Here is a 288,358-nt window from a genome sequence, read left to right as displayed (position 1 = left end):
CAGGAACTCGAAGACTGGCAAAGAAGCGGCCCAGGTGGGGACAACGCTCGATTCCTGGACAAGGAAGGATTTGTAGCTGTTGACTTTTCTTCTTTTTTTTTTTCTAGGGTGAAGAACGGCTTTCACATAGATATAGAAAGTTGCTGATTCAAGACGACTGAAAATGACTTCTGAAATGACATGAACATGTTAAAGGCAATATGAGATTTTAGTCATGGTGATTACAGAGACTTTAAAGCGGAGGTCCGCCGATTTTTTTTTTTTTTTTTAAGGTCAGCAGCTACAAATACTGCAGCTGCTGACTTTTAAAATAAGGACACTTACCTGTCCAGGGCGCCCGCGATGTCAGCACCCGAAGTGGGTCGCTCGGCTCTCGGGTGCTGCCGCCGCCATCTTCGGTAAGGGAATCAGGAAGTGAAGCCTTGCGGCTTCACTCCCTGGTTCCCAACTGCGCATGTGCGACTCGCGTTGCGCGTTCCCACTGGTCCCTGCTGTCTCCTGGGACCCGTCTGTCTCCCAGAAGGCAGCGAGGGGGTGGGGGAGTGGCATAGATATCCGCAGGTGGTTCGGGTATCTATGCCCAGAAGTGGGAGCAAAATACCTGTATTAGACAGGTACCTGCTCCCCCCTCCCCCCTGAAAGGTGCCAAAATGTGACACCGGAGGGGGGGGAGGGTTCCGAAAAGCAGAAATTCCATTTTTGTGTGGAACTCCGCTTTAAAGTGAAATTTCAGCCTTAACCTAACTACAGTGGAACCTCGGATTACGAGCAGAATCCGTTCCAGGAGTATGCTCGTAATCCAAAGTACTCACATATCAAAGCGAGTTTCCCCATTGAAGTCAATGGAAACAAAAATAATTTGTTCCGCATTGACTTCAGTGGCATGCAATACCGCATGCGGCCAGAGGTGGAGGGGGCGCCAGAGAGCCTCGGAGACGGCCGGAAAGGCCCGAGGTCACCTCGTCTGACCTGGGCAGACCTCGGAAAGACTCCGTTCCTGAGGTTTGCCGAGGTCAGCCGAGCTGTCCTCGGGCCTTTTCGTGCATTTCCGAATGGCGCTGATTGGCTGCGATCGGCGCCGGCGCCCCCCCCCCCCCACCTCAGGCCAAACACGGTACTGCACACACTTTGGCCTGAATCGTGCTTGTTTTGCGAGACAACACTGGTAAACAGAGTAACGATTTTTAAAAATACAGTGCTTGTATTGCGAAACGCTCGTTAACCGCGTTACTTGCAATCCGAGGTTCCACTGTAGTCTTAAAAATGTCCCCCCCCCCCCCCCCCAACACCTATACTGGCAAAATTTGTGTAATAAAGATCTATATACTCACCTGTGCCGGTCATGTGATCTCCCCTGTGTCAGCCAGTGGCAGTAGGAGAAGAGCGCTGACAACGGCTGGGAATGTCACCCATAGGCTTCAGTGGCTCAGCTGTTGTCGTCTCTCCCTCCTCTCCCCTGCAGCAGCCGCTGACTGACGCAGGGGAGCCGGATCACATGACTAGGGCGGGCTGAAAATAGACAAGTATATACACATCTTTCTTACACATAATATTGTCAGTATAAGTGTTTTGAGGGGAGCGGAGGGCACATTTTTATGACCAGTTAGGTTGAGGCTGGAATAATGTTGTCACCGGCAGAGGAGGACCCCAAATAGGAGGTGTGATGTATTCCTTAAAGCAGCGCTCCCCATACAAGAAAAGGTAAACCATTTATTGAGATCCCGCACAGAGGACTATGTATAGGTGCTGCAAGCCAGCATTTAAAGGGGCACTCCACACAATCACGGCCATATGCTGCTCACTACAGGAGGAGACCAATCATGAGCTTATAATGATGGCAAGCATGCTTCCTAAAGGGGCACGACCACTAATAATGGGAGTTATAGGGTATGCTTCTCTTAAAGGGGCGCCACCACTAATAATGGGACTTATAGGGAATGCTTCTTAAAGGGGCGCGACCACTAATAATCGGACTTTTAGGGCGTGCTTCTTAAAGGGGCGTGACCACTAATAATGGGAGTTATAGGGAATGCTTCTTAAAGGGGCGCGACCACTAATAATGGGACTTATAGGGCATGCTTCTCTTAAAGGGGCGCCACCACTAATAATGGGACTTATAGGGCATGCTTCTCTTAAAGGGGCGCCACCACTAATAATGGGACTTATAGGGCATGCTTCTCTTAAAGGGGCGCCACCACTAATAATGGGACTTATAGGGCATGCTTCTTAAAGGGGCGTGACCACTAATAATCGGACTTTTAGGGCGTGCTTCTTAAAGGGGCGTGACCACTAATAATGGGAGTTATAGGGCATGCTTCTTAAAGGGGCACGACCACTAATAATGGGACTTATAGGGAATGCTTCTTAAAGGGGCGCGACCACTAATAATGGGACTTATAGGGCATGCTTCTCTTAAAGGGGCGCGACCACTAATAATGGGACTTATAGGGCATGCTTCTTAAAGGGGCACGACCACTAATAATGGGACTTATAGGGAATGCTTCTTAAAGGGGCGTGACCACTAATAATGGGACTTATAGGGCATGCTTCTTAAAGGGGAACTCTTCACAAAACACACAATCATGTGCAGCTCACTATAGGAAGTGGCCAATAAGGGGCTTATAATGAGGGCAGCCATGCTACTTCTTAAAGATGCGCTCCTCATGAAGCACCAGACACAACACATGCGATGGGTCTTCTATGACACGCTTCTTAAAGGGACGCTCCTCATAAAACCTAACAAGGAGGTCACATGCAGTTTAATACAGAGATCCCTTAAAGCGGCACTCCTCATCCAGCACACATGTATTTCCCTACCAATGACAGACATCTATGGTGGGTCCATGTACTCTTAAAGGGGCACTCCTCGTGGAGCTCACATAGCTGTGTGTGGTCTCTGGTCATGACTCTTAAAGGGGCACTCCCCCCTCCTCCTCCAAGTGACACCCAACATGGAGCCCAGCGCTTCCTCTCACCCGGACTCCTCGCAGAACCCGCACCCTGTCCTCCTCATCCAGCCCGAAGGACACTTTCCTCCCGGTACTTTCGGTGCCCCCCATTATTATCACCGGCGGGGTTCTCCCTGACTGACAGCTCGGGCGCCTGCGCAGTGTGCCGAGCTGAGGTGAAGAGTGACCAGCCAATCGCGGAGCGCCTTTCCGGCTCAGCCAGTCAGAGCGAGGGAGCAGCGCGCACCGGGAATTGTAGTCTGAGCGCTGTGTGGGTGCTGGGAGCTGCCAGCAGGTGGAGCCGGAGAGCAGAACTCCAGCAACTCTCTATTATAGGCGCCTGTAGCGCTGTGAGTTACCAGCAGGTGGAGCCAGAGAGCAGAACTCCACCAACTTTTTACAGTATTATAGGCGGCGGTAGCGCTCTGAGTTACCAGCAGGTGGAGCCAGAGAGCAGAACTCCACCAACTCTCTATCATAGGCGGCTGTATGCGCTGGGAGTTACCAGCAGAGGGAGTCAGAGAGCAGAGAACTCGATTATAGGCTCCTCTTCTCGTGCCTGCTAACCAATCAGATCCCCCACACACAGAGCGTTTCCGCCTCTCGTGCCTGCTAACCAATCACAGCCCGCACACACACCAAGTACCCGCCTCTCGTGCCTGCTAACCAATCACAGCCCGCACACACCAAGTACCCGCCTCTCCTGCCTGCTAACCAATCAAATCCCCCACACACAGAGCGTTTCCGCCTCTCGTGCCTGCTAACCAATAACAGCCCGCACTCACACCAAGTACCCGCCTCTCGTGCCTGCTAACAAATCACAGCCCGCACACACAGCAAGTGCCCGCCTCTCGTGCCCGCTAACCAATCGAAGTCCGCAGCAAAGTTATCATTCAATGCACTTTGGGATCTATATTGCAGGGATGTGTGTAGGCGCAAACCGGGCGAACGGTGAACACGAAATAGGCGCAATCTAGGCGTTAGGTGGGCGTTACATAGGCGCTGCAGCCACGAGGGTAGACATATGCCATCCTATTGGGTCTGATATCTGCCTAGTGGGCGGAGCGCCGCATAGGACACACCCTCACAGGTCTTCCCTATGTAGAGAGGTGTGACAGTCCGGGGAGGGGGCGGGGCTCTCTGGTGTAGATGACAACTGAGCCCCTGACATTGGCTGTGTACAGGAAACATGAGAGGTCGGTGTGTGTAAGTGGACGCAATAATAACCCCCAGCACTGGTGTCAGAGGATACAATAATAACCTGAAATATCTGCGGTTAAAGTGGTTGTAAACCCTTACAATCTACTTTTTACTACAGGTAGCCTATAATAAGACTTACCTGTAGCTACCCCGGATATCTCCTAATCCTGCACGGTTTAGGAGATATCCCCTGTATCAGCATGTACTGACGTCATCGGCACATGTGCACTGAATCAACGGCACGTTCAGCTCATGTGCTGTTACCAGCGGCTCCCGTGCGCATTCGCGGGAGTGTCGTCATCGCGGCTTCAGCCAATCACAGCACTGGAGACCCGCGATACCAGGAAGTAACTCCGGGAGCGACGTCGCCGGCCGGAGCTGTGTACTGGTACTGCTTCGGGGGCTTCAATCTCAGGTGAGTATTTCATAATGAGCTAGGATGCTATGCATCCTAGCTCATTATGCCTTTGTCTTGCAGGTTTTTGGGGTTTTTTTGTGGATTTACAACCACTTTAAGCTGCGCTCTTACCACCCTCAACCTCCACCCTCCTTTTGCTCCGGGGCAGCGGCTGGGGGTGTACACATGTGGCGACCACACCAAAAAAATGTACCCCTTGTTAGCACAGTCTGGCCACACCGCACTTGTGGCCGGACTTTGTTAACTTTGTAGTTCATTCAGTCCCTTAAGAGCCCTTTCACACCGGGGCGGTTTGCAGGCGTTATTGCGTTAAAAATACCGCCTGCAAACCGACCCAAAACAGCCGCTGCCGTTTGTTCAGTGTGAAAGCCCGAGGGGAGAAGAAAGAAACTCCTGCAAGCCGCATCTTTGGAGCGGTGAAGGAGTGGTGTATTCACCGCTCCTAAACCGCTCCTGCCCATTGAAATCAATGGGGCAGCGCGGCTATAGCCGCGCTATACGAGTGGTTTTAACCCTTTTTCGTCCGCCAGCGGGGGTTAAAACTGCACCGCTAGCGGCCAAATACCGCTGGTAAAAATAGCGCTGTTTTACCGCCGATGCCCCCTACCTCCCCAGTGTGAAAGCAGCCTAAGAGATCGGGGTGAGCATTAGAAGTGATGCGCTGATTGCGGTTGCAAACATTTAATACATGCACATTTTATCATTATTATCATTGTTGGTGTATTATTACATTTTTGCAAAAGCTGGGCTCTACTTCTAACTGTTTGTGAATTTTGTTTTTAATTTGTGTTCTTTGGTTTGTATATTAGTTTCATATTAAAAAAAAAAAAAAAAATCTTTGTACCAGATTATAATTTTATTGACTTTACAAAAGGAACAAATCGCAGAATAAAATTGCGATGAGTTATAGGCCTCATTCACATCTGTGTTTGGGGCTGACCATGATTTCCTGCAGGGAGCTCAGACTGTTTGCGCCCATGGCTGATCATCCGTAGCTAATCGCCAGTACATAGAGTTGACCATAGGCGTGCGCACAGGGTGTGCCGGATGTGCCTGGGCACAACCTAATCACCCTGTGCGATACCGACTACCGACTCCCCCTGCTTCCTGGCGCCCCCTGTCTCCTCCCTGCAATGCTGCCAGCTTCCCCCTCCTCTTCTCTCCCACCGTCTGCTGCCGGAGATGTTTCAGGATGGAGAGCAGAGGAAGGAGCCGGTAAATATTTCATTTACCGGCCCCTTTCTTTTCTGAATAAACACAGTGAGTGATCTGTACCGATCGCTCCTGTGTTCATTCTTAACTGAAGCATAGTAAACTATGCCACTCAGCACAGAGCACTTCCCATTCCGTCACAGTCTAGTGCAGCTGGGGCTGCAAAGATAGGGACTGGGGAAGCTCAAAAAAGGTGTTCAGACCCCTGATATTTCACCAAGTGCTTTCCCCGACTTGTTCATCCCCCCGACTTGGGGTAGGCGGAACACTTTGATGGGGGTGGGTCAGCCACGCCTGCTGACCTGTGACCTTTGGAGGTGGTCCCTATTCCAATCCCTGAATCCTAACCTTGTTCTTCAAGGGGAAACCCTAACCTTAACCCTAACAAAAAATTGTAAACAAATAATAAAAAAACGTGAAAGTCAATTTTCAATTTTTGTATTGTTCTGTTAAAAATCTTCAATAAAAATTATTGAACATAAAAAATAATAAAAAAATACTAAATTGTAAAAAAAAAAAATAATAAAAATAAAAAACCACTGACACCAATCTCTGCTCTACCGTCCACTGCTCTGCTAATATACACACAGGTGTGTATAATGCAATAGGCTGCGCACACCAATGGAGCCAACTATCATAGGAACTAATTATGCACCTCACTGCATTATGGCCACTAGATGGCGCTATTGTAAGTGTGTTTCTTAGCTCTAGTAGCCATAATGCGGTATTTTCCACATTCACACATTCGATCTGCAGAGACTATAGCTGGAAAACATTCGATTTTTGCCCCATTTGCACAGAATAAATTAAAATATAGTTTCAATGGAGAAACAGCTATGCAGATTTTTTTTTTTATAAATAAAAATATACCCCCTGGTGTGAACAAGCCATTATAAAGTCTCCTCTACCAAGAGACCCTACCAGCTGGCAAATTTTTGTTTCTAAGTGCTAATTCAGCTTACTCTAAAGCTTATCGTGAATCGGGTTAACATCTCCTTTAATGATACAGACATAATCCTTTTGTGCTTACGTTTACATGTTCTTGCAGAAGTGAACAGAAGTTCGTAGACTTGCTCATTTGGCCCCTCTGAAGTGATGAACAAAGCCCTGGTAAGAAAGGGACATTTGTCACACTTTCTACAATCACACGCATCAAAGGCTGCGGATTCTTCCACGCCGACTGACAAGCGTCATATCCCCCATCTGCGAACCGCTGCGTGCTTCGGCCTCCGCATTAATAAAAATGCGCGATCGACTCCTCGGGGAGATGATAGACCCAGTAAACAGATGTTCATCTCGTTGCATTCGTAAATCAAAACCCTCATCTCCTCGCCTGTCCAACCCTTCCTCCCGTATAATTAATGACCGAAAAGAAGCCTGGACTCTGAGAAATCGGAAGATGTTCTGACCGGGGGGGGGGGGGGGGGGGGGTTTACATCTTTTCTTGCTTGGAATAAGAGACGAGCGAGAAGATGAAACGGTCACCGCTCAGCGACAAAAATGCAGATAAGTCAAATTTTATCTAAAAACATCCAAATTATGATGTATGAATATTGCCCTTTCTGGAAGAAGATTTTATTTTTCATGCAATCCCATTGGCTCCAACAATCAGGTACATGTGCACAGATTTAAATTTTTCATCCAGGATGTGGCCTACCAGGAATTAAATAGTAAAAGAAATAAAATAAAACATTCTCAGACTCCCATTGTCCTTGTGCTAAAACTTAGTGAAATCAGTTTAATTTTTTGTGTGATTGTTCTCAACCCATTTAGTAAATCAGCCTTTTAGTATCGGGGGGGGGGGGGGTTAAGATTCTCAGCTACAAAACTAAATCTGGCCATACATTACAGTGGAACCTTGGCTGACGAGTAATGCAGTTAACAAGCGTTTTGAAGACGAGCAACTTTTTAAAAATCCTGAATCCGTTTGCGAGTGTTGTCTCGCAAAACAAGCAGAACTCAAGCTAATGTGGTGTGCAGTACTGCATTTGGCCAGAGGTGCGGGGGCGCCGGTGACACTCGGAACGGTCGGGAAATACTCGTAATCACTCGAAAATACAGCCGAGCTGTCCCAGAGTATTTCCGAGGCTCTCCGGTCCCCCTTCCACCTCTGGCCACATGCGGTATTGCATGCACTAGAAGTCAATGCGGAACAAATTATCTTCGTTTCCATTGACTTCTATGGGGAAACTCGCTTTGCTATGTGAGTGCTTTGGATTACAAGCATTCTCCTGGAACGGATTATGCTCGCAATCCAAGGTTCCACTGCATACCATTTTCCTATTTACAGTTGACTATGTAGTGTAAGGGTCTCAAACTGGTGGCCCTTCAGCTGTTGCAAAACTACAAGTCTCATCATGCCTCTGCCTGTGGGAGTCATGCTTGTAACTGTCAGCCTTGCATTGCCTCATGGGACTTGTAGTTTTGCAAGAGCTGGAGGGCCGCCAGTTTGAAATCCCTGACAGTGCAAGAGCCTACCTGATTGCATACACATTGAAAGTGTTTAGGTATGACCACATATTATATGGTTTTGGTTAGGGTTGCACCGATACTAAGCATTTGTACTGATACCTGAAACCGATACTTTCCAGCTTGGTTCTTTCAGCTGTCAGGGGGATTCCCCCAAGCAGAAATGTAAAAAAAAAAAAGAAGGAATTTAATCGGTTGTTAAGGAGCGGGACCACCACATCTCATTCAGCTGTCAGTGGGGTACCCCTGTTGACAGCTAAAGTGTTAAAGAAGTCCCAATTGGAGCTGTCATAAAAGAAAAAAAAAAAAAAAAGCTGTGCAATGTTTATCAACAACATTGCTCAGCTGCTGAAATACTAACATTGTTTCTTTTTATATATTCCTCCCACAGATACCAAAGATGAGGCACTATTCCTCCAACTGATACCAACAATGGGCACTATTCCTCCAACTGATACCAACAATGGGGCACTATTCCTCCCACTGACACCAACAATGGGGCACTATTTCCCCCACTACTAAAACCAATAATGCGGGGCATGGTTTTACTCCCATTGACGCCAGGGTGTTTTCTAATCCTACTGGCCACAGTCTGCCCCCACCCAAAGCCTGAATGACAGTTAACCGGTCCTTTGCTTAGAAAGTTTTGAGACCCCGTCTTAGATTAAGGAGAATCCTCCAATAACCTACATGTAATATCCTGCCCCCATCGTGCTTAGCTGGTTATTGATCATGGAGGAGGGAGGGAGGAAATTGGTTGTCATTTACTGCTGTGTATACGCCCACATGTGTTACTCTATAGTCACATGGGCTGCTCAGATGTGATAGGAAGGAAATGCTCAGCATATAAGCTCACTGAAAACTGAGCATGTGCAGAGTTGCCACCACAGCTGAAAAATCCCTAGCTGAATTGGGGGCGTGGACAAGAGGGGGAGATAGAGCAACAGGATCAACCAGGGTTTTTGCAGAATACAGAAAATGAATCTCAGAGACTGAGTGAGTGAACAGCATGTAATACAGCATTTTTTTTATAGTTTTTTTATGGTGCGAGTTTAGTGATTAGGTTCCAGTCAGACATAAAAATGCTAAATCACTATGGTGGCCTATATAATTATCTTCTGAATAGCCCTCAATCAGAGGCAGCCTTTGTGTTCTCAGTTTCCAGCACCTGCCTCTGGGTTCCCAGAAAGGCATTCCTTGGTTCCAGCACTGTCCTCTAGGGTTATCAGTGTGGCATTCTCTAGTTTGAACACTACCCTCTAACTATAATTCCTTGTTGCATCACCGTCCTCTAGATTCTCCAAGATACATTCTCTGGTTCCAGCATGATCCTCTAAGTTCCAAAAGAGGAATTCTCTGGTTGCATCATTGTCTTTTAGGTTCTCTAACAAGCATCACCATCACTGTCCCCCATGTTCTCTAAGAGGTGTTCCCTGGTTTCAGGCTACCCTCTAGGGCAGCGATGGTGAACCTTGGCACCCCAGATGTTTTGGAACTACATTTCCCATGATGCTCGTGCACTCTGCAGTGTAGTGGAGCATCATGGGAAATGTAGTTCCAAAACATCTGGGGTGCCAAGATTCGCCATCACTGCTCTAGGTTGTGAGAGGTATTCCTTGGTTCCAGCACTGTCACCTAGGTTCTATAAGAGGCATTTCCTTGTTGCATCACCATCTCCTAAGTTTTCTAAGATTAATTCCCCAATTCCAGCACTCTCCTCTAGGTTCTCGGAGGCATTCCCTGATTCCAGCACTAGCTATTCCCTGGTTGCATCACTGTCCCCTAGGTTCTCTAACAAGCATTCTTTGGGTCCACCATTGTCCCCTAGGTTCTCCAAGATGTGTTCCCCGATTCCAGCACTACCCTTTAGGTCCTAAGAGGCATCCCCTGAATACAGCACTCCCCCCTGGGTTTTTAGTGAGCAGTTTCCTGGTTTCAGCACCACTAAGAGTGTTTAGTGAGGGGTTCCCTGGTTCCAGTACCATCCCCTGGGTTCTTAGTAAGGTGTTTGCTGCCTCTAACACTACCCTCTAACTTCTTAGTAAGGTGTTCCCTAGTTCCAGCATTAACCTCTAGGTTCTCAGGAAGGGGTTCCCTGGTTCCAGCACCACTCTTTGGGTTCATTATTAGGTGTTCCTTTAGTTCCAGCTCCACTCTCTGGGTTCTTATTGAGGCGTTCCCTGGTTCCAGTACCACCCTCTAGGTTCTCAGGGAGGTATTTCCCTGGTTCCAGCACCACCTTCTGGGTTCTCAATTTCTCTGGTTCAAGTACCACCCTCTAGGTCAGCCTTTTTAAACTGGGTTGCCTCCAGGGGTACCTTCGCAAAATAATTAGAAATGGCCCAAAAAACTGTATACAAGCCAGCGGGTGGATCAAGCCTGCCTATTAGTTACACAAAGCCACAGGTTTTCATTGTGCACCATTACAACCTTCTAGCCACCAGTGTCCTCACAACCAATGATGTCATCAGTTAATAAGGAGGAGAAGAGAAACATTGGAATACTAATCAGTACCAGTGTGCAAAGGTGTATTTACTTTGGAAGAATAAATCACTCCAGTGTTGGGTGTAATACGTATGTGGATATTACTACATTGTACAAAACTATTAATTTAGTTTTTTAAAAATTAGAATGGGGTGCCTTGAGAGTGTATGGAATTTTAAAGGGTGCCTTGGCTGAATAAAAGTTGGGAAACACTGCTCTGGGTTCTCAAGGTCGTGTTCCCTGGTTCTTAGAATGAGGCTGCAGATCAGGAAATAATGTATCGAATAGAAGCAGTCCTGCCCATATTAGATTAGGTACAACTCATATGAAGGGCTTGGTCACACCATAATCTGAACGCTGCCTAAACACAAAGCATGTCTATAACATAAGGCCCCTTTCACATGGGGCGGATCCGTCCGAGCGGAATCCGCTTGCTCAGCGGGGGATCTCTCCGCTGATCCTCGCTAAGCAAGTGGATGATAGGTCCGTGTCCGCTCCGCTATACAGAGCAGACACTGACACAGCTCGCTCTCCTCTATGGGGCAGTCAGATGGAAACAGACTGCGTGTCCATTTCCATCTGATTGTCATCCGATCCAACCCATTGCACAGATGGCGATCGTATCGCCATACATCTGTTTTCAGCAGATTTTGACAGATCAGATGCCCGGCGGGTGTTAGCGGACATGTGTCCGCCTGAAAAAACATACAGACGGACCCGATCGGTTCGCTGGTGTGAAAGGGGCCTAATCCTGGTGAACCTTGTGTGGATCAAAAATATTACAATGACCCATTTCAAAATGTTTGCAAAACATACAAGCACAATTTCATCATTCATCAAAGCAGCGTTTATTTATTTTTTTCTTACAACCATAAAAATAGAATATTTACATTTAAGGTTTCTTTATATACACACATTTATAGATTATTCTGCAATTTCTAGAATCATCTTTTTCAAAATAAATCCATCTGGTTTTGTGGAAGTGAATGAGCCAGGGGCGTTCTTTGGGGGAGACGTCAGCCATGCGTTCCAATGCACTTCGATTCCCTTATAGAAATCCGTAGCGTCCCCCTGGCTGAGTTGCATCAAGGATGGGGGAAGGGGTGTAAATCCACCCTAAAAACGTGGCATATAGTGTGTATATTGCCAAGTCTCCACAATGTTCATATAAGGGTGGAAAAAATTCCTTGCTTACAATGATAGGATGGTGCAGCTCATCAGAGGGTGGCACAGAGAGTGTATAAAGGGTACCAATCACTAAAATGCCCAGTATAAAAAAACAGGTATAGATCTGTAACAGGAGGCTCGACCACGTGTTCCTAACGCCTTACCACCCTCCCAACCACAAGTGCAAACAAGGCCTAAGAGGCCTATATAGTTCAAATGTGCATCGACAACATCAATTCTAATGACCCATAGCAACCAATCAGCTTCCAACTTCCGCAGTACAAGGTTGGAAATAAAACAAGGATTACGACTGGTTGCTATGGATTACGACTGGTTGCTATGGACAACAAGTAATGTTCTTGTTAGCACTTTTTTTCCATGAGCTCTTAAGTTCTAGCGACAACAAGCTGACATTAGCAAGAAATGTAAAGTGCGTCAGTTCCTTCCCCTGATATCGCCCCCCAAAAAGCACAAAAACATTAAACAAGAATAAAGCTTTGATGGCGAATGCATATCATACAGCGAGAACGTCTGCTCCGAGTTTACATGGAGTGCAGGCACCTCTCAGTCTGATAATGCATGTAAAATAATTGGGGCCTTGTGCACCAAAAAACAGAACATAAATATGCCGGTTGCCGATGGCAACCAATCATTTTACAGCCGATGGGTTCCTATGGGCAACACAGACACTTTTCACAGCTCTAGCATTCAGATATCAGCCCCTGTGTGGATAAGGAAGGGGGGGGGGGGTAATACATTAGTGCTACAAACACATCACCAAGTATTTCAAGGCCTTAAAGAGAACCAGTCACATTTAGGCTTATGCAAGATGTAATGCTTAAGCAGGCTAAGAGCTCATGCACATAGGTGTATATAGCCATATTTCAACATCCAGGAGCTACAGAGGTTGCGTACAACCCACTCGCACCAATAGTTTACACAGGGGGGTATACCAGTCAGAGCATAAAGGCCTCATGCACTTTAGGCACTTAGCCCAGATGCACGAGACTCCAGCATTTGGGTTGCAGGAGGAAGTCAAAGGCGCACCCATCCAGCCCTACTACTGGCAGCCTGTTAAGCTGTAGAGCAGGAGTCTCAAACTGGCGGCCCCTCCAGCTGTTGCAAAACTACAAGTCCCATCATGCCTCTGCCTGTGGGAGTCATGCGTGTAACTGTCAGCCTTGCAATGCCTTATGGGGACTTGTAGTTTTGCAACAGTTTGAGGGTCCCCACTTTGAGACCCCTTCTGTAGAGGGTAAAAGCTGCTGCGGCTGGACTGGCCTGTACACCAAGCAGTATGAACAGGGGCGAATGCCCGCAATGCAAGCAGTCTGCGTTCTGGGCTTTCATCCCTGGTTGCATACTGCCTTAAAAAAAGGCATAGCTCACCTTTACCAATAAGCTGCCTATACAGATAAGGGACGTCTCTAGAAAAAAATAAGCTGTGCAGCTTTGACCTAAGTTGAGTAATGCCCTTCCTATAGGTGTAAGCCAATTTATGCACCTCATGTAGCCTGATTGGAAAACTCCTAAGAAAGATGTTGCTAAGAGACGCCTAGTTGTTACTGTTCATCCCCACCATCACAGAAAGAAGCTCTCTCTAAATCAAAGCCAGTCACCTACGCTCTCTCTTTCCCCTGATGAAGTAGCTCTGAGCGCACTCCTGTGATCCCATAGCAGCTGGGCATCTCTTAGGCTCCGTTCACACACAGACGTTTTGATTAGCTGGCAGAATCACTACCATTCTGTCCACACTTTTAAAACACGCTGTTAAAATGTCATATTGCACATTAGCGTGTTCAGGCGCCATTCATTTTAATGGTGCGATCATTTCAATATTGCAGTGCCATTCTACTGCTTTTATCACGCTGCAATTGCGCAAACCAAATCACGCGATGCTTTTCGCGCCCCCCCCCCCCAAGAGGCTCCGGAACTTTTTTTGGGCCTCACACTTCGTGCAATTTGGTTTGCCCAATTTTCACAAAACAATCGCGGCAGAATCGCACCGCGTTTTTTTTTTAGGTGCCATTGAAATGAATGGTACCTGAACACGCTGATGTGCGATTTGATACAATAGTTCTGAGCTCAGCCTTTAAAAGCTCACTCCTGTTATGATGGAGGTGAACATAACAGGCGTCTCTTAGGCTCCGTTCACACATAGGCGTTTTAATTCGCTGCAATTCTGCCCACAATTTCAAAATGCGCTGTTAAAATGTCAAATCGCACATCAGTGTGTTCAGGTGCCATTCATTTCAACGGCACCTAAAAACGCGTTGCGATTCTGCCGCGATTGTGGCACGCTGCAATCGCGCAAACCAACGCGTGTCGGCCAAAAGAAGCTCCGGAACCTTTTTTGGGGCGTCGTGCGATATGGTTTGCTTGCTTTGTCACAGAACAATCGTGGCAGAATTGCACCACATTTTTAGGTGCAATTGAAATGAATGGCACCTGAACACGCTGATGTGCGATTTGATTTGAAATCAAGAAAAGCTTAATTGAAAAAGAAAAAAGCAAATCAATAAGCAGTACAAATAAAGTAATTTCAAGACAGCCTCACATATACATCAAACATCTGCATAGAGCAATACATGTCTCATTGGGCATGCACAATGTGATTTGGCATTTTAACAGCGCGTTTTGAAATCGTGGGCAGATCCGTGGCAATTCTGTCCACGATTCAAAAATGCCTATGTGTGAATGGAGCCTTAGCAACATCCTAGGAGTTTTCCAGTCAGGCTTCATGAACTATGTAAATGGCCTACACACCAATAGCAAGGACTTGATTTAACTTTGGTCAAAGCTGCACAGTTTGTTTTGCTCTACGGATGCCCCTTATCTGCACAACAGCTTTTTGGTAAAGGTGACCTAATCCTTGAAGGCAGTATGCGACCAGGGATGAATGCCCAGAACACTGCTTGCATTTTGGGCATTTGTCCCCAGGCACATACTGCCCTAAAATTTGAATCCGGCTCCTCGTCTTCCATTATTTTGGATGAGGTGATCTCTGACCCCCCCTGGCTCTCAATACAAAATAAAGCAAAATCAAGACGATCACATGACATCTGTAAGCAAGTCTATAGGTCAGGGATATGCAATTAGCGGACCTCCAGCTGTTGCAAAACTACAAGTCCCATCATGCCTCTGCCTCTGGTTGTCAGGCTTGTGGCTGTCAGAGTCTTGCTATGCCTCATGGGACTTGTAGTTCTGCAACAGCTGGTGGTCCGCTAATTGCATATCCCTGCTATAGGTGAACAGAGCCTTAGTAACATCCTAGGAGTTTTCCAGTCAGGCTTCGTGAAATAAGTAAATGACCTACGTAAATCATTTAAGACGTCAATCGCTCAGATCCTTCCTAAACTTCATCCATGACTGGTTCTCTTTGGAGGCCAAAGTGACCAGCGTTGCACACAAATTCACACACTCTGGAAATCACATTTCTGGGGATTGAAGAAGAATTTTAGATTTGTCTTTACAAGCAAAGAGAGAAAATACATTTTCAGAAGAGACTGATTACCGGCATTAGAATGCCTCAACTGTCACACTTTAGTGTAAATTGTACTGACATAACATTATGAATATATGGAGCGTCATGAAAACATGTTATTTTTTTTTTCAGATAAGTGCTTTGATTGCCTGCTGTGCATTTCAAAGTTTGCATACAAATACAAATACAGCCCGTCACACCCAAGCCGATTCCTGAAAATCTACTTTAAGGTTGTATTTACCAGACCAAAAAAAAAAAAACGCAGCAAATCAGAGAAGTGCGTGGTTAAGGAATAAATACATTTTAAAGGGTAAGTTCACCTAAACCAAAAAACTGCCGATGCAGACAAGGGGTGCCGGTAGATAAAAACAAACTGTGCAGCTTTGTCCAAAATTAAATAACGTACTTTCTACAGGTGTAAGCCATTTACATACTGTACTTCCTGAAGCCTGACTGAAAAACTTCCAAAGATGGCATCATCCCGTCCTGCCTTGTTGCTAAGAAGTTGCTAAGACACTCCCAGCTGATTCAAAACCCTTGTGTGCTTCTCTCTCCCCTGTCGCAGAAGCTCTGAGCTGTGACGCTGCGATGGAGGAGATAGTGGACCAAACACGTGCAGGGAATTGCTGTGGGTGAGCAGTAATGGCTGGGAGTGTCTTCGCAACCTCCTAGCAACAAGGCAAAAACGGGGCATGTCCTTGCTACAGGTGTAGCCCATTTTAATTACCTTCCAAAGTCTGACTGAAAAATTCACAGAGATGGCATCATAGCATCTTGCTGTGTTGCTAGAAAGTTGCTAAGACACTCTCAAGCTGATTCAAAACTACTTGTGTGTGCTCAGTAACCCTGAGCTCAGCAGGGGAGATAGTGGACCTTACACATGCATGGGGTTGGATGGGGGTGAGTACTAATGGCTACAGGTGTAGGTCATTTACATACTTCCCGAAGTCCGTCTGAAAAACTCACAGAGGTGGCATCATAGCATCCTGCCATGTTGCTAGGAAGTTGCCAAGACACTCCCAGCTGCATCAAAACCCCTTGTGTGCACGTTTTCTCTCCTGTTGCAGTAACCCAAAGCTCAGCGGGGGGAGATAGTGGACCTTACACATGCAAGGGCTTGGTGGGGGTGAGCAGTAATGGCTGGGAATGTCTTAGCAACATCCTAGCAACAAGGCAAAATGGGGATGCCCTTGCTACAGGTGTAGGCCATTTACATACATACCTGACTGAAAAACTCAGAGATAGCATCATACCGTCCTGCCTTGTTGCTAGGAAGTTGCCAAGACACTCCCAGCCAATTCAAAACCCCTTGTTTGCACGCTTTCTCTCCTGTTGCAGTAACTCTGAGCTCAGCAATGCTGCGACGGAGGAGATAGTGGACTGTACACATGCAGGGGTTTGGTGGGGGTGAGCAGTAATGGCTGGGAGTGTCTTAGCAACCTCCAAGCAAAAAGCAAAAAAAACAGGGGGATGCCACCACTGGGAGTTTTTTTAGCCAGGCACCAGCCTCCAGCAAGGACGTTATCCAATTTTAATCAAAGCAGCACAGTTTGTTTTATCTGCAGGCGCCAATTTCCTGAATAGGCAGGTTTTTTTTGGCAAAGGTGAACTAACCCTTTGGGAGGCCAGTGGGAAATTCAACCAGTGCCACCCATGCCACATATTAAACACAGGCATATTTTATTTACCATGTCTATCATTGGTATTCTTCATCTAAAACAAAATAGCTTCCTAAATCAAAGCCAACACAATCACTCTGCATTTCCATAGTGCAGAATAAAATCATAAAGACAACAAAAACACAAAAGACCCTCTGTCTGCTACTAACTAAACAAATAAAAAAAAAAAAAAAAAATACTAGAAACCTAATAAAAGTAAAACGAGGTGTGAACAATGACTGGCATTCTGAAATGCTTGTGTATTTGGGGAGCACTGCGCCAGAAAAAAAAAAAAAGGTTTGTCTAGTGCCTGCTTTTCAGGAGCCAAACCAGACAATATATTGCTTCTTTAGGTCATAGGCATCAACCTTTACAATGAACAACCCAGCAGCACAAAGTCAAACATAATCCAAGTATAAAAGCATAAAACTGCAAACTAAGACTTAGTGCTCTGTTAAAGTTCATATAAATTTTGTTGCTCGTTTAGCTAATGGGGAAGGAAACGAGTACAAATACTTCCTCACTCCTAGAGAAAACACAAGAGGGCGCCACTAAGTGCAGTATAAAGTGTTTAATACATTTGAAATAAGAAGTAAAAAAAAAAAAAACCCACATTTAGCAAATACTGTGAAGGCATATCATGTATATCAGAGGAGCATCCTGATCACAGATAACAGAGGGTTAATCCAAATAGGAAGTGCTGAGCCACTGGTAGATGTGATGGCAACATCAATACACAAGCAGTATACTCCAGCAGGGCTGAGTCATCAGAATCTCACAGTGTGGGAATCCACTGTGTGACGCCAGGGGCATAAAAAAAGGTTTTGGCTACGCGTTTCAAAGCAGTACAGCCTCTTTTTCAAGCCTTAAAAGGCCTGAAAAAGAAGCAGTACTGTGTTGAAATGCGTAGCCATTCCCCTTTCACTCCTCTGACGCCTGACGTCACACAAAGGATTCCCACGCTGTCGGTTACTGACAGCTTAGCCCTATTGGAGTGTACTGCTTGTGTATCGATGCTCCCTTCACCATCACATCTACCAGTGGCTCAGCACTTCTTATTTGGATTAACCTTCTGTTGTCTGTGACCAGGATGCCCATCTAGTGTACATAATATGCCTAATGCACAGTGCATTAAGGTAAAAACAAAACCTTCAGTCTTTACAACCACTTTAAGGACCAGACAGCAGCCCAGGGAATAATAATTCACCAACGAGCAAAGCCCCTTGCATATAGAAAGACAAGTTTATCCCAGTCACATGGAAAGGCTCAAGGATCAGACCTGAGGATTGTCTGGTCCATGGGAGGCAGACACAGACTGCTCAGAAACTAGATTAGAGGTGTTTTGTAGTCCACAGAAAGAACTGGGCAAGGCTAATAAGAGTGCTTGAGAGAACACCATAGAGTAAACAGGACAACTTCTGATTTCTGGCAGGATCAACAGTTATTTTCTTTTTGCACTTGTAGAGCGGGTATAAAAAAAAAAATTCATTGTCAAGGCTTTCATACACCAAGCTAAAAAAAATAAAAAATCTAAATAACTGAAATAGGCCCAGGATGTCAACTAATGGAGGTGAGGCAGTACTGGCCTTTAGGTATTGCAGAGGACATCTTATTGCCATTTTCAGAAGATATGCTAAAGTTTATAAACATACAGATGTGGAAGCCATATTGTGTTCTGATTCAGCAGGAACTAAGGATATGTATAACAAAAGTGCGAGTAAGTGGAATGGCGCGTTGCGACACCCAACTAATCACAAACCAGCTTTCAACAGCTAGCAATGTCTCCCTTAATGTAAAAAAAAAAAAAAGGATCTGATTGGTTATTACAGAAGGGCCGCACTAGGATCAATTTTGCCCTTTGTTAAAGCCCAATTCCTGGCCAAAGCTTTTCACCTGTAAATCTGTAGATTTGTACTCCCTGTAAAATCTTTTTCTCTGGGTTTATCGAAGTACAGAGCTGGATCGTTAGATCATGAACAATGGGTTATTACGGCACCCGCAGGAGTAGGACGTTGGGTACAAAAAAAAAAAAAAAAAAAGGAAAAAAACACTAAAAGAAGGTGGGTTCCATGTCCTTCATTGGATGCAGAGAAAAAGATTTTACAGTGAGTACAAAAATTTTAATTTTCTCTTCCGTCCATTGAAGGACACAGCCAGGTCTGTAGATCATGTCCAATGGAAGGTCCCAAAGCAGTGCCAGAGGCATGGAGGGTGGACTCAGAGTTTATCAACCAAACTTAAACACAAGCTAAAATACTACTGCGCCGACAGACCCGCTTGATCACCATGCGGGGACACAAACATAAAAAGTCACTTTGATGGATATATGCTGCTCCTCATATCAGGTCCTGAGATACCTAATGCACATATTATCAAACACAAGACAAAAGGTATGGTCCTAAAGCTCCAACCAAAATGCATAGCTACAACACCACCCCCCCCCCCCCCCCCTTAGCATCCTGCCATCACCATTCTGTCTGCCGAAGGTCTCTGGCCAGAACCAATCTTAGCCGTTCCCAGCCGGCGCCACCCGAACATATCCAGGAAGCTGCAGGGGAGCTTGCGTTTCAGCCCATCAGCCGAGCAGCGGTCCTTCATCTCATCAGCAGCTTCCTAGCTGAGCTCTGCAATGGCCAGCCGCTTGCCTGCTGAATTCTGCAGTCTAAGGTGCAGCCTGGAAATCCTTCTGTAATGTTAGGACAAGAACCATTCCTTCACATGCAGTGAGTGCAATACTATTGTTAACCCTATTTTTAATAAACGTCTATCAACACTTAAATGGAGGCGCCCTCTTATGTTTGTTTTTTAATCAACCAAACTTTCTTAGGTCCTAACTGTGCTAGAGCACGAAACAAAAATGGAGCTGTATGTTGCAGATGGAGGGTTTGGTCACCAGCAGGGGTTGCCGCTAGGTTTTGTATTTTCTTTATGCCTAGCATCCTATTCCTGCAGGTGGCGTAATGGTTTATTAACCCATTGCACTAAAGATCCGACTGTGTCCTTCAATGAACAGAAGAGAGACTTTTTTTTTCCCGAAAAATGGTAAAGGGATAGATCCTCTGACAGGTTCTAATTACTGGTTATTAGCCCCTTTCCGCCCACCAGCTCCTGACTCTAAGGTTCTAAAAGCCGGGAGGCGGGCATTCAAGACACATGACCACTGTCACATGATCGTAAAGCTCCCAAATCGCTAGTATGCATCGGGAGCTTTGCAGTAACCGCCGGCTACCATGCTGGGAGTGCACAGGGAGTGCGCTCAGCATGGTAACTGGTTTACACAGGGCCACATATATATGCGTTCGGCCGGCATGAAGAGGTGAATACTGTCCCAATGAAAACTGCTCCCCTTATATCTCGTTTTATTTTGACAAGGACAGGAAGTGAGCTGAAACCTCCTCAATGGGGTCATGGACACAATCAAAAAAAAACTGACAGAAGTATGCATTCCTTTCAAGTCTATCCAAAACTATGAAGATACGTTTGGGCCGGAACTGGGCTTTGATAAGATGTAAGCGAACGATTGTCATTTCCACACAAAAAAGGGATGACCTAACAGTGCATAGGTGAACTTTAAACCTTGGCTAAAACTCAGCTGGTCTTACCATGCTGTTATAAGTCTATGTTTGGGTAACATACTCAGTACATCTCTGCAATGCATGCACATTTCCTCATGTTTTGGGCAAATCCTGCAAATATTTGCCAGAAATCCAGTGTGATTCTAACTTCCTATAGTGGGCAGACATTGTTGCCTTTGCAGCAAAGAAATTCCAAGTAGTGTTGCCAGCCATGCCCAGTCCGCCTCTGCAGAAATCCATCCGCTTATGCAATGGAAATTGGGAGAGGAGGTGTTGCCCTGCAGTCCAGCAGGGGAGAACTCGGGCAGGACTGAGAACACTGCTTGGGATTTGAGTGCTGTCAGCCTAGACAGGAAGTTATTAACTCACTGGAATTCTAGAAGAGATGTACTAAATGGTGTCATTTTACTTTGCTTAGACACTTTAATAGATGGATAATGCTTAAAAAGCACAAACATGGCAATTATTATTAGACTTTAAGACAGTGGTCTCCAAACTGTGGCCTGGGGGCTGGATGTGGCCCTTGGGACACCATTCCTCCCAATATTACAATGCACTATTCATTCTAAACCAACAATGAGACATAATTCCCGTCACTGATACCAACAAAAGGGCACTATTCTTCCCACTGACACCAACAAAGGGGCACTATTCTTCCCACTGACACCAACAAAGGGGCACTATTCTTCCCACTGACACCAACAAAGGGACACTATTCTTCCCACCGACACCAACAAAGGGGCACTATTCTTCCCACCGACACCAACAAAGGGGCACTATTCTTCCCACCGACACCAACAAAGGGGCACTATTCTTCCCACCGACACCAACAAAGGGGCACTATTCTTCCCACCGACACCAACAAAGGGGCACTATTCTTCCCACTGACACCAACAAAGGGGCACTATTCTTCCCACTGACACCAACAAAGGGGCACTATTCTTCCCACTGACACCAACAAAGGGGCACTATTCTTCCCACTGACACCAACAAAGGGGCACTATTCTTCCCACTGACACCAACAAAGGGGCACTATTCTTCTCACTGACACCAATGATGGAGCACTATTCTTCTCACTGACACCAATAATGGAACTCTATTCTTCCCACTGACACCAAGTGCAAGGCCCTATTCCTCCCAATGACACCAATAAATGATAGGCACTATGTACTGCCCTTATATCAACTATGGGGCAATATTCCTCTCACTAATACCAATGATGGGGCATTCTTTACTCCCACGGGCCACAGTCCAGCCCCTCAAAGTTTGAAGGACAGTAAACTGGCCCTTTGTTCAGAAAGTTTGGAGACCCCTGCGCCAAGACCACCTCAGTCCACCGTTGCAATGTCCTAGTATGGACAAGCTTACCAGACCTAAAGAGTCAAGAGAACACAGCTGGCAAGACACCGTAAAAATCCTTTGTGCATAAAACATTATTTATAACATATACGAACAACTTCCTGCTCTGATGCATGTCACCCTAAATTGGGCTTAAAGTGGTTGTAAACTCTTACATATTTCCAGTGAAGTGACTGGCCTTAGATGATACACAGAGATGAAACAAATCCTCCTACATAAGTTGTTCCTGTTTATCTGCAGCCTTCTCTTCTCTACATCTGCTGAATTTATACAGCTTGTCAGAGTTCAGAAAAATAGGGGGCAGAGAGCTGAAGTTACACTCTGCAGAGCTCATTGAGGAGAGCTCTGAGAGCTGATTGGAAGGAAGGGACATTCAAAAAGCAACAGAGATGAGGCTGTCAATCACAGACTGTGTGCTGGAGGTCCCTCCCGTCACCCTTTTTCTCTTGGTGTCAGAAGTGACTCCTACAGATAGCAGAGTACCCAGGCAGCAGACAGAAATGACACTTAGTGCTCTGGATTGAGACAGTATACACTAAAGGTTTATTGCTTTATTCATATTTCATGTCTGAGGTTTACAACCACTTTATTTGTAGAGGTTAAGCCCAATTTTGGGTGAATCCCATCAGAGGAGGTACCAGGTGGGGCTACGCGTTTCTCATCCGTTACAATAAAAGTTATGCAAACATGAAATTTTACAGTGTGATGTTGGGCTCTTTCTCATCAAAACTTGTGAGTGAGCACTCAGCTAGCCAGGGGGGCTTGGGAGCAGTGGATAATCTTTTTACCAGATATGAAGTCGGTCTGTGACGTAATCCTCATCTAAATTACTTTATATGAACACTAACTGACCTCTATTCAAGATTGATTTCAGCGATAAAATTTGATTGGATTTACCAAAGTACAGCCAGGCATAGGAAAGCCCCGTCACGGCTTGCGGCACACTTTTCTCTTTTCCTTGGCATACAATAAGGCCTTGAAGCCTTTATAGATATCAGCCGCTATTGGTGCCTAAAGCTCTGGGACCAGGAAACAGCGAGGGCACTGCACATGCACAATTTAGACCGGCAAAATGGAGCACGGGGCAGTTAGATAAGATCGAAAAGTCTGCAATGGAGACTGAATAAAGTCAACGCCAGCATAGAATGCAATCAATGCCATGCAGACCTCCAATATCCCGGCCTAGACCCGTGGGCCGACATAGGAGCAGTCTGGGCCCACAATCCTCTGGGTCTCATACCCATTAATTGCTTCTTCCTTAAGAAGTTTTCAGGGTGTAGCAGCATTAAAGACGACTTCTTTGTGTCCTATTTCCACGGGAGTTTCTAAGTAAAAAATAACTTTCTATAGAAATTTGCACTTTTTGTGAGGGGGGGGGGGGGAGCCGGGTAGAAAATTTAGGAAACCCCTCATGGAAACAGGAGAGTTGGAGATGGAAATACATTTTGTACAGTTTGGTGTGACTGTACCAAGCTGCTGACACTTAGGTGTTGATGGCTTTCCAGCGATCACTGTCTATGCTGTTTATGCTCCCGATGTGGGGCATGGAAGCCACGTCGTCTAGGTAAGCAGTCGTGTCAATCTGGGTGTTGTAGTACCCCGAATCATCTTTCCTTGCTACCGCGTAGGGATGCGGGAGGTGGACGTCTGCATCTTCCGGCTCGTCCACCTGAGACTTGTAGGAAAAGAGGATCTTGGGCTCTGACCTGGAAGAAGTAAAAAAATAAATAAATAAATAAGTGACACGAGAGCTGCACACACACTGCCCTGAAAAAGTATTCATACCCTTTAAAATTTTCCACATTTTGTCAGGTTACAGCCAAAAACATAAATGTATTTTATTGGGATTTTATAAGATAGACCAACACAAAGTGGCTCATAATTGTGAAGTGGAAGGAAAATTATCATTTTTTTTACAAATAAAGATAGAGAACCTTAGTGAACAAACAGCATCATGAAGGTCAAGGAACACACCATAAAGATCAGGGATAAAGTTGTGGAGAAGTTAAAAAAAAAAATTAAAAAAAAAAAAAAAAAAAAAGATTCCCAAGCTTTGAGCATCTCACGGAGCACCGTTCAATTCATCATCTGAAAACGGAAAGAGTATGGCACAACTGCAAACCTACCAAGACATGGCCGTCCACCTAAACTGACCGGCCGGGCAAGGAGAGCATTCATCAGAGAAGCAGCCAAGAGGTCCATGGTAACTCTGGAGGAGCTGCAGAGATCCACAGCTCAGGTGGGAGAATCTGTCCACAGGACAACTATTAGTCGTGCTCTCCACAAATCTGACCTTTATGGAAGAGTGGCAAGAAGAAAGCCATTGTTGAAAGAAAGTCATAAGAAGTCAGGTTTGCAATTTGCGATAAGCCATGTGGAGGACACAGCAAACACGTGGAAGAAGGTGCTCTGGTCAGATGAGACCAAAACTGAACTTTTTGGCCTAAAAACAAAACACTATTTGTGGAGGAAAACGAACACTACACATCACCCTGAACACACCATCCCCACTGTGAAACATGCAAGTAATTTTATGAAAAATACAGTAGATCAAAGGGCCATTAACCACTTAGATATACAGCAGCAAAGCGGCACGGCTGCACCAGATCACATACCTAGTACGTGATCCAACACCTCTGTGTCTGGGGCCCACTCCCGCTGTGATTATACACAGCAGGAGCTGATCGGTGGGTACCACAGACTTGATGTCCGCTGGCACCCGCCGATCCTTCGGTACAGAGGGAGAATAGTGGTCTGCCTATGTAAACAAGGCAGACCGCCAATCTGTCAGTAGGGAAGGCATTGATCCTGTGTCTCTGCAAAGCAGGGACATGTATCCACATCTTCCCCTAGTACAAGCACCTCCCCCACAGTTAGAAAACACCAGCTATGTACACAGTTAACCCTTTGATTGCCCCTGTTAATCCCTTCCTAGCCAGTCTCATTAGTACAGTGACAGTGCTAACAAATATGCACTGATCACTGTATTAGTGTCACTGGTTCCCAAAAATGATCAAAAAAGTGTGTCACTTAGTGTCCGATTTGTCCACCGCAATATCGCAGTCCCGCTATAAGTCACTGATCGCCGCCATTACTAGTAAAAAAATAAATAGGTGTATACCATAGATTGTAGACGCTATAAAACTTTTGCACAAACCAATCAATATACGCTTAATGGATTTTTTTTTTTTTTTTACTAAAAATATATAGCATTATACATATTGGCCTAAATTGATGAAGAAATTCGATTTTTTTTCTTTTATTTATTGGAGGTGTATAGAAGAAAGCATAAAATAGTGTTTTTTGTTTTTTTTTTAAATAGTCAGCCTTTTTTGTTTATAGCACAAAAAATAAAAACCAGAGGTGATCAAATACCACCAAAAGAAAGCTCTATGTGTGGGGAAAAAGGACATAAATTTTATCTGGGTAAAACGTCACACGACCGTGCAATTGTCAGTTAAAGTAACGCAGTGCTGCATCGCAAAAAATAGCCTGGGCATGAAGGGGGGGGGGTAAATCTTCTGGAGGGCAAGTGGTTAAGTAGCGTGTGTGTATGGATTATTTTTGGAGAATAAGGATATCATTTAGTGTTAACCTTATTGAGGAAAGCAGAGTGCAGAGAAAAGGAGCCACAGAGCTAGTTTTTAGTAGGTTTGATTTACTAACACAGATATATAAAGCAAGACATTTTGCTCTTTTTATGTGTAAAGAGAACCTGTCACTTTTTTCATTCTGTCCCCCCCCACCAGTACTCACCTTTGCCGTGTTCCCTTCCACTCCATTCGACTGTGCGAGCCCCAAGTCTAATCCCTGTGTAAGTTTGGGGTTAATCAGTGTGTGAGCTTTTACAGGGTAAAGGACTTGTCCCCTCCTCACGTGACAATATTTGGGCCTGTGGATTGGCTGTTGGGGGGCTGAGCCCCGCCTTCTGGGAGGAAGGGGAGAAGGTCACATTCTTCTGAATACCAAGTAATGCTGGTTAATTCTCAGAGCTCCTGCAGAGGAATGAAGCAGCAGTGGAGGTGGGTATCAGTAGGTAGTAAGGATGCTCTATCAAGAGAACCTGTCACTATTGCCTAAAAAAAATAAAGATTTGCCAACAAGTACATAGTCAAATCACTTCCACACGAATCCACAACAAGGCAGCACTGCTACTAAGAGCAGGTAAAAATAAAAATGAGGGGATACCCCTTTGTAGATATAATTAATATAAAAAAAACTTACCCAAAGAAGCCTTTCAAGAAAGCCACATACATGAGCGGAGCAAAGAGGCTGAAGTATAAAAATGTAGTGACATCCACCAAACTGCAAAAAACAAAAAGAAAAACAGAAAAAAAAAAAAAAAAGTACAGTAATTAGATAACAGTCTACATAAAAAAACTCCAACCTAAAAGTAGAATATAAATCTGCATAACTATTCTGCAAATATGCGCTGATAGGTCATGAATTAACAGATCTGGTGGGAATCCCAAATCCTAATAGAGCCCCTTTTCACACAGGGGGTTGGGGGTACTCTGTTTTGATCAGCAGAGGATCTATCCGCCAATCCCCTGCTGATCAGAGCAGAGTAGGCGGGTCCGTGTCTGCTCAGTTTATGCAGAGCAGACACAGCTCGCTCTGCTCTATGGGCAGCTGGGTGTAAACAGACACCGCTGTCCATTTACACCTGACTGCTATCCAATCCAACGAGACGGAGGATGGATGGATCCCCTTCTGTTATTTTTATCAGACAAGATCGGATCGGAGGTAGGCGGGTGTACACAGACACAAGTCCGTTTACACCCACCGGTCCATAGGGGTCAATGGACGGTCCGATCTGGTCCACCTGAAAAATAAACAGTGGACTTGATCAGACTCTTCATGTGAAAGGGGCCTAAGAGTTTTCATTGCAAATTTAACAGCTTCAGTAGTTCTTTGTTGGTGTATTACTACAAGATCCGTTTCCTCATCAGGTCAACAAAAATGTACTCATCTCGCATACCAGAAAACGGAGCGAAGTTTGCTCGTAGCTCACTCTCAGTATAAGAGAAGTCTTATATCCAAAATATATCAAAACCTGCCTACTAGTTCCTTAAACCTACTGTCACTGGTATAAAATGAAAATGGGTCCAAGATGAAGGTCCACTGATGAACAGTGGCCCAAAGCCCTGCAAATATTACCCCAGATATCGATATTACCTTTGCTGTGATTGATTATTGGCTCCTAATTGCCCTCATCAGCTTTGCTGCAGCAAGAGAACAGACAAACACGGCATGTTTCCAAAGCGGTTCTCAAGTTTATTGCACATGCTTACGTAAAAAGAAGCAACGTTCCAAATCTACTTTCAAGGCTCTGTTCACACTTGTGTGCTTCTTGGTTGCTTTTTGCAGAAACGCACTACAGTCCATATAACATGGTTTCCTATGAGATACGTTCACATCTATGCTTTTTTTTTTTCAGCCGCTGAGTTTTTGGAAAGGACCAGGGACTTTTTTTAAACGCAAAACGGTGCTTTTTTTTTTTTCTTTTTTGGTTCGATAGACTTCATTTGAGAAGCTGCAGAAAAGCATGTGGAGCATTTTTACCGCCGAACAACAAATCTGCCAAACAAAAAAAAAACATAAGAAATGCAAATCGCGGAAAAATCATTGCAGAAACGATCCTCCTCTTCTGCCCCGACGGTGCTCTTGGCTCCTCCCCTTTATCGGGTGCCCCCCACAGAGAGCCACGTTCCCTGAGGGCACCCATGCGGTCGAGGTCCCGAGTCCTGCTGCGTCCATTAACACAGTCAGTGGAACTCATCCCCACCCCCCGCTCCCATGTCACTGGATTTGATTGACAGCAGTGGGAACCAATGGCTCCCGTTGCTATCATCTATCAAATAAGGACAGAGACAGCAGCTGGGCTAGGGCACATCGCTGGAACGAATGTAAGAAAAAGCGGGTGGGGGGTCCTCTAGGGGCAGCTGCAGCAAAGAAGGTTTTTCACCTTAATGCATATGCATTAAGGTGAAAAACCATGAGACTTTAAAATCACTTTAAGGAAAAAGTCACAACTGCTGTGTCTAGAGTTGGCCAGCTGTCCCTAACCGCAGGTAAGCTCTGGATGTGCAGATACATGCTTACAGCCATGGACAGTCCTGCTATGTTCAGCCTTTCATTTGGTTGTATAGGCTGAGTGGCTGCCACTGATTGGAACACCTGGGATTCCAGCCACAGGCATGCGCAGTATACTTTCCACACCGTAGCCAATTGGGAACGTGTAAATGAGGCCGAACTCATTTTTCCTAGACAGCTTGGTCTGCATTAAAATATAAAATTATGCTGCACTGTGTCTTTAAAATCACCTGTCCTGACCGCCCTTATTATATATCGAGACTGGGAGAGGGAACTAGGCAATAGTCTGGCTCAGGAGGACTGGGATAAATCCTTTATTCTTACATTCAAATCCACTAAAGCATCCAACTCTCAGTAAAGAAATTACAAAATATTAAAGAGGAAGTAAACCCTGGTGGGTTTTACTTCCTCTTTATTTCCCTGCAAAGGTAAAGCATAATGGGCTACTTATGCATCGCATAGTAGCCCATTATGTGTCACTTATCTGAAACCGAAGCCGGCAATGTCACCGTTGTCCCCACTAGCAGGAAGCTTCCGTCTTCACCCCTCTTCCTTCCAGGGCCGCGAACTCCGGCTCTGTGACTGGCTGGAGTCGCGTGACGTCCCAACCGCGCGGGAGACGCCAGTCACGGCATGACCCCTATAAGAAACGCCACGACGTGCCCTTTCTAAAGTGCGCTGATGACTACGGTGCACGCGCCGTAGTCATTGGTGCACGGCTTTTTTGTATAGGCTTAATATAGGCTTACCTGTAGGTAAAAGTGGTTGTACACGGTGTACAACCACTTTAACTAGATGGTATCGATGCCCGACCCTTTTAAATAAGATCAATAAGGCTACACCGGATCTATGCCGGAGGTGTGGGGAGTCAAGAGGCTCATACCTACATGTGTGGTGGTCCTGCTGAATAATAAAGCAATTATGGTTGGCTATATTCCACCTCAGCCATCTGATCACGGGTAAGATATGGCTTAAGACCCCAGAGGTAGCTCTCCTCTCCATGATCCCGGGATCAATTAAATCTATTTAAATAAGAATACTCCGATTCCTGTTGATAGCACTGATCCCCAGACACTGGAAATCTCCAGCAACACCATCAATACGGGAATGATTAGTGGAAGTGAATAATATAATGTGATTGGAAGAGTTGGTAGCCATAGATAATGAAAACCACCACAAGTAAAGACCCCTTGGATTGAATTTCTTGATTCTTCTCTGCTTCTGTCTTTTATAGGGAATAGAAATTGATACCACATCCCTTAAAATCACACATAGCTGCTTTCTAGGAATAGTCATTTCAAGACAAAGCAGGAGAACAAATAGTTTTTTTTCTTGTCACACTTGGCTGACTCGTTCTGTAGGACGCTATTTTAATATAAAAGAGGAAGTTAACCCTGATGGGTTTTAGTTCCTCTTTATTCCCCTGCAAAGTAAAAGAATAATGGGCACTTAGTATGCATTGCATACTAGCCCATTATGTGGCACTTACCTGCAAACGAAGCCTGCAATGTCCCCGCTGGTGGAAGCATCCATGTTCGTCCCTCATCCTTCCGGGGAGGCGGACTCCAGCTCTGCGACTGTCAGGAGCCGCATGATGTCACTCACGTGCGGGTCCTGCCAGTCACAGCACACGCTGGGGAAGAAACGGCACAGAGGGCCGTTTCTTCATTGCACATGCGCTGATGACATCATCGGCACACTACAAAATAAATATCTCCTAAACGGCGCACGTTTAGGAGATATTTTCAGTACATATAGGTAAGCCTTTTTATAGGCTTACCTATATGTAAAAATGTCTCAGGGGGTTTACAACCACTTTAAAAAAAAAAAAAAATGTTGCCCTTTCTTCCCCCCCACCCTCTCTTCTTTTTCTGGTTTATACCATTCTGGGTTCCCCCACACGTGGGGAAAACATTTTATTATTATTCACCAATTTAATTTTAGATTTTGCAGTTACTGAAGGATAAGAGGGCATGTTATAAACTATATTTATGAGCCTTCTAAACGTCATTGTTATTGCTACTGTGAAAGTGCCACGTGTACCTCCTTTTGTTCCTTTCTTTTTTCTTTTCAATAAAAATACATTAATTAAAAAATCACAAATCACATTGTGCACAAGACATATAATAAATAAAACCTATTGTAATGCCACCATCATCACTATAAATATACTGTAAACTAATTTACATACGGTTATATATGGTTCAGTAAATACCACCACTCTGATAGTGTGATCAAATGAAATCACTTTGAATAAAGCACAATCAGCTTTATATGGCACGGTGAGTGCCACCAGCACACCGATCATGCTATACACAATCAAATGGATTTGAATGTAAGCTCTACAATCAGGGCCTTCCTGTTCCTGTATTGAACTGTACTGTAATTGTGCTGTCCCCCTCTACATTGTAAAGTGTTGTGTAAACTGTTGGCGCTATATAAATCATGTATAATAATAATATTAATAATAATAATAATAATAATAATAATTAAAACTGATAGATGCAAGGGAATTCCAACACCACTCTACAACCACAGTGAACTTTTATTTTCTTCTAAGATTTATCATTACATTTAGTGTGCTTCACCACCACCGAAACATGCAGCCTCTTACCGATTGGATATACCCCAAATTATAGGTGGTCTAAACAGCGCTCTAAATAAGGAATCCTCTACCCAAAGCTAGGAGACCATGGGAAGCATTGGGAAGGATCATAGCAGCAGGATGTTTCAGAGGCACTTGGAGACCACAGGGCACAATAGCAGAGAATTAGTATGAACACTTCACCTTCGGCATGCATGGTATTCCGGCAAAATAAAACAAACAGCATTCCATAGTGCAAACTGTTGTGCCTCTTTGTAATAATAACACGTGTTCTACTCACATAGGTATATCAAGCAATAGCATGGAGTAAATCCAGCATCACTGTGACCTCCAGCAGGCATGACGAAAACAGCACAGGAGTTTGCAGCAGAGATGGATTCAAGACATGCCTATGCTTTATTTTCCTATGCGAGTAAGAAAACAGGTTGCACTATGGAATGCGCTTTGTTTCTTCTGCCGGAATACCATGCATGCCAGAGGTGAAGTGTTAATGCTGATGTTCCCTGTGGTTTCAAAGTGCCTCTGAAACATTCTGCTGCTGTGATCCTTCCCAATGCTCCCCATGGTCACATAGCTTTGGGTAAAGGATTCCTGATATACAGCACTGTTTAAACAACTTAAAATTTGGGGTCTATCCACTTAGTAAAAGGCTGCATGCTTCGGTGGTGGTGAAGCACAATGTATGGATATATCTTATGAGAAAGGAAAAAAAAAAGTTGTCATTGCGATTGTGGAATGATTTTGGAACTCCCTTGCATTCATCACTTTTACTTATCCATTTTAACTTTGATTGTGTATAGCACCATCGGAGTGGTGGTGCCACTCACCGTGTCATATACACTGAGCCAAATTATAAAACGCAACACTTTTGTGTTTGCCTCCATTTATCATGAGCTGAACTTAGATATATGACTTTTTGTACACAAAAGGCCTACTTCTCTCAAATATTATTCACAAATCTGTGTTAGTGAGCACTTCTCCTTTGCCTAGATAATCCATCCACCTCACAGGTGTGGCATATCAAGATGCTGATTAGACAGCATGGTTATTGCACATGGGATTGCACCGCTCCAAAGTGATCGCCTCTCCTAAGAACAGCTGTCTCCACAATCAGGCAGGGCGCAATATTGGAAAATGGCTATGACTAAGCACCATAGCTGGTGTGAAACACATCAGAACTGTGCAGTTAGTCTGTATTGCCCAGTGATGCTTTAATATTCATTTTTTAATAAAGGTGAACTTTTTTGGAGTGCGGCTATCCAGCGTTCTATTTTTGCATCATTATTGCACAGGTGTGCCTTAGACTGGCCACAATAAAAGGCCACTCTAAAATGTGCAGTTTTACTGTATTGGGGGGGGGTCCAAAAACCAGTCAGTATCTGGTGTGACCACCATTTGCCTCACACAATGTAGCACATTTCCTTTGCATAGAGTTGATCAGGTTGTTGATTGTGGCCTGTGGAATGTTGGTCCATTCCTCTTCAATGGCTGTGCGAAGTTGCTGGTTATTGGCAGGAACTGGAACACGCTGATGTATACGCCGATCCAGAACATCCCAAACACGCTCAATGGGTGACATGTCCGGTGAGTATGCTGGCCATGCAAGAACTGGGATGTTTTCAACTTCCAGGAATTGTATACAGACCCTTGCAACATGGGGCGATGGTCGTAGATGAATGGCACAATAATGGGCCTCAGGATCTCATTGCGGTATCTCTGTACATTAAAAATGCCATCAATAAAATGCATCTGTGTTAATTGCCCATAGCATACGCCTGCCCTTACCATAACCCCACCGCCACCATAGGCCACTCGATTCGCAACGTTGACATCAGCAAACTGCTCACCCACACAACCCTATACACGCTGTCTGCCATCTGCATGCATCACTGGGCAGCTGAATGGGTAAAGTACAGGTTTGCTTTATTATTGAGAAATATGGGCACTGGAGTCCCAGGAGACAAGTAGGAGGCTAGTCAAACGCAATTATCAGTAATGGGTTCTACTGCACTGTATACACTGAAATCTATGCAATTGATGGAAGCAATAAATGTTTTGTATGAGGAAGAGGAAGGAAGAAGGAGGGAAAGAAAAAGAAGGAAGAAGGAAGGAGGAAGGAGGAAGAAACAAGAAAAAAATAAGAATTAAGTATTGGGGTGCAGTTGGCCTTTATTAGGGACTAACTTGGACTTACCAGAGCCCGTTGCTAATATTGGCACACAGGAGAGCGCTGCCTATACCCTGTACTAAGTTCAGTGCAGCCAGGATAATGGCGTAGATGTAGAAACTCTTCCTAGCTGCAGACAGAAAAAGGTATATATGACATTACATTACACTTTTATGCAAGAAGAATAACAAGATGGCTAAAACAACATGAATGGAACAATTTTGTTACACAAAAAAATGAAGTGACAAATGATTAAAAAAAAAAACAAAAAAAAAAAAAAAACAATCAAACAATTGAAGCCCAACTTCACATTTAATGTCCCTTTAAATCAGACCTGAGCAAATTGCAAACCTTTAGCTGTCCCTGTCCGGCCCGCAACAAATTCTACACATGGCTCAGACTAAAGCTGGCCACACACACATTAAAATCTGCTTGTAGAACAATCAACTTTAGATTTATCAGCTACATCAAGTGAGGATCTACCAAAACAGTCCATTCGATATGTAACCAATTAGGCAGGCCCTTCCAGCCATGTAGTTGTTGGTATATCTGACGGGGATTGTACAATCAGACTACAACATGTGTGGCCAGCTTTACTCCCACAAATATCCCGATTTCTGAAATAACATTATTGAGAACACCAATATGCTCATTAGACTCACATGGAAGAGAGATGCGATCTTTCAGGGGGGTTTTCGGTAGTATAGAGACAAGTGCATATACCTGCAGAAAACAAAACACAACACATGGTGAAACTTTAAACAGACCCTGTCACCAACTTAAAAGATTGCAGGTAAAAAGAACAGAAAAATCAAGTCTATTAAATGCTTAATTGCAGCGTTTTTCCTTAGACCCCAAGTCACGCAAGGCGATTTGGAATCGCAAGCAGAATCAGCATCATTCTGCCCAGGATTCCAAATCATGATACAATTGTGGTAAAACATGCAATGCGTGTTTGGGTGCCATTCAAACTTAATGGCACCCCAAACGCAGTACGGTTTTGCAGCGATTGTTGAGTAACAGAATGGCATTGAAATTGCTGCAAAATGTGGCTTTTATATAAAAATTTTTAAAAAATGCACAAAGCTCGTCGCCTAAAAAGGAGCAGGCGCTTCTTTTGAACAACAAAAAAAACACGCAAAGGGCAGCTCATTTAAGTGAATAGGCTGCCCTATGTGCGACAAGCAGAAACACGTTGAAATCTCACTTAAAAAACAAATTGCAAGCAGGAACGCTGGTTTCCACTACGTGAGATCTAAATGGGACCTTAATTACTTAGCACAGCGTTTTCTTTCCTTTGCACTTCATAGCCCTTTCCTCTTTGGAAGTGTCTAATTAAAGCTCCCTGCAAAAGCCTTTATAGAGCTGCCAGGAGAGGAGCGAAAGGGAATATTGTAGAGCAGGAAACACTAAATGGCAGACGGCAGTCTGGATCTGGACAGAATGACTGTCCCACTTGGACGGCCACAGTCCAGCCACTTAGGAACCTGGGCCTCTCTTACCCAGTGTCCTGTAGCTCCCTCTCCCAGTCCGGCCGTCCCCCCCCCCCACATCCACTGTCACCCTCACAGCAGGGTAGAGGGCAGAAGTGAGGACAGTTCTGGACAGAGGGTGGCAGCTGCAGAGGACTGCTTGCTCCAACACAGTGTTAAGACCATTTATTGCCAGGACGCAGGGTGAAGGGAAAAAAAAAAAAGGAGGGGGGGGGGTTGATTCTAGAGGGGCTGAGAACAACACTGTGAAGGGCAGAATGTGATGTGAAGTGGGGGACTGATGTAGAGGGGGATGAGGATAGACTGATGTTAAAGGGGATTTTGATGTGAAAGGGAGCTATAATGTGCCGGGGAGGGGACTGCGTTACGCCGGGGAGGGGACTGTCATGTGCGGGGGGAGGGACTGAGGAAACTGATGCAAGAAGAGGACTGTGATACAAGGGAAGGGGGGGGGCTGTGATGTGTCTGCTGACATCACATTCTCCAAAACGCCAATTTTCAGCAGCAGTCTCATGGTTTTAAGATGTCCACACAAGGGAGATTTTTACAGGTAAATACCATGCCTAAAATATAAGTGCCCATCTAAGTGTTCATTTCCTGTCCGGCTGACAACCTTTACCAAGAAGGTTAAAAGTGCTGCTGTTGGAGAGTACAACTCCTTTCCTGTCTGGTAAAACATTGTCAGCAGGACGGAAGTAAGGAGAAATCTCTCTAATGGAGCCTAGAATAGCATTAAAACGCAATAGGAGGTGTAACCCTTCTCAATTTATCAAAGCCAAAAAGATAAAAAAAAGGTTTGGGCTGGACATGCACACTAATCCTTGTTAACTCCCTAATTCAGGAACAGAAGTAAAAATCCTGTACACTTCTAGCACATTTTCTTTTAGGACAACACAGATTTGCATCAATGCATTTACTTTGCTTACCAAACAGAAGAAGCAGGAGCTTGCAAGCCAAAAATGCCTGCCTCCATGTCCATAAATATTAAAGTCCTGTGCCGAGAGGTGAGAGTCGGGGTATAGGATTTCTAAGGTGCCCTATTGAAAGAAATACATTGATTCAAGAATACTCCATGAGAACTGTTCATTCACAATAAATGATACATTGCAAAAATGTAAACTATGATGGGTTGATTTACTGAAGCTGGTGCAACTCTGCATAGTAACAGCTTCCAGGTTTTTTGTTTTTTTTTGTCAAAGCTTAATTGAATAAGAAGATTAATTGAAGAAGCTGATCGGCTACCATGCACAGCGGCACCAGATTTTGCACTCTCCATTTTTAGTAAAATCAACCCCTATATAAAATTACACGCTCTCTCACTTTTTTGTATCCCTTCTAATGTGATCAGTAGGTGTAACTTCTGGAAGTCTGTATTCACACTCAGGCACCGACCAGCAAAAATCAGGCTTCTCAGTGGGAGTGGCTGCGCTAGGTGGGGAAGGTAGCTGTGTAGGTGGCCTAACAGGAAAGGCTGCACTTACCGTGGGCATCACCTGTGTGGTGACATTTACTATTAATCCTGAAGCAAGCAAGAGGCGGGGCAGTGGCACAGAGTCTCTTTGTCTGGCAGATAGAACATTTCATATATAATATTCAAGGCAGATTGGTGGTTTTCTCATCTGCTTGTGACCAGGGACCATTGACATGTGATGGTCCAGAACAAAAATTTAGCAATGTCAGTATGCCTCTATTAACTTGACAATTTTGCATTGCTTTTTAAAAGCACATAAAATACTTTTATTTATTACACCCTTAATAAATGCCCTACTTAGTTATAAATTGCATTAAGCGTTTAAAACCATAACAGCTTTTATTTTATTATGACCTGCATCTCACTTTAAAAGATTCAGCCTACTAGCATTGTCACACAAAGTACTCAAACTTGACACCTTAGCACTAAGAGATTCTTAAAAGGATAAGTTCACCTTTTGTAACATGCTACACCCATATTCTGGGTGTAACACTCAAAGTGGGGTTCCACCCAAAAAAAAAAAAACTACTTTTTTTACTTACCTCTAAATGCCTGTTGCTAGGGGGTCCTTCGTAGTCTGCCTCTTCCAGTGCCTGGGCTGGTGACATCACTTCCCCCTCGGCACAGGAAGGGCTCAGCTCTGCTCCCTCCCTCCTGTCAATCATCTGAGACCCATTACAGGTCCCAGGTGACTAAGCGGCCAATCAAGGCGCGCGGCGCTGCTCGCACATGTGTAGTGGGTGCCAGGCTGTGAAGCCACAGCCCGGCGCCCACAGTTGCAATGCCGGAGCCGCTGAACGGAGGGGAAGACGAGCGGGGCTTCGATCCCCCGCATCGCTGGACCCTGGGACAGGTAAGTGTCCAATCAAAAGTCAGCAGCTGCAGTATTTGTAGCTGCTGACTTTTAAATTTTTTTTTTTTTTTTTTGACTGGCCCTCCTCTTTAAAGTGGAAGTCCAGGCTAAAACTAAAATCCCTGCATCTATAGCCACCAACATTCTAACTTATCTAGCCCTGAAAAGAAAACTCCCTAATTCAGTAAAGGTATACATACCTTTCTCCTTAATTCACTAAAAAGGTATACATACCTTTTCTGCAGGCGATCTGATCCGACCTCCAGTGGCGGAAGCTCTTGCAGAGGACATGGCCGACAGCGGCTGTGAAATGAATGGGAAGCGACATCACCCAAAGACTTACTATGGGGCTTCCATTGACGGACATGTCCTCAGCACACCCATCCACACAGCGAAGGCGCAGTTGACAGCTTAGCGTGGGATCAGAGCTTCCGACACTGGAGATCAGGTGGGATCTCCTGCAGAAAACGTATACTGATTTTTTTTCTAGATAGGTTAGTGTCAGAATGTTGGTGGCTATAGATGCAGGGATTTTAGTTTTAGCATGGACTTCCACTTTAACATGTTACAAATGTATTGGCCCCCACAACTCCTCTAATCCCCCAGTTTGTTAGTTTTTCCCCCTGCTCGCTGCCACAATCTAGATAAAATGTGGCTTTGCCCGCCCGGCCGCAACATTCATTCACAGTGTTTTGTGAATGAATGAACTACCAACAGCCTTTGTTGCTATCGGCTTGTAGTTCCTGATGAACTACCACGGCGCTGATGATTGACAGGAAATATCCATGAACTACCACAGCAGTGTGAAACTGCCTGCCTGTATGATGTAAAGGCAAACAGATATACTGACAGTCTGCAGGAGACCTGCATGGCAACAGCAATCTGCTGATCGCTGGTGCAGTGCTTTCCAGGCTCTTAGAACAAAACAAAAACAAAAAAATAGTAAAAGAAAATTTTTATACCTGCAAAAAAAAATAAAATGTGCATTTATTTTTTGTTAAAAAGTGAACTTCCCTTTTAAATCAACCAAAAGGACCGTGGTAGATGGCGACCATCGGCTCTTATCCAAGACCAGTATGCTACGTCACTTCTGCCCTCTTAATATTTGGAAAACTTTAAATGACATGGACAAAAGGCTTTAAAAGGCCTAATGCATTACCAACAACACTTTAGTAAGAAGTTAAAACCAATGAATGCAAACTCACAATGGCCAATGGCTAAACCAGTGCTGTACATAAACCCAAGTGGGAAGATGGTCCTATAGGAGATGGAACTCATACGACCCTGACATAAGCCTGACTTTCCAGCTGATGGGTTTCAACAGACAAGCCCATTTTTTTTTTTTTTTTTTTAGAGTAAAGCCCTACTAGCGCTGTGACGGTGCCATCTCTGAACAAGGAGTTGGCACTGCCATGGACTTCTAGTACCAAAATGGCCCGTAGACTACAGTTCCTCCAAAATGATGAGGAACGTTAATCGTGAGATTGTGGGTGGAAAGGGTCAACAGGCTGGTAAAACTGAACTAAAGCCAGCTTTCTGCAAATTGCAACTTGACATTGGAATGTCAGACAGCCCCCTGCAAAGGATGTAGAGCACTGCTAGAGTTGGTTCGTTTATCATTTGTAGGTAATAAGTATACACTTGTATGTTACCTGTGTGACCGAATATCCAAGTGACAGCACAGCAGTAATGGCCAGTACCCACTTCACACTGGATTTACTTTCAAGGTGACCTAAGAAAGTAAATATTAATAAATAAATAAAAAAAGCAAATTACTGGACTGCCCATAGACAAGACAATGATATTCATTTCATTGTTAATCCAACCAAGACAAAGATCAAGATGCAGCAACCCCTAGCATATAATCAGCAGCCACCTTTTCACAGGAATATGATTGGATGCCTTGGATGACACTGCACAATGTATTAAAAACGGGACAGCAAGTGTATTCTTTACCCATATCAATACAAGTAGCTAACTCTTAGAGCTCCACTCCAGGCATACAGCATGTAAAAATGCAGAAGCAGGGAGAGCCTTGTACTGCAGGTCCTTAGATACAGCTTCCTTTCCAGCAAGAACAGCAGTGACACCACCAAATCTCACTGCAAATCTGGGGAGACTAGCAGTCAGAGGCAGCAGTGTCTTAGATCAGGGGTAGGCAACCTTAGAGAGATGGAGATCTACTTGAACAACACTAAGGAAGTCAAAGATCACCAGGCACAGTATCCTATTGTTAGGGCCAGTTAACACCAAACGCAATGCCAGAAAGGCATGTTCCATGAGTGTTTCCTGCACCGTGTTCAAAACGCACTGCCTTTGTGATCTACTACGGGTGATAATACATTGTTAACCCCAAAATGTAGATTGTAAACGCAGTGGACATTAAAAAAAAAAAAAAAAAAGGAAAAGAAGAGTGCAGGGATTAGGAGTGCGTCGTGATCAGAATGCAGGGATCAGGAGTGCGTCGTGATCAGAATGCATTGTTCTATCATTATAGATTTCCTTCATAATAACATGCTATAGATTAAATAAATCAAAAACAAAAATAACCTCACCGAAAGCCAAGCCTAGTATAATGACACTGAGTTCAATAGCCAGCAGGAAAAACCTGGTGATCTCCCACAAAACCTAAAACAGCAAAAAAAATAAAAATACAAAGACATTTACTATTGCACCAACAACTGCAAACAGAGCCAGTCACGACCGGTCATATTACAGAACTTTAATTGTGCAGACTAATTTGTGACAGATTTATATTGACTGACAATCTACAGTAAAAGCACCCCTGAGGTCTGATAGTTGCTACCCCTTTAAAGAGGTTATAAAACCTCCAAAAAAAAAATAAATGAAATAAAAAAAAACCCTGCAAGACAAAAAGGCATAATAAGCTATTAGGCATCACATACTAGCTCATTATGAAATACCTACCTTAAAACGATGCCCTGAATCAGCGCCATCACTCGGGAGTATACGGCCAACATCTTTCACCAGAGTTAGTTCCGGGTACGCGGGCTCTGGCCCTGTGATTGGCCAGAGCCGCCGGTCACTGCATGGGTCCTGAAGAAACGGCACCAGCGGGCCGTTTATGCAGAGCGCATGCGCCGATGACGTCGGCAAAAGCGTATATAGTGACTATCTCCTAAACTGTGCAATTTTAGGAGATATTTACAGTACCTACAGGTAAGCCTTATAATAGGCTTACCTGTGGTACAAGTGGTGCAACAGGGTTTACAACCACTTTAACTATCCGAGCTCATGCTAAAATAATAAACTAAGTACTTATGCACCAAGCACAATGGCTAAGTGGTTAGCACTTCCCCCTAGCAGCACTAAGGTTATAGGTTCTAATCCCAACCACAGCACTACCTGCATGAAGTTTGGATGTTCTCCCTGTGCCTGCATGGGTTTCCTCCGGGTACTCCGGTTTCCTCCCACACTCCAAAGACATGCTGGTAGGTAATTGGCTCCTGTCTAAATTGGCCCTGGTATGTGTATGTATGAATGTGAGTTAGGGACTTTAGATTGTAAGCACGGACTGATGCAAATGTACAATATATATGTAAAGCGCTGTGTAAATTGATAGCGCTATGTAAGCACCTGTAATAAACAGTATAAGACCCCTTTTACACTGAGCCGCTATTTTTAGCACCACTTTAACGGCGCTATTCGGCCGCTAGCGGGGCGGTTTTAGCCCCCGCTAGTGGACGAAGAATGTTAAATCCGCCCGCAAAACTCAGCTTTGCCGGCAGTATGGCGGCGCTGCCCCACTGTTTTAAATGGGCAGGAGCACTGCTCCTAGACCGCTGCAAAGAAGCTGCTGGCAGGACTTTTTGTGATGCCCTGCCAGCGCAGCGCCCCAGTGTGAAAGCACTCGGGCTTTCACACTGGGTTTGCAGCTAAGGCTTTTTTCAGGCGCTATTTTTAGCTCTAGCGCCTGAAAAATGCCTCCAGTGTGAAAGGGGTCTAAGAGTACCAAGGTCCATGATTACTTATATTCTTTTTAACTGAGGTTTTTATCTTAAGTCTTATAGACACTCATTAGGTCAGGTAGTTGGCAGGGCAGCACCGGTCATATCTGAATTTCTGACCCCAGTGTCATCGACACACAACTGACCAAAAGTTTAAAGCCTTCCCAGACCCCTCCACTCTTTTGTGGAAATTCTTTGCCCACCAATATGGCAGGTTACCAACTCCAGCCAGTTTTCCCGCCAGCTGACCGAATCTCACCTTGTCCGTAACAGTGGCCACACTGGAGGAGCTCACGGTCATAGACACAATAGCTCGAGTGATCCCTACTAATGCCACCACAAACACCTGCAAAAAAAAAAAAAAAAAGCAATAAAGAAAAGTTTTTATCAATACCGATCATAGATTTCCCTGTATTAGGTTTACGGACACAATTGAAAAGAATGTGGAATATCATGACTTTTTGTTACAATATTTAAACTTCAAAAAACTATTTAGTGCCAGTAAACAAAAAACATTTTTGTGTGTCATTGTCTCTTAAAATAACTAAACTTTCTCTATCAGTGTGGTCCACCTTTCCTTTATTACTATACCTTTTGACTGTGAATTCCTGATTGATCCTGTTATTTCCCAGGACTTCTTTATTTAGAGTGGCAACACTATTGCGGCTAAAGCTCTGTCTTCTGCGTTGCCACTCCCAGAATGTATGCTTTGGTTTTACCCTGTGGGAAAGCCTTGCACTTCCTCCTCTCCTCTGTTAGCTGCCACACGTGACAATCTTTAGTGGCTTGTGAGGAAGCTCCAGTAGGGTGATTGACAGCAGCTTCTTCTCTCTGCTAGCAGTCAATCAGTGCAATCATGATAAATATTTATTTTATAAAATATGTCAATTACACTAAAAAATGTGGCTTCAATGTTTTTTTTTTTTTTTGGAAAGTAATTTTTTTTTTTTTTTTTTTTAACTTACTACAACAATACAATAACACAACAGCACCAATCAGCCCTGAGCAGCCCTGGGGAGCATCCTGCAGTGAAATCTGTAGGTAGCAACACAGGTTGCTTAATAGCTCCACCAGTGGCGGCTGGTGCTGTATATTTTGGGGCGGGGCAGAAAACAAGACATCCTGCCAACACCCCCCCCCCCCCAGCATTCGGCCCCGCACTTACAACACTACCCCCCCTTTCCCTATCTAGATCGAAGACAGCTTCAGCACCTTCCTGCGTCTCAGGCTTCACTGCTTCTTCCCTCTGCGCGGCGGCCAATATGATCGCTTCTCCTCACAGCCAATCAGGTCTCACCCACTTCCTGATTGGCCAGGAGGAGAATCAGGCAGACAATAGCAAATATTATTTCGCTATTGTCACACAAATGGGTGGGCTCAGTGCTCTGCGCCCCAAGCCCACCTGTTTTTTGAAGCCTATTAGAACCTTTGGCTCTAATCACGTGCTTCTGAAAAAAAAAAAAAAATCCCCATTGGAATTCATGCGTCCGGCGCCCCTAATGGATGGGCAGCCACTGAGCTCCACCTACTGATCTCACACTGTGGTACGAAGCAAAGTTGGGATCACCATGACCATGGTATATACCAGGTTGTTTACATGGCTCTCTTTGCTTCTCATATACACAAGTCATAGTGGGTTTACATACACTTTTAGAGACAGTTATATACTGCATAACCCAGTTATATATCCAATAAAAATATTTTATGTTGACAGAAAACTAGCATATGTGCTTAAAAGTGTATGTAAAGGCAAAAGTGCAGGACCTTCTGAATCCTTTTTGCTCACCCAACAACAACCTGTCTGGTTATGATTTTTCATTGCACACCAAGCATTGCTACAAAGAAGCCATTGTTTCTCCACACTGCACTACACTGATGATTCCCAGAGAAGCCTGCGGTGTATGTGCCCCTAGAGTGGCAAGCCAGAATCTCTCATGGCAGGGGAGCTCTGTATGAGTTAATTTGGCACACCGTGGTCACTACACCCATTGCATGCTTTTTTTTCCCCCCACACCTGCCTCCTAGGCTGGGCCTTTTGGCTGGGACCGGAAGAATTTTTTTACCGGCCGAAGGGCCTGCCATCGTATTGCACTTTGGCACTTGAAGTACTTTCTCCTCCATCTCCCTTTTAAGTTTGTCTATTGTTTTTGTCTCATACACAGTTTGCCACTAACTCACTTTTGACTAGTAGGGTGTAGGTCCCCAGGCCTGCCCTAAAAGTCTTGGGGGGAGGGGGGGGGGGTGGCACATGGCCTTTTGGTCCAGTTCTGCCCTTCAGGGGAGCCCCACCTAATACTTGGGCATGTTCCCCCAGTCTCGGCTGGGTGGACCACGAGTACCCCAGTCCCTGTAAAGAGCATTGCGCCCCAAAGGGATCAGGGCTAGGGTCCTTTCTCTTCGGAGGAGGACCATCCCCTCTGCGCTTGTTTTTGTGTGCGTCACTTTTGTGCGCGTCACTTTTTTAATGCACCTAGTTTTGTGTGTGATCACTGCACCGTGAAGCGTCAAAAAAGATAAAAAATACAAGCTGTATAATACTAGGTATCTGAGCTATAAACCAGCAATTCGAAATTTACAATTGGCTCAGAGGCATAAAAGAATTGATTTGCACGGCTCTGTCACTGTCCTATGACAGGATGAGGAATAAACCTTTTCGTTTTTGACATTTGTGATCGAAGTGAGATATGTAGATACCTTCTGTATTAAGAAGACTCTACTGTGCTTGTCAATAAAGAAATGACTACATGCAGAAATCAGCCACTCTCAAACATCACAGACCTTGACAAAAGACTTACTAGGATGTAGAAAGTGGTGAAGATGGGACTTGATGTGACGCGGATTTTGGCCCTTGCAGACGGCAGTTTCCACAGCAGGAAGGCAAAGAACAAAACATTGGGGATTAGAAGCATCAGATCCCAATACCGCACCCTGTCACAGGAGGAGGAAATAAATGGAACATGATCAGGTATTTCATTATGAAGGAAATGCATCAATAAGCATAATGTGAGAATGCCTCTGAGCCCTCTTCTATTGAACTGTATTGTAAATGTACCACCTCCCTTTGTTATGAAAAGTGCTGTGCAAACTATTGTCCGGGCTAAACCGAATCTTAAAGTGGAGTTCCACCCAAAAATGGAACTTCCACTTTTTGGAATCCTTCCCCCCTCCGGTGTCACATTTGGCACCTTTCAGGGGGGAGGAGGGAGCAGATATCTGTCTAATACAGGTATTTGCTCCCACTTCCTGGCATAGATCACCGCGGTGATCTACGCCACTTCCAGCGCCTACGCTGTCCTCCCCCGCTCTCTTCTGGGAGACACACAGGTCCCAGAAGACAGCAGGGACCAGTGAGGACGTGCAGCGCGACTCGCGCATGCGCAGTAGGGAACCAGGAAGTGAAGCCGGAATTTTGCGCATCGGAATGAGTACAAACGATCAGAATTTCCGATCTGAACTTTTTCCGACCGAAAAATTGAGAACCTGCTCACAATCTCTTGCTGGCTGGAATTAGGCCAGCAAAATTCCGAGCATACACACGGTCGCATTTTCCAACCAAAAGCCCTCACCGGTCTTTTGCTGGCTGAATTTCCAATTGTGTGTACGGGCATTATTGTCCAATTTGTCCACCGCAATGTTGCAGACCTGCTAAAAGTCGCTGATAGCTGCCATTACTAGTAAAAAAAAAGAAAATATTATTATTATTATTAAGTCCCTAAATCTATCCCATAGTTTGTACACGCTTTTGGGCAAACCAATCAATATACGCTAAATTGGGATTTTTTTTTTTTACCAAAAATATGCAGCAGAATGCATGTTGGCCTAAACCAGGGGTGCCTAACCAGTGGCCCGCGGAGCCCTCGGATGTGGCCCGCGACCTTCTTCTGTGGGATGGCAGATTGGCAAGCCCAGATCATGGGTTGTAGACCTGCCATCGCAGAGCATCTGTGTTAATGAAGTCGGCAAAGCAAGCAGCTGTGGAGCAGAGCTGTATAAGCTGATGCTTCCTGTATAGCGCCATCTCTTGCCACAGGCGGAGTGATACCAAATGCACTCTGCCGGGGACAGCCACAGCAGGCGATACCTGAATGGAAGACTTATTAAAGGTCAGTTTATTACTAAAAATGCAGTGAATATATGGGCATATCTGCACAGTGGTTACTGGGCACTTCAGGTTACCTGCACTGAGGCATAGACTTCTGTTCTTACCTGCGGGTTTGGTGTGCTTTCAGAAAGTGCACCACACCTGCAGGATATAATAGAAGTCTATGGCAAAGTGTAGCTAACCCTCAGGAAAGACACAGGTGCACTGCTCTGCACAAGTGTGAAAGGACCCTTTCACATAATTGGTCCGACTCAATCGGACCCTCCATTTACCTCTATGAAACGGCAGATGTAAACAGATTTGTGTCCTTTTACACCCACCTACCTCCAATCTGATTTTATGGGATGTGTATGAAAGCAGAAAAGTAAAATTTTTTTTATTTTTTTTCAAAATTGTTGCTCTTTTTTTTGTTAATCACGCAAAATATATAAAACCGCAGGAGGTGATCAAATACCACCAAAAGAAATCTCCATTTGTGGGGGGAAAAAAAAAAAGGGACAATTTTGTTTGGGTACAGCGTCGCACGACCGCACAAATGTCAGTTAAAGTAACGCAGTGCCGTATCACAAAAAAAAAGCCTGGTCATGGGGGGGGGGGGGTTAATCTTTTGGTGCTGAAGTGGTTAAACATACTACACTATTAGCCTTTGCCCTGGTGTCACATACCTGGAAGTTCTGATATCTTCATATAGGATCATCAGGCACACATGTGGATTGGTCACATTGGAGGGGCTCCAAGAGTCGGATGTTGGATGTATGGGAGTGGTGAAGAATAAAGTAGAGGCGGGGGAGGTCACGTTGAAAAAAGAGGAGTCGTTTTCGATAACGGCGGACATCCTGATATTGATAGGAGCAGAACACACTGTCCAGGCATAAAACAGAGAGATCCTCTGGTCTTCACTTCCTGTGGAGATACAAGATTCAATGCACAAGAGATAAGCTGACCAATCACAAGACAGTTAACCCTTCACCGCAACCACTGTGGACCTCCTCAGGTGCTAGCAACTGTCTTCAAAGCCACAATGCCTTAAAGTGAAACTCTGCCTTCCACAATACATTTCAAGAACTTCAGAAGCTACACTACTTGTATTTGTTCTCTAGACGCTGAGATTCCATAGTATATCTAAAATCAAAACTTTCCAAAGTTTTGCCCCGATGGTGGTAGAGAGGCTGAAGCTGTCTTTGTAAGATCATGTGATCAATTCCTGCATTATAACTGCAACTCTGGCATCTTTTTATCTGTGCAACTCAAGCTCTGTGTAGACTTCTGGGAAGTCGTTCAATTACAGGATGGAGATATGGAGTGGTTTTTTTTGGGGGGGGGGTTGTCTACCATGTATTTTTGCAAATATATATATATATATATATATTTTTTTTTTTTTCCCCACACACACATATATACACATGCATACACAGCGGGTGAAAGAAGTATAAAGGTACTATTGACATTAAAATGTTCACCACATGTCGGTAACAACCTATGCAACTATACATACAAAGAAACCAAAAGCAAATTAAGTTCAGAAATGAAGTTATGTGTAATAAAATGGAATGACCCCATGTTGTAAAGTGCTGCGCAAACTGTTGGTGCTATATAAATCCTGAATAATAATAATAATAATAATAATAATAATAATAATAATGACACAGGGAAAAAGTATTGAACACATGAAAAAAGGGAGGTGCAAAAAAGGAAGGAAAGCCAAGACACCAGCTGAAATCTATCTGTAATTAGAAAGTAATCCTGCCCCTTGTCAGTGCAAGTTAATATCAGCTGGTTCAGTCTCAACTGATGGCCTATAAAAAGGTGTCTCATTACCAAAGTGTCACACAAGAAGCATCTCATGATGGGTAAAAGCAAAGAGCTCTCTCAAGACCTGCACAACCTTATTGTAGCAAACATACTGATGGCATTGGTTACAGAAGGATTTCTAAACTTCTGAATGTTCCAGTGAGCACTGTTGGGGCCATAATCCAGAAGTGGAAAGAACATTATTTCACCATAAACTGGCCATGACCAGGTGCTCCTCGCAAGATTTCTGACAGAGGAGTGAACATAATTATCAGAAGAGTTATCCAAGAGCCAAGGACCACTTGTGGAGAGCTTCAGAAAGACCTGGAATAAGCAGGTACAATTGTTTCAAAGAAAACAATTAATGCACTCACCCACCATTGTCTGTATGCACACTCACCATGCAAGAATCCATTGCTGAAGAGAAATCATGTTGAAGCTCAATTTAAAGTTTGCTGCACAACATTTAGACAAGCCTGAGAAATACGGGGAGAATATAATCTGGTCAGATGAGACCAAAATTGAACTCTTTGGATGCCATAATACACACCATGTTTGGAGGTCACATGGAACACCACCACAAAAACACCCCCCATACCAACAGTGAAGTTTGGAGGTGGGAACATCAAGGTGTGGGGCTGTTTTTCATACGGTACTGGCAAACTTCATATCCTTGAAGGGAGGATGAATGGAAAAATATAAATATATTAAGACATTCTTGATAAAAATCTGCTGCCATCTACCAGGAGAATGAAGATGAAAACGAGGGGTGGACATTTCAGTAAGACATGATCCCAACACAAAGCCAAGGAAACTCTCAATTGGTTTCAAAGAAAGAAAATAAAGCTGCTAGAATGGCCCAGCCAATCACCTGACTTGAATCCAATAGAAAATATATGGAAAGAACTAAAGATTGGAGTTCATAGAAGAGGCCCTCGGAACCTTCAAGATTTGAAGACTGTTTGTGTGGAAGAATGGGCCAAAATCACACCTGAGCAATGAATGTGGCTAGTTTCTCCATACGGGAGGCGTCCTGAAGTTGTCATTACCAACAAAAGATTTTGTATCAAGTATTAAATACATTTTAGTTAGCGTGTTCAATACTTTTTCCCTGTGTCATTCCATTTTATAACACAACTTCATTTCTGAACTTATTTGTATTGGTGTCTTTGTATGTATGGATTACATAGGTTGTTACCAACATGTGGTGCAAATTTCATGTCAATAGCTACTGTACTTTAGAAATATATATCATACATCTCTCTATTTATACACACACGTAACAATTATAATAATTATAAATAGCTGGCTGACTACAGTGTGCTGTGAAAGGGGCAGTGCTGATGTTTGCTTCTTTATTATTTCCTGACCTTTCATTCATCACTGCAACAGGTTGCAGTGTAGTGTACTACATCCAAACAATGCGCTGAAAAAACCCCCCCCCCCAAAAAACACTGCATGCCCGAACGTAACACATAAGAGTTTATAAGATACAGGAAACGGGACTTTTAAGGTGCCAATAGAAAAAAAAAAAACAATAGGTTTGTAATTACAAACTGTATCAATTTAACAATATAAATTTAAAAAATTTGCATTCAGTATTTAGTTACAAAATTCATACACTGTTACAGCCACTTTTACTCAACATGTTTCACTCTGCAAGAGCTTCTTCAGGAGATTTATAGTGCTGCATAAAGTTTAATACTGTGAACAGAATATATAATATTACCAATCATGGATAATATTAAAATATTATGACAAATTCAGTTTCAATAATAAAAATAAGATACGGTAATAAATTTTACATTTAAAAAAAAAAAAAAAATCATTGTCAGGCCGAGAGAAAGAAAAGATAGATAGATAGATAGATAGATAGATAGATAGATAGATAGATAGATAGATAGATAGATAGATAGATAGATAGATAGATAGATAGATAGAATTACACCTGATAGTCTAAAAATAGTTCTCGAGATGACTCTCGAAATAACTAGACCAAGGCTCTCTATTGCAACCATAGGGAGAGAAGACTTCCTATAAACACATAGGACTCAAGGCGATGCATTCAAACGGTGTTGGGCAAGAGTGCCCAGTGCAGCCCAAAACATATAACACGAGCAGTCAGATTTTGCAAAGTTTGAAATAAAACACTAATACCTTATGCTTATGTATCCAGCAATACTCACTCTGTGTAAACATACAAAATGACACAAGGAAGGAGCAATATTCCAAGGTTTTGACTGATTGCTCAATTGTTAAGTGTTTGACATTCGTTTTGCCACTCAAAAGGACGGCTAAACATACAAGCGGCTGAACACAGAGTTTCTTGTAACTTTCATGGAGATAAAATTCATATCAGAGAGATTTAAAGCCGTACTCTAGGGCTAGGCAGATATAAAATACACAAATTAAAGCAGCTCTCCTTTCATTATTATCGGTATATATATATATATATATATATATATATATATATACATACACACACACACACATTTTTTTTTTTTTAGCAAGCATTTTAAGCTCAAGTTTACACAGAGAAGGTAGTAGGAAACATTTTTAGTGTTCCTTAAAGAAGAAGTAAAAGGCAGGAAAAACAAAAAAACACCCTGTAAGGCAAAGGCATAATGAGCTAGTATGCATAGCATACTAGCTCATTATGAATAACTTACCTGAGATAGAAGCCCCCGAATTGACCCTCGTTCACGTCCTTCGTCACCGCCATCTACCCCGGAGTGACTTATCGATGTGAATGGCCAGAGCCGCGATGACGTCACTCCCGCGCATGCCCGAGGGAGCCGCCACTAACGCCATGATCACCGTTAGCAGCGGCATGCTCAGTGCGCCTGCGCACCGCTGTCTACGGCGCATGCACCGTAGACATCGGTGCCAGTCTTTTGCAAATATCTCCTAAACCGTGTAGGTTTAGGAGTGATTTGTTGCACCTACAGGTAAGCCTTAATCTAGGCTTACCTGTAGGTTAAAGTGGTCCCAGAGGGTTTACAACCACCTTAAAATTACATAAAGTAAAGAACTTTACCTGAAGTTCTCCAAATGCCCCCCCCCTTTTTTTTTTTTTTTTTTTTGTCAAGCCAGCCAAATGTTGCAGAACAGATCAAAATCAACACAGCATGACACCATCACGCTGTAAATTTTACATGTGGCTTGCTGTCAATGTAGAGTACAGGCATTGGCTTTACAGAGGGCTTTAAAGTGTACACTAGATTACCAAAAGTATTGGGACACCTGCCTTCTCACACACATGAACTTTAATGACATCCCAGTCTTAGTCCGTAGGGTTCAATATTGAGTTGGCCCACCCTTTGCGGCTATAACAGCTTCAACTCTTCTGGGAAGGCTGTTCACAAGGTTTAGGAGTGTGTCTATGGGAATGTTTGACCATTCTTCCAAAAGCGCATTTGTGAGGTCAGGCACTGATGTTGGACGAGAAGGTCTGGCTCACAGTCTCCGCTCTAATTCATGCCAAAGGTGTTCTATTGGGTGGAGATAAGGATTCTGTGCAGGCCAGTCAAGTTCCTCCACCCCAAACTCGCTCATCCATGTCTTTGTGGACCTTGTTTTGTGCACTGGTGTGCAGTCATGTTGGAACAGGAAGGGGCCATCCCCAAATTGTTCCCACAAAGTTGGGAGCATGAAATTGTCCAAAATGTCTTGGTATGCTGACGCCTTAAGAGTTCCCTTCACTGGAATTGAGGGGCCAAGCCCAACCCCTGAAAAACAACCCAACATCATAATCCCCCCTAAACAAAAAGAAGCTTTGACCCAGTGTATTTATAATATTTTTTTCTACATACACACAAATGTTCTGCCTAGCATTTCTATCTATAAACTGAAAGTGTTGTTTTACATGGTAAGGGTTCACAAATACATTACTAACAAGGCACAAATGCCTGTTCTCTAAGTTTGTGTGAACAAGCCCATAGTTCCTGAATATTACCTGGTATTAGCCTCTTGAAACCCTTATACAGTAAAATCCATACCGAGAGAGGGAGAAGCAGTACATGATGAGTTCAAGTGCCAACAAGAAACATGCTGAAAGGAGGAGAGAGCAGAGTGAGAGAGATGAGCTCATTAATCTCTTGCCTCTCCTTTCATGGTCAAAATCACAGGCTGGAGGAGGGACAAGACCTGTGTTTCTTAAAAAGGAGAAGTAGGGCCAAATCTCTTTTGGCCCTCCCTCTCCTGGGTATCACATGTACTTCGTTCTGCACGTGTGTGACGTGTATTCAGCTGACGGAGGGCTAAAGCCACGTCACTCCCCAGTCCAGGCTCCGGAGAGATTCTGACTTTCATGTCAGGACCCCCCCTCAGATCCCTGGACCGGCAGCTGGCTCAGCCTCTCAGAAAACTGCTGAGAGGCGGAGCCAGCCACTCCCACCCCCTACACAGCCCAGCACGCCAGTGAGCGCTGGAGGGGCAGAGCAGATGGGCAGTTAGGGGGTTACTGACAGTCACTGGCTTTCTGCTCACTGAAGACAGATACCTGAGCGATCAGAGGTCTTTGATCGGTCAATTCTCGGTGTACAGGTGGCGGGGGACAGATGCAGTATCAGGCTAATGCTGCATCCACCTAGGGGAGTATGAATGTCTGTTTTTGTTTTTCCTAAACCTCTTTTAGTTTCAGTAGAAAAAAAAAAAAAAATCAGGTCCCTATGCTATGCCAAAAAGAACTGTGCTGTGCGGCATAGCTGTGTGAATATCAAGACTGGATGGACAGAAATACAAATCATTGGCAGGTAAACAGCTTCTCAAATATATTTCATCTGTGTATTTAGCCGTTTGCCTGTAGTTTACCTTCAAAAATGAAGCTGTGTAGTTGGCAGAGGGGAATGCATCTTCTCCAGTACTCAGCTGACTTCCTGTCCGATCACACCGATTAAAGCTGCCAACTGTCATCCTTGTGCCACTGTCTGCCAAAACTAACAGCAACAGGCCGCAGAGAACAGCGAGGCAAAAGTCAGGGAGAGGTTTGAGGATTATTATGTAAAAGGTTGAAAACAGCAGCAGATTTTTTTTATACATCGTTGTGCTCTTGGTTAAGTAATCATCTTAAGAGTCGCTAAGCACAAATTCCTAAGGTGGCCTACATAAGACAATATACGAGGGTATAAAAGGAAAAAAAGTTTCCGCACTTTTAACTCTATTAACCACCTGACCTCCGGAAAATTTACCCCCCCCACCCATGACTGGAAAATTTTTTGTGATATGGCACTGCGTTAATATAGAACTTTCCTTTGGTGGTATTTGATAAACTCTCCGTTTTTTATGCTATAAACAAAATAAGACCAACAATTATGAAAAAAAAACAAAAAAAAAAAAAAAACAATATTTTTTACTTTCTGCTATAATACACATCCAATAAAAAGATAAAAAAAAAAAAAAAAAAAAAAAAAAATGGCTTCATTAATTCAGACCCCTTTCACCCTGAGGCAGTTTTCACGCGTTTTAGCGCCTGTAAACCGCCTCCTATTCATTACGAGTGCTTTCACACTGGGGCGGTGCACTTGGGGGACGTTAGAAAAAGTCCTACAAACAGCATCTTTGGGAGCGCTGTAACACCCCTGCCTATTGGAATGAATGGGCAGTGCTTTCAAATCGCCTTAAAAGCGCTAACAGGAGTTTTTAACCTCTTTTTTGGGTTAAAAGGGCCCGAAAAGAGGAGCTTAACAGCAGTAAAACACCGCTAAATGGAGCGGCGCTTTAGTGCTAACACGGCCGTGGCCCCAGTGTGAAAAGGGTCATAGGTAAATAAGTATTCTGTTACATATTTTTAGTAAAAAAAAAAAAAAAAAAAATCACAATAAGCGTATATTGATTGGTTTGCGCAAAAGTTATATGGTCTACAAATGATGGGATATTTTGATTCGTTTTCATTATATTTTTTTTACTAGTAATGGCAACGATCAACGATTTATAGCGGGACTGCGATATTGCGGCGGACATTGGGACCAGTGACACTAATACAGTGATCAGTGCTAAAAAAAAAATATGCACTGTCACTGTTCTAATGACACTGGCTAAAAAGGGGTTAACATCGGGGGTGATCAAAAGGGTTAACTGTGTGCCTAACCTGTGTTTTACTAAACTGTGGGAGGTGCTTTTACTAGCGGAAGAAATGGATGTTTGTCCCTGCTTTGCAGAGACACAGGAGCCATGCCTTCCTTCCTGTCAGAACAGCAATCTGCTTTGTTTACATAGGCAGCTTGCAGTTCTGTCTCTCTGGCTGATGAATGGCGGGTGCCGGTGGACATCGAGCCTGCGGTACCTGCCCATTGGCTTCTGCTGTGTGTCACCACAGTGGGAGTGAGCCGCCGCAGGCACGCATTCGTGCCCCCTACCCGGAAGTGCAGGATCACATACATAATATATATATAGCGCTGGTAGATTTGCAATCTACCGCAGGTTAGGTAAATTGTGTGTTAGGAAGGTTAAAAATTTGCCTCTGTTCCAGCTTGGCTGACGTTGTGTGTGCTTCCGTGCTGACCGGTGGGTGATGCTGTTACCACTGGTCGGTGTTGGAAAGGCAAGGTGTCGAAGTGTATAGATGCTCCCCTGTCTCGGAGGCAAGCTCGGTGGAGGTGGTCCTCCGAGTTGCATTCTGGAAGGGGGGGATTTATGGGACAGACGCCATATTTTGGGATTGGTTTTACAGCCACCTGCTGGCCCTCCTGGCCGACAGATACCCTGTTTCCCCAAAAATAAGACCTAGCGTGACTGTCGGTGATGGCTGCAATATAAGCCCTACCCCCCCAAATAAGCCCTACCATGTTTCCCCAAAAATAAGCCCTACCCTGAAAATAAGACCTACAAGAACTTTAACTACAGCTTATTTGGGGGGGTAGGGCTTATATTGCAGCCATCACCGACAATCACGCTAGGTCTTATTTTGGGGGAAACAAGGTATGCGTTAAGGAGCTACCTCGTGGTCCTCTGATCAGGAGGCCCATGATACAGTGGCGCAGGGGTGGGTCCAGAGGCTTGTCTGGGGCCTACCACCGTGGCCGAGGAATAGTCCTGAGCTGTCGGTCCTGTGTGACGAAGCTGGACAGCCGAGGAGATCCCAGGGGAGGACCCGTCTTGGAGAGATCACGCGGCGTGCTGGTCTATAGAGGGGCCTGGTGACTCGGTTGGAGGACGTATCCAAAAGAAGTAACCATACAGCATAGTGTTGCCGGTTCGGCTTAAAGGTTCAGGCACTGTGACTGACTTTCATTCCAGAAAAATCTGATACATCCTGTGGCAGAGGATCGTACGGATTTACCCCCAAACATGTCTGTGGCAGAGACTTTAGATTCGTGCTGTGTACTGGCTGCTAGACTGGTGAGAGAGGCCTATTCAGACGAGCAAGGAGTGAGTCCCACAAGGGGAACGCATTCCACCTAATTATCTGAATTCTACCAGGACATTTGTCACTAAGATTCTATAAGAAGATATTTGAGTTTCTCATGAAAGTTTCCTTTTCCTCCTCTTTCCTGCTACTTCCTAAAGTTTGTTTGTTCAATAAAGCATTGAAAACGTACTCCAGAAGTAAACTCAACGGAACCCCTAGACCCGGTACAACCAAGTGAAGGTAACAGACCCGCTTAAACCAGCAGCTCCACAGTGAGTTATTGCTATAATATATATATATATATATATATATATATATATATATATATATATATATATATATATATATATATATATATATATATATACACACACACATATACATACATATACATACACACACACACACATACATATATACATACACACACACACCCTGCTGCACAGCTGTCGCCCTCTAGCAGTAAAACGGCTATAGGGTGGTCAATAAATGGTTAAATATCAAAAAGTGCGGAAATTTTTTTGAAGACCCTTCGTATATTTCGATCTTTTTATTTCGAGTCTTATTTCACATTCACACTAGGACGACTTGTCAGGCGACTTAGCCGCCTGACAAGTAGCGTCCCGTTCTGTACAATGGAACCGTTCTAATCGGAGCGACGCAAGTCGCTCCGACTTAGAAAAAGGTTCCTGTACTACTTTGGGGGCGACTTGCATAGACTTCTATATAGAAGTCGTTTTGCAAGTCGCCGCTGCAGTCGTGTTCAAGTCGTCTGAGGCAGTCGCGCTGCAAGTCGTGCTGCCTCAGTGTGAACCGACTCTTATAGGGACACGGTCGGACTTTGTTCGGACATTCCGACAACAAAATCCTAGGATTTTTTCTGACGGATGTTGGCTCAAACTTGTCTTGCATTCACACGGTCACACAAAGTTGTCGGAAAATCCGATCGTTCTGAACGCGGTGACGTAAAACACGTACGTCGGGACTATAAACGGGGCAGTGGCCAATAGCTTTCATCTCTTTATTTATTCTGAGCATGCGTGGCACTTTGTGCGTCGGATTTGTGTACACACGATCGGAATTTCCGACAACGGATTTTGTTGTCGGAAAATTTTATCTCCTGCTCTCCAACTTTGTGTGTCGGAAAATCCGATGCAAAATGTCCGATGGAGCCTACACACGGTCGGAATTTCGACAACACGCTCCGATCGGACATTTTCCATCTGAAAATCCGACCGTGTGTATGGGGCATTAGAGTAACAAAAAAGAGAGGTACAAAGCTCATAGCTCTCCCAACAGGAAAAAAAAAAAATCTACATCCTCATGATTTGAATAAACAAAGATTGTATTAGTCGCAGTCATCCCAAGATCAGATAGGAACAGGTGCAGAGGGGTGGAATTCTGCCAGAACCCCAGAGGGAAATACCAACAGATAGAAAAGAAAGCAGGCGCCCCTTGGTGATAACAGTAGGCTTGATGTCACCCTCACATGCATAATGAATGGGAACCAACCCAGAGAGCAATACACCTAAACAGTTACAAGTATTACTGAGGTCCTGGAACGATCAAACGACTCGTTACCACATAAAACAATAATTCATCATAGGACAGGAAAGTCAGGGCTAATCTCACTGACTGCAGAAAGCAATTAAAATCAGAGTTCTTGTTGGACTTCCACTTTACAAATCCAAATACACATCACCTGACACTGTGCCTTCTACTTAGAAATATTTTCACACAAAATTCTCAGTGTTCACCCAGGATTCACACATATTACTAATTGGATTCAACTGGAAAACTGTGTGAATCTTATGTGAAAACAATTATAAATATTTTCCCAATGTAAAATGATTTTATTTTTCTCCTGACCAAAACCTATTTCTAAATACAGAACTTCCCCACGCTGATGATGTGATTCCCCCTCCTTTATTATTGTATTTTTAGTCCTGGGATCCGGGGGTGTGAAAGCAGAAGTCATCAGAGAAGAAGTGAAAGAGAAACGGCTTTGTGTTGTTGTGAAAATCCCCAATCCATCCACAACAGGTAATTCAAGTAAACAAGAAATGAGACAAACAACTGACCATCGTCTGACAACACATCCAGCACCGATATACAACATCCATCACACCATAACCTGATGAGTGCCGGAGAACAAGGTGGATGAGGACACCAGGAGGAGAATGAAATAGAAATCATCTCACCGAGAACCCCGAGACACAAGATTCTCCTCCTACACTCCCAGTCTAGTCTCTTCTATCCCCCCCATAGACACTATACCAGTGATGGTGAACCTTGGCACCCCAGAACTACATTTCCCATGATCCTCATGCACTCTGCAGTGTATTGGAGCATCATGGAAAATGTAGTTCCAAAACATCTGGGGTGCCAAGGTTCACCATCACTGTACTATACTATATATAGGTGGAGCCATCAGACTTCTCTAGGCTCTAAAGCCAGCCATACATAGATCAAAAGCCATCTGGTTCAGCAGGGACTGGACAAATTTTGATCCATGTATGGGCACCCTGATTGTACAAATGTCGATCTACCAATCGACTTCTGTACAATCAGCCTGTTGGATATTTCCCAATCAATCAGTGCTGCCAGCACCTATAGCCGCTCCCCCACCCCTCCCCCAGACCTCCTCTACTACCCCCCCTCAGACGATCTCTACTACCCCCCCTCAGACGATCTCTACTACCCCCCCTCAGACGATCTCTACTACCCCCCCTCAGACGATCTCTACTACCCCCCCCCAGACGATCTCTACTACCCCCCCCAGACGATCTCTACTACCCCCCCCAGACGATCTCTACTAACCCCCCAGACGATCTCTACTACCCCCCCCCAGACGATCTCTACTACCCCCCCCCAGACGATCTCTACTACCCCCCCCAGACGATCTCTACTACCCCCCCTCAGACGATCTCTACTACCCCCCCCCAGACGATCTCTACTACCCCCCCAGACGATCTCTACTACCCCCCCCAGACGATCTCTACTACGATCTCTACTACCCCCCCCAGACGATCTCTACTACCCCCCCCAGACGATCTCTACTACCCCCCCCCCCAGACGATCTCTACTACCCCCCCCAGACGATCTCTACTACCCCCCCCCCCAGACGATCTCTACTACCCCCCCCAGACGATCTCTACTACCCCCCCTACCCCCCCCAGACGATCTCTACTACCCCCCCCCAGACGATCTCTACTACCCCCCCTCCTCAGACCTCCTCTACTACCACCCCACACACCTTCTCTGCTACCCCCCCTCAGACATTCTCTACCCCCCCTCACCCCCCCCAGTCCTCCTCTACACCCCCCCCCCCTCAGACCTCCTCTACTACACCCCTCAGACCTTCTCTACCCCCCCTCAACCCCTCTACACCCCCCCTCAGACCTCCTCTACTACCCCCCCTCAGACATTCTCTACACCCCCCTCCTGACCTCCTCTACTACCCCCCTCACCCCCTCTACACCCCCCCTCAGACCTTCTCTACCCCCCCTCAACCCCTCTACACCCCCCCTCAGACCTCCTCTACTACCCCCCCTCAGACATTCTCTACACCCCCCTGACCTCCTCTACTACCCCCCTCAGACAAACATTCTCTACACCCCCCCCTCTGACATTCTCTACACCCCCCGACCTCCTCTACTCCCCCCCCCCCACCCCCTCTACTACCCCCCTCAGACCTTCTGTATACCCCCCCTCAGACATTCTTTACCCCCCCTCACCCCCTCTACACCCCCCCTCAGACCTCTACTACCCCCCTCAGACATTCTCTACTCCCCCCAACCTCCTCTACTACCCCCCCTCAGACCTCTACTACCCCCCTCAGACATTCTCTACTCCCCCCAACCTCCTCTACTACCCCCCCTCAGACCCCCTCTACACCCCCAGATATCTCTGACCCCCTCTACACCCTCCTCGACCTTCTCTCCCCCCCCCCCTACCTCCTCTACACCCCCTCCATCCCCCTGACCTCCTCTACATCCTACCCCGACCTTCCTTAGCTCCTCTACACCCCCCAGACCTCTTCTAGAGCCTCTACACCCCCCCAATGTACGAGACCCCAGAACCCCCCAGCTCTCCCCCTGTGTACACCCCTCACATGTCCCCGTTATTCCTCTCCCTGGTGGACATGTAATCCGCCACATTCCCGAATGTACCCACCTGTTAGTCCGGGGTCTTCCCCCGATACCCGCCCCCCTCCTCGGTGTATCCCTGGGCTCTTCTCTCACCGCTGATCGATGCCTCGGCGCTCCTCCAACAGCCCTGCCGATCTTCGACAGATGGATGAGGCCGCTTCCGGATGACAGAACCCAGAGCAGGACACGTGACCCGCACAGACACCCCGCCCCCTGGCGGTGAGAAGGATACAGAACGATACAATGTAACCGTCCAGTACATTCCATCCGATCCCAGAGATCTGAGCACGTGACAGGGCAGGCAGAGGAGCTCAGATCGCCTCATATATAAATATATCATATATATATTGCCATGCAAACACATACTATTGCAAACATTTTTTTTCCTTTTATCTTTTTTTCTATATTGCAACCCAATTTCCATAAAAGCAGAATGCAATGCTTTGCAAATCTGACAAACTCATATTTTATTTACAATAGAAAACATATCAAATGTTTAGAAAAAAAGTAGAGATTGGAAGGGGGGGGGGACTTTTAAGGTGCCATAAACAAAAAAACGATATCATGTATAATAAAAATATCACATTTTATTTAATACATCAGGTTAAACAGGATATAAACATCTCAAATTTAAAATTGCATGTTTGTAGGTGTAGCGCTGGTAGATTTTTTTAATAGGTAAATCTTGTGGGTTACTTGTTAGGTGAAGTTATATTTGCCTCTGTTCCAGCTTGGCTGAGTTGCATGTGGTTCCACACTGTGCCGGTGGGTGTCGTTGCCATGGGTCGGTGTTGGAAACGCAACGTGTTGAAGCGTATGAGTGCTCCTCTGTCCCGGAGACAACTCGGTGGAGGTGGTCCTCTGAGCTGCATTCTGGGAGAGGGTATTTATGGGACAGACGCCATGTTTAGGGGTTCGTTTTTAGCCACCTGCTGGCCCTCCTGGCCGACAGGTATGCGTTAAGAGTACCACCTCGCGGTCCTCTGTTCCGGAGGCCCACGCCGCTGCGGCTCGTGGGTGGGCCCAGAAGCCTGTCTGGAGCCTACCACAGCATCAGAGGATTGGTCCTGAGCTGTCTATCCTGAGTGAAGAAGCTGAACAACCGAGGAGATCCCAGGGGAGGACCCGTCATGGAAGGATCATGCAGAGTGCTGGTCTGGAGAGGGGCCTGGTGACTCGGTTGGAGGACGTATCCTGAAGTAATCTTACTGCATAGTACTGCCGGGTTGGCTTAAAGGTTCAAGTACTGTGTCTGACATTCATCGCAAACCAATACATCCTGTGGCAGAGGATCGTACGGGTTTTATTCCAAACAAGTCTGTGGCAGAGACTTTTGTTCGTGCTGCGTACTGGCTGCTAGGCAAGTGAGAGAGGTCTATCCAGGCGGGCAAAGATTGGATCCCACAAGGGGAGGGTATTCAACCATTCAACCACAAGTGTTCAATTCTAGAGAATGTTCTAAAGAATACTAAGAAAAGGTATTTGAGCTTCCCTGCAACTTTCCTTCTGCCTCTTACCTGCTATTTCCTTTATTATTTGTTCATTAAAGCATTGGAAAATCTACTCAAGTGTTGGTGTCTACATCGTCCAGAGGTAAACTTAACGAGACCCTAGACCCGGTGCCGGTGAAACAGAGGTATCGAGAAGTGAAGGTAACAGCCCGCTTTAAACCAGCAGCTCCACCAAGAGTTATTGCTACATAGGAATATAACTAATTTACGTAAACATTATTCTTGACATGTTTCGCTAGAATTTAAAGCTTCTTCAGGAGGTTTGTAGTTATCTGTACAGCGTCTTCACTGCAATGTATAAAAGAAAGTATAAGGCAAAAATACAATGGTGACAAACAAGATAAGTGTCATCAATTAAACATTTGTATACACAAGAGAGCGCGGAATCAACTGAAATAACCCTTACCCCAAAAGAACACCGCTCTTGGGTTAACATGCAAACACATCCAGGTCAATGGGCCGCCATTTCAGAGGATATCAGCAGGTCATAGAAGGACCAAGGTGCCCATACAAAGATCTATGAAATGTCAAAATATATGGTATAACATGTACGAATATATATCTCTATACCCATTTTATTGTTTAAAAAAAGAGGGGGGGGGGACCCGCTGGGTGAGCCACACTACTGAGTACTGTTTAATGGTAACAACAGGATTATCTAATATATAGGAAACCAATTCCAAAAATAGTGAAGCTGAAATTTCGTTTTTAAACCACTGGAGGGAGCCCAAAGGAAAGGCTGAAAATACAGCAAAAAGATAAAGGGATCTGTATTAGAACTTCGGTACTTTCCAATGAGGGACTAAAAACAATAAACAATAAAATGGCTATAGAGATGTTATAGCATATATTTTTTATCTGCCCTTTCTAAAGTGCGCGTGTACATGGCTTTTTTGTAAATATTTCCTAAACCGTGGAGGTTTAGAAGATATTTCCAGCACCTACAGGTAAGCCTTAATATAGGCTTACCTGAAGGTAAAAGTGGTTGTACAGGAGGGTGTACAACCACTTTAAGGTTAAAGGTTCGTTTTTTTTTTTTAAATAACAAACACATAGCTCCCAACTGTCCCTGATTTTGAGGGACTGTCCCTGATTTGGAGCAATGTCCCTCTGTCCCTCATTCCTCCTCATTTGTCCCTCATTTTGGTCTGATCTATATAGATGTATATAAAATGCACTTTTTATCTATCAAAAAGTGTTTTCCAGCGCTAAACCTTTCATCTGATTTCTAAATTGCTGCATTTGTAAATTCCAAAAGCCAATATAAAGGAATAGTAGTGGTATAAAAAAAAAAAAGCATTTGTGCGTTTACGAAATCTTGTTTTTTTTGTACAATTCTATTTTGAGGGGGAGTGGCAGGGGGTGTGTCCTATGCCTGCATACTTTTGCTAATAGGTGTTTCAAAAAGTTGGGAGGTATGCAAACATATCATACTTACCTCCAATGTGCAGCTTGTTTTGCAAAGTGTGGCCCCGAACACCGTCTTCTGGGGTCCCCCGGCGGTTCTCACGACTCCTCCCCACATCAGATAACCCCCTAGGAGAAGCGCTCTCCCGGGGACTTACCTTGCGGGCGCACTTCTGAGTCCATCATTCGGCGTCCATAGCCGCCAAATGTATGACTCGCCCCTGCCCCTCCCCCGGTGCCTGCGTCATTGGATTTGATTGACAGCATTGGGAGCCAATGGCTGTGCTGCTATCAATCTATCCAATCAGGACATGATACACCAGCTAGTGCTGATGTGCTCATTCCCAGCCGGAGAAAGATCAGGGTGAGGTAAGTAAAACAGGGGCTCAGGGGAGGCTGAAGCACCATGGAAGGTTTTTCACCTTAATGCATATAATGCATTAAGGTGAAAAACCATGAGGGTTTACAACCCCTTTAAAGTGGTTGTACACCCTGTACAACCACTATTACCTACAGGTAAGCCTATATTAAGGCTTACCTGTAGGTGCTTGAAATATCTCCTAAACCTCCACGGTTTAGGAGATATTTAGAAAAAATCTGTGCGCCGATGTCTACGGCGCATGCGCACTTTAGAAAGGGCAGATCGTGCGGTTTCTAATGGGGTCATGCCGTCACTGGCGGCTCCCGCATGCATGCGCGGGACTGACGTCACGCGACTCCGACCAGTCACAGAGCCAGAGTTTGCGGCCCCGGAAGGAAGAGGGGTGAAGATGGACGCTCGCTGCTAGTGGGGACAGCAGTGACATTGCAGGCTTCGGTTTCAGGTAAGTGACACATAATGAGCTACTATGAGATGCATACTAACCCATTATGCTTTACCTTTGCAGGGAAATAAAGAAGAAGTAAAACCCACCAGGGTTTACTTCCTCTTTAAAGCGGCGTTCCACACAAAAATGGAATCTTCCGCTTTTTGGAACCCCCCCCCCCCCCCCCCCCCTGTGTCATATTTAGCACCTTTCAGGGGGGTGCAGATACCTGTATAATACAGGTATTTGCACCCACTTCCGGGCATAGACTCCCGCGGGAGTCTACGCCCCTTCCCGCCCCCCCCCCCCCCCCCGTTGTCTGCTGGGAAACAGGTCCCAGAGACAGTGGGGACCATCCAGATTGCGCAGCGCGACTCGTGCATGTGCAGCAGGGAACCGGGAAGTGAAGCCGCAATGCTTCACTTCCTGATTCCCTCACCGAAGATGGCAGCGGCAGCAGCCGACAGCCGAGCGAATGATTGGCTTCGGCTGCCGACACCGCTGGACCCTGGGACAGGTAAGTGTCCATTTATTAAAACCCCTTCTTAACCACTTGACCACTGGGCACTTAAACCCCCTTCCTAACCAGACCAATTTTCAGCTTTCGGTGCTCTCACATTTTGAATGACAATAACTCAGTCATGCAACACTGTACCCATATGAAATTTTCGTCCTTTTTTTCACACAAATAGAGCTTTCTTTTGGTGGTATTTGATCACCTCTGGGTTTTTTATTTTTTGTGCTGTAAATGAAAAAAGACCGAAAATTTTGTAAAAAAATGAATTTTTCTTTTATAAAATTTGCAAATACCGTACAACACACACTTTTTTCCCCTTAAAATCAGGGGAAAATAGTGGGTGCGTGTTATACGCCGATCCCCGCTAATTGTGATCTATTGGCGCCGATCGCCGCCGACATTCACATAGCGTGTCGTTTTAAATATGGAGCCGCGGATTTCGGAGGGGCTCGGCGGAGCTGAATGAGCGCCGCCGAAATCACAGTGACTGCTCGGAGCCGAGATACACATAGTCGAGTGTATTCTGCTCTTTCCGGCGCCGCTCACAGTCACACCCAGTCCCGCCATTGGACCTGTGTTATGTCCATCATAGGGCGGGACTGGGCGGGACTGTGAGCGGCGCCGGAAAGAGCCGAATACACTCGACTATGTGTATCTCCGTGGCGTTCGTTCAGCTCCGCCGAGTCCCTCCGAACTCCGCGGCGCCATATTTAAAACTACATGAAGCTATGTATATGTCGGCGGCGGTGGCAAGCATGGACACTGGGGGCAAGGCTGCACTGGCCACTGGGGCAAAGCTGCACTGACAAGGCTGCACTGGGGCAAAGCTGCACTGACAAGACTGCACTGGGGCAAAGCTGCACTGACAAGGCTGCAATGGACACTGGGTCAAGGCTGCAATGACACTAACAAGGCTGCAGATGAACACTGATGAGGCTGCATTGATGGGCATTTTAATGTAAGTTTTTTTTCCTTAAACTTACCTCCTAAAAGTTTTTATCCTTAAAATTCTCTCCTAAATTTGGGGTGCGTGTTATACGCCGATAAATACGGTAAGTAATTTTTCTTCATAAATTTGGGCCAAAATTTATACTGCTACATATCTTTGGTAAAAATAACCTAAATTAGTGGATATTATTTAGTCTGTGTGAAAGTTATAGAGTCTACAAGCTATGGTGCCAATCGCTGAAAATTGATCACATCTGATCACACCTGATGTACTGAGGCCTATCTCATTTCTTGATACCCTAACAAGCCAGGAAAGTACAAATACCCATAAAACGACCCCTTTTTGGAAAGTAGACATTCCAAGGTATTTAGTAAGAGGCATGGTGAGTTTTTTGAAGTTGTTATTTTTTCCCACAATTCTTTGCAAAATGAAGATATATTCTGCTACTCCTCCTGAGTATGACGATACCACATGTGTGAGACTTTTACACAGCCTGGCCACATACAGAGGCCCAACATTGAAGTAGCACATTCAGGCGTTCTAGGAGCATAAATTACACATCTAACCTCTCAACCACCTATTATTACACTTTTGAAGGCCCTGGAGCACCAGGACAATGGAAACGCCCACAAAGTGACCCCATTTTGGAAAGCAAACACCCCAACGTATAATCTATGAGGCATAATGAGTCTTTTGAACGGTTCATTTTTTTCCAGAAGTTTTTGGAAAATGTGGAAAAAAAATTAAAACGCATTTTTTTTACACAAACTTGTCCATTTCTAAGATATTTCCAACACATAGCATGTACATAGCAAAAATGACACCCCAAAATATATTCTGCTACTCCTTCTGAGTATGGCAATACCACATGTGTGAGACTTTTACACAGCCCGGCCACATACAGAGGCGCAACATTGAAGTAGCACATTCAGGCGTTCTAGGAGCATAAATTACACATCTAATTTCCTTACAATCTATCACATTTTTGAAGGCCTTCATATTTCTAACACATAGCATGAACATACCAAGAATTACACCCTAAAATACATTCTGAAGAGCAAAGGGTAAACAAATGATTACCTGTGGTTTTAGTAGTGCAGTTGTCCACAGGAGGAGAGCCCTGATCCAGGCAGCAGGCAGGGACGTGGTCAGCGACAGTGAATGGAATGTCCAGGCAGCAGGCAAGAATATTGTCCATAGTCAGTACAGGCAGGGATACTGTCCTTATACAGTCCAGGGTCAGTGCAAGCAGAGACATTGCCAGCAGTGCCAAAATATTGGTCCTGGTAGTAAGCAGGAACATGGTCCAAGTAGCAGGCCAGGAAAGAATGGGGACTGGGGTAGAGGCTTCTCCCACCCAAATCTCTTTGAAGCCTCCGAGTCTCCAGACCCTAAATCTGGGAATGAGAAAACTAAAAAATTAATTTTCTTCATCCAGAAAAACATTTCTGGAGCCCCTCACATATGTGAGACCCCTGTGTTCCCACTAGCATAGCAGGGTAAATGATCAGTCCAAGAGGCAGGCAAAAAACGTGGTCAAACAGTCCAGGGTCAGTTCCAGAGCAGGCAGAGGTAGGTACAATTTAGCGTTAGGCATAAGCTTGGTCGTATAACAGGCCAGGGTCAGTTCCGGAGAAGGCAGAGGTATGTTTATCGTTAGGCAGAAGCTTGGTCGTATAACAGGTCGGGGTCGGTTCCGGAGAAGGCAGAGGTATGTACAGTTTATCGTTAGGCAGAAGCTTGGTCGTATAACAGGTCGGGGTCGGTTCCGGAGAAGGCAGAGGTATGTACAGTTCAGTGCAGTGGCATAAGGGGTGTAGAGGAAAATGACAAGAAATGAGAATTACGTTTACCATACTTCCCTAATAATGTAGAGACGTATGGTAACGGCGGAAACATTCACCTATACAGAGGCCTGGTTGGGAAGGACATTGGGGACAATAATACGTGGTGTCTCTTCTAACTCCTCCTTTGGAGCACACCCGGCACCTCTTCTGAACATCTGTGGCCTGTTTCACGGGAGGGGATTTTGTCAGGAAAGTGGCGTTTGTGGAGTCTGCTCACGGAATCAGAGCGAATATTTTCTGGTGGGCTTTCAGGGTACAAAAGGGCGGAGATTACTTGTTCCTGGTAGTGCAGATAGGATACAGGGTTCTCAGTAGATTTTTGGTAAATAACATAAGTGTTATACATGGCCAAACTGAAAAAATAAATGGACACTTTTTTATACCAATGACGAGATTTTCTTGTGGGAAGGTAGGGTTCAATCATCTGATCATTGAAGTCCACTCCCCCCATAAACAAATTATAATCATAGATACAAGCTGGTTTCTGGACTGGGCCGTTTCTTCTGTGCACTTCTACGTAGGTGTCATTATGGATTGTCGTCAGCATGTGGACGTTTCGTCTGTACCGCCACTTGACAGCCAATAGCTCCTGGTTCCGCAAAGACGCCGTCTCCCCTCGGCGTAGCCTTTCATTGACCAGTTTTTGCGGGAAGTCTTTTCTATTGGTTCTTACGGTACCACATGCTGGGGTGTCCCTCCAGTGAAGATTGCGGAAGAGGGGCAAACTTGTATAAAAGTTATCACATAAAGGTGGTACCCCTTTCCAAGGAGTGGATAAACAAGCTCCCAGACAACTTTGCCGCTGGCTCCAATATATTATGGACATTCGGGGGGGGTGCAGTTGGGTGTCCTTCCCTTCGTAAATCTGGAAGGCGTAAATGTACCCCGTGGCTCGGTCGCAAAGTTTGTACATTTTTACCCCATATCGGGCCCTTTTGCTGGGGATAAATTGTTTGATGCCCAGCCTGCCGGAGAATTTTACAAGGGACTCATCCACGGAAATATTCTGTTCGGGGGTATATAAGTGGGGAAATTTTTCAGAGAAATAATTTAGGATTGGCCGAATTTTGAATAATTTGTCAAATGCTGGGTCATTTCGGGGAGGGCACTGGGTGTTGTCATTGTAGCGAAGGAAGCGCAAAATCATAAGGTATCTTGATCTTGGCATAATTGATGAGAAGAGTGGCATGTGGTGGATGGGGTTAGTTGACCAATATGAGTACATTTCGGTTTTTTTTTTGTGAGTCCCATTGTAAAAGTTAGGCCTAAGAAAATTTTAAATTCCTCTATGGTAAGCTCTCTCCACTCATAGGGACGGGCATAACTAGAGCCAGGGTTGCTTACTATGTACTGCTGTGCGTAGAGGTTGCACTGGGCCACAATGGACGATAGTAAGTCTTCGGTGAATATCAAATAAAAAAAATCAAGCATGACAAAATCATCGGTGTTCACCTGGACACCTGGCTGGGCGGTAGAAGGGGGGATATTTGCTGCTCAGGAATTAGGGGGAAGCCACAGGGGGTTTTGTAGGGCATAGGGAAGGCTGGCATGGCTTCTATCCTTTTGGGGCTAAGATGACACCCTACTGGTACCTGGCCTTTGTTGCAGTGGCACTGCATTTATGGTGGACGGCACTGCGCTTGAGGTGGACGGCACTGCGCTTCTCTTCTGATTCTGAATCAGACCCGCTGCTTGTCATGGGTTCATAAGCTGAATCTGAATCGGACTGAGACTCAGAGAGCTCCCCACTGCTCTCATCGGTCATGCTGAGACGCTGGTAGGCCTCCTCGGCCGTAAATAATTTTTTTGCCATACTGGTGGCTGGTGAGGTTGATGTGGCGCAGATGAGCACTGATGGGCACAGGTGGCACTGATGGACACAGGTGGTTCTGATGTGGCACTGGTGTGGCACTGGTGTGCACTGTAGTGGCACTGGTGTGGCTTTGGTTGCACTGGTGCGGCTCTGGCGGCACAGAGGTGGCACTGGTGGGCTCAGGCGGCACTGGTGGACTCAGGCAGCACTGGTGGGCACAGGCGGCACTGGTGGGCACAGGCGGCACTGATGGGCACAGGTGGCACTGATGGGCACAGGTGGCACTGATGGGGCACTGGTGTGGCACTGATGGCCACAGGTGGCACTGGTGTGCACCGTAGTGGCACTGGTTGCACTGGTGTGGCACAGAGGTGGCACTGGTGGGCTCAGGCGGCACTGATGTTGCACTGCAGTTGCGCAGATGAGCACAGGTGGCACTGATGGGCACAGGTGGCACTGATGGGCACAGGTGGCACTGGTGTGGCACAGGTGTGGCACTGGTGTGCACTGTAGTATCACTGGTGTGGCTCTGGTGTGGCTCTGGTGGCACAGAGGGGGCACAGAGGTGGCACAAGTGGTACAGATGGCACAGATGTGGCACAGATGGCACAGATGTGGCACAGATGACACTGTTGTGGCACTGTTGGGCACTGCTGTAGCACTGTTGGGCACTGATAAAACTTGAAAAACTCACAGATGGCACTGTAAAGCTCTCCTCTCCTCTCACGCTGCATTGGTGTGAGGAGAGGAGAGCTGTAACCTCCTGATGACCCTGCTTTCCCTGGTTTGTTTACATTTGTGATCGCTCCGTCATTGGACGGAGCGATCACATGGTAAAGGGCCACTGTCATTGGCCCTTTACCGCGATCCGTGTTGCGCCGGGTCCCGTGAACCCGGCGAACACGGATGTACCCGTGTGTGCGCCCCGGGGGGCGCGCGGGAACGGTTTTCCGGGATCACATCGTAGTACGTGATCCCAGAGTTATCCAACCGCCCTGCTGCCGTCATTCGGCTATGGGCCGGTTGGCAACTGGTTAAGCACTGAGCAGTGCGGGGTGTACCAAGGTGGCCTCTGCCACCTTCCTACTGCTGGCGTCCAGCTTCTTTCAAAATGTAACATTCAAAACAGCATGACAGATGTCAATGTACTATATTTATTTATATCCTCTCAGTTGATTGCTAAAATGACTCTGAAATTCAAGATCTTGCTGGGTGTAGTAACATGTCTGCTGCCGCCTTCTGACTGCAGGTGTTCTTTCACATTAGCAAACCTGCTACACATGCACAATAAATATTCAGCTGACAGAACGCCACTTCCATTGCCTAATCTGACAGGTCGCCTATTCTGACGGAACACCGGAAATCAACTATGAGTTTAGGAAAAAAGCAGACAGATCTGTTAGTAAAAGCAGCATATATTACACTTTAAAGCACACAGTTAGTCCCTTGATTGTCCCTTGATGTTAACCCCTTCCCAGCCTGCTGCCTGACTTGTTCGCACCCCCCCCCCCCCAGGGTTGCCACATCATCCCTTTAATCCAGGACACACATTAATTACACGGGTTTTGTGGCTGATTAAGGTGGTAATTAAACTCACTTGGTGCCTTATCTGCATTAAATCAGCCTCAGAACCCGTGTAATTCATACGTGTCCTGGATTAAAGGGATGATGTAGCAACCCTACCTCCTCCCCCCCCCCCCTCCACTGCCACATTTGGCATTTTTTGGGAGGGAGGGGGGGAGCGGGTACCTGGTTTTGACAGGTACCCGCTCCCACTTCCTGGTAAGATCACTGCACAGCGATCTATGTCATGTCCGACCCCTCATGCTTCCCCTGCTGCCTTCTGGGATCTGTGTGTGTTACAGAAGACGGCGGGACCATTTAGAAAGTGCAGCGCGACTCGTGCATGCGCAGTAAGAAACTGGCTGTAGAGCCTGAAGGCTTCACTGCAGGTTTCCCTTACTTGCAATGCCGGCGCCTGCACCCGAAGCAGATAGACAAAATCGGCTGGGGTGCCGACATCGCGGGATCCCTGGACAGGTAAGTGTCCTTATATTAAAAATTAGCAGCTGCAGTATTTGTAGCTGCTGACTTTTAATTTTTTTTACAACCCCAGACTGGAACTTTAAGAAAAAAATAAAGTAATATTGAAATTGATGACAGCAACATGTTTTAAAAAAAAGTTGGGGTGGAGCCATGTTTAGCACGATGTGGCATCCCCTCTTCTTCTAACAACACTCTGTAAATGTCTGGGAACTGAGGAGACCGGTTGCTGGAGTTTTGGAAGAGGAAGGTTGTCCCATTCTTGCCTGATATAGGATTCAAAATGCTCAACAGTCCTGGGTCTTCTTTGTCATACTTTTTGTTTTAAGATGCACCAAATATTTTTCATTAGTGAAAGGTCTGGACTGCAGGCAGGCCAGTTAAGCACCCAGACTCTTCTTCTAGGAAGCCATACTGTTGTCATAGATGCAGTATGCAGTTTGGCATTGTCCTGCTGAAATATGCAAGGACTTCCCTGAAAAAGATGGAGGCACATAGAGCCCGCCTCATTTCATGGCTGGATGATATCCAGCATCATCTAGCCCTTACCGCCCCCCCCCCCCCCCCAGCCTAACTCTCCCTGCTCTGTCTATCATTGGATCTCAGTTCTTTTAGTTAAGGACTGACAACTGGTTTTCCAACACACCGTGGGAGAAGTTCACCAATAAAGTTGGCGTCATTGCGTCCACTGATGTGCTGCAGTTTAAGAATCTGTAACTGAAACGCAACAGTTTATCCGAATGTTGCATTGTAATTTAATGTGTGGCATCTGATTATGTGAAAATGTGGTGGATTTGTATCTTGTCACAATTTGCTCGCAAAATATAAAGATAGCAGAAAAGTATTAGGAGATGGGATACTGTACATCTTACTATTATTTGTTTGTTATGTACTGGACCTCCCTACTTTTTGAGATGGGAACAAGGCACAACTATTAGCAAAAGTATGTAGGCATAGGACACACCCCCTACTATGCACCCAAAAATTGATTAGTTAAACCCACAAGTTCTTTTTTTTACCACTACTATTTCTTTATACTGGCTTTTGAAATTTACAAATGCAGCAATTTAGAAATTGGATGAAAAGTTTTGCACTGAGAACCACTTTTTGAAAGATAAAAAGTGTTTTTTATATACAACTTCTGTATATAGATCAGACCAAAATGAGGGATACATGAGGAGGAAATCAGGGACAGTCCCTCAAAATCAGAGACGGTTGGAATGCTAATATTTCCTACCCACTTTCAGATGCCACTATTCTGACTGGACGTCATATAACTTCCTTCAGAACAAGCCGATCGTGCGCGCCCACGGGGCGAATCACCAATCACAGTAAAGAGCCTATGATGTGTGTCCAATCATAGCTGATCACAGTGTAAATAGGAAGTGCCGATTATCACCATTCCACTGCTGGAGCTGACAGAATGTACCTAGAAGAGAGCCAATAAGCGGCTTTCCTGACGGGGGTGGGGGGGGGGGGGCTCTGCACTGATAAGGCTCCATGCACACTGAAGCTCAAAAAAGCTTTTTCTGGACGCCAGATTGCTGGCATAAAACTCTGGTTGAAAAACTTGCTTCTAGCAGCTTTTTGTACTAGCGTTTATGAGCGTTTTTTAGCGTTAGCGTTTATGGGCGTTTTTAATAAAAATACACAGAGGACACTCCAAAAATCCCACAATGCATTCCAAACTCCCACAATGCATTGAAAATTAGAACGCCGAACGCTAATTAATGCGCGTTTATCAGAGTTTATCAGTTTTTGCCGGTTTTCGGCATTTATTTGGCGGTGAAAAACGGCACTTTGAACGCGAATTTCTGGCGTTCAGAAAAAAGCCCATAAACTCAACTGCTCATTAAAGCTAAAAAACGTCCATGTGTGCATGGACACATAGGATAACATAGAGTGGAGTTTATGGGCTTTTTTAAAAAAATGCCCAAACTCCAATAAACTGCAGTTTATCAGCTCCAGTGTGCATGAAGCCTAATCAGTGCATTGATTATCAGCCCTATGAATGATGCCTGCCAGTGCCCACCAGTGATGCCCACCTGCGTCCACCAGTGATGCCCACCTGTGATGCCAGTCAGTGTTCACCAGTGGTGCCAATCAGTGATGCCAATTAGTGCCCATCTGTGATGCCTTTCAGTGTCTATCAGTGATGCCTGTCAGTGCCTCCTCATCAGTGCTGCCTATCTGTGCTGCATATCAGTGCTGGATATTAGTGCCTCCTCATCAGTGCCCATCAGTGCCTCCACATCAGTGCCCATCAGTGCCACCGCATCAGTGCTGCCTCATCAGTGCCCGTCAGTGCAGCCTCATCAGCACTCATCTGTGAAGGAGAAAAATTACTTATTTACAAAATGTTGTAACAGAAACTTTTTTTTTTCAAAATTCCTGGTCTTTATTCATTTGTTTAGCATAAAAATAAAAAACCCCAGTGGTGATTAAATACCACCAAAAGAAGGCTCTATCTGTCTAAAAAAAATGATAAAAATGTTGTTTGGGTACAGTGTTGTATGACCATGCAATTGTCATTCAGAGTGCGACAGCCTGCGCAGGAAGAGGGTGACAGTGCCCAGTATTGAAGTGGTTAAATTGGTAGTAAGTCCTGGTTCAAACCTATGCATTTTTTAGTGCGTTTTCAGTTTTGCAGAAACACACTACAGTCCATTTAACATGGTTTCCTATGGGTGTAGTTCACATCTGTGCATTTTATGGAAAGGGCCAAAAGCTTTTGTCTGGTTTTTGGTTCCATAGACTTCAATGGATTAAAAGCGTGTATTGAAAAACACAAAATGCACCCGCAATATGCAAACTGCAGCCTGCATAGGTGTGAATCAGGCTTAAGGGCCTATAATAAGGCTTACCTGTAGGTATAGTACAGTATGTGCACCGTTTAGAAGGTATTTACTTAAACAGTGCCAATGACAGGGCCTTCTTTAATGCTGGGCAAACGGGGCAGCTGCCCTGGGCCCAGTCATTGCTGAAGGATCCAAAGCAGCTGCCCCTTGAGCCAGCGTCAGTACCGGAACTATGCCACTCTTCCAGAGTCCGGAGTTAAATAGCAGGCAAACTCCTGAGGCCTGTAGAGGATGAGACAATCCTATCATTCACATTACATGGAGTCTGGGTCTCCCGGGATTGGTTCCCTCCCCTCTTGCTGCTATGGTATTGAGAAGGAGGAGGCGTTGTTTTGGTGCTTGAAAAGTTTTCACAGGATTGGACTGCCACCGCGGCCGCTTACAGAGGACAGTCTCTGGTTCCCTGGCTCTGTGTACAGAAGTGTTGTGGGCAGGGCTATGAAGAGTACAGGAGGGCTGTGGGCAGGGTTATGAAGAGTACAGGAGGGCTGTGGGCAGGGCTATGAAGAGTACAGGAGGGCTGTGGGCAGGGTTATGAAGAGTACAGAAGTGTTGGGGGCAGGGCTATGAAGAGTACAGGAGGGCTGTGGGCAGGGCTATGAAGAGTACAGGAGGGTTGTGGGCAGGGCTATGAAGAGTACAGGAGGGCTGTGGGCAGGGCTACGAAGAGTACAGGAGGGTTGGGGGCAGGGCTACGAAGAGTACAGGGGGGGTGGGCAGGGCTATGGAGAGTTGATTGATGTTATGTAGTGAAGGTATGTGTGAGTGGTAATAATGTGCAGTAACCTCGAGCAACCAATCAGTGAGCTGTAATAATGTGCAGTAACCTCTAGCAACCAATCAGTGAGCTGTAATAATGTGCAGTAACCTCTAGCAACCAATCAGTGAGCTGTATTAATGTGCAGTAACCTCTAGCAACTAATCAGTGAGCTGTAATAATGTGCAGTAACCTCTAGCAACCAATCAGTGAGCTGTAATAATGTGCAGTACCCTGTAGCAACCAATTAGTGAGCTTTCAAAATGTGCAGTAACCTCTAGCAACCAATCAGTGAGCAGTAATGATGTGCAGTAACCTCTAGCAACCAATCGGTGAGCTGTATTAATGACAGTAACCTCTAGCAACCAATCAGTGAGGAGAAATGATGTGCAGTAACCTCTACCAATCAGTGAGCTGTATTAATGACAGTAACCTCTAGCAACCAATCAGGCCCAAGAAAATGATTGCCAAGGGTCCAATCAATATTAAAGACGGCCCTGGCCGTTGATGTCACACCGTGCGTACAGAGAGCCGTGCCGTGACTTCTACACACATGCATGAGATTAACGTCATTGCAGTTTGGGCCAGTCATACGGCGGCTGCCCGCGAACCAGGAATACAGACTGGGTGAAGATGGAAGCCCTGTCTGTCAGCGGTGACAGTGCACCGCTGGAAGGGCTTCATTTTCAGGTAAGTCTTTCATAATGGGCTAGTATGAGATGTCTACTAGCACATTATGACATTAATTTGCAGGGAGAACATTTTTTTTACATCGGTTTACTACCACTTTAACCTGTCAGTGGTCATAATATTATGGCTAATTGGTGTGTATATATATATATATATATCATCATCATTATGTACATTATTGATGTTAGCACCACTTGTACAGCTTTTCTTTTGTCATCTCTGACTCAAAAATTAGTTTAAACATGAGCCCCGCCTTTCCGCCTCAGTGGAGCCAATGAGCGCAGCTTCCGGAGCGCCCCGCCCCTTCTCTATGCCCGCAGTCTTTGAGTTACGGGGCGGGGGTTATGCAAAGAAGGAGAGAATTTCGCGCGCTTTGGCCGGTCACGTGGGTTTTTCGCGCCAAACCGGCAGCTGTGGAGACAAGCGGATCGGATCTTGTGTGTGCGGATAGAAGAGCAGCATGGCAGTGAGTGCGGGATGTGGGGGGACCGGGGGTGGGCTAGATCGGTCTTGGGGACCGGCTACTGTGTGTACGGTACAGGGAGAGAGAGAGAGAGAGAGGGGAGCACCAGGGGGAAGGGGCACTGCAGGTCCCAGCATGCCTGGGACAGAACCTGGAGAGGCTCGTTGTTCTATAGGACGGTCCATATCCAGTGTAACTGCTTACTTCTGGGGTTGTTTCAGGTGTCTATGGTGCTCTAATTGAGTCTATTTAGTTACATTTTGTGTTTAATAAAAAAAAATAAATAAAAAAAAATATTATAATAATATAAATCTGTTCAGGTCACGTTGGGTGATTTGGAATTGGGGGCAGAATTGTCGCAGTATGGAATTGCGTAACAAGCGTTGGGGTGCCATTATTTTTAATGGCACCCCAAACACAGTGCGATTTGGCTAGGCACCAATAAGGGTGTAGTATACAGCGTTCGACAGTCAATCATGACGGTTCATCCGGTAACTTCTAATTGGACAAGCATGAAAAATCTTCTCGTACAGTACTAGATTGTATGTCTTTTTTTTTTTTTTTTTTTGTTCAGTAAAGTTGATCTTAAATACACTACAAAATATTACATCACTTATGAAAAAAACTATTTTTTTTTATTTTCTGTCATACGAGAGTTTTTGTAACTTTGGTAAACTCCTTATTTTCAATCTGCGACTAGCACGTAAAGGAAAATGGACGCTGTCATCCGCTTTTTGGATCGTGTGTACGGGCATTAAACCTGCATTCACGCTATAGCGTTTCACAAATGCGTGCAGTCATGTGACTTTGTAAATATTTGCAAAACGTGCAAAAAAAAAAAGCATCTTTAGCTTTCGATGCCATTCATTGCTAACCCGTTGGTGCCCGCCGCACGCGAATATGCAGCCTCTTGGCGCCGAGGGGCCACGTATTTGCGTCAATTGCCGCCCTGAGAGTGTGCGTGCGGTGCTTGCTACTGCCACCTAGCCAAAGGCTCCCGATCACAGCTTGCGACAGTTTTCAGATCGTGTGACCGCCAATCACGGCGTTCATGTGCTCCTAAGCCCCGGCATCATATAAAGGGCCGGGAGGCGCTGTTGTTAAAGTGGATGTAAACCCAATGTCATTCTTTCTAAACTACTGCCATAGGGGGTTATCTATAAGGATATACATACCTCCTGCATGTATCTTTACCTGTCAAATGTCTCCCCTCTGTCTGTTATGAGACCCGAAAAACTGCAGATTCTGTGGGCGGGTCTGTTGTCTGGAGCTCGGTGGGTGGAGTCGTGATGTCAGTAGACTCCCCGCCCACCTCTACACTCCCCTTGTCAATATGCATTTTTCTCCTGTGTATTTCTAACACTGAACTTCTGCTATGACCTCTAACATCCAGTGAAAAGACAGGAAAGTAACCACATGACTTCAGCATGCCAAATCATGGTGAAGTGTGGAACAGCCAATCCTTGCAGAGCTGCTGAAGAAAGGAGTAGGGGGTGGGGATTAAAAAAATAATGCATGTCTTAGAGTCCTTTCACACTGGGGTGGTTTGCAGGCGCTATTGCGCTAATAATAGCGCCTGCAAACCGACCTGAAAGTGCCGCTGCTGTGTATCCAGTGTGAAAGCCCTCGGGGCGATGCGCTGGCAGGACGGTAAAAAAAGACCTGCCAGCAGCATCTTCGGAGCGGTGAAGGAGCGGAGTGTATACCGCTCCTGCCCATTGAAATCAATGGGACGGCACGGCTATACCGCCAGCAGCGTTGGTATTTAACCCTTTCTCGGCCGCTAGCGGGGGGTAAAACCACCCCGCTATCGGCCGAATACCGACGGTAAAACGCCGCTAATAATAGCGGCGTTTTACCGCCGACGCCCGCCCCAGTGTGAAAGGGCTCTTAGGCTAGTGCACAAGATATGTAAATCACCTGTCACTCACAGCAAGGGGGAGGATTTGACAAAGTTTTTCTCTGTTTGTCAAGTTTTATCTCATTGAACAATAAAAGAGAGGATTGCTCAGAGATGGATTAACTCTGTGTGGCAAGACTGGGCTCAAATGATAGGAAATATTATACTCTACATTATGACATAAAAAAAAAAAAATGGGGGGTTTACATCCACTTTAAAAGGTTAATGACACCCCAAATGCGGTAAAGCAGATGTCTGAATAAAATAATACATAAAATTAGCTCAGTAAAGGTACATAACCTACTTTCTGATAAAGGCCCCTTTCACACTGATGAACTGGTTGGGTCCACCTGTCCCTTTTTCAGGTGGACCCAATCGGACCCTCCATTGCTTAACTGCTTGCCGGCCGTCAATTGACGGCCAGGCGGCGCAGCTCTCGTGGCTGGCGGGCGTCATATGACGGCCTCGCTTTCCTAGGCCACCAGGGGGCGCGCCGACGATCGCCCACCGTGTCATTGGCACCCGGTGCGCGTGCCCGGCGGCCGCGATGTCCGCCGGGCACCCGCGATTACCGGTAACACAGCAGGACCGTGGATCTGTGTGTGTAAACACACAGATCCACGGTCCTGTCAGAGGAGAGGAGACCGATGGTGTGTTCCCAGTACAGAGGAACACCGATCGGTCTCCTCCCCTAGTGAGTCCCCGCCCCCTACAGTTGGAATCACTCCCTAGCAACACAGTTAACCCCTCGATCACCACCTAGTGTTAACCCCTTCCCTGCCTGTCACATTTATACAGTAATCAATGCATTTTTATAGCACGGATCGCTGTATAAATGTGAATGGTCCCAAATATGTGTCCGATGTGTCCGCCGCAATATTGCAGTCACGATAAAAATCGCAGATCGCCGCCATTACTAGTAAAAAATGAATAAAAATGGTATAAATCTATCCCCTATTTTGTAGACGCTATAACTTTTGTGCAAACCAACCTATATACGCTTATTGCGTTTTTTTTTTTTTTTTTTTTTTTTACCAAAAATATGTACAAGAATACATATCGGCCTAAACTGAGAAAAAATTTGTTTCAAAGAAAAAAAAATTGCATATTTATTATCGCAAAAGGTAAAAATTATTGTTTTTTTTTTTAAAACTTGTCCCTCTTCTTTTGTTTATAGTGCAAAAAATACCACTAAAAGAAAGCTCTATTTGTGGGGAAAAAATGATAATTTCATTTGGGTACAGTGTTGTATGACCGTGCAATTGTCATTCAAAGTGCGACAGCGCTGAAAGCTGAAAAATGGCTTGGGCAGGAAGGGGGCGAAAATGCACTGTATTGAGGTGGTTAATGGAACGGCGGATGTCAACAGACCTGTGTCCGCCGACATCCGATGCTATCCGCCAAAAACAGGGATCCATCCCCATCAGTCGTATCGGCTCGGATGACAGTTGGATGTAAATTAACAAGGCAGTTCGTTTCCATCCGACAGCAGGCTAGGTCCGTGTCTGCTCTGCATCAGTGAAGTAGACCCTGACCTGTCATCCCACCTTTATCAGCGGGGATTAGAGATTTCCCTGCTGAGTGGGTGGCTCTGCTGGAGGACTCCACCAGTATGAAAGAGGCCTATGTAAAATGAGGACTTACCATTACTTTTACAATTAGGAAGGCCCTTGCACTTCCCTATTGGTAGATCTGATTGTACAATCATATTGTCGTGTGTGGTGACTGGTTACACTGACCCCTATTTGGTTGTTGCAGGATTCTTCAGAGTCATTTGTTATCGCTACCAGCCCCCGTTCTGGATCAAGACGCGGGGATGCGCTCACGTCCAGCCCTGGCCGGGACCTCCCTCCCTTTGAGGACGAATCAGACAATCTCCTTGGAGATGAGGGTCTTCCTGTCGAAGAGGAAGATGGGGAAGAGCTCATCGGTGACGGGATGGAGAGGTTTGGCGCTTTTTTTAAAAATGTATTTGTCATGGTGACTGAGATCTGCTGTGCATGGTGAAGCAGTTTATGTAGTGTGGATGGATGAGGGTGAATCCGATTGCCACCCGGGTCATTCAGACCTTCATTCTGCCATATTTCTGTAGATTGTCACCTGGATAGTTTTTTTTTTTTTTTTTTTTTTTTTTTCCCTCATTCTCAGCTTTTTTGTGCGTGTTTCAGGGATTACCGCGCCATCTCTGAGCTGGATGTTTACGAAGCTGAAGGCTTGGATGACGAAGATGCCGAGGAGCTGACAGCCAGCCAGAGAGAGGCTGCAGAGCAGGCTATGAGAATGCGAGACCGAGAGACGGGGCGTGATTTGGGCCGAATGCGTAGAGGGCTCCTCTATGGTAAGTTTTTTCCCTTGGATGTCGTAGGCTCTACTATACACAGGACTAATTCGAAAATGTCATGGTGGTTGGCATCCTGATTAGAATCTAGTGAAGCTTGATATATTGTAGTTGGGGGTTCTCCAGAGAGGACCATCTCTGATCATCTGTAATGGAGACTCTGTAAATTCCCTCTCACTCAGCTCTCCTATTAAGTCTGAAATGGTAGATTTCAAGCCTTATGACTAGTAGTTTCCATGTTTAACCACTTGCCACCCAGGCCAATTCTGACGTTTCTCCTAGATGTAGAAATCATTTTTTTGCTAGAAGATTACGTAGAACCCCCAAACATTTATATAAGGTTTTTTTGTTTGCTTAAAAAAAAAAAAAAAAAAAAAAAAAAGAGACCCTAGAGCAGTGGTCCTCAACCCTGTCCTCAGGACCCACTAACAGGCCCAGGTTTGCAAGATAACTGAAATACATCACAGGTGATATCATTTGCTGCGCAGTGATTGCAGTATTCTAGTCTGAAACTCCCCAAGGTAATACATAAAACCTGGCTGTTAGTGGGCCCTGAGGACAGGGTTGATGACCACTGCCCTAAAGAATACAATGGCGGTCGTTGCAACTTTTTATCTTGCACGGTATTTGCGCAGCAGTTTTTCAATCGTGTTTTTTTTTTTTGGGGGGGGGGGGGGGGTAAATTTTTGGGCAACGTTAGCCCTATTTATTTTATTTATTTATTTGCATAATGTGAAAGATGATGCTACTCAAAATAGATGCCTAACATGCCATGCTTCAAAATTGCACACGCGGACAACCTTCAGCCTTGCATATATTGAATCCATTCTTTTTTTTTTTTTTTTTTTTTTTTTTTTTTTTTTTTCAGACAGCGAAGACGAGGAGGAAGACCGCCCCTGCACGGAAGAGGCGACTGGCCGAGCGTGCCGCAGAGGGGGCTGCGGAAGAGATGAAGAATGATTGAAAGCATTGAGAATCTAGAGGACATGAAGGGCTACAGTGTTAGAGAGTGGGTGTCCATGGCTGCCACACGCTTGGAGATCTTCCACCGCTTCAAGAACTTTCTGAGAACCCATGTCGATGATCATGGACACAATGTCTTCAAAGAGAAGATCAGTGACATGTGCAAAGGTATGGCTTGTACTCCATCACATTAATTGCAGAAATGACTGGATTGACCAGAAGACGTAGGCTTTTTTTTTTTTTTTTTCCCAAGCTTTAGCATAGTCTGGTACAGGCACTGTTACTTTGCTTTTATCCACTTCAATACCGGGCACTTTCGTGCCCTTCCTGCCCAGGCCAGTTTTCAGCGCTTTGAATGACAATTGCACAGTCATGCAACACTACCCAAATGACTTTATCTTTTTAGAAAGCTTTCTTTTTGGTGGTATTCACCTCTGTTTTTTTTGTTCTAAACAAATTTAAATAAGACGAACTTTAAGTTTTTTTTTTTTTTTTTTTTTGTTCTGTTATAAAATTTGCAAGTAAGTAATTTTTCTTCTTCACTGATGGGCACTCATCAGGACACTGATGATCAGTGTAACTTATGTGCTGACAGGCTTGCCAGTCAATGGCTCTCCTTTCAGGTACTTTCACACTGGGGCAGGGGTCCGTTGGTGGCACTAGTTTTACCGCCGCTTCACCGTCGTTTTAGCGGCGCTATTTGGCCGCTATTCGCAGCGGAGCTTTTAACCCCCGCTGGCAGCCGAAGAAAGGGTTAACAGCGCCCGTGATACGGCGCTTCCGAAACGCTTTTCAGGCTCCCACACCGCCCCCTATGATGCTACTTGCCGAACCCTTTTTTTTTTTTTTTTTTTTTTTTTTTTTTTTTTTCCCCCGACCCACAAGCGCACTGCCCCAGTGTGAAAGCACTTTACAGGTGCATTAAAAATGCTTTAGTGTGAAAGGGGTCTTCCGCACACAGACATAGCATGGGAGGAAAGGACTGCCGATTGCCAACATGTCTGTTTACATGTGATTGAACACAGCTGATCACATTGTAAAGGGCTTCTGTGACTGGCCCTTTACCCCTATTTTATCAGCTGTCTGAAGGACACAGCGGTCACAGGGCGCGGGGTTCTGGGAGTACGTCTATGGACCTGTAGTAGCAGTCTTGGGCTATAGCGCAGTTGTGACCTGTTTATGACTGAAATTGCTTGCAGCAGTTGGTCCCTACTCCATATACCAGTTGCAGGTGGCAATTTTCAGTCTGTACCTAAAACTGTATGCCAAGTTTAGTCTCAGAATTGGCAAGCCAGTTGGATGTTCTGGTTGGCAAATTTGCATCCATTTAACACCGCAGCCATGTAGGAATGTTATTGGTGACATGGTTTTTTATTTTCTTCTTGCAGACAATAAAGAGAGCTGGCGGTGAACTATGAAGATCTGGCTGCCCGCGAGCATGTTTTGGCCTACTTCCTCCCAGAAGCCCCCGCTGAAATGTTGAAGATCTTTGATGAAGCCGCCAAGGAGGTGGTTTTGGTCATGTACCCAAAGTATGACCGCATCGCCCGTGAGATTCACGTCGCATTTCCATCTCCCTCTGGTAGAAGAGCTGAGGTCTCTCAGGTGAGATCTTAGAAATAAAAAATGCAATCAAATGCGGCCAAGACTGCGAAAGAGCTAGGTGTTAAAAACAGTGAACTGTATCAGTTTTGACTTTACATGTGATCTGGGCAGAGATTTTTGTGCTGCCTTTTTAATTAGGGTAGGATGATGGGTTGGTTCTTGAGGGATGGTTGCATTTTGTAGGGTTACCTCTTTTTAAGCCATAAAATTAACCAACTTTCGTTTTGCTTGTCTTAACAGGCAGTTGCATCTAAACCAGCTGATCCGGACCAGCGGAGTTGTGACCTGCTGTACTGGTGTCTTGCCGCAGCTCAGCATGGTGAAATACAACTGTAACAAGTGTAGCTTTATTTGGGTCCATTCTTCCAGTCTCCAGAACCAGGAGGTGAAGCCGGGTTCCTGCCCCGAGTGTCAGTCCCTTGGACCTTTTGAAATAAACATGGAGGAGGTTTGTTTTATTTTAGATTTTTCTCGCTGACTTTGGCCATGATGCAATACTTTTAGGCATATTATGTGATGGGTGCTGCGGTACGGTAATCCTGAATGACATTCCAAAGAGGGTTCATTTTTTATTTTATTTTTTTGTTTCCATTTTACAGACGGTGTACCAGAACTACCAGCGCATAACCATTCAGGAAAGCCCTGGAAAAGTGGCTGCTGGACGTCTGCCTCGCTCCAAAGATGCCATTCTTCTGGCAGACTTGGTGGACAGCTGCAAACCCGGAGATGAGATAGTGAGTGACAAGTCTACTGATTAGGTGGTGGTTAGATTACTACTTGAATTATTTCTATATGGGGAACATTGATGGTGGCATATGCCAAGAGGGATTCTTGTGACCCTTCTATAGTCATTAAAGTGATTTGACCAGAATTTTGTGATTCAGCTCTCAAAGGAGGAACCTTGAGCGTCCAATTTTTTTTTTTTTTTTCCCATTTTAAAAAGAAAAAAAGTTTGAAAATGAAGTTACAATTTCTGTATTTAACCACTTGCCGACCCGCCAAACTGTCAATATATAATTAGACATTAAATAGGCTTACTGCAGCAGCTAGCTGCCATAATTCCGTGTGGGGTTTTTTTTTTTTGTTAGGCGACCGGCTTTCAGGTAAAAGTGGTCCTAGCGGCCGACTCTCTAAGTCATCACTTTTTATAGGAAGAGGTGCCCCCTCCCTCCGCTTCCTGAGCTTACCGGAACTGATCCAGTCAAGCAAGGAAGGAAGCAGAGTCGGGGGCAAGATGGGGAAGACCCCCCCCCCCCCCCCCCCCCCCCCCCACTCGGCTCTTTGCCCTTGGAGGACCGGAGCGACGTATGACGTCACTACTTTCTCAGGCATAAACCGGATTGATTTTTTTTTTTTTTTCCTTAAAAGCAAAATGTTAAAGCGCCCAACCTCTCTGAGCTCGCGTGCAGAAGCGAGCCCATACGTATGTCGCACCCGCATATGTAAACGGTGTTCAAAACCACACATGAAGTATAAATAATACTTCTGAATAAATAATGAAAGTGTTATAAGTGTAAAGCAGCCAGCACCTAAAGTTTAATACAAAACAACTTAAAATAAAATAAATAACACAGTGGGTGCAGCGCTGATAATATAAATTATGATATCCTTAAGATAATAAAAATGATCAAATAATGAAAACAACTGTTATTATCACGGTTGTTTTCATTTAATCATTATTTTAAGGATATCCTATTTTATATCATTATCAGCGCTGCACTCACTGTTATTTATTTGACATAAAATATTGCAATGAGGCCTCTCTAGGCCTAGGGTCTCTGCTAAAAAAAAAAAAAAAAAAACCTTTTGGTGCTGTGGAATACAAGTCCACACTATAGAGTGATATGCTTTGTTCATATTTCATGTCTGAGGTTTACAACCGCTTAAACGAAAGAACAGAAATTGCCTGCATAAGGGCTTTAAGGCGAGTTTATCGCTGTTCTCCCTATTTTGTTGCACGTCTAGCTGCTTTTCAACTGGTATTCTTGCCCTTTTGACAGGAACTGACTGGAATCTACCACAACAATTATGATGGATCCCTGAACACGGCCAGCGGCTTCCCTGTCTTCGCTACAGTCATCCTCGCCAACCACATCACAAAGAAAGATGACAAAGTCGCGGTGGGAGAACTGACGGACGAGGATGTTAAAGCCATTGTCGCACTTTCCAAAGACGAACGTATCGGTGAGAGGGTGAGTGATTGCTTCAGCAACGTTTTGATGCCATTTTACCATGTTTTGAGTGTCACTTGCTGATCAGTATTTCCCTGTAGATCTTTGCCAGCATTGCTCCGTCCATCTACGGACACGAGGACATCAAGCGAGGCCTGGCTCTGGCATTGTTTGGAGGAGAAGCCAAGAACCCAGGTGTGTGTGCAGAGAGTTCTCTTAACTTCTTTGAGGGAAATTTGCAAAGACTGGTTGCCATGGCCAATAGGCAATTTAGCTTATGTTTTCAAAGTCTTACAAAACAAGCTGAGGCCAGAAAGCTGATTGGTTACTATGTGCAGCTGCTCCAGATTCTTTCTGCTCCACTTTTAGTCATTTTACCATATTGGGTTTAGTACATGGAGCCAAATAACTGTTTGGCCATAGCACTCTTGACTCCAGTGTATTCCAGTTTGTCTGCTATTCTATGGGGGTTTAAAGTGGGGGTGTTAACCCACTTAGAAAAAAAAAAAAAAAACACCTGAAAGACAAAGGCATAATGAGCTAGTATGCATAGCATACTGGCTTATTATTTAATGCGCACCTGAGATTTAAGCCCTCGCTGCGGTGCCCGTACACAGCACTGGCCAGCGACATCACCCATGGGGGGGGGTTACTTCTGGGTGTCGCGGAGCCGCGATGACGTCACTCTCGCGCGGTAATGACGCATACCTGCCATTGCTTCAGTTTGTGTCCGTGCGCATATGCCGATGACGTCGGCAAATACAGGGGATATCTCCTAAACCGTGCAGGTTTCGGAGCCATCTTGGGTAGCTACAGGTAAGCCTTATAGCAAAAAGTGGTCTGCGAGGGTTTACAACCACTTTAAGCTTTGGAATAGTGGCTCAGCGAATCTTAACTGATATGTCATTAAAGTGGTTGTAAACCCTTACATATACGCAGTGAAATGATACATATGAAACCTATCCTCCTACATAAGTTGTACTAGTTTATCTGCAGCCCTCTTTTCTACATCCATTCAAAGTTTCTTTGCTTTCTGAAGAGGTGTGGAGAGCTAAAGTATCTATGCAGAGCTCAGAGGAGAGCTCTTTGGATGGAAGGGACACATCTCTCTGCACACAAGCACAGATCTAAGGCTGTTAATCACAGGCTGTGTGCCGTTGGTGTAAGGAAAACCTTTCAGAAGTGATTCATGCTGATAGAGGAATGAAGCAGCAGAGAGAAATTACACTTAAAGCAGAGTTCCACTCGGCTTTGTGTTTTTATTAAAAGTGTAGCTGCTGACTTCCCAGGATCCAGCGATGCGGCCGCCCGAACCCTCGGTTCTTTCCCTTAGTTCTCGCTGGCATCAGTCGCGCTGCGTCTCAATGGCCGGGACGTCGCTGCGTCTTGCCCCCCCCCCCCCCAAAATGACATTACAAATGTGACATGTCAGGGGGGTTGGGAGACCTTAAAGCGGAAGCTCCACTTTAATGCCCGTGAAGACTCAAAGTGAGGGTGTTTGTGGTTTTTGTTTTTTCAACTTTATTCAATTGTCTTTTTTTTTTTTTTTTTTTTTTCCTCCTTATAGGCGGCAAGCACAAAGTCCGTGGTGACATCAACGTTTTGTTGTGCGGAGACCCAGGAACAGCCAAATCCCAGTTTCTGAAGTATGTAGAGAAAGTATCCAGCAGAGCCGTCTTCACCACCGGACAGGGAGCTTCCGCTGTGGGTTTGACTGCCTACGTCCAGCGTCACCCTGTCACTAAGGAGTGGACGCTGGAGGCCGGAGCTCTGGTCCTGGCAGACAGAGGCGTGTGCTTAATCGATGAGTTTGACAAGGTTAGCGAGTTCTCTTCCAACCCCGTTGAATTAGGTTAACAAAACAGCTTGCTAAGCCATCCACAGCTCGCCCCTCCAGCTACATCAATAACCTGATCTCAATATACCAACCTAATCGTTCCCTTCGTTCCTCCCAAGATCTTCTGCTCTCTAGCTCCTTTGTCACCCCTTCCCATTCTTGCCTCAAGGGCTTTTCCAGAGTCTCTCCCATCCTCTCTAACTCGCTACCCCAATCTGTCCTATTTGTTTTTTTTGTTTTTTTTTTTTCCCTCCTCTGTTTGCTTTTAGACGATCCCTGAAACCCCTCCTCTTCAGCAGTGTTAATTTTAGTCTTAGGACTAAAATGGAATTTTAGTTTTAGTCCCATTTTAGTCGTATTTGACTAAATCTCCAGTACATTTTAGTCGACCAGAATGTACTGGAGTGACACTAATAGTACAGTGAGTGCATATTTTTAGCACTGACGCTGGCAGGGAAGGAGTTAACAGGAGTGAGCAAAGGGTTAAATATGTGCCTAGGGAGTGCTTACTAACTGTGGGGGAGGTGCTTGTATTGTGGGAAGGCAGAGATCCGTGTTCCTGCTTGGCAGAAACACCAGATCACTACCTTCCCTACTGACAGATCGATCTGCCTTGTTTACACAGGCAGACCACCATTCTGCTTCTCTTCCAAATGATCGCCGGGTGCCGGCAGAAATCGAATCTGGTGGACCCGCTGATTGGCTCTTGCTGTGTCCAATTGCAGCGGGTTGCCAGGGGCGCACGTGATTCTGTGCAGAGGAGCCGCCGCCCCGCAGTAATTGTACATGGGGTGGTTGGAAACTTTACTTCCCTTCCATTTGTCTAAATGATGTTCAAAGCCAAAAACTTCAGTGCAGGAAAGCAATGAGCAAGTGATGGTTCATGCATGAGGGGCAAGGTATAGATGTGGGCGGGTGCAAACAGAATATTAACCTGGAATTTAAAGATGACTGGTGTAGCAGTTAACTTGTCTTTTTTTTGTTTTTGGGTAAAGTTTTTGCTGTATTTTCACCTCTGGTGTTCTCTTGTAGATGAATGATCAGGACAGGACCAGTATCCATGAAGCTATGGAGCAGCAGAGTATCTCCATCTCAAAGGCTGGGATTGTCACATCTCTCCAGGCACGCTGCACGATCATTGCTGCTTCTAACCCAATTGGTAATACCCCTGATATCGATTTTTACTAGATGTTCTTCTTTTAAACAGTACCTTGATTTAAAAAAAAAATGATACTCACTATCACTATTTCAGGTGGTCGTTACGACCCATCGTTGACTTTCTCTGAGAACGTTGACTTGACGGAGCCCATCGTGTCTCGATTCGACATTCTGTGTGTGGTGAGGGACACAGTGGATCCTGTGCAGGTAAGGACCTCTTTTTATATGCGACAAAACTCCCCATAACTTAGTGCTTGTAGTAATCCTTTAACCCATTTCAGCACATACATAGGTCACGCCTGCATATGTAAATGTTGTTTTGCTCCACACATGACGTATCTCCATGAACGTTATACTAATATACTTGATTATATGCTTGTGGGTAAATGGCTGTAAAGATTGCCTTAGGCGGTTGGACTTCTAGCAGCTTGTCTAAGCATGAACAGTATTGTAGCTAAGTCATTGTCAATTTTTTTTTTCATGGCCAAATTGCTTTGTTTTTGCTTTCTAGACTGAGATGCATAGGGCGGGTGGTCATTAACTATGTGATCTGTATTTCAGGATGAAATGTTGGCACGGTTTGTGGTTGGCAGCCATATTAAGCATCACCCAAGCAACAAAGATCTGGCTAATGGAGATGCAGAAGAACTTGTTCTACCCAACACATTCGGGGTGGATCCGCTTCCCAGGAAGTGCTGAAGAAATACATTATTTATTCTAAAGAGAAAGTCCGCCCTAAGCTGAACCAGATGGACCAGGACAAGGTGGCCAAGATGTACAGCGACCTTAGGAAAGAGTCTATGGTCAGTGGCCTGTTCACTTTTATATGGTAGACTGGAAATGGTGGCTTAAAAAGAAAATAGTTGTGGAATTTTTTTTTTTTTTCTTTCTTCTTTAGAACTTTTTTTAAACAATTTACAAGACTATTACATACCATACAAACCCACACCACACAAGAAGGAAAAACTAAAATCCCAAATAAGCTATGCACTTTACAGATTATATAATTATTGTTACCTAAAGTGGTGTTCCACCCTAAAAAAAAAAAAAATTCAGGACTGTGCCTAAAAATAAAACATTTGGAAATTTTTTTTTTTTTTTACTTCTAAATGCCTGTTGCTAGGGGGTCCCTCCATAGTCTGCCTCTTCCAGTGCCTGGGCTGGTGACATCCCTTCCCCCTCGGCACAGGAAGGGCTCGGCTCTGCTCCCTCCCTCCTGTCAATCATCTGGGACCCATTACAGGTCCCAGGTGACTGAGCGGCCAATCGCGGCGCCGCTCGCGCATGCGCAGTGGGTGCCAGGCTATGAAGCCACAGCCCGGCGCCCACAGTTGCAATGCCAGGGGCGCTGAACGGAGGGGGAGACCAGCGTGGCTTCGATTCCCCCGCATCGCTGGACCCTGGGACAGGTAAGTGTCCAATTAAAAGTCAGCAGCTGCAGTATTTGTAGCTGCTGACTTTTAATTTTTTTTTTTTTTTTTTTGATGGGCCCTTCTCTTTAACCACTTCAGCCCCGGAAGGATTTACCCCCTTCCTGACCAGAGCACTTTTTACAAATTGGCACTGCGTCGCTTTAACTGCTAATTGCGCGGTCATGCAATGCTGTAACCAAACAAAATTTGCGTCCTTTTCTTCCCACAAATAGAGCTTTCTTTTGATGGTATTTGATCACCTCTGCCGTTTTTATTTTTTGCGCTATACACGGAAAAAGACCGAAAATTTTGAAAAAAAATGATATTTTCTACTTTTTGTTCTAAAAAAAATCCAATAAACTCAATTTTAGTCATACATTTAGGCCAAAATGTATTTGGCCACATGTCTTTGGTAAAAAAAATGTCAATAAGTGTATATTTATTGGTTTGCGCAAAAGTTATAGCGCCTACAATCTAGGGTACATTTTCTGGAATTTACACAGCCTTTAATTTATGACTGCCTATGTCGTTTCTTGAGGTGCTAAAATGGCAGGGCAGTACAAAACCCCCACAAATGACCCCATTTTGGAAAGTAGACACCCCAAGGAAATTGCTGAGAGGCATGTTGAGCCCATTGAATATTCATTTTTTTTGTCCCAAGTGATTGAATAATGACAAAAAAAAAAAAAATTACAAAAAGTTGTCACTAAATGATATATTGCTCACACAGGCCATGGGCATATGTGGAATTGCACCCCAAAATACATTTAGCTGCTTCTCCTGAGTATGGGGATACCACATGTGTGGGACTTTTTGGGAGCCTAGCCGCATACGGGGCCCCGAAAACCAATCACTGCCTTCAGGATTTCTAAGGGCGTACATTTTTGATTTTACTCCTCACTACCTATCACAGTTTTGAAGGCCATAAAATGCCCAGATGGCACAAACCCCCCCAAATGACCCCATTTTGGAAAGTAGACACCCCAAGCTATTTGCTGAGAGGCATGTTGAGTCCATGGAATATTTTATATTTTGACACAAGTTGCGGGAATGTGACAATTTATTTATTTATTTTTTTTTTTTTGCACAAAGTTGTCACTAAATGATATATTGCTCACACAGGTCATGGGCATATGTGGAATTGCACCCCAAAATACATTCTGCTGCTTCTCCTGAGTATGGGGATACCACATGTGTGGGACTTTTTAGGAGCCTAGCCGCGTACGGGACCCCGAAAACCAATCACCGCCTTCAGGATTTCTAAGGGTGTACATTTTTGATTTCACTCTTCACTGCCTATCACAGTTTCGGAGGTCATGGAATGCCCAGGTGGCACAAACCCCCCCCAAATGACCCCATTTTGGAAAGTAGACACCCCAAGCTATTTGCTGAGAGGCATGGTGAGTATTTTGCAGCTCTCATTTGTTTTTGAAAATGAAGAAAGACAAAAAAAAAAATTTTTTTTTCTTTTTTTAATTTTCAAAACTTTGTGACAAAAAGTGAGGTCTGCAAAATACTCACTATACCTCTCATCAAATAGCTTGGGGTGTCTACTTTCCAAAATGGGGTCATTTGGGGGGGGTTTGTGCCACCTGGGCATTCCATGGCCTCCGAGACTGTGATAGGCAGTGAAGAGTGAAATCAAAAATTTACGCCCTTAGAAAGCCTGAAGGCGGTGCTTGGTTTTCGGGGTCCCATACGCGGCTAGGCTCCCAAAAAGTCCCACACATGTGGTATCCCCGTACTCAGGAGAAGCAACAGAATGTATTTTGGGGTGTAATTTCACATATTCCCATGGCATGTTTGAGCAATATATCATTTAGTGACAACTTTGTGCAAAAAAAAAAAAAAAAAAAAAATTTGTCTCTTTCCCGCAACTTGTGTCACAATATAAAATATTCCATGGACTCGACATGCCTCTCAGCAAATAGCTTGGGGTGTCTACTTTCCAAAATGGGGTCATTTGGGGGGGGGTTTGAACTGTCCTGGCATTTTATGCACAACATTTAGAAGCTTATGTCACACATCACCCACTCTTCTAACCACTTGAAGACAAAGCCCTTTCTGACACTTTTTGATTACATGAAAAAATTATTTTTTTTTGCAAGAAAATTACTTTGAACCCCCACACATTATATATTTTTTTAAAGCAAATGCCCTACAGATTAAAATGGTGGGTGTTTAATTTTTTTTTTTCACACAGTATTTGCGCAGCGATTTTTCAAACGCATTTTTTGGGGAAAAAACACACTTTTTTACATTTTAATGCACTAAAACACACTATATTGCCCAAATGTTTGATGAAATAAAAAAGATGATCTTAGGCCGAGTACATGGATACCAAACATGACATGCTTTACAATTGCGCACAAACGTGCAGTGGCAACAAAATAAATACATTTTTAAAAGCCTTTAAAAGCCTTTACAGGTTACCACTTTAGATTTACAGAGGAGGTCTACTGCTAAAATTACTGCCCTCGATCTGACCGTCGCGGTGATACCTCACATGCATGGTGCAATTGCTGTTTACATTTGACGCCAGACCGACGCTTGCGTTCGCCTTAGCGCGAGAGCAGGGGGGACAGGGGTGCTTTTTTTTTTTTTTTTTTTTTTTTTTTTTTTTTTTATTATTTTTTTGCTTTTTTATCTTATTTTAAAACTGTTCCTTTCATTTTTTTTTTTTTTTAATCATTTTTACTGTTATCTCAGGGAATGTAAATATCCCCTATGATAGCAATAGGTAGTGACAGGTACTCTTTTTTGAAAAAATTGGGGTCTATTAGACCCTAGATTTCTCCTCTGCCCTCAAAGCATCTGACCACACCAAGATCGGTGTGATAAAATGCTTCCCCAATTTCCCAATGGCGCTATTTACATCCGGCGAAATCTAAGTCATAAAATGCTCGTAGCTTCCGGTTTCTTAGGCCATAGAGATGTTTGGAGCCACTCTCGTCTCTGATCAGCTCTATGGTCAGCTGGCTGAATCACCGGCTGCATTCTCAGGTTCCCTGTTGAGACAGGAGAGCCAGAGAAAAACACGGAAGACGATGGGGGGGGGGGGGGGGGCATTCTCTCTGCTTGTAAAAGCAGTCTAGAGGCTAATTAGCCGCTAGGATTGCTTTTACATGAAAGCCGACCGCTGGCTGAAAAGAATGATACCAAGATGATACCTAAACCTGCAAGCATCATTCTGGTATAACCACTCAAAGTCGTGAATGCTGTACCTGAAGACAAAAATATGGCTAACAATAAAGCACAGTAAACGGTAAAGTATAAAAAACTGCATACCTGAAAAGCAAACATGATAAAACATAATAACAATAAAACATTGCAGAATAGAATACAGTAAAAAAGAGCAGAACAATAGAGAGAATAGAGAGAGAGAGAATAGAGAGAGAACAATAAAACGACAACTATTATTTTTTATTTTATATTTTTGTTTGTGTTTTTTTTTTTTTTACACTTTTTTGTAACTGTACCTTTTGTAACTGTAACCGGTTCCAGGTTCGGGTCTCTCAAAATGCGATGGCATCTTGGGAGACCCTGTGAAAGTGTGTCCTAGTCTGTGCAATGCTGTACCCTACGCTAATACTCAGCTAGTGAATGGTAGCGTTCAAAACATTCACCAATGCAAAGACCAGGATTGTCAGGACAGGAGGGACAATAATAGCGGGTGTCACGCCTATATCCGCGCTTACTGCAGACACGACATCTTTTTTGGGGGGTTCGCTGGGTAGGGGTACTCGGGAGGACATAAAAATGCCTCTCATGCAGCCGACTGCATTTGGTTGGGGATGTGAATGGGGGAAGTATGGGCGCTGCAGAAGTGGTGGGTTCCCAATTAGGATTGGCGAATGCAGCAGGAAGGGCACTATGGGCACGACGGGCCTGTGTTTGTCTTCTTGGTGGCAGCGGGACACTACTTGTGCTTGCCACCTCACCAGCTTGAACTGCACTTATGGGACTCGCCACGTCACCAAGTGTTACTGCAGTGCTGGTTTGACTACGACCGGGGTGTACTAGGCCGCTGGCGCTTGCCAGTTCACCAAAACGCTACCAAAAAAACTGTTAACGATCGCAGGGATCAGGCCTGACTCTGCGAACGCTGCAGTTATGCGTTTAGTGTTTTGTAAGTGACAGTGATCGATCGATACTGCACTTGGGTGGGCTGGGCGGAGGGACAAAACGCAGGTGCTAGCAGGTATCTGGGCTGATCCCACTAACACTGCGTTTTTGGAACCCTAAACTGCTGGGGATGCTAGTATAGATCTGATCGGATCAGATATTGATCAGTTCAGATACTATACCACTAAGGGAGGTGTATGCTGCGTGCGTGGGTGTTAGCGGTACTGGTGCTAACCTGACGCTGCCTGGGGCTGGTGCTTGCCAGTTCACCAAAACGCTACCAAAAAAACTGTTAGCGATCACAGGGATCAGGCCTGACTCTGCGAACGCTGCAGTTATGCGTTTAGTGTTTTTTTAAGTGACAGTGATCGATCGATACTGCACTTGGGTGGGCTGGGCTGGGCCAGGCGGAGGGGCAAAACGCAGGTGCTAGCAGGTATCTGGGCTGATCCCGCTAACACTGCGTTTTTGGGAATCCTAAACTGCTGGGGACGCTAGTATAGATCTGATCGGATCAGATATTGATGCGTTCAGATACTATACCACTAAGGGAGGTGTACGGTGCGTGGGTGTTAGCGCTACTGGCACTAACCTGACGCTGCCTGGGGCTGGTGCTTGCCATTTCACCAAAACGCTACCAAAAAAACTGTTAGCGATCGCAGGGATCAGGCCTGACTCTGCGAACGCTGCAGTTATGCGTTTAGTGTTTTGTAAGTGACCGTGATCGATCGATACTGCACTTGGGTGGGCTGGGCCGAGCCGGGCGGAGGGGCAAAACGCAGGTGCTAGCAGGTATCTGGGCTGATCCCGCTAACACTGTGTTTTTGGGAACCCTAAACTGCTGGGGACGCTAGTATAGATCTGATCAGATCAGATATTGATCCGTACAGATACTATACCACTAAGGGAGGCGTATGCTGCGTGCGTGGGTGTTAGCAGTACTGGCGCTAATCTGACGCTGCCTGGGGCGACGCATATCACCGCCGGGCGATCAGGGGGCTAAATCTTTATTCGGTAATAAACGGCGGGTGCCCTGACACTATAAAAAATAAACAAACTAACCAGCGTCACCCGTAACGGTTATACAGTGATCAGTGGTGAAAGGGTTAACTAGGGGGCAATCAAGGGGTTAAAACATTTATTAGGTAGTATATGGGGGTCCCTGTCGCTATAAAACGCTGACGGCGAACCTAAATATTTACCTCACTAACTAGCGTCACCAGCGACACTAATACAGCGATCAGAAAAATGATCGCTTAGCGACACTGGTGACGGGGTGATCAAGGGGTTAAAACTTTATTAGGGGGGGTTAGGGGGGTACCCTAGACCTACAGGGGGCCTAACACTCACTGCCCTGACACTAACTGTCACAAACTGACACCAATACAGTAATCAGAAAAAAAAAAAAAAAAAAAAACCTGCTTGGTGTCAGTTTGTGACAGGGGGGGGGGGGGGTGATTGGGGGGGGATCGGGGGGCGATCGGGGGGGGGGGATCGGGGTGTTTTGTGTGCCTGGCATGTTCTACTGTGTGTGTGTGTGTGTTGTGCACTCACATTTCAGTCTTCTCTCCTCGGCCCGGAACGGAAAATACCGAGCCGAGGAGAGATGACATCATTTCCTCTGCCTCTGTGTACAATACAGAGGCAGGGAAATGATCCCATTGGCTGGGAGCGATCGCGAGGGGGGGGCCACGAATGGATGGCCTCCCCCTCACCTCCGATCGCCGGGGGACATTTGCCGACCGCCGCAGGCACCGGGGGGGGGTCCGATCGGACCCCCCACCCGCGGGCAGGCAAGGACGTACATGTAAGTCCTTTTGCCTGCCCGTGCCATTCTGCCGACGTATATAGTCGTGCGGCGGTCGGCAAGTGGTTAAGAACCTTTACCACAACAATAATAAATACATAAACCAATATATTCAATTTAACAATTGCACTTTTACGGCTCATATATAATTTTTATATTTTAATGGGATTAATCTGTTTTACATGACAAGGTTTCCATAACACCAAGGGGTTTTCTAAAGGGACAGAACAGCAGATGCTAATTGCTCAGTTTTGTCTTTGAAGCTTCAGATTATGACATCTGATTAGAATAATTCACTGCTGTGATGATTTATTGAAGTTCTATATATGGGATTCTTTCAGCAGCTGAACAGTCATTCTAATGTATAAAAGGGAGAGGGGTGCCCTCAGATGAATCAAGGTAGAATGGACCCTTAGGCAAGGTAGTTTGTTTGTTCTTTTTTTTTTTTCTTCTAAACGATATCCTTATTTTTCAGAAATACCATACACAGCTGATACTCGTTGCCCTGTAATCTACTCTTAAGGAAATTGTTTTTGTGTTTTTTTTGGAAAGGTTTTATAGCAAAAAGTAAACCTTTTTTCTTTCAAAACTGTCGGGTTTTTTGTTTATAGTGCAAAAACTAAAAACCGCAGAGGTGATCAAATGCCACCAGAAGAAAGCTCTATTTGTGGGGAAAAAGACATGCATTTTATTTGGGTACAGCGTCGCTCAACTGCACAATTGTCGGTTAAAGCACCGCAGTGCCGTATCGCAAAAAATAACCTGGTCATGGAGGAAAATGTACAAAATTTGTATTTTGTAACCACATAAGCAATGCTGTTTTGTATACTGCTCTGCTTCCACTAGATGGTGCTCTTTTCCTTATTTTGAAAATGTGTTTTTTGTTGGATTATGGCTCTTTGCATTCCTTGACGCAACCTTCCATTGTTGGAATGTCATTCAGCTGTTCTGCTGCATCCACTAGGTGGAGCTCTCTCCTATTCTTTTGCTGGAGCACACGGTATGCTTAGAATGGTCTGTTCGCTTGTTTCTATGGTGCTTATTTCCATTATTTCATTGACATCAATCTTTAAGAGCTCCCCTCAGCCTGCATTTGGCATGTTTAAAGGATACGTTCACTTTTACAAAAACAAAAAAAGTACTTTTTGCAGGTAAAATGCGTGGTGCATCTGTTAACATATTACATGTTACACTCTGCATATGGGTGTACCATGTTACAAAAGGTGAACTTGTGCTTTAAATACATCCTGTGTCTCATCAGCATATGAACACAATGGGGTTGATGTACTAAAACAGAAGAGTGCAAAATCTGATGCTGCTGTACATGGTGGCCTTCTATCTTCTAACAGCTTGTTCAATTAAAGTGGGGGTCCGCCTCCCGCTGCAAAAATTAAAAGCCAGCAGCTGTTGACTTTTAATAATCAGATGTTTTACCTGTCCTGGAGTCCAGCGATGTCGGCACTGCAGTTGATGTTTCCATCAGCTGTTGGGTGCTGCCACCTCCATTGCGAGTAAGGGAACCCAGCATTGAAGCCGTAGGGCTTAATGCCGAGAACCCTACTGCACATGCGCGAGGCTCCGCTCCTCTCTCCTACTGGCCTGGGAAGGAGAAGGGAGCCCTGGCAGTGACGTCAATACCTGTAGCTGAAGCTCTGGGAAGTGGGAACAGGATACCTGTGAAAGACAGGTATTCTGCCCCCCATTTGGCACCTTTCGGGGGGGGGGGGGGGGGGAGAGTGAGTGGAAATTCCACTTTTGGGTGGAACTCAGCTTTAAGCTTTGACAATTAAAACCTGGAAGCTGATTGGTTTCTATGTGGAGCTGCACGAGGTTTTGCACTCTTCAGTTTTAGTAAATCGACCCCAATGAAATGAGCGGGGGGCATATTTGTTGCATATTGTGTTGCCAGTCCTGTTCATAGATTTTCTTTTCCAACAGGCCACTGGCAGTATTCCCATCACAGTGCGACACATTGAATCCATGATTCGCATGGCGGAATCGCACGCACGCATGCACCTGCGGGACTATGTTGTGGAGGACGATGTCAATATGGCCATCAGAGTTATGCTGGAAAGCTTTATCGACACGCAGAAGTTCAGTGTCATGAGAAGCATGCGCAAGGTGAGAACGGCAACTTCTACATTTTCATCTTGCTGTTGTTAAATTTGGCTTTCTAGATGACAACCCTGTGCTTGGATCTGTGTTTTTAGTTGGCAATTCTGTATTTAAAAGAAAAATGTGTTTTTCAAAGTCAAATTGTTTTTTTTTTTTTTTTTGGCTTGTATGTTTTGTTGTCTTTTGGCAATTACTGAAAAGATTATTGTAGCTTGTATTAATACTTTTTTTTTTTTTTTTTTTTTTTTTTTTTTTTCTTCCCCTGTATCAGACCTTTGCCCGGTACCTGGCATTCAGAAGGGACAACAATGAGTTGCTACTCTTCATACTGAAACAGCTGGTGGCAGAACAGGTTACATACCAAAGGAACCGCTATGGTGCCCAGCAGGACACTATTGAAGTGTCTGAGAAAGATCTTGTGGATAAGGTAAGCTTGGGACGTGTTTAGAACTTGCGCACCCTCTGCCTAGTGTTTAGGAGTCTGATTTTTGCGTGTTAAGATTTCACATCTGTCCACTTGCCATAACGACATTCAGCAAACAGGTTGAAAGTGACAGTGGAACCAGTGGAACTGTCACTAGAACAAGAAGTGAAGGAACAAACACATGGTAAAGTGGTAGTTTCTAATGCTCAGCCTCTGTTTTTTTTTTTTTTTTTTTTTGTGTCACTTTGGGTATTCTCACTTTAGACACAGACCTCCTAATAGGGTGGACCCAGCAGTTAAAGATGTGACTTTCTAATATCTTTGAAATTATATTTATTTTTTTTTTGTTTGCAAAATCCAAACCTTTTGCAGTTTTCACAGATTCTAAATGACTCGTGAAATTCTCCATCGAATCAAAGCTAACGTTTTGATTTAAGCGCAATACCAGCATGGAAAGGTTACAGCTGAACATCGGAGTGACTTGTTCGCTGAGCTGGCACATCAGTTAAGATAATGGGGCCCCTATTATAACGTTTCCTGACCTGCGATGGCTCAGTTCATTATGACTCATCATTGTAAATCTACTTGTTATCACATTTTTTTTTTTTTTTTTTCCATGCTATTAAATTCTCTCATCTTGATTTCAGGCCCGGCAGATTAACATCCACAACCTCTCTGCATTTTATGACAGCGAGTTGTTCAAGATGAACAGATTCACGCACGACGTCAAGAAGAAACTTATCGTACAGCAGTTCTGAGCTCCTGTGAGCCACACGAGGGGGAATGTGGACGATCGGATGCTGATTGGTTCCTTCACTTTGGACTGACGTCTGCCTGACCAGTCAAACCGCTTGTCCAGCTAATAAACTGAAAGCAAAATGTGGGCTGTAGAGCTGGTTGAAGCAGGACTATTTTAAAAAAAATTTTTTGCTGATCACAAGACTGGCGTATCCAAAGCCTTTATGCCATATTTGTATGGCAGTTTCGGGAGCCGTGCACCCACAATGCCCGCGCCGGACTTTCCTTGTGGTTTCTAGCGTCAGGCTTGGTTCACTACCGTTCATGGTAGCTCACCTGCATGACGAGCTTGTAACTGTTATATAGTGAGGTTGCTACTCATGTTTTGTATAGCTTTCTCATACTCTGAAAATTCTTTGGAACATTTACATGCCCTGGAAATTGGGCATTTTGCAGGTCGTTTAATTCCTAAAATATAATTCTGTGCCTTTTTTTTGTATATTTGATATAGAAAGTGATTTAATGTATTTGTCTAGTTAAATACAAGCAGTTTTCATATTGGTGGTTTCAGGTTTTTTTGACGACTTGCAGCCAAATAAACACAAAGGGGGAATGGTCATCCTGACAGCTCTGGTAAATACATCAAAATAGAGAAATGGGAACTTTTTTATAGGGGTTGTAAACCCTCAAGGTTTTTCACCTTAATGCATTCTGTGCATTAAGGTGAAAAACCACCTGTAGTGCAGCAGCCCCCCAGAGCCCCCCTTTTACTTACCTGAACCAGATTGTTCCGGTGATGTGGACGAGCCTTTTGTTTCCCGCTGTCTGTGTCAATGGACGCAGCAGCAGGACTCGGAAGCATGCCCCCATGGATTGTGGCTCTCTGTGGGGTCACTCGAAGCGGAGCCAGGAGCACTGCTGAGGGACCCCAGGAGAGGAGGATCGGAGCCACTCTGTGCAAAACCCTTGCACAAAGGAGGTAAGTATAACTTGTTTAAAAAAAGAAAAACAAACTCTACAACTCCGCCCCCCTTTTTTTTTTTTTTTTTTTTTTTTTTTTTTTTTTAATAATGGAAGTTCAACTATGTCCTCTCAATAATTGTTCAATAATTGTCCTCTCCACCTTTTCCAATCAGAGAAGACTTTGCATTCAATAAGAGTGAAATGTCTTCTTTGGTTCCTGTGCTGAGCAAGTGTCTGTTCACTAAATTTATGGAGAGCTTCTTGCCCCAGGAAGACTTGCATTGGTCCAAGCTGGACCAATGTCGCACTGCAAAACTGTCCTGGTCTGCCTACAACCTTAAGCCCCCGTACACACAGGCTCAATATTGGCCGGTTTCTATTGAACCAGTTGACGCTGTCCAATGTTTTGGCCTGTTGTATGGCAGCTGGTCTGACAGAAGCTGGCTGAACATCTGGCTTTGGTCAAAGGGGCATGACTGAAAAAGGTATGCCAATCAGTCAGCTCTGTCATTGGCTGCCAGCACTGGTGTGTTTTTTGGAGAAGCGGCTGTCCTGTCATAACACAATAGCTCAGCAGGGAGATCACTGTACTAATGTCATATTGTTGGTACAGGATCTCCTTCCAAGCACTTCAGGTGTTGTGTGTGTTTTTTTTTTTTAATGGAAACTAAATATCCTGACGAAATGTGTACCTCTCAAGAGCTTACTGGTCTTGTATGTGTTTAAAGAGGACTTTTACTAAGTGTTCATCCAGCTTGGTGGATCCAGTGAGGCTTCATCTGTTTTCAAAGACCCCACCATTAAGTGGTCGGAGGCCTTCTTGGCAGGCCTTATGTGCCATGTTTTAGCTTTGACACTGGTCTAAGGCCTCTTTCAGACGAACGATCCGTTCAGGTCCGCCTATCAGTTTTTTTTTTTTTTAGGCGGACCTGAACAGACCCTCCATAGATCTCTATGGAGCGTCGGATGTCAGCGGTGACATGACTGCTAAAATCCGACCTGCTCCGATCCGAAAAAGTGTAGCGGAGGAAAAATCTACTTTTCCATCTGTGATCGGATCGGGTGATGACGGACTCTACGGTCCGTCGTCATCCGATTTCCCCCATAGGGGAGAGCGGCGCTCTGACAGGTCCGTCGCTACACAGTGTGTAGAGACAGACCTGTTATCTTCCTGATCGGCGGAGCGATCCCCACTGAGCAAGCGGATGTTCATGGGGCGGATCATCATGGATGATGTGTGAAAGAGCCCTAAGGCTTTATTAGAAGGAATCTGATTACTGTGGTTTGCTGTTTTTTTTTTTTTTTCTAAAAAAATTGGACCAAAACACTGCAACTCTCTACTGTAGCTTTACTGATCTGTTCAAGGTTTCCCATCTAATTTCTAACATGAGTCTCCTGTCAGTTCACATGCAGAAAACACTTTAGCCAAAGTCTTGACTGCACAATGCACATTGAAGAAGTGCTTATGCTGCATAGCCTTTGAAGCACAATGTCAGGTCTGATCTGGATTTCACAGCTCTCCCTTTTTCCCACAGTCAGAAAAGTCGAAGACTTAGTCTCGAAAGTGCTTTTCATTACTCGGTGACCTCAAACACCCTAGTCCAAAACCCAAGCTGAGCTCCCAGGCCTTCCACAAGTCCTAGAACTCAGTCTGACAAACCATCAGACACAATTTTAACCATGAATGTGTGCCCCACATTAGTAGGCGGGTCTTCTGTTTAGCTTTTGTGGACGTTAGGATGGCTTTCATTCTAGATGCCTGGGTGCTGGAGGTGGTGTTTTAAAGGCTTTAACCTAGGGTTTGCACCTAGTGCCCACCTCAGTTCATCAATTCAAATCACCGGTGCTGGTGGGTCTTCTGAGCCAGGGTCATTGCCCCCGGTTCCTGTATCAAAACTGTTTCAGGGTCTCTAGTCCAACCTGTTCAGTTTCTGAGCCAAATAGGGGGTGTTCACCCCATTACATATCCTTACAGCTTGCCAACCGTATACAGTACATATAAGTTGGCTCTCCTGTGCAAAATCACACGCCAGTACAGGATTTTGCACTTCTGGGGCATGTGCTGCTGATGACCTGCTCCCTTCATGGACTACAATAAAAGGATTTTATGGTAAGTACAAACCTCATTGGATGGACCAGCTTAATATACGGCATGATTCTAATATAGAAGTTGCTACAGTGATCCAAGTTTCAAAAAGATGTATGCATGAGTTATCTTCCCTTTACATGAACGTGACATGACACTGGTCTACTCTCCAGCCCTTAAATACTCAGCATTGTGGCACTACTTCCTGCAACTTCCCTGGAGCTTTCATACTTTACATGCAATTTTGGGAATGGGGAAGCATGTAACCTACTCCTGTAATAAGTGGTTGGACCTAAGTGGGCTCAAACTTTCATAGGAGGACCTCATCCTTGGAGGCAAAGCTTTTACAGAGTTTGGTTGCTGGAAGATAGACGCAAGGACAAGGGAACTAGAAATGGGCTGGGGTGGACTAGCATAAGACTATTAATTTACACATTCAGTTCATTTAACGTACCACTAATGCCAAAACGAAGATAATTCAGAGTTTTATTTACGTAGAATGCAGAAAATAAAGTAATCCACAGGAAATAAAGGTTTTCAATAAATAGATATGTCTTGCTTGGCTATACACTAGTAGAATTTTGTTTTGAAATTTTTTATCTTCGCAACGTTCTTTTGATTTTCTAAACATTAGTGGGGGTCATATCAGCATTTGTTTTGCGACAAGAAAATTTGAAGAAGAAAAAGTAATTGTAACGAATTGTGATGAAATCTTTAAGGCTTAATGTACACGGGACGTTTTTCAACCTCTCCTGAATGATTTAACTTGACAGATAAAAACCCAGGTCTAAAACGTCCATTTAGCCGCATTTGCATTTTATATAAAAAAGAAATATATATTTTTTTTCAAAATGGCCAAAAAATGAGAAACTCCTGTAAATGAAACTTGGCTAAACGCCGGTACTGTGTTTAGTGGCTTAAACGTCGTAAACTTTGGTGTCTGAACTCCTGTGTCTCTTGAGGGATTCAGATAATTCTGGGTGGGGACAGGGATACATTTATTTTTGACGAGGGGGAGGGGGGTGGGGTATCTTGGGTGAGTTCCCACACTTTTTTTTTTCCCCAGGACTTGACCCTCTCAAATCGGCCCTTTACTCTGATCTGTCGCGTCCCATGCACTTGCTGATCAAAGAGCACACCCTAGGGGAGGACATACATGGACACCCTCCTGGCAATTTAGACCTGCGCTGTAGCCGTCTTTTGGCTATAGCGTGGGCGGGAAGAGGTTAGTTGACCCCAAAGGCAGCAATACAAACCTGATTTAGGCTCTAAAGTCCTGACTGGTGTTTTTAGGCCTCATGTACTGGGCATCAAAAATGCTGCTTTTAAGGGCATTTGGCAGGGTTTTTTTTTTGTTTTTGTTGTTTTTTTTGGTTTTGGGTTTTTTTTTTTTTGTTTTTTTTTTTGTTTTTTTGTTTTTGTTTTTGTTTTTGTTGGGTTTTTTTTTTTTGGGTTTGGGTTTTTTTGTTGTTTTTTTTTTTTTTGTTTGGGTTTTTTGTGGTTTTGGTTTTTGTTTTTTTTGTTCAAAATACCCCTCTGCTAGCCTATGGGGGTTGATTCTCTAAAGGCAAATAGGCTGTGCCCTCTGCAGGTGCAGTTGTTCCAGAGATCGCTCCGTTGATCTCTGCTGAGGTGGCGGATGACAGGTCCGTCTCTGCTGACTGAGCGAGGAGGAGCCTGTCAGAGCTCCGCTGATCTCTAGGGGGAGATCGGATGAAAACGGACAGCATGTCCATGTTCTTCAGATCTTATCCAATTTGATCCAAGACGGATGGCAGACATATTGCCATACGTCTGTTTTGATCGGATGGCAGACGGGTGTCAGCGGACACATCTACGCTGACATCTGCCTGCCTGTAGGAGGCAATGGATGGCCCGCTTGGATCCGCCTGAAAAACAGACAGGCGGATCTAAGTGGGCTTGTCGTGTGAAAGGGGCCATGCAATCAAAAACTTAAAGTGGAACTTCAGTCATCTTTCCATCTATTAAATCTTCTGCCCTTGTTGTTGTTTTAACTTTGGATAGTAAAACATTTTTTCTGCCAGTAAATCCCTTATACAGCCCACTTCCTTTTTCTTGTCTGGTCATTAGCCTAGGCTTATGACATCATGCACAGCTCTCTCTCTCTCACTCTCGTGAGAGTTTGCCAGGGAGGGGGGGGAGATGAGTCATAAGAGGGCCAATGAGAGCAGCAGATGTGTGTCTGTTTAAATCCAGGAAGTGAACAGGCAGCAGCTTCAGCTGCCCACAGTTAAAATGATTGCAATCAGACTTGGTGGAGGGAGATTGCTGCAGCATATTTGGCAAGTACAAAATCACAGTATATATAAAATAATATGCAAAGTGGTTGGAGGGAAGCTTCAGAATGGCAAAGTTTTTATTACAAATTATGTGAGCAGACTGCAGTTCCTCTTTAAATGTATTTTATTGACATTTTTATGTGATAGACCAGTGATATGCAATTAGCGGACCTCCAGCTGTTGCAGAACTACAAGTCCCATGAGGCATAGCAATAATCTGACACTCACAAGCATGACACCCAGAGGCATGATGGGACCTTAGTGAACAAACCGCATCATGAAGGCCAAGGAACACACCAAACAGGTTAGGGATAAAGTTGTGGAGAAGTTTAAAGCAGAGTTGGGTTATAAAAAAAAAAAAAAATATCCCAAGCTTTGAACATCTCACAGAGCTCTGTTCAATCCATCATCAGAAAATAAAAGAGAATGGCATGACTGCAAACCTACCAAGACATGGCCGTCCACCTAAACTGACCGGCCGGGCAAGGAGAGCTTTAATCAGAGAAGCAGCCAAGAGGCCCATGGTAACTCTGGAGGAGCTGCAGAGATCCACAGCTCAGGTGGGAGAATCTGTCCACAGGACAACTATTAGCTGTGCTCTCCACAAATCTGGCCTTTATGGTAGAGTGACAAGAAGAAAGACATAAGAAGTTCTGTTTGCAGTTTCCGAGAAGCCATGTGGGGGACACAGCAAACATGTAAAAGAAGGTAAAATAAAACAATGTGTCTGCGCTGGAAAAAAATCACATCAATCAAAAGTGCAGCAATAATAAACATAAACAACATAGGTATTAACAAATCGTACACTTGAGTGAAAATACCCCTAAGTGCTAAAGTATAAAGTGCACAGTGCTATATAAAACGCACAATGTGAGTGGTCAATCAAAAAACATATAGATATTGGATCAAATGAAATATAAAGGGATATAACTACTAGTGAATGAAATAAAGTCCAAAACAGTATATATCCAGAAATATAAGAGTGCCCAGAAATAACATAGTCCGAAGATTTAGTGAAATCCGCATATCCTTCCTTCCAAAAGTGTGTCACCAAGAAACATGCTGTAGTGTCTTCCAGCCACCCCCACAGGTATATATGCTCACCTTCCTGTGTGTGACACAGTGATTAAACTATGTCAAACAAAGCTTTGGAGCCACTCCTGTGCTCTTTTGGAACCAGCTGTGCAGACTTCCAATGCTCTCAAATGAAGATAATATATGCAAAAGAAAAAAACTCCATAGCGCAATATTGCAAGGTGTAATAAAAGGATTTTAATAAAAAGTTCTCTCCCCTTGCTGGGGTACTCACATACTGTGGGTGCGTGAGTGCACCATCCTTAACAAACAGAGAACGGACAATCTCGCGGTGTGGAGTGCGATGCGGTATGTGTATCGAAACTCTCCTTCTCCCTCTCTGCTGACAGAGCGCTCTCTTTGCTAGACCGCTCCGCCCTTTAAGCAGGGCTTTTTTTCAGCCAGAACTCACCGGAACTGCATGACCAAAATACAGGTCACAGCAAAGTGGAACAAACTTACGCGTTTCGCATAGCTATGAATAAGCACTCCTTGTGCGAAACGCGTAAGCTTTGTTCCACTTTGCTGTGACCTGTATTTTGGATAACACTTTATTGAATAAAGGCAAATATCTTTGGAGTGCGGCTGTCCAGAATTTCTTTGATGTCTAATTCCCATCTCGCTGCCCCTGAAGAAGACTATATCTTAGTCGAAACGTGTTGAAAAAAAATCTTTGGTGGTTTTACAATAGATTAAGTTCATGTCTTTCCTGTTTGCTATGTAGAGATTTCATTGCACATTAGACTAGGATTGGACTGTTTAGACCAGAATCAATATATATTTTTTATCTTAATTTTTTTTGCACAAATACATTTTTTTCTATTTTATATAAAAAATACAGTTGGTTTAAATTCTGTTGCGGCAACAAAATCCCATGGGAGGTACCCCTCTTTGTTCATAATTTACAGCATTTTTTCCTTTTGGGATAAAGATTTTACATAAATAAAAGCTGACCATTGTAAGCACCTTTGACGATGGTAAATGGTTTGTCTCAACCCTGTAAATTGATACATCTGGAAGAGAGCTTGTGTTTTTTTTTTGGAAAAACAGCAGACTTATTGGCTGGATCACCAGATGAAAATAGAAGAAAGAAAGCCTAAAAAAAGAAAACGAATGCAGCCGCCACATTTAGGAATTGGTAAGCTGCAATATAATAAATGTTTGCTTTTGGGTTTAATACCGCTATTATGTAAGTAAAAAAAAGTTACCCCGCATTTCTTAGAAAGTGCGCTGTTTTTCTTTTATTGGGCAGAGAATGTGTTACAGAATTAATTACAGAGAGCCGTATATGGACCTCCACACAGGGATCTGTGGAGAGCGGCATGATGGGAGGACTGCAGGGACGACAGTTGACGTCTGACGCCAGCCTGGCAGATTGATGAGTGGGTTAAGCTCGGTAAAGATACAAAATAACAGATGGATAATTAGAGGTGAACTACAACAGAGATTTGCTAAATCAGATCAGTGTGGCATCTGCTGGCGGCGAATGCTGTCTTGCAGTCTGACTGCGCTGTCACTCACAAATCTCCCTCTTTGCTAAGACACGTAACTTTTGCCAATTATTCTAATTTCCTTTTATTTCTGCTCTTCCTATAGAATCCCAGAGCTTTTGGTTTCCCTCAGTACTGCGTTTATATCTTTATCTTGTTGTTATGGCAAAATACAATTACCTGATGCGTTTGTAACTATTTTTAAACAGAATTAAAGCTGAGCTTCAAAAGAGATTTTTTTTTTTTTTTTTCTTCTCCAGAAGGACGGCACCATCTTTGGCCAGCATCTATTCCCAGGACTTAGATTCCGGCTCAGTGGTGACACAATCATAGAAATCCTGAGGCCTGTGCAATTCTTGGTTGTGTTCACGAATGTCTGAGGCCGCAACCTCTCCCTTTGTGGTTACAATGTTGCAATCCCAAAACACAGTGGAAAAGGAGACTGAGGAAATGTCTCATCCTGCCTGCAGCAGACTGATGACATCACATACATTTGCAAAATTGCTGATTTAGACATGTTTTTTTTTAATCTGCTTTTCTCTTGCCAGTTGAAAAGGAGTTCAGAAGAGCTGGGCAAACGCTCAGTGGGCATAAGGCCTTAAAGCGGTGTTAAAGTAATAGTAAAGGCTCGTTTTATTTTATTTTTTTTTTTTTTTTTAAACAAACATCATACCTCCCAACATTTTGAGATGGGAATGAGGGACATCTACTACCCTGTTTCCCCCGAAAATAAGACCTAGCATGATGGTCAGTGATGGCTGCAATATAAGCCCTACCCCCCAAATAAGCCCTACGCTGTTTACCCGAAAATAAGCCCTACCCTAAAATTAAGACCTACAAGGACTTTAACTAGGGCTTATTTGGGGAGCAGGGCTTATATTGCAGCCATCACCGACAATCATGCTAGGTCTTATTTTAGGGGAAACAGGGTAACAAATGTATGTAGGCATAGGACACGCCCCCTGCCACACCCCCTTAAAGGAGAATTAACCAAAAAAAAAAAGGTTAATTAAATCCACAAGGACTTTTTTTTTTACCACTACTATTTCTTTATATGAACAACAGAAGGGATCCCCTAGTGGTGGACTTTTTAGGCACGTACAAAGAAAAAATATATAAAAAAGTATGTCTAGTACAAATATAATTTATTAAGTAGAAACAGTAAAAACATAGTAATGATATAACATCTATTGTTTGGAATGCGAGTTAAGCAGTTTTACATTGATATGTATACAACGTTTGAAACAATGCTCTTGCACCCGACGCGTTTCGGAGTAAATAAACCTCCTTCCTCAAGGGTGGGTGTAAATTAGCGATAATTCTATTCAAGAAAAATATATTGAAAAAGATAAGCAAGAGCATTTCAATACATATAAAAGTGAAACATTTCATAGGTATGATCCTTATATCTTTTATACTTACGTTCACATTGTGTTAGCTGACTTGGCGACAATGACACGATCCGTCTATCAAGTATGTTCTTGGTTCCAAGAAAAAGCATCAATTTGAGTGTTTTAGAAAAATTACTCTTATGGATCCATACATGGGTAGAGGTACCCTGTTTCCCCGAAAATAAGACCTAGCATGATGGTCAGTGATGGCTGCAATATAAGCCCTACCCCCCCAAATAAGCCCTACCCTGTTTTGCCAAAAAATAAGCCCTACCCTGAAAATAAGACCTACAAGGACTTTAACTAGGGCTTATTTGGGGGGTAGGGCTTATATTGCAGCCATCACCGACAATCACGCTAGGTCTTATTTTCGGGAAAACAGGGTAGGATTTCTTTCACAAAGGTGTATATGTATATTTTAATTATATTCCAAATAAAAGTGAAGGGAGGGGAGAAAAAAAAAGAGCTCTCCCTTGGCCTTCCAAAAAGGGGAGGGAAGAAGGCCCGTAGGGGGGGGTGTAAATTTGAGGCTCCACTGAGGCCGAAAGGCACGTCCTGCAAAAGAATATAATAAAAAAAATAAAAATGTGTGTAATGGGGTATCCTATTTATTATTAGAAAATAACAAATGTTAGGTTAGGTGTTTAATATTGAGAAAGCTTTTTTCAAAGTTTAAATCATACCTGAAAGTAGCTCAACAAGTGGCGTTACGGTAATATGGTTGGTGGCTGTAATAGTGACAAATAAATAAATAGTATATTTAATTAAATTAATTGAATAACTAGATCTAAATGTTCATTATTCAAAACAAAGCATTGCATATAAAATGCTGAAATTGCTGTATTATTATAGCATTTGAATGAGATAGTTTACGTATTGTAGCTTGTTTTTGTGTGTAAGGAGTAAAAATTGAAAGGTAACAATAAAAGGCAATGACATGTAATGCGCTAGAGTTTATATTAAATGTATCATTTTGTAAGTAATAAATCTACTTCTTAATTATTGCTATTGCTATTGCTTATATACGCTGCCTACACTTTTATCAAGGCTCTGTCGTGGTCTTTTTGATACAGCCAATAACCCAACAGATAAATGTTCAGTTCGAATTAAGGGGGTGTGGCACTAAAAATACAGTCAGCTGCCGATCTATGTCAATTCTTACTATTTCTTTATATTGGCTTTAAAATGTACAAATGCAGCAATTTAGAAATCAGATGAAAGGTTTAGCGCTGGGAAACACTTTTTGAAAGATAAAAAGTGCATTTTATATACAACTATATAGATCAGACCAAAATAAGGGACAAATGAGGTGGAATGAGGGACAGAGGGACAGTCCCTCCAAATCAGGGACGGTTGGGAGCTATGAAACATGCCTATCCTCACCTGCTCTGTGCAATTATTTTAAACAAAGCGGCTCGGATCCTCCTTTTCTGGGGCCTCCCGGTAGCGCTCCTGGTTCCTCCTCTTCGTCGAGTGCCCCTCACGGAGAGCCGCTTTCCATGGGGGCACACTCGTGCGGGCGCGCTCCCGAGTCCTGCTGCTGCTGCATCCATTGACGCAGACAGCAGGACTCGGCTCCCGTGTCACTGGATTTGATTGACAGCAGCGGGAGCCAATGGCTCCTGCTGCTATCAACCTATCCAATGAGGACCCAAGACAGCGGCTGGAGATGCTCTGCTCGTCCTCGACGCTGGAACGACCGGGTTCGGGTAAGAAAAAGGGGGGCAGCTGCACCACGGAAGGTTTTTTTTTACCTTCATGCATAGAATAAACAGAAAGTGCAGTGGAAACAGTCAATCAAAACACAATTAATATAGCACAAAGTCCAGTATTCTGTGAACTACAAGGCCCAGATGGCATCAGCAGAGAGTACCACGTGATGAAAAGGAGTCCAAGAGCACATGCATCTAGTGACAACCCCTCCACGTCTAGAGCACTCGCTTTGCTCACCTCCCCCCCGTACGCGTTACGTTCAAGGAATTCCGTCTGCGGGGTGGACGCAATTCCTTGAACGTAACGCGTACGGGGGGAGGAGCTAGTTTCTGACATCTGAATGTTTTTATGCTACTTAATGCTCTATGATTCGTGCCTGTATTGTTTGGCTCAAATGTGAGTAGAAAACCGTGGTACAAGGCCATTTTCTGCGATATGACACTGCATTACTTCAACTGACAATTGTGCGGTCGTGCAACGTTGTACCCGAATAAAATTGATGTTCTTTTTTTTCCCGCACAAATAGAGCTTTTTTTTTTGGTGGTATTTGATCACCTCTGCGGTTTTTATTTTTTGCACTATTAAAAAAAAAAAAAAAAGGCCGCCAATTTTGTAAAGAAAAACAATATTTTTTACTTTCCGCTACAAAACATATCCAATAAAAAAATAAAAAAAAAAAAAAATTATATATATATATATATATATATATATATATATATATATATTTTTTTTTTTTTTTTTCTTCATAAATTTAGGCCATTATGTATTCTGCTACATATTTTTGGTTAAAAAAAAATCCCAATAAGCGTATATTGTTTGGTTTGTGGAAAAATTATAACAGCTACAAACTATGGGATATATTTATGGAATTTTTTTTTACTAGTAATGGCGGTGATCAGGGATTTTTAGCAGGACTGCGACATTGTGGCGGATAAATTGGACACCTACCTGACACTTTTGACATTTTTTGGGGAGCAGTGATCAGTGCTAAAAAAAAAAAAAAAGCACTGTCACTGTACTAATGACACTGGCAGGGGAGGGGTTAACATCCGGGGTAATCAAATGGTTGACTGTGTTCCCTGGGAGTGCTTTCTAACTGTGGGGGAGGTGCTTTGACTGGGAGAAGACGGAGAGCTTAGCAGAAACGCAAGATCTCCATCTTCCCCCTCTGGCAGAATGGCGGTCTGCCTTGCTTACATAGGCAGACTGCTGTCCTGCCTCTCCTCAGAACGATCGGCGGGTCCCGACGGACATCATGTCCACCGGACCCACTGATTGGCTCTTGCTGTGTCCAATTACCGCTGGCGGCGGCGTGCGCTCCCCAAACCTCATGCACGAAATCATGTACAGGTATGTGATTTTGTGCAGGAGGGCTGCCCTGCCGCAGTAAATCTGTGTAGGGGCGGTCCAGAAGCGGTTAAACACAATACCAAAAAATTGTATACATTTCAGCTTACCAATCAATAGATGTGGTGGCTGCATTCGTTTTCTTTTTTTTTTTTTTGTCTTTTCTTTCTCTGTTTACCTGGTGATCTTGCCAGTAGCACACCTCCTGTATTAGAGTGCCCTCACTCTGCATGAAGAAGCACAGGAGGCACAGCAGACACCAGTAGTGTCAGAATTATAGCTGAGCTGAGAAGGACGGCGCCATCTTTGGCCAGCATCTACTCCCGGGATTTAGATTCTGGCTCAGTGGTGACACAATCATGTAAATCCTGGGCCTGTGCTGTTCTTTGTTGTGTTCACAAATGTCTGAGGCTGCAATCTTTGTGCCTTGTGCCTTAAGGCTCGGTTCACACTGGGACGACTTGGGATCCGACTTGTCGCCCCTCAAGTCGCCCCAAGTCGCCCCAGAAAGAGATTCACATGACAGTGAATGGGAGCGTTAATAGACACTACTGAAGTCGCTCCGACTTCAGAGCGTACTCCCTGTACTACTTTGATCCGACTTGGTAGGCGACCTGTACCATAGAAATCAATGGAAGTCACCTCCAAGTCGGATCTCTCTCTAAAGTCAAGCGACTTTGCAGGCAAAAAATTTCGTTTGCCCAGGCAAACCCCTCCCTCCCAGAGAGCTGATTGTCCTGTGATTGGCCACAGCCGAAGTCGCCTGTCCTGGAGGCGACTTGAAGTCACGTTGTAATTTGCTAAAGTCGCGCTGATGTCGCGCTGAAGCCGCGTTGAAGTCGCCGTGCAAAGTCGCGCTGAAGTCGTGTTGCCCCTGTGTGAATCGAGCCTAAGCCTTTGTGGCTTGCTAAACAAGTTACAACGTTGCAATCTGATCACTGCAGAAAAGGAGACTGATGACATCATTAGGCTGGACAAATCATTAAAGTGTCACTAAACCCCGGACCCTGCATTCACTATATCTGGTCTCCCACAGTACACAGAAAATGGAAGTGCAATTATTTTAGTAAATATAAACTGCTAAATACCTTTTCTCATCAGCGGTATATAGCAGTCTTGTGACTTCTATCAGTGTCTGGTTAAAGCTTGTAGGAGGAGTTTTCAAACTTCTCTGAGTGTCCTATGAGGCTGCAGGACCCCTGACCCTTTGTCTGGACAGTGCTGATTGGCCCTGTGCTGATTACATGCACCCTCCTAAGAATAAAAAAAAAAAAAACTCCAGCAATACACAACAAACTGAGCATGTGCAGAGTGCCCCAAAGGCTCTGTACTCTCAGGAGATGAATTGGGGACAGTGGAAGAAGGGGAGGATCAGAGAAGACAGGATCAAACAGCCTTTTTACACAATGCAGAGGACTAACCCCTTAGGCTCCACAGTGAGTATAACAAGCATGCTTTACTGTATATACAGACTGATTTTACTGTTGTGGGTTTAGTAACACTTTAACACTTTAACTAGAGCTCAAGGACTGAGTTTTAAGAGATATGAGAACAAGTGGAGCTTTTTTTTTTTTTTTAAAATAATACTGCTGCTATATACCATGGCGTGTCAGGAATATATTCAGGCAGATTTGATAAAGTTATTGACGGATCCACTTTAGGGCCTTGGAAGGGCAAATGTATTATATCACAGCTTACCAATTCTTAAATGAATTAGTTTCCCTTTTTTTAGGCTTTATTTCTTCAATTTTTTATCTGGAGATTCAGCCAGCAAGTCTGTTTTTCAAAAGCATAAGCTCTCCAGCAGAATGTATCAGTTTACATGGACGAGACAAACCACTTAACAGTGGCAGGGGTGGTTAAAATGATTTGCTTTTATTTATTCATGCAAAACCTTAATCCCAAAAATGAAAAGAAAAAAACCTGCTACTGTAACTGATTATAAAGTGTGAGCTGGAGTTTGGCTTCAAAGTGTTACTGTATTTTAACCTGATAGTGTATTTAAAGGAGTTGTAAAGTGTCGAGGTTTTTTTCACCTATGCATTAAGGTGAAAAACCTTTTGTGGTGCAGCAACCCCCCCTCCTCAGAGCCCCCCCTTTTACTTACGTGAACCCGATCTTTCCAGCGATGGGGTCAAGCCCAGCAGCTCCAGCTGCTGTCTCGGGTCCTCGTTGGATAGCTTGATAGCAGCGGGAGCCATTGGCTCCCGCTGCTATCAATCACATCCAGTGACACGGGAGCCAGGGGGCGGGGCCAAGTCCTGTTGTCTGTGTTGTCAATGGACGCAGAAGAGGGACTCGGGAACGAGCCTGCAAGGGTGCCCCCCATGGAATGCGGCTCTCCGTGTGTGTGTGTGTGGGGGGGGGGGGCACTCGATGCGGAGGAGCCAGGAGCGCCGCCAGGGGACCCCAGAAGACCCCAGAAGAGGAGAATCGGGGCCGCTCTGTGCAAAACCATTGCACAGAAGAGGTAAGTATGACATGTTTGTTTTTTTTAAAGAATGAACCTTTACAATTACTTTAACACTACCCTCCCCCCAGACTAAAAATGCAGCTGTCTGCTGTGCCCCCTGTGCTCCTTCATCCAGAGTGGGGGCGCTCTAATACAGGAGGCGTGTTACTGGCCAGATCACCAAGTGAAAACAGGGGGGGCAAAAAAGCCAAATAAAAGAAAACTAATACAGCCATCTCTTTTAATAATTGGTAAGCTGCAATATATTACATTTTGGTGTTTTGGTTTACTACCGCTGCTTTTGAGTTCATTCAAAATTTATGGCAGGTGCATTTCACCTGCTTCAGATGCTTTTGCATCCCCCGAAGACTTGTATGGACTGAGAAACCGTTCTGAGACCAACAAAAGCCCACTGACACTGGCATGAAATATTAGCCTGCACAGCAGTAAACAGATTGGGAGATTAAAAGGCAATGCACCGAGCCGGTCAGGGCTCCATTGTCCCGCATAGTGCATGTCAGCCAGCGTGTGATTAGATCTACTGGAGAAGAAAGCACGGGGTGACTTCCTCTATGTGCTTCTCCTTGGTTCCACCAATGGATGGGGCAGATCCTGGGCCAGGCAGTATTGCTTTATTGCTATATAGTGCTAAGGGAGTTTGAGGACATGAACTATGCTGGTGTGTCCGGGATCACAAGACTGGCTGAACCGTATGATGGATCCTTTTGATGACCACTCTACAATAAACGTCTTACTAAACCCACAACAGTAAAATCAGTCTGTATATGCAGTAAAGCATGCTTGTTATACTCACTTTGGAACCTAAGGGGTTAATCCTCTGCGTTGTGTAAAATGGCTGTTTGATCCTGTCTTCTCTGATCCTCCCCTTCTTTCACTGTCCCCAATCCATCTCCTGATAGAACAGAGCCTTGGAGGCACTCTGCACACGCTCAGTTTGGTGTGTATTGCTAGAGAGGTTTTTTAATTTTTTATTTTTTCTTAAGAGGGTGCATGTGATCAACACAGGTCCAATCAGCACTGTCCAAACAAAGGGTCAGGGGTCCTGCAACCTCATAGGACAGTCAGAGGAGAATGAAAACTCCTCCTACAAGCTTTAACCAGACACTGATAGAAGTCACAAGACTGCTATATACTGCAGATGAGAAAAGGTATTTAGCTTTAGTTTATATTTATTAAAATAATTGCATTTCCATGTTCTGTGTAGTGTGGGAGAGGTTTAGTAACAATTTAAAATGTTTGTTATCCCAACATTTCATAATTCTGATATGTATCTGCTATACCATGTACTTGTATGTGAAAGTCTCCTGTTCTCTTTGTATTGCCTCTGTAGCACCCTGATGTTTTAGGCAGGGTTGCTAGCAGGGCTTTTTTTCAGGGGGAACTTGGTGGAACTCAGTTCCACCACCTCTGGCCCAGACCCCTTTGGTGCCTGCTCAACACAATCACTTGTAAACACAGAAGTCCGGTTTCTGTGTTTACAAGTGACAGCTCTGCACTCTGTATGTAATGCAATCTTGGTATTTAATTCCCCTTTAAGACCCTCCTACTGTTTTCGTGAAATTTGACTGAATACACCCACTATTTGATGTGATTTGGAGGGTGTGTGTAGGGGAGGTGTTTTGTGGGGCCGTGGTTAAGTTCCAGCACCTATTGTTTGAGAAAAAAAGCCCTGGTTGCTAGTATATTTACCTGCCAAGTGTAGTTGTCTTGGCCAAATGATAGGAGATCAATTGATTTCACCATAATTCTGGAATTGCTGCACTTCCCTCTTCTGTCACTAGATGGCCGGGTATCTGGTGGCATTAGATAAGACAAGGGCATAGCAAGGACAGATTAGGAATAGATGGGGTGTCTCAGCCAATGGGCAGGGATCTTCTTTGGTTTCTTTGGCCTGCTGGGAGAACCTATTTATTTGGGTGAGGTCAGGTGATCGGGGTTCCGTGCCACCTGGACGGCTGTCTGGGTGGACATGTGTTGTATTGCCCTGGGCTGCTAGGCCAGAGCCTGAGGCCTATCCTGGAGACATCTGGCTGCTGGGCTGTCTGAGGAAGATAGTGAGAAGATTGGAAGAGCTGAGGAGATCCAGTGGCAGTGGATCAGCGGGTCTAAGTGATGGACTGGGAGCTCAGTTGAGTGAAGATCTAAAGAGGAGATTGTGGAGGAGGTGAAAGAGTTCATTGCAACCTTTGTTAGAAACTGTTCAACATTCGTTGCCATAGGAGACAGCGTGTCTACACAGGCAGATGTGGTGTCCGGCTGGGTGCCTAAAGGATTCTCGGAGTCTGCTAATTAACACTGCAACTACTAAAGGGTGTCCTGGCCCTAAACCCTCTCTTCCCCTAGTTCTGTTCAAGAGAAAAAAAATCTCTTTTACATTCAAGAAGTGTCTGGCGCCCATGAATCTATCTTGCATTACACCCACCATGCCTCGTAACTAGGGTTGTCCCGATACCACTTTTTCAGGACCGAGTACAAGTACCGATACTTTTTTTCAAGTACTCGCCGATACCGAATACCGATACTTTTTTTTTATGTCACGTGACAGTGTTTTTTTTAATTTTTTTTTTAACAGTGCTTTTTTTTTTTTTTTTTTTTGGGGGGGGGGGTGAACGGTGTATGTGTGTGTTTTGTTTTGTTTTTTTTTTTTAATTTACAATTTTTATTTTTTACAATAATTTTTTTTTATTCTTTATTGCAATATGTGTTTTTTTTTTTTTTTTTTTTAATTAGCCCTGTTGGGGGGCTTTGGTGAGATATCAGGGGTCTTAACAGACCTCTGATATCTCCCCCTTGAGACAGAGAAAGAGACGGAGGATAGAGATTTCCTAGTCCCTTTCTCTGCAGCCTCAGCTGCACTGAGAATGAATGGAGAGAAGACAGCGGCTCCTCTACATTCATAAACTGACACATAGTAATCAGAAGAGATTACAATGTTTCAGTTATGTGAATGGACAGAGTCAGCTGACTCTATCCATACACAAAGGAAGGAGGAGGGGGACGGCAGAACGGAGGGGGACAGAGAAGGAGGGGGGAACGGAGGCGACAGCGGAGAGGCACAGAGGAGGAAAGAGGAACGGAGGGGGAGAACGGAGGGGGAGAACGGAGGGGGACAGAGAAGGAGGGGGGAACGGAGGCGACAGCGGAGAGGCACAGAGGAGGAAAGAGGAACGGAGGGGACAGCGGAGGGGGACAGAAAAAGAGAGAAGAACGGAGGGGGACAGCGGAGAGGCACAGAGGAACGGAGGGGGCATGGAGGATAATGCGGTGACAGTCAGCGGTGAGCGATCACCGCTGTGTCACTAAAGCAGCTGAAAGCCGCTGGGGGAGAATCTTGTATCTCCCCCACGCGCCGATCACAGCTGACTTTTAGGTATCGGGGAAGCATCGGGAGCATTTGCCTGAGTACAAGTACTTGGGCAAATGCTCGGTATCGGTGCCGATACCGATACTAGTATCGGTATCGGGACAACCTTACTCGTAACCCACTCTACATAGAAGGATGTCAGCTGTCCCTAACTCTGGAGGTCATCATTAGGCCTGGAGAAGCCCAGGACTTTGGCTACACTTCCTTTATGTGAAATCCGTGGAGTTCCTGCCAGTCCCTCTGCTTCCCTATTAAAAACTGACCACACTAAGCAGGAGAACATTTCGTGGTCAGTTCTCTAGCTGTGTTGGGAAATCAGCCTGCTCTCCTCCAATGATCAGGCTTGTCCTGACACGCCCCCTCCGCATAGCCTCTCACTGGGAAGCTCAGTGTGCTGCTGCTTCTCCTCCTCCCAGCTCTTATGCAGCTGACAACAGAGGGAATGTGATCACTTATAAAAAAGGTATTTATAATTCTTTTTTATATCTATACATAAATGTTTTGCCTTTAATTCCAGTTTTAAACTGAATGGTTTGTTTTACAAGGTGATCGTTTACAATCAATTTAAGCGCTTTAGAGTGAAATGCATCAGTGAGAGATGGACACAAGCAGGTTGTGTCCATACTTGTAGCACCTTGCAGCCTCAGACATTCGTGAACACAACCAAGAATTGCACAGGCCTTAGGATTTCCATGATTGTGTCACCACTGAGCCGGAATCCAAATCCTGGGAATAGATGCTGGCCAAAAATGGTGCCGCCCTTCTGGAGAAAAAAAAATAAAAATCTCTTTTGAGCTCACATAAAATGTATCCTGGGACCATATCTTGGAGTGCAGCTTTCATCGTCTCCTTTGAAGCTTTGGCAGAGTTAGCATGCAGAAGAATTCCAGGTATGGCATTTCACATAGTTTCATTGGTCCAACTTTGACCAGTGTAACTATGCATATACCATACCTGTGGGATCAGTCTAGAAGAGCCTTATTTACTCAACCTTTTTAACAGTAGGAGGAACTTTCAGGTCTCAGGAAGCCCTGGCTAATAACTACCATATCTACAGCTCACCATACATTAGAATGATGATCAGTAGGAAGAATGCTCCTTACATTTGTGGTCATTGGGCTGAACCACGACCTTAAAGACGGCTTAAAAAAATCTTTGTAGTCAAGGGTTACTTCTGTAAGGCAGAAATTGCTCAAGGAACCCCCAATAAACTCTATCTAGAGGAACCCTAGGGCTTCACAGAAGCCTGCTTAAAAAAGGCTCCTCTGGAAGTTGAAAATCACTGTAGTTGTGAGCGCTGCTCCATTGAAATCCACTGACTTCCAGGTCCTGTGTTGAGTGGCTGCACTGCTGCATTCTGAGCACAGGAGGTTGCTTACTCAGTATGGGCACCATTCAGGGAATGCTTTGTATTTTCTCAATGAATGCAAAACAATCTCTGAGTGGGCAAGGTGGAGAGTCAGAGCGGTGATGTCATTCCCACCTTGGCCAATCAAAGAATTCTTTGCATTCATTGATGTAGCACTTCTCCCGTAGGGGCCGCAGTGAATTTTCAGGTCCTTATTCTAAGGTAGTGCAGAGGCAGCCAGGCACACAACAACCGCCCACCCACTCCGGCTCATTGATCAATCTAGGGGTGGTATTTTTTTAATGTTTATTTGCTAGTAGAAACTTGTGAGGGATTTGGGGTGATGTGGGATACTCCAAAAGCTCAGGTATTGCTAGCAGAAGACCCTTCTCAGTAACAGAAACGCAAGAACAGGTAGACTGGAACAGTCTATGGGTTCACAGCTGGGGACCATGAAGTAGCTTTAGCACAGGTATAGGTACACTGGAACAATCTATAGGTTCACAGCTGGGGAGCATGAAGTCAATTTGAAAACAGGTGAAAGCAAACTGGAACAGTCCACAGGTTCATGGCTGGGAACCATGAAGTAGCTTGGCACAGGTATAGCTATACTGGAACAGTCTACAGGTTCATGGCTGGGGGCCATGAAGTGGCTTTAGCACAGGTATAGATAGACTGGAACTGTCTACAGGTTCATGGCTGGGAACCATGAAGTAGCTTGGCACAGGTATAGCTAGACTGGAACTGTCTACAGGTTCATGGCTGGGGACCATGAAGTAGCTTGGCACAGGTACAGATAGACTAGAACCTATAGGTTCATGGCTAGGGAACATAAAGTAGCTTTGAGGTGCAGCACAGAATGGAGGCTATACTCATAGAATCCCGGAACAAAATCAGTCCATAGATGCAGCCTCTTGTAAAGTAATCCAGCATCCAGTCCAAAGGGTATCAGGGGCCAGCAACACTCTCCTCCCAGCTCACGATCCGTTCCTCAGGAGGGAAAAAATGACCATCTCCTAGGGGTGGTATTTTTTTAAAGTTTATTTGCTAGTAAAAACTTGTGAGGGATTTGGGGTGATGTGGGATACTCTAAAAGGTCAGGTATTGTTAGCAGAAGACCCTTCTCAGTAACAGAAGTGCAAGAACAGGTAGACTGGAACAGTCTATGGGTTCACGGCTGGGGACCATGAAGTAGCTTTAGCACAGGTATAGGTACACTGGAACAGTCTATTGGTTCACAGCTGGGGAGCATGAAGTAAATTTGAGAACAGGTGAAGGCAAACTGGAACAGTCCACAGGTTCATGGCTGGGAACCATGAAGTAGCTTGGCACAGGTATAGCTATACTGGAACAGTCTACAGGTTCATGGCTGGGGGCCATGAAGTGGCTTTAGCACAGGTATAGATAGACTGGAACAGTCTATAGGTTCATGCCTAGGGAACATAAAGTAGCTTTGAGGTGAAGCACAGAAAGGAGGCTATACTCATAGAATCTCGGAACAAGATAGGTCCATAGGTGCAGCCTCTTGTAACGTAATCCAGCATCCAGTCCAAAGGCCACCAGGGGCCAGCAGCCCCCTCCTCCCAGCTCACCGATCCGTTCCTCAGGAGGGAAAAAAAGACCATCTCCTCAGAGCTCCAGACTATTTAAAGTGATACTAAAGTCTCAGTTTTTTTTTTTTCTTTAAAAATAACAAACATGTTATACTTACCTGCTTTGTGCAGTGGTTTTCCACAGAGCAGCCCGGATTCTCCTCTTCTCGGGTCCGACGCCAGCACTCCTGGCCCCTCCCTCCTGAGTGCCCCCACAGCAAGCAGTTTGCTGTTGGGGCACCCGAGCTGAGCTGCTGCTCCATGTGTCCATTAAGACACGGAGCCGCAGTTCGGCCCTACCCCCCCTCTCCTCTTTGGCTCACTGACTTTGATTGACAGCTGCGGGAGCCAATGAGGAGAGAGAGTCCCGGGCAGCCAAGTCTCTCATACAACATTGCTGGATCGAGATGGGTTCAGGTATTAGGTGGACTGAGGGGGGCTGCTGCACACAGAAGGTATTTTATCTTAATGCATAGAATGCATTAAAATAAAAAACCTTCTGACTTTACAACCACTTTTTTTTAGCATCACATCCAGCATCTGGGCACAACTCCCGAGGGATTGACTAGCCCAATGATGGCGAACCTCGGCACCCCAGATGTTTTGGAACTACATTTCCTATGGTGCTCATGCACTCTACAGTGTAGTTGAGCATCATGGGAAATGTAGTTTCAAAACATCTGGGGTGCCAAGGTTCTCCATCACTGGACTAGGCCCTGCTCAATATTCAGACGGCTCATTTGAATTCTCCCTCCCTATGCTCCAGAAACTTCTTCTAGAGGCAGGGGAAGCAATCAAACATGCAGCCTGTTAAGTCCTGAACAGTCCAGACCAAACAAAAAATGCTCCCCTAATTACAGAAAGAGACAAAAACTAAATTTAGCCAACTAGCAGAGTGCTACACGGAGAAAATGCAAGCCTTCTCTGAATGGCAACAGACCTTCTGTGTTCATAATGCAGCAGGGCAGCTGCTCAGCGTGCTACCCGGAAGCTAGTGGGAGATTATTGGAATAGGGATAACTGCTACAGTGATTCTCAGCAGCCATTCTCAACAAGGCATCCATGGAACCCTAGGGATCCTCCAGAGGTTGTTAAGAGTTCCTTGAGTTGTGGCTGATTGACCTCCTGATCTGATGGTGCCTGCATAGTTCCAGGACCAAAGCCACCTGGTAAAACCTGAAACATAGCACCAATGATCATTTAGCTGTCTGTAACTGGGGGGGGGCATTCTTTCTCTTAACCACCATTGTAAGGGGCATTTTTGGCATTGACTCTCAATGAATTGGTTTTAGTAAGGGTTTCCCGAGATCTGAAAGCTATCTTTGGGGTTCCTTTGGATAAAAAATTTAACATGTATCTTTTCCTGTCAAATGTCTCCCCTCTGTCTGTTATGAGACCCGAAAAACTGCAGATTCTGTGGGCGGGGTCTGTTGTCTGGAGCTCGGTGGGTGGAGTCGTGATGTCAGTAGAATCCCCGCCCACCTCTACACTCCCCTTGTCAATATGCATTTTTTCCTGTGTATTTCTAACACTGAACTTCTGCTATGATCTCTAACATCCAGTGAAAAGACAGGAAAGTAACCACATGACTTCAGCATGCCAAATCATGGTGAGGTGTGGAACATCCAATCCTTGCAGAGCTGCTGAAGAAAGGAGTGGAGGTGGGAATTAAAAAACAATGCATGTCTTAGGCTAGTGCACGAGATATGTAAATCACCTGTCACTCACAGCAAGGGGGAGGATTTGACAAAGTTTTTCTCTGTTTGTCAAGTTTTATCTCACTGAACAATAAAAGAGGATTGCTCAGAGATGGATTAACTCTTTGTGGCAAAACTGGGCTCAAATGATAGGAAATCTTATACTCTACATTATGACATAAAAAAAAAAAAAAAAAAAAATTTCGGGTTTATATCCACTTTAAGGCTTCATGTACATGGGACGTTGTTCAACCTCTCCTGAACGATTTAACTTGACAGCTAGAAACCGGCGTCTAAAAACGGCCGTTTAGCCGCGTTTACTTAGTCCACTACACTTCAGCAGATGTAAGCCTCTCTTGATTTTGCAGGCCTTTCACCTTATCTGCCAGGTTCGGTGTTACTGACTGCAGTGCTTAGTCTTACCCAATTGTTATATCACACCTCTATCAGAAAAGCCAGCAACGGGAAAATAGGGGAAAAACTGGCATCATTCAGTGAAATGTCAAATTTTCAAGTCATTGTATAAAAAGCTCCCATCGTTCTCTTTGCTTTTTATGTACGGAAAATGTTTGTATGGCTCTTCAAAGAAAAATCAATTTTCCCTAAAAGGCTGATATAACCTCTATAAATAGTACAAAAGCTATTTTGTAGGTTATTATCAACTGCTTTTCATTTTCAATGCTGTGGGTTTCAAAAAAGATGAGGAAAAAGGTAAAAACTGTTCTGTGAAAAAAAAAAAAAAAAAGACGTTTGATTACACGGTGCTTTTGTAAACCAAATATCATCCAGTTATGGTTCAGACCTACTTTAAAGCCTCATGCACACTGGAAGGACCGATCCATAGAAAAAAACCAACATTACTTTGATGTTAAATACTGGTTTTATGGCAGCAGCTAGATGCCATTACCCCGGTATTGTTTTTTTACTATGGCCGATACTCTTTAAGATAAAAGGGGTCCTGTGGCCGAATTCGCGGGATCACTTTTAGTGTACCACCCCCTCCCGCCGCCCCCCTGGTTGTTTCTGAGCTTACCTAACGGATCGGTGAAGCCTGGGAGCGATCGGGTGGGGCCGTTAGCTGAGCATGGAGAAAAGTGAGGCCAAGATGGCCACCACTCATCTCTATGCCCTTGGAGGACTGGAGCGACATCTGACGTCACGGTTCCTGGGCCATAGTAAATTTTTGTTTATTTTTTTTTGAGCAAAAAAGTTAAAGAAACATTTTTTTTTCTTTTGCTTTTAAAGGTAAATGAGAGATTTGGGGTCTTTCTGACCCCAGATATCTCAATAAAGAAAACCCGTCATCCTTATTTCTGTTACAAAGAATGATTATATTGCTTGTAATAGGAATAAAAGTGATAAAAAAATAAATGAAGACAATGTAAAAATAAAAATTAATCTAAATAAGAAAAAAAAAATGCAAAGCGCCCCATCCCTCTGTGTTCGCTTGCAGAAGCGAACACACACACGAAAGTCACGCAAGCATATATAAACTAGGTTCATAACAATACATGTGAGGTATCACCACAAACGTTAGAGCGAGAGCAAAAAGACCTTCTCTGTAACTTGAAACAGGTAACCTGTAAAAAAATGTAAAGTATCACCTTTGGAGCTTTTTAAGTACTGTAGTTTGTCGCCATTCCATGAGCATGCGCAATTTTAAAGCACGACATGTTAGGTATCTATTTACTCGGCGTAATATCAACTTTCAACATTATACAAAAATGGGGATAAATATTGTGTTTTGCTTTGTTTTTAATTCATTAAAGTGTATTTTTTCCAAAAACCTTGCATTTGAAAGACCACTTTGCAAATACTGTGTGACATAAAATATTGCAACAATCGCCATTTTATTCTCTAGGGTCTCTGCTAAAAAAATATATATAAATTGTTTGGGGTTCTAAGTAACTTTCTAGCAAAAAATACGGATTTCAACTTTTAAACAAAAAGTTCCAGAAAAGGCCTGGTCAGCAAGTGGTTAAAGCCGCTCTTAGGGTCGTCTGGCAGTTTTTCTTTTGCCTCTAAGGCTTGGTTCACACTGGTCCGACATGCGCTCTGACTTTGAGAGCACATGATGCATGATATGTAAAAATCAATGTTTCCCTATGAGAGCCATCTTAACTGGTCAGACGTCTGTCGGTTCAAATTTTGAAAAGGTTCCTGCACTAACTTTGTCCGACTTGGGTCCGATTTCAGCCCATTGAATTCAATGGAAGTCGCATCCAAGTTGGTTCAGCATCTTAACTGATCTGACTTGTGACATTCGACATGTGCAATGTTAGCAATGCACATTTTTTTGAAAAAAAAAACAGCGTGGGGTCTCCCCCAAAATCCATACACCAATCCATGCCAACCCCTGCAAAATTCATAGCAGACCCTTATCTAAGGATGCAGCCTGGCAGGCAAGAAAGGGGGAGGTGCGAGTGCCCCCCCTCCTGAACCATACCAGGCCACATGCCCTCAACATGAGGGGTGCTTTGTGGCGGGGGGGGCTCTCTTGGGGACAAGCGCCTCTTCCCCACAACCCTGGGCTGTGGTTGTGGATGGTGTGTAGGCCGGGGGGCTTTTTGGAATCTGGCAGCCCCCTTTAAGAAAGGAGGCCCCCAGATCCCGGCTCCTCATGTAAATGAGTATGGGGTACATAGTACCTCTACCCATTCACCCCCAAAAAACAGTTTAGTGTAACAAAAACAGTGGACAGTTTTTGACAAGTCCTTTATTAAAAATTAATAATGTCCCATGGTAGCTCCAATACAAAAAAAAAACACTCTTACCCCTATGAAGGCTCCCGCTGTTCTGGCAGCTTCAGTGCCTGACAGTTCTTCTATAACTATGGGGCCTGGTTATGAGGCGACATTTTTCGAAGAACCCGCCCCTTTTTGATGTCATTGCCCCGGACATGATGAGTCTGGAGCGTCTCGAGGAGGCTGGGTCTCCGGGTGACATCACCGCAAAGCCACGCCCCATAGTTATATAAATACTGTCAGACACCGGAACTGCCAAAATGTCTTTGTCAGGGGAAGATAGTTTGTTTTGTGTTTTTTTTATCGGGTTGGCGGCGACGACTACATCCATTATGATTGACATCAGAACTACCACGAAGGACTTGTAGAAAACCTCTTACTGTTTTTCTTACACTACACTGTTTTTTTTTGTTTTTTTTGTTGGGGTGAATGGGTAGGGGTACTATCTACCCCATACTCATTCACATAGTGGGGGGGCGGGATCTGGGGGCCCCCTTTTTTAAAGGGGGCTTCCAGATTCCGATAAACCCCCTGCCTTCACATCCCCGCAACCACAGCCCAAGGTTGTGGGGAAGAGGCCCTTGTCCCCATCAACATGCTACAGTTACTGGCAGCTAACGAATAGCGCCCGATCGCTGCTTGCGATCAGGAGTTTTCCGATCATGTGACCGCCATGACAGCCAATCATGGTGGTTACATGACCGTAAACCCTGCCCCCCGTCCTGGCATCAGAAACCCCTTAAAGGGCTGGGAGGAGCTGGCTCAAAGGGCTTAAATATGCAGTCTTTGACTCCACCGGCTGCATACATACCTGTTTCAAGTCAGTGACTTAACTGAAGATGGGATTAACGTCTTTCATACATGGCTCAAATTTTAACGTGATCCGGCCGACAGTCAAGCTGTAGGTGCTTCAGTTGGCACTACCTGGCTCGACAGATGTTGAATGAACAATTGACTTTTATCAAAGGGGCCAGATGGAAATTAGTTGGCCGAACAGCACCTGCATCTGTCATGTCTACCCCAACGCAGGTGGTCAGACACTATAGCTGGCTACTGTGTGCTTCACCTATAGCAGCCCCCTTTCCCATAAGGCAAGCAGGCCTACAGGTACTCGGTTGCCCCCAGGACTTATACACAGTGCTATTGTACCTTGCCACCATGCCAGGGCAGACGCGAACTGAGCAATGCAAACAGATACTTGCAGTTAGTAGACAGATAGCGTTCTTCTATGACAGTCCAGGTAAATGGCAGGCTGAGTTCAGGGAATAGTCCAAAATCCAGTCCAAAGTCATACACAATTAAATCCAATCTAGCAGAGCAGGGCAGACAGACAGGGGAGCTTGATCAGGAGCAACACACGTATCACTTGTCTATCACAAGCACCCAAATGAGGGCTTAGGTGGCTTATAACAGGTTTGAGTTTCCACCCAGAGACTGACCACATCAATCAGCCTGCAAGTGGACAAAGACAGGGAGAATGTCATAGCCAAAACCTGGATGCCGGAATGAGGAGCAAGAGCGCTAGATGCTCCTGACAGCATCCAATCAGATGCAGGCACTGTTACGATATTCTGACAGCTTGCAGCACTGGTTTCAGAATACAATAGCTCGCAGATGAAAATTCGTCCATCTTGTTTAGCCTAGATGGGGGAATATGTTAGATTTCTTTCCTTCAGCTTGCAAAGTATGTGGCTAGCTTACGATGACAATTCTGGAACCTGATCCCTTTAAAAACCAAATCAGCAATTGTAGACTCATATTTCAGTCATGGCAGGCCTATATTCATATTTAATATTTTTTCGACTAATACCTGAAGGTCATTTTAATTACAGTACACATTCCCAATGCTACTTGCTTGCTGTTTCGTTTTTCAATTATTGAACTTTATATCCAGATTTATAAAGGTTATCCATGTGTGGGGGGGAGGTGCAGCCTGTTGAGGCGGCAGAAAATACTCAGAGTCCAGATGCAGCAACAGAACTGTATTATAAAAGTAGTTCAAACCAATACAACTACCCGACGGGAAATCAACCCGACTGGGCGGACTCAATATGTTGCAAAGAACATTGTAGCAGCAGGTCTCGGATGCGCCGACAGGATCTGTCTTGATGAATGGAATGCGGTCTGGCTGGTCTATGCCCAAACGGGGAGGTTTCTAGGAAGGATAGCCTGTCCCTGCTCTTTCCCTACTTGTCTGGAACCTGTTCCTACTGCTAATATTGCCTCTGACAGACGGTTGACCTGTCATTACACTACCCATACAGAAAATGCACGCCAAGCCCGGTAGGCAGGGTCCTAAATAGACTTTGCTTGACCCAAGATGGCCACCAACTAGCTTCCCCAGTGACCCAGGAAGCCGTAGAGGAACCGTGTTTCTCTTGACTTCCTTTCCCTTTGCAATGCTGCTGCGGTTGAGTGCCACCTGCAGTTGAGAAATTAGACAACACATGTCTACAGATTGCACGGTTAAAATTTAATCTGAACGTTCATCATACAAATATCTGAAAAATAATTCATTAGTGCATTCAACAATGTCATCATTGAGTCAATCAATTTAATTCAAAAGCCTATACAAATTGTATTCAGACCTTCAACTAGAATGGATTACTGGATGTATTAAACAGGTTTCTTTTATTGATTATGAAATCAAAGAAATAATAAAGCAAAGTTTATATAAATTTGTAAGTATATGCCATGTGCATACTATAGTACTATAATTTTCCATCCTAAAGCTGGCCATGCATTATAAAATTTTCTTGTTCAATTTCCTTAGATTTACCTTCAACTATGTAGTGCAAGGGCCTGCCTGGTTGCATACTAACTGAAAGTGTTTAGATTTGACCTCATATTGTATGGTTTTGGTAAATCTAAAAGAAAATTGTACAAGGAAATTGTATAATGTATGGCCAGCCTTATTGTTCGATTTTTCTTGTAACGAAAACGACCGATGATTTGTCCCCATTAACCAGTAGAAAACTTAAAGCGGAGTTCCACTCGTTTGTAAGTTTATTAAGAGTCAACAGCTACAAAAAGTGTATCTGCTGGCTTTTAATAAACAGACGCTCACCTGTCCCACGGTCCAGCGATGCGGCCGCACGGAGCCTCGCTCCTCTCTCCCACCCCCTCCTCTCCACAGCGGCGTCATTGCAAGTGTGGGCACCCAGCTGTGACAGCTTGTGGCTTCACAGCTGGGTGTGCACTGCGCATGCACGAGTCGCGCTTTACTCTCCTAGTGGCCAGGCAATCTTCTGGGATCTGTAAAGTGTTCCAGAAGATTGCAGAGAGGGAGGGGCCTGCCTAGGGGGGCAGAGGAGGAGTCGCCTAGGCGGCCCGTAGGCGGAAGCAGGAAATGGGACAGGAAAGGAAGTACCTGTCAAAACAAGGCCCCCCCCCCCCCCAAAAAAAATGACATGCCAAACGTGGCATGTAAGGGGGCAAGGAGTGCTTAAAGCGGAAGTTCCATTTTTGGGTGGAACTCTGCTTTAACCACTTGCCGCCCGCCATATAACAAAAATGACGTCGGCAAAGTGGTTGCGATATCCTGACCGGACGTCATATGAGGATATCAAGCCACTGCGCGCCCCCGGGGCGTGCATCACGGCGATCGTTATTGAGGTGTGTCAGTCTGATACACTGCAACTCTGATCTAGGTAAAGAGTAAGGATGAGCTCCGGCGTGTTCGCATGCTGCACGTGCCGATCCCGCCAGGAAGTCAGCACGGCGCAGCGCTAATCACAGGCAGTGAGACATTTCCCGATGTGTGGCTGCAGAGCTCGGGAAATGTCTCACTGCCTGTGATTAGCGCTGCGCCGTGCCGACTTCCTGGCGGGATCGGCACGTGCAGCATGCGAACACGCCGGAGCTCATCCTTAGTAAAGAGTCTCTGACAGAGACTCTTTACCACGTGATCAGCCGTGTCCAATCACGGCTGATCATGATGTAAACAGGAAGAGCCGGTGATCGGCTTTTCCTCACTCGTGTCTTACAGACGTGAGTAGAGGAGAGCCGATCGGCTGCTCTCCTGACAGGGGGGGTCTGTGCTTATTGTTTATCAGCGCAGCCCCCCCTCGGATGCCCGCCCAGGACCACCAGGATGCCGCCAGGACCACCAGGGATGGCCACCACACTGGACCACCAGGGATGCCACCCTAGACCACCAGGGAAATGCCAATCAGTTAAAAATGCCTACCAGTGCCAGTGTCACCAGTGATGCCTTTCAGTGAAAGCCAGTGCCAGCCATCAGTGCCCATCAGTACCTATCAGTGCCACCCATAAGTACCCATCAGTGCCACCTATGAGTGCCCATCAGTGCCGCCTATCCATGCCCATCAGTGCCACCTATCAGTGCCCATCGTCAGTGCCCATCAATGCCACCTCATCTGTGCCATCTCATTGGTGCCACCTCATCGGTGCCGCCTTATCAGTGCCCATCAGTGAAGGAGAAAACTTACTTATTTACAAACTTTTATAACAAAAACAAAAAAAAATATTTTTTTGGGGTCTTTTTTTATTAGTTTAGCAAAAAATAAAAACTGCAGGAGGTGATCAAATACCACCAAAAGAAAGCTCTATTTGTGGGAACAAAATGATAAGAATCCTGTTTGGGTACAGTGTTGTATGACTGCGCAATTGTCATTTAAAAAGGGACACGCGCTGAAAGCTGAAAATTGGCCTGGGCAGGAAGGTGCGAAAGTGCCGGTATTGAAGCGGTTAGGAAACGTTTTGAAAGCGAATATTTTCAAGCTAAATTCTAGCCGTGTGTGGCCATCGTAAGGCCCCGTTCACACATGGGCGTTTTGGGATCGCGGCAGAATTGCTGTGATTCTGCCCGCGATCTCAAAACGCACTACAATAGCAAAAGGCAGGTTCAGGTGTCATTATTTTCAATGGCACCTAAAACGTGTTGCTGTTTTGCTGCTATTGTCGTGTGATTTATCGCTCCCCCCCACCCTCCTGCCGCCACCGCCTTTTCCGGGCTCTCCCATTCCATGATCAGCGGTATCCAGTTCCTAAGACACAGTGAGAGGAATTGATGTTGTTCCTCCCACTGTGTGATGTCAGAAAACTGAAGCGATGAGGATTTTGTCACTTCTAGTTTCACTTTCACATAAACGAGCCGTTACAGGCTTTTGAAAGCATCTGATCTAACCGATCTCAGATTGATCAGTTGCCTTGGAGGCCAAAGGAGAGGTCTGGGTTCTAATAGACCCCAGATCTCTCCACAAGGAGGACCTGTCACTAGGGTTGCCACCTGTCCGGGATTCACCCGGACAGTTTGGGTTTGGAATCATGCGTTCGGGTTTCAGACCTCCTGAAACCCGGACACATTATTCAGACCAGACTATGGGGTTGCAGTTGTGTAAGCCGAGAGTGTCTGTTACACTCTCTTTCACACTGCCCAAAGCCAGCACTAACAATTACCCCTCCCCCCACACGATGGGAGAGGAGAAAGGGCTTAATCTGCTCCTCTTCCTCCCGCCCCTACCCCTCTGTGTCTACCCACACTCCAGCAGCCTCAGATACATCTGGATGAGATGTGCTGACTGCCAAGGGGTGAGTGAGCTCACCATCCATCCCTGTCTGTGACTGAAGTATCCCCCCTTATCTCTCCTGCCTCTGAGTGAGTACACTAAGGTAAATCAGGGTTCTCAGAGCACCCCTTACATCAGAGTCCTCTCCGTACATCAGAGTTCCCAATGTTCCCCATTAGATCAGGGGTCAAAGAGAGAGCAATAATTCCAGTACCAGATGTCCTCTAAACTAACAACCTGTAAAGGCTTTTAAAGTGTCGCTTATGGAAATTTTTTAGATACCATAGTTTGGTGCCCCATTCCACGGACGTACGCAATTTTAAAAGCCTGGCGTGTTAGGTATCTATTTGCTCGGCCTAACATCATCTTTTATAGTTTACCAAAAAAAAAAATGGTATAATATTGCGTTTGGTAAATAGCTGCGCAAATATTGTGCAACCTGAAAAATTGCAATAACGACAACCATTTTATTCTCCAGGATCTGTCTGAAAAACATACACTCACCAGACACTTTATTAGGTACATCTGTTCAATTGCTTGGTAACACAAATTGCTAATCGGCCAATCACATGGCAGCATTTAGGCATCTAGATGTGCTGAAGGCAACTTGCTGAAGCTCAAACCGAGCATCAGAATGGGGAAGAAAGGGGATTTAGGTGACTTTGAACGTGGCATGGCTGTTGGTGCCAGACGAGCTGGTCTGAGTATTTCAAAAACTGCTGATCTACTGGGATTTTCACACACAACCATCTCTAGTGTTTACAGAGAATAGTCGGAAAAGAAAAAAATATCCAGTGAGCGGCAGTTGTGTGGAGGAGAATGCCTTGTTGTCAGAGGTCAGAGGAGAATGGGCAGACTGGTTTGAAATGATAGAAAGGCAACAGTAACTCAAATAGCCACTCGTTTTATCCAAGGTATGCAGAATACCATCTCTGAATGCACAACACATCGAACCTTGAAGCAGATGGGCTACAGCAGCAGAAGACCACACCAGGTGCCACTCCTGTCAGCTAAGAACAGGACACTGGGGCTACAATTCGCACAGGATCACCAAAATTGGACAATAGAAGATTGGAAAAATGTTGTCTGGTCTGATGAGTCTTGATTTCAGCTGCGACATTCAGATGGTCGGGTCAGAATTTGGCATAAACAACATGAAAACATGGATCTATCCTGCCTTGTATCAATGGTTAAGGCTGGTGGTGGTGTAATGTTGTCGGGATATTTTCTTGGCACACTTTGGGTCCCTTAGTACCAATTGAACATCATTTAAACACCACGGCCTACCTGAGTATTGTTGCTGACCATGTCCATCCCTTTATGACTACAGTGTCCCCATCTTCTGATGGTTCCTTCCAGCAGGATAATGCACCATGTCACAAAGCTCCAATCATCTCACCACTGGACAATGAGGTCTCTGTACTCCAATGGCCTCCACACTCACCACATCTCATCCAATAGAGCACCTTCGGGAAATCGGCATCATGGATGTGCAGCCGACAAATCTGCAGCAATCGCGTGATGCTATCATGTCACTATGGACCAAAATCTCAGAGGAATGTTTCCAACACCTTGTTGAATACATGCCACAAAGAATTAAGGCTGTTCTGAGGGCAAAAGGAGGTCCAACGCGGTACTAGCAGGGTGTACCTAATAGTGGCCGGTGAGTGTAGATAATGTTTTGGAGATCTAAGTAATTTTCTAGCAAAAAAAACAAACTCATTTTTCTGTATGAGAGAAATGTCAGAATTGGCCCGGACTGATGTTAAAGCATCAATGAGATCAACGCGATTAAATTTACTATATAAAAAACAAATCTAGACAAAGATCCTAGTTTCCCGTTAACAGGTGGTGGATGCAGAAGTGGCAGCGGGCAGTAGGACCATGAGGCTTTGAGGAAGATCTGCAGACAGCCACTGCACCAGCCCTGCAGGGAGGAGGTGAGTCAGTGAATGTCTTCTATACATCCAAGGGACCAGACAGAGAGAATCTTGTGCTCAGGGGACCCGCCAGGCTCTCAGCTGTGGGGGGGGAGGAGGAAGGGGGGGTGGGATAAAGCAGACAGCTCAGGGTGGGTGGACACAATACAGAGACCAAGAATGGTTGATGGGGTCTTAGCATAGCCTCGGATCTCCCAGACCAAGCTTACCCGGCTTAATTGTGCCCATTCCCTGGGATCTTGACGCCCCGGTGGCCAAGGAAATCTGTATCCTTGCAGGCTGATCATAGATCAATATCATCAAAGCTGACTGCTAGCCAACCGATTGCTGAGCTATCGCTCCTCACCGTTTTCTGCTTCTTGATCGCTTTGCCATGCCAGTCCTCATTCCGGCACTGCCTGGCTGTAGACTGGCACTTGCGGTGAAATCAGTGACTGCACCTTAAAGGTGAGTAGAGCATTGGGTATAAGGATTTCCAGGAGGGTAGTGCATTGCTCCACCACCCACCTTGTGTTCTTTGATATCACCCTGCAGAAAGCCTTGGGGTAATAAAGAGAGGACGTTGGCGTTTGGCACCGAACATCCATTCCTGGGAGAGGGAGATGCCCGCTGATCTAAGGGTGATCACACATTGACTTCAACATGCTGCGAGCTTGGCACCTTGTGTTGGGTGAGTCCTGCTTATCTGTTCATTTTTACATTATTTATTCTGATGAGGGCATGCCAAACTCATAGTTTCCTCAACAGCTGGGTAGATACAAGTTGCCCATTGGCAGTATGGCACCAGCTTTTTTTTTTTTTTTTTTGTCGCAGTGCAATGTGTCTGACAGCCACATACTATTTTAAAAATTCATGCGGCTTCAGGAAGGGTGGGCACGTCTCTGAGCTTCCAATGGCACCTTGGGCACCGATACAGAGAACAGGCCTGTGTTGCTGCGCTTGCTTACAGGCAAAAATGAGAACCCGTGTGAATGACAATACCCTTTGATTTTAGCTTATTCAGCACCAGAGCCCAAAGAACAATAGTGATTTTAAAAGTGCCGTTACACGTATTAACCAACCGGGTGTTCGGGGTACTGTCGCTAAATCGATGAAAGATTCCTGAATGCTTGCATGTCATCCTTGGTCGTTGTACTGCCCTTTTCCTATTAAACGTGTTGTAAATATACTCATGAATGCTAGATTTTTTGGCAAGCATTGTAAAAGCACTAGTTTGTTGAATAAGTTGATTGTACACTTGCTGTAGATTGCAAGCCTTTCAAGTGAGCAATATGCAGTCACTGCCTCATGAGTAATCCAGTTGTACGTTAGCTGTAGATTACAACCCTTCTAGACGAGCAATATGTAGGCACTACCTCATTGAGTAACCCAATTGTACACCTGCTGTAGATTGCAAGCCTTCTAGACAAGAGATTTTTAGGCATTGCCTTAATGAGTAATTCAATTGTACACCTGCTGTAGATTGCAAGCCTTCTAGACAAGAAATATTTAGGCATTGCCTTAATGAGTAATTCAATTGTACACCTGCTGTAGATTGCAAGCCTTTTAGACAAGCAATATGTAGGCATTGCCTTAATGAGCAAAACCAGTTGTACACCAGCTGTAGATTGCAAGCCTTTTTGAGTAGCAATATGTAGGCACTACCTCATTGAGTAACCCAATTGTACACCTGCTGTAGATTGCAAGCCTCCAATACAAGAAATATGTAGGCATTGCCTTAATGAGTAATCCAATTGTACACCTGCTGTAGAGTGCAAGCTTTTTAGACGAGCAATATGTAGGCACCGCCTCATTGAGTAACCCAATTGTACACCTGCTGTTAGATTGCAAGCCTTTTGAACGAGCAATATGTAGGCACTGCCTCATTGAGTAACCCAATTGTACACCTGCTGTAGATTGCAAGCTTTTTAGACAAGCAATATATAGGCATTGCTCCATTGAGTAACCCAATTGTACATCTGCTGTAGATTGCAAGTTTTTTAGACAAGCAATATATAGGCATTGCCCCGTTGAGTAACCCAATTGTACATCTTCTGTAGATTGCAAGCCTTCAAGATGAGAAATATGTAGGCATTGCCTTAATAAGCAATCCTATCTTACATCTGCTGTAGATTGGAAGCTTTTTAGATGAGCAATATGTAGGTACTGCCTCATTGAGTAACCCAATTGTACACCTACTGTACATTGCAATCCTTCTAGACGAGACAAGTAATATGTAGGCACTGCCTCATTGACTATTCACTTTTTATAGATTGCAAGCTTTTTGGACGAGCAGTGCGTACGCACAGGCTCATTATATACGTCAGTTGAGCACTTGTCTTAGACTGCAAGATTTTTGACAAGCAGTGTCTCAGCACACAAAGTGTGCCAACCCAGCTGTAGATTGCAAGCCTTCTAGACAAGCAGTGTGTAGGCCCTGCCTCATTGAATAAGGCCTGTTGTACACACACCATAGATTGCAAGCTTCTTAGACGAGCAGGATGTAGGCTGTATTGGAAACTTGGCACAGGTCCCTCTCCCTCAGTGGTTCTTCCATCTGTAATGAGATTACAGCCTTGCTGTGGCTGTGACACATTCATCATGCTAAACAGGCCCCTGAGGATCACATAATTAATTTAGCCATGTTGGTACGTGACACTGGCACGCTGTCTACTATTACGCTGCTCAAATAGAACACATGCCCTGAAATTGAGTAGTGGTGTACCCAGGCCCCTCCTAGGTTGCGTAGAGTGAACTGTCACCACTTGGGGAAACTACTTCTACTGTAGAACTACAAGACTCAGCATGATATTCCAGAGCCTATGGAATTTATTGGGCTGCCCATTTTTTGTTATTACTGGACATGTACGTTTCATTTAGTTTTGTTTTTTTGGTCAAAAGTTTTATTTTAAGGGATTTGGATGTATCCGAATCTCCGAATGGACATAGTAACGAATGTCAACGGATCCAAAAAAAATTAACAAATGCATTTGTTTCATTTGGATGACGTCACATTATGCAATAGTAGTTCAGGTCCATGGGGAAATTAATTTAATATTCAAATTCGTTCAATAATTCAGATTCGGATAATGAATTGATCCAAATTTCCTTCCATTTGTTATTTGGATGCACATGACGCCAGTTGGTATTTGTCCAGTCAGCCCATGCCATTTCTCTTGGTGGGTTGGACTAGTGTCCGAAAATATTGAATCCGTCCAATTCGATAATATATCGAATATATAGCAACCTTCCAAAAAAAAACTGACGAATATACCAAACGAATTCCAATGACGAAACTGGTCGACATAACAAATATGAAGAAACAAAGTTCTTCAATGAACGCAGATGCATACAAAACCAAACAAAAAGTAGACTGTTGGTGATATTTGGAGACAAGGTTGGTTTTGTAGCTCAAAGCAGAGTTGTGGATGGCTTTGTATGTTGTTGTTAGTGTTGGGAATTTTATTCTTTGGGCAGGTGGAAGCCAATGTAGGGATTGGCAAAGTGGGTGGCAGATGCTCTGCATGTGGTAAGATGGATGAGTCTGGCCGTAGAACTCATGATATACTGAAGGGGGGGATTGTCCGCGTAGAGGGAGACCAATGAGGAAGGATTTGCAAAAGTTGAGGCAAGAGATAACAAGGGAATGATTTAATAGCTTGGTGGTTAAGAAGGAGCCTTATTTTGGAAATGATATGGAGGTGTAGGCAGCAAATGTTGGACAGTGATTGGATGTGGGGTTAAAAGTGGAAGTCAGAGTTTAGGATTACATTTGACACCTTGGAATGAGGGGAGGGACTGATAGTTGTATTATTGATCTTGAAGAAAAAGTCAGGGGAGGAGCCCAATTTTAGAAAGATTTGGTTTTAGGAAGTGCTTAGACATCCATGCTAATATGTCAGTCAGTAAATTAGTAATGTATGAGGAGATTGAATGGGTGAGCTATGGAGTAGAGAGGTAGATTTGGGTTTCGTCAGCATAGACCTGGTTTTAGAAGCCATGGGAGGTTATCAGCTGATCAATGGAGGAGATGTAGACAAGGGATAGAAGGGTTTGAAGGACAGAGCCTTTGGGGACCCCTATGGAAAGAGGAAGGCGAACAAAGGAGATGGAGTTGTAGGTGACAGTGAATGAGTTCTTAGGTAAGAGAAGAACCAGGAAAGAGCAAAGTCTTAGAGACCAAGGGAGTGGAGTTTTTTTGAGGAGGAGCGAGTGGTCAACTGTATCAAAGGCAGCAGAAAGATCCAATAGTACGAGCATGGGGTAGTGGCCACTGGTTTCAGTAGTTATTAAGTTGTTAGTGATCGATAGTTTTATTAGTGCAGTTTCTGTGGAGTGTCGTAGGCAAAAGGCAGACTGTAAGGGGTCGAGAAGGTTATTTTAAGTGAGGTAGCAGCTCAGATGGTTGTACTCTAGGCATTCTAAAAGTTTGGAGGTAACCAGGAGGGTATGAGGGGAGGGGATGAGGGTAAATCCCTGCTCGAGACCTGAACAACACTATAGGTGTAGATTGAGAGAAAATGTACAGGTAGGTTAGAAAGACCGCCCACTCCGAACTCCAGCCGCCATCTCCGATCCCCTTACCCTCTACCCCCCTCCCCAACCCCCCTTTGCTTTCCTCTCTTTACTAGCTTCTTTTACTCTATCTATCATTATATTTTTGTTCATTTAGTTAGGAAAATGTGGAATGGAACAGGGTTGTTTCGAGATGTAGGCAGATAGGGGATGGAAACCCCAGAACACCTCGACCCGGCAGCACCATAATAAAGGGGCACATCAATCATTAGAAAGTGACGTTTCTTTTGATACCTGATGTATTGTAATTCCCTTTCTCATGTTCATCAAAACCAAGAGGCTGTGACCTCCTTTACTGTGAGATATGGTCATTGAACACAGATCTTGTTCATTCCTGAAAAAACTTTAATAAAAATTCTATTTCCAAAAAAAAAAGCTCCCTACTCCTGTTAACAGAACAGGTAATATAAAAATCTCTTCAATGTGAAGAAATTCTCTCCCTAGTTGGAACAACTCTGGAACAAGTGTCCTCACTCAAACTTCTCTTCCTTTTTGGTAACAACTTCATTTTTTTTAATCTTACCTTCGATCCACGTGACAATGGTTATCAATCTAATTAAAGAGAAAGAATCTCCCCAGTGGGGACAGCAAATAGGATAGCAAATAAAACCTGACTGGTGTTGTAACCCCTCACTAATTTATCTAAAACAAAAACAAGTTTTGGCTTAAGATACACTTTGAAGACCTTTTTTCCTTTGTGTGTCTGAATACCCCAGGTGACGCCCCATCCCCAGGTGCACTCAGTTCCTAGTTAGAGATTTGGAACGCTGCCACCTCATCTCACAATGCTATGTCTGTACCTTGCAGGCCAATAGAGAAATATGTGCATTGCAGGAGGGGCATTAAGCACACTCAGATTCAGGGACTCCTGGAGGGCTCCAAATAGATATTAATGTGATTGTAAAGGTTATCTATATATGTTATCAATAGCAAACATTTTATACGTGCCTGCTCTGTGCAATAGAATTGCAGAGAATGGTCCTGAACCTCGTCTTCTCAGGTCCCCTGTTGGCATTCCTGCCTCTTCCTCTTCTGAGTGTGTCCCCATAGGAAGCCACTTGGTTGACTTTTAACTACATTGATTTAGCTTGTATACTTTATTCTTAATAACCAACTTACTATAACTACTTCCCACTCGGCCTATTGTAAAATGACAGACGAGCGGGAGAAGTGTTATCCTAAGTGGACATCATATGATGTCCTCCAGTTTCTCGCCTCGTGTGCGCCCTAGGGGCTGCGCAGCAGCACGATCTGTTTCCTGCTGTGTCCACTGCACACAGTGGAAGACAAATTGTTGTACTGGGCCAGCCCTGGTACCATGCGATCGCTGTGACCAATCACAGTGCTCAAATGTCAGTTGTACACAGTGGCTTTTCAATTATAGTCATTCATTGAGTACTATTGTGATCTCTGTGATTGGTCACAGTCAGGGGCGGACTGATAACTCATGGGGCCCCCAGGCAATAGGAGATTATGGAGCCCCCAGGCAATCAGAGATTATGGGGCCACACAGTATATACACACACAGTATACAATCACACAGTGTACACATACATGTACACACAGTATACACAGACAGATGTAAAAAAAACACAGATTTATACATACTGTCCCTGGTTTTACTGAGGCTGGCAACCCTGATGGGGCCCCCTAGTGGCCCAGGGCCCTCGGGCAGTGCCCTAATCGCTCAATGGTCAGTCCGCCCCTGGTCACAGTGACCACAGGCACAGGGGCCAATCACAGCGGACCTGTACCATGTGATAGCTGTGGCCAATCACAGCTATCACAACAGTACACATGGGCACGTGAATGGATGCCATTCATAAAAAGGAGTGCTTATACCAGTGAGCAGATCATCACTGTAATAGGCAATCATAGTGAAAAAGAAATCCTGATCACCTCCCCAGAGCAGTACAATGTTGCTATGGTGACACGTTACTGCTCTGGTCACAGTATGTAAAAGAAAATGAAAAAAATATGTATATATTAAAAAAAGCATACTGTCACCAGTCAGTGTCCCTGATCACACCACACTGCTCTGGTGACAGTATGTAAAAAAAAAAAAAAATTGTAAAAGTCTCACACATGTGCTCAGGAGGCTTAGCAGAATGTGTTTTGGGGTGTAATTGTAAGTAGGCCTATGCTGTTTGTGAGAAGTATCTTGTTAAAATGACAACTTTGTAAAAGAAAAAAAACATTTAAAAAAATTATATTATTTTTTCAATTTCCAAAAAATTGTGACAAAAAATTACAACTTCAAAAAAATCACCATGCTTCTTACTAAGTACCTTGGACTATCTACTTTCCAAAAAGGGGTAATTTGGGGGATATTTGTACTGTCCTGGCATTTTAGGGCCTCTAGAAATGAGACCGGCCGTCAGTACATAAGGATTGATTAATTTTCAAATACATATACCATAGTTTGTAAGCTCTACAACTTTCCTACAGACTAAATAATATACACAAATTGGGTTATTAACCAAAGAAATGTAGCAGAATATTTTGGCCTAAATTTATGAAGGAATATTATTTCTTTGCAAAATTTTATAACAAAAACTACAAAAAAATGTATTTTTTCTTTTATATAGCAAAAAGATTTTTAAAAAACAGTGATGATTAAAAAGATATTAAAGGTTAGATTATTTCTTTTTTTATATAGCAAACATGTCATACCTGTTCTGTGTAATGGTTTTGCAAAGAGCAGCCCAGATCCTCCTCTTCTTGGGTTCCCAGCCAGCGCTCCAGACCCCTCTCTTTTGCCTAGTGCCCCCATAGCAAGCGGCTTGCTATGGGGGCACCCGAGCAGGCTTGCTCCTGAGTCGCTGCTCTGTGTGTCCATTTACACATGGAGTGCGGCTTGGCCCTGCCCCCGCTCTCTCCTCATTGGCTCACTGGCTGTGATTGACAGTAGTAGGAGCCAATGGCTACCCCTGCTGTCTCAGAGGAAGGAGAGACCCGGGAGAGCCAAGGCTTTTATGCATATCGCTGGATTGATATGGGGGTCAGGTAAGTATTAGGGGGGCTGGGGGCGCTGCTGCACACAGAATGCTTATTACCTTCATACATAGAATGTGTGTGCTTTAGGGCCATATAAAATCTGAACAGTCTCCCATGATTGTCATAGGCCTGCTCAGGGGGTGTGCCAGTAGTGCCTGGACACACCCTAATCACTACATGCTGTGCCGATTCCCCCTCCTGCCCAGGCTTTCCCCCTTGTTGCACCCCCCCCCCCCCCACCTGCAGTACTGCTGGCTTCCCTCCAGCTGCTACAGAGAATGTTTCAGGATGGAGAGCAGAAGAAGGGGCTAGTCAATATTTAATTTACTGGCCCCTTCATTTTCTAAATGAACACAGTGAACATACTCACTGTGTTAACTCATAACTGAAGCACAGCAAACTGTGTTTACTATGCTTCAATTTGTAAATGAACAGGGAGCTGCTCAGTATGGAGCACTTCCCATTCATTCACTATCCAGTGCAGCTGAGGCTGCAAAGAAAGGCATGTGTGTTTGAGCTTTGGGGATGCACACCCTAATGCAATAGGCTATGTACACCTATGATGATTGTAGTTCTGTTTTTTTCACTAGCCTCTTGTTTTCTTCCATAGGCCTTGTCCCATTCCTCCTTGTGAACTGTGAGGAGCCTAGTTCCGAAGGACTCTCCTCCACCTCACTGGTGGACCTCTCCTCATCCTTGTCCACTCTAGAGACCTTGGATTCTACAGAACGTGCCAGTGACAGGTACTCAGAGACCGACATCCACCATGACTTGCTCCACACGCCTCAAGGGTCTGGCTTTTCCAGCCAGGAGACAGAGGAGATCTCCATTTTCCAATCCCCCAAATATTTCTGGGATGATGATACAAGAAGAGTGAATGGTACCAGTGATGATAGTGTGACACAAACAGGTGGGTAACTTTGATCAGGCCTGTTGTTTCTCAGGCAGGTTCATCAAGAATCTTGGGAGCCATAACCCTAACTGAATTTTAGAATTTGTTTAAAGCGGTCTTTCTCACCTTTTTAACAAGGTGGAACCCTTGAAATGGTTTTCAGGTGTCAGGGACTTGCTTGCCTGTAATTGCCATATCCATAACACATGGTATGTAAAAGAAGGGGCCAGCAGAAAGAATGCTCCATACATTTGTGGTCTGTGGGAAGAACCTCCACCCCGCTTACAGATAGCTAAATAGATCATTGCTATCAGTGGTTACTTACTTTATATCAGAGACAGAAATTGCTCATTGCTGAAGGGAACCCTAGCAACCTTTGGAGGAACCCTAAATTCCACAGAACCCTGGTTGAGAAAGGCTGATTTAAAGGGTGCAAACTAAACATGACTGGTTGCTATTCTTTCCTACCAAATACTTACCGTAATTTTCCTTTCCTGATGGACTCCATGGCAACATAGGTATAGGTTAACCCTGCCTCATCTCCAAACTTATAGGACCACACTCCCATAAATTTTGTTTAGAGCCAAAGGTCGCGTTCCATAACTAGCCTACTCAGGACACTGGGAGGAAACTTCTGTTGCCATGGAGTCCATCAGAAAAGGAAAATTACGGTAAGTTTTTGGTAGAAAATTTTCAGTTTTCCTGACAGACTCCATGGCAGCATACATATGGGAAATAACTAGCCATACCACCAAGGACGGGAATGTTGAATAAAAGCTTTAATTTGCACATTCTGACAGGACTTTCAAACCAAAATTTATAGAGGATAAAGAAGCAGGCTCCACACAATAATGAGCCATAAAAGTGTTGATTGAGGACCATGAGGCCGCCTTGCAGGTAACATCGGGAGCCACATGCCACGATGCCGCCCAAAACGTAGAAACACTCCTGGTTGAATGCACTGTCACCTCCTCTGGGGGAGAGAGGCCCTTAGCCCTGTAAGCTTGCTGAATGGCCTGGACATTCCATGCCACAATCGTCCTAGACGCTTCCACTAGGCACGATTCCCCTTGTTCCTCCAGACTATCCAAAAGCCTTAAAGAGGCCACAACTTCAAGATTTGACTTCAGAGTCTCTCCCACATCTAGGAGATGTGCATCGGCACTCTCTGGTGCTCTAAAGGTTGGTACAACAATTTCTTGGTTCTCGTGAAAGACTGATGTTACCTTGGGATTTGAGTCGAGCATAGGTATTGACTCCTGGGAAGAATGTTTGAAAGGCTCCTTGTAGCCAAGGGCTCCAATTTCCGAGACTCTTCTAGCCGACGGGATAGCCACAAGAAAGGCAGACTTGATGGGGAGGTCCTTAACAGACATAGACCTGACCCCCTCTGCTACAGATCCTGAGAGTAAATCAAGGACAAGAGGGAGGTCCCATTTGGGAAACCTCAGCCTGAGCCTAGTTGCACCCTTGAAGAGAAGGTAAGATTCCTAAAACACAAAGTCCTAGGAGGACAACAAAGGACCGCAGCTCTGAGCCAAAATTTATGGGAGTGGGGTCCTATAGGATTGGAGAGGAGGCTGGGTTAACCCATTTGTATGCTGCTATGGAGGAAATTATTATTACCTAAAATCTGTCAGTCAATGGAGTAAGAACTGGGGTCAATGAAAAATGATCTCCGCAGTTTTGTTAGACAGGCGGTACCAGTGGCGGTGCATCCATAAGGGCGCAAGGGCGCCGCCCTCTCTCTCCTACCACCCCCTCTAGCACCAATAGATAGATTCATGCATTGCAGCGAATCGAGGAGCTGTCCCACCGAGGCATGGTAAGTGCAGACGGCGGGCAGGGGGGAACACTGGCAGCATTTGGTATGGCACAGTGGGAGCATTTGATGGGGCACAGTGGGTGCATTTGATGGGGCACAGTGGCAGCATTTGATGGCACAGTGGGAGCATTTGACATGGCACAGTGGGAGCATTTGATATGGCACAGTGGCTGCATTTGATGGGCACAGTGGCTGCATTTGATGGCACAGTGGCGGCAATTGATGGGCACAGTGGTTGCGTTTGATGGCCCAGTGGCTGCATTTGATGGCACAGTGGCTGCGTTTGATGGCACAGTGGTTGCGTTTGATGGGCACAGTGGCTGCGTTTGATGGCATAGTGGTGGCAATTGATGGGCACAGTGATTGCTTTTGATGGCACAGTGGCTGCGTTTGATGGTACAGTGACGGCAATTGATGGGCACAGTGGCGGCAATTGATGGGCACAGTGGCTGCATTTGATGGCACAGTGGCTGCGTTTGATGGCACAGTGGCTGCGATTGATGGTACAGTGAGGCTGCACTTGATGGTTTTTTTTTTAGAATTTTTCAGTTTGTTTGCGCCCCCCAAAAAAAATTTTGAGCACCAGCCACCACTGGATGGTACCACCAATCAAATGCAACCCATTCAGCTGAATGTGGGTACCTTGCAACCACCCTGCAACCAATTGCAGTGCACATGGTTGCAGCATGCTGGTGCGGGTTTTAAAATGCCTCCTCATTGCTCGTCAGAGGGCACAGTATTTGTAAATTAGCCCTTAAAGTATAACTATAGCCAGGGCCAGGACAAGGAGTGTGCAGGAGGGGCAGCTGCCCATGGCGCATTGGTAGAGGGGAGGAGCCCCCTCACTACATGCTCCAGCTCAGTGGCTGGCATGCAGCGGGAAACAGCTTAATTTCCTCTCTGGCAGCTCCAAAATGCCCACTTTCCACACATAACAAAAAAGCACACTGTGCAAGTGTAACTACCTTACTAGGGTAACTATTATTTGCTAGAAAGCAAGCTATGCGTGTATAGTGTGCACCCCAATACAACTATAGGCAATCAGAGAATGGGCACAGGAGAGAACACCCATTCTATGGCATGTATTAGCAGATGCGGAGTGGTGCGCCATTCCACATCCTTGCCCTGGGCGCTGAAGGAACCGGTCCCAGTACTGGCTATAGCCCCCCAATAAAACAAAAATGTACTGCAGCACTTCATTAAAAGTGCATCTGCACTTACAGTTTTCTCTTAGTTCCCCTGTAAATGCTTTTTGATCCTGCCAGTGAAGTCCACCCAATGCAGCTTCTTCTAATGCCGTGGCAAGGATGCTGCACTGCTCCAGAACTCAGAGCAGAGTTGTCACTCTCCTGTAGGCAATGTACGCTTGTGCTATAGTGGGACCAGAAGATGTTAAAGGGGACATGGCTGCATTTTGAGTTTTCTGCCCCCTCCTATCCTATTGCCCCAGGCATTGGCCCACAAGCTCCATTATAATTAATAAAGTCCTAGGCAGGGGGAAGGGAAACTAGCGTTGGAGCATCATTAGCTGAGCCACTCCTGTCAATTAACAACTGTACACAGAATTATTTACACAACCAGCCAAAAAACTCACAGGGGACCCACCGTAATGTAATTCATCAGAAGATAGTAATTGGTAATCCGCAGGGAGAGATTTACAGATGCAGAAATTTGTGTAATCCTCGGCAGTGATGATTCAGACTGATGCAGCTTCAGCTTACTCTGGACTCCTCTATAACCATATCCAGGGATCTACACTATATTGTCAAAAGTATTGGGACACCTGCCTTTACATGCACATAAACTTTAATGGCATCCCAGTCTTAGTCCGTAGGGTTCAATATTGAGTTGGTCCACCCTTTGCAGCATTAAAAACTTCAACTCTTCTGGGAAGGCTGTCCACAAGGTCCAGGAGTGTGTCTATGGGAATGTTTCACCATTCTTCCAGAAGCGTATTTGTGAGGTCAGGCACTGATGTTGGACGAGAAGGCCTGGCTCACAGTCTCCGCTCTAATTCATCCCAAAGGTGTTCTATCGGGTCAAGGTCAGGACAGTCAAGTTCCTCAACCCCAAACTCTCTCATCCATGTCTTTATGGACCTTGCTTTGTGCTCTGGTCCAAATCATTTGGTGGAGGGGGGATTATGGTGTGGGGTTGTTTTTTAGGGGTTGGGCTTGGGCCCTTAGCTCCAGTGAAGGGAACTCCTAAGGCATCAGCATACCAAGACATTTTGGACAAATTCAAGCTCACAACTTTGTGGGAACAGTTTGGGGATGGCCCCTTCCTTTTCCAACATGACTGCACACCAGTGCACAAAGCAAGGTCCATAAAGACATGGATGAGTGAGTTTGGGGTGAGGGAACTTGATTGGCCTGAACAAAAGAACACCTTTGGGATAAATTAGAGCGGAGACTGCGAGCCAGGCCTTCTGATCCAACATCAGTGCCTGACCTCACAAATGCACTTCTGGAGGAATCGTCAAACATTCCCATAGACACACTCCTAAACCTTGTGGACAGCCTTCCCAGAAGAGTTGAAGCTGTTATAGCTGTAAAGGGTGGGCCAACTCAATATTGAACCCTACGGACTAAGACTGGGATGCCATTAAAGTTCATGTGTGTGTAAAGGCAGGTGTCCCAATATTTTTGACAATATAATGTACATCGTGCAGGAGAAATCACTCTCACCCAAGTCTATTATTAACCACTTGCTGACCGCAATACGTCTATATACATTGCGGTTTGCAAGTGGTTTAACCAGAATATGGCTGAAGATATCAGCTATAACCCCGGTATCGTTTTTTGCAGCCTAGCTTTCTGATGAATCCCATCTGAGCGGCTCATGAGCCGTTGGGAAGGTTTCCGAGGCAGCGGGAGGAGACATCCCCCCTCCCACTGCTCGTCGGTGTTTCTCAGGCTTACCGTTTCCGCCGGTTCGCCCAAGAAATGATCCGATGGTGTGGCCAACTGCTCCCGTAGGCGATCAAAGAGTAGATATTCTTTGATCGCCTCTAAGGCCTTGGAGCACCAGAGTGACATCATGATGACACTTCCCGACCAGTTTTTTTTAATTGTTTTGCTATGAAAGGTAAGGAAGAGATTTGAGGGTCTTTTTGACCCCAGATCTCTCCATAAAGGGGACCTGCCATCCTTATTTCTCTTACAAGGAATGTTTACATTCCTTGCCGAGTGCATAGCTTGCTATGAAGGCACCCAAGCTGAGCCGCTGCTCTGTGTGTGAATTCAGACTAGGAGCTGTGGTTCGGCCCCGTCCCCTCTCTCTCCTCATTGGCTCACTGACTTTGATCGACAACAGCGTCAGCCAATGGTGCCACGCTGCTGTCTCAGCCATTCAGGAGGGAGAGTCCCGGGCAGCCTGGACTGTCCTGCAACATCGCTGGATCGAGATGGGCTCAGGTAAGTATTAGAAAGGCTGCTGCACACAGAAGGTTTTTTATTTTAATGCAAAGAATACATTAAGATAAAAAAAAACTTCCGCCTTTACAACCACTTTAAGGAAAATCATTGGTCTTTTAGAGTTTTTTTCTTGCCTTTGTAAATGAAGGTGGTCAAAATAATGGTTTCAATGAGTGTTAATGTTTTAAAAGTCTGTTTTATACAGTAAAGAAGAAGAAGGCCATATCTGCTCATCACTTATGCAGGCACTACTTCCTGCTTATTGGGAATGCACAGTGACTGTGCTTGACTGCTCCTTTGTTTAGGGACAATTCCCTATAAGGCTAATTGAACTTATTATCAGACATTAAAATAAACCTATACATAGAGAAACACAAAAGGTCACCCTTGCTGGAAATTCACCTTACCTGCCCATTGAAAAGTTGTAGAAAACATACTAAAACTATACCATTTTTTTTTTTGTATTATTGTTATAGCTGAACCCGTGTCCACAGACAGCAGGGTCACCCAAGATGAGACGAGCACTTTGCCTAAAGAAGTTTTGGAAACGTCTACAATATTTTGGCCCAGAGAGGCTAGCGAGACTCCTAAACAAGTATCCCCAATCATCAAGGTCCTCGCAGAGGAAGATCCTATACAGCCCATACATAATGAGACAGCAACTGCAGTTCCAGACCAGGAGGAGAGGACAGCTACCAAGATGACATCCACTTCTTCCAACACAACTGTCAAGCCGCCCCGAAAGAACAAGAAACATTCCGGGTCCAGAGGACACCATGCCGGTCACAAGCCAGAATCGGAACTTTATCCCGGACCTCCTGCAGATTCACGGGGACATCCTGCAAGGCATCACCCCCCTGGACACATGGGCAATGAAAGTATGTTAGTCAACCAATCTTCATCTGCTGCCAGCAGCAAAAAGAAACTCGATATTCCGCCGGTCTTTTCCACTCAGCGGGAAGTTGACCCAACAAAGGCCGCAGCCCCCATGCAGCTGTCACCAAGTACAGAGCAGGTACATATACCGGTATTTTTTATTTATTTGTTTGAATTTAGAGGAATAAAAGGAGCATCACATCAAAGAGAACCATCCTTGTCTGAGAAATACTATAATGCCGCGTACACACGAGCGTTTACAGCAGACTTGGTCCGGCGTACCGGATTTGGTCGGACAATTCGATCGCTAGGGCAGCTATTGGCTACTGGCTATTAACTTCCTTGTTTTAGTCCGGTCGTACGTCATCACGTACGAATTCGACGGACTTTGGTGGATCGTGTGTAGGCAAGTCCGTTCATTCAGAAAGTCCGTTGTAAAGTCCGTCGAAAAGTCCACCGGGCAAAGTCTGCCGTAAAGTCCGACCGTGTGTACGCGGCATTAGACCTGTTAGAGGTGAGAGGTCTCCTGAAGCCCAACATTTGCTGTTCTGCCAACTGTCTGAGCTTATGGTGAGAACCCTCCCGTTTCCTGAGTGTGCATAACAGAGCCCTGCGACTAAGTTGATGTTCCCAACTTCAGGGCTCTGTTTTTGATATTGTTGCTGTTACTTAGTTGGAACACAACATTTGATATCAGCATGGGTCCAGGCAGAGGACAGGGCAGCAACCGTGAAACTTAAGGGGCCTCCCACCTCTGACTCTCATGCCCCGTACACACGATCTGATTTTCCGACAACAAATGTTGGATGTGAGCTTGTTGGCTGGAAGTCTGACCGTGTGTATGCTCCATCGAACATTTGTTGTCGGATTTTCGGCCAACAAATGTTGGCTAGCAGGTTCTCAAATTTTACGCCAACAAAACTTTGTTGTCGGAATTTCCGATCGCGTGTACACAAGTCCAACACACAACTGCTTGGAATCAAGCAGGAGCTGCACTGGCTATTGAACTTCCTTTTTCCCGGCTCGTCGTACTGCTTGTACGTCACCGCGTTCCCACATTCGTAATTGTTGGCCAACGTATGTGTTGACCGTGTGTATGAAAGACAAGTTTGAGCCAACATCCTTCGAACAAAAATCCACGGTTTTGTTGGCGGAAAGTTCGATCGTGTGTACGGGGCATAAAAGTGATGCTAAACACACACTGTATGAAGTGGTTCTAAAGGCTGAAGGTTTTTACCTTCATGCATTCTATCAGGCTAGCTCTGATCCGTCACATTTAGGTCCAGAAACCTGGACAGACTCTGATGAAGGAGGATGTAAAAGTCCAAAAATAAGTTCAAGCAGTATAGTCCATAAAATCCGAATCTTTATTGGCTACATAATAAAACACATTAGCAACAAGCTAACGTGCTTCAGCTGTAACAGCCTGAGTAAGGCTGTTACAGCTGAAATGCGTTAGCTTGTTACCAGTGTGTTTTATTATGTAGCAAATAAAGATTTGGATTTTACTAACTACACCAAGTTGCCAGCTTGAACTTATTTTGGATCTCAATGTCATTTGGAGCACTATAGCCAGGAGCACCGGTCTTCAGCCACAAGAAACTGAATCTGCAGTCAAACTTGGGTATTGTATATCTGTCTTTAGGGTGTAAACGTCTATATACATCCGCCTGCCTATAGATCCCATGGAACTTCCAATCAGGTCCACTTGAAAAATTGACAGGCATATATGATCGGAAAGCCTACATGAAAACACCCTTAGGGGTTAGGATTGGTGGGTTGTGATATACCAAAAAAAAAAAAAAAACTATTTCTACACCCCCATCCTTGGCGGTGGTTCCTTCTGCTGGCTCCTACATCACTACAGGACATAGGGGCCAGTGGGAGGAACCATTAAGACCAGCGGGGAGGACTAGTGTTGAATGCTAAAGACTTTGTCCTCATTTTTAGGGTAAACCTACAATACGATACTGATACTGCTGAATTCAGAAGTCTTGTATCTTCCTTCCTCATTATACATCAATTGTCTATTTTCAGGTAATCTGCAAAGACTGGATAAATTTGGCAGGAAAAAATTACATCATCCTCAACATGTCGGATGATATCGACTGTGTAAGTACTGACAGTCCACTTCAACTGGCCAACACCATCCAGTATATAATTGCTTCAGAGCTGTAACCGCGACCTTGAAAGATGACAGGATCTGGTTGGTTGCTACAGGCAACGCCATCCTTTTCCTTTTAAAACAAAAAAAAGCCAACCCATGTCTGTAAAGGGCTTGTTTTTTGTGACAGGCTCAGCCGCCCCTTCCCTCCCAAATTACACTGCTGGATGTGCAGGCCGGAGCCTGCCCCGAGATTTACCAGTCTCCATGACAACTGTCCTTATTAACCATCTCCAGGGTCTCTGGGTTGTCATGGAAACAGCAGAGGGGATTAGACAGCCGTAGAGGGAGGGAGGAATGCGGAACTGCTCGGTGACCTTTTCTGCAAGCTGCCGACTCTTTCACTGCCGTACAGCGTTGCAGCGAAGAAGGCTCCACTGGCCGCACGTTCTTCATAAGTCTATAGGAACTTAATGGAGTACTCCACCTATTGGAGGGCTGGTTGGAGCGAACCTTGGGCGGCAACCACAGAAAGATATTTTTTTTCCTTAGTTTACCTGTTTTTGCATTCTGTGGATGTCAGTGTAATTTGTAAAACTTTTCTTTTTTTTTTTTTCTTAAAGAAATGAAATTACAAACATGGCATAGATTCCCGGTTCAACAAGTTACAGTGTACAATCGGTATACTTATCATCTCTTTACACCAGCACTCAACATGGTATCTTCATTATGCACCTTCAACACACTACCCTACAGGGCCTACAGCGCTGTCTAACATTAAGCAACATTACAGATTTTAAACCTTAAGGAACTAGTTTAGATTTAATAGTCTATCCAGTATGAGGTCCACCGGGGAGAGTCTCGGGGTATCCAGCCAGGGTGACCACAATGCATCGAATTTACCAGGGTGTCCTCTATGCTGGAAGATAAACCTCTCCAGCCGTAAAGTGTAACCCAACCGGTTAATCCATTCCTTGAGCGTGGGAGGGTCAACTGCCTTCCATCACCGAAAGGATAAGCAGGCGAGCCTGAAAAAGGGCTCTTGCAATAGGTGGTTTAGAGTTATCCTCAAACGGGAGGTCGTCCAGTATGCCCAGTATTCATGGTCTGGGATCTGTCGGGATATTAACTGAAAAGGCCTTGTTAATAGTGTTCAGGACCCCTGTCCAGTATAGGTGAAGCTTGGGGCAACGCCACAGCATATGGATCAAGTCTCCATGATCTCTAGCGCACCAAGGGCATTTGGAGTTTGGTCTCGCCCCCATTTTAAACAGCCTTGCGGGCGTATAATGCACCCGCAAGACGATGTACAACTGGGATAGGCGTTGCGCTACATTGAGGGATGACATTTGGACAGCCTGGAGGACCTCCTCCCATTGATCTTCCTCAAAAGTGCCCACGTCATTCTCCCACTTGTTCACCGCCCCCAAAGGGAATCCCAACAGGAATGCCGGCAATAACATTGAATAACTTGTTAAACTTTTCTAATGCCAACTTAAAATTAATTAGAAACACATACCATCCTTTTGCTCCGCCCCAGGGAGTGACTGAAAAGCCCTATATGAGCTAGGAGTTGAAGCTCACAAGTTGTTATGGACGATCCATGTGACGGTACTGATCCAATCAGCATGGTCACATGGGGAGTCCATAACTCTGTGTAAGCCCTGTGTGAGCCACATAGGCCTCCATGCCTAAAATGACCAGGTATTTCCTTTGGTTCCTGGTGCTGAAAAAATGGCAGGGGAGAAAAGGAAAGGTAAGTATGTCCTGCTGGGGATGAATGGGTAAAATCAAACCTAAACTTAAAGCGGAGTTCCAGTTAAAAAATAAATTAATTAAAAGTCAGCAGCTACAAATACTGCAGCTGCTGACTTTTAATAATCGGACACTTACCTGTCCCAGGGTCCAGCGATGCGGGGGGAACGAAGCCCCGCTCGTCTCCCTCTCCTCTCTGCGGCATCGGCATTGTCACTGTGGGCGCCCGGCTGTGGCTTCACCTGGAGAGCACTAGGGGACCAGCAGAAGGAAGCTGGATAGCAGGAGCATAGTGGCAGGGGCGGCTGCATGTTGAGGAATCGATCTCTCCATTTTCTCATCGACTGGGTAACGGGGGGTGGGGGATCAACTCACCGACCGAGTGACGGGGGTAGGGTGGCGTCAGGTTTGTTTGTGGCCCCCCCAAAAGATGGTGCACCAGCCGCCACTAGTGAAGTATATAAGGGGAACTGGGGCAGACAGAATCTGGAGCAGCTGTGCATGGCAACCAATCAGCTTCTTCTTCCTTCCTTTGCTAACCTGCTTACTACTGTGCAGAGGCCAAATTGCACCCCCTTCCATGAGCCTTTAGCTACTTTAGCAGCAGGTCCGGTCCCATTGGCTCCCCCTTCTGCTCAAGTGCCAAAGGCACAACTGCCTCTGCCTATGTCTTGGACCGGCTGGGCCCTGCCTGCCATGTTTCAGGCATTTGGGGGTTGTGGTCAGAGGTGAGGTTCATAGATAGCAACCAGAGTTTAGGTCAGTGGTTCTCAACTCCCATCCTCAGGACCCACTAACAGGCCAGATTTTAAGTATTACCTTAGGGAGATGCACACTAGAATTCTGCAAACACTGAGCAGCAAATGATATCACCTGTGATGTATTTCAGTTATCTTGCAAACCTGGCCTGTTAGTGGGCCCTGAGGACAGGAGTTGAGAACCACTGGTTTAGGTTTTTTACGGGAGGACCTTGTCTACCTTTTTCCCCTTTTTTTAATTGGAGATTCTTCTTACTACAGGAAGAGTTCAGATGGAGGAAGGGGCAACAGCTGCTTTCTCTCCTGGAGGGGGCGCTCTCTTGGAAAACAGAGCCACCCCAGAGGGACTGGGTGATCTTCCTAAGCAAGCCTAATGAGAATGACAATCACCTGCTGATGACGGTCACAGAGGAGGAACGTAAGTCAGTCCAAGCTTCAAGCCATCATGTGTGGTTAGGATTCAGTGTCCAGACATGGTGCCTTCCTGCATCTGGTCTAACCCTTTGAATCTAATTTTATTTTTCAAGGTGTGGTTCCAGCTAAAGACGTCTTCATGGCGCTGGGCGACATAAAAAGAAGCCTTGCAGAGGTCAGTGGTGCATGCAACCAATAGATGTCCATGGGCTCCCTTGGGTTGGACTCTTGAGATCAGAGCTTTCTGGTGGAACCTATCACTTTCTTCCCCAGCCTGACTGTCCCATACCTCCCAACTTTTTGAGATAGGAATGAGGGACACCTATCAGCAAAAGTATGCAGGCATAGGACACACCCCTTACCCTGCCCCCTTAAAGGAGAATTGTACAAAAAAACAAGATTGGTTAAACTCACAAGTGCTTTTATTACCACTACTATTCCTTTATATTGGCTTTTGGAATGTACAAATGCAGCAATTTCTAAATCAGATGAAAGGTTCAGCACTGGAAAACACTTTTTGATAGATAAAAAGTGCATTTTATATACAACTATATAGATCAGACCAAAATGAGGGACAAACGAGGAGGAAAGAGGCACAATGTTCCAAATCAGGGACAGTACCTCCAAATCAGGGACAGTGGGGAGCAATGATGTCCCTGGCCCGCCCCTGTCATTCATTGGATTTCAGTTCTTTTAATCATAGAGGCTCAGCATCAAATGTTGGCGTTACCTTGGGCAGTCTGCATGCAAATGGTCTGCCTAGGAACGCCCACTCCACCAGACTGACATCCACCCATCAAGGCATTTTAATATACTGTATACATAACTCCTCCCAAGAGCCAGCCCACTGCTTTCATCAGGACCGAGGGCTCTTAAAGAGGAACTGCAGTCTGCTCACATAATCTGTAATAAAAACATCTTTGCCATTCTAAAGCTTCCCTCCAACCACTTTGCATGTTATTTTATATATACTGTTATTCTGTACTTGCCAAATATGCTGCAGAAATCTCCCTCCACTGAGTCTGACTGCAGCCATTTTAACTGTGGGCAGCTGAAGCTGCTGCCTGTTCACTTCCTGGATTTACACAGACACACAGAAGCACACCTCCAGCTCTGCAGCTCTCATTGGCCCTCTTATGACTCACCCCCCTCCCTTCGTGGGAAACTCTCACGAGAGTGAAAGAGCTGTATAAGATGTCATAAGCCTAGGCTAATGACCAGACAAAAAACAAGAAGTGGGCTGTATAAGGGATTTACTGGCAGAAAGTTACTATCCAAAGTTATCCAAAGTTAAAACAACAAGGGCAGAAGATTTAATAGATGGAAAGATGAAAAAATGACTGAAGGTTCACCTTTAAGTAACAAAAAGATGTGAACAATGGCAGCCCCTATATTTTATCATTACAGATTTTGAATTGTAATCTCCCTCCACTGAGTCTGGCTGCAGCCATTTTAACTGTGGGCAGCTGAAGCTGCTGCCTGTTCACTTCCTAGATTTACACAGAGGCACACCTCCAGCTCTGCAGCTCTCATTGGCCCTCTTATGACTCATCCTCCCCTTGCTGACAAACTCTCACCAGAGTGAGAGACCCGTGCATGATGTCATAAGCTTAGACTAATGACCAGACAAGAAACAGGAAGTGGGCTGTATAAGGGATTTATCTGCAGAAAAAAAAATGTTTTACTATCCAAAGTTAAAACAACAACAAGGGCAGAAGACTTAATAGATGGAAAGTTGAAAAAAATGACTGAAGGTTCACTTTAAGAGAAGTACTGAGGGAGGAGGCTATATACAGCCGGCCCCTCCCACTAGCCATGATTTGTCTTTATTGCATAGAGAAATGCAGAGGCACAGTGGGGACATCACCTGGTCTAAAATAAGATATATCATGAAAACAGAAAGTTCTTTATTTATTTATTTATCCTCTTTTTATTTGTTTTCTTAATATATATATATATCAGAGCTTTAATCATCATATTACATTCAATAATTGAATCATAATTGAATGTAAAATGGAAAGATTTTAACTTAAAACACCTGTAGCATGTTGATGAGGGGGAAATGAGGGACCATAGAAGGCAAAATATAAGCAGATTAAACTTCAGCTTTAAAAGCGGTGTTAAACCTAAAACCAAAAATGTAATATATTGCAGCTTACTAATCATTAGAAGTGATGGCTGCATTTGTTTTTGTTTTTTTTTTTTCCTTTTTCAACTGGTGATCTGTCCAGTAACACACCTCCAGTATTAGTGAGACACAACTCTGAATGAAGGAGCACAGGAGGCACAGTAGACAGCCTCATTGTCATTTGGGGGGAGTGTAAGGCTGGCCATACATTATACAATTTTCTTGAACAACTTTCCTTTAAGTTTACCAAAACCATATAATAGGAAGTCAAACACTTTCAATTTGTATGCAATCAGGGAGGACCTTGCACTACATAGTTGAAGGTAAAGCTAAAGAAATTTGAATAAGAAAATTGTATGGCCAGCTTTAGATGTACTAGCAGATTTATACACTAACAAATTGTAGACACACTCCAGCTCACACTTTATATTAAGTTACAGCAGTTTTGTTACTGTTGGGATAAAGGCTTTACATCATGTGTGCTCAACCTGCGGCCCTTCAGCTGATGTGGAACTACAAGTCCCATAAGGCATTGCAAGGCTGGCAAACATGACCCCCTAAACGTAGAGGCATGATGGGACTTGTAGTTCCGCAACAGCTGGAGGGCCACAGCTTTAGGATCCATGTTTTACAAGAATAAAATCTGATCATTGTAAGCACCCCCTGCCAGTGTTAGATGGTTTGTCTCATCCATGTAAACTGATACATTCTGCTGGAGAGCTTGTGCTTTTTTGAAAAGCAGCAGACTTACTGGACAGATCACCAGATGAAACCTGAGAAAGGAAACAAATGCAGACATCACATCTAAGAATTGGTAAGCTGCAATATAATAAACGTTTGCTTTTTCAGTTTAATATCGCTTTCAGAACCCCCCTGCCTTATAGGACTAATGTTCTTCACTTCTTTACAGATCGGGATTGAAAGTTACTCCAGCACGGTTACGGTCAGCTGCCAGTCGCGCCCCAGTCCACCCCGGAGCGATTACGGCAAACTCTTTATTGTTTTGGTCATTATCGGTTCCGTGTGCGTCATGATTATTGTCGCCGGGCTCATTTACATCTGCTGGCAAAGGCGTCTGCCCAAACTGAAAAACATGGTGAGTAAGATTTTTGTATACAATTCGATTTCACTGCTGTAGACCAATGAATGGGCACAGGGAATTTAAAGGGGGTTTCCACTTTTGGATAACTCGTGCATTGGTTGTTTTGCATCATTCAAAGGAAATGTTTTCAATTAGATAAACTTGTAAAAGAAATCAGCTTTTGGTGTAGGTAATATAGGGATAGTGTAATATTGGTGTAAGTAGTATAGGGATAGTGTAATATTGGTGTAAGTAATATAGGGATAGTGTAATATTGGTGTAAGTAATCATTCATATGTGTCAAAGTGTTTATCCAAGGCAGAGAAACAGGTTTATGAATCCCGGCCCCTGTGTGTGGCGCTCACTCCCGAAAAGGGCCCGCTGAGTGGACCCAAGGTTCTTTTCCCTCCTCAAATTACAAAAATTAAAATTATTAAAAATTGTTTTTCCAGTTCTTTTTTTTTAATCAATTTTTTAATTAATTTTAAAAATCATTTTTTTACAATCTATTTTTTTTTTTTACATTTTTTTAAATTATTTTTTTTCAATTTCTTTTTACAATGCTGTTGGGGGGGGCTTGGTTTACGATGCTCAGTTATCAATGGACACAAAAGCCGGCCCCTTTCCCCACTCTCCATCCGTCGGTGTATCTGCAGCAGCGGGTGAGAGGAAAGCTGGTAGCACTGTGGGGGGGGGGGGTGAGAGGGGGCCCGGGCACACGAGGGGTAATCAGATGTAGGCAGCAGAGGGATGGTGATCGGTGCAGCGGGACGGGAGGACAGTTACAGAATGATGCACTATGTCTGTGTCTCTCCCTCCAGCAACTGAAAGCCGGTGGCAGGGAGAGGGGGAGAAACCTGCTTTCAGCTGCTGGAGGGAGAGACACAGACACGGTGTATCATTCTGTAATTGATCCCCCCGCTGTCCGGGCCTCCCTGTGTGCCCAGGCCCCCTACAGGAGGCCTGGTGGTAACCCTTTTGGCAGCCCTGGATGGGGATAAAGGAGGCTGTGGGATACTCCAGTAGCACAATACAGAACACAAGGACACTTTGTCGTTCTCAAAGCTTCTCAGCATAGTCCTTGCAGCAGCAACATCTAGGGGACTGGACTACACTGGGACACCTCAGGAAATGTCCACATTTTAGCAAGAGCTGGCACCGATGCACAAGGGATAGTAGCAGGACACATTCACTCAAACACAGGTCTGTACTCACAAATGTCCTTGAAAACTTGGATGCCTCCTTCCAATATCAGCTGGACATTTCTCTCATGAACTCTCCAGACCAGATCCTCAGTGGGATCCCTCAATCAGTTCCAGTAAGGTTCAGTAGAATAGGTCCCCCAGCTCTAGCATAGCTGGGGCCTCGATGAGCAAGTGTAGAAGTACAGCTGGACTGGCCAGAAGGGCAGGAGATCCCTTCAGGCTGGGAACTTCTCCTCCTGGACAAGCACAGGGCTGCCGCAAGCCTCAGACTATTTATCCACTCCTCAACCACCTACTGGGCATTCTTCCCCAGGGATTGGCTGGGTCCACATAAATATTCAGGCTGCAAATTTGACTCTCCCAGCCCACTATATTCCAGAATCCTCCAGAAGGCAGGGGGGATAGTCAAACCTGCAACCAGTGAAACCCAGAACAGCCCTAAGTAATCACAAGCTGCTAAGTATGTGCAGCTGGAGGGATGGGCAGTAAAATGAATCTGTTTGTTTCCTCTGCATGGGCAAAACAAAACTTCCCTTTAAGAAAAGCCCAGCCACAAATTTAATTGTATTCCAATTTATACAGTTTGAACAATTCAAAATATAGGGGCTGTCATTGCTCACATCTTTTTGTTACTTAAAGCGGACCATCAGTCATTTTTTCATCTTTCCATCTATTAAATCTTCTGCCCTTGTTGTTTTAACTTTGGATAACTTTGGATAGTAACTTTCTGCCAGTAAATCCCTTATACAGCCCACTTCTTGTTTCTTGTCTGGTCATTAGCCTAGGCTTATGACATCTTGTACAGCTCTTTCACTCTCCTGAGAGTTTCCCAGGAAGGGAGGGGGGTGAGTCATAAGAGAGCCAATGAGAGCTGCAGATCTGGAGGTGTGCCTCTGTGTGTCTGTGTAAATCCAGGAAGTGAACAGGCAGCAGCTTCAGCTGCCCACAGTTAAAATGGCTGCAGCCAGACTCAGTGGAGGGAGATTTCTGCAGCATATTTGGCAAGTACAGAATCACAGTATATATAAAATAATATGCAAAGTGGTTGGAGGGAAGCTTCAGAACGGCAAATATGTTTTTATTACAAATTATGTGAGCAGACTGCAGTTCCTCTTTAAGAGCCCTCGGTCCTGATGAAAGCAGTGGGCTGGCTCTTGGGAGGAGTTATGATACAGTATATTAAAATGCCTTGATGGGTGGATGTCAGTCTGGTGGAGTGGGCATTCCTAGGCAGGCTATTTGCATGCAGAGGTTGGAACCCCTTACATATATCCAGTGAAGTGACTGGCCTCAGGTGATACACAGAGATGAAACCAATCCTCCTACATAAGTTATACCTGTTTAACTGCAGCCTTCTCTTCTCTAATTCAAAGTCCAGAAATTGTGAAGCTGGTCTGAGCTGTCAGAAAACAGAGGTTGGGGAGTTTCACTCTACAGAGCTCAGTAAGGAGAGCTCTGAGAGCTGATTGGAGGGAAGGGACACACCTCCTTCACACAGCACACAGGAACAGCTGAGGCTGTCAATCACAGGCTGTGTTCTGGAGGTCCCACCCCTGTCGCTTTTTTTTTCTTTTGGTGAAAGGAAAACTTGTCAGAAGTGACTCATTCAGATAGCAGAAAAAGGAGGCAGCAGACAGAAATGACACTTAGTGCTCTGGATTTAGACAAGTACACACTATAGAGGGATATGTTTTGTTCATTTTTCATGTCTAAGGGTTACAGCTACTTTAAAGCATTGGTGAAAACAGACACCCCTAACCTCTGCCAGACACACTAAACTTTTGATCAGTCATTATTATTCTACTGTACATATACGTTCTGCAATATGGTGGAGTAAGCTTTATCTTTATATGCTGCGGAATCTCATTGATTCTATACAGTGACACTCCCTCTAGTGGTAGAAAGCAGACACTGCTACCACATTTTCTTAAAAAATTATACTTTCATTGTCCTGGATGTAGCTTATGCCATTTACAGTAAGTTAAAGTGGGTGCATTCAGCTGAGCCTACTAGCAATACACTAAAATGCTAATTTTACAAATGTCAAAGGGTGTCTACATCTTCCAAATATATTTTCAATAGTGCCATCAGTGCAGAAATTATTTCTTGTATATAGAACTTGTATTAATGTAATGTTCAACAATTCACAACAATCCCAGCAGGAAGGCGCCTGACTGGGAACACTCACAGAATGCAACAGCAATGAGTAGCAGACCAGGTCTCAGGCGTGCTAACAGCGTCTGTTGTGAGGGGCAGAATGTGGCCTGGTCAGTCCAGAGCCAAATGGGGAGGTGTACAGGAAGGATGGCACGTCCTTATCTTTTCTCTACTCCTCTGGAATTTCTCACTGATGCTAATCACTGTCCCTGTCAAAGTGGTGACCTGTTCCTACACTACCCATGCATGAAATGCGAACCAAGCCTGGGAACCAGGGCCTTAGGTAGGCTCTGCCTGGACCAAGATGGCTGTCAGCGTCACATGGAGCGTAAGCATCCAATCAGATAGCTTCCTCAGTGACCCAGGAAACCATAGAGGGACCATGTTCCTCTTGACCTCCCTTCCATCTGCAATACTGCTGCAGTCGAGCGCCACCTACAGTGGAGAAAATAGACTGCACCTGCCTCCAAATGTGCAGGTAGCAAGGTACAGTCAATAGGCAAAATCTTGGTCAGAAGTCTAGGCCGAGGTTGATAACTGAGATGGGCACCAAACATAGACTGATAAGGATAATCAAGAAGTAGGTCTGGTGAAAGCCAGGTCAATATCGTAAAAGAAAATAAGAAACATACCTAGAAGTGGCGATTGGCTATGCTCCCACCTGGACACAGTCTGTTCCCATTGGGGTGTCTAGTTGTGTGCGTGGCATATACATTATCACTATTTTGTTGCAGACCTATGGTTACACATGCTACTATGCTGTTATTTTTATCTTTTGCATATATATTGTATATACTATTGACAGTAACCTGAAAATGTTTTATTATACTGGTAATTTCTTTTGTTTTGGAAAATCTTCAATAAAAAACATGATAAAAGAAAGCCAGGTCAATATCAAAGTCAACATAAGGCTCAGGATCAGGAATTGCAGGAACTTAGAATTAAAGATTAATAATGATCCATTGCAGGTTTAACCACTTAAGGACTGAGCCTCTTTTTGAGATTTGTTATTTACAAGTTAAAAACAGTTTTTTTTTGCTAGAAAATTGCTTAGAACCCCCAAACATTATACATTTTTTTCTAACACCCTAGAGAATAAAATGGCGGTCGTTGCAATACTTTCTGTCACACCGTATTTGCGCAGCGGTCTTACAAGCGCACTTTTTTTGGAAAAAAACTTTTATGAACTAAAAAATAAGATAACAGTAAAGTTAGCCCAATTTTTTTTATATTGTGAAAGATAATGTTACGCCGAGTAAATTGATACCCAACATGTCACGCTTCAAAATTGCGCCCGCTCGTGGAATGGTGACAAACTTTTACCCTTAAAAATCTCCATAGGCGCCATTTAAAAATTCTACAGGATGCATGTTTTGAGTTACAGAGGAAGTCTAGGGCTAGAATTACTCTCTCACTCTCTCACTCTCACTCTACCGATCGCGGCGATACCTCACATGTGTGGTTTGAACACTGTTTTCATATGCGGGCGCTACTCACGCATGCGTTCACTTCTGCACGCGAGCTCGGCAGGGCGGGGCGCGTTTACATTTTTTTTTTTCTTATTTATTTTACCTGTTATTTTTTATTTTTATACTGTTCTTTTAAAAAAAAAATGTGTCAAATTTATTCCTATTACAAGGAATGTAAACATCCCTTGTAATAGAAAAAAAGCATGACAGGTCCTCTTAAATATGAGATCTGGGGTCAAAAAGACCTTAGATCTCATATTTACACTTAAATGCAATAAAAAAAAATTGTTGTCATTTGAAATAAAAATGGCCCTTTAAGCGCTATGGGCGGAAGTGACGTTTTGACGTTGCTTCCGCCCTGTAATGAGACGGAGACGGCTGGGGGCCATCTTCCCCTCACTCGTCTCCAAACCTAACACCGAGAAGGATCTGGTCGGCTACGGTAAGCGGCGGAGGGCACCGGAGAGCCCCCTCTCCCGCCGCTGATAAAGGTGATCTCGCGGCGAATCCGCCACAGAGACCACTAATATCGGAAACCGAACCGCCCGCCGAAGAAGAGGATACCGGGGTTATGGCAGCTAGCTGCTGCCATACCAATATTCCTCTTCAAAGTGAGGACGTATATCGGCGTGCCGCGGTCCGGAGTTTTAAATAGCCCGCTAGACACCAGTAACTGTAGGGAACCTGTAATATATGGATCCAGCCTAAGTCATCTTTTTATTTACTCCATGTTCCTCTTTAATGTCTTTCCAAGGAGCTGCATTTCGTGGAGAATGGCTGCCACGATAATCCCACCCTGGACGTGGCGATGGACGGACAGTCGGAGATGCAAGAGAAGAAGGCGAGCATCAACGGTGGCACCGCACACCAGGCGGATGGCTGGGAAACCCTAATCAACAAGCCCGGCAAAGAAGAGAATGAGGCTATGGAGGAGGACACCCACTTATAAAGGCCAGCGACAGCCCGGTCTGTAGGCAGAACTTTTATTGGCCGTGGGGCACCTTCAGGATGCGTCATTTTACCAAACCCCAGTTGCTGGGACTAAAAAAAAAAAAAAAATGGAGTTTGTCGATCTGTAGCAGCACAGAAGTCTAGATAGAGCACACAGTGTCAGTGACTACTCATAAGCTGGTCCGCGGTTTACAGTGTTTAATATGATTGCACTTTACTCTTCCAAAGATTAAATTCAGAGTCGGCTCACCAGCGTAAATATTATCTGTCAGACGTTTTTCAGAGCAGCCTTGGCTGGACAGAGCGTTGTTTTAGATTAGGCACTGTACATTTTCTCCCCCCGTGGCGATGTAGGACTGGGATCGCTTTTAAAACGCACAGACCGCCTCCATTGTTCTGCCTTGCTATGCCAACCGTATGTAGTTTGTGTCCTTACAGCTTGGTACCAAGTCCGTTGGGCAAATTATGAAAAATGAAAAAAAAAAAGAAAAAAAAAAAAAAAAAAACAGGGTAGCTACAAAAGAGTTTCCTGGTCTGAGGGATTATTTTTCACCTATGATGGCCGACACGTAGATGGTGAGCAGGTCTGCTTCAGTGCTGTAAACAGCTCCTTGGCCTTGGCACCTACACGCCTAAACTACATAGACCATTTGTAGATGCACCAGTAATTTGTACGCAATTGCAGGAGACCTGTTACGTGATGGTAAGACCCAATGTGCTATGATGTAAGCTATATGAAGCCATTATTGCTCATGCAAGTGCAACAATGGCGCTCAGTTAATGGCAGCAGCATGCTACAGTGCACTGTAGCTTACACCTTAGGGGGTCCATTGCACCATCATCTTTAGAAAGTTTGCAAGCAACGTTAATTTTGGCACAGTTGAGGTCATGTGATTGTCTAAATGATGCTAGTCCATGTAAACAATCATCATAGATTTTATTCTAGTATTCTTTCCATAATCCCTGCAAGCATTGAGCTGGCGTGTTGTCACATGACCATCTTAAAGAAGCAGAATATCACCCATCGTGGCTCCAACCTGCGCTTATTCCTGTAATCCTTTACTGAAAATCTAGTGCTAAGACTACTGTTAGACTTGTGGCCAATCAAAGCCTTGGGACAGTAGGAGTTTTAAAGTCCCTGTGACTTCTATCCATATAGTGCCTGTAGTTTTGTGACCTTGCTGGGCTGTATGGCTACAGAGCTTAAAGTGATCAATGCCATTGCTCTCTCTATCCTATCTAGGAGTACCTGTGCATAGAGCCTCCTTGAAGCTACTTTGTGCCGCATGTCACAGCTCTCTAGCAATCCCTAGATAGCAGCTGTGCAAACTGTGTAAAAATCTATTGTCACGTTCCCTTCGCGGCCAATCAAAGCCTTGGAACAGTGAGAGTTTTTAACGTCCCTGTGGCTTTTACCCATATAGTGCCCATAGTTTTGTGATCCACCTTGTTGGGTTTTATGGCTGCAGAGCTTAAAGTGATCAATGCCATTTCTTTTTCTATCCTATCTAGGAGTACCTGTGCATTGAGGCTTCTTGAAGCTACTTTGTACCGCATGTCACAGCTCTCTGACAATCCTTAGATAGCAGCTGTGCAAACTGTAAAAATCTATTGTCACGTTCCCTTTGTGACCAATCAAAGCCTTGGAACAGTAATGCCCCGTACACACGGTCGGACATTGATCGGACATTCCGACAACAAAATCCTAGGATTTTTTCCGACGGATGTTGGCTCAAACTTGTCTTGCATACACACGGTCACACACAGTTGTCGGAAAATCCGATCGTTCTAAATGCGGTGACGTAAAACACGTACGTCGGGACTATAAACGGGGCAGTGGCCAATAACTTTCATCTCTTTATTTATTCTGAGCATGCGTGGCACTTTGTCCATCGGATTTGTGTACACACGATCGGAATTTCCGACAACGGATTTTGTTGTCTGAAAATTTTATATCCCGCTCTCAAACTTTGTGTGAAAATCCGATGGAAAATGTGTGATGGAGCCTACACACGGTCGGAATTTCCGACAACAAGGTCATATCACACATTTTCCGTCGGAAAATCCGACCGTGTGTACGGGGCATTAGAGTTTTAAAGTCCCTGTGACTTATACCCATATAGTGCCAAAAGCTATGTGATCCACCTTGCTGGGCTGTATGGCTGCAGAACTTAAAGCGATTAAAGCCATTCCTCTTTCTATCCTATCTAGGAGTACCTGTGCATACAGGCTCCTTGAAGATACTTTGTGCTGTATGGCACAGCTCTAGCAATCCCTAGATAGCAGCTGTGCAAACTGTGTAAAAATCTATTGTCACTTCCACTTTGTGACCAATCAAAGCCTTGAAACTTTAGGAGTTTTAAAGTCTTTGTGACTAGTTTTGTGATCCACCTTGTTTAAAGTTCCTATGACTTATACCCATATAGTGCCCATAGCTATGAGATCCACCTTGTTGCACTGTATGGCTTAAAGCGGAGTTCCACCCACTTTTAAAACTTTTTATCAAAATTATTATTAGAGCATATATATTCAGCAATGGAAAGTTTTTTTTTTTTTTTTTTATGTCAGCTTACCGAGATATTAATGTTTTCAATGTCGTTTCCGCCTTCTGACACCCGCGGATATGTCCGTCATATCCGGCGGCGCACTGTCTCCTGGGAGCTTTGTGTAATAATTCCCAGGAGTCAGTGTGGATCGCCGCCGCTCATCATCGTGATATTCCGAAACCAGAAGTGACGCGATGCTTATCTTAATTGCCATCACTACGGGGCGGGCACTTCCGACGACGACGCCCGTTGTGATGGCAACGTGAGAAGTTTCCTGCACTGCAAGCTTTTCATACTACGCATGCGCGAGGATGGGCGGTGCATGCTGGTCGTTCAGCTGCACCGTATCCCGGAAGATAATGCTTGTGGGCTTCACATGCCCACAAGCAATATGGGAACTGCCAAGACAGCAAAATATAAGGTATTTCTCTATATAAAATCTTCAATCTAGCGGCAAAATTAACTATAATCCTGAGTGGCATTAGTATATGTTATGATACTGAGTTAAGCATTAGAAAAAAAAATTCAAACATGTTGTTGGAACTCCGCTTTAAAGCGACCCATGCCATTCCTCTTTCTATCCTATCTAGGAGTACCTGTGCATTGAGGCTTCTTGAAGCTAAGTTGTGCCGCATGTCACAGCTCTCTGGCAATCCCTAGATAGCAGCTGTGCAAACTGTGTAAAAATCCACTGTCACATTCCCTTCCTTCATCTCTTCTTTCCCCAGTGGCAGGAGTTAGGCTTTAAATACCAACTTCCAATTAATGCTTCATTTTTACCTGAGCACCAGTGTTTCCAATGACCCTCCAGCTTCTTATATCTCCCAGCCCAAAGTGTTGTCTCTGCCCCTCCCACAATAGGGATAGGGTTGTAAGCTCTAAGAGCTCGATTCCACATGTATTTATACTGTTTCAATGGTCTTTATTGAATAGTTTTACCAAGTAAAGGCTTTCCATGCACTAGTAGAGCTTAATTCAAAACGTATCGTTTTCAGAACATTTAATCAATTCTCTAATCGTTAATGGGGTCAAGTCAATGTTCATTTTCGACCGCAGTGATGTAAAAAAATCAAAGGAGCGGGATGGAAATGTTTTCTCAAATGAATACATTTCTAACCATGTATGTGGTTTTCATTCAGGAAAATCCATTCATTCCGAAATTGAATTCTAAAAGCAAACAAAATTTTTAAGTACTTTCGAACAACATTCATCGGGTCATCGACTGTACTGAGAATTTTAGTATGAATGTTCGCACAACTATTTGTATATTTGAAATCTACTAGTGTTTGGCCAGCTTAAGTACAACATGGAGTGTCAGTTACATAATTCGTTAGACAGATCTGAAAGATTAACAAATATACCCAACACAAAGTTGAGGGTGACTGTGAGTCGAAAGCAGAAATAAGTTATAGATATCTAATTATTTGTTACAGCTGGAGGCTCAGCAATACAAATATTATATGAGTGATACTAACTTCTTTAGAGGAGACTTTAAATTATCTGTTCTTTCCACATTATGGAGAAGTGTGACGCTATCATTTGGCCTTACAATAATTATGGCGGTTGGATGGAACTTTGGATTCTGGTGGCAACGTCTCACCAATGGTACCTCACCAGAAGTGCTACTTGGTTTGTTCCAACTTCTGTAGATGTCATTTTTACTGGACAGCTTGGCTTGGTAACGGAAGTATGAAAATAACAGATTTATTGGCAAGATCGTCAGGTAATAAACATTTTACATTATGGAGAAGTGTGACGCCATCGTTTGGCCTTGCAATAATTACGGCGGTTGGATGGAACTTGGGATTCTGGTGGCAACGTCTCACCAATGGTTTCTCACCAGAAGTGCTACTTGGTTTGTTCCAACTTCTGTAGATGTCATTTTTACTGGACAGCTTTGCTTGGTAAGGGGAGTAGGAAAATGACAGATTTACTGGCAAGATTGTCAAGTAATAAACATTTTACATTATGAAGAAGTGTGACGCCATCATTTGGCCTTGCAATAATTACAGCAGTTGGGTGAATCTTGGGATTCTGGTGGCAACATCTCACCAATGGTGTCTCACCAGAAGTGTCATATGGTTTGTCCCAACCTCTGCAACTGTCACTTTTACTGGACAGCTTGGCCTGTTAAGGGAAGTAGGAAAATAACAGATTTAACGGCGAGATCGCCATGTAATAAAAATTTTACAGGGATTATTAAAAAATAAAAATAAAATATTGCTAGAGAAAGTCTGCACCATAAATGGTTAATTAGGCCCAACACTACAAGTATTACATGTATGAAACTGACTTCTTTGGAGCAGACTTTTCATTATCTGTTCATTCTACATTATGAAGAAGTGTGACGCCACCATTTGGCTTTGCAATGTCTACGGCAGTTGGGTGGAACTTGGGATTCTGGTGACAATGTCTCACCAGAAGTGTTACTTGGTTTGTCCCAACCTTTGTAGCTGTTACTTTTATTGGACAGTTTGGCCTGGTAAGGGAAGTAGGAAAATAACAGATTTATGGGTAGGATCGACAGGTAATAAAAATGTTACCGGGAGGTTTTTTAAAAAAAATTGCTAGAGAAAGATTGCATCATAGATGATAAATTAGGCTTCTTTGGAGGAGACTTAATTCCTTTGCAATGGTTACGGCAGTTGGAAGGAACTTGGGATTCTGGTGGCAACGTCTCACCAATGGTGTCTCACCAGAAGTGCTACTTGGTTTGTCCCAACTTCTGTATATGTCATTTTTACTTGACAGCTTGGTAAGGGAAGTAGGAAAATAACAGATTTACTGGCAAGATCATCAGGTAATAAACATTTTACATTATGGTGAAGTGCGACGCCATCATTTGACCTTGCAATAATTATGGCAGTTGGGATTCTGGTAGCAATGGCTCACCAATGGTGTCTCACCATAAGTGGTACATGGTTTGTCCCATTCCCTGCATCTGTCGCTTTTACTGGACAGCTTGGCCTGGTAAGGGACGTAGGAAAATAACAGACTTACAGGCAGGATCGCCAGGTAACAAAAATTTTACAGGGATTATTTAAAAAAAAAATGCTAGAGAAAGACTGCACCATAGACAGTTAATTAGGCTCAACGCTCCAAGTATTACATGAATGATACTGACTTCTTTGGAGGAGACTTTTCATTATCTGTTCATTCTACAATATGGAGAAGTGTGATGCCAGTCTTTGGCTTCGCAATGGTTTCGGCAGTTGGATGGAACTGGGGATTCTGGTGGCAACGGCTCAACAATGGTGTCTCGCCAGAAGTGCTGGTCTGGTTTGTCCCAACCTTTGTAGCTGTCACTTTTACTGGACAGCTTGGCCTACTAAAGGAAATAGGAAAATAGCTGATTTACAGGCGGGATCAATCAACTAAAGCTATGTAATAAAACTGCATCAACCTGCATCATTAATGATTACATTGTTAGTTTGGTTGAAAAAAAGACAGTTCAAAATGTTTCCAATATAAATTTTTCCAGTAGTTCTACTCTAATGCCGGCCATACACAGTTCGAATTTCGAAAGAATTTTCTTTAGAAAATCGTATCTAAGAATTTTCGTACGAATTTCGCACCATTAGTTGGCGCTGCAACAACGGCCGATTTTCGTACGGCAATCAAATTTGAGGAATCGGACATGTTGGAAATTTTTAGAAAAACAAATGATTTTCTAATCAATGATGGGAGAATCGTGCAAGAAATGTAATAAGAAAAGAAAATTTACGGAGAGAAAAGAAAATTCCCGGCATTCCCACATGAGGTGAAATTGAAGGCTTGGTTGGCCGAATTTCGAAAATCAATGTGGCATCATCGGATCACAAAAAAAAAAACAAACTTTCTGATTTTGAAAGGAAAATTTGTTCGAATTTCGACCATGTATGGCCTGCTTAAGACGTGATCTTTCTAGTCAAGATGAAAACATGCACAATAAGCACAAACTTGTGAAATACAGGATTTTTAGGGTCCAGAGTTCAGGTTTGGTTCTGCAGATTTAACGGCACTACAAGTGGCAGCACGCCCCCCCCTTCCCCTCCCCCGCCAAGGACATACCATTTCCACAGCAGTTGGAGAGCTTTATATGACTTACGTCTGGTGTAGCAGTTTGGAAGATAGCAGATTACTCGGTATGATGTAATAGAGTTCTATTTGTGTAACGGCATTTCAGTGCGTATAAAAGATTGTTTCTTTGTAAAGCTATCAGTGTGATTTTTTTTTTTCCAGCTATTCTTTTCTTTTTTTTTTGAATGTACGTAAAGCCTGGCCGTCCCTTCACTCCACGAAACAATAGCGTTGTCGGTGTATAGCTTTGATGGAATGTGCACTACTGCGTAATAAAACTATTGCTGTTTGACTGTTGGCCAGACACTGTCTTCGATTGCCGTCCGCGCTGACAAATTTACATGAATAAAAGGAAATATCTGAGACGCCTGCCTTTATTTTTTTTAGCTTTGTGTGACGTTGGCCTAACTTTGGACTCTTATTGTTTTCTTTTTAAAAAGTGGACCTGTGAATTCATCTGAAAGCAGAACTAAACTCTCCCAATCAACATGAACTATTTTTAATCCTTATGCTGCTAGCCTTAGTAAATACACTATATTACCAAAAGTATTGGGACACCTGCCTTCACACGCACATGAACTTTAATGGCATCCCAGTCTTTTTTTTTTTTTATTATTTGAAAGGTGTTTATATAGATGTTTTTCATAAACACAACACAAGAATAATATACACTATCACTAAATGTACATTAAAGATAAAGTTACATTTTCTGCACACTATCCTTTCATAACAAGTTTTAATACACCAATGCACAGAAGCAAATTAAATAAGATCACTGGTAATGGTTGCTGCTGGTGGGGCTGAATGTATAAAAGGATCATATATTGATGTATCTTGGGGAATCTCCAGGTTAGAAATGAAATAAAAAGTAAGAGATTTTTCTTACACAAAAAAAAAAATAAAAAAAAATAAAAAGAATAATATACACAAGCACCATAGATATAAGGCAAAGTATGTAGATAAAACCAGTAAACATAGATATGGCATATTTGCATAAACGTAATTATTAGAGGTTAAAAACCCTCCAGGCTTCCACACAATCTTAGAAAAAAGGTGGTAGGAGGTGGGAGTATTTAATGCCAAATTAAAGAGGTGTACGGTGCCAGGAACTTCAGATACAACCATACATACACATTCATACCCACACCACACACCCCCAACCCAAAATCTGCGCCATGTTCTCTGAAATAACCAATGGGAAATTGAAATTAAAAAAGAACCAAAGTAGCCTACCCAAGCAATGCCCACCATCCATGTAGGACCACGGACTATATTGAAGTAAACGCTGATCAATCAAGTGGTGAAGACAAGACATCACCCCAAAATGTTTCAGAGACATCCAACCAGGGTTTGCCATATTTTTGTAAATTTCTTAGGGCACGCCCTACTTTTATAGATGAACTTAAACTTGGGTATATCTCCATGAACAATACAGTAAAGAGTTTGAGCCATGGGAGGAGCAGCGTCCTTCCAGTGTAACAAGATTACTTTACGTGCAAAAATATACATATCAGAGTCCTCGCATGAGTTCTGGAGACAAAATCATTCAGTGTACCTAAAAGTCCAACTTCCAGGGTCTGAGGTATTGGAAGATTAATCTTATGCTCAAAGAAACCAAATAAGTCCTTCCGGCATCCCAGTCTTAGTCCGTAGGGTTCAATATTGAGTTGGCCCACCCTTTGCAGCTATAACAGCTTCAACTCTTCTGGGAAGGCTGTCCACAAGGTTTAGGAGTGTGTCTAGTTGGGTGAAATGTGCAGCGCTTATGTGATCATATAAACCATAACAAATAATATGAGTACAGAAAACGTGAATAATAAATGATGTGCTCAAAAATACTCCAAGCAGTCCTCTATTATGACATGTGATGTCTATAAACAGAGGAACTTGGATGTGTGATGTCCAAAAAAGAAAAAAGTCAGTGACAAGCTTCAGTCATGTGTGATGATAATCCTCAACCACATGTGGATATAATATAGTGACAGTCTTTAACTTCAAATATGTATGATGTAATAACAGTTGATAGTAGATCCACCACCAAAGACACCAGAAGCTGCTTACCAGAGGGATTGAACTTGAATAGGTGTACACCTAGTGAGTCAATCAAGCTTTGTGGTATAATATACCAAGGGGATCAGATGCTCTATCCAGATATGACCTCCAGATGGACCTCCGAACAGGTGTAAGGTATGGATGGACTCAGTAGATATAGGCAGTCAGCCCCATCATTAAAAGAAAGAGGAAGGCAAAGATTACTTTACGTGCAAAAATATACATATCAGAGTCCTCGCATGAGTTCTGGAGACAAAATCATTCAGTGTACCTAAAAGTCCAACTTCCAGGGTCTGAGGTATTGGAAGATTAATCTTATGCTCAAAGAAACCAAATAAGTCCTTCCGGCATCCCAGTCTTAGTCCGTAGGGTTCAATATTGAGTTGGCCCACCCTTTGCAGCTATAACAGCTTCAACTCTTCTGGGAAGGCTGTCCACAAGGTTTAGGAGTGTGTCTAGTTGGGTGAAATGTGCAGCGCTTATGTGATCATATAAACCATAACAAATAATATGAGTACAGAAAACGTGAATAATAAATGATGTGCTCAAAAATACTCCAAGCAGTCCTCTATTATGACATGTGATGTCTATAAACAGAGGAACTTGGATGTGTGATGTCCAAAAAAGAAAAAAGTCAGTGACAAGCTTCAGTCATGTGTGATGATAATCCTCAACCACATGTGGATATAATATAGTGACAGTCTTTAACTTCAAATATGTATGATGTAATAACAGTTGATAGTAGATCCACCACCAAAGACACCAGAAGCTGCTTACCAGAGGGATTGAACTTGAATAGGTGTACACCTAGTGAGTCAATCAAGCTTTGTGGTATAATATACCAAGGGGATCAGATGCTCTATCCAGATATGACCTCCAGATGGACCTCCGAACAGGTGTAAGGTATGGATGGACTCAGTAGATATAGGCAGTCAGCCCCATCATTAAAAGAAAGAGGAAGGCAAAGATTACTTTACGTGCAAAAATATACATATCAGAGTCCTCGCATGAGTTCTGGAGACAAAATCATTCAGTGTACCTAAAAGTCCAACTTCCAGGGTCTGAGGTATTGGAAGATTAATCTTATGCTCAAAGAAACCAAATAAGTCCTTCCGGCATCCCAGTCTTAGTCCGTAGGGTTCAATATTGAGTTGGCCCACCCTTTGCAGCTATAACAGCTTCAACTCTTCTGGGAAGGCTGTCCACAAGGTTTAGGAGTGTGTCTAGTTGGGTGAAATGTGCAGCGCTTATGTGATCATATAAACCATAACAAATAATATGAGTACAGAAAACGTGAATAATAAATGATGTGCTCAAAAATACTCCAAGCAGTCCTCTATTATGACATGTGATGTCTATAAACAGAGGAACTTGGATGTGTGATGTCCAAAAAAGAAAAAAGTCAGTGACAAGCTTCAGTCATGTGTGATGATAATCCTCAACCACATGTGGATATAATATAGTGACAGTCTTTAACTTCAAATATGTATGATGTAATAACAGTTGATAGTAGATCCACCACCAAAGACACCAGAAGCTGCTTACCAGAGGGATTGAACTTGAATAGGTGTACACCTAGTGAGTCAATCAAGCTTTGTGGTATAATATACCAAGGGGATCAGATGCTCTATCCAGATATGACCTCCAGATGGACCTCCGAACAGGTGTAAGGTATGGATGGACTCAGTAGATATAGGCAGTCAGCCCCATCATTAAAAGAAAGAGGAAGGCATATAGTGTAACTCCGTATGGAAAAAGTGTGTCTAGGGCAGGGGTCTCAAACTGGTGGCCCTCTAGCTGTTGCGAAACTACAAGTCCCATCATGCCTCTGCCTGTGGGAGTCATGCTTGTAACTGTCAGCCTTGCAATGCCTCATGGGACTTGTTGTTTCGCAACAGCTGGAGGGCCGCCAGTTTGAGACCCCTGGTCTATGGGAATGTTTGACCATTCTTCAGGAAGCCCGTTTTTGAGGTCGAGAAGGCCTGGCTCGCAGTCTCCGCTCGAATTCATCCCAAAGGTGTTCTGTCGGGTTGAGGTCAGGATTCTGTGCAGGCCAGTCAAGTTCCTCCCCCCCAAACTCGCTCATCCATAGAAAATGTATTGACTCGGAGGGTTCGATGTGTCATTGCCATCATCCCGTGAGTAATTTAAAGAGCAAATATAAACCTCAGGTTTAGGATTTTTGAGGCAATGTAACAAAAAAGAATTTTTTTAATAAAAGTAATAATTTATTAATGCACAAGAGATTTCATAACATACAAAAAATACTTCAGAAATAATATAATTAAAAAATCTTATGGAATCTCTTGTGCATTAATACATTTTTTGTTACATTGCCTCAAAAATCCCAAACCCGAGGTTTATATTAACTCGCTCATCCATGTCTTTATGGACCTTGCTTTGTGCACTGGTGCGCAGTCATGTTGGAACAGGAAGGGGCCATCCCCAAACTGTTCCCACAAAACTGGGAGCATGAAATTGTCCAAAATGTCTTGGTATGCTGACGCCTTAAGAGTTCCCTTCACTGGAACTAAGGGGCCAAGCCCAACCCCTAAAAAACAACCTCACATCATAATCCCCCTCCACCAAATGATTTGGACCAGTGCACAAACCAAGGTCCAAAAAATACATGGATGAGCGAGTTTGGGGGTGGAGGAACTTGACTGGCCTGCACAGAGTCCTGACTTCAACTCGATAGAACACCTTTGAGATGAATTAGAGTGGAGACTGCGAGCCAGGCTTTGTTGACCTCACAAATGCACTTCTGGAAGAATGGTCAAACATTCCCATAGACACACTCCTAAACCTTGTGGATGGCCTTCCCAGAAGAATTTAAGCAGTTATAGCTGCAAAGGGCGGGCCAACTCAATATTGAACCCTACGGACTAAGACTGGGATGCCATTAAATTTCATGTGCATGTAAAGGCAGGAGTCCTAATACTTTTAGTAATATAGTGTAGATAGGAAGGTATGGTATTTTTACTGGTTTTAAACTTTTTTTTTTTTTTTTTTGTAAATTTCTTAAAGAGGGAGTAAACTCCCATTTCTGACTTGTATCTATAGGTAAGCCTATAATAAGGCTTACCTGTAGGTACTGTAAATATCTCCTAACCATGCACTGTTTAGGAGATACTTACTGTAGATGCAGCCGGTGATGTCATTGGCGCATGCGCTCTGAGCCGCAAACAGTGGCTCCCCCGCGCATGCGTGGGAGTGACGTCATCGTGGCTCTGGCCAGTCACACAGCCGGAGTCCGCGGTCCTGGAAGGAAGACCAGGTGAAGATGGAAACGGCCTCCAGTGGTGACTGCGCATCACTGGAAGGCTTCGTTTTCAGGTAATGCAATGCATACTAGCACATTATGACATTACCTTGCAGGTCAGAAAAAATAAAATAAATCCAGCGGTTTACTACCGCTTTAAGTTACTTCCTGGTTTCTGGCCTAGGCCAAGCGATGTCATACATCCCAGGAGTCTTCATGGCTTTCTCAGCTAAGCACACCCTCTTACCTGAGCTAAGGGCATATGAATTCCAGGAAGTAAATGTTACATGTATCATCTGCCCTTACTCAAGATGACCAAGGCTAGAGATGCTAGGGGGGTGTTTTTCATAGTGATTTCTCAGATAAAGAATGGAGACATGGATGGATGGGTGAGTTTGCTTTAAATATTAAAAATGAATCAAATCGCGTTTTCAGGTGCTCAGACACAGTTAAAGTGAGTCTAAGGCTCGGTTCACACTGCCACGACCTGAAAGTCGTGCGTCTTACGGTGCGACTTTGCCAGACGACTTGCTGGCGACTTAAGTACTACTTTATACGACTTTGAAATGACTTTGAAACAACTTTGAAGCAACTTTCAGGGAACGCCTAGGTAATCTTCCTTTAATGCCGGATCCAAATCACATCAATATAGATGAGGATCTGACTTGGAGGCGACTTCCATTAACGTCTATGGGCACAAGTCAGAGCGACTTTAGAAAAGTGCTAATTAAGACCACTCTCATTAACTAACATGGCATTTCACATGTCATGCGACTTGGGGTCTCACAAGTCAGATCTCAAGTCATGCCAAGGTTTTAATTTAAAAAAACCAAACACGTTATACTTACCTGCTCTCAGGGGCGGCTGGTGCTCAAAATTTTTTTGGGGGGGGCGCAAACAAACTGAAAAAAAAAAAAATCAATTGCAGCCACTGTGCCATCAAACACAGCCACTGTGTGCCTATCAAACGCAGCCACTGTGCCCATCAATTGCAGCCACTGTGCCCATCAAGCGCAGCCACTGTGCCATCAAACTCAAGCCACTGTGCCATCAAACTCAGCCACTTTTCCCATTAAGCGCAGCCACTGTGCCATCAAGCGCAGCTACTGTACCCATCAATTGCTGCCAGTGTGCCCATCAATTGCCGCTACTGTGCCCCATCAAATGCTGCCAGTGTGCATCGCCCGGCACTTACTTGTCTCGCAGCGGGTCAGCGGCGGTGTCCTGCACGCTCCTCAATGTCTTCTTCTGTCCTCTCTATCAGGCATCCAATCACAGCGCCTGACGTTTCAGCCAATCAGGTTACAGGTAACGGACCCGAGCACCTGATTGGCTGAGAGGCGGTTCAGTGTTAGCAAAGCGAATTCCTTCGCTTTGCTAACACACAGCTGAGTGAACAGCCTGTGGCTCTAATCAGGTGCTTCCAAAAAACACCCCCGCCGCTGTAATTCAGGTGCCCGGCGCCCGAAAAGGGGCCGGACACCTGAATAGGGGGTGTCAGCGGTGACCATAGAGAGATTCATGCAATGCATGAATCTCTCTATGGTGATAGAGAGGTGCCAGGAGAGAGGGGGCGGCGCTCCTGTGCCCTTTATGGACGCACCGCCACTGCCTGCTCTGTGTAATGGTTTTGCATAGAGCAGCCCCGATCCTCCTTTTTGTTTTCGGGCCCCCTGTTGGTGGTCCTGGCTCTTCCCCCCTGCCGAATTCCCCAATAGCTAGCCTCTGGCTATGGGGGGCACTTGAACAGGCTCACTCCCGAGCCACGCTACTGTGAATGGACATTGTCTATTCACACACAGAGCGCAGCTTGGCCCCGTCCCTCTCCTCATTGGCTCACTGGCTCTAATTGATAGAAGCGGGAGCCAATGGGGAGCGAGAGACCTGGGAGAAGCCGCTGCTCTCATGCACATCGCTGGATCGAGATGGGGCTCAGGTAAGGGTAAGGGGAGGGGGGCTGGTGGGGAGCTGCACCCTGAAGATTTTTGAAGACCAGGCCTATTTTTGGCACTTTTTGTTTACAAGAAAAAAAAATAGTATTTTCTGCTAGAAAATTACTTAGAACCCCCAAACATTATATAAAAATACACTTTAATGAATTTTAATGCACACAAACACAATATAATACTCAATTTTTTGGTAAAATATAAAATTTGACATTATGCCTAGTAAATAGATACCTAAAATGTCACGATTTAAAATTGCGCACGCTTGTGGAATGACGACTAAAGTTACAGAGAAGGTCCGGTGCTAGAATTATCGCTCTCGCTTTGACATTCGCGGCGATACCTCACATGTGGGGAGCGATCGCCGTATACATATGTGTGCAGGACCAATGCGGGCGTTTTCCTTTGAGCGTGAGCACAGGGGGGCGTGGCGTGCGTTAAACTTTTTTTCTTGATTATTTATTTTATTTTACCCCTTGTTTCTTTACATTTTTGTATTTTTGATCACTTTTAGGCACGTGATGGACTCTCTTTATGGAGAGATCTGGGGTCTATTAAACCCCAGATGTCTCCTCTGCCCTTCAAAAGCACCCGATCGCACCAAGATTGGTGTCATCAGATACATTCCAAATTTAAAAATGGCGCTGTTTACATCTGGAGAAACCGGAAGTGTTGAAAATGCTCGTCGCTTTCAGTTTCCAATACCATAGAGCTCACCGGTCCTTGACAAGCTCTGTGGTAAGCCATTGGAACCGATGGCTTTCATTCCGGGCTGGCTGGTGGGATGGTAGAACCTTGGAGAGGCTACCTAGCTGCTGAGTGGCTTTTACAGGCGGCTGGAGTCACCATCCCGTCCCGCCGCCTGTAAAAGCCATCCAGCGGCTAATTAGCTGCTAGGATGGCTTTTACATAAAAAGCTGTCCCTTGGCTGAAAAAAAAACAATACTGGTATGATGCCTGTAGCTGCTGGCATCATCCCATTAAAAACACTTAGGCCTCGTGCACACAGCGTTTTTAGCTTTTAGCAGCGTCAGACGTTTTATTTTGCAGCTTTAACAAGGGGGCCCCCAGATCCCAGCCCCCCCCATGTGAATTAGTAATGGGGTACATTGTACCCCTACACATTCACCCACAAAAAAAGTGTCAAAAATAAAAACAGTACACAGGTTTTTGACAAAGTAATTTATTAAAGCAGCTCCGGCGTCTCTTCTACTTCCGATTCCTTCTCCCTCCGGCGATGTCTTCATCCTCCGGTTCTTCTCCCTCCGCTGATGTCTTCTTCAGCTGCTGGGTCTCCTCTCTCTCCGCTGTCTTCTCCCGCTGTAATGCTGGGCCTGCCGTTTGCCATTACTTGTGAACAAAAATGTGTAGCGCTAATGGAATGGTCAATGTGTGTGTGCCAAATCTAAACCGTGATGGTGATATTCAAAAATAAAAAGTGTATACACATAAACATGTAAGTAATAGAACATATATCAATGAAGTGATTGCATGGACAATTGTAGCCACAGAGATCGCTGTAACTTATATACCAAATGGTCACTAATCAAATGTGTAGAAACCAATATGAATGATAGTGGTGACAGGAATAAATCTGTGAATCACAGTAAGGGCTCTTTCACACTGACGATCCGTATGTCCGTTTTTCATCCTTCCGTTTTCGGATGAAAAACGGACATACATGTATCTCTATGGAGCGTCGGATGTCAGCGGTGACATCCGACCCGCCCTGATCCGAAAAGTGTAATGGAGGAAAACCCTACTTTTCCATTTTCGGATCGGATCGGATGACGACGGACTCTACGGTCCGTCATCACCCGATCCCCCATTGGGGAGAGCGGCGCTCTGACAGGTCCGTCGCTGCGCAGTGTGCAGAGACAGACCTGTCATCTTCCTGCTCAGCGGGGATCGGCGGAGCGATCCCCGCTGAGCAAGCGGGTGTTCACGGGGCGGGTCATCACTGATCCGCCCCGTGTGAAAGAGCCCTAAATGTCATATCATCAGTGCAAAACCAGCAAAATTATACATGCAGGAATCGGGATCAAATAAACCCGACGTGTTTCGTCCTCATAGATGCCCCAGCAGAAGTCTATGAGGACGAAACGCGTCGGATTTATTTGCTACCCCAGCCATTGTTTTACTGCGCTTTTTAGTTCAATTGAACCAAAATTTTTACTGCTCATTTTTTACTGAATGTTGAAAAACTTTTTTATTTCAATAAATCCTTTATCCTTGCCGGATTTACACTATGTGGAGGCTCTCTCTTTTTGTCCTTTACACCATGGGAACTGCCTCTGATTGAGCAGAGCTCAGCTGATGATCTAAGTCAGCCCTAGGAAAGCGAAGCAAGACAGATGGAAGTCCAGGCTTGGCCCATCCCCTTCGGTGGCGAGTAAATCTCCAGGCTCCCCTCTCGTCAAGAACATCTGATGGGTTGGGATTAGATCCATTCTCACCGCTTGACGGTATAAGCACATTTGACTCACCGCTGACGGCTTGTGAGTCCACCATTTCTGGTAAGGGTATTTCATCTTTCTTTACTTGAAGCTTTATGATGAGAAGATAGTACCCTATATGTCAGCAGCGCACTCCCAACAGTCTTCGAGAAGCATACAAGATTAGAAGTATTACCAGCAGCATGGCTTTATTCCCATGCACCCTCACCCTGCATACCGATATGGACTTTAGATGTATAACATTATATCTACATGTTACCACCCGTTTATGTTTATGACACACATTACCTGGATCCATTAGACACGTGGTGTCGCTAACTTTATTCATTTATTCACTTTCGTATATATTCATGGTATGCCTGTTTTTTTTAGGATCATTCACTTAGGCCCCTTTCACACTGGGGCGGTGGGGGCGTCGGCGGTACAACAGCGCTATTTTTAGCGCTGCTGTACCGTCGTTCTTGCAGCGGTATTCGGCCGCTAGCGGTTCGGTTTTAACCCCCGCTGACGGCCGAAAAAGGGTTAAATCCGCTCGTACAGCACGGCTATAGCCGCGGTATTACCGCGGTATAGCCGCGCTGTCCCATTGATTTCAATGGGCAGGAGCGGTTTAGGAGCGGTGAATACACCGCTCCTTCCCCGCTCCAAAGAAGCGGCTCGCAGGACTTTTTTTTACCGTCCTGCGAGCACACCGCTTCAGTGTGAAAGCCCTCGGGCTTTCACACTGAACAAACAGCGGAGGCTGTTTAGGGGCGGTTTTCAGGCGGTATTTTTAGCGCAATAACGCCTGCAAACCGCCCCAGTGTGAAAGGGGCCTTAGGGTGTTTTGATCTCGATTCCTGCATGTATAATTTTGCTGGTTTTGCACTGATGATATGACATTCACTGTGATTCACAGATTTATTCCTGTCACCGCTATCATTCATATTGGTTTCTACACATTTGATTAGTGACCATTTGGTGTACAAGTTACAGCGATCTCTGTGGCTACAGTTGTCCATGCAATCACTTCATTGATATATGTTCTATTACTTACATGTTTATGTGTATACACTTTTTATCTTTGAATATCACCATCACGGTTTAGATTTGGCACACACACATTGACCATTCCATTAGCGCTACACATTTTTGTTCACATTTATATCTCACAATCAGTCTGATTGTTGTTGTGTTGGCTGCTTACAAATTAGAGCTGGCGCGGCATTTCTTCCATTTACGTATAGTTTGCCATTACTTATATAGCCATGGGGCAGGGCCACCCCGGTGACGTTACGTGGAGGCCCTGCCCCTTGTGACGTCACCCGGGGCATGATGGGGCGGTGTCATCACAAAGGGGTTTTACCCCCTTAAAGTGGCAAGGGGGCGTGTCCTATGCCTGCATACTTTTGCTGATAGGTGTCCCTCATTCCCATCTCAAAAAAGTCGGGAGGCATGTAAATGTCACTGGTCCCAAAAAAAAGTGTCAAATCTGTCTGCCGCAATGTTGCAGTCCCGCTAAAAAAATCGCAGATCACCGCTATTACTAGTAAAAAAATAATTAATAATAAAAATGCCATAAAACTATCCCCTATTTTGTAGACGCTGTAACTTTTGCACAAACCGATCAATATGCGCTTTTTGCGATTTTTTTTTTCTTTTACCAAATATATGTAGAAGAATGCATGTCGGCCTAAACTGATAAAGACTTTTTTTTTTTTTTTTGGGGGGGGATATTTATTATAGCAAAGAGTAAAAAAAAAAAAAAAAAAAAAAAAAAAAGTTTCTTTTTTTTTTCAAAATTGACGCTTTTTTTTGTTTATAGCGCAAAAAAATAAAAACCGCAGAGGTGATCAAATACCACCAAAAGAAAGCTCTATTTGTGGGAAAAAAGGACGTCAATTTTGTTTAGGTACAGCATCGTCCGACCGCACAATTGTCAGTTAAAGCGACGCAGTGCCGTATCGCAAAAAATAGCCTGGTCATTAAGGGGGTAAATCTTTCCGAGGTTGAAGTGGTTAAACGTGTGTGTGCAAAAAAAAAACAAAAAAAAAAAATGCAAAAACAGCTCTGGCAGCAAAAGAGTTAAAAAAAGTTGAATGAGGTCCCTTGGCCATTGGTGAGCTCAGTACATACAGGGCAGGAGCAGGCGAGGATCACATAGGATAACACTTCCTATAGGGTGACCTTGATCAGACATGTTGATTGGTCTTCTGTCTCCTCTCTGTGGGTTGGAAGGGTGATGGGAATCACGTGACCTCTCACACACAGCCCCCTGTCCTGTTTACTTTGCAGAAGTCACACGGAAGGGGGCGGGGCGTCATCTGTACATATCTGGATATCTCCAGTGTTGGGGGCGTGTTCAGGAGCCTGTGGGAGGAGTCCAGGTTGTTCTGCGCTGGTGGTACGGGATTGTGGGCGGGTAGACGTGTTGATGGATGGATAGGGGGCGTGGTTGTGCGGTGAGCGGCGTGCACAGGTAAAGCGGAGATTGGAAGGTTTGTATTGGGAGGGGCGAGGCTGCGAGAAGTGCGGCGTGTTCGTATTGGCCGGGGCGGGGATCTATGTGTTTCTATTGGTAGGGGGTATCTTCGGCATAGATAAGGGGGTGTGGTTACGTCTGTGATGGGTTGTTTAGGGGAGGGGCTGTGCGTGTTTGCTATAGACAGGGGGGCGGGGATCTCCGCAGTCAGCTGTTTGTTGTCTCTCCGTTCGGTGTGTCTCCTCCGCTCGCTCCGCCCTCTCCGGTGCTTCCGCTCGCTGCTTCCCGAACTCGCCGGGTCAATGAGCCGCTCGCTCCGCCCAGCGCCGGGCCCGGGCCGATGGACACCAGCGACCTGTTCAGCAGCTGCAGGAAGGGCGACATCTACCGAGTGCGGTGAGCGGGGGAGGGGCGGCTGCTGGAGGGGATAGAGAGAGAGCTGACTCACGGGGGTGACACCATACTGGGCTGGGGACAAGTGGGGGGGGGGGTGACACCGCACTGGGGACACATGTCTGGGGGGGGGGGGTGGCACCGCACTGGGGACACATGTCTGGGGGGGGGGGTGGCACCGCACTGGGGACACATGTCCGGGGGGGGGGGTGACACCGCACTGGGGACACATGTCCGGGGGGGGGGGGGGGTGGCACCGCACTGGGGACACATGTCTGGGGGGGGGGGGTGGCACCGCACTGGGGACACATGTCTGGGGGGGGTGGCACCGCACTGGGGACACATGTCTGGGGGGGGGTGGCACCGCACTGGGGACACATGTCTGGGGGGGGGGGGTGGCACCGCACTGGGGACACATGTCTGGGGGGGGTGGCACCGCACTGGGGACACATGTCTGGGGGGGGGTGGCACCGCACTGGGGACACATGTCTGGGGGGGGGGGGTGGCACCGCACTGGGGACACATGTCTGGGGGGTTGGGTGGCACCGCACTGGGGACACATGTCTGGGGGGTTGGGTGGCACCGCACTGGGGACACATGTCTGGGGGGTTGGGTGGCACCGCACTGGGGACACATGTCTGGGGGGTTGGGTGGCACCGCACTGGGGACACATGTCTGGGGGGTTGGGTGGCACCGCACTGGGGACACATGTCTGGGGGGTTGGGTGGCACCGCACTGGGGACACATGTCTGGGGGGTTGGGTGGCACCGCACTGGGGACACATGTCTGGGGGGTTGGGTGGCACCGCACTGGGGACACATGTCTGGGGGGTTGGGTGGCACCGCACTGGGGACACATGTCTGGGGGGTTGGGTGGCACCGCACTGGGGACACATGTCTGGGGGGTTGGGTGGCACCGCACTGGGGACACATGTCTGGGGGGTTGGGTGGCACCGCACTGGGGACACATGTCTGGGGGGTTGGGTGGCACCGCACTGGGGACACATGTCTGGGGGGTTGGGTGGCACCGCACTGGGGACACATGTCTGGGGGGTTGGGTGGCACCGCACTGGGGACACATGTCTGGGGGGTTGGGTGGCACCGCACTGGGGACACATGTCTGGGGGGTTGGGTGGCACCGCACTGGGGACACATGTCTGGGGGGTTGGGTGGCACCGCACTGGGGACACATGTCTGGGGGGTTGGGTGGCACCGCACTGGGGACACATGTCTGGGGGGTTGGGTGGCACCGCACTGGGGACACATGTCTGGGGGGTTGGGTGGCACCGCACTGGGGACACATGTCTGGGGGGTTGGGTGGCACCGCACTGGGGACACATGTCTGGGGGGTTGGGTGGCACCGCACTGGGGACACATGTCTGGGGGGTTGGGTGGCACCGCACTGGGGACACATGTCTGGGGGGTTGGGTGGCACCGCACTGGGGACACATGTCTGGGGGGTTGGGTGGCACCGCACTGGGGACACATGTCTGGGGGGTTGGGTGGCACCGCACTGGGGACACATGTCTGGGGGGTTGGGTGGCACCGCACTGGGGACACATGTCTGGGGGGTTGGGTGGCACCGCACTGGGGACACATGTCTGGGGGGTTGGGTGGCACCGCACTGGGGACACATGTCTGGGGGGTTGGGTGGCACCGCACTGGGGACACATGTCTGGGGGGTTGGGTGGCACCGCACTGGGGACACATGTCTGGGGGGTTGGGTGGCACCGCACTGGGGACACATGTCTGGGGGGTTGGGTGGCACCGCACTGGGGACACATGTCCTGGGGGGTTGGGTGGCACCGCACTGGGGACACATGTCCTGGGGGGTTGGGTGGCACCGCACTGGGGACACATGTCCTGGGGGGTTGGGTGGCACCGCACTGGGGACACATGTCCTGGGGGGTTGGGTGGCACCGCACTGGGGACACATGTCCTGGGGGGTTGGGTGGCACCGCACTGGGGACACATGTCCTGGGGGGTTGGGTGGCACCGCACTGGGGACACATGTCCTGGGGGGTTGGGTGGCACCGCACTGGGGACACATGTCCTGGGGGGTTGGGTGGCACCGCACTGGGGACACATGTCCTGGGGGGTTGGGTGGCACCGCACTGGGGACACATGTCCTGGGGGGTTGGGTGGCACCGCACTGGGGACACATGTCCTGGGGGGTTGGGTGGCACCGCACTGGGGACACATGTCCTGGGGGGTTGGGTGGCACCGCACTGGGGACACATGTCCGGGGGAGGGGGGTGGCACCGCACTGGGGACACATGTCCGGGGGGGTGGGGGGGTGACATCCCTGGAGTACACACTATGGGGGAGGGGGTGTTCACGGGCACCACACCTCGTTTGGGCAATTACTGGGGTTCCTGTAGGCTGGTAATGAGCGTACTTCCTGGGGGGGGGTTTTGGGGGGCAATTACCAGGACTGACCATACAGGAACCTTCTTGGTGGGTATTTGCTGTGCTTTGCCCTTATGTTTGCACAGGAGGCTCTCTGGGGCCATCACAGGGCTCATACCCCCCCCCCCCCCCCCAGATAATAACCTGCATGGAAGGGTCATGGGGTTTTCTGGGGACGACACTATTCCAGGATAATGGTAGAACCTTCTACCGGACTGGGGAAAAGAGGGGACCTGCTGGGATAATGGCTGCGCTCTGACATTGGGTCACATGGGATTGTAATAGTCGGGTGACTCCGGGTTGGGGTGTCCTTTTATGTAATGCTACCAGACTACATCCCCCATAATGCTCTGCTCTCTGGGACATGGTGTCCATATCAGGTCACGGTGATCCGTGAGTTCCTCTCCTGGCCGCCATCCAGAGTGTTATCGGAGGCAGGCGGTGACATAAAATCCCCGGTGGCGCGGTCTGCAGTGACACCTTCTGCCCCCGATATTGACGTCTGCCTCTCTTCCCGACCTTCTCAGTTTTCTGTGACTTTATTTCTCATTTGTTTTTGTTTTGTTGTTGTTGTCTGCAGATACCTTGTGGAGCAGAGAGACGTGGAACTAAATGTCCGAGACAAGTGGGACAGTACTCCCTTGTAGGTGCCTCCTTTATATTGGACGTTTTTGTACAGCATGCTCACAGTGAAAAGTAGAGGTGCAACGAATGGGAATGTTGATGCTGAAAATTCAGGATGTACTTGTCCGAAACCGGAAATGACAGTTTAAAAAAAAAAAAAAAAAACAGTATCTCACAAAAGTCAGTACACCCCTCACATTGTTGTAAATATTTTCTTCTATCTTTTCATGTGACAACACTGAAGAAATGACACTTTGCTACAATGTAAAGTAGTGAGTGTACAGCTTGTATAACAGTGTAAATTTGCTGTCCACTCAAAATAACTCAACACACAGCCATTAATGTCTAAACCGCTGGCAACAAAAGTGAGTACACCCCTAAGTGAAAATGTCAAAATTAGGCCCAATTAGCCATTTTCCCTCCCCGGTGTCATGTGACTCGTTAGTATTACAAGGTCTCAGGTGTAAATGGGGAGCAGGTGTGTTAAATTTGGTGTTATCGCTCTCACTCCCTCATACTGGTCACTGGAAGTTCAACATGGCACCTCATGGCAAAGAACTCTCTGAGGATCTGAAAAAAAGAATTTTTGCTCTACATAGAGATGGCCTAGGCTATAAGAAGATTGCCAAGACCCTGAAACTGAGCTGCAGCATGGTGGCCAAGACCATACAGCAGTTTAACAGGACAGGTTCCACTCAGAACAGGCCTCGCCACCAAAGAAGTTGAGTGCACGTGCTCAGCATCATATCCAGAGGTTGTCTTTGGGATATAGACGTATGAGTGCTGCCAGCATTGCTGCAAATCCAATCATGCCTCCACCTCTAGGAGTCATGCCTGTGAGTGTCAGGGTCTTGCAATGTCTCATGGGACTTGTAGTTTCACCACAGCTGGAGGACCGAGGTGGCCTACCCCTGGCTCAGACCATACGCCGCACACTGCATCAAATTAGTCTGCATGGCTGTCATCCCAGAAGGAAGCCTCTTCTAAAGATGGTGCACAAGAAAGCCCGCAAACAGTTTGCTGAAGACAAGCAGACTAAGGACATGGATTACTGGAACTGTGGTCTGATGAGACCAAGATAAACATATTTGGTTCAGATGGTGTCAAGCATGTGTGGCAGCAACCAGGTGAGGAGTACAAAGACAAGTGTGTCTTGCCTGCAGTCAAGCATGGTGGTGGGAGTGTCATGGTCTGGGGCTGCATGAGTGCTGCCGGCACTGGGGAGCTACAGTTCATTGAGGGAACCATGAATGCCAACATGTACTGTGACATACTGAAGCAGAGCATGATCCCCTCCCTTCAGAGACTGGGCCGCAGGGCAGTATTCCAACATAACAACCCCAAACACACCTCCAAGATGACCACTGCCTTGCTAAAGAAGCTGAGGGTAAAGGTGATGGACTGGCCAAGCATGTCTCCAGACCTAAACCCTATTGAGCATCTGTGGGGCATCCTCAAATGGGAGGAGGAGGAGGAGCGCAAGGTCTCCAACATCCACCAGCTCTGTGATGTCGTCATGGAGGAGTAGAAGAGGACTCCAGTGGCAACCTGTGAAGCTCTGGTGAACTCCATGCCCAAGAGGGTTAAGGCAGTGCTGGAAAATAATGGTGGTCACACAAAATATTGACACTTTGGGGCCCAATTTGGACATTTTCAGTTAGGAGTGTACTCACTTTTGTTGCCAGCGGTTTAGACATTAACCACCTCAATACTGTGCACTTACACCCCCTTCCCGCCCAGGCCATTTTTCAGCACTGTCACACTTTGAATGACAATTGCGCGGTCATGCTACACTGTAACCACGTGAAATGTTTATCATTTTCTTCACGCAAATAGAGCTTTCTTTTGGTGGTATTTAATCACTTCTGGGTTTTTTATTTTGTCCTAAATTTTGTAAATAAGTAATTTTTCTCCTTCACTGATGGGCTGCACTGATGAGGGGGTGTATCGTCACATAAGGTGACCCATCACATTTGGCTACCCACTGGAGTGCACATGCACTTGCCACCTGCCCAGCCGTCATTTGACGATGGGCGGGTGGCAAGTGGTTATTGGCTGTGTGTTGAGTTATTTTGAGGGGACAGCAAATTTACACTGTTATACAAGCTGTACACTCACTACTTTACATTGTAGCAAAGTGTCATTTCTTCAGTGTTGTCACATGAAAAGATAGAAGAAAATATTTACAGAAATGTGAGGGGTGTACTCACTTTTGTGAGATACTGTGTGTGTGTGTGTACACACACACGTGTTTAGGCTTTGGTTAGGCGCCGGTGACTGTGTCGGGAGCGCGCATCAAGCGCACTCTCGGCACAGCAATTCACGCAAATATGCGGCCCCTTGGTGCTAAGGACCAGGCGCCTAGATGCTGCATACTTGCGTATGTCCGGAGCCAAGGGGTTAAAGTCTATGTTTTCACACTGGTCTGTTGCACTTCCGTTGTGGTAAAAATCTTGCTCGCTGCATTTTTTGACGGTTAAAAAAAGTGCACGAAGAACACCCCTCCCCGCACCATGTTATGTTTTTGATGCGGTTTTTGAGTCGCATGACCTACGAAAAACGCACCATAAGCACTGTGAAATCGCGTGCCTTTTCTGCACCATTATTTGCACCTTTTTCCTCTATTGGAAAAAATGCCAAAAACACCTATTTCGCCCAATATGTTTCGGCCTCTGAAATTTCAGTGCATCTCTAGTGAAAAATAAACCTTCCCCCCAACCCGAGTACAAAAAAAAATAAAAGTGCAAGCTCCACTTACCCTCTCCATGCTGAAGCGCTGCTTTCCAAATCCCTCCATGGTCCACCACCGGGGGTCCTCTTGAGGCTGTAAGCGCAGCCAGTTGCTTACACTCCCCTCTAGGGGGCGCCACCATTGTGCAATCTGGGATGACAGTTCTCCAGAGCTGAGTGGAGGGGGTACCTATCATTAGGTGTGCGATGCTCAGTCCGAGAGGAATGCCCATCGGTGCCGGACAAAGGGGACCATCCTGTGACGTCACCAGACCGTCTTGGATAATGCTGTATGGGGCAAAAAGGGGCGGGACATCCCACATGCCTGAAGTTTCACTTTAACATTTAGTCTAAAATTTAGTTTAAAATGGGGAAATTTGGCCATTCATGTTACATGGATGGAGAAGGTAACTGTGGGTGGAGATCTTCCTATCAAGAGAACCTGTCACTTCTCCCAAAAAAAAAAAAAAAAAAAAATCAGATGCCTTTTTATGGTTTGTCCCAAAATTGAGCCCCTCTCATTGACTTGCTTTTGTTTTCCCTTGTGTTTCAGATATTACGCTTGTCTTTGTGGACATGAGGAACTGGTTCGGTACCTTTTAGCCAATGGTAAGCCACATAACCTCCTCCTTTTAGAAGAGTCAAAACATTAAAGCTGAACTCCAGCCTTGCCTTCTGTTATATAGGCTTCTTTCCTGGACTGAAATGGCTTACTCTGCTTTTGCTGCACACTGTGAGCTTCTCACATTGTGCATTAGAAGTTACAGTGCCAGCCTCATTTCCCAGCGGGGGGACGTCCACTATCGTGTAGCTTTTTCCTTCCTAGCGCCTGCCTCTTTCCGTCATCAGATTATAGTTCAACCATGGAGGCTCAGTATTTCTTGTGCGTGGTCTGCATGCAAATACAGCCTGCCTAGGAACACCCACTCCTCCAGATTGACCCCCACCTGTTTAGATATTTGCATGATGATGAAGGGAATAAAAGCAGAATAAATATAAACTTTGATAAATCCACCCCACTTGTGACTTGCATCCCCTCGTCCCCCGTCCCCCCCCCCCCCTCTAATCGATCGCCGGCAGGATAACGATTACACACTTGGTTGCCTTCAGTGAATCAGAGCTGACTGAGCCTTGGTTCATAATAGATCCTGAGCAAATTAGCTGTGGATTCCACACCACATCAAAATCGCAACCTGTTCATGCAAACCGAATGCAGAGTGTAAATTAATAACGCCCTGAAATCGGTTTGTTAAACGCAGTGCAATTTGCAGATCAAATTACTCATGCGGGACTTTTTTTTTTTTTTTTTTTTTTTTTTTTTTTTTTTTTTTTAGTCCGCACCAAAATCTGATTTCTGGTGCGGACAAAAAAAAGGGTCCTGCGTGAGTTTTGTGCAAATGCAGTGCGATTTTTTTTTTTTTTTTTTTTTTTTTTTTTTAATACAAATCCATGGCTCAAATTGCACCACATTTCACACAGGAATGTGCTGCGATTGCTGTGTGAATTAAATGTGGTGTCCCGCATCGGTGTGAACCCCGGCTGATAGAAATGTTAAAGTCCACCGGATGTGCTATGTAGTAAAGTATCTCTAATGTGATACATAGAAATCCTGCGGAGCTCCATATAACTCCACTTTTGTTGAGAACGAATCCTCCCTCCGGGTCATACTTCATGTGACAGTTCAGAAGAGTTGTCACCTCTCTGGTTTGAACTGGTTTTCATAATTGCTGGTCCAGTTCTGTACTTACTATGCAGAGTGTCTGGTTTGGTTACTCTGCATAGCATATCACCCCCCCCCCCTCCCCCCCCGCACTGCTCCTCTACTGGAATCGCAGGATTGACCGTCAGTTTGATAGCTGCTAGGTAAAAGCGATCCGGGTGGCTTTACAGGTGCTCAATCGCTTTTACAGGCACCCTCCGCCGCAGCCCGCCACCCCCGCAGTGGTTCCTGGACTCTCCTGTTACTCCGGGGAGCTGGAACCACGGTAAGCGATCAGGATGGCTTCCCATGGGGGGGGGGGATTATCCATTCCCCGATATCCTCTGTGATGAATGAACCCGAAAGTGTCCAATTTCATCACTTCTGGTTTTAGAGCGGTCATTCTCTGGTTGTTACAGCCAAGGATGCAGCTAATCAAGCACGATCTGTGTTTGATCAGCCGCTTTGGAGGGGGCGGAGACACACTGGTGGTCTAACAGACTCCTAATGTCTCCATAAAGAGAACCCGTCACCTGCCTAAAGCTATCACTTGGGGCTAAGGGGCTTGTTCATCCCCTTGTGCTAGCAATAAGGTTAAAGTGGTTGTAAATCTCAGACATGAAAAATGAACAAAGCATATCCCTCTATAACAGGGATATGCAATTAGCGGACCTCCAACTGTTGCAGAACTACAAGTTCCGTGAGGCATAGCAAGACTCTGACAGCCACACGCCTGACACCCAGAGAAAGAGGCATGATGGGACTTGTAGTTCTTCAACAGCTGGAGGTCCACTAATTGCATATCCCTGCTCTATAGTTTGTACTTGTCTCAATCCAGAGCACTAAGTGTCGTTTCTGTCTGCTGCCTCCTTCCTCTGCTATCAGCATGAATCACTTCTGACAAGTTTTCCTGCCACCAAGAGAAAAAAGGTGACGGGAGGAAGCTCCACCATACAGCCTGTGATTGACAGCCTCAGCTCTGTTTCTGTGTGAAGGGGGTGTTTCCTTGGCGTCCAATTGGCTCTCGGAGTTCTCACTGAACTCTGCAGTGTGTAACTTCAACTCTCCGCCCCCTTTTTTGTGACCGCTCAGACAAGCTTTAGAAATTCAGCGTGAGGCTAGTCACTACACTCGGTATGACCCCTTTCACACTGAGGCAGTTTTCAGGCATAAAAACTAAAAATAGCGCATGAAAAATGTCTCTCCTGCCTCCCAGTGTGAAAAAAAGTCCTGCAAGCAGCGTCTTTGGGGCGGTTTGGGAGTGCTTTATACATCGCTTCTACACCGCCCCTGCCCATTGGAATGAATGGGAAGCGCTTCTGAAGTGCCAAAAAAGAACACTTCTGAAGCGCCGCAACACGGGTGATTTTAAACCCTTCTTCGGCCGTTAGCGGGGGTTAAAAGTGCCCCTCTAGCGGCCGAAAAGCGCAGCTTAAACAGCGGTAAATCGCCGCTAAAACTAGCAGCTCTTTACTGTTAATGGATCCGCCGTCCCAGTATGAAAGCGGCCTATATGTAAGGGTTTACAACCACTTTAAATGGAGGGGGGGGGGAGAAAGAGTACATTTGGCGCTGGTACACACCAGGAATCGCACAGTAACTTTACTTACTGTGCGATTTTTCTCCCTTCGCCTTTCAGGACAGCACCTTGGAGAGAGCGTAGCTCCACCTCTTAGACAGGAAACACTGCGTGACAACGCCCCTTTAAAAAGCAGCTGCTTCCACCATGCCATCAGTTTTAGTGTTTCCTCCGCCATGGTGGAAGCACTGCTTGGGGAACCAGAGGGGCTGCGCTCTCTCCAAGGAGAGGGTTTTGGCAGGACCTCCACGTTTGGGTACTCAGACCAACCCAGCTCCTTCCCTTACGTGAGGAGGGTGCTCCGGTGTCCTTTCCTTCTCCGGCTCACAGGAGTAATGGTCTGCCGGAAGTTTTCCACCCGGGGTGTTCGGGGGGCCGCGGTTGTGCTCAGTAAGAGCGTCCATGCCAGGCCTCTGCATGGCGGCGCCGAATCCCGGACAGCAGGTGATGTCAGTTCCGGTGGGCGGATACTTCCGGCGGGGCGTAGCAGCGATTGGTTCCTGCTGCTGGAACGCAGGAGGAAGGGGCGGGTCCTCTGGCCGGGACTTCCTTTTGTTTGGCACATGGAGCCTAGTACACAGTGCAGCAGCTGCGGATTGCACTATGGAGACAGCGGAATCGTCAGCAGCAATGGCGGATGCAGGCGCCCAGGTTCCCGGCCAGGCCCAGGTAGGAGAGGTGCGGTGGCACCTCTTTCCTTTTATATCACTGGGTGTTTTATCTTTGATGTGGTTATTCAAAACCTGCTGCTGTCTGCTATGGGGTAACAGTTTCCATTAGCAGTTCAGCAAAGGAGTGAGACTCTGGGCACTTAGGGTGTTGGCTGGAGGTACTACTTTTCTCTGAAGCCTTAGTTCTAAAGGACCTGGGTTTTTTCTTGTTTCTCTGTTTCAGAAAGCTACTGCCAAATCAGAGAGAACAGGGAGAAAGTGCCCCTCATGCAAAAATCCTTTAAGGGACTCTTGGCCCAAACCACTGTGCAAATCCTGCATTGTGGATTTAGTAAAAGAAGAATCCTCACAAGAGTGCAAAGAGCTCTTATCTTCTGTGAGGAAGGAGTTAGCAGAGGCCCTAGGGACAGTGCGTTCCCTTGTAAAGCACGGCCAGGGTTCCAGCCAAGAGCAGAGTTCTCACTCCAGTTTCCCTCAGTCCACTTCCAGACAGGTGGAAAGTGAGCCGGAGGAGGAAAGGGAAAGCATTCCACCCTCAACCATTGATTCTGAGGAGGAGGAGGTGGAAGAAGAGTCAAGATCATCTAGATATAAGCTGTCACTTGAGGAGGTGGATGAATTACTCAAGGCAATTTATACTACCCTGGAGATCCAGGAAGAAAAGGCTCAGCTGTCTGTGCATGATAAGATGTACCTGGGGCTGGAGGAAATTAAACACAGGGTGTTCCCTGTGCATAAAGTGTTAACAGACACTATTAAAAAGGAATGGAAGAACCCAGAGAGAGGACAGTTTTTTTCTAAAACCCTCAAAAGGAGGTTTCCTTTTGAGGAGAATGAGGAACTATTGTGGAATAAAAAACCAAAAATAGACGCTGCCTTTTCTCAAGTATCTAGGAAGACTGATTTAGCTTTTGAGGACATGGGTATTCTCAAAGATGCTATGGATAAGAGGGCAGATGGGCTACTGAAGAAAGCCTGGGACTCATCTCTAGCTAATCTTAAGCCAGCAATGGCGGCTACGGTTGTGGCTAGGAATCTGGAGTGCTGGTTAGAGCAACTTAAAAATCATGTTGTGGCAGGTACCTCCAGAAAGGACTTATTGGAGTCCTTCCCTACCCTGCTTAAGGCAGTAAAATATATGGCAGATGCCTCTGCAGAATCTATCAGGATGTCAGCCAGGTCCTCTGCGCTTGTTAACTCAGCAAGAAGAGCACTCTGGCTAAAGACCTGGTCAGGGGATTCAGCTTCTAAAGTAAAACTGTGCGGAATTCCCTTTTCAGGAGACCTGATGTTTGGGCCAGAACTAGAGACTGTCCTTGACAGGACAGCAGACAAGAAGAAAGCTTTCCCACAGAAGAAGAAAACGGTACAGCAGAGGAAAAATTTTCGTCCTTTTCGACAAACCGATAAGGAAAAGGACCACACACAGAAGAGACCCTGGTCTTCTCAGAGAGGAAGAGGTAGAGGTGGGGTACTCTTTAGAACCCCAGAACAAACCCCTAAAAAACAATGACCATCTAGTAGGGGGGAGACTACAGGACTTCTTACCAATCTGGGAAAAAACAACAAAGAGTCCTTTTGTTCTGGGGTTAATCAAAAAGGGTTATCAATTGGAATTCTCACAAAGCCCCCCAAGTCGGTTTTACATCACAAACCTGCCAAAGGATCGGGAAAAGGCTCTGGCCATGAAGTCTCTGTTACAGGAACTGATGCAACAGAAGGTCATTTCCCAGGTTCCGAAAGATCAAGAGGGGAAGGGGTTTTACTCCCACATTTTTATGGTCAAAAAGCCATCAGGAAAGTTCCGCCTGATTCTCAATTTAAAGGTTCTAAATCGATCCATAAAATACAAAAAATTCAGGATGGATACGATTTTCTCAGTAAGGAATTTGCTAACCCCCAAATGTCATATGGCTTCCATCGATTTGAGAGATGCCTATCTCCATATACCAATAGCGCCCCCATCACAAAGGTTCCTGCGTCTTACAGTCAATCTGGGGGGAGGGGAGATTTGGCACCTGCAGTTTCGGGCTCTGCCTTTCGGTCTTTCCTCTTCTCCCAGGGTATTCACAAAAGTGATGGCGGAATCTTTGGAGCCCCTGAGACTGAAGGGGATTTCAATAGTACCCTATTTGGACGATCTGCTACTGTTTGCAGACTCAAGGGGTCAAGTAGAGGTCAACCTACAGACAGTTCAAACACATTTAAGAGGTTTGGGATGGCTTCTCAATCTTCAGAAGTCAAACTTAATTCCATCTCAAAGGGTAAGGTTTCTGGGGTACGAAATAGACTCGATAGAACAGAAAATTTTTCTACCCCAGGAGAAAATAGAGAAGATGCAGTTGACCCTGATAACACTTCAATCCAACGCAGAGATCTCTGTAAGACAAGCCATGTCTGCTCTGGGTCTGTTGACAGCAGCAATTCCTTCGGTACAGTGGGCCAGATTGCATTCCCGTCCTCTGCAATCGGATATCCTGATGAATTGGTCATACCAGGAACCTCTGGAGAAGAAATTCAACTTGGGGGCAAGAGCAAAAAGGTCTCTCTGGTGGTGGAGGAACCTAGGAAACGTTTCAAAAGGGCTTCCTTGGGTCTTTCCGGTAACCAGAAGGCTGACTACAGATGCCAGCGCCTGGGGATGGGGAGCTCACCTGGAAGAAAAAACGGTTCAGGGAGTTTGGACCAAACCAGAAGCAAGAAGATCTTCAAATTGGAGAGAGTTAAAGGCTGTTCACTTAAGCCTCCTCTCCCTCCAGGAATTTCTAGTGAATCAACATGTCCAAATATTGTCAGACAATATGACGACAGTATTATATTTAACAAAGCAAGGGGGCACAAAAAGCAAAACCCTAATGGGTCTAGCGCATCAGATCCTAAGATGGGCAGAGAACAATGTGGCCTCTCTATCAGCAGTCCACCTAAAGGGGACGGAAAACACCTTAGCAGATCTCCTCAGCAGGAAAGAAATAAGGGAAGCAGAGTGGTCTCTCAATCAGGAATTATTCGAAAAGATTTCCAAGAGTTGGGGTCATCCCCAAGTGGACCTCTTTGCAAAAGAGGAAAATGCAAAAATACCAGTCTTCTTCTCTCTTCAGAGACAGGATCAAGCTCTCGGAGTAGATGCGTTAGCTCACAAATGGGACTTCCATCTGTCCTACGCTTTTCCCCCGTTCCAACTGATACCAAAGGTGTTAGCCAAATTCAGATTGGAGTCCACGGAGCTAATATTAATAGCTCCTTATTGGCCAAAAAGACCCTGGTTTTCAACCTTGATGAACCTCTCAGTGAAACCTGCTTGGAGATTACCAATCAGGACAGACCTGTTGAGTCAGGGCCGAATTCTCCATCCAGATCCAGCTTACCTCAAACTAACAGCTTGGTTTCTGAAGAACAAATCTTAAGACGAAAGGGTTTATCAGAGAGGCTTATTTCTACCCTTCTTGCAAGTAGAAAAAAAAGTGACGAGAGACATTTACTTTAAAGTCTGGAAGATCTATAATTCTTGGTGTTCCAGTAAAAACTTTGATTTTCGTACCACATTTTCAGTTTTGGAATTTCTTCAAGAGGGATTGGAGAAGGGGTTAGCAGCAAGTACGCTCAAGACGCAGGTAGCTGCTTTATCAGTTTTTTTGGAAAGAACCCTGTCAGGGGAACCTTTAATAATCAGATTTTTTAGGGCAATGGCAAAAGTAAAGCCTAGACCTGTTGTTAGTTTTCCCAAATGGGATTTATCTTTAGTTCTTCAGGGTCTAACTATGGCACCGTTTGAACCCATAGAAGAAGCATCATTACGTTTCTTGACGTTAAAGACTATTTTATTGGTAGCAGTAACTTCCGCACGTAGAATTAGTGAGTTACAAGCCCTTTCAATTAAAGAGCCCTTCATGAGATGTCTACAGGATAGGGTAGTCTTAAGGACGGATCCAGCATTTCTACCAAAGGTGGCTTCAGTTTTTCACCGTACACAGGAAATCATTCTCCCTACTTTTTGTCCTTTACCTTCGGGAGCAGGAGAAGAAGCTTTCCATACCCTTGATGTCAGGAGGTGCCTGCTTAAATATCTGGAAAGAACAAAGGAAATCAGAAAGTCATCCTCACTCTTTGTTTTAATGGAAGGTACTCACAAAGGAGGTAAAGCTTCCAAAAGCACCCTTGGAAGATGGTTAAAGCAGGCCATCAAAGAGGCATACATATCTTTGGGTCTGGAACCTCCGGAAGGGGTATTACCTCATTCTACTCGAGCAGTGGCGGCATCATGGGCAGAAAGGGCTGGGGCATCTCCTGAGCAAATCTGCAAGGCTGCCACATGGTCCAGTTTTTCGACCTTCATAAGGCACTACCGCTTGGATCTACTATCAGCCTCGGACCAATCATTTGGTAGGAAGGTTTTGCAGGCAGTAGTCCCACCCTGAAGTAAGTTTCTCGGTTATCCTCTCCAAGGTGCTGTCCTGAAAGGCGAAGGGAGAAAACCTTAGTTAGACTTACCGGTGACGGTATTTCTACGAGCCTTTCAGGACAGCAGCCTACTTCCCTCCCTTGGTTATCATATGTAAAGTATAATTATAGGACCTGGTAATTGTCTGATTATATTTTCCAGCATGTCGGAGGATTTCTCGGTAACAACTGATGGCATGGTGGAAGCAGCTGCTTTTTAAAGGGGCGTTGTCACGCAGGTGGAGCTACGCTCTCTCCAAGGTGCTGTCCTGAAAGGCTCGTAGAAATACCGTCACCGGTAAGTCTAACTAAGGTTTTTTTTTTTTTTTTTTTTTTTTTTGCAGTGCATTTTCATCCCATTAATTTGAATGGGCTGAAATCGCACTGCACCAAAAGGAGCATGGAACACAGGTTTCCCCCCACACATTCTAGTATGAATAGGCCGTTAACCCCTTCCTGCCCTCGCTATAGCTTAATGACAGCTACAGGGCGGGCTTTACTTTGTCGGGAGGGCGTCTATTGACATCACGTTGCCCGCATGCCCCATGCGGTGTGCTCTGATCGCTGAGTCATTCGATCGGGGTAAAGGGCCAATCATAGAGGCTCTTTACCACGTGATCAGCTGTGTCCAATGACAGCTGATTATGGATGTCAACACAAGCCGTTTAGAGAAGAAGAGAGGCCGTAACCGGCTTTTGTTAAAGGGACAGTGGCACTGATAATCAGTGCCGCCTCATCAGTGAAGGCGAAAAATTACCTGTTTTGCAAATGTTATAATAAATGTTTGTTTGTGGGTTTTTTTTTTTTTTTTTGGTCTTTTTTCGTTCAGCAAAAAATGAAAAACCCCAGTGGTGATCAAATACCACCAAAAGAAAGCTCTATTTGTGGGAAGAAAAAAAAATTATAAAAATGTCATCTGGGTACAGCGTTGCATGACTGCGCAATTCTCATTCAAATTGCGACTGCATTGAAAGCTGAAAATTTGCCTGGGCAGGAAGAGGGTGAAAGCTGACTTTTTTAAATATTAGGACACTTACCTGTCCAGGGTTCCCTAAGACGTCGGCACCCCAGCCGATTTTTGGATCGTCTCTCGGGTGCTGCCACCGCCATTCCTGGTTAAGGGAAACCAGCAGTGAAGCCTTTCGGCTTAATCGGTTCCCTACCGCGCATGCACGAAGCACGCTGCGCTTTCTAATTGGCTCGGCAGCGGAGGAAGGAGGGGGACCAAATGTGGCACCGGAGGGGGGAGAAGACATAAGCGGAAGTTCCGCTTTAAAATAAAATGTAAAAAAAAACAATCTTGGTGTTTTTGAATACTTTTAAGTGCAGAGGAGGGATTTAGTGTCTTTTGCTGCCAAAAGGAGCAACAGTGTAAAAAATAATAAAATAAAATGACCCTCCCCCATGTGCTTGTGCGCAAAGGCAAACCCATGTGTCAATCCCCAACGCATGCAAACAGCGATCGTCCCACACGTATTATCACCGCAAACATTCACTCATGGGCAATAATTCTAGCACTAGACTTCCTCTGTAAATCTAATGTGGTAATCTGTAAAAGCTTTAAAGCATCACCTCTGCATAGTTTGTTGCCGCTGCACAGGCATGCGAAATTCTAAAGCGTTTTATGTTTGCTATCTATCTGCTTGGTGTAACATCTTTTTATATTTTACAAAATTGGGTTATGTATTTTGTTTTTTTGTTTGTTTTTTTTGTTTTTTTCCCACCCAAAAAAGGCATTTAAAAAAACTCTGCACAAATACCTTGTGACATAAAAAATTGCAAAACCCACCAATCTATTCTCTGGGTTCTCTGCTTTAAAAAATATATATACTGTTTGGGGATTCTAAGTAATTTTCTAGCAAAAAAAGAAACAAAAAAACTGATGGTTACATCTAAACAAATAGTGATAGTAAAAGGTTAAAATTTATCACGTTGCATATGTATAACCTGGAGATGTATCCTTTTGATCTGCACATGTCTGTTCAGGCACACCTGTTTTAAATAGAACTAACTTTCACGCTGGGGCGGGGAGCGGCAGTAAAGTGCTGCTATTGTTAGCGGCGCTTTACCGTCGGTATTCGGCCGCTAACGGGGTGGTTTTCCCCCCTGCTAGCGGCCGAGAAAGGGTTAATAAACACCGCAAAGCGCCTCTGCAGAGGCGCTTTGCTGGCGGTAAAGCGGCATAGCCGCGGTGTCCCATTGATTTCAATGGGCAGGAGCGGTATACACACCGCTCCATCACCTCTCCAAATATGCTGCTAGCAGGACTTTTTTTTTACTGTCCTGCTAGCGCACCGCTCCAGTGTGAAAGCCCTTGGGGCTTTCACATTGGAGTAAAAGCAGCGTCACTTGCAGGTCGGTTTGCAGGCACCTGCAAACCGCCCCAGTGTGAAAGGGGCCTATAGGCAAAAAGTTTTTTATTTCTCATTTTGGATAGAGTAAAACTTTGTACATTCGGTGAGTGAATGTTGTCCATATGTACTGCAACATTTTGCTTGCCTTGACCACTTGCCGACCAGGCTTTTTCTGCCACTTTTTGTTTACAAGTAAAAATCATCTGTATTTTTTGCTAGAAAATTACTTGGTATATATATATTATAAATATTATTACACAGTGGGGAGGGAAAGTATTCAGACCCCCTTAAATTTTTCACTCTTTGTTATATCGCAGCCATTTGCTAAAATCATTTAAGTTCATTTTTTTTTCCTAATTAATGTACACACAGCACCCCATATTGACAGAAAAACACCGAATTGTTGACTTTTTTGCAGATTTATTACAAAAGAAAACTGAAATATCACATGGTCCTAAGTATTCAGACCCTTTGCTGTGACACTCATATATATATATATATATATTTAACTCAGGTGCTGTCCATTTCTTCTGATCATCCTTGAGATGGTTCTACACCTTCATTTGAGTCCAGCTGTGTTTGATTATACTGATTGGACTTGATTAGGAAAGCCACAAACCTGTCTATATAAGGCCTTACAGCTCACAGTGCATGTCAGAGCAAATGAAAATCATGAGGTCAAAGGAACTGCCTGAAGAGCTCAGAGACAGAATTGTGGCAAGGCACAGATCTAGCCAAGGTTACCAAATTTCTGCTGCACTTAAAGTGGAGTTCCACACAAAAATGGAACTTCCGCTTTTCGGAACCCTCCCCTCCTCTGGTGTCACATTTGGCACCTTTCAGGGGGAAGGGGGTGCAGATACCTGTCTAAGACAGGTATTTGCACCCACTTCCGGCATAGACTCCCACGGGAGTCTATGCCTCTTCCTGTCCCTCCGCGCTGGGAAACACACAGGTCCCAGGATAGCGGGGACCAGTTACGACGCGCAGCGCGACTCGCGCATGCGCAGTAGGGAACCGGGAAGTGAAGCCGCAGCGCTTCACTTCCTGATTCCCTCACCTAGGATGGTGGCGGCAGCTGCCGACATCGCTGGACCCTGGGACAGGTAAGTGGCCATTTATTAAAAGTCAGCAGCTGCAGTATTTGTGGCTGCTGGCTTTTAATATTTTTTTTATAGGTGGACTCCCTCTTTAAGGTTCCTAAGAGCACAGTGGCCTCCATAATTCTTAAATGTAAAACGTTTGGGACGACCAGAACCCTTCCTAGAGCTGGCCGCCTGGCTAAACTGAGCTATCGGGGGAGAAGAGCCTTGGTGAGAGAGGTAAAGAAGAACCCAAAGATCACTGTGGCTGAGCTCCAGAGATGCAGTCGGGAGATGGGAGAAAGTTGTAGAAAGTCAATCATCACTGCAGCCCTCCACCAGTCGGGGCTTTATGGCAGAGTGGCCCAACGGAAGCCTCTCCTCAGTGCAAGACACAGTGGCCTAACTAGAAACCTCAGGGCCCTGGTGCAAGAAATCATGAATTGTCAACAATTCTGTGTTTTTCTGTCAATATGGGGTGCTGTGTGTACATCAATGAGGAAAAAAAATGAACTTAAATGATTTTAGCAAATGGCTGCAATATAACAAAGAGTGAAAAATTTAAGGGGGTCTGAATACTTTCTGTCCCCACTTCAAAGTATTCAGATATCCAAAAACGGCGATTCTGAATACTGTCGTTTTTAAAAAATTGGCGCCATTGGCAGCCGAGTAAACCGGAAGGGACGTCACTTCCGTGTTTTTTACATAGGAGACTGGAATGAAGCCGTTTCCGGCTTTGTTCCAGTCTCACTCTAGCCGGCGGAAGTGCCGGATCGTGGATCGGGTCTTCCGTTGGGACGGGAGGCCCGGGAAGAGTGGCGGGAGTGAGGGATGTCCCCTCCCGCTCCTTTAGGATAACAGCCGAGCGTCTTTTTTAGCCACACCGGTTGTTATCCCTAAAGGGCCGACCGCCCGCTCTAAAAAAGGGTACCGGGGTGATGCCTGCAGCTGCAGACTTCATTCCAGTATAACCCCTTAAAGCCAAGGCCGCATATGTGCGTATGATCGGTGCTAAGGGGTTAAACACCAAAAATAAATAAGATGGTTAGTGCTGCTACTTAAAAAAAACAATATAAAATAGGTTAACAACTAACAGTTAACAAAAATGTGTTAGAAAACATCTATTCATCAACCAACGTCCATATGAAAAGTTTTTTTCTCCTGTTTAAAAGAACGGACGGAAAACGGATGTAAACAAACGGTCCGTTTTGCATCGGTAGTGGATGTAAAAAAAAAAAAACGGATGATAGCCTGATGTAAACTGACCTGTTGTTTTTTTTCTTTGTGTCCTTTCACACTGGCGATCCGCCTGGTGGACTCCGCTGTGCTCAGTGGGGGATCGATCCGCTCACTGTGCAGACCTGTCAGAGCCCCGCTCTCCTCTAGGGGGAGATTGGATGAAAACGGACCGCCTGATCTGATCCGCCAGACAGATGGAAAATGGGGACACCATCCATCTAGATTTCACAGATCGGATAGCAGCGGGTGTCAGTGAACATGTCACCACTGACATCTGCCGATCAATGGAGCGCCCGATCAGGTCCACCTGAAAAACGGAGGTGGACCTGATCGGATAGCCCGTGTGAAAGGGGCCTTTGAAAAAAGGTGACTGAACTGATGAAACAAACAGAGCGCTTGTGTAAAAGGACCCTTAAACATTACAGTCACATATGTTCTGAAGTAGAATAATAACGTATCGAACCAGGCAGGACCTCAGTGATGCAGGTTTATTAACAGCTGGGAACATACAGGTTTATGTTCAAAGTTTTACAAGATGCAGGTCTTATTTATATGGTTTCTTACAATGCAAGCATATTAGGTACAACGTGATTGATTGCTAAGATCTACGTCAATGTAACTAACCATAAATCTGACACCTGTCATACAACCAGACAAACTTATTCATTCCCAGAATTCCTATATGTTTATTAAAGTTATTTATAACTGGTTTTGTCTATAGTTTTACCCATTAAAATATTTGTTTAGAGACCGTATGGCACCCAGTCATGTTAACTCAAACCCTCCTTGTCCTGATAAGACTACCAACCCAACGATAACAGATTTACGACTTTGGGAAAATGAACTTGCAATAACCCCACCTATATGTCTTATTGTTTTTTACTATACAATCCTATGTGTATGTATTCATATATTGGTTTCACAAAAAACTGTATTATTTACATAATGTATATATGCATATATACATACACAAAGCTAACTACTTTATTCAATATTGTCTAATTATCAATACATACATACATACATACATACATACATACTCGTCAGTGTTCTTCTTATTCAATGTATTTTAACAGTTTTAATGAGGGCACAGGCAGACCTTTGTGACCCTGTCAAACTAAATTTAAACTAAATAACTTTCCCATATTCCACATAATTATTTTAAAACCATCAGTATAGGGTGTTTTTATCACTTATTCTTGACAATTATTTATTATATTTTAAGGAATATTATCTTATCAGGCTGTAGTTCAATTGCTGTCAAAGTGTTTCTCTTCTTATTGGTGAACTTAAAAACTAAAAATTAACTATCCTAATATACTTCCACCCAGTAAACTTGTGACTGTGTTATAGAAAATTTCAGCATGAAGCAGAGAGGTCATCTAAAGTTGAACATTTAAAAATGAAGACTTTCTCTATATTTATGGAATAAAATAGTAGACATTAATAGAGATTAAAGGGGTTGTAAAGGTAAAAAATGTTTCACCTTAATGCATTCTATGCATTAAGGTGAAAAAACTTCCGACAATACCGCCGCCCCCAGCCCCCCCCCCCCGTTTTACTTACCTGACACCTCGAAAGTCATCCGCTCGCTCCCGACATCCATTTCGCCGCTCAGCCTGGCCGCTGATTGGCTACAGTGGATGGATTGAAAGCAGAGCAGCCATTGGGTTGTGCTGCTGTCAATCACATCCAATGACGCAGCGCGCCGGGGGGGCAGGGCTCGAGTGATACGGCGGCTGTATCACGGGAGCGTGCCCGCAAGAACTAACCACCATGCGAGGGAGCTTGCATTAAGGTGGTTAGTTCTTTCCGGGAGGAGCTGAAACAGCCGCCGAGGGACCCCAGATGAGCAGGTTCGGGGCCACTCTGTGCAAAACGAGCTGCACAGTGAAGGTAAGTATGACATGTTTGTTGTTGGTTTTTTTTTTTTTTTTTTTTAAATTACCTTTACAACCCCTTTTAAGAACTATTGCTTTACTATTGAATAATAATATTGATAAGACCACTACTATATAATAATAATATGAATAATAATTATATTATCAATAAAACATATTCAAATTTAATATGAATAACGTAAAATATATTGGTTAATATGAAATTCTACTACACTTCTCTTCGGCTGCCCGTCGGCTTCTCATCAGCTGCCCATCCAGTTTCGCATCAGTTTTTTTTACATCCGATACCAATGCAAAAACATACCATTTGTTTGTTTTACATCTGTTTTATATCTGTTTTATTTTTTAATGGAACAAAAATAGGGCCTTAATCCATTTAAAAAAATGAACGTTGACGGAAGCGGATCTAAATAAAGGATCATCTGTTTACATCCGCTTTTCCATAGAGATGCATTGATGTCTGTTTTTTTCCACCTGTCAATGCATGGATGAAAAACGGACAAAAGGAACGTCTGTGTGAAAGGTGCCTTATAATTCCGGCTTGTAGTGTGGTTGGACAGAAGGGATTGAGGGGAGACTGTCTGACCATGCTGCTTACCAACTGCCAGATGGGTTTATATATTTAATGGCTATGGCTTTTCAGGCCATATACAATTTTTTTTTTTTTTTTTTTTTTCTTCTCAGAAATATTCTAGTGTGAGTGTTTCCATTTTTTTCTTTTTTAATGTGAGCGTTTTGTTGTTTTGCAGGTGCCCGGTGTGAGGTGAACACATTTGATGGGGAGCGTTGTTTGTACGGTGCGCTGAGCGACACCATCCGCAGATTGCTAAAAGAATACAAGCGAATCACAGCAAAGTGTATGCAGAGAGATTATTATGATGACTTCTTACAGAGGTATGCAGAGCCTGGGACCAGCAATCTGAATATCCCAAGTAAAACCATAATTGTCACAAAACCTTTTTCCAGCACGCTTACCAGCCAGCCTGCAATAAAGACCAAATTGTCCAACAATCCATGTTAAAAGAAGGTTTAGTTTTCACACATTTGCACATATATATGTGGAAACCACAGTGCCCTACATCAAGGCTCCTCTGTGTACTGCAGTCCTAACTTTATAGTGTTGAGTTTCCAAGTTGGAGAACATATAGCAGTGGATAGATTAACCGCTTCAGCCCCGGAAAACTTGGCTGCTGAATGAGCAGAGCATTTTTTGCGATTCGGCACTGTCGCTTTAACTGACAATTGCACGGTTGTGCGACATTGCACCCAAACAAAATTGACGTCCTTTTTTTCCCCACAATTAGAGCTTTTATTTTTTAATGGAATTTTAATTTTAATTTGGGATTTTGGTATTTGATCATCTCTGCGTTTTTTTTTTTTTTTTTTTTTTTTTTTTTTTTTTTCGCTATAAACAAAAAAAGAGCGACCATTTTGAAAAAAACTAAATATTTTGTACTTTTTGCTATAATAAATATCCCCTCCTTAGCTTTTAAAAAAAAAAAAAAAAAAATTTTCTCAGTTTAGCCCGTTATAGCATCTACAAAATAGGGGATATATTTTATAGCTTTTTTTATTTAAATTTTTTTACTAGTAATTCCGACAATCTGCGACTGTGTTTACACACACAGATCCCAGTTCTCGCTGTGTCACGAGCGCCCGCCGGGCACTCGCATCGGCTCGGGGGGGCGAGCAGTGCGCGCCCCTAGTGGCCCCAGGGAGAAGCAATGTAAGGCAACGTCGTTTCGCCAAGCCGTGCCATTCTGCTGCTGTAGAACTGCGGCGGCTGGTCGGCAAGTGGTTAAGGACAGTTTGTTTGGAGGGAGCCCACGCCTCCCTAAAGGCGCAGGAACCCATTAGAAGCCCAGCAAAAGCACAATGGCAGCTAAAGGCATCCAATGTGTCCCCCCACCATATCCAGCAAACAAGCTAAACAAAAAGTTGGCATTCACCCTAATTTATAACTCGCCTTTGCAGTAAGGTGCACATGAAAGGGCAACGCAAATCGCTAACAAAATTTTCCAGCACTCTTACCAGCTAGCCTGCAAAAAAAATAAGTTGCCCCTATCTAATAATCCACGTAAAAACAGAGGGTTTAGTTGCACACATTTACAAATATACACTATATTGTCGAAATTATTGGGACGCCTGCCTTTACACGCACAGGAACTTTAAAGGCATCTCAGTCTTAGTCCGTAGGGTTCAATATTGAGTTGGCCCACCCTCTGCAGCTATAACAGCTTTAACTCTTCTGGGAAGGCCGTCCACAAGGTTTAGGAGTGTGTCTATGGGAATGTTTGACCATTCTTCCAGAAGTGCATTTGTGAGGTCAGGCACTGATGTTGGGCGAGAAGGCCTGGCTCTCAGTCTCCGCTCTAATTCATCACAAAGACATTCTGTTGGGTTGAGTTCAGGACTCTGTGCAGGCCAGTCGAGTTCCTCCACCCCAAACTCGCTCATCCATGTCTTTATGGACCTTGCTTTGTGCACTGGTTCAAATCATTTGGTGGAGGGGGGATTATGGTGTGGGGGTTGTTTTTCAGGGGTTGGGTTTGGCCCCTTAGTTCCAGTGAAGGGAACTCTTAATGCGTCAGCATACCAAGACATTTTGGACAATTTCATGTTCCCAACTTTGTGGGAACAGTTTGGGGATGGCCCCTTCCTGTTCCAACATGACTGCACACCAGTGCACAAAGTCCTGACCTCAACCCTATCGAACACCTTTGGGATGAATTAGAGTGGAGACTGCGAGACAGACCTTCTTGTCCAACATCAGTGCCTGACCTCATAAATGCACTTTGGAAGAACGGTCAAACATTCCCATAGACACACTCCTAAACCTTGTGGACAGTTTTCCCAGAAGAGTTGAAGCTGTTATAGCTGCAAAGGGTGGGCCAACTCAATACTGAACCCTACGGACTAAGACTGGGATACTGTTAAAGTTCATGTGTATGTAAAGGCAGGCGTCACAATACTTTTGACAATATAGTGTAAATTGTGCAGGAGAAATCGCTCTCACCCAAGTCTATTATTAACCACTTGCTGACTGCAATACATATATATAAGTTGCGGTTTGCAAGTGGTTTACCAGTCTTATGGCTGAAGATATTAGCCATAACCTGGTATCATTTTTGACAATATAGTGCATGTGGGAGCCGCAGTGCCTGTGCCAAGGCTCCTCTGTATAACCAATAACTGACAAAAAAGGCTAATAGTCTAGTTTTTGTTGTAAAAATGTTGCAGTTTACATGTTAATGGTAGACCTCGTGTTTTAAAGTTCAGCAACATTTTCCAAAAGGCTCCCTATGCTGCACCTGCTCATGTTATGCATGCAGCTCGGGCGCTCTCTGCAAAAATGACTGGCCCCTCAATCGCCCTCCTGTTTTAGGTTGGGTTTACACAAAGATCGCATTCGGCTCACAGCAAGGGTCCGATGCATCCCTGTTCTCCGCTTCAGGGAGGAGTCGGGCCCAAATTTTTGCCTGAATTCGGACCTGAAACTGAGCCAAAGATGCACAAGGACCCTTGTGCGATTCGCAGCCGCCACGGAGATGTGTGAACCGGCTCCATTGAGAGCCAGTAACAATCTCCTGTCATTCCAATTGGATGCAGAGAAACCCACATCCAATTCACACTAGTGTGGACCCAGACTTAGTTTGGGCTGGATGCTATCATTTCATGCCCCCCCCCCCCCCCCCCCCCCAACATCCAACTTGGGCTGTGCAAACTGCTGCATGCACAGTGCTTTCTTTCCTTCTCTAGCTGCAGCAGATAAGCCCAGGAGAGAGTGCACTGCACATAGATTGAAAGGCCTGGAGCAGCCACTAGGGGGCGCACAATTGCAGCGTTATGCAGGATGGAGGGGGATCAGATGGGTTCAGTAGTGTTTTGCAGGGAAGACTCCTTCTGCCACAACTGCATGTGTAAATGGAGCAGGTGGGGCAATTGAAAAAGGAGGAGTGCTGGTATGTAATGATTTGGGGAAATGGAACTGCATAGGGAACTTTTTGGAAAATGTTGCTGAAAGTGAACTTCAGACTTTAAATATAAATGAAACCTTGAAATGCGTTTAGGCAGCACAGAACATCTGCTCAAGAGTTCAGTTTTTTCATCTTGCTATAACTGTAGTGCACTGATCCCCTCCAGTCCCTTTCCCAGGAACTCTGTGATTCTAGATTGTGTGTGTGTGTGCGCGCTTTTTTGCGACATTCTGCATTAAACAGTAAGGCTGGGTTCACATATGAGCAAGCAGCGGCTCACAGCAGGGGTCCAATGTGTCCTTGTTCACCATTTCAGGTGAATTTGGATCTAAAACGGACCAGAAGATGCACAGCGTTCCTGTGCAAATCGCAACCGCTGCAGAGATATGTGAACCAGCTCCATAGAGAGCCGGTCACAATCTCCTGCTATTGCGAATTGGATGCAAGGAATCCCGCTTCCAATTCGCACTAGTGTGAACCCAGCTTAAAGGTATTAAATTTATAATCCAGATCGGGGTTTTCCTCTCTTTGCTTCTTCAGGCTCCTTGAGCAAGGCCCCTACAGTGACACTGTGTTCCTGGTGCACGGGATGTCATTCTGTGCTCACCGCTGCGTCCTCGGTGCTCGAAGTCCATATTTTGCTGAAATGTTCGAAACTAAGTGGAAGGGGAAGAATATGATTGCTCTCAAACATCCGCTGGTAAGAAAGAAAGTCAAAAAAAAAAAAAAGTAAAAAGCAAAACCTATGTGTGTGCTTGTTTGTAGCATTATGATTTGTATTATTGACAGCAGTAATAGGGATTCACCGAAATTTCGACGACAAACATATCGGTGTTTTCGGCATTTTGCCGATAGAGAAAAAAGGTGTCAATGGTGTCAAACGCGATTTACTGCGCCCCTTTTTTGTACATATGGTGTGTTTTTCAAAGGTCATGTGACTCAAAAACCATTGCAAAAACATAACTCAGGTGTGTTTTTTATTAGGGGACCAAGAATGCAGCAAACAAGATTTCTAACACCACAGCGGAAGCGCAACAAACCAGTGTGAAGACCTACATAGAATTTTTAGATGCATTATAATCATGCATTTACAGTTTAGATTATTATGAACTTTCTGCTATAGATAGATAGAATAGAGAGAGAGAGAGTTGTGCTCATAAGTTTACATACCCTGGCAGAATTTGATTTCTTGGCCATTTTTCAAAGGATATCATTGATAGCACAAAAACATTTCTTTCACTCATGGTTAGTGTTTGGCTGAAGCCATTTATTATCAATCAACTGTGTTTACTCTTTTTAAATCATAACCACAACAGAAAAGTTTACATACCCTGGTTATTTGGCCTGATAACATGCACACAAGTTGACACAAAGGGGTTTAAATGGCTATTAAAGGTAACCATCCTCACCTGTGATCTGTTTGCTTGTAATTAGTGTGTGTGTATAAAAGGTCAATGAGTTTCTGGACTCCTGACAGACCCTTGCATCTTTCATCCAGTGCTGCACTGACGTTTCTGGATTCTGAGTCATGGGGAAAGCAAAGGAATTGTCAAAGGATCTGCAGGAAAAGGTAGTTGAACTGTATAAAACAGGAAAGGGATATACAAAGATATCCAAGGAATTGAGAATGCCAATCAGCAGTGTTCAAACTCTTATCAAGAAGGTGTTCTGTTGAAACCAAGCCACGGTCAGGTAGACCAACTAAAATTTCAGCCACAACTGCCAGGAAAATTGTTTGGAATGCAAAGAAAAACCCACAAATAACTTCAGGTGAAATACAGGACTCTCTAAAAACATGTGGTGTGGCTGTTTCAAGATGCACAATAAGGAGGCACTTGAAGAAAGAGGGGCTGCATGGTCGAGTTTCCAGAAGAAAGCCATTATTATGCTAATGCCACAAATTATCCGCTTACAATACACCAAACAGCACAGAGACAAGCCTCAAACCTTCTGGCACAAAGTCATTTGGAGTGATGAGACCAAAATTTAGCTTTTTGGTCACAACCATAAACGCTAAATTTGGAGAGGAGTCAACAAGGCCTATGATGAAAGGTACACCATTCCTACTGTGAAACACGGAGGTGGATCGCTGATGTTTTGGGGATGTGTGAGCTACAAAGGCACAGGAAATTTGGTCAAAATTGATGGCAAGATGAATGCAGTATGTTATCAAAAAATACCGGCGGAGCATTTGCATTCCTCAGCCAGGAAGCTGCGCATGGGACGTACTTGGACATTCCAACATGACAATGATCCAAAACACAAGGCCAAGTCGACCTGTCATTGGCTACAGCAGAATAAAGTGAAGGTTCTGGAGTGGCCATCTCAGACTCCTGACCTCAATATCATTGAGCCACTCTGGGGAGATCTCAAACGTGCCGTTCATGCAAGACAGCCCAAGAATTTACAGGAACTGGAGGCTTTTTGCCAAGAGGAATGGGCAGCAGCTTTACCATCTGAGAAGATAAAGAGCCTCATCCACAAATACCACAAAAGACTTCAAGCTGTCATTGATGTTAAAGGGGACAATACACGGTATTAAGAACTGGGGTATGTAAACTTTTGATCAGGGTCATTTGGGTAGTTTCTGTTGCCATTATGATTTAAAAAGAGTAAACACAGTTGATTGATAATAAATGGCTTCAGCCAAACACTAACCATGAGTGAAAGAAAACTTTGTGTTATTCATATTCTCTGAAAAATGGCCAATAAATTCTGCCAGGGTATGTAAACGTTTTAGCACAATTGTATTTGTGTATATAAATTTATAATGGTAATATGACATCTGTATATATGTAAGACTAAATGTGCCATCATGCATTTGACCACTTTACCAGCTATGTGTCACGTGCTTCATTTAAAGTCCCAAAGCCTCCATATACCCACTTTAGAACTTTTAAAGGGATGAAGTTTACTTGAACTTTTCTTGCGCTAAAGGTGCCGATAGTGGCTGACAAATTCATATTCATTTAAATACATGATATTAATATGTCGAATCTAATAATACAATTTTATGTATAATATAAAATTTGTTTTGGCCAAGTGCATACTGAATTTTCAGTTTTGGCACCAAAATTTCAATTCGGTGCACCTCAACAGCAGCAGAATATTTTTTAGCTGTGCAATACTGTTTGATGGTCAGTAGATGTCACCCTACACTATTTGGTTATTTTGCAGAAGAGCTTGTTGTGGGTTGACTTTTTTTTTTTTTAATTTTATTTTATTTTTTTTAATAGAAGGGTCAAAGGTCTGATTAACTCTGTCTGCTTTCACTTGTAAATAGTTAGTTTTGGCCAAGCTGGCCCAGATTAGCTATTTCCTTTACTAATAGATGCACCTACTGTCAACACTCTATGCAGCATCGGCTACATACAGTATACAGCTCCTGTGTTTCTGCAGTGGTATAGGGATTTCCCATCTGCTGCTGGAACTAAATTTAGTTTCGCTGCTTGGCCATTCGCAGGAAGCCGCGCCCCCCCCCCCCCTTCTTTCTTCCCTTTTTTTTTTTTTTTTTTTTTTTTTTTTTTTTTTAACCAATGAATACAAGGTTTCCTGTGGCTGAGATGGAGAGGTGGGTGGATGACCTCAAAATTTCCTCCTAAGCCAGTATGAGGAAGCCTTGTATTTATCTGCAAAAAATACAAAGCTTCCTTTGAATGGCTGAGTGCTCATTCATTTGAGTCAGTTGGCCCAATCCAGCTATTTAAAGTGGCTGTAAACTCAGTGAAGTGACTGGCCTCAGGTGATACACCGAGATGAAACAAATTCTCCTTCATACATTGTACCTGATTTTTTTTTTTTTTTTTTTTTTTTTTTTTTTTACAGTCTTCACTCAAATTCCAGAATTTATAAAGCTTGACTGAGCTTTCAGAAAGCAGGGGGCGGAGAGCTGAAGATGCTCAGTAAGGAAAGCTCTGAATTCTGATTGGAGGGAAGGGACACTCACCCCCCCCCCTTTCACACAGGAACAGAGCTGGGACTGTCAAAGAATGTCAATTGCAGGCTGTGTGAATCTCTCTTTTTCTCTCTTGGTGTCAGGAAAGGTTGTCAGAAGTAACTCATGCTGATAGAGGAATGAGGCAGCAGACAGAAATGACACTTGGTGCTCTGGATTGAGACAAGCGCACACTATATAAAGGAAAGGTGGAGTTAGGCTTTTAATGTATAATACATCCTATAGCTTCAGAAAGTTGTAGCTGTGTGTGTGTGTGTGTGTGTGTGTAATAAATATATATATATATATATATATATATATATATATATATATATATAATATATATATATAATTTTAAATGAGGAGAGTGTATGGATTCCCATCTTCTGAAGGGTCATCATTTGCCTAGAATTGGGCAGATGGGTATCAAGCAATAGGGTTGGGGGGGGGGGGGGGGGGAATCACTACCAGGGCACAAAGAAAACCAGCAAGAACTTTGGTTGTAAATAACCTATGGTGTACAGTCGTGTAAGTGAATAGTATTTAACATAGTGTAGACGAAAAGAGAGGAGATGCCGCTCACAACGCTTCTAAACCTTTAAGAAGACTGCTCCTGCCCTAGTGAGAACTACTCCAGATGCTGGCTTTGCACGAGATGAATGAAGATGGCATTGTTCCTGGATAGCCGCACTTTGAAGAAAAAAACGTCTTTATTGTAAATAGTAAAAAATCCAGAATACAGTCATATGAGAAAGAACATGAGGGGGTGCTGATCGCTAACGCGTTTCACATAGTTGGATGCTTACTCATAGCTATGAGTAAGCATCCAACTATGTGAAACGCGTTAGCGATCAGCACCCCCTCATGTTCTTTCTCATATGACTGTATTCTGGATTCTGGATTTTTTACTATTTACAATAAAGACATTTTTTTCTTTAGCGTGCGGCTATCCAGGAACTCTTTCATCTTTATTTAACACAGTGCATGGGTGGTGGTCTTTTGGCTCCAATCCCTACTCTCCAGGGGGGAAGCTGCTCCTCCTAAACCCAGGTCTTCCAGACCTTATCAAATTTTTTTGGGGGGGCAATTGCGACCCAGATAGGTCAGCTTGTACAATGGCAGGCCCGCATTTATTAGGGTTCTCCACTGCTGTATCGGAGAGGAGGGTCCCTTCCATTGTAGCAAAATTGCCCTCCTGGCATAGAAGGCTGCATAGAAAACAAATAGTTTCTTGGATTGGGGGGCTTCCAATGTGTCGACTATACCAAGTAACAATGGTATCGGGTCATAGGGTACTTTTGGTTTACTTACAGAATTAATGACATTGACAACTTTCTTCCAAAAAGTTTTTGTATGTGCTGACAGGGCCAAACAACATCAAAAGAACCCTCCTCTGAGGCACATTTTGGGACAGATCGAGCTTCTATTGGGGTATATTCTAGCTAGTCGCTGTGGAGAAAAATATGCCCTATGCAAAAACTGTGAATCTGTCTCTGGCGGAGATCACCAGAGAGAGGTATTGCCGAATGCCCTCTTCCCAGTCATCATCTGCCAGTGTGGGTATATCTGCCTGCCACACCGAGAACAGCTGTGAAAATTTAGGAGTGTCCAGTCCCACCAGGACAGAGTATAGAGTGGACAGGGGTTTAGTTTCATCCACTGCACTCAGTAACTGTTCGACACCAGTGTTCTCCAGCACAAGGGATAGAGGGAACTAGGACAGAAAAGCATGGCGGAGCTGCAAATACCTAAAGAACATGTGATTAGGTAGCCCTCGTTGCTGTTTTAAGTCATCAAATGTGAGTAAGCCATCAGGGAACACTGTTTGCCAACGTCCTAATTTCAAAGCGGGCCCACAGCACAGGATCCAGAATAGATTGGAAATGCGGCAACCGCGGATTCCCCCACAGTGGAATGCGGGGGGGGGGGGGGGGGAACCAACCGTTGGGCTTCTGGACCTTGGCCCGAACAATTTCCCAAACCCTTAGAGTGGTCCGCATCGAGGGAGTAATATTTGGGTTGGACCTAGGCCCACAACGTATTCGATTCCGCAATTCAGACTAGGACCCAAGCAACACCGCGCCTCCAATGTGGACGCGGGGTTGGTCGGCTCTTCCCACAACCCCCATTTGGGTGTGACATGGACAGCAGCCCAATAGTATTTGAGAAAGCAGGGTAGGGCGAGGCCTCCCAAGGTGATAGGCAGTTGCAGAGTGAATTTGGCTATTCTAGGGATGCTACCATTCCAAATAAAAGATAATCAAGCTGTCCAGTTTTTTTTAAAGAACGCGTTCGGAATATGTACCGGGATCTGTCTAAAGATATACAAAAATGTAGCCAGCACAGACATTTTAACAAAGTTGACCTGCCCAACTGGGGTAAGGGTCAGTGTTTTCCAAGCAGCGCATTTTTGAGTTAGGAGGGACATCACCGGGGTCAGGTTGAGAGGGATGAACTGTGCTAGGTCCCTATGAATCACTACTCCTAAATTGTGAAACCCGTTGTAGAGGAGTATCCACTGGTATCGAAGCCTCCAAGGAGTGCAACGCGAAGATAATAGATTTTCCCCAGTTAATGCATATGTCGGAAGAGTCTACCAAAGGTGTTAAGTGATAGGGCAGCCCCCAGTGAATTTGAGGTGTTCCTAAGGCACAGCAGGGTATCGTCCACGTAGAGGGATATTTTCTCCTGGACAGAACCAGAGAAATCGGTATACCGCTGACTAAGGGGGAGGAACGCATGAAAAACGCCATCGGCTCTATGGCCATCGCAATGGAAATGCAATTATTTTAGTCAATATAAACTGCTAAATACCTTTTTCTCATCAGCAGTATTTAGCAGTCTTGTGCCTTCTGTTGGTGTCTGGTTACAGCTTGTAGGAGTTTTCATTCTACCCTGACTATTTCCTGAGGCTGCATGACCCTTGACCCTCTGTCTGGACAGTGCTGATTGGCCCTGTGCTGATTATATGCACCCTTCCAAGAAAAAAAAAACTCTAGCAATACACACAAACTGAGCATGTGCAGCCTGACTCCAGTAACTCTGTCTTCTCCTGACATGTTTTGGGGCAAGGCAAGAAGGGGAGGATCAGAGAAGACAGGATCAAGCAGCCTTTTTACACAATGCAGAGGATTAACCCCTTAGGTTCTACAGTGAGTATAACAAGCATGCTTTACTGCATATACAGACTGATTTTGCTTTTGTGGGTTTAGTAACACTTTTTAAGCTTTAACCACTTCAATACCAGGCACTTTTAGCCCCTTCCTGCCCAGGTCAATTTCCAGCTTTCAGCGCTGTCGCACTTTTGAATGACAATTGCGCGATCATGCAACACTGTATCCAAATTAAAATTTTTTAGAATTCCCCCCCCCCCACACACACACACATACAAATAGAGCTTTCTTTTGGTGGTATTTAATCACCACTGGGTTTTTTATTTTTTGCTAAACCGAACAAAAAAGTTTCTTTTTGTTTGTTATAAAATTTTGTTTTCACCTTCACTGACGGGCACTGATGAGGAGGCACAAATATATGCAGCACCGATGGGCACTGATAGGTGGCACTGATATGCAGCACTGATAGGTGGCACTAAAAGATGGCAGATCCTGGACGGCTGTACACCATAGAAGGCATCTTTATTGATATGAAGAAATAAAATCCAAATGCAGTCACCTCATGTACAGGGAGGAACAGGAAAAATAGCTAACATGCTTCACGCCCCATCATGGCGCTTATTCATATTTTTTCATGAATTAGCGCCATGATTGGGTGTGAAGCATGTTAGCTATTTTTCCTGTTCCTCCCTGTACATGAGGTGACTGCATTTGGATTTTATTTCTTCATATCAATAAAGATGCCTTCTATGGTGTGCGGCCGTCCAGGATCTTTTTCTTTCTTCAAGCTTGTGCAGAGCCGGCACCTGTCAGTTCTATTAGGGCGGGTGTCTTGTTACGGATTTGAGAGATTGGAGCGGCAATCCTTTGCTTACTAAAAGATGGCACTGATAAGAAGCACTGACAGACATTTTTGATGGGCACTGATTGGCAGCTGTGATGGGCACCTCTGATGCGCTGATTATCAGCTCACACCCCCCCCCCCCGTCAGGAGAGCCGCCGATCGGCTATCCTCTGCTCGTGCCTTGTCGGCGCGAACTGAGGATAGCCGATTACTGGCACTTCCTGGTTACCGCTGTGATCGGACACAGCTGATCACGTGGTAAAGAGCCTACGTCATAAGCTCTTCACCAAGGTTGGAGATGCGGTGTGTCAGAGCGACACACCACCGATCGCCGCTCTGTGAGCCCCTGGAGGGCGCACACGAGCGGCTCATCCAACTGGACAGCATATGACACTCAGGATAGCTGAGCCACCTTGCGGACGTCATTCTGCAGTAGGCTGGTAGGGAAGTGGTTAACAATACAACCTAGAAGCTGATTGGATACTATACACAGCTGCACCAGATTTTGCATGCACCAGTTTTCATAAATTTCCCCCAGAGAAAAAAAAAAAATCAGGTGTACAGTGTGTTATAATGAAGACAACACACTTTGTGGTGCCTGCTCCAGCACAAGGCTTTACATTTAAATAGCTGACCACTTTGCTTTATGGTACAAACAGATCATAAAATTTATAAATGTCGCTTTTACCTGTTTTCTTATAGAAAATGCTCCCTGTTCTGTGTCCCCTGGCAGCATTCAAGGTTCCTGAAAGCTGATGGCAGCTTCTATCGTACATATAAAGTGTTATAAGTGCCCAATATTCAGTACTGGGAAACGGGCAAGAAGTAGGTGGCACTTCAATGAATTTTAAAATGTCTTTTCTTCTTCCAGATCAATCCAGCAGCTTTTGGCTCCATTCTTCAGTACCTGTACACAGGTAGGTGATCAAAAGTATTCTTGATGGACGTAACTCCCCTGGCACACTGCCCCGCTGCTCCTTTGCGAAAGAAATTGCATTGCCCCCCCCCCCTTTTTTATTTTTTTTTTACATTGCATAAAAGGGGAAAACTAAATAGAATTTTTCAGCAAGTAAAAAAAAAAAAAAAAAAAAATTTTTTTAAATTCTGCTCAGTGAGTAGGAACATGTAACAAATCTAAAACAAAGTGTTATTTGGCTGCAAAAGTGCACATGCACTTTAAAGTGGTTGTAAAGCCTAAGGCTCCATTCACCATTCACACTAGCGCGTTTTTTGATGCATTTTGCAGAAATGCATGGGAAATTTTTAACATGGGTTCCTATGGAACATGTTCACACATCAATGCCTTTTTGTACCTCTGCATTTTTGGAAAGCATCAGGGACTTTTTTTCATGCAAAATGCAGCGTTTTGCATGTAAAAGAAATCAATGGACCAGCATCAAAAACGCAAGTGCAGCATTTTTACAGCGTTTTTTATGCGTTTTTGGCTTTTTTTTTAAGTTTAAAAAAACGCAAAACGCCGCAAAAATGCTACAAAAACGCTGCTCAAAAACGTGGCAAGCATCACAAAAAAAACTCCAAAAACGCTCAAAAGCAACATGCATAGGTGTGAATCGAGCCTTAAGGTTTTTCACCTTTAATGCATTCTATGCATTAAGGTGAAAAACCTTCTGTGCACTTCAATACCGGATACTTTTACCCTCTTCCTGCCCAGGATCATTTTCAGTTTTCAGCACTGTGGCACTTTGAATGAAAATGCAACACTCTACCCAAATGACATTTTTATCATTTTGTTCACACAAATAGAGCTTTCCTTTTTAGTGTTATTTAATCGCCACTGGGTTTTTTATATTTTTTTTACGAAATAAACAAAGACTTTGTTTTTCTTTTGTTTCGGTTTATAAAAAATTTGTGTTCTGCATAAATTTAGGTCAGTGTATTCTGCTACATTTCTTTTGTGAAAATAGCCCAAATCTGGGTATACTATTTAGTCTGTAGGAAAGTTTATAGAGTCCACAAACTATGGTATACATCTCAAAATTGATCAGTCCTGATGTACTGACGGCCTTTGTCATTTCTTGAGGCCAAAAACGTCAGGACAGTACAAGTAACCCCCAAATGACCCCTTTTTGTAAAGTAGACAGTCCAAGGTATCTAGTATGAGGCATGGTGAGTTTTTAGAAGTTGATTTTTTTTTTTTTTTTTTTTTTTTTTGGAAAACTAAAAAATTATTTATTTATTTATTTTTTTAAACATACTGTCACCAGCATTATATAACGTGTGTGACAGTAATCTGGGGACACCGATTGGTGACCGTACTAAAAAAAGTATGTGTGTGTGTGTGTGTATATATATGTGTGTGTGTGTGTGTGTGTGTGTATATATATATATATTTTTACACATTGTTTTATAGCAGTGCATTACAGTGCTATAAGCAAGCATTTTAGTGAATGAAACTGATTAATTCAGTCTGTTTTGTTTTGATTAGCTGTGATTGGCCAGAGCTAATCGCATGGTACAGATGAGCTGTGATTGGCCCTGTCTGTACCATGTGATTACACTGACCAATCAGAGCTAGCAACACAGTTGTATCCAACGGATGGCATGAAAGGAACTGATTTGATCACGGCGGTCGCATGGTACCAGCAGTGAGCCGGTAGTCTGATCGGTCGTGGACACGGCCGGTGACAGATCGTGCATCCTGACATATGACATCCAGTCAGGATAACAAAACCACCGCCCGGCCATCCATTTTTGCTATTGGCCGGGCAGGAACTGTTTATAAATATTTTTTAATGTAGCATTGCAATTGTTGGGTGTGGTGTTTAGCGATGCCTAGAGGTGGCGCTGCTTCTTAGTGTTTCTCTGTTACTGTGTGTTCAGGGCGCATGGACATCAACGTGGAGCACGTGGAGGATTGCAAAAGGTTGGCTAAGCAATGTCGGCTACAGGACCTCATCGAGGAGCTGGAGGAGAAATGTAAAAAGGTCTATGAATTTGGTAGGTTTATTCCAGACTATAGAAGGCCCAGCCTTGTCTTTGCATGTCTTAATATCTGCATTTGAAAAGCACGAATACCTAGTAGTAGTATGAATAAACACATGAAATGGTATAATATATAGTATGACTTTAAAGCAGAGCTCTGGGATTTTCAAAAAATCCCCAATTAGTACACCCCCCAACACTAAACAGTTATTACATTTGTGAAATTTTCTTACCATTTAAAGCGGAGGTCCACCCTAAAAAAAAAAAAATTACATAAAAAGGCTCCTAAAAATGTGAAAAAAAAAAATATATTTTTTACTTACCAGAAATGGCTATTGCTAGGCAGATCGTCCTATTCCACGGTAGTCTTCATTCTTCTCCTCACGTTGTCTTCTTGGGAATGGGGCACGCTGTCTTCTGGGACCCGTGTGTGTCCCAGAACACAGCCGGCCATTCACAAAGCGCCTTGCAACAGGAAACGGGCAGTGAAGCCGCAAGGCTCCACTGCCTGTTACCCTTAGTTCGGATGGCAGCGCCTGCACCCGATCCGATGGACATATCGGCCTCGGGCGGCCGACATCGCGGGCACCCTGTACAGTAAGACCCCTTTCACACTGGGGTGGTTTGCAGGCATTATTGCTCTAAAAATACCACCTGCAAACCGACCCAAAACAGCCGCTGCTGTTCGTTCAGTGTGAAAGCCCGAGGGCTTTCACACTGAAGCGGTGCGCTGGCAGGAGAAGAAAAAAACTCCTGCAAGCCGCATCTTTGGAGCGGTGTATTCACCGCTCCTAAAACGCTCCTGCCCATTGAAATCAATGGGGCAGCGCGGCTATACCGCAGCTATAGCAGCGCTATGCGAGTGGTTTTAACCCTTTTTCGGCCGCCAGCGGGGGTTAAAACCGCACCGCTAGCGGCTGAATACCGCCGCAAAAACGACGGTAAAACAGCGCTAAAAATAGCGCTGTTTTGCCGCCGACGCCCCCACCGCCCCAGTGTGAAAGGGGCCTTAGTGTGCTTATTAAGTCAGTAGCTACAGTGTTTGTAGGGAGGATCTCTTAGAACAGGGATTGCATCATATCCTCTTCTCTCTAAATGTAATCAGCCTACATTTCCCAAGAATCTTTGGGTTGGTAGTGAATGTGGGAGGTACATGAGGATTGTACATGTAAATGTGAACTCGCCCACTTCAACATAAATCGCACCCCTCATTCTGCAGCCAGTCAGTCAGGCTGGATGACTGGCCGAATGCCAGAGACCACCAGTGCTGCATGTCTGTCCCACCAGTGCAGAGCGGGGGTTATTAGAAATCAGTTGTATGACACAGCGGGGATCTCCCGCGGTGTCAGGTATTGTATATGAGAACACCGTATGCTGATGTCCCGTCGGTATTGTGATTGACAGTGCACTGTGCCAATACCAGAGGGAGGCGGAGCTCAGCGCTCGGTGTTCTGATATACTATACCTGACACTGCGAGACATCCCTGCTGTGTCATACAACTGATTTCTAATAATGACCCCCTCACTGCAAAGAGATGTGGGGGGGGGGGTGCGGCAGGGACAGTGGAGGGGCAGATTGCTGGTAAAGAGGAGGAGAGAGGAGGACACCTCCTCCCATGGGCAGCACAGACCGGGAGCTGTGAGACCCCCCTCCGCCCACAACGTGTCTGCATCCCCCCCTGCTCCTTTTCAGAGGACTACAAGGGGGTGTGTCAGACCGCTGGCTGAGATCAGGAGAGAGATAGCAGCCAGCGGTCTTACAAACAGGATGTCAGCAGACAATAACAGTTTTTCAGCAAGTTCAGCAGCCTCTTACAGAGGGACTACAGAGCTCAGAAGAACATGGATGGCAAACTTGGTGAAAGTAGTAGATCAGCAACAAGGACATGGGTAAAAAGATGATGTGGCCGGAGTACTAAAGGCAAAACTTCTTATTTTATTTTTCTTGTCAAATAGCCACAAACAGAAGTGAGAGAATCACTGGTTGTCACCAGAACTAATGTCCCCATTGGAAGATTTCCCCTCTATTCCTGTTCTGGCGACAGCCCAGAATTTGGGGTTTTCTTTCCCTGATGATAGTAAACAGGACAAACTGAGAGGGCCAATCTTCCTAATGGGGACACGGACAGCAATATGAACCTGACAGAGGTTCTTATCTGTCTCCACTCTATGCTCTTTAGTTCTAATTTAAGTCATTCTTGAGCGCTTTATAAAATTGACCAAAAAAGATCACCAGCCAGAGTTTACAAATCTTTATTGCTGATAAAATTTAGACTAGCAGAAGGTAAAAGGTAGCCAAACACATTTCGGGAGCCAGACTATCCCCCTTCATCAGGGATTGGAAAATAACTGAATGAGCATCCCATAGGACCCATAGGACTCTAAAGGCCCAAGAAGGCCCAAGGAGAGTATTCTGTACCAGGGACGTGTAGGGGGGTGTGTGTGTGTGTGTGTGTGTGTGTATATATATATATATATATATATATATATATATATATATATATATATATATATATATATATATATATATATATATATATATATATATATATATATATATATATATATATATATATATATATATTATAATATTTATATATATTATAATATTTATATATATATATATATATTATAATATTTATATATATATATATTATAATATTATAATATTTTTATATTTATATATATATATATATATATATATATATATATATTCTTCACAGCAGCAAAGGGTCTTTCCCAGAGAGATTGCATTAATTGGATAACAGAACTGAGGTACAGATTAGATGATGGGGTACTTAGAATATTTATGTAATGATCAGACGCCTTCAGAGAACCTAATTTTACCTGTCACCACTCAGCCACAATAACCGTAATTGGCCTAAAAGAGCACTGAAAATCGCTATCTATGTGTGCTAGGAAAAATAATGCACAATTTTTTTAGGACATTACCCTGGAGACTTTGTAATGAGTCTATAGCAGTGGTCTCCAAACTGCAGCCTGGGGACTGGATGTGGCCTTTTATCTGGTCCTTGGGGCACTATTTCATTCACTGACACCAGCAATGATGCACAATTCCTCACAACGACACCATCAATGGGGCCCAATGAGGACAACGATGGGGCACAATTCCCCTTAAAGATACCAGCAATGGGGCACAATTTCTACAAAATAACACCAGCTACGGGGCACAATGATACTGACGATGGGACACAATTCCTACCAATGACGCCAACAATGGGACACAATTCCTACCAATGATGGGGCACAATTCTTACCAACAATGGGGCAAAATTCCTCCCAATGATACCAATGATGGGACACAATTCCTACCAATGATACCAATGATGGGGCACAATTCCTACCAACAATGGGGCACAATTCCTCCCAATGATACCAATGATGGGACACAATTCCTACCAACGACAACAAAGATGGGGCATTGTTTACTCCAAATGATGCTGGGACATTTTCTATTCCTGGTGACCACAGTCTGGCCCCCATAGAGTCTGAAGGACGGTAAACTGTCCCTTTTTGTTTAGAAAGTTTAGAGACCCCCCAGTCCATAGGAAACCCTGTTTTTGTTTTTTGTTTTTTCCAGCCCTGATGAAGGGGGATTGTCTGACCCCAAACACGTTGGGCACTGTTGATCCTCCTGTGGTCTACGTTTTTTAAGTAGTATTAAATGTTTTATGGGCTCTTTTTAAAATGAGTGGCTGGTGCTCCTTCCTTCCCTTCTATCTTCTATCTTCTATCTTCTTTCTTCTTTCATATTTACTTGAATTTCTTAGTGGAGGCCTTGGCCCTTCAGGGGACCACGTTTTTGTGGTAGAGCTACCAGTGTTTAGTCATATTAAGCCTAACCAACCATCTTGAATCTTAGTCCAATGCTTCGTACCCGCTTGCTTTTGGAAAAGTGACCTAGGCTGAAATGATGTTGCCATCTGCTGCAGACAGAAGGTAGCATTTCCTCAGTCTCCACTCCCCCAGTAAACAGACAGACCTTGTAACTTTTGTAGCAAGTCACAGGGTGAAAGGCTGCAACAGGGGCTGATTTATGTCAGACATTTTGTAATCCAAACCCAAAATGGAATCCAGACGGCAACCTGGTATCATCCAAATGCAATAAAGTTTTTGGCTACAAGTTAAGTAAAGCATAGATACTTTTACGCATTTTAGCCATCGTGCCTTAATCATAAAATTTTTTTTTTTCACTTTTTTTTTTTTTGTAAAAAATGTTTAAAACCATTTATCATTTAACTTCCACTTCACAATTATGTGCCACGTTGTGTTGGTCTGTCACATAAAATCCCAATAAAATACATTTTACGTTTTTGGTTGTAACATGACAAAATGTGGAAAATTTCAAGGGGTATGAATACTTTTTGAAGGCACTGTACATGTACGGCCTGCAGTGAGTGGGACCCCCCTAGAAAATATTGTCAGTTTATAAACTCAGTACAGGTAGTGCCGTTGGTTCGAATACTAACTACGGCACTACATGCACTGAGTTTGCATGTTCTCCCTGTACCTGCGTGGGTTTCCTCCTACAATCCAAGGACCTGCTGGTAGGTAATTGGCTCCTGTTTAAACTGGCCCTAGTATGTGTATGTATGAATGTGATTTGGGGACCTTAGATTGTAAGCTCCTTGAGGGCAGTGACTGATGTGAATGTACAATATGTGTAAAGAGCTGTGTAAATTGATGTCCCTATATAAGTGTCTGTAATAAAATTGAATAAAATGCATCAGAGTCATGCAAAAAATTTTAAATAAAAAATTTTAAGTGAAGTTGTGTTCCCTCCGCAGTGTCTTCCAAGCCGGGAACGTGTGTTAAAGTTCTGACTGTGGAACCGTCTGGGAACGGACGTCTGCAGGAAGATTTGGCGATGTTGGCAGACTGCGCGGTGCCAGCTGAGCTACGGGTGAGTGTGTCTCTGATCTATGACTCTTCCTGTATTTGTTCCAGCAGAACTTCAGGTAGATGGCCACATTCACCACATTTTATGTGACCGGTTTAACTGCAAGCAACTTTTTTTTTTTTTTTCTAATTCCTAAGAAAGAACTCTAGGTATGGATATTTTATACATCGTTACATTGGACTAGCTTGGAGCAATGTAACCATACCTGTTGGATCCCTCTAGAACAGTTGTGATCAACTTTCTTGATGTGGGGGCCTCGAGTGCGGCTGCACATAAAATTCAATGGAGATCAGACACACAAGATACACGGTGCCCGAGATGGCCGGAGACTGGGGAAACGGTGCCCGAGATGGCTGGGGACACGGTGCCCGAGATGGCTGGAGACACGGCGCCCGAGATGGCTGGAGACACGGCGCCCGAGATGGCTGGAGACACGGCGCCCGAGATGGCTGGAGACACGGCGCCCGAGATGGCTGGAGACACGGCGCCCGAGATGGCTGGAGACACGGCGCCCGAGATGGCTGGAGACACGGCGCCCGAGATGGCTGGAGACACGGCGCCCGAGATGGCTGGAGACACGGCGCCCGAGATGGCTGGAGACCCGGCGCCCGAGATGGCTGGAGACCCGGCGCCCGAGATGGCTGGAGACCCGGCGCCCGAGATGGCTGGAGACCCGGCGCCCGAGATGGCTGGAGACCCGGCGCCCGAGATGGCTGGAGACCCGGCGCCCGAGATGGCTGGAGACCCGGCGCCCGAGATGGCTGGAGACCCGGCGCCCGAGATGGCTGGAGACCCGGCGCCCGAGATGGCTGGAGACCCGGCGCCCGAGATGGCTGGAGACCCGGCGCCCGAGATGGCTGGAGACCCGGCGCCCGAGAAGGGCCATAGGTTGGGCACCAGGGCTCTAAAAGCTGGAAATCACTGTATAGACATCACTACTCTAGTGATCTCTACTAGTTTCTGGGTCCCATGCAGAGCATCTACCTTACTCCATTTTAAACACAGGAACCCAGGATTGAAGACTTCATTTTTCCTCAAGTCTCTAAGAAACCTTTTGAGCTCCAGGACTCACGCTGGGTTTTACCAGTCTCCTAAAATCCAGGTTCCTCAAGCAATTTGAAGCCCCTTTTAACCTGCCTGGATGAGAACCCTGGATGACACTTAACCTTTCTGCTTGGCTTTCTGTTATTTAAGGTTCTTTATGGTAAAAGCAGGAAAGCATTAAAAACTTCTGTAGTGTATTATCGTGCTTTACTAAACAAAATTGCTTTACATACTATTGTAGGGAAAAAGCAATTCAAGACAATTTACAAAATATACCTGTAACTTGCACACGCTATCCTGACTGACCTACACCAAAGAGTTACTTAACTTGGTTCTTCCAGGTGATGGAGTCTTCTTCCTTTTATCCAGGACTGCTCCTTGCCTCTTGGAGTCCTGCCAGACCACTTCTAGTGCTGCTGCTTTTGTCTTTGAGCTCTTGGTTGTGTCCAGGCCATTTTCCCTCTCCCTACTTCCTGCCTACATCACTTCCTGGCCTGCGCTTCATGAACCAGTCCAACAAGTTCATTAGCATTTGAATAGGGAAAGCTCAGCTTCTACTTCTATTTATGCTATAAAAATCACTAAAATAGCCATGGTAAAAAATCTTCTCACATAATGAATGGTCTTGCAGCACACTGCAGAAAGAGAAGGCATGTTGTGCTAATGCATGGTACATTGTTTTACCATGTGTTGCTGCATGGCACAAGTGTGAATAGCTCCTCAATCAGCTTGAAACTAGACAATCAATATGCCGCTTTTTTTTTCTATTTTAGATCTAGATATGTGGCAGTGAAAAGGTTAACCAATACATGGAGTCTTATGCCCCGTACACACAATAGGATTTTCTGATGGAAAATGTGTGATAGGACCTTGTTGTCGGAAATTCCGACCGTGTGTAGGCTCCATCACACATTTTCCATAGGAATCTCCGACACACAAAGTTTGAGAGCTTGCTATAAAATTTTCCGGCAACAAAATCCGTTGTCGGAAATTCCGATCGTGTGTACACAAATCCGATGCACAAAGTGCCACGCATGCTCAGAATAAATTAAGAGACGAAAGCTATTGGCTACTGCCCCGTTTATAGTCCCGGCATACATGTTTTACGTCACCGAGTTCAGAACGATCGGATTTTCCAACAACTTTGCGCGACTGTGTGTATGCAAGACAAGTTTTCGCCAACATCAGTCAGCAAAAAATCCATGGATTTTGTTGTCGGAATGTTCGATCAATGTCCGACCGTGTGTACGGGGCATTAGGCTGCTTTCACACTGAGGCACTTTACAGGCGCTATAGCGCTAAAAATGGCGCCTGCATAGCGCCTGTAAACAGCCTCTCCTTTCACTCCAGTGTGCTTTCACACTGGAGCGGTGCGCTGGCAGGACGCCAAAAAAAGTCCTGCAAGCTGCATCTTTGAATCTCTTTGTATACACCGCTCCTACAACGCCCATGCACATTGAAGTCAATAGGGAGCACTGCTGAAGTGCCGGCAAAGCACTGCTGCAGCGGAGCTTTGCGGGCTCTTTTAGCCCTTTTTCGGCCATTAGTGGGGGTTAAAAGCGCCCCACTAGTGGCCGAAAAAGGGCCGCAAAAACAACGGTAAAGCGCCGCTAAAAATAGCGGTGCTTTACCTCTAACACCCCAGTCAGAAAGTAGCCTTAGGGATGACATTGTGGTAAATGGACAAGCGTCTGGCTGTGCGTGTAGGCGGAGGACACAGCCTGAACCTGTTCTCTGCCTGGATTTCACGCTGTCTGCCATTTGTGTCCAGCGTACTCTAAAGAATGGCCTTTAATCCCATTTGTAGGTTAAACGAGAAACAGAAACACGGTATTTGTCGATTCCTCTGGGATTTCTGCAATTACAGAATAAGAGGCATTTTACCGCCACATGAAAGGAATTGACAGGAGCTATTAATGTCTTAGCAGGTCTCGGCTGCCCTCTCCCTCCCGCCTTCCAAATATAACTCCTTCTCCGGGAACAGAATGTATTTGCCATGGTGATCCGGAGGTCTGGGTATTCATTTGATGTGGACGGACTGGCCCGCGGAAGGTCAAACCTGTAAACCATCAATATTGGAAAAAATTACTGCGTTTCTTATAGCAACCTGTTGTATTCAGCATTCATGTATTTATGTTTTCCCACTTCCTTTTCAAACATTTTATTGTTGAATGAGAAGGGTTTTTTTTACAGGATAACCTTTTTGATTTGTGCTTGGTTTTCACTTGCAATCGGGGGTCGGTAAAAAAAACATGTGGTTGAGCCTTGTTTTTACCACCTGCCATCTCTCCCCCTAAGCTGCAAAGGCAACCGTATGGGAGTATACACATGCTGCTGTTGCAAACCTTTGCATTGTGGTTGAGCTACATTTTTACCAGATTGGGTTCTGGAGTTTGGCGATTTCAAAGAATTTGGGAGGGACGAAATCTCCAACCCAGCGTCCTGGTCTTTTAGAATACCAGCTGGCTGAGTGTGCAGGTGCGTACAGCCCGTATAATGATACTAAGAAAGGGGCACCATTCGTCCCACCGCCACGGACGATGGGGCACCATTCGTCCCACTGATGGGGCTTCGTTCTTCCCACTGACACCAACGATGGGGTAGAATTCCTGTCACTGGCACGACACCAAAGATGGGACGTTGTTTACTCCAACCGATGCTAGGACATTTTCTACTCTCGATGGTCACAGTCCGGGCCTCCCTAAAGTCTGAAGGACCATAAAGCGCTCGTTGTTTAGAAAATTTGGAGACCCCCTGATCTAGACATAAAAAAAAAATCTGGCCCTTGTCAGTCACTTGTGGAGTATATATTGTGTGTGTGTAAAATATATATATATATATATATATATATATATATATATATATATATATATATATATATATATATATATATATATATATATATATATATATATACTTCCACAGAGCGATAGTGGTATGCAGGGAGCAGAGGGCCTGAGCTGGAGGTGGTGGAACTGAGTTCCAGCTGAAAAAAAGAGATGGATATAGATATATATATCTATCTCTATCTCTATCTCTTTTTTTCAGCTGGAACTCAGTTCCACCACCTCCAGCTCAGGCCCTCTGCTCCCAGCATACCACTATCGCTCTGTGGAAGCCAAGCTGTCACTTGTAAACACAGAAGCCAGACTTCTGTGTTTACAAGTGACAGCTTGGTTCCCTCAGATCTGGTCTCCTAAATGGCTCCCGCTGAGTGCAGGATGGGGAGAAGGGGGATGCAGGTGCCCGGGGTATGTGCAGGGCATGGTTGAGTTCCTACACCTATAATCTGAGAAATAAATGAATGTGATATATTATATTATATTATATTATAATATATATATATATATATATATATATATATATATAATATATTTATATTTTGTGACAGAGCGAGCCTCTGTGGCTATAAGTTTATAGGAAAAGGTGACCCAGGAGTCTCATTAAGGGTTAATGTAAGGTTCAGAATTAGCATCTCTCCAGATTCGGTAGTTCTGAATCAGAACATTCAATCCTGGGTCCAGGTTTTGCTAGACGCCTGCAACCTGGCTCACTACACAGGTGTGCAGGGACATTATATAGTCAGGTCTGAGAATTGCTCAAGGCTCTCATTTTTGGAGACCGCTTCCAGTGTGGGAGACGGAAGGTCTCACCCCGGGGTCAGGGGGCCCCGGCCAGCAGCCAAGGGACAGAGGTCTCATCAAGGGGACAGAGGACCCAGCCAAAAGCCAGAAGGTCTCAGGGATTTAAGTCAACTCCTATCAGGGGTGTCAGGAGAACCCCAATCCTTAGGCCAGAGGTGGGCTACGCAGCAGGGCACTACAACTGAAGGCTAGAGAGCCAAGTGTTCTGAGAGAGCTGAATGACACAGTCAAAGGATTGGTAAGAGAAGCAGACGTGCTGCCAACACGTAAGCCAGGTGGCTTGGTATTTTCGTTCGTGTTATGTGGAAGAAACCCAACTTTCCTTTATTTAATAAAAGTGGGCTGCCACGCCCTAAAACTGCAGTTTGGACTGGCGCAGCTCATAAATGCCCCTGCTACTTGAGTTAAAAAACAGGTTACTAACACTGCTATGGAGATTTCATGTTTGTGCAGGTCCTATGAGTTTAACGATGACTCGGTTGCAGCAATTGAATGCACTTTGCACATCTCATTCAGCCCACTCAATTACCTGTTAAGCGGTGCTTCTATATAACGAGCCACTTTTTTTTTTTTTTCTATTTTTAATCATACAAAATCCAAAAAAGAAAAAAAAAATATAGCCCATTTTCCCTAAATTGCCCTTGTGATTACAGCGGCATTGTTGTGTGTATAATACTTCTGTCACGTTTCAGGAAAGTCACACAAGTTAATAGCATTGTCGGTAATTATGCTGTTCATCGTTATAAATGCACTTCAGACCTAATGCTTCCATTTTCCTGTCACTTCTAAATGGCGGGGATAAGGTTTGTTATATCTGGGAACATAGAATGCTTTTCTCCTCGCTCACGCACACAAGACATGTTTTCATTGTTATTTTCTCCATTTAGCGAGCTCTATTTTTTGTTGTTCGTGGAAGGGCAGGTTATCGTGTATTGGTGGCGTGCAGCATCTGCACTGTTTATGTAATCCTTTTTTGTGGTTTTCACATGTATGCATTGGCCGTCCAATCAGATCTTTTAGCTGCTTTTTTTTTTTTTATTTTGTATGCCGTATAGATATTTTAGAAGGTGGCCTGTCTGCCAGACTTTGCCTAGTGTGGATGGTGTGCTCTACGGACCCCCTCTATACAGCCTAAGGAACGGTAGTTACCACTTCAATTCAGTTTCACCACTGCTGCAGGACTCTATTGTTTTGTCTATTGATTTGTACTGTGAGACCAATAGTTGAGCCTTAAAGCTCTCGATCCTAGCTGTATATCCTTCTACTTGAGGAACCAGGGATATGACCCTTTCCTGTAGGCTACATTACTCCAAGTCTGTAGGTTGAACCAAAACCGCCACATACACCATCCACTGACAATGCTAATTCTACTCTTGCTTCAGTATTGTATGTGTTTTGATTGCGGTGCCATTCACCATATCTTGAATATAAATCCCCCTATATAATTACCCCCTGATGAAAGGACTTTGAACCTGAAATGTGTTGGGTACCGAAAAGCTTATCCCGGATGTTGGATACTGGAAAGTATTTTCGGATGCTAGAGACCAATCGCTTTGTATACGTACTTTTATACTCTATTTGCAAGATATAGTGTTATGTGTATTTGTGTTTATATGTCAGTGTTTGTTTTATCAATAATCATGTGGGGTTTTTTTTGTTTTTTTCTTAGCTTAGTTTTTCTTTTTTGCATTAATAAAATATATATATTTTTACATATTTCGTTAGTGTTTTGCCAATTTAAAGTCCTACCTGGGGGTATCCAACCTTTTCTATATAACACTGAACATGGGAGCAACTTTTTATAAAGGTAAAATTAGAAAAATATGAAAATACCGGCAAGGGCTGTAATGTGTCCTAAGACATTATACACTCTATATAATGAGCCCCCCCCCCAAGCCGCCACCAGAAAAAAAAAAAAAAAGTGTACCTGAAGTCAAAGTAAAGATTTTTCTATTTTCGGGGTAACGTCTATACATGGAACATTGTGGAGACTTTCCATCTCTTCTCGAAGAGAGGTGGTTAGTGAAATCTTCAGCTGGGGATATAGACACTAATTAAAGTGGTTCTTAAGGTTTATATACCTTTAATGCCTTAAAGTGGAGGTCCGCCCACCTCTGCAAAAATTAAAAGCCATCAGCTACATATACTGCAGCTGCTGACTTTTTTTTTTTTTTTAATACTAGGACATTTACCTGTCCTGGAGTCCAGCGATGTCGGCACCGCAGCTGTTTCCATCAGCTGTCGTGTGCTGCCGCCTCCATTGCCGGTAAGGGTACCCGGGAGTGTAGCTTTATGGCTTCACGCCGGGAAACCCTACTGCGCATGCGCAAGGCCCCACTCCTCTCTCCTATTGGCCTGGCGTCAGGGGAAGGAGGAGGGAGCCCCGGGTAATTCGCCACAGCCCGGATTCCCAGAAGTGGGCACAGGATACCTGTCAAAGACAAGTATCAGCTCCCCCCCCAGAAAAGGTGCCAAATGTGGCACCAGAGAGGAGGGGATTCCACTTTTGGGTGGAACTCCGCTTTAAGGTAAAAAAAACCTTCTGGGTGCAGCACCCCTCTCCCCCCTTATACTTGAGCCATCGATGTGCATGAGAGCAGATGCTCGCACAGCAGCGGCAACCATTGGCTCCTGCTGATGTCAGTCAGCTAGTAAGTCAATGAGGATGTGTAGTGCTCAGATTAAGCCTATTATACTTGGTCAGAGATTTTTTTTTTTTTTTTTTTTAAGCAGCTGGAGTGTCATAACGGTGTCCATCTTTCACTGGCTGCTCTTGATACCCAATGTTAGTGTGACATTATCCTGGGACCCCCCCTAAGTTCTAACACAAATAAATGTTACTGTGTATAAAACTGTTTCTAAGCCCAGAAGCCTTCATTCACTATATCTGGTCTCCCACAGTACACAAAACATGGAAATGCAATTATTTTAGTAAATATAAACTGCTAAATACATTTTCTCATCAACAGTATATATATAGCAGGCCTGTGACTTCTATCAGTGTCTGGTTAAAGCTTGTAAGAGAAGTTTTCATTCTGCTTTGACTTTCCTATGAGGCTGCATGACCCCTGACCCTCTGGACAGTGCTGATTGGCTCTGTGCTGATCACACGCACCCTCCCAAAAAAAAAGCAAACACCAAACTGAGCATATGCAGAGTGCCGCCAGGGCTCTGTACTATCAGGAAAAGGATTATGGACAGTAAAAGAGGGGGAGGATCAGAGAAGACAGGAACAAACAGTCTTTTTACAAAATGTGCAGGATTAACCCCTTAGGTTCCATAACAAGCATGCTTTACTGCATATACAGTGGAGAAGGGAGGAAAAGGATCCTACCAAGGTCACCACTGCAGAACACCACGGTTGCATAAAAATGTTTTAATGTAGAAAAATGCACCATAATTAATAAACAATCAAAAAAGCAAATGAATTCAAATGGAAAAATAATCTTCCACAACTAAGTTAAAAAGACAACGTTGTCTTGGGACAGGTCGCAGCTGCACTCACATCCATGCATCCCAGCAATCGCACTAATCAGATCTAGGTACTAAATAGATAATTGCAAAATAGATTGATGCACTAAAGGATTTTGAATGTGAGTCCTAGAAACCATGGATGTGATGTGTATATTCACTGGCGTGGATGCTGCAAAGCGTCTTCGATAAGAAGTATAGTCCAGGATTAATCATGTGCAGGTGATACCCGAAAAATTAGAATATCGTGCAAAAATTCATTTATTTCACTAATGCAACCTAAAAGGTGAAACTAATATATGAGATAGACTCATTACATGCAAAGCAAGATAGTTCAAGCCGTGATTTGTCATAATTGTGATGATTATGGCTTACAGCTCATGAAAACCCCAAATCCACAATCTCAGAAAATTAGAATATTACATGCAATCAATAAAACAAGGATTGTACATAGAACAATATCGGACCTCCTGAAAAGTATAACCATGCATATGTACTCAGTACTTGGTTTGGGCCCCTTTTGCAGCAATTACTGCCTCAATGCGGCGTGGCATGGAAGCTATCAGCCTGTGGCACTGCTGAGGTGTTATGGAAGACCAGGATGCTTCAATAGCGGCCTTCAGCTCTTTTGCATTGTTCGGTCTCCTGTCTCTCATCTTTCTCTTGGCAATGCCCCATAGATTCTCTATGGGGTTCAGGTCAGGCGAGTTTCCTGGCCAATCAAGCACAGTAATCCCACGGTCATTGAACCAGGTTTTGGCAGTGTGGGCAGGTGCCAAGTCCTGCTGGAAAATGAAGTCAGCATCCCCATAGAGCTCGTCTGCGGAAGGAAGCATGAAGTGCTCCGAAATCTCCTGGTAGACGGCTGCATTGACCCTGGACTTAATGAAGCACAGTGGACCAACACCAGCAGATGACACGGCTCCCCAAATCAACACAGACTGTGGAAACTTCACACTGGACTTCAAACATCTAGCAGAGTGCCTCTCCATTCTCCTCCATACTCTGGGTCCTTGGTTTCCAAATGAGATGCAATATTTGCTCTCATCAGAAAAGAGGACTTTGGACCACTGAGCAACAGACCAGGTCTGATTTTCTTTAGCCCAGGTAAGACGCTTCTGATGTTTGTTGTTCAGGAGTGGCTTGACAAGAGGAATACAACATTTGAAGCCCATGTCCAGGATCCGTCTGTGTGTGGTGGCTCTTGATGCACTGACTCCAGCCTCAGTCCACTCCTTGTGAAAGTCCCCAACACTTTCGAATGGCCTTTTCCTGACAATCCTCTCCAGGCTGCGGTCATCCCTGCTGCTTGTGTACCTTTTTCTTCCACACTTTTCCCTTCCACATAACTTTCTATTAATGTGCTTTGATACAGCACTTTGGGAACATCCAATTTCTTTTGCAATCACCTTTTTGAGGCTTTCCCGCCTTATGGAGGGTGTCAGTGATGGTTTTTTGTACAACTGTCAGGTCAGCAGTCTTTCCCATGATTGTGATTCCTACTGAACCAGACTGAGAGACGATTTAAAGGCTCAGGAACCCTTTTGCAGGTGTTATGGCTTAATTAGCTGATTAGGGTGGGACACTTTGAGCTTAGAATATTGCACCTTTTCACAATATTCTAATTTTCTGAGATTGTGGATTTGGGGTTTTCATGAGCTGTAAGCCATAATCATCACAATTATGACAAATCATGGCTTGAACCATCTTGATCTGCATGTAATAAGTCCATCTCATATATTGGTTTCACATTTTAAATTGCATTAGTGAAATAAATGAACTTTTGCACGATATTCTTATTTTTCGAGTATCACCTGTATAAGGAACCAATTTCACAAAGTACTTCCTGATGCTTGCTTTTAGTGGCATTGCATAATGACTACAGGTGATACCTATGGTTGTGGCTGGTAGTGACTCGCTGGTATTGGTTCCTGGGATTTAGTTCATCAACCCATTTCCAAAACTTGTTAATACACTTAATGAAAAATGTAAAATTTGGGTTTTGAAGCAGGTATGCTCTCTAAAAAAGAATGCAATTATTTAATGGTTGAGGAATATGTTTCCACATTCTATATAATCCCCAAATTACATAAGTCAATGACCCAACCCCCAGGAAGACCTATAGTCTCTGCCAATAAGGGCCCCTTAGAAAAAGTAGGTAAATATGTGGACTCCCTTTTATTAAAGGTCTAGTAAGCAACCTGCCCTCCTTTGTCAGACACGAGGGATGTGCTCCTTACACAGGCCTATGACTCCCAGAAGGAATACACCTGGTGGGAATTGACGTTGAGACTTTGTATATGTCAATTCCACATGTGTGAGGAATCAAAGCTATTTTGTTGAACAAGAATATCCAACATTGGGAGCACACAATGAATTTGTGATTTGAACTGCTAGACTTTATGCTAAGTAATAATTGCTTTCGGTTTTTGGGAGTCATTATCAGCAAAGGGGGGTACCTGTATGGGAGCGCCATGGGCCCTGGCATATGCGTGCCTCCACTTGGGCCTCTGGGAGGAGGAGGCGTTGTATAAATCTTCGATGTACCTTGGCCACTTTTTACTGTGGCTGAGGTACATCAATGTCCCCTTGGTCTGGAGTGGGAAGGTGGATCAACTGACGGAATTTCTGTCACAATTAAACCAGAATGAGAGGAATATTACGCTTGCGTACTCCAGCCATGAAGTTACACTGCTCTTCCTTGATCTGTAGCTCGCTATAGAGGGTAATAAAATTTACTACCCAAACCTACCGTAAAGAAACCACTGCCAATACATTGTTATTGGCACAGAGTCGCCATCCTAGATCATTGTTCGATTGGGATACCCACAGGACAGTTTTTAAGGATTAGGAGAAACTGCTCTGAGGATATTCATTTCAAAGAGGAAGCCAATGCAACATATAAAGGGTTTAAGGGAGAGAGGATATTCACAGAAATCACTGAAGAAAGCAAAGCGACTAAATACAAGCGTGAAGATCTCCTGCTAAGCCAAAAAAGAGGCATCTTACAACAAAAAGACTACTCAAGAATAATAACAAAATATGGTTCCCAATGGAACCAAATTAGAAATGTCCTTTTAAAGACATTGGCATATTCTAAGTTCAAATCTCCTTATTTCAGTTATAGTGGGCCAGAGACTTCTCTTGACAGCTAGAAGAGCACAGAACCTGAATGATTCCCTAGTTTAATCTGAATATCAGAGAACCCAAACCCCAAACTGGTTAACATATCTTGTGCCACTGAAAGGCATGTATGCCTGTGGACACTGCAGTATTTGCAAATATGTCCACCGAACCGATGTGTTCACCAATTCTGAAGGAAATAAAATTGTATAAATTAAAACAATTTATTAATTGTGCTACTATAAGAGTAACTTGTATGGTTAGCTGTCCACGTAATAAAATCTACATAGGAAAAACCAAGAGACAGCTCCGGATAAGAATTTGTGAACACATCGGTAGTAATAAAAATGATGATCAGCGCCCCCTGACATTGCACTTTTAAACAATTCCATCATAGTAACCCAAAGGGACTTGTGGTGAAGGGTATCTATGTTTTGAACCTCCCAATCAGAAGACGTGACTTTTGATACTATTTTACTACAGAAGGAAAAAATTTTGGATTCATAATTTATGTTCTATGACTCCGAAGGGCCCGAATAATGGATGCAATCTACAACTATTCCTGGAGGCATGAATATAATGGCTTTACTCTTTAGTTTTTACATCCTATAGAACTTTCTGTGCGTTACTCAATAAATATATAATTGCTTTGCTCTGAAGAAGTTGGCAAGCCAAGCTAATTTCTTCAGCATCAGCGTAGTGTAGCATCAGCGTGAAGTCACCACGTCTATGACGAGAGGACGGTCGTAGTCTGCGGCTTCGTTTGGCGGTGATGTAGTGACCCCGGGGACCCTTTCCCCTGGGTGTGGACACACCGTACCCTATTCAGATAGAGTTTTGAACCCAAATGCAACAGGACAGTATCTGCAGTCTGCACACACAAACTGCGAGCTCTGGGTAGATGAGGCAGCGGAGACGGCCGAGGTGGTGAGATACTAGTGGTTCCCTGTATGCTAATGTAGAATGAGGCTTACATGCTGTGAATCAGAAAGTCCTGTTTCTCATCTCAACTGTATATCGGTCTCAACATTCCCACCCTCTCCCCCTGCTTGATAAACTAAATCCAGGAACCAATACCAGGGTGATTTCCCTATGTGTGAGTCACTACCAGCCAGAACGATAGGTATCGCCTGTAGTCATTATGCAACGTCGCCAAAAGCGAGCATCAGGATCAAGGAAGTACTTTGTGAAATTCCTTTATACATGTTTTGTATTTATTAATATTTTGTTATTATTATTATTTTTTTTTTTCTAGTAATGGCGGTGATCTGCGTTTTTTTTAATTTTTTAATCTGGATAGCATTGGACACTTTTGGCACCACCATTTTGGGACCACTGACATTTACACAGCGATCAGAGCTAAATTAGCCACTGATTACTGTATAAATGTCACTGGCAGGGAAAGGGTTAAACATTAGGGGGCGATGAAGGGGTTAACAGTGTGTTCCCTGAGTGTGTTCTAACTGTAGGGGGGGATGGGCTCACTAGAACATGACAGAGATCACTGTTCCCGATGACAGGGAACAGAAGAAGATCCCTGTCATGTCACTAGGCAGAACAGGGAAATGTCTTGTTTACATTTCCCAGTTCTGCCTCTCCTCGCCGCCGGCGGACATCAAGGCTCCCACGGGCACGCTCCAGTGGCGTGCACCCCATATCCCGCTCTTAAGGAGGGATGTACAGGTACGCCCATTTGCCCACCCGTGCCATTCTGCCGATGTATATCGACGTGCGGCGGTCGGGAACTGGTTAAACATATTTTTATTCAACCGTGGTGTTCTGCAGCGGTGACCTTCTTGGTAGGATCCTTTTTCCTTCTTTTTGCACAGTTTGTATTTTGGTCATGTGGACTGCGCCATATGAATGTTTATACGGCGATTGGTTGAGCCATTATTTTAATGGACATATACTGAATTTCAGTTTAGCAGTTGATCCAGGCAAAATGAACAATTTTTTACTGTTGTGGGTTTAGTAACACTTTTTAAGTGGTTCTTTATAAGAAATTCCGTAGTAGTACATTTTGTTCTGATATACCTGACCTCTGTTCTGTTTCCTTTCCTATAGGTGGGGTTCGGTGAGCTGCCATTTGATAGCACAGATAATTTCTGCAGTTACCCTGACCTCTGTTTCCAGATCCAGGGTTACAACTTCCTGTGCCACAAAGTAAGAGACTTTATGTCATTTTATTTTCTTCTTGTTGGATAGAAAATCTCATTTGCAGACAATTAAAATGAGTGGTTGGGTAAAGACAGATTGAAGGTGATTATTTTTATTTATTTATTTATTTTTTTTCAAAATTGTCAGTCTTTGTTTATAGCGCAAAAAATAAAAAAAACACAGTGGTGATCAAATAACAGCAAAAGAAAGCTCTATTTGTGGGAAAAAAAATGACCTCAATTTTATTTGGGTACAGTGTTGCACGACCGTGTAATTGTCAGTTAAAGTAACGCAGTGCTGTATTGCAAAAAATGGCCTGGTCATGAAGGAGGGTAAATCTTCCAGAGGTCAAGTGGTTAATAATATCAATAATGGTAATAAAAGTAGTAGTAGTAGTAATAATTTCAGTAACAAGAATGTCTGTAATAGTAGTAATAATAATACCAGTAGTAGTAGTAATACTATTGATATGAATAAAAATAATAATAATAATATCAATAGTATTACTACTGGTATTATTACTACTATTGATAATATTACTAATAATAATAGTAGTAGTAGTAATAATATCAGTAGCAGTAGTAATATTATTACTACTGATATTATTACTACTATTGATGATATTATTTATTATTACTACTGGTATTATTATTATTATTATTATTATTATTATTATTATTAATAATAATATTATTACCGCTTTGACTTTAGAAGAGGGTGGTAGGCCTCCAAAGCTTGTCCCAAAAATGTAACTGTTAGTGCAAATTAAAAAAAAAAAAAGTTAATTATTTTTGTGATGAGATCAAAAGATTTACTTTGCAGAACTAACAAAATGCTTCCAATTGTATATTTAATGGACCAAAGGTCCATTGTCAGTTAAAGTAAGGCAGTGCTGTTTTGCAAAAAATGGCCTGGTCATGAAGGAGGGTAAATCTTCCAGAGGTCAAGTGGTTAATAATCTCAATAATAGTAATAATAGTAGTAGTAATAATAATATATGTAATAGTAATAATAATACCAGTAGTAGTAGTAATACTATTGATATTAATAATAATAATAAGAAGAAAAATATCAGTAACAATAATAATACCAGTAGTAGTAATAAAAATAAATAATATCAATAGTAGTAGTAATAATATCAGTAGTAATAATAATACTACTACTGATATTATTACTACTATTGATATTATTGTTTATTATTATTATTACTACTACTACTGGTATTATTATTATTATTATTATTATTATTGTTACTGATAATAATGTATTAATAATAATAATATCAGTACCGCTTTGACTTTAGAAAAGGGTGGTAGGCCTCAAAAGCTTGTCACAAAAATGTAACTGTTAGTGCAAATATAAAAAAAAGTTAATTGTTTATGTGATGAGATCAAAATATTTACTTTGCAGAACTAACAAAATGCTTCCAATTTGTATATTTAATGGACCAAAGGGGATCAGATCAGCAAAGTTCATGGACTCGATGTTGCTGAACAGCTGGAGTGTAGAGCTTGTACATGGCGGCTTTATTTAGCGCAGCAGACGAATTGTTTAATGTCAACATTTCTTACATTGCAGTCGTTTTTCTGTGGTCGGAGCGACTACTTCAAAGCTTTGCTGCAAGATCACTTCTGCGAGAGCCAAGAGCTGCAGAGCCAGCCCAGCATCCCAGTGATCACCCTGCACAACATCAACGAGGAGACCTTCACCCGCGTCCTATACTATATCTACAGCGATGACACCGAGGTGATCACCCCGCAACCGCCATGACCGATTTTAAATACAGCCCCCCCCCCCCCGAATGCCTGTGTTGGTCTGTAGTGCAGAGTAAAGCAGAGCAGAGACATTCACCATTGTGCTGCTGCTCCTTCATTGTCTAGTTTCAGGCGATGGGTCTTGGGAAGGCAATTTTTATAAGCCTCACTTTAGTCTGCGGGGAGGTTCAGGACAAAGCTGTTCGTCTGGTAGATGTTCCTGGATCACACAACTGCTTTAGCATAACTGGAGGTGAAACTGTCCTTTTTCACAAATTTGAATTGGCCATTTTATCTGGAGTTCACCATTAACACTAATAGGTGATTGGTTGTTACTGGTACGGCATGATTCTCCTTCCTTGGATGGCAGTGGTATTATAGTTCACATCAGGGCTGCTGTTAGAAATCATGAGGCCCTGTGCAGCCCGGCTGACAGAACAGTGAACCAGGCCTAACAGGTGGCTCCAGCCACATGAACAAGCCACTCATTCATGCGATCAGAATACTTGTGAGCATGAGCCCTTATTTATGTGGGGTTTTTTTTGGTAAATTTTATTTTTTTACATTTCTTAAAAAAAAAAAGTTACACTTTTATTTTTTTTTTTTTTTTGTTCAAATTTTTATTTTGGTGCAATAATATCAGGGGTCCAAACAGAGGCTCCCTGTTCATTCATAAACTGAATTATTGTAAATTCAGAGGGCCACAGGGGGATTGGTTCCAGTGATTGCACCCATTCTTGCTGCTCTGACCCCCCCCCCCCCCCTGTTGAACTTATGGGGCCTGGGCCCTGTACAGGAGGGCAGGTCATATCCCTCTTATCAGTGACCCCGGTTCACATGCTTAGTGTCATATACTCCTTTACAGTCAGATGCAGCAGACTTTTTATAGTGCATGTGATGAGTAGAAAAACTTGTGCTGTGCAACCTCCCTCTCGTCCTGCAGGGTGTCAGTTTGTGACTGAGTGATGCTTGAACGAGGGAACGCACTGGCCCTTCATTTTGAAAACCTACAGATTCGGGGTGATTCAGAAAAGAACATTAATGGCAGAATGTGACTCTCTGGAATTAGATTGTGTTCCCAAAATCTATTTAACCCATGCACTGCCACTGATGTAGGAGTGGCTTTTCATCTCTTAAGCATAGAGCACACACACACATATATAATATAATATAATATAATATATATATATATATATATATATATATATATATATATATATATATATATATATATATATATTATAATATATATATTTTTTTAGTTCAATCCAGTGGGCTGAACAACAAAAAATTGTCAGCTTGGGGGGGGGGGCTGTACTAACTATGCGATATTTGTTAGTACAAAGATCTCCCCGGCTGAGCTATTGTGTTTTGACCGCCGGAACACTCCGGTCAGCGCTCTCAGCCATTGGTCATGCTCCTTCAACAAAAGCTGGCCGAACAGCCAGGCTTCTGACGGACCACCCAACATTCAGCACATGTGTACTAGGCTTTAGACAGGCTTAGGCGTGTCTGTTGCCTGTTTTAAAGGTTATTCTTGTACTCACAGCGGAGCTCAGGGATGTAATAGAGACTAGAATAACCACTATTGGTTATTCTTTTTCTTGAGCTCCGCTGAGCTTGTTCTGTGCAGGTGATCTGGGATCCCCAACAATGCAACTAGAACCTTCTGATGGTAAGCGATGGCAGCCTCTATATCCTTTCCAACATAGGTTTTCCTCAAGGCCCCTTTCACACTGGGGTGGTGGGTGCGTCGGTGGTAAAGCGCCGCTACTTTTAGCAGCGCTTTACCGTCAATTTCGTGGCACTATTCGGCCGCTAGCGGGGCGCTTTAACCCCCCCGCTTGTGGCCGAGAAAGGGTTTAAACCACCGCAAAGCTCTGCTGCAGCAGCGCTATGCCGGCGGTATAGCTGCGCTGCCCCATTGATTTTAATGGGCAGGAGCGGTGAAGGAGCGGCGTATACCTCGCTCCTTCACCGCTCCAAAGATACTACTAGCAGCAGGACTTTTTTTAGCGTCCTGCCAGCGCACCGCACCAGTGTGAAAGCCCTCTGGGCTTTCACACTGGAGACACAGCCGCGGCTCTTTCAGGGCGCTTTGCAGGCGCTATTTTTAGCCAAACTAAACAAAGTATAACTTAAGGGAACAGATGGCGAAAAACTTTTTAACAGGGGTTATAACCTGCCCTTGCTCTATCCAAAATAAAAATAAGAAGATTTTTTTTTTTTAAGTTTTTAAAGGAGTTAAAAAACCTTCTACCTTTACATCTTAATGCATTCTATGCATTATGATAAAAAGCCTTCTGTGTGCAGCAGCCTCCCTAATACTTACCTGAGCTCCATCTCTGTCCAGCGATGTCCACGAGTCCCTTGGCCATCCGGGACTCTCCTCCTGATTGGCTGAGACACCGCAGCGGCGCCGTTGGGTCCCGCGGCTGTCAATCAAAGTCATTTAGCCAATCGGGAGAGAGAGGGGGTGTGGCTGAACAGCAGCTCTGTGTCTGAATGGACACACCGAGCTGTTGCTTGGCTCGGGTGCCCCCATAGCAAACTACTTGCTGTAGGGGGCACTCAACAGGAGGGGGGGGGGAGCCAGGAGCAGCGAAGAGGGACCCAAAGAAGAGGAGGATTGGGGCTGCTCTGTGCAAATCCACTGCACAGAGCAGGTAAGTATAACGTGTGTTGTGTTTTTGTTTTTTTAAACAAGACTTTACAATCACTTTAAAGTGGTTGTAAACCCAATAAAAAAATTAAAAAAAACTGCAAGACAAAGGCATAATGAGCTAGTATGCATAGCATACCAGCTCATTATGTATTACCTTAGATCGAAGCCCCCGCAGCGGTCCTCGTTCACCGCTCTGGCCGGCGACATTTCTCCCCGGAGTTACTTCCGGGTATTGTGGCTCCGGTGTTGTGATTGGCCGGAAACCGCGATGACGTCACTCCCGCGAATGCCCGCGGGAGCCACCGGTAACGGCACAGTCTAACAGAAGCAACTGCACGTACGCGCCGTTGCTTCAGTTTGCTTTAGTGCACATGTGCCGATGATGTCGGCACATCCAAATACAGGGGATATCTCCTAAACCGTTGAGATTTAGGAGATATCCGGGGTAGCTACAGGTAAGCCTTATTATAGGCTTACCTGTAGCAAAAAAGTGGTCTGTAAGGGTTTACAACAACTTTAATTTGGCCAAATACAACACATACAAAATGCATTGAAACAAAAAGTGTGCAAACTCTTACAGTTGGTTTTCTTTAGAAAGCAGCCACAGCCTTAGTAGGAATGCGTGTCCCCTGCCAGCATGCTGCAGAGTAGGCTCCTTGCTGTATGTATGAAAGCAGTGGTCTCTCTGCACAGGTCAATCAAAGCTAGAGCTCTCCAATCAGTGGGGAGCATGAGCTTTGATTGCACAGCTATAAGTCTGGAGTCAGCAGGTGTGTGCCAGACCATCAGCATTAAGACCAATGCTTCCCTACTTAGCTGCTGGTGGAGGACAGGCTTTTCTGCTCTGGCTGTGTGGCTGCTTTAAAAAGAAAATAACATTGAAGACCATTTACTTTGATGCACCTGGGAAAGTACTGAGTGGATGTAGACTGAATGTTGGCATTTAAAGTGAACCTGTATTTATTTTACATCTCTGCAAATAAAGTCCTGACTAAGAGCAGACGCCACTAAATGCTTGATTTTTGCCTTCGACCAGAAAAGTCTCTTCAGTGCCCCTCCTCTAGTCCTACTTCTACTAAGGTCCAACTTTACCATTTTAAGCCCTACCACTTACCATCAAACTGCCCAATGAGAATGTCTTTACTGACCAATGAGGCAATCTCATTGGACAGGAGATGGTAATTGGAAAGACTTAGCCACGGGGTCAGAGAAAGTGGGGCCCCGCTCACCGAGTGAAACTAGATCAGGGATGAGCACAGAATGGCCTTTTTGGCTCGGTAACCGCAGATTTTATTTTTAATAATAGATAAAAAAAACAGGTTCACATTAATAAGCAATGCTATGCTTTTAATAGACATGCCCAGCAGGGGGCAACAGAGGGTTACACATGGGTATGCTTTGGACCCGTTAGTGTTTGTACTAAACAGGAAACTTCTCCAGTTTGGCCCCCCATATAAAATGTATCATTGAAAACATTTTGTAATCTGCAAAAGTGAAGGAAATACCAGAAATGCTTGTAAATTCCTAGGTACTTTGTAATGTTAACCACTTCCCATCCAGGCCAATTCTGACACTTCTCTCCTACATGTAAAATTCATCATTTTTTTTTTTTTTCCTAGAAAATGACATAGAACCCCCAAACGTTATGTTTTTTTTTTAGCAAAGACCCTAGAGCAGTGATGGCGAACCTTTTTGAGCCCAAGTGCCCAAACTGCAACACAAAACGACTTATTTTTTTCAAAATGCCAACACCGCAATTACACCTGAATGCCGAGGGTTGCGTTTAGAAAAAACAACTCGTACAGTTGTCCAAACTAATTAACAGCTTTTGTTTAAAAAGAAAAACACAATAACGGAGATTTCCATTAAACATTTTTTTTTTTTGGGCAGAGTATGGGCACTGAGCAGCGCTGTGGGCTGGATCTGTAGTGCCCACAGCGCTGCTCAGTACCCATACTGCGAACGATCTCTCTCCCCCTCTCCCCTCGTAGGGCGCGCGGGAGCAAGATTCGTCCATGGACGTCCTCCCAGAATAAGCCGACTGCGCTGTAGCCATCTTTCGGCTATGGCCCGGTTGGCAAGTGGATTACAATTACAATTACACTCACGTTTCAGGAGTTCAAATCAGTCGGTTGTCCTCCGGTTTCCAGCTGGGCTGCGGTGTGGGCTCAGTCCCCGGTCGCTCCGATGGTGTCCATTGCTCCGAGGAAGGGATTTCCCACAGCAGGCACGTCGGCAGGGAACGTCAGATGCTCGAACGGGGGGGGGGGGGCGTAGCTTCACCGCACGCGTTCGGAGCATGCGTCACGCCCACTCAGACACGTCACCGCTAGCCGATTCAATGATTTGTCACTGCAGGATATCATTCTCAATTGTCATGGCGTGCCCACAGAGACGGCACGCGTTCGCCATCACTGCCCTAGAGAATACAATAGCGGCCATTGCAACTCTTTATCTCGCACGGTATTTGCGTAGCAACTTTTCAAACATTTTTTTTTTTTTTCTTTTTTAAAAACAGTTTAATGCTTTAAAAAAAACAAAACATTAAAGTTTGGCCAATTTTTTTTTTGCATAATGTGAAAGATGAAGTTATACCAAGTAAATAGATACCTAACATGTCACACTTCCGAATTGCACACGCTCGTGGCGCCAAACATCGCTACATAAAAATCCCCATAGTCGACGTTTTACATTTTTTTTTTTTTTTTTTTTTTTTTTTACTGGTTACATGTTTTAAGTTAGAGGAGATCTAGGTCTAGAATTACTGCTCTTGCTCTAACGTCCGCAGTGATACCTCCACGTGTGGTTTGAACACCGTTTTCATATGTGGGCGGGACTTATGTATGCGTTCGCTTCTGTGTGCGAGCACACAGGGACAGGGGCGGTTTTTTTTTGTTTTGTTTTGTTTTTTTTCTTGTTAATTTTATTTTTATTTTTTAGTTTGACACTTTAAAAAAAAAAAAAAATTGATCACTTTTATTCCTATTACAAGAAATGTAAACATCCCTTGTAATAGGAATATGGCACGATCGGTCCTCTTTACAGTGAGATATGGGTTCAATAAGACCCCACATCTCACCTCTAGGCTGGGAAGCCTGAAATAAAAAAAATTAACAAAATAACGATCACGGCTTCCCAGCCGAGGCGCCGCCATTCGTTTGAATGCAGAGGCCGGACGTGACGTCATAACATCGCGCCCGGCCTCCGAGCGATCATAGAGACTCTGGCGACCATCTGGTCCACCGGAAATCTCTATGATCACCATCCGGGGCTGGCGGATCCTGTCTCCGACTCACCGATGGAAGCACCGGCGGGGGCGTCCCCTCTCGCCGCCCGTAAGAACGATCAAGTGGCGGAACAGCCGCTATGATCGTTCCTATGGTGTATCGGGAATTGCCGGCAATAAAAGATGATATCTGAATGATGTCTGTAGCTGCAGGCATCATTCAGATATACCCCCACAAAGTCAAGGACGTCCCTGGACGTACCTTGGGCCGGAAGTGGTTAAAAAAAAAAATAGCCTCTTCGCTAATTTGTGTCCTTCCAACCTGATTTAATCTGATCTAAATGTTAACAAATTACACACAATAATGTTGTGGATTTTTTTTTCCCCCAAGTGTGCGTTGCAATGTAGGTGCAAAAAAGGGGAATAAAGCAGCCTTAAAATAAAATGCAAGCCTTTACTTTGAGCTTAAAAGTGGTTGTAAACCCTCACATATACTCAGTAAAGTGACTGACTTCAGGTGATACACAGAGATGAAACAAATCTCCCTACATAAGTTGTACCCGTTTATCTGCAGTCTCCTTTTCTCTACATCCGTTCAAAGTGCAGAATTTATAAGCTTGTCTGAGAATTAGAAAAAAAAAGGGGGGGGGGTGGAGAGCTGCAGTTACACTCTGCAAAGCTCAGTGAGGAGAGTTCTGAGAGCTAATTGGAGGGAAGGGACATCCTTCCCTCCTCCCCCCTGCACACAGGAACAAAGCTGAGGCTGTCAATCAGCTGGAAACCTCATTTATCTCTTGGTATCAAGAAAACTTGTCAGAAATGTTACATTCTAAAAAAAAAACACAGAATTTGATAGTTCTATTTTGGGGTAAATATCTGGGGCTGCGCTAATTACAAAAAAGTAATGTTGGTAAGCACTACAGAAAAATATATAATCTGTTTATTATTTCTTCATGAATAAAACCTAGTAAATTTAAAAAAATGTATTTATTCAAATGTAGCGTAGCGTTTTTTGCGTGTTTTTGGGTGTTTTTTAGCGTTAAGTAGCGTTTTTAAAGAAAAACACATCTCTCAGCTATATGCACTCCCTTTGGAGCAAAGAAACGCCGGAGCTCAAAAACGCCGCATTGGCGTTTTTTCGCGTTTCGTGTTTTTACAGCTCTAGTGCTGCGCCACGGAACGCACTGGTCCTGGGTTTTTTTTACAGCTTAAAAACGGCTATGCCATTTGCAGCTCAAAAGTGCCTAGGTGGGCATGAAGACATAGACAGGCGTTTTTAAGCTGCAAAAAACGCTCAAAAAAGCGGCTGTAAAAACATCCGTGTGCATGAGGCCTAGGTGTAATTTGTTTAAAAAAAAATTTTTATATATATATATATATATATATATATATATATATATATATATATATATATATATATATATATATATATATATATATTAAACATACCTCAGCTCCTCCCCACATCTGATAACCCCCTCGGAAGTGGGTTACCTTGCGGGCGCTCTCCAGAATCCAGCATTTGGCGTCCATAGCCGTCGAATGCAGGACTCAGCCCCGCCCCTCGGCACCCGCGTCATTGGATTTGATTGACAGCAGTGGGAGCCAATGGCTGCACTGCTAACAATCTGCTAACAATCTATCCAATCAAGAGCCAGGAGCCCGTGGAGAGAGACAGCGCGCCCCGCCGACTTGAATAAAGGGGTTCAGGTAAGTAAATTGGGAGGGCTGGAGGGGTCGGTGACTGCCAGGTGTTTTTTCACCTTAATGCATATGATGCATTAAGGTGAAAAAACACAAACCTTTACAACCCCTTTACAACCCCTTTAAGGTGAAAAACCTTCTGTAGTGCAGCAGCCCCCCAGAGCCCAACTTTTCACTTACCTGAACCCGATTGTTCCAGTGATGGGTAATCCTATAATGAGGCTTAACTGTAGGTACAGTGAATATCTCGCTGTTTAGGAGATATTCACACTGCATGCAGCCGGTGACGTCACCAGTGCATACGCTCTGAAGGGACAGAAATACCGTGCTGTCCCTTTAGCGATTTCTGCCGTGGTCCGTGAAGCCTGCGCGCGGCCAATCAAAAGGCCGGAGGACGCAAACCCGTAAGTAAGACCGGGTGAAGATGGAAGTGCCTGCCATGACAGCATGGCGCTGGAGGGCTTAGTTCTAAGCTAAGTATTTCGTAATGTGCTAGTATGCAATGCATACTAGCACATTATGCCTTTACCCTTTTGTAGGGTTTAAAAGAAAAAAATATAAAACTGGTGCGGCTTACTTTAATCCGGCCATAGATGGAGCGATTTTCTTTCCTGCAACCACGGGTCGCAGGAAAGAAAATAGCTTGATTCCCCCATCAACACAGGGTTGATGGGGGAATCCCTCGCGTGGAGCCATTGTGTTTTCTCCTGGCGGGGGGAGAACATACAGTGATTACTGCCAGTGTCTATAGCCGCTGGCAATAATTGCATGAAAAATCTGACAGGCTGGTTGTACCCAAGTTAATCAATCAATCAACTTGGGTACATTTAGCATACCCATACAGGGCTTGAATCTTGGCTGAACCAGCCCAGATTCCAACCGTCTTTGGCCCGCTTAAGGCTCAGGAACTCGTAGGTTAATGTTCTGTCTCTCATGTAGTCTGATTTTTCAAAGTGGCACATCGTTTAGAAGTTTCTCACAGCTACCAATCAGATTAAACCCTTCTTTAACATTTTTTGGCTTAAAAAGTGATGGCTTTTAATTGACCTTTTGTTCTTTTAAGAGATCTTGAGAGCGGTCATTTCTCGTATGTTCCTGTCCTCGGAGGTCATAGCAGGACAAGCGAGTATTTTGGACGGAGATCAGTGCATTTTCTGTTGTCTTTTTCCCCTAACAATCTCTTATCCTTTGGTAACTTCTATGACCTTTTGTTCCATGGCCCTTTTCTGAAGCTCTTGTCTCTTTTGGTTTTTTTTTTTTAGCTGAGTCCGGAAAACGCATACGAGGTGCTGTGCGTCGCTGACCTGTATCTTCTTCCGGGATTAAAGAGACTGTGCGGGAAAGTATTGGCACAGATGCTGGACGAGGACAGCGTTATCGGAATTTGGAAGTTGGCAAAACTCTTTCAGTTGACACGCCTGGAAGATCAGTGTACGGAGTACATGGCCCGAATCGTCGAGAAGGTATGGTGCCCACCCCAAGAGGATTCCTATCTATGCAAAGCTTGCTACCCTGTTTCCCCGAAAATAAGACCTAGCGTGATTGTCGGTGATGGCTGCAATATAAGCCCTATCCCCCAAATAAGCCCTAGTTAAAGTCCTTGTAGGTCTTATTTTCGAGGAAACAGGGTAGGGCTTATTTGGGGGATAGGGCTTATATTGCAGCCATCATTCACAATCACGCTAGGTCTTATTTTCAGGGAAACAGGAAACAGTAAGGTTGTATCCACCCAGAACTGAGATTTCAACTTTTGGTAGATGCTTCTAAAAAAAAAAAAATGGCTGTGTTGCCAAACTCCCTTTCAGGCAAAGGGCTTGTCGTAACATTTATTTCTTTTAATTGAGACCGCAAAGTCCTAAATTGACATGTATGGTTCGTTTTTGTCCTCAATCGAAATTAGGACGAAATTCTCGGTATTCTGAGATTTGGATGTATCCAAATTTACGAAATTACAATAATAACAAATTTAAACAAATCGAAAATAACAAAACAAAATTTAGCCTGAAATAACTAATTATCTGAATTTGAATAGAATTCAAAATGAATTTGAAAATTAAATTGGATTCGAAAACAAATTCGAACTGTAAACGAATTGCTGACCGTTGCTTATTTCATTCAACGACTGTGTGTATTAAATACAGCTGTCTTCCGAAATTTGAATTTAGAAAAGAATATAATAGAATGAAACAGAATAGGATAGAATAGAATAGAAAAACAGAATAGAAAAAATATAGCCATCTTCTAAAATTCGACTTTCGAAAAGAATAGAATAAGACACAATATAAAAGAATAGAATAGAAAACAAATAGATTAGAATATAGCTGTCCTCTGAAATACGAATTTTGAAATTCAAATATAGAATAGAATAGAAACAATATAGCCGTCTTGCTAAATTCAAATTTATAAAAGAATAGAATATACAATAAAAGAATATTTGAGTCTTCTGGAATTTGAATTTCGACAACAAGCTATTCTTCACAATGAATTTGGATCGATTTGATATTTTAGTTTTGAATGCTTCTAATTTATTGGAAAAATTTGAATCCAGTTGAATACAAATAAACTAAATCCATTTTTATTACGTATACAACAAAACAAAATTTAGTAACTCAATGAATTGATCCAAAAAGAAACAATCTTTTTCTTTCTAGTACTAAACGTTCAGGTTATACTGCAGCATACAAGTGTGGGACAAGTAGGTGCTGTCTCTACGCAGACCAATCTAGTTGACACCTAGGCTATTCCTGACTCCAGTCAGTCCAGTAAAGGTTGTGGACCTCCTGGCCTTCAATTTCAACAACTGCACCTGGGTTCAGGTATTCACTGGCAGAGGCAGTGGATGCTCTAGTGCAGCCTTTCTCAACTTTGTTACCCTAACAGAACCCCTATAAAAAAAAAAAAAAAAAAAAAAAAATCCAGATTTTGATGAACCCTTTCTAAATCCAATTCATTGAGGGGTCAGTGAGGAAAATGCCCCTTACATCGGTGGTCAGAATGATGAATACACCCTTTTAGAGGTGGTCAGGATGACACACTTTAAAGACTGATAAAAAGATAATATACAGTATCTCACAAAAGTGAGTACACCCCTCACATTTATGTAAATATTTTATTCTATCTTTTCATGTGACAACACTGAAGAAATGACACTTTCCTACAATGTAAAGTAGTGAGTGTACAGCTTGTATAACAGTGTAAATTTCCTGTCCCCTCAAAATAACTCAACACACAGCCATTAATGTCTAAACCGCTGGCAACAAAAGTGAGTACACCCCTAAGTGAAATTGTCCTAATTGGGCCCAAAGTGTCAATATTTTGTGTGGCCACCATTATTTTCCAGCACTGCCTTAACCCTCTTGGACATGGAGTTCACCAGAGCTTCACAGGTTGCCACGGGAGTCCTCTTCCACTCCTCCATGACGACATCACGGAGCTGGTGGATGTTAGAGACCTTGCGCTCCTCCACCTTCCATTTGAGGATGCCCCACAGATGCTCAATAGGGTTTAGGTCATGATTGGCCAGTCCATCACCTTTACCCTCAGCTTCTTTAGCAAGGCAGTGGTCGTCTTGGAGGTGTGTTTGGGGTCGTTATGTTGGAATACTGCCCTGTGGCCCAGTCTCCGAAGGGAGGGGATCATGCTCTGCTTCAGTATGTCACAGTACATGTTGGCATTCATGGTTCCCTCAATGAACTGTAGCTCCCCAGTGCCGGCAGCACTCATGCAGCCCCAGACCATGACACTTCCACCACCATGCTTGACTGTAGACAAGATACATTTGTCTTTGTACTCCTCACCTGGTTGCCGCCACACACACTTGACACCATCTGAACCAGATAAGTTTATCTTGGTCTCATCAGACCACAAGACATGGTTCCAGTAATCCATGTCCTTAGTCTGCTTATCTTCAGCTAATGGTTTGTGGGCTTTCTCGTGCATCATCTTTAGAAGAGGCTTCCTTCTGGGACGACAGCCATGCAGACCAGTTTGATGCAGTGTGCGGCGTATGGTCTGAGCACTGACAGGCTGACCCTCCACCCCTTCAACCTCTGCAGCAATGCTGGCAGCACTCATACGTCTATTTCCCAAAGACAACCTCTGGATATGAGGCTGAGCACGTGCACTCAACTTCTTTGGTCGACCATGGCGAGGCCTGTTCTGAGTGGAACCTGTCCTGTTAAACCGCTGTATGGTCTTGGCCACCGTGCTGCAGCTCAGTTTCAGTCTTGGCAATCTTCTTATAGCCTAGGCCATCTTTATGTAGAGCAACAATCTTTTTTTTTCAGATCCCCAGGGTTCTTTGCCATGAGGTGCCATGTTGAACTTCCAGTGACCAGTATGAGAGAGTGAGAGCGATAACACCAAATTTAACACGCCTGCTTCCCATTCACACCTGAGACCTTGTACCACTAACGAGTCACATGACACCGGAGAGGGAAAATGGCTAATTGGGCCTAATTTTGACATTTTCCCTTAGGAATGTACTCACTTTTGTTGCCAGCGGTTTAGACATTAATGGCTGTGTGTTGAGTTATTTTGAGGGGACAGCAAATTTACACTGTTATACAAGCTGTACACTCACTACTTTACATTGTAGCAAAGTGTCATTTCTTCAGTGTTGTCACATGAAAAGATATAATAAAATATTTACAAAAATGTGAGGGGTGTACTCACTTTTGTGAGATACTGTATGTCACGCTGCTGGTCTGCCTAGTGGCATTGACCCTGGGACTATGCAGGCACCATCATATAGAAGATCAATCAGCTACAGTTCAAGGATCCTCTAGCAACCTCAAGGAGAGCCCTAGGGTTCCAGAGGACCCTGGTTGAGAATGGCAGCTCTAGTGGCTCTGTAGGATCAGGACACCCTTATCTATGCCTGCCCTCCCCTGAAAACATTTTTTCCTATTTAGGTCATTCAGATGAATTAGGCTTCATGTACACTGTTTGAGTTTAGGAGCTTTTGGCTTTTTTTTTTTTTTTTTTTTTTTTTTTTTTTTTTGCTCAAAGTTCCTAAACTCCACCCTATAAAAGCCTAAGTGTCCATGTACACATAGGCTTTTAGCAGAGTTTAGGAGCTGCTGCGTTTAGGTGAGGTTAAACCTTCCTCACCTGAACGTGGAAGAATCGCGTTCAGGAAAGGATTATTTCGACTGCTGGCCATGGGAAACCACAAAATGCATTTTTTGCTGCGGTCAGTGTAGGCTGGTGTAGCCCAAGTATGGATTGGGTCAGACTAACCCTACAGTTAATTTTTGATTTCCGCTGTCGAATCCTCCTGTATGCGGCTGTATAACCTGAAGGTTTAAGCCGTCCTGTATCCCTCAACCGACTCAAAAGGATTTTTTCATTGAGTAAAAAATTCATATCTCCCTTCTCTTTGCAGCTGGTTGATTCAGAAGAGTTTGCAGCTGCGGTGCGGGAAGATGCAGCTGCAGTTGAGGAACGGCAAGAGACGGACTCCATCCCGCTGATTGACGACATTCGCTTCCACATTACCAGCAACGTACAAACCTACAGCGCCATCGAAGAAGCTAACCAGCGATTGGATGCTTTGGAGAATCTGCTGGGGAGTTTAGGATTGGAATGCTGAGCGAACAAAGAGCAAATGTACAGTTGTGCTGTTTTATGTGATTGGATCTATTGATCACTCCAGATGTAGTGGTATGATGGGATTTGTAGTAATACAGGCAGTTTGAGGCTGGGCTGAATTATATGAGGCCTGCTGTTGCTTTTCTTTTTTCATAAATTTATGTTTAAAGGGCAACTCCAGTCAACAATTTACTCAAAGCACACACCGATATAGGAATTGTACCATGCTACAAGATCTTGTGACTACCCTGGCTGTGCTATATAGTGGTTTAGCATAAGGAGAGTCATACGGCATCTTGGGGTGCAGTTCTGCAGACTCTGTGCCCTTCAATCCACCTGTGTTTTTTTGGGCTAGAGACCCGCAGTGGCTCATTTAAATACTTGGCATTCCTGTCCTATGCATTGGAATAGCTCAGAAGGCAAACTTTCTGCCCAGATCTTTTTTTTTTTATGCAGGCTCCTGGGTTGTGGGTAAGCCAGTCTCTTATGATCTGCAGCCAGTTGATCTGTGGTATTTCAGTAAGCATGCTGCAGAGCTGTAGTTTTGGCTACTCGCCCTCTAATATACCCTGAGCGCTCTTGCTTTCTGAGTGCATGTCTTTTAAGTGTCTTATTCATCTGCTTCCAGAGCAGGAACAGTGACTGCAAGCCAGATTCAGCTTTCAGCTGGTGGGTAAAAAAAAAAAAAAATCAGGTGATTACAGTTGTGACATTTTAAGAGTTTCTCCACTTTTGTAAGAATGCATGAGTATGAAAAAGGTATCTTTTTGCGTATTTTGATTTGGAGTTGTTCTTTACTTTTGCAGGCCTCTTTTTCTTGTTGCCTTGTACTATGAAGCTACTTTTTAACAAAAAAAAAAAAAAAAAAAAAAGTAGGAAAGGTGTCTGTTGCTAGAAAACAACCATTCAACAGCTTCCTTCATTCTTCCTATATTCACTGTGACAAGGACATTGTCACAGAAACCACTCGTGCATTGCATATGCTAACCCAGTTTAAATTTGTCCTGCCCAATATCTGACTGTAAAGTTCAGGTTGCCTTCTGCATGGGCTAAACAGGAGAGGCGATGTCACTGTTAATGAAGCTTAGTGAATTCAGAGTCATAGCCCTGGAAACCAGCATTAGACCTGCCATAGGCAAATAAAAAATCGGCTGATTCAGCAGGATGCGGACAAATTTCCATCTATGGGCAGGCTTGTTGTACTTGGGGAAAAAAAAGTACAACACCAAACATAGTGAATCCAAAATGGTTCTGGTATATGAGCGCACAAAGTCTCTGTGAGTCCCAAATCCGATATCCAAGCAAAGGAAACACCAGTTGTCCTTTCACCCAACATGCATATGTGCTTACCAGAGCTTGTGTTACTCTCTATTTAGAGAAGTCAAAATGTGCTTGTGTGAGTGAAACCTCACTGCTTGATTCAGGGTCCTCCAGCAGGTCTCCACAGGCAGGTTCTCCACTGTTAAGGGATCTCCAAAAATGAAGAAAAACCTAGCACCAGGCTCATATAGTGTAAAATCCTTGGTAATACTTTAGTTAAACGACGCTAAAAAGTATACAAACAATCGGTCTAGAGAAACTACGATTCCTACAATGCAACATGGGAGCGCACATACGTGGTGACGTCACGACTTCTGAATCCGTTTAGTCAAAACTGACTTCATCAGGAGCCAGGAAGAAGCCGCGACTCATCACTACTTTATATACCACCTCATGACCTCGAGAAGCACTATCTATCGATTTGACTCAAAGTGTTCTGGGATAAAAGTACTTTATTTGCTACATGGGTACAGAATATATGCTGGCGTGCTATTTCAGAGCACTTTGAGTTGCCAAGCTTTTTCTGATAAAGGATTACCTATCTGTGGGAGCTGAGTGCCTTGGCTAGAGCACCGGACTCCAGCTCATGGTCCTTCACACTAAGTATAGCTTAGAGCTAGGGGATTATCCTTGTTTGACTTCCATGCAACCAGCCTGTTGGGTCTTTCTCTTGTGATCGTTGCTGGCGGCTATAGCCTCTGGCAGTGATCATTATATTCTGAGGACTGGGAAACCTCCCGCTGTCAGAATACAATAGTACAGTGTGAGATATTCCCTTAACACTGGCTGAAATAGCATAATCTATGGCTTGCTTAAAACACATTACCGACTATATTGAAATAGGGTCAGGATGCCCATTAAAACCCTTTCTAGGCAGAGGGTGGAACTGGACTATTGCAGTGCACAACATCTATGGCATTACACACTCTTAAGGTATGTGCCCTCATGGTTGGTTGGTCCTCTTTCAGATTGGTTGCTACAGGTGCATTCTACTTAAAAGAATATTGTCTCTTTCAAATAGAAAAAACAATCTGACCCTCCAAATGTTAAGAGCTAAAGCCCTCTTCCATCATAGTTTGAATTGTATCTTTGCACTGGGGCTGTGTATATTGGTTTCCTTCTGCTCAAACAGAGCTGAGCTTGCAGCCTTCCGTCTGTGCAAACATTTTAATGAAAAAAATCTTAACCACTTCAATACTGGGCACTTTCCCCCCTTCCTGCTCCGGACATTTTTTAGCTTTCAGCGCTGTCGCACTTTGAATGACAAAGCAACACTGCAATAACACAAGCAACACTGTAGACCCATACTAAATTTTTATAATTTTGTTCCCACAAATAGAGCTTTCTTTTGGTGGTATTTGATCACCTCTGTGTTTTTGTTTTTTTGTTTTTTTAATTTTTGCGCTATAAATGAAAAAACAGCGACAATTTTGAAAGAAAAACAAAAAACCTCATGGGCACTGATAAGCAGCACTGATGGGCACTGATAGGTGGCACTGGATAGGCAGCACTGATGAGGAGCTAGTGACAGGCACTGATTGGCACTTTGGGGCACTGACAGGCATCACGGATGGGGTACTGATGGGCACTTTTTTGGGCACTGATCTGTACTTTCATGGGCACTTGACAGGTTTCATAGAGGGGGACAGGCTGGTGGGTGATGGGCATTGATTGGCAGCTGATACAAAAAAAACAAGCAAAGGCGCCTCTAAGTGCAGAAGAAAAACAAGTTTAATGCCCCAACTGGGTTCAAAAACACTTACAAGATGGAAGGTGTAATCAGGCACATCATAAGTAAGGCTGCATTGGAAGGGGTCACGGTGGGAGGAAGCATTCAGAGCGGATGGATGTTGTAACTAGCAGCAGCAGAGTGGAACACAGGGAGCCGCTTTGAAGCCGGGGTCGTCAGCATGGAGAGACGGCGTACCCGGAAGTGATATCATCCACTGAGCGGCTCCTTAACCAGCCTGAGGGAGGATGTGATGTCATCAATGAGGGACGCGTTTCGGAACCGTCAATCGTTCCTTTTTCAACCTATGGCTATAGTGATGACTATGCATGATATATATACACACACTAGCAGTGGGTTGGCCGGGGGCGGGGACAACAATCAGAGTTTGATTCATGACAATGACTTCATTTAAAAAACATCTAAATACATTTAAATACATAGAAACACATGTAGCAGCATTCTAAAAAGGAGACAATGAAAAAAAGAATATAAAAAGAAGGGAAAATCAAACCAGCACCCTCATTTTTATTTTGGACTGCCTTTTACATAGAGACATTATTCAGACTACGTTAGTCCTGTGCGCCCTATACATACATTTTTTTACTTTCCACTGGCAGCTGATGGGCACCTTTTGATGGGGCTGGGCTGATAATCAATGTGCTGATTATCAGCACAGACCCCCCCCCCGACAGGGAGAGCTGCTGATCTGCTCTCCCTGTCAGCGTGAACCAAGGTTTACCAACACTTCCTGGTTCACTGGATGATCATTTGTAATTGGTCATAGCTGATCACGTAGTATGAAGCCTCTGTCAGAGGCTTCATACCAAGATCGGAGTTGCGGTGTGTCAGACTGACACACCGCACCTCAGATCGGCGCGCGCCCGCTCTTTTATCCTGATCACGTCATATGATGTTCGAGCAGGATAACTAAACCACTTTGCCGCTGTCACTTTGCTGTACGGCGGGCGGCAAGTGGTTAAAATGTGATTTTAGTCTTGGAAGGTAAAATCTTCCCTGTGCTTCGTATCTCTTCTGGACTCTAGAATTTCCCATAGAGGTGGCAGCAGTGCTTCTCAGGGATACCATGGGCTTTCATTCTACATCTCGTATTCTCCATCATCTTTATAAAAGAAGTTGAACATTTTGTGTCCCCATAATAAAGGCCACAGTTTGGTGACGAAACAGGAGAACTCAAGTCAAGTGGGCTTGCTGCTTAGTTCTTGGAGAGAGAGAGAAGAGGTAGACCTGTGATTTAGCTTGTTGGTATCACATCCATTAACGCAACACTTTCTAAAGCCTGTTTCAAACATACTTCAGCTTGTAGAAGGGCAGTGTGAACAGCAAGCTTTGACTAAGCTGATTGTCACTTTAAAAAAAGCTGCTAGCAATCAGCACTCCCAGGATCTGCGTTCAGCATGTACAAGCTGGGAGTTAAATGGTACATTAGAAGCTGCAACAAAACTTGCTGAAAGCTCTGCAAATGCTTTGTCATAGCTTCCTGTTCACACTGCTCTTATACAAGGTAAAGCCTATATGAAACAGGCCTAATCCTCTGTACATAGGGTCTGAAATCAGCTGTTAACAGAAACCAGACAACTTTCAGCCCGTGTATACAGGTGCCTGTCCGACAGAAGCCGGTCTCACGACTGGCTTCTGTCAAATGAGCATGCTTGAAAACTAGCAGCCGATCGGCATCCATTGGCTGCCAGTGCTGACTGTTGTATTGGTGGGGGGAGGTTCCCCTGTCAGAACACAATAGCACGGGGGGGGGGGGGGGGGGGATTGCTATTCTAACATTGCCATTAACATTCAGCCTGCTGGGTTTATTGGGAGAAAAAACAAAAACATAAGAGCCCTTTCACACTGCCAGCGTGGGGGCGTCGGTGGTAAAGCGTCGCTAGTTTTAGCAGCGATTTACCGTTGTTTTTGCAGCGCTTTTCGGGTGCTAGTGGGGCGCTTTTAACCCCCTGCTAGTGGGCGAATAAAGGGTTAAAAGCGCCGCTGCCGAGACGCTTTGGCAGTGCTGCTCATTGATTTGAATGGGCTTGAGCGCTCCTAAAGCACCTCAAAGAAGCTGCTTGCAGGACTTTTTTTTTTTTTTTAACGTCCTGCCAACACAGCGCCCCATTGTGAAAGCACTCGGGCTTTGACACTGGGATTGCAGATTAGGCTTTTTTCAGGCGCTATTTTTAGGGCTAAAGTGCCTGAAAAACGCCACCAGTGTGAAAGGGGTCTTGCATGTGCACCAGGCTTTAAGGTTGACTATAGGCAAACTAGAAAATTCATTAAGCCCATAAGAATAATTGCATACCCGTAGCTATGTTCTCTATGCACTGTTTGGCAGGAAAGCTGACTTTTTAGTCCAGGTTTTAGTTTCCTTTGAGTGTATGTATATATTTTGGACTGGGCTGGCCATTGCAGCCTGTGTGATCTGAGCCAAAACTCGACGCACCCAAATATCCAGTTGATCAGTACAACAGCTGGGAAGTGGAGATGCTGTGGGCTCATCCAATGGCTGTAAAACTGCGTCCATCACTACCTCCAGCCATGGAGTTTCTCCGCCCTCCTTGCTCACTGGCTTTGTGTGCAAATGGCTCTCTTGTTCTGGTAGCAAACATTTGTCAATCCATTGTAGCTTGACATTCTATTTCATGTCCTTTATAAATAGAGCTCCACTTCCTCCTTCTAACCACTTCCTAACCGGCCACGCCGTGGCGACACAGGATATTTAGCGACACAGGATCTTTGGACATGTTTTGTGACGTAACGTGTTGTTTGGTTATCCCAAAAGAAGGAACATCACATAGTATGTTGGCTGTTGAAAATGCAAGACGTGAGAGCTCTTTCCTGCTTGAGAACATCTGAAGTTTACAGATATATACATATAGAATGTGTATAAATGTTATATATACCTTGTCTGCTTTGATTAACTTTTGTTTACAGCTGACCTTTAATATTTTCACGCTGCTAAAATTGCCTGCAATTAATCTCTAAGTATTGATCACCAGTGTGGTGCGAGCTACACAGCAACACTGCGCGTTGTATCACAGTACTGCAATCGTGTGCACTTGATCACAGCTATGTGCATGAGCTTACACCCAGAGGCGGCCCTAGGCTTTGTGAGGCCTTAGGCAAAACTTGAACATGAGGCCCCACTCACACCCATAATGGGAAAAATAATTCAAGGACAAGGGCACCTTACTCACAACCCTGGCCAGTGCTTGTGGGGTTTGCAGGCAGGGGGCTTAACAGAATCTGGAAGCCCTGTTTAAAAGGGGACCCCAGATCCCAGCCCCCCCCATGTGAATGAGTAGTGGTTTCATAGCACCCCTACTCATTCATCAAAAAAGTGTAACAAGTAAATAAAAAACAACACAAGTTTTTGACAAGTCCTTTATTAACCACTTCAATACAGGGCACTTAGACACCTTCCTGCCCAGACCAATTTTCAGCTTTCAGCGCTGTCGCAGTTTGAATGACAATTCAGCGGTCATGCTACACTGTACCCAAACTAAATTTTTATCATTTTGTTCCCACACATAGAGCTTTCTTTTGGTGGTATTTGATCACCTCCTGCGGTTTTTATTTTTTGCTAAACAAATAAAAAAAGACTGAACATTTTGAAAAAAATAAGTTTTGCTTTTTTTTTTTTCTGTTAAAAAAATTTGTAAATAAGTAAGTTTTCTCTTTCACTGATGGGCACTGACAGGCACTGATACGGCGGCACCAATGAGGTGGCGCCAATGAGCGGGCACTGGTAGGCAGCACTGATGGGTGGCACTGATAGCCGGCACTGATGGGCACTCATGGGTGGCACTGATAGGCGACACTGGGCACTGAAAGGCGGCACTGATAGGCTGCACTGATGGGCACTGATAGCTGGCACTGCTGGGCACTGATACGTGGCACTGATATGAGGCACTGATAGGCATCCCTGGTGGCAGTGGTAGGCATTGGAGTGGGCACTGATTGGCAGCTGCCTGGGCACATAGTGGTATTTCCCTGGGGGTCCAGTGTGGATGGCTTCCCTGGTGGTCCTGAGCGGGATCCTAGAGGGGGCTGTGCTGATAAACGATCAGCACAGACCCCCCTGTCAAGAGAGCAGCCAATCGACTCTCCTCTACTCGCGTCTGTCAGACGCGAGTGAGGAAAAGCCGATCACCGGCTCTTCCTATTTACATCGTGATCAGCCGTGATTGGACACGGCTGATCACGTGGTAAAGAGTCTTCGTCAGAGACTCTTTACCTAGATCGGTGATGCAGGGTGTCAGACTGACACCCTGCAACAACGATCGCCGCGATGCACGCCCTCGGGGGCGCGCAGCGGCTCGATATCGTGATCGCGTCATGTGACGTCCAGTCAGGAATATCAAACCACTTTGCTGCCGTCATTTTGTAATAGGGCGGGTGGCAAGTGGGTAAAAAAAAATCAAAAACAGTAAAAAAAGCTCCCGATGTAGATCCATCGTCAATCACAAAGCCTGTTGCCACCGCCGTCATGGGGGGCTAAACTGCTGGTCCTAATGAAGGCTCCTGCCGTCTGACTGCTCCGTGTCTGCCAGCTCTTAAATAACTAAGGGGCGGGGCCACCCAGTGATGTTACCGGGTGAACCCACCCCCTTGTGACATCATCGACTGGGGGCATGCTGGGTCGATGATGTCACAAGGGGCAGTGCCACCGCTATTCACTGGTTGTTAAGGATGCTGGCAGCCCCGCTCCTGAGTGAGACAAGGCTCCTAACGCTGTCTAAGCACAGCAACGTTAAGGTCTCCTGTCCCTCAAAACTGCGGTAACGCCTTAGGCGATCGCCTAATTAAAGAGCCGCCTCTGCTTGCACCATTATAAATGATTTGCAGCAATTTATTACAGGTGATTCGAGTAGTGCAACTAAGCTAATAAGTATTGTGCTGTGCATCAACACAACCAGGGTGCTTCCAAAATCCATCTTGTTTACATAGGAACGTGTGTACAGATCACACCTCATGGCAACTAATAAAAAGGAAAACATGAGTGGGGCCAGATGCAAAGTATGGAATCGTAAAAGGAGAAAAAACACTTTTACCCCAGTTGACGTTGTCACATTGCATGTGAATCAGACAGGAATCGCATCAAATTCCAGTGAAAATTACATGCGATACTGTGCAGTGCGATTTAAACCTTTTTTTGTTTTTGTTTGCCACACTGGAATCAGATTGCATGGGTGTTCATAACTATGCAATCCGATTCAGGTAAACGCACTGCGTTCCATGACCTGCTTTTGGGGTGCTGTTAACTTTCAATTGACATCTGCAGATGATCGCACAAACACCTTGCATTTCCCGCTTTGCATCAGTGTGAACTGGGACTATGACTTGTTTCCAAAGCCAGAAACTATTTTCTAGGGCCCGTTTACCTAATTACAGTGTGTTGGTGAATGTTATGTCATGTATTAATGTGCATTGCATTAAGGCAGCCCATTGAAATGAATTGTATCTGATTCCCCCCCCCCCCTTTTTTTTTTTTTAATTCTAAAGCAACATACTACTGTGCAAAGCAGCGTGCTACAAATGTGCTGGAGTGCCATTTAAAACAAATGGTACCATAATGCATGTTACGGTGCGTTGGTGGTAATGCGTCTGATAAATAGCATGTTACTGTGACGTGAAAGTAATCATGGGTCAATAAATGTTTGGTTGTAGTGGGGAAGAGTTATAACCCCTGTTGGTTTTTTTTTAAATTATTATTTATATATTTTTTTTGCTGTCTGTGTCCCATTGGGAAGCCTTTCCTTCACTTCCTGTCCTGTCATCACATCAAGACGTAAGAGGAAATCTCTCTAAAGTGTGGAAAATCTCCTCTTAATTGTCCCCATTTGGAGCATTTCTTTTTCAGTTTCATTGACAAATTATGGATTTTCACATTATTTTCAGTTGCAGTGACAATGGCTACTAGGCATTAAGGACCGTAAGAATAAGTGAATGTCCCCAGTGGAGAGACAAATGATGATAAAAACTTGACAGGTGATCTCCAATCTATTAAATACAAAAAAAACCTTGGCTTTAGATACATTTTAAGAAGTTCCAATTGAACAGCTATAGGGGCCAGTTCACAACGGAATGCAGATCGGGAAACTGTGTTCCTGTGTGTTTCCCGGTGTAAACCGGCCTTAAAGGTGTATACTGTATATCCCTAAGAGTTTTTTTTTTTTTTTTTTTTTTTTACCACGTTGGCCAGGGGCGTTGCTAAGTCTACAAAAGATCTGGTGCTAGAGCCCATAGCAGCATAGTAAAGAAAGTCATACACATGTATATACAGTAATATACGTGTGTGTGTGTATATATACCCAGAGAGCCCCCCACTTACATCAGGGTCCCCAGAGAGCCCCCCACTTACATCAGGGTCCCCAGAGAGCCCCCCACTTACATCAGGGTCCCCAGAGAGCCCCCCACTTACATCAGTGTCCCCAGAGAGCCCCCCACTTACATCAGTGTCCCCAGAGAGCCTCCCCCTTGCATCAGGGTCCCCAGAGAGCCCCCCCTTACATTAGGGTCCCCAGAGACCCTCCCCCTTAAAATCAGGGTCCACAGAGACCTTCCCCCTTGCATCAGGGTCCCCAGAGAGCCCCCCACTTACATCAGGGTCCCCAGAGAATGTCCCCTCCCCTCCCCTTGGGGACCCCTGCAGAGACTCGGGGCTATGGGCCCCAGATTCGGGGCTATAGCCCCAAAAGCCACCCCCTAGCGACGCCACTGACGTTGGCCATTGATTATTAATGCAGAGTTTGGAGTTTAACCACTTCAGCCCCGGAAGGTTTTACCCCCTAATGACCAGGCCATTTTTTGCAATACGGCACTGCATTACTTTAACTGACAATTGTGAAGTTGTGCGACGTTTTACCTAAATAAAATTGTTGTCCTTTTTTTCCCACAAACAGAGCTTTCTTTTGGTGGTATTTAATCACCTCTTTGGTTTTTATTTTTTGCGCTATAACCAAAAAAAGACTGACTGAAAGACTATTTTGAATAAAAAAAAAATATTTTTTACTTTCTGCCATAAAACACATCCAATAAAAAGATTTAAATCTCTTTAGGCCAGTATGTATTCTGCTACATGTTTTTGGTAATAAAAATCCCAATAAGCATATATTGATTGGTTTGCGCAAAAGTTATAGCGTTTACAAACTATGGGATGTTTTTATTTATTTTTCACTAGTAATGGCGGTGATCAGCGACTTATAGCATTACTGCGATATTTGAGACACTGACAATTTTGATACTTTATGGGGACCAGTTGCACTAATACAGTGATCAGTCCTATAAATATGCACTGTCACTGTGCTAATGACACTGCCTGGGAAGGGGTTGAACATCAGGGGCGATCAAAGGGGTTAACTGTGTGCTTGGCCAGTGTGGGGGAGGTGCTTTTACTAGGGGAAGGTATTGATCCATGTTCCTGTTTGGCAGGAACACAGGATCAATGCCTTCCCCACTGACAATGTGCCTTGTTTACATAGGGAGATTGCCCTTCTGCCTGTGTACTGAACGATCAGCGGGTGCCAGGGGACCTGCTGTGTAGAATCACAGCAGGAGCAAGCTGGTGGCGGCGCACACTCGCGCCTGATACCCAGAAGTACAGGAACATATATATATATACATGATCCTGTGCAGCGCAGCCACCCTGTAGCAGTAAAACTGCTATAGGGTGGTCGGAAACTGGCTAATCATCCCTCATGATTAAGCTCCATGGGGCAGAGCGAAATGGGTTAGGGGCGAGGCCTGGTTGGGACCCAGCCTGAGGTTGCCATACATTCAAGATTTATGTGATTGTCTTGTACGGCTAAAGAGAGATTTTCCTCTATACTCAGTGATGGTAGGAGCCGGGACGAGCTCCCTCCCAAGCCAGCACTTACAGCAGTGTATTCCGAGGACTTGCACCCCTCCTAAAGCCTGAGAGGCTCACATACCAGGTTTCATTGTTAGCTCAAGGCTTTCGGAGTCTGCTCTTTCCTCTTCCATTGCAGTAACTACCGGTACTTCCATTTATAAAATAGTCTCAGGAAGTCCATGGGGCTGTCATTTTACAGAGGCTCTTGCCATACATTACAAAGTGGAAGACACAGACAAAAAATGCAGAACTCTGACCATAATTTTTGGAGAACCGGAGCTTAGAAAAGCCAGCATGGAGGTAGGCATAATAAATGACACTTACCTGCCACTGTTCCTTCCAATTATATTTCCTGAAAATCTCCTTTAAAAAGTACTGTAAAACTTTGTCCCATCTTCCTAAGTACCCGTTATGCCGCGTACACACGACCGGACTTTAGGGCATACTTGGTTCGGCAAACCTGAGTCCGTTGGACAATTCGATCGTGTGTGGGCTCCAGCGGACTTTTTTTCCCCAAAAGTTCAACGGACCTAGAAATGAAACATGTTTCAAATCTTTTCGACGGACTTGAGTCCGGTCGAAAAGTCCGCTCGTCTGTATGCTAGTCCGACGGACAAAAACCGACGCTAGGGCAGCTATTGGCTACTGGCTCTGAACTTCCTTGTTTTAGTCCGGTCGTACGTCATCACGTACGAATCCGTCGGACTTTGGTTGATCGTGTGTAGGCAAGTCTGTTCATTCGGAAAGTCCGTAGAAAAGTCTGCAGGACAAAGTCTGCCGTAAAGTCTGCTCGTGTGTATGCGGCATAACACTAGCTGGGATATTGGACAGGGCCCAACACCACAATTGGCAAGAAGATGGCCGCTTTCATAACGATACCCTGTCTCCCACTCCCAGCACTTGCCCGAGAAAAGTGGGCTGGCACATGGAATGCAAAGGAAGGTGAGACGTATCGGCCTTCCGTTCCTCGACATTCCCCTTCCCAGTGCTAGCCTCAGGCAAGTGCTGGGAGTTAAAGAAGGGCACTGGCAAGGCGGGGTATGCGAGTGTGAATGGGCCCCAAGTGGTGTTATAGTGTCAGCAAATTCATTTGGCTAATTTTGGACCTGTCACAGCACCAAAAAAATAAAAATAAATTGCAGTGGTGAAAATATATTTCCCAAGTGTCCCAGTTTACAATCCTGTTAATACAAATTGCCCTTTGATGTCTTTCAGAACTGGGCCATATTTTGGTTTTATAAAAAGTCAGACCTGGTCCTACAAGACGCGTTCTGAAGAAACGCAAAGCCTCTATTCACGCAAGTGACCGGGGCCAGAAAAAACAGGCATCTTGGCCACAGTTTTACCACCCTTGGCTGCTCACCTAAATGTTAAATAACCTGAGGGTACTGTTGACATAGCAATTTAACGCAACATGCCGAGTTGACAGGCGGCATTACTTCTGTTGTTCAAGGCAATGGGGCAACATCACACCCACAAGCTCTCAGGTTGCAGTGTAGTAGCCCTGTTTAAAAACTACCTTTTGGCAGAAAACAATATTGGGCATTCACGAGGCGGTAGGGTCGCCTCCTGGATGCCAGACAGCGGTTGCTTCACAGAGCTTAGGAAAGCGATTGACCATGGATTGCTTTTCAGAGCATTGGCTAGTGTGTTCCAGCCTAAGGCCCGCACTGCCGAAATGATGGCTTGGTCACTACAGGCAACACACGAAGGCCGAATTCACAACTGTGTGGTGCGGTTTTTCCAGATTGCCCCATTATGCATGTTTTACACGCGTTTTTAGGTGCGCTGTCATTAATCTCTATTAGAACGCACATTTTCATGAAAGAACAGCAAAGTCTTGCATGCTGAATCTTTGGTATGCTTTCATAAAACACGCATTGTAATAGAATTTTTAATTGCAACACATGTAAAATACGCATACAAATGTGATGTGGAAAAACCGCACCACACAGATATGAACCCGGCCTTCTTGTGTTGGCGGTAGTGACCAGCAGCCCATCATGCAGGTCACAAGATAAGCTGTTTACATATATCTCCCTGGTTGCTAATGGTTACCGTCTTCTACAGGAAATGGATGCGGTACTTCAAAACGCACAGAAATCCAATAAACCCTTTTTCATCTTTACATTATACATTCTGCTCATCACCTCATGCTGAATAAAGATAAGCAGCTGTGTTTTTGTGTGAAAGTCTGCTGTGTAAAAATAAAACTTTTTCTTTCCTCCCTCAAAACTCGTCATGGAATGTATTCTGAGATTGTGCCGCTGGCGATTTCAGGAGAAGTGTAATCTCTGTCTTCAGGCCATGGAGGGGAAGATAATGTAGTGACCCAGGCAGGCGGATACATAATGATTATTTTATGAGGAAAGCTAGCTGGGAGTGGCGGCCATTTTGTATTTAATATTTCAGCATGTCACTGTACAGGGTGTCATTGTTGGAATCATTGTTTTCTGAGGTAAACTAATCATGTTTTGGGCCTATGCCAGAATATTTGGTCTTTTGTTATTGTAATTGTGCAGGCTGAGGGCCCCTTCACACGTGCAACATGCGCTAAAACACATCTCTGCCACAACAATCAGCAACACACCTGCTCAATATGTGGTGGGTTATGGAGCCATTTAATGTGCATTGCGCCTCAATGCAGAGTGCCGTAGAGTGCAACGCATGACATACCACAGTGTATACACTGTGTTGCGGTGGGTTTTGAATAAAAAAATCGCGCCCCTTTTATCTATCGGTTGTGGCACGTTGGTAGCCCATTTGTAATAAACGGATTGTATTAACGCAATACCCATTAAGGCATTCTGTGATGTGCATTAATGCACCACAATAAATTGTTTTTATGTGAATGGGCCCTTGGGGGCAACACCCTTTGCCATAATGCATAGCAGCCGACCTGCTGTAGGTGCGTTGTAGTGCCATTCATTGTATATTCCACACATTGCAGTGCGCTGAGTTTTGAAAACATGTCTAGCGCTTTTTTATTTTTTATCCGTTGTGGTGCATTGGCAGCCCATTTACAATAAATGGGTTGTATTAATGCAGTGCACATTAACGCATGCTGTAATGTGTGTTAATGCACCACAATAGATTGCTTTAATGTGAATGGGCCCTTGGGAGTAACGCGCACTGCCATAATGCATGGCAGCACGCCTGCTCTCTGTGTGGAGCCATTATCCCCTTCACACCTAAGGGTAAAACAAATCTAAATGCCTAAGTCCCCATTCACATCAGACCGATTTGACATGTCAAATCGGAGCCTATTGCGTGCAACGTCACCGTCCGAATCGGTGCGACACACTGAATTTGCGGCGCCACACCGGCTCCCAAAAGTAGTTCCTGCACTAACTTTGTTAACTTCGGCTGCAATTTCAATAGACATCTGTGCAGGAACCCACACATATGTCTCTCAAATCGCCCCCGAACTCGCACTGACGATTTCAAACCCGGCCCTCATAGTAAACTAGGGCTCAACCCAATTTTGCCATTTTGACATATGTTAGTAAAACCATGCATATCAGGTACAGGTGGATTATACCGTTTGTTTTTTTTTGTTTTTTGGACAAATTGGGATTTCATATGGTGGTAAATGGTAATGGATATCTCCTGATTTTTTTTTTTTTATATATATCAAAGGAAAACTGGCCCAAAATAGTAAAAAAAAAAAAAAATCTTTGTAAATCATGTAACTGTATATTTACCATAACCTACCACCAAAGAACAACCTAAAATAAGTTCCCCTGCTCCTTACGATTGCAGGGATACCACATACAGTATCTCACAAAAGTGAGTACACCCCTCACATTTTTGTAAATATTTTATTATATCTTTTCATGTAACAACACTGAAGAAATGACACTTTGCTACAAAGTAAAGTAGTGAGTGTACAGTTTGTATAACAGTGTAAATTTGCTGTCCCCTCAAAAAAACTCAACACACGGCCATTAATGTCTAAACCGCTGGCAACAAAAGTGAGTACACCCCTAAGTGAAAATGTCCAATTGGGCCCAATTAGCCATTTTCTCTCCCCGATGTCATGTGACTCATTAGTGTTACAAAGTCTCCGGTGTGAATGGGGAGCAGGTGTGTTAAATTTGGTGTTATCGCTCTCACTCTCTCAAACTAGTCACTGGAAGTTCAACATGACACCTCATGGCAAAGAACTCTGAGGATCTGAAAAAAACAAATTGTTGCTCTACATAAAGATGGCCTAGGCTATAAGAAGATTGCCAGGACCCTGAAACTGAGCTGCAGCACGGTGGCCAAGACCATACAGCAGTTTACCAGGACAGGTTCCACTCAGAACAGGCCTCGCCATGGTCGACCAAAAAAGATGAGTGCACGTGCTCAGCCTCATATCCAGAGGTTGTCTTTGGGAAATAGATGTATAAGTGTTGCCAGAATAGCTGCAGAGGTTGAAGGAGTGGGGGGGTCAGACTGTCAGTGCTCAGACCATATGCCGCACAGTGCATCAAATTGGTCTGCATGGCTGTCGTCCCAGAAGGAAGCCTCTTCTAAAGATGATGCACAAGAAAGCCCGCAAACAGTTTGCTGAAGACAAGCAGACTAAGGACATGGATTACTGGAACTGTGGTCTGATGAGACCAAGATAAACTTATTTGGTTCAGATGATGTCAAGCGTGTGTGGCGTCAACTAGGTGAGGAGATCAAAGACAAGTGTGATTTTCCCACAGTCAAGCATGGTGGGAGTGTCATGGTCTGGGGCTGCATGAGTGCTGCGGGCACTGGGGAGCTACAGTTCATTGAGGGAACCATGAATGCCAACATGTACTGTGACATACTGAAGCAGAGCATGATCCCCTCCCTTCAGAGACTGGGCCGCAGGGCAGTATTCCAACATGATAATAGCCCCAAACACACCTTCAAGATGACCACTGCCTTGCTAAAGAAGCCCGAGGGTAAAAGTGATGGACTGGCCAAGCATATCTCCAGACCTAAACCCTATTGAGCATCTGTGGGGCATCCACAAACAGAAGGTGGAGGAGTGCAAGGTCTCTAACATCCAAAAGCTCAGTGATGTCGTCAAGGAGGAGTGGAAGAGGACTCCAGTGGCAACCTGTGAAGCTCTGGTGAACTCCATGCCCAAGAGGGTTAAGGCAGTGCTGGAAAATAATGGTGGCCACACAAAATATTGACACTTTGGGCCCAATTTGGACATTTTCACTTAGGGGTATACTCACCTTTGTTACCAGCGGTTTAGACATTAATAGCTGTGTGTTGAGTTATTTTGAGGGGACAGCAAATTTACACTGTTATACAAGCTGTATACTCACTACTGTGTACCTTGTAGTAAAGTGTCATTTCTTCAGTGTTGTCACATGAAAAGATATAATAAAATGTGAGGGGTGTACTCACTTTTGTGAGATAGTGTATGTGTATGTTAGTAGTTGTTTGTACCCATAGTACAGCCCAGAAACAATAGTGCACATTTTGCTTTTTTTATTTTTTTATCCTACCTAAAACACACTGACACTGATACTAAGAAAAAAAATCCTGTCCAAAAAAATACTAACCTTAACCTTTGACCCAGACCTTGACCCAAACACTAACCCTGGCACTGACCTAATTCAAACCTTGATCTAGGTATTTTTTTTATTTTATTATTTTTTTTAATTATTATTTTTTTTATTTTCTACACAAGGTTTTTTTTTTTTTTTTTCTATCTCTGCAAGGACAGAGGGTGATATAATCTCTCTTGTCCATCCACAGAGACAAAAAAACATGTAACGGGCTTCACAGTGACTATTTACAATTTTTTTTTTCGTTTACATACTATCACCAGTGCAGTACAGCGTCATCATATAATGGGTGTGGCATGAAAGGAAGCCATGCATCATTTACAACTGTCATGTGGCCTGCTGTGATTGGTCACAGCGATCACATGTTACCCATATGACGTCCACTCAGATTGGTAAAGCCACCCCCCGACTGTTATTCTGGCAACCATAGGCATTCTGTACACGATTGGTGTAGGGAACTCCCCCCAAAAAATGTAATTTCCTGCTTGTGTGATTGGCTCACTGATTTGCCTAGTAGTCTGCACCAGTGGCAGCCGGTGGTAATTTTTTGGGGGGATGGGAGGCAAACCGTAAAATCAACATTCACTGTTGTAACACCTGGGTGGGCTCATGGCGCAATGCTCTGCGCTGTGGTCCCACCCTATTTTGAAGCCTATTAGAGCCTATGACTCTAATCAGGTGCTTAAAAAAAACACCCTGCCTCTGTAATTCAGGCGCCTGGCGTCCTGAAAGGGACCAGACGCCTGAATTGGGGGTGGCAGCGGCAGCCATGGATAGCTTCATGCTATGCATGAAGCTATCCATTATTCATATAGGGAGTGGCGTGGAGAGAGGGGGCAGCGCCTGGGTGCCCCTAATGGGCGAGCCGCCACTAGTCTGCACTAAGATACAAGTCAAATGTTAGGCATTGTTTGCAATAGAAATTTCAGATGTTCCCCAAGGGTTATTTGCTGCTAAAGGGATGCCGATACTCCAGCTTTCCTCATTAGAACACTTATGCCCTGTACACACGGTCAGATTTTCCGACGGAGAAAGTGCGATCGGATTGTGTTGTCGGAAATTCCGATCGTGTGTGGGCTCCATCGGACTTTTTCCGTCGGAATTTCCGACACACAAAGTTTGAGAGCAGGATATAAAATTTTCCGACAACAAAATCCGAACCTTTAAATTCCGATCGTGTGTAGACAAATCCGACGCACAAAGTGCCACGCATGCTCAGAATAAATTAAGAGACGAAATATATTGGCTACTGCCCCGTTTATAGTCCCGACGTATGTGTTTTACGTCACCGCGTTCAGAACAATCGGATTTTCCAACAAATTTGTGCGACCGTGTGTATGCAAGACAAGTTTGAGCCAACATCCGTCGGAAAAAATCTGATGGATTTTGTTGTCGGAATGTCTGATCGTGTGTAGAGGGCATTAGAGCACCAGGTGATTGTAATGAACCGGACCCTCCCATTCAGAATAAGTCTGCAAAAAGATATGGTAAAACAAACATAGAGCAAACTTCAGAGCAACAGTTGGTAGGAATCTGCATCAAAGTTTGTTAAATCCTTGCAATTGCGATAGATCACCCAGAGGGGATTTTTTTTTCTCAACAAAAGTGGAATTGCACTTTAAGTTTAAAAAGTCTAAATACCACACTAGTCAATTATAGGCTACACTGTACCAATTCTCCAGTAAATAATTCCTTAAAAATACGAATACATGCCTCGTTTTACTAAAATGTTCTGGCTAAACGAAGTCCTACTATTGTCTCATCCTCCCTCTAGTCTTAACTGGGTTACACAGCGTGAGCCTCAACATGGTTAATAGCAGACTTAGGCCCCTCTAGCGCGCTTCTGCACTCCCAACCCCGGCCTTATTAATTCATTACCAAATGACTATCCAGGTAACGAATTCCTCTATTCTGCAGAATCTGCTATTTACATGCCCATAGGATACATGTTTTTGTTCTTTTTCTCTTCTGCCTCCTCTTCCAAGGACGTAACAGTTAATGTCATATCCTCATTAAAATAAATTCAGTATGTAGAAATGTTTAAAAGCAGCAAATGAAAGAAAAAAAAAAAATCTGTATACAAATCTGTCACCACCTCTGCATTTTTTTTTTTCATTTTGCGAGCGGTCTGCAGGATAATTAGCGAGCGGAGTAGAGGGCTATTTTTAAAGGCTTGGTGTGGCTCCCTGCGGTTCTGCTGTGCTGTGTTCAAACCTGTTTCACTGTATGACATCTCTGGAAAAGGAATCATATTTTTCTCGCTCTGCTTTTTCACTCTGCTGTAGCCAAATTGTGATTACTAAATGCAAAAAGATGTAGATAGAAGGTTTATCGTGAAATCTTGTGCTGCGTTATGGTGGATAAAAGGAATTGATTAAATTGAAATCAATTAAAATGTTGCTATGATTTTAGAAGTGATTTTTCAATAGCTGATCTGATGTTACAACATCACACTAGCTTTTGAAAATGACTTCAAAAACCAAAGCAACATTTTTTTAATAGATGTCAATTCTCTGTTCCTCCTGTTGTATGGGTAATGTTGAAGGGGGTGATGTTTGATGAAAGCCAAACGTAAGCACTTCTCTTATGGCAGAGCCGATGAGAGAGAGATCTTTCCCATCTCCCTACCTGATAATGCTAATGCGCACAAGGTGATTAGGGTGTGCCCAGGCACCCCCAGCACACCCTGTGCGCACGCCTATGTGTGTTACCAATCCAATGCAACAGAAAGTAAAGTCAAATGCCATTGTATGTTTGTTATGCAAGCATTAAGATATGCTAAGGGTTTACTGTAAAATGAGCCCTGGTATAGAATTCATGGGCAATGTCTATTAGAAATGTTACCGAGAGCTTCCTCTGTATCAGCTCCTCCTCTGCATACAGTTGTTACTATATTAAAACATTTCTGCTATTACGGCTCACATCTTCCTGTAATGTTTTGCTTTTTTTTTGTATGTTCTGTTTATTTGCTTCCTCCTTTTCTCTGCTGCTTGCACCGTAAATAGCTGAAGAATCTTGGGAGATACTTTGATCTTGTGTTAAAAAGGTCTGCAGGGAATGTGCAGAGCTACATTAATATAGGACGCGGCCTTTTAGTAATGAAGGTTCTCTCTTTCTTTTTTCTCTCTCTCTCTCTCTGGGCACCGTCTTGCCTATATGTCCTACATAATAATGGGATTGCAGAGGTCAATTGAATTTTGAGCACTGCCCATTTAACCCTGCCATACCTGTCCTAGAGTGAAATGTTAGTGGAAGGAAAATACTTTTATTTTTAAGTATCTTGCCAGATTATTGTGCTCTCTTCAAAAAAAAAAAAACGGGAAGGAAAATACTTAACAAGCAAGTCAACTCACTATGTATGCAAGCAGTTCTTGGCTTTAACAGGGTCCCCATGCTATGACTACATTCCACCTCCTAAATCTTGCTGGAGCCCTCATACACCAGGGAGGGGTGCTTGTTGTGTGGTTTTGATGTTTGTATGGTACTGAATGCAGTTGAGAGCCAAGTGGCCTAAAGATGAACTCCAGGGAAGTATCTAATAACTAATTAATTAGCTGAAATCCATATACTATATGACCAAAAACTTGTTGGTGCCTGACCCTCACACCTATGTGAGCTTGTTGAACATCCCATTCCAAAAGCAATAATATTGGGTTGGCCCCTAATTGTGGTAAAATCCTCCATGCTTCTGGGAGGGCTTCCACAATTTGGGAATTTGTACCCATTTAACCAAAAAAAATACATACGCTTGTGGGAGGGTGCAGCTTGGTACGGCAGCAGTAACCTTCACACAGTCCAGTTGCAAATAGAAGGAACTTGTATTTGAAGTTGGAATGCAACAAGTCACAACAAGCCTGGTGGAGGGCAGCCCAATGGATCCCTATTGTTTCCCTACTCATCTGGAACCTTTCCCTGATGCTTTTACTGTCCCTGACAGCTGGGTGATCTGTCCCTACACTACCCACTCACTAAATGAGCACCAAACCCCGGGGGCCAGGGTCATAATTAGACTCTGCCTGACCCAAGATGGCCACCAGAGTCAAATGGGCTGCCAGCATCCAACCGGATCGCTGCCACGGTGACCCAGGAAACCATAGAGGAACCATGTTCTCTTGATTTCCTCTGCCTCTGCACTGCTGCTGCGGTTGAGTACCACCTGCAGTGGAGAAAACAGACTGCACCTGCTTACATGCTATATGGCCAAAAACTTGTGAGAAACCGATCCTAGGAATTTATTGGATATCTTATTCCAAAACCACGGGCATCAATATGGATTTGGTCCCCCTTTCTGGTTATACCAGCCTCCACACCTCTGGGAAGACTTTCCACAAGATTTTGGAGTATCTGTTGGAATTTGTACCCATTCAGCTAAAAGAACATTTATAAGAACATAAAGTGATATTGGATGAGCTGACCTGGCTTGCAATTAGAGTTCCAATTCATCCCAAAGCTTTTCAGTTGTCTTGAGGTCAAGACTGTGAGTTCCTCCATATCAAACTCGTCAAACGTATGTTTCTCCAAACCAAGCTCATCAAACCATGTCATTATGGAGGGGAAGTAGGAAAAACAGGTTGCTGAAGAGGTGGATATAAGGGCTCTTCTTATCCAGGGATCTGACAGTTTTATTATTTAGAAACTAGACATAACCCGTTCCCTAAAAGTATAATATTGATTTGAAATCTGCAGATTTTATTAAAAGAATACCTGGCGATGCTGCCCTGAAGATCCCCTTTTAAGCACTATCTTTTATGTGGTGGCAACGTGTGGGTGGGTGCAGCAGTAATAATTCACACAGTCTAGGTGCAATCTGTATATTTGTATTGCAGAAAAGGCAGAACTTGTATTGTAGTCAAGGCAAACAGTTAACAAACCCGGTGGGAGAGGACCCAACTGGGAACATTCACGAATACCAACAGCGTGTAGCGGAGAAGGTATCAGCCAAACTGACAGTGTCTGGTTGGAGGGGCAGAATGCGGTCTGGGCATCTTGTACCCAAGCTAGAAGATGTCCAAGGCAAGTGCAAGCTTTTTAATTTCATCTGGAAACTTTGTCGATAATACTGTCTCTGACAGACAGTGAACCTGTCCCTACACTACCCACATGCGAATGCACGCCAAAACCCTGGGAGAAGGGACTTAAAAAGACTCCGCTGACCCAAGATGGCTACCAAATGTCATCTGGATGCAGCACAGCCAGCCGGAGCATTGCATCCAGGGACCAGGAAACCACAGAGAAACAGAGTTTCCCTTGACTTCCTCTACAGGCTGTGATGCCACTCCGGTTGGGTGCCACATACAGTGGAGGAAGCAGACTGCATCTGTCTACAAACTCTCTGACCCTGTCTGCCAATTGTGCGTTTGCAGTGCACCGTGTCACTTCACCATAAGGACTTCCCATGAAGTCTTCCGCCGTGGCCAAAAGTTTTGAAAATGACACAAATAATAATTTTCATAAAGTCTGCTGCCTCAGTTTTTATGATGGCAATTTGCATATACTCCAGAATGTTATGAAGAGCGATCAGATAAATTGCAAATAATTGCAAAGTCCCTCTTTGCCATGAAAATTAACTTAATCCCATAAAGAAAATTTCCACTGCATTTGTGAAGAATGCTTCAGGGTGACCAAGAAAGTCCAGCAAGTGCCAGGACCGTCTATTACAGTTGATTCAGCTGCGGGATCGAGGTACCACCAGTGCAGAGCTTGCTCAGGAATGGCAGCAGGCAGGTGTGAGTACATCAGCATGCACAGTGAGGAGAAGACTTTTGGAGGGTGGCCTGGTGTCAAGAAGGTCAGCAAAGAAGCCAATTCTCTCCAGGAAAAACACCAGGAACAGACTGATATTCTGCAAAAGGTACAGGGATTGGACTGCTGAGGACTGAGGTAAAGTCATCGGCGCACGTGGTATGACAGACGCTGCCGCCAACTTCCCTATTTAAACCAGCCATTAGAGACAGAACATTGCTGAATTATCTCAGCTTCAGTGTGTTCCTTATAATTCAGTTTCCTGATCTGTGCACTACCCGTTATTGATCTGGCTTGCCTTGACCTCGCTTTCTGATATCCCAGTTTGACCTTTGGCTTGCATCCGGACTTTGCTTCTGTTCCTGTCTCCTGTGTATGACCTTGGCTTGCCCCGGTTTATGCTTCAGACTGAATTATCCTGTATGACCTCTGGCCTGGCTCCTGATTTCTCCTCTTACCAGGCACCTCAAGTACAGCTATTGCTACCAGCCTGCTACAGTCATCCCTCGGTGACCAGCTCATCTGACTACAAGCAAGCACCTGGCGAACCATGCTTCTTTGAGCACCGCGCTCCCTGTCTCCAACTCCAGGGGCGCGCTGCACTTAGCCACAAGGGAAGCCCTCTTAGCATCTCAGTCTCCATAACTGCACCTGACACTAAGGGAGTGGGCTCACTCACAATTTTGCCTAAGAGCACAGGCATGAATAAAGAATGGTACAAAAACATCGTCTGAAAGCAACTTTTCCCAACCATCCAAGAACAGTTTGGTGAGGAACAATGCCTTTTCCAGCAAGATGGAGCACCAAGGCAAAAGTGATAAATAAGTGGCTTGGGGAACAAAACATCTAAATTTTGGGTCCATGGCCAGGAAACTTCCCCGACCTTAATCCCATTGAGAACTTGTGGTCAATCCTCAAGAGGTGGGTGAACAAAAAAAACTCACAAATTCTGACAAACTCCAAGCATTGATTGTGCAAGAATGAGCTGCCATCAGTCAGGACGTGGCCCAGAAGTTGATTGACAGCATGCCAGGGCGAATTGCAGAGGTCTTGAAAAAGAAGGGTCAACACTGCAAATATTGACTCATATGCATAAACTTAATGTAATTGTCAATAAAAGCCTTTGTCACTTATGAAATGCTTGTAATTATACTTTAGTATACCACAGTAACATCTGACAAAAAGATCTAAAAACACTGAAGCTGCAGACTTTGTGAAAATTTATATTTGTGTCATTCTCAAAACTTTTGGTCATGGCTGTACAGATTACACAGGTGGTCCACTGTTGTCACCATCAGAAAACACGTCCTGTTACCTAAATGTACTCCTGAGTTGTCACCCTGTCACATGTGCTCCTGATGGGGACTTATGCCCGTTACACACGATCAGACTTTCCGACAACAAAACCATGGAATTTTGTTCAAAGGTTGTTGGCTCCAACTTGTCTTGCATACACACGGTCACACAAATGTTGGCCAACAATTACGATCATGGGAACGTGGTAACGTACAAGACATACGACGAGCCGAGAAAAAGGAATTTCTCCTTCTGCTTGATTCCGAGCATGCGTAAACTTTTGTGCGTCGGACTTGTGTACACACGATCGGAAATTCCGACAACAACATTTTGTTGGCGGACAATTTGAGAACCTGCTAGCCAACATATGTTGGCGGAAAGTCCGACAACAAATGTTCGATTGAGAATACACACGGTCGGACTTTCAGCCAACAAGCTCACATCCAACATTTGTCGTCGGAAAATCCGATGATGTGTACAGGGCATAAGAGTGCCCTTACTGACGCCAACACAAATTGCACAGCCATAGTCCACCATCACCACCAGGAAGCCAGTCCAAATCAATGACGTGCAGCTGACGCTAAAGTGAGCACATGTAGACACACGTAGACAGGAGGTGGCTAAATGAAGCTGGAGAAGATCAGCAGAACTTACCCAGAAGAATGAAAAATAATAAAAACAGTATTTTATGGAAGAAAACAACATGACATTTTTTAATGCTCCACAGTGCAAAATAAATGTCAACCAATAAAGATTATTCTACTTTAAAATGCCATCTTTCTGGTATAGATTTACTTCTTTTAAGATAACGTTCCATACTTGCTGGTTTTCTTTACTGCTCACCAGTCAAGGTCTGCCCTACAACACAGAGCTTGTTTCACACAGGACTGATTGGCTTTAAATATGCATGACTGGTCCCAGCACGGCAACACAAAATGGAATGTAGGAGATGAATGCGTCAAGGTTAATCATAAAAAAAGAAAAACGTAGAAGGAAGCCATTCCAAAAATATCGGGGGCTTGACAGGAAATTGGACCTCCCTGGGAGACATTTTGGACAAATCGCTTGATTGACGCTAATTTAAGGGCAAAGTCATTTTTCGATGGCGTTTGGTGCCAGCCCCTCTTTAGCACTGTAGAGCGCAGTAAGGGTCCTTTTTTTTTTTTCAACAAAGGAGCACGCAGGAAAAAAAAAAAATCATGCCCACTCCTTTCGGAGCAGAAGCCTATAGCACAGAAGTGTGTGTGTGCGCATTTGTCAGCCAATTACTATCGCCTGGGCGCACGCAGGATTGAATAGGAGAGAACCAGCTGCATGTTGTGAATGAAGGAGTGGGGGGGACCTCTCCTGAGAGGGGGGGGGGGGGGGGGTAATGGCTCATGTTATTACAAACCAAAAAACAAGGAGACCTACAGAAATCGCTGAGACAGCCGTGCCTGAGAAAAAGAGAAAGATGATTAGCAGTGATGCAGATGATAAGGCAGGAAGGGAAATGCTTTATGAAATTCAAAAGAGTTTGTTACGATGCATCATAATGCTGCACATTATCGGCGTTCTGCTGCAGCCTGTTAACTCTTCACTAGGAGAAAGCCTTACTGAGCGCTCTCAGCGCTGGGCCCTCCTGGGAGCCTAGGGGTCACTTCCCAGGCGCCAGGCTCACCGGTTCAACTATACTATTTTCATTTTTTTTCTATTAACCACTTGACCTTCGGAAGGTTTTTTTCCCCTTCATGACCAAGGTATTTTTTGCTCATCAGCACTGTGCTATTTTAACTGGCAATTGCGCGGTCATGCAACACTGTACCCAAATTGAAGTTACCGTATTTAACGATGTATAACATGCACAGGCATATAACACGCACCCCAATTTTAGGAGGGAAGTTTAAGGAAAAAAACGTACATTTTAAATAAAGAACTTTGAAGCAAAATTAGGGTCACAGCTCATCAATGCCCCCTGTTCAGTGCCCATCTGCAGCCTATAAATTGACCAACAATGCAGCCTGTTAAGTGCCCATCTGCAGCCTCTAAATTGCCCATCAATGCACCCTGTACAGTGCCCATCTGCAGCCTATAAATTGACCAACAATGCACCCTGCACAGTGCCCATCTGCAGCCATTAAATTGACCAACAATGCAGCCTGTTCAGTGCCCAGCTGCAGCCTCACCTTTTCACATCATTGCAGCCTCGCCAGTGTTGGATTATCCCTGCTGTCTCCGAGGGAAGAGGAGGAGCGAGCGCCACTGAATTACACAGAGCCGCGATCTCCAGTGTACCCGGCACTCTGTCACTCAAAGCCACGCCTCCTGGCCCTGCTCATATGAAAGACAGGACAGTGGCCCAATGCGGGGCCAGGAGGCGTGGCTGTGAGTGACGGAGCGCCGGGTACACAGGAGATCGCGGCTCTGTGTAATTCAGCCACGCTCGCTCCTCTTCCCTCAGAGACAGCAGGGATCGGTGTATAACACGCACCCACGATTTTACCTGATTTTAAGGGGAAAAAAATGCGTGTTATATGCCGATAAATACGGTATATCATTTTTTCACACAAATAGAGCTTTCTTTTGGTGGTATTTGATCAACACTGTTTTTTTTTTTTTTTTTTTTTTTTACTATAAAAATAAAAAAAAGACCACAAATTTTGAAAAAAAAACAAAAAGATTTTTTTTTTCTGTTATAAAACATATTCAATAAAAAAAATCTAATTTCTTCATAAAATTAGGCCAAATTGTATTCTGCTACATGTCTTTGGTAAAAAAAAAAAATCCCAATAATTGTATATTAATTGGTTTGTGCGAAAAGTTATAGCATCTACAAACTATGGTATACATACTGGAATTTACTCAGCTATAGACGCTATATTGTAATGGCGTTGATAGGGTGGGGAGCAATCTGGCCCTAACAGACACTATCTGGGAGGGTCTCTAACTGATACTGACATCGCTAGTGACATTAATACAGTGATCAGTGATAATACTGCACACTGACGCTGTACTAATGACACTGGCTGAGGGGTTAACATCTAGGGGCAATCAATGGGTTAACTGTGTGCCTAACAATCTGAAATGTGTGCTGCTTTTACTACACTATATTACCAAAAGTATTGGGACGCCTGCCTTTAAACACACATGAACTCTAATGGAATCCCAGTCTTATGCTGGCCATACACTATACAGAAAATCGGCCGAACCCATTTTCGAAAAACGAACGTTCGACCGTGACCGCAAACGATCGTGCCATCATATAATGTCCGATAATCTGTTCAGTGGACATGAATAAATAATTTTGTGTTCGTTTTTTTACATATGCCTAGTGCAGGCAGTTCGGACGGGAAACACATTAACCTTGCAATTTATCGTACGTTCGGCAGAAATTTTCCAAACATGCCGTTCGTTTTTTTTCCACAAAAACGTCACAAACGATTATCGATTTGTACCCACTAACTTGCCGAAAAACGAACGAAGTGTCCATTCGAACGATTTTTCGGCCGATTTTTCGTATAGTGTATGGCCAGCATAAGTCCGTAGGGTTCAATATTGAGTTGGCCCACCCTTTGCAGCTATAACAGCCTTAACTCTTCTGGGAAGGCTGTCCACAAGGTTTAGGAGTGTGTCTATGGGAATGTTTGACCATTCTTCCAGAAGCGCATTTGTGAGGTCAGGCACTGATGTTGGACAAGAAGGCCTGGCTCGCAGTCTCCGCTCTAATTCATCCCAAATGTGTTCTATCGGGTTGAGGTCAGGACTCTGTGCAGGCTGGTCAAGTTCCTCCACCCCAAACTCGCTCATCCATGTCTTTATGGACCTTGCTTTGTACACTTGTCTAAATTATTGGGTGGTGGGGGGGGAGATTATGGTGTGGGGGGGGGGGGGGGATTATGGTGTGGGGTTGTTTTTCAGGGGTTGGGCTTGGCCCCTTAGTTTCAGTGAAGACAACTCTTAAGTCATTAGTGTACCAAGACATTTTAGACAATTTCATGCTCCCAACTTTGTGGGAACAGTTTGGGGACGGTCCTTTCCTGTTCCAACATGACTGCGCACCAGTGCACAAAGCAAGCTCCATAAAGACATGGATGAGCAAGTATGGGGTGGAGAAACTTGACTGGCCTGCACAGAGTCCTGACCTCAACCCAATAGAAAAAAATACAAAAACCCCCATCAGTCCAAAAATGAGTGTTATGCCGCGTACACACGAGCGGACTTTACGGCAGACTTTGCCCGGCGGACGGGATTTCGTCGGACAATTTGATCGTGTGTGGGCTCCAGCGGACTTTGTTTTCTCAAAAGTTGGACAGACTTAGATTTAGATAGATAGAAAATGTCCGCTCGTCTGTATGCTAGTTCGACAGACAAAAAGCCACGTTAGGGCAGCTATTGGCTACTGGCTATGAACTTCCTTGTTTTAGTCCTGTCGTACGTCATCACGTACGAATTTGACGGACTTTGGTGGATTGTGTGTAGGCAAGTCCGTTCATTCAGAAAGTCCGTCATAAAGTCCGTCAAAGTCCGCTGGGTAAAGTCTGCCGCAAAGTCCACTCGTGTGTACGCGGCATTGCTCATAATAATGGGTAAAATCCTAATTCAAAGTTGAATCTGTCTGAATGTTGTCTGAATGAGTGCTCATAGAGTCCAGCATGGCAGACTGCAGGTGTATATGCGGCAATTCTTTGATAGGTAAAGCAGATCCTATATATGCACTGCCTCTAATTGTTTGGTCGGAGTTGCCCTTTAAAAGGAATAATGGCCCAGTGTGGTTTGCACTGTTGTCAGTACAAGGGTATTGGCATTATGCTAGACTACTCGTAAAATTGGGAGAACGTGTGTGACTTCTGTTATGATGGTTTTAAATACAAGATGAAGACCGTTCCGGGGTTTCCTCGCTCCGTCTGATGATTTTATATTGCCGTTTTATAGCTCCCAATATCCTCATCTGCCGCTCAGCTGTTTTCCTGATACACCATGGCTATAAATATATTTGCCGTTTAACTCACGACAGCTTTCCGGCTATGCCATAGCCAAGAGTCCGTGAAAGCCTTGAGCCTCTTTTACACAGGCATTGAAAATAAGCGATTAGATCACACACCTGTAAAGATTCATAAGATGTTCCCACAATGCCTGCACCTTTTCTGGAGGTGTGGAGAGGAAGACAGGTTCTCTTCTCCATATTTTCTGGTCCTGCCATTTACTACAGCCAATATTGGACAGAGGTTCACCGTATAACCCAAAACTTTGCTGACTATGAGTTCCTGAGGGACCCTGCACTTTTCCTTCTGCATCATCACCGGTTTTCCGGTAAGGTTTACAGACGCTCCATTTTACCATTGCTGCTCACTGCCACGAAGGTTTGCATCCCACTCTTTTGGAAGCAGACACAGGCACCGTCCGTAGCCGTCTGGTTGAAAAAGGTCGCTGAGATCAATGAGATGGAAGACCTGGTTGCTACAGAGAAGGGCCTCCGACAAAAAAATTCTCAAAAAATGGTTTTACTGGCACGAATTTGTCTATTCTCAGGAGTTTAAAGTCTTGCTGAATGAATGCCCCCTACTTGGTTTTTATACCGGTGGGTCTCCTGGTCTTTAGGGGATGGCAGAATGACTGAATCCCTTCCCTTTTCTTCCCTCCCACCCCCTTCCTTTCCCCCCTTTACCTTTTCCCTTCCAATTGCTCTAATTCACCCCCCCTTTTTTTTCTTTCTCTCTCTCTCTCTCTCTCTTATCCCATTTTACTTTTATTCATTTCAGGTACTTATATAGCGCTGTCAATTAACGCTGCGATTTACATATACATTGTACATTCACATCAGTCCCTACCCTCAAGGGGCTTACACTCTAAGGTCCCTAACTCACATTCATACATACTAGGGACAATTTAGACAGGATCCAATTAACCTACCAGCATCTCTTTGGTGTTTTTTCTTGGCTTTCTTCTCTCTCTTTCTCACCGTCTTTGTTCTTTGATTTACCTTCTTGGTTATTTTTCTTGTGTTTTTTTTTTATTAACGTTGTTCTACCGAGAAAAATGACACACGGGGTACAGAGACTCTCTAGTGTCTGGTTTTCCGGGACACTTTCTCATGTATACGTTTGCAGTTGTCTTCTTTGTTACATGTCTTTTATGATAATGTGTTATTCTCAACTTGCACGTGAATTGGTTTCTGTACTTACCGTGTGATGCCTTAAAATAAAGTATGGGAAAAAAGAAAATAAGTGGCTAGGAGTTGCGTTCGTTCCGCTTGCTGACCGCCTACTCACAATTGGTAGGTCTCATTTACATTTGCGGTTGAGGAGGCAGTTGAGTAGCATTTTCTTTTCCAATGGTATTTATTGGTTTTGACATATAAAATACAAGATACATTCTGAAAATCCCTGAAACTAGAAACATATCTTGGCCAACACGGCCTACAAGACATAAAGAAGTAAAGAAAATATGATGCGAACATCACAATAGTTAGAGCGCCATGGGTGAGTTGTGTAGCATTTTAAACTGCAAAAGTAGCTGGATGAGGGTGTACAAATGGCGTGGCAAACATTATACCCCTCTCATATTTGTCAGGCACTACCACCATGGAATACATGGGACACAACCTGTTCAAGGGAAAGTGGCCGCGCCACAACCGCAGGTGGTTGCAGGGGGCTGTGGTGCAGCATTTTTGGGTTAAGTCAGGCGGTAAAAGAGGAGATATATTGCCACCTCACTGTCTGTCAAACACTTCTGGGGAACGATCGCTTTTCAGAGGTACAGTAAAGGTCTGCCACACATTTAAACATAGCCTTAAAACAGGGAAGTGTAAACACAGCAGCATTAATGTTGCCTTGTGCCCTGGCGAGGCAAAAATAACGTTGCCAGCAGAGTTCGGCCAGCAGTCTGTGTTCCGGGCATTCAGGGGCATTCATCCCTGGGCACAGACTGCACTAAACATAAGTACAAGCCACAGCAGCTGTCAGCCTTTCATAGAGTTAGACAGCAGTTTATGACGGGGGGACGTACTCTGACCACGGTGGTCAGGGCTGAGTAGCCCTGGTTATCCTGGTCAGTATAGATACAGGAAGTGGCAGGTTCAGTTTAGAGGGGGGCAGATTAGACGGCACAAGCACTGTTCTGTGTAATCTGCTTTAAGGGACCAGTACCTGAATTCTTTATTTTTTTTGGGTTAACAAACACTTTAAGTTACTCAAGGGGTGTAATACAAGTAACTGGCACATATAGTCTACAGCTCAGGTCACTAAACATATTGGGGTATAAAGATAACAGTACAAGAGCTAATACATTGTGAAGATACAAGTGGTTACCAAGTGTAACAAAGGTTTCTCTAGCAGCCTGTCGTAACCGTGTACATGTCACCGGTGGGATAGCTTCTAGCAGGGGGAGTTGTCGGCACCCTCTCTGTGAGCTGGTCCATCCCCTATAGCAACAGGAACAGATTAGCACTGCACAGGTCCCCAGCCTGTACACAGGTATGGAAGAGGAAGAGTTAGGTGAAGTGCACACATGGAGTCAACGCTAGGTGCACAGTGGGGCTCCTTACTGTTAATAGGAGTGAAGTAGCGGTCATATGCTGGACAGGTGGAGAGGGCATCGGCTCTGCATGTCCCTCCTAAATACACAAATGACCGTGGTGATGTATATTACATCGAGAAAGTTTACTAGAGATCAGTCGTCTGTTTAAGTAAAGGTACTCCATGTGTAAAGCAGTGACCGTATCCAAAGTGCATAGCGCAGCCCAGAAGAACCCACCCTGAGGTAGGCCTCCTATGTGACCCACACTTGGTGCCCAATGAGGAAAGGAACATGGAGGAGGTACCCCCCCGCCTACCCTTACAGGCCACACAATGAGAATTTTGGATTAATGGAGGCAGGTATGTACCTGACCTGTTCCTCCAAGATCCTTGCTGTGTGGAGACATACTTGTCTCTTCTCCTTCAAGACCCTCGTTGTGCGGCGACATACTTCTCCTTGCTTCTCCAAGATTTTTGTTGTGTGGGGGCTGTCTATGCTCCTATGGGAATTTGTGTTATGTGAGTTATATGTCCTTGCTGCTCTCTAGTTCCTCATTGTGTGGAGATGTACTTGCCACCACTTTTCTAAGATCTTCATTGTGAGCAAACGTATCTGTACCCACTCCCCCAAGATCCTCATTGTGTGGAGACGTACCTGTCCCTCCTCCTACAAAATCCTCATTGTGTGGAGACTCCTGACTCAGCTCTTCCAAGATGCTTGTGTAGAGACATACCTGTCCCCGCTCCTCTAAGTTCCTCCTTGTGTGGAGATGTACCTGACCCAGCTCCTCCAAGATCCTTACTGTGCGGAGATGTATCTGACCCAGCTTCTCCAAGAACTTTGTGTAGAGATCTATATGTCACTGCTCCTCCAAGATCCTTGCTGTGAGGAGATGTACTTGACTTCACCACTCCAAGATCCTTGTTGTGTAGAAACATACCTGTCTTAGCTCCTCCAAGATCTTCTTTGTGAGGGGCTATACCTGTCCCTCCTCTTCTAAGATCCTTTTTGTGTGGAAATGTATATGTTCCCGCTCCTCCAGGATCCTCATTGTGCAGAGACACACCTGTCCCTGCTTCTTCAAACTCCTTGTTGTTTAGAGACATACCTGTCCCCGCTTTTCCAAGTTCATCCTTGTGTGGAGATGTACTTGTCCCCACTCCTCTAAGATACTTGCTGTGTGGACACGTACCTGATCCAGCTCCTCCAAGATCCTTGCTGTGCGGAAATGTACCTGACCCAGCTCCTCCAAGATATTCCTGTAGAGATGTACTTGTCCCTGCTCCTCGAAGATCCTTGCTGTGTGGAGATATAACTGACTATACTTTGCAGCCTGAAATAATGAATAATGAATTTGTTTTATCCAGCTGTATTTACTTATAACATCCAAGTGAAAGATATAACAGCAACATGTCATTAAAAAAAAAAAAATCAAAAACGGAATCACTGAGTTGGAAAAAGGATCACCCCCTTGTGTCAGTATTTTATTGAACCACCTTTTGCTTAAATTACAGCCTTTAGTCTGTTGGGATATGTCTCTACTAAATTTGCACATCTAGACTTTGCAATATTTGCCCATTTTTCTTTGCAGAACTGCTCAAGTTCAGTTACATTTGATTGTGGCCGTTTGTAGACTGTAGTCTTCAAGTCTGGGCTCTGACTAGGCCATGCAAGGACATTCACCTTTTTCTCCTTCAACCACTGTGTGGTCATTTCTGCTGTATGATTTGGGTCATTGTCATATTGGAAGGTAAACCTTCTTCCCATTGACAACTTTCTGGCAGAGGGCAGCAGATTTTCCTCAAGAATTTGATGGTATTTTGCTGCAGAGGAACACCCCCTATAACAGGATATTACCACCTCCACGCTTAACTGTAGGAATGGTGTTTTTTGGATGGTGAGCTGTATTAGATTTCCGCCAGACATCGTTTGGTGTTGAGGCCAAATATTTCCATTTTAGTCTCATCTGACCATAACACCTTTTTCCATGTGGCCTCAGAATCTTCAAGGTGCGTTTTGGCAAAGCTCATTGGTGACTGCATGCAGCCTTTCTTCAGGAGTGGCTGTTTTCTCGCAACCCTCCGACACAAACCACATTTGTGGAGAATTTGTGATATTGTTGGCACACAATGACCACTCTTTGTCATAAATTCCTGCAACTGCTTCAGAGTTGCTGTAGGTCTCTTGGTAGGTTCTCTGACCAGTTTACTCTTGGCTCTTTCATCCAGTTTGGAGCGACGTCCTGATCCAGGGAGGGTCTGTTTTGTACCAAGTACCTTCTACTTCCTAATAATAGACTTCACTGTGCTATTAGGCATTGAGCCTTTGACATTTTTTTTATCCATCTCCAGACTTGTTTCTGTCCACAACTTTATCTTGGAGATCCCAGTGACAGTTCCTTGCCACCCATAGTTGATTGTATACTTCAGTTGCAGTATCAGGGACTGAAATCCTCCCAGGAAAGCTCTTTTATGCTGAGCTAATCAAAATGTTTAGTTTTTGAGTTTTAGGAGGGGGTGATTTTAGTTTGGGGCATCAGAGTAAAGGGGGCTGAATACAAATGCGGGCCACACTTCATATATTTATTTGTAAAACATTTGGAAAACTATTTACCATTTTCCTTCCACTTCACAATTATGTGCCACTTTGTGTTGGTCTATCGCATAAAATCCCAATTAAATCCATTTACGTTTTTGGTTGTAACATGACAAGATGTGGAAAATTTCAAGGGGTATGAATACTTTTTCAAGACACTGTATGTAAAACCTACATTACACTTAAAGTGATTGTAAAGGTGAATAAAAAAAAAAAAATAACAAACATATCATACTTACCTCCACTGTTCAGCTCATTTTGCACAGAGTGGCCCCCGAACCTGCTCTTCTGGGGTCCCTCGGCGGCTCTCGCGGCTCCTCCCCACATCTGATAACACACTCGGAGAAGCGCTTCCCCGAGGGGGTTACCTTGCGGGCGCGCTCCTGAGTCCAGCATTCCGCGTCCATAGAGGCCCAATGCAGGACTCGGCCTTGCCCCCCCGGCGCTCGCGTTGTTGGATTTGATTGACGGCAGCGGGAGCCAATGTCTGGGCTGCTATCAATCTATCCAATCAAGAGCTGAGAACCCCGGGCAGAGAGACATCGCGTCCCTGCCGGGTCAAGTTCGAGGGCTCAGGTAAGTAAAACGGGGGGCTGGGGGCGGGCTGGCCACTGACAGGTGTTTTTTCACCCTAATGCATAGGATGCATTAAAGTGAAAAAACATGAAGGTTTACAACCCCTTTAATTTGCTAAAGAACTGCGTATCATAAACAATTAACAATTTTAAGTACAAATCTTTTTTCATCTGTTGTTGCAGATCAGTGCTGTCATTAATTCAAATAGAAGTAGAAGAGTGATAGTAAAATGGCTGCCAGGATGACGTCACCATCTCTTGACTTAGCTGGAGATCACAGGGAGGCCAAATGTTTTATCTCCTCCATTGGCAGGCTCTCATCATGGCGTTTAACATAAAGGTTGACTCATTTCACAGCGCCTGGTTCTGGATGCCAGTGCAGCTGTGTTGTTGTTTTGTGGAGCAGGAGAACGCCGATCCATGTTAATGAAGGAAATTTACATTTTAACCACTGCGATGAATACATTTCACAGCTTGAAATGGGTTTGTATCGGGAGAGTGGCGACAAAGGCATGCTCTGATGGAAGGCAGTACAGACTTGCTTTCTGTGCCATACGGGTGAGGTGCGATGACACTGGTGGTGGGCCAGAGACCAGTATTGGCCATAACTGCTGCAGAAATGATTGGAAATACAACTTTATACTATGTTTTATATATATATATATATATATATATATATATATATATATATATATATATATATATATATATTTAAAAACACCAATTAATGTAAATGAGAAGAACCAGACCAGAGAGAGATCCCTTTGACGCAGTTGGCCAGCTTGAATACGTATTGCAATACAGTGGAACCTCGGATTGCATTTAACGCGGTTAACGAGCGTTTCGCAATACGAGCACTGTATTTTTAAAAATCGTTTGCGAGTGTTGTCTCGCAAAACGAGCACGATTCAGGCCAAAGCGGTTTGCAGTACCACTTTTGGCCTGAGGTGGGGGGGGGCGCCGAAGCCGAGCAGAGCAGAAAGTCGCCAATCGCAGCTGATCAGCGTCGTTCGGAAATGCACGGAAAGGCCCGAGGACAGCACGGCTGGCCTCGGCAAATCTCGGGTAGGAAGTCTTTCCGAGGTTTGCCGAGGTCAGCGAAGTGTCCTCGGGCCTTTTCGGCCGTTTCCGGCACCCCCTGCCTCTGGCCGCATGCGGTATTGCATCCCATTGTCACACAAGTCAATGCGGAGCAAATTATTTTCGTTTCCATTGACTTCAATGGGAAACCTTGCTTTGATATGCGAGTACTTTGGATTACAAGCATACTCCTGGAACGGCAAGTCGCAAGGAAATGGTAAGCAAGTCGCATGACTTTGAGGTCCCAGCAGTGTGAACTGAACCTTGTGGTCCTATACTCCTGGAACGGATTATGCTCGTAATTCGAGGTTCCACTGTATATGCCAACTGATAATTCCCATTTATAAGCTACAGTTTGCTATAGGAAAGGGTTAACATTGGTGGCAACACCTCATTAGTTTCTCACGTGTTGTATATATATATGAAGCTATTTGGACCTGAGCATTCATTTCTCCTTGTAGGTTGGTAACTATAAAGGGAAGGGATGCCTGAAGTTACTATATTACTTTCTATAAGTCAGAGGCATAACTAGTACCTTCAGGGCCCCAGTGCAAGGAACCATGAAAGGACCCCCTGACCGCTGGAGCCCTTTCCATTGGTTCCAGGTAGAGTTGCCACCTCATCCCATTAAACCCAAACACCTTTGAATTACACAGGTTCTGAGGCTAATTAAATGCAGATAAGGCACCAAGTGAGTTTAATTACCACCTTAATCAGCCACAGAACCTGTGTAATTAATATGTGTTCAGGTTTAAAGGGATGAGGTGGCAACCCCAGTTCCAGGGCCCTTTCCTCTGGTCTCGAGGCCCTTCCCTCTGAGCCCGTGGCCCTTTCCACTGATCCGGGGGCCCTTTATAAGCCCAGGTTTACACTGCTGCAACTTACAGTATCATGCGTCTTGCAACACATAAAGTCGCATGACAAGTCAAAACACATTGATTTCAATGGGTGCCATTATAATTAATGCGACTCGAGTCACGGCGACAAAAAAAAAAAAAAAAAAGAAGGTTCCTGCATTACTTTTCTGAGACTCTGGTGCGATTTGAGTGCCATAAACTGCCATCTTAAATCACAGAAGTCGCAAGGAAATGGCAAGCAAGTCACAAAGCAAGTCGCAATGAAATGGCAAGAAAGTCACAAAGCAAGTCGCAAGGAAATGGCAAGCAAGTCGCATGACTTTGGGGTCCCAGCAGTGTGAACTGAGCCTTGTGGTCCTGTAGCGTGATCCTTTCACATGTTCTGCAGTGCGTCCCCTTCCTGCCATCTTGGGCCCCCCCCCCCCCCGCACATTGGTTGCAAGTGCGACTTTAGCGACCCTGGCAGTTCCACCACTGCTATAAGTGTATACTTACTGTGCTGTAACCCCTTTGCATTATATATTGATTCATTTGGCTATTTTTTTTTGGGGGGGGGGGAGGGGGATCCACCTGGTTATTTGCATAGACAACCATGATTACCTCTGGTGCTGTACACCCTATTAAACTTTGTATTTTTCCCCATTGTGGATGTGCACATTTTGGTCCAGAGTTGTTTTCACCTCCAGCTGTGTCTGCCCCATATCGGCACTACAAATCCACACCCTTAACGTAGCTATTTTAGCAAATAAGAGTTAGCAAATCTGCAAGATAAGGTAAGGACTAGCCAGAGAGGGATCACTTTAATGCAATTGGCCAGCTTGAACATTTATTGCAATATATGGCAACTAAGCATCCCCATTTTATAAGCAACAGTTTGCTATAGGAAAGGGTTAACAATTGGCAACACCTCCTTGGTTTCTCACGTGTTGTACATATGAAGCTATTTGGACCTGAGCATTTATTTCTCCATTCCTACTGCATGATGCAGGTTGGTAACGATAAAGGGCAGGGATACTTACTGTGCTGTAATTCTCTTGCATTGCATATTGATTAATTTAGTGTCGTGCTGCGCCTCTGCACTGGACCCCGTTGTGTTCCGGGAACTGTGTGTTTCCCAGAACACAAGGTTGGGGTGGGGGCGGGCATCTGCAGATATTCTGCGGCTATCTAAGCACCCCCCTCCCCCCTGAAAGGTGCCAATTGTGGCACCGGAGGGGGGGAGGAATCCGATGAGCGGAAGTTCCACTTTAGGGTGGAACTCCGCTTTAATGTGCTTCTTCTTGAGCCACTCCTTTGTTGCCTTGGCTGTGTGTTTTGGGTCATTGTCATGCTGGAATACCCATCCACGACCCATTTTCAATGCCCTGGCTGAGGGAAGGGGGTTCCCATCCAAGATTTGATGGTACATGGCCCCGTCCTTCATCCCTTTCATGCGGTGAGGTTGTCCTGTCCCCTTAGCAGAAAAACACACCCAAAGCATAATGTTTCCACCTCCATGTTTGATGGTGGGGATGTGTTCTTGTGGTCATAGGCAACATTCTTTCTCTTGCAAAAACGGCGAGTTGAGTTGATGCCAAGGAGCTCGATTTTGGTCCCATCTGACCACAACACTTTCACCCAGTTCTCCTCTGAATCATTCAGATGTTCATTAGAAAACTTCAGACAGGCCTGTACATGTGCTTTCTTGAGCAGGGGGACCTTGCGGGCGCTGCAGGATTTCAGTCATTCGCGACGTAGTGTGTTACCTATTGTTTTCTTGGTGACTATGGTCCCAGCTGCCTTGAGATCATTGACAAGATTCTCCCGTGTAGTGCTGGGCTGATTCCTCCCCATTCTCATGATCACTGAAACTCCACGAGGTGAGATCTTGCATGGTGCCCAAGACCGAGGGAGATTGACATTTATTTTGTGTTTTTTCCATTTGCAAAAAATAGTCTTGGGCCATGGTAGAGAGATTGGAATCTGATTGCTTGCTTCTGTGGACAGGTAATCTTTTATACAGGTAACAAGCTGAGATTAGGAGCACGCCCTTTAAGAGAGTGCTCCTAATCTCAGCTTGTTACCTGTATAGACACCTGGGAGCCAGAAATCTTGCTGATTGATAGGGGATCAAATACTTATTTTACTCATTAAAATGCAAATCAATTTATAAGTGAAATGCGGTTTTCTGGATTTTTTGTTGTTGTTCTGTCTCTCACTGTTAAAAGAAACCTACTAATAAAATTATAGACTGATCATTTGTCAGTGGGCAAACATACAAAATCAGCAGGGGATCAAATACTTTTTTCCCTCACTGTATATATTGTGAGGGGTTAACTCGGCAGCGGGTGTGTGTGACCCCCTGGATGGGTTCACCACACAAAATCAGGCACAGCAGACAGCTTGGTAGGTGAAACAAAAACAAAGGTGCGGTTTATTCAGACTAGATGCATTGAAAAATAACAGAAAAACAAAAAAAGAAACATGAAAAGAAATCCTGGTCAGCTTGACCGCTTACTACACACGTAGATTCCCTAACTAACAACTGGGTGCAGCCTTGTGCTGCCCCAGACCCTATCTCTCTTTGAGAAGTTTTGCCACACAGGCGTTAACTCACCGCAAAGCTCAGGTACCACACTCCCCAGTCTACACAATCACAGAACTGGTTCCAGGATGGAGCATCTCCCTAAGCATGCTGGGATGTTTTCTATAGGTCTTAATGAGCCCACTTACTTCAGCTGGGCTCATTACCTCTTCCCCTGCAGGACTCCCAGTACTCCCCCTAGTGGTATAAGTCAGCATAAAGCCTGAATCTAGGGCATACATATTTTCCATCCTGGATGCAACCAGGCGATTTTACCTGCCTGCTGTCACATACCCCCCCCTCTTGTTTCAACCTTGGGGTTGGAACACACGCAGTCAGGCACGCATGTACTCGGGACAAAGCATCCACATTCCCCATTTTAACGCCAGGGCGATGCTTTACTGTAAAGTTGAATTCCTGTAGGGCCAGGAACCACCTATTTATCCTTCTATTGGTCTCCTTGTTTTGAGCCATCCACTTTAAAGGGGCGTGATCAGTTACCAGGTCAAAGTGCCTACCTAACAGATAGTACCGAAGGGAATCTAGAGCCCACTTCACCGCTAAACACTCCTTCTCAATTGTGGCGTAATTTACCTCATGGGACTTCAATTTCCTGCTGAGGTAAATGACTGGGTGCTCTTCCCCGTTCCAGACCTGGGACAACACTGCTCCCAACCCAACGTCTGATGCATCAGTTTGTACAACAAAGTCCTTAGAGAAGTCTGGTGAGTACAACACTGGCTGGCTACATAAGGCGGTTTTTAATGACTGGAATGCTGCTTCAGCCTCTGGGGACCATTTGACCATGACAGACTCTTTCCCTTTTGTCAGGTTGGTGAGGGGCACAGCCTGAGAAGCAAAATGGGGGATGAATCGCCGATAATAGCCAGCGATTCCCAGAAAGGCTCGTACCTGTTTCTTGCTGTTGGGACGTGGCCAACTCTGTATGGCCTCGACTTTATTGACTTGAGGCTTTATCACTCCCCTCCCAATAGTGTACCCCAGATATTTGGCCTCCTCCTGTCCAATGGTACACTTCTTTGGATTGGCCGTAAACCCAGCTTCCCGAATGGAGTCTAAGACTGCTTGCACTTTTGGCAGATGTGAGACCCAATCTGTGCTATGGATAATCACATCATCCAGGTAAGCTGCAGCATACTTCTGATGGGGCCTCAGAATCTTGTCCATTTTCCGCTGGAATGTTGCAGGTGCATTCTGTAACCCAAACGGCATTCTCTTGTATTGAAACGCCCCATCTGGGGTTACAAACGCAGTTTTCTCCTTGGCCGACTCGGCCAGGGGAATTTGCCAATACCCTTTGGTGAGATCGAGAGTTGTCATGTATCGGGCTGTTCCCAGCCGGTCGATCAACTCATCTATACGCGGCATGGGGTAGGTGTCAAATTTTGTAACTTTATTCAATTGTCGAAAATCGTTACAAAACCGCCAGCTCCCATCAGGTTTGGGCACTAGTACGATAGGACTGGACCAGTCACTCTGGGACTCCTCTATCACACCCAATTCCAGCATCCTTTGAACCTCCCCACGTATTGCCTCCCGTCGGGCCTCTGGTATTCTATAAGGTTTTAGTTTTACCCTTTCTCCTGGCGGGGTAATAATATCATGCTCTACGCCAGATGTTTCTCCCGGCAGCTCAGAGAAAATCTCTTTGTTGCGAAGTACAAACTCTTTAACCTCCTGTTTTTGGGGTTTCGATAAGGTGACTGCGATTCCAACCTCAGGAACAAAGCAATCAGACTGGACCGGTGACAAAGTCTCTGCAACTAGGGATTCCCTATCCCTCCAGGCTTTCAGCAGATTGACGTGATATACCTGTTCCAGCTTTCGCCTTCCTGGCTGTCTGACCCTATAGTTCACCTCGCTCAATTTTTCAAGAACTTCGTATGGACCTTGCCATTTGGCCATGAATTTGCTTTCAACCGTAGGGACTAGCACCAATACCTTATCCCCCGGGGAAAAAGTACGGGTCTTGGCCCCACGGTTGTACACTCTCTGCTGTGCTAACTGCGATTGGGCCAAATGTTCCTTTACGATTGGCATTACCTGTGCAATTCTATCTTGCATCAGGGCGACATGCTCAATCACACTCCTGTGGGGAGAACTCTCATTTTCCCAAGTTTCCTTGGCGATATCCAGCAGTCCTCTTGGGTGTCTCCCATAGAGTAACTCGAAGGGTGAGAAACCCGTAGAGGATTGGGGTACCTCCCTAATGGCAAACATCAAATAGGGTATTAGACAGTCCCAATTCTTTCCATCTCTATCCACCACCTTCTTTAACATTTGTTTTAGGGTTTTGTTGAATCTTTCAACTAACCCATCTGTTTGGGGGTGATACACAGACGTACGTAATTGTGTCACTTTGAACAACTTGCATAGTTCTTTCATAACCCGGGACATAAAAGGTGTACCTTGGTCCGTAAGCAGTTCCTTACAAATACCCACACGGCTAAAAATAAGAGATAGTTCTTTGGCTATGGTTTTGGCCGAGGTATTTCGAAGAGGAATTGCCTCCGGATAACGGGTGGCATAGTCCATTATAACCAAAATGTACTGATGCCCCCTAGCGGACTTCATTATCGGACCTACCAAATCCATTGCGATCCTCTCAAAGGGGACCTCAATGATAGGAAGAGGTACCAGCGGGTTACGGAAATGTGGCATAGGTGCCGACTTCTGACACACAGGGCAGGAGGAACAATAATTTTCCGTTTCCTTCATGACCCCAGGCCAATAGAATCTCTGCAATACTCTCTCTCTGGTTTTCTCTGTCCCCAGATGACCTCCAAGAATGTGCCCATGGGCCAATTCCAACACCAACTTCCTGTAAGGTTTGGGCACCACAAGTTGCTCAACGGTTTCTTCTGCCCTTTGAGCCACTCGATACAGTAGGTCCCTTTCCACAGTGAAGTACGGGTAAGTGCAAGTTTTTTCTGGGTTCACTAACTCTCCATCTATTTTCACCACATTCTCCCGTGCCTTTATTAGGGTGGGGTCTTTTAACTGTTCTGTGGCAAAATTTTCCCTGTGAACCTCAAGATCTGAAAATTCCACAGACGGCATGTTTTCATCTGAGGATGTTGGCTCCTCCCCATTTTCTCGAGTTTCCCCTGCCAATACCGACAAGGGAAATTCTGGAGAGTCCTCACCACTCTCAGAGGAATTCTGGTCATCATCTTTCTGGTCTATAGGGGCACCAGTGGGGGGCTCAGGACAATCCCAGAGTTCCCAGAACATTGGAAAATCCCTTCCCACAATGGCATCATGTGGTAAGTGAGACACTAACCCCACCTGATGAGAGAGGTTACCTTTGTGGGTCTCAAAAAACACTGAAGTTACAGGATACTCTCGGGTGTCCCCATGCACACAAATAACAGCCACCTTGTTATTCCCAGAGACCACTGTAGTAACTAATTCAGCCTTTATCAATGTCACCAGGCTACCTGAATCCAGCAACACATCCACATTTCTACCATTAATACACATTTTACATAAATGTTTCTCAGGTCCCCGAATGGCAGTACAAGCGACTGTCGCAAACATCGACTGACGTCTGTCCCTTATAAAGTCACATTGCATAGGTTCATCCACAACTGGGCAATTAGCTGAAATATGTCCCTCTTGCCGGCAGCGGTAGCAAATAATCTTTTTCGCTGCCTCTTGCGGCCTGGGCTTCCCGGGCTGCTCCCGCCAGACATTAGGTTGAACCCCCACCTTCTCACTCTCTCCACCCTCACCCCTTGGAGTCATCTTACCCGCC

The 288,358-nt window shown here is 44.6% G+C and overlaps 5 protein-coding genes across 10 annotated transcripts in view; 3 read left to right on the top strand and 2 right to left on the bottom strand.

The window, feature by feature from the left end:
• The window catches only part of CHCHD6 (coiled-coil-helix-coiled-coil-helix domain containing 6), a 447,244-nt gene extending 444,088 nt beyond the window's left edge, over positions 1–3,156 (bottom strand). For 3 of the 5 annotated variants that reach the window (XM_073591917.1, XM_073591918.1, XM_073591920.1), the window contains exon 1: positions 2,976–3,155. In XM_073591917.1, coding sequence (XP_073448018.1) covers positions 2,976–3,059 — 84 coding nt within the window. In that variant the 5' untranslated portion in view covers positions 3,060–3,155. Of the gene's footprint in view, positions 1–2,975 lie in introns of all 5 variants that reach the window. The other 2 variants (XM_073591921.1, XM_073591919.1) reach the window with 1 other exon arrangement.
• A 16,321-nt stretch (positions 3,157–19,477) lies between these two features.
• Positions 19,478–58,439, bottom strand: TPRA1 (transmembrane protein adipocyte associated 1). Its single transcript, XM_073591913.1, is given in 12 exon segments — positions 19,478–23,680; positions 26,199–26,279; positions 32,870–32,972; positions 33,505–33,565; positions 35,262–35,372; positions 38,312–38,391; positions 39,215–39,287; positions 40,887–40,973; positions 43,423–43,555; positions 45,395–45,632; positions 58,045–58,069; positions 58,072–58,439. Coding segments are annotated over 12 exon segments (1,527 nt in total). The 5' UTR covers positions 58,384–58,439; the 3' UTR covers positions 19,478–23,457.
• A 15,084-nt stretch (positions 58,440–73,523) lies between these two features.
• Positions 73,524–96,832, top strand: MCM2 (minichromosome maintenance complex component 2). The gene is given in 21 exon segments (XM_073591910.1): positions 73,524–73,683; positions 77,339–77,526; positions 77,749–77,918; positions 78,787–78,812; positions 78,814–78,872; positions 78,874–79,049; positions 80,270–80,278; positions 80,281–80,449; positions 80,451–80,486; positions 80,727–80,934; positions 81,086–81,220; positions 82,487–82,678; positions 82,759–82,852; positions 84,225–84,475; positions 85,527–85,653; positions 85,747–85,859; positions 86,214–86,337; positions 86,340–86,455; positions 94,935–95,117; positions 95,383–95,538; positions 96,183–96,832. Coding segments are annotated over 21 exon segments (2,649 nt in total). The 5' UTR covers positions 73,524–73,677; the 3' UTR covers positions 96,294–96,832.
• A 32,015-nt stretch (positions 96,833–128,847) lies between these two features.
• On the top strand, positions 128,848–164,878 carry PODXL2 (podocalyxin like 2). Of its 2 annotated transcripts, none has more exons than XM_073591909.1 (9): positions 128,848–129,326; positions 129,861–129,996; positions 137,488–137,787; positions 143,487–144,025; positions 145,924–145,998; positions 148,765–148,921; positions 149,031–149,092; positions 151,956–152,141; positions 157,712–164,878. In XM_073591909.1, the coding sequence occupies exons 2-9, from the start codon at positions 129,969–129,971 to the stop codon at positions 157,904–157,906; spliced, it is 1,542 nt and encodes a 513-aa protein (XP_073448010.1). In that variant the 5' UTR covers positions 128,848–129,326; positions 129,861–129,968; the 3' UTR covers positions 157,907–164,878. The 2 variants fall into 2 exon arrangements, with proteins under 2 accessions (XP_073448010.1, XP_073448009.1); XM_073591908.1 differs by lacking the exon at positions 128,848–129,326 and adding an exon at positions 129,408–129,773.
• An 11,976-nt stretch (positions 164,879–176,854) lies between these two features.
• ABTB1 (ankyrin repeat and BTB domain containing 1) lies at positions 176,855–248,601 on the top strand. The gene is made up of 12 exons (XM_073591907.1): positions 176,855–177,086; positions 180,072–180,134; positions 183,399–183,454; positions 198,557–198,701; positions 202,325–202,484; positions 210,547–210,592; positions 212,517–212,633; positions 217,427–217,542; positions 230,886–230,984; positions 232,557–232,724; positions 241,590–241,790; positions 245,714–248,601. The coding sequence occupies exons 1-12, from the start codon at positions 177,031–177,033 to the stop codon at positions 245,918–245,920; spliced, it is 1,434 nt and encodes a 477-aa protein (XP_073448008.1). The 5' UTR covers positions 176,855–177,030; the 3' UTR covers positions 245,921–248,601.
• Positions 248,602–288,358: the final 39,757 nt, after the last annotated feature.

The sequence above is a fragment of the Aquarana catesbeiana genome, linkage group LG07 (assembly GCF_042186555.1).
Source record: "Aquarana catesbeiana isolate 2022-GZ linkage group LG07, ASM4218655v1, whole genome shotgun sequence".
NCBI classification, from domain to species: Eukaryota; Metazoa; Chordata; class Amphibia; order Anura; family Ranidae; genus Aquarana; species Aquarana catesbeiana.
The sequence above is the reverse complement of the archived record's forward strand: the minus strand, read 5'-3'. Positions and strand labels throughout refer to the sequence as shown.

Bases quoted from the DNA above. Each gene is read 5' to 3' on its own strand.
- ABTB1 (XM_073591907.1), top strand. From the start codon at position 177,031: ATGGACACCAGCGACCTGTTCAGCAGCTGCAGGAAGGGCGACATCTAC. The intron at 177,087-180,071 runs GTGAGCGGGGGA...TGTTGTCTGCAG, and splicing joins GGCGACATCTACCGAGTGCG to ATACCTTGTGGAGCAGAGAG. The intron at 232,725-241,589 runs GTGATCACCCCG...TTTTTTTTTTAG, and splicing joins TCTACAGCGATGACACCGAG to CTGAGTCCGGAAAACGCATA.
- PODXL2 (XM_073591909.1), top strand. From the start codon at position 129,969: ATGCTGCGAGCTTGGCACCTTGTGTTGG. The intron at 137,788-143,486 runs GTGGGTAACTTT...TTATTGTTATAG, and splicing joins TGATAGTGTGACACAAACAG to CTGAACCCGTGTCCACAGAC. The intron at 144,026-145,923 runs GTACATATACCG...GTCTATTTTCAG, and splicing joins TGTCACCAAGTACAGAGCAG to GTAATCTGCAAAGACTGGAT.